This window comes from Prunus avium, chromosome 7 (assembly GCF_965620075.1).
Source record: "Prunus avium chromosome 7, drPruAviu1.hap1.1, whole genome shotgun sequence".
Taxonomy (NCBI): domain Eukaryota; kingdom Viridiplantae; phylum Streptophyta; class Magnoliopsida; order Rosales; family Rosaceae; genus Prunus; species Prunus avium.
The window spans coordinates 21,086,118-21,355,434 of NC_142290.1; the positions used below are offsets into that span (position 1 = coordinate 21,086,118).

General features: G+C 37.6%; 18 protein-coding genes, 4 long non-coding RNA genes, 3 other non-coding genes and 4 pseudogenes across 36 annotated transcripts; 14 read left to right on the forward strand and 15 right to left on the reverse strand.

Moving 5' to 3' along the window:
* Window positions 1–207: 207 nt before the first annotated feature.
* LOC110769716 (putative disease resistance protein At4g27220) lies at window positions 208–16,477 on the reverse strand (annotated as a pseudogene).
* An 18,402-nt stretch (window positions 16,478–34,879) lies between these two features.
* Window positions 34,880–39,365, reverse strand: LOC148293105 (uncharacterized). The gene has a single exon (XM_088244827.1). It carries the CDS (start codon window positions 38,826–38,828, stop codon window positions 37,848–37,850), a length of 981 nt encoding a protein of 326 aa, XP_088100953.1. The 5' UTR covers window positions 38,829–39,365; the 3' UTR covers window positions 34,880–37,847.
* A 4-nt stretch (window positions 39,366–39,369) lies between these two features.
* Window positions 39,370–44,424, reverse strand: LOC110769717 (uncharacterized). Its single transcript, XM_088244828.1, has 3 exons — window positions 44,290–44,424; window positions 42,808–43,077; window positions 39,370–42,661 (listed from the first exon to the last, which is right to left on the reverse strand). Exon 3 carries the CDS (start codon window positions 41,442–41,444, stop codon window positions 40,518–40,520), a length of 927 nt encoding a protein of 308 aa, XP_088100954.1. The 5' UTR covers window positions 41,445–42,661; window positions 42,808–43,077; window positions 44,290–44,424; the 3' UTR covers window positions 39,370–40,517.
* A 10,325-nt stretch (window positions 44,425–54,749) lies between these two features.
* On the reverse strand, window positions 54,750–55,745 carry LOC110769718 (uncharacterized). Its single transcript, XM_088244589.1, has 2 exons — window positions 55,731–55,745; window positions 54,750–55,214 (listed from the first exon to the last, which is right to left on the reverse strand). Exons 1-2 carry the CDS (start codon window positions 55,743–55,745, stop codon window positions 54,750–54,752), a joined length of 480 nt encoding a protein of 159 aa, XP_088100715.1.
* A 635-nt stretch (window positions 55,746–56,380) lies between these two features.
* On the forward strand, window positions 56,381–94,941 carry LOC148293106 (protein kinase and PP2C-like domain-containing protein). The gene is made up of 4 exons (XM_088244590.1): window positions 56,381–56,765; window positions 57,785–57,896; window positions 93,897–93,948; window positions 94,891–94,941. The coding sequence occupies exons 1-4, from the start codon at window positions 56,651–56,653 to the stop codon at window positions 94,939–94,941; spliced, it is 330 nt and encodes a 109-aa protein (XP_088100716.1). The 5' UTR covers window positions 56,381–56,650.
* LOC148293107 (uncharacterized) lies at window positions 81,434–84,697 on the reverse strand (annotated as a pseudogene).
* LOC110751831 (uncharacterized) lies at window positions 94,679–96,211 on the forward strand. The gene is made up of 4 exons (XM_088244080.1): window positions 94,679–94,802; window positions 94,891–95,297; window positions 95,442–95,615; window positions 95,960–96,211. Exons 2-4 carry the CDS (start codon window positions 95,202–95,204, stop codon window positions 96,041–96,043), a joined length of 354 nt encoding a protein of 117 aa, XP_088100206.1. The 5' UTR covers window positions 94,679–94,802; window positions 94,891–95,201; the 3' UTR covers window positions 96,044–96,211.
* Window positions 96,127–111,574, reverse strand: LOC110751415 (putative disease resistance protein At1g51480). The gene is made up of 8 exons (XM_088244073.1): window positions 111,437–111,574; window positions 106,228–106,308; window positions 105,075–105,169; window positions 100,112–102,911; window positions 98,220–98,966; window positions 97,454–98,094; window positions 97,321–97,342; window positions 96,127–96,529 (listed from the first exon to the last, which is right to left on the reverse strand). The coding sequence occupies exons 4-7, from the start codon at window positions 102,854–102,856 to the stop codon at window positions 97,321–97,323; spliced, it is 4,155 nt and encodes a 1,384-aa protein (XP_088100199.1). The 5' UTR covers window positions 102,857–102,911; window positions 105,075–105,169; window positions 106,228–106,308; window positions 111,437–111,574; the 3' UTR covers window positions 96,127–96,529.
* A 1,554-nt stretch (window positions 111,575–113,128) lies between these two features.
* On the forward strand, window positions 113,129–113,987 carry LOC148293108 (uncharacterized). The gene is made up of 2 exons (XR_015825642.1): window positions 113,129–113,527; window positions 113,603–113,987. It is a non-coding gene; the product is annotated as an uncharacterized LOC148293108 (long non-coding RNA).
* Window positions 113,988–114,605: 618 nt separating this feature from the next.
* Window positions 114,606–116,665, forward strand: LOC110751510 (uncharacterized). The gene is made up of 4 exons (XR_015825639.1): window positions 114,606–114,648; window positions 114,807–114,904; window positions 115,045–115,211; window positions 116,566–116,665. It is a non-coding gene; the product is annotated as an uncharacterized LOC110751510 (long non-coding RNA).
* Window positions 116,666–121,531: 4,866 nt separating this feature from the next.
* On the forward strand, window positions 121,532–123,289 carry LOC110751741 (uncharacterized). The gene is made up of 3 exons (XM_021952279.2): window positions 121,532–121,930; window positions 122,066–122,236; window positions 122,654–123,289. Exons 1-3 carry the CDS (start codon window positions 121,835–121,837, stop codon window positions 122,735–122,737), a joined length of 351 nt encoding a protein of 116 aa, XP_021807971.1. The 5' UTR covers window positions 121,532–121,834; the 3' UTR covers window positions 122,738–123,289.
* Window positions 123,290–124,937: 1,648 nt separating this feature from the next.
* LOC110751148 (disease resistance protein At4g27190-like) lies at window positions 124,938–141,539 on the reverse strand. Of its 5 annotated transcripts, XM_021951612.2 has the most exons (9): window positions 141,158–141,539; window positions 140,943–141,063; window positions 139,869–139,905; window positions 134,730–134,824; window positions 127,900–130,699; window positions 126,912–127,631; window positions 126,162–126,802; window positions 126,029–126,050; window positions 124,938–125,263 (listed from the first exon to the last, which is right to left on the reverse strand). In XM_021951612.2, the coding sequence occupies exons 5-9, from the start codon at window positions 130,636–130,638 to the stop codon at window positions 125,177–125,179; spliced, it is 4,209 nt and encodes a 1,402-aa protein (XP_021807304.1). In that variant the 5' UTR covers window positions 130,639–130,699; window positions 134,730–134,824; window positions 139,869–139,905; window positions 140,943–141,063; window positions 141,158–141,539; the 3' UTR covers window positions 124,938–125,176. The 5 variants fall into 5 exon arrangements, with proteins under 5 accessions (XP_021807304.1, XP_021807442.1, XP_021807367.1 ...); XM_021951750.2 differs by lacking the exon at window positions 134,730–134,824; XM_021951675.2 differs by lacking the exons at window positions 139,869–139,905; window positions 140,943–141,063; window positions 141,158–141,539 and adding an exon at window positions 137,388–137,551.
* On the forward strand, window positions 137,347–139,037 carry LOC110751642 (uncharacterized). Of its 2 annotated transcripts, XR_015825641.1 has the most exons (4): window positions 137,347–137,450; window positions 137,551–137,662; window positions 137,815–137,998; window positions 138,895–139,037. It is a non-coding gene; the product is annotated as an uncharacterized LOC110751642 (long non-coding RNA). The 2 variants fall into 2 exon arrangements; XR_015825640.1 differs by lacking the exon at window positions 138,895–139,037 and having other exon boundaries at window positions 137,815–138,135.
* Window positions 141,540–144,340: 2,801 nt separating the features above from the next.
* On the reverse strand, window positions 144,341–144,447 carry LOC148293109 (small nucleolar RNA R71). The gene has a single exon (XR_015825957.1). It is a non-coding gene; the product is annotated as a small nucleolar RNA R71 (small nucleolar RNA).
* A 919-nt stretch (window positions 144,448–145,366) lies between these two features.
* On the forward strand, window positions 145,367–149,085 carry LOC148293110 (uncharacterized). The gene is made up of 4 exons (XM_088244591.1): window positions 145,367–146,420; window positions 147,960–148,095; window positions 148,708–148,964; window positions 149,066–149,085. The coding sequence occupies exons 1-4, from the start codon at window positions 145,367–145,369 to the stop codon at window positions 149,083–149,085; spliced, it is 1,467 nt and encodes a 488-aa protein (XP_088100717.1).
* A 6,267-nt stretch (window positions 149,086–155,352) lies between these two features.
* Window positions 155,353–155,459, forward strand: LOC148293111 (small nucleolar RNA R71). The gene has a single exon (XR_015825958.1). It is a non-coding gene; the product is annotated as a small nucleolar RNA R71 (small nucleolar RNA).
* Window positions 155,460–156,740: 1,281 nt separating this feature from the next.
* Window positions 156,741–157,945, reverse strand: LOC110751941 (uncharacterized). Its single transcript, XR_002525931.2, has 2 exons — window positions 157,744–157,945; window positions 156,741–157,476 (listed from the first exon to the last, which is right to left on the reverse strand). It is a non-coding gene; the product is annotated as an uncharacterized LOC110751941 (long non-coding RNA).
* A 340-nt stretch (window positions 157,946–158,285) lies between these two features.
* Window positions 158,286–160,101, reverse strand: LOC148293112 (toll/interleukin-1 receptor-like protein). The gene is made up of 4 exons (XM_088244592.1): window positions 160,096–160,101; window positions 159,447–159,457; window positions 158,865–159,260; window positions 158,286–158,472 (listed from the first exon to the last, which is right to left on the reverse strand). The coding sequence occupies exons 1-4, from the start codon at window positions 160,099–160,101 to the stop codon at window positions 158,286–158,288; spliced, it is 600 nt and encodes a 199-aa protein (XP_088100718.1).
* Window positions 160,102–167,758: 7,657 nt separating this feature from the next.
* Window positions 167,759–180,111, forward strand: LOC110750723 (protein kinase and PP2C-like domain-containing protein). Of its 4 annotated transcripts, none has more exons than XM_088244077.1 (10): window positions 167,759–168,019; window positions 168,178–168,295; window positions 168,436–168,602; window positions 169,282–169,349; window positions 169,446–169,669; window positions 172,331–172,423; window positions 172,552–172,771; window positions 172,858–172,941; window positions 178,569–178,664; window positions 179,458–180,111. In XM_088244077.1, exons 1-10 carry the CDS (start codon window positions 167,905–167,907, stop codon window positions 179,650–179,652), a joined length of 1,380 nt encoding a protein of 459 aa, XP_088100203.1. In that variant the 5' UTR covers window positions 167,759–167,904; the 3' UTR covers window positions 179,653–180,111. The 4 variants fall into 4 exon arrangements, with proteins under 4 accessions (XP_088100203.1, XP_021806813.2, XP_088100204.1 ...); XM_021951121.2 differs by having other exon boundaries at window positions 172,858–172,962; window positions 179,458–180,110; XM_088244078.1 differs by lacking the exon at window positions 178,569–178,664 and having other exon boundaries at window positions 172,858–172,962; window positions 179,458–180,110.
* Window positions 180,112–184,671: 4,560 nt separating this feature from the next.
* On the forward strand, window positions 184,672–187,243 carry LOC110750879 (uncharacterized). Its single transcript, XM_088244074.1, has one exon. It carries the CDS (start codon window positions 184,730–184,732, stop codon window positions 187,193–187,195), a length of 2,466 nt encoding a protein of 821 aa, XP_088100200.1. The 5' UTR covers window positions 184,672–184,729; the 3' UTR covers window positions 187,196–187,243.
* A 233-nt stretch (window positions 187,244–187,476) lies between these two features.
* On the reverse strand, window positions 187,477–188,355 carry LOC110750283 (DNA repair protein XRCC3 homolog pseudogene; annotated as a pseudogene).
* Window positions 188,356–191,260: 2,905 nt separating this feature from the next.
* LOC148293113 (uncharacterized) lies at window positions 191,261–191,860 on the forward strand. Its single transcript, XM_088244079.1, has one exon. The coding sequence runs from the start codon at window positions 191,261–191,263 to the stop codon at window positions 191,858–191,860; it is 600 nt and encodes a 199-aa protein (XP_088100205.1).
* A 638-nt stretch (window positions 191,861–192,498) lies between these two features.
* LOC148293114 (uncharacterized) lies at window positions 192,499–194,151 on the reverse strand. The gene is made up of 5 exons (XM_088244593.1): window positions 193,879–194,151; window positions 193,390–193,569; window positions 193,165–193,314; window positions 192,881–193,078; window positions 192,499–192,768 (listed from the first exon to the last, which is right to left on the reverse strand). The coding sequence occupies exons 1-5, from the start codon at window positions 194,149–194,151 to the stop codon at window positions 192,499–192,501; spliced, it is 1,071 nt and encodes a 356-aa protein (XP_088100719.1).
* Window positions 194,152–196,644: 2,493 nt separating this feature from the next.
* LOC110752092 (uncharacterized) lies at window positions 196,645–198,300 on the forward strand. The gene is made up of 3 exons (XM_021952726.2): window positions 196,645–197,054; window positions 197,192–197,362; window positions 197,779–198,300. The coding sequence occupies exons 1-3, from the start codon at window positions 196,959–196,961 to the stop codon at window positions 197,860–197,862; spliced, it is 351 nt and encodes a 116-aa protein (XP_021808418.1). The 5' UTR covers window positions 196,645–196,958; the 3' UTR covers window positions 197,863–198,300.
* An 819-nt stretch (window positions 198,301–199,119) lies between these two features.
* Window positions 199,120–209,980, reverse strand: LOC110751999 (disease resistance protein At4g27190-like; annotated as a pseudogene). Its single transcript, XR_015825638.1, has 7 exons — window positions 209,757–209,980; window positions 207,850–207,944; window positions 202,708–205,478; window positions 201,006–201,755; window positions 200,256–200,896; window positions 200,123–200,144; window positions 199,120–199,471 (listed from the first exon to the last, which is right to left on the reverse strand). The product of XR_015825638.1 is annotated as a disease resistance protein At4g27190-like (transcript).
* Window positions 209,981–212,319: 2,339 nt separating this feature from the next.
* On the forward strand, window positions 212,320–221,121 carry LOC110750965 (protein kinase family protein / protein phosphatase 2C (PP2C) family protein). Of its 3 annotated transcripts, none has more exons than XM_088244075.1 (12): window positions 212,320–212,572; window positions 212,737–212,854; window positions 212,981–213,147; window positions 213,818–213,885; window positions 213,986–214,209; window positions 215,726–215,777; window positions 216,774–217,317; window positions 217,453–217,522; window positions 217,674–217,893; window positions 217,980–218,063; window positions 219,556–219,651; window positions 220,465–221,121. In XM_088244075.1, the coding sequence occupies exons 1-12, from the start codon at window positions 212,458–212,460 to the stop codon at window positions 220,657–220,659; spliced, it is 1,953 nt and encodes a 650-aa protein (XP_088100201.1). In that variant the 5' UTR covers window positions 212,320–212,457; the 3' UTR covers window positions 220,660–221,121. The 3 variants fall into 3 exon arrangements, with proteins under 3 accessions (XP_088100201.1, XP_088100202.1, XP_021807093.1); XM_021951401.2 differs by having other exon boundaries at window positions 212,321–212,572; window positions 217,980–218,084; XM_088244076.1 differs by lacking the exons at window positions 212,981–213,147; window positions 213,818–213,885; window positions 213,986–214,209 and having other exon boundaries at window positions 217,980–218,084.
* A 2,512-nt stretch (window positions 221,122–223,633) lies between these two features.
* On the reverse strand, window positions 223,634–226,588 carry LOC110751053 (putative Peroxidase 48). The gene is made up of 4 exons (XM_021951508.2): window positions 226,185–226,588; window positions 225,163–225,360; window positions 224,639–224,804; window positions 223,634–224,511 (listed from the first exon to the last, which is right to left on the reverse strand). Exons 1-4 carry the CDS (start codon window positions 226,524–226,526, stop codon window positions 223,955–223,957), a joined length of 1,263 nt encoding a protein of 420 aa, XP_021807200.1. The 5' UTR covers window positions 226,527–226,588; the 3' UTR covers window positions 223,634–223,954.
* Window positions 226,589–241,791: 15,203 nt separating this feature from the next.
* Window positions 241,792–243,412, reverse strand: LOC110752184 (large ribosomal subunit protein eL38z/eL38y). The gene is made up of 3 exons (XM_021952823.2): window positions 243,259–243,412; window positions 242,313–242,496; window positions 241,792–242,103 (listed from the first exon to the last, which is right to left on the reverse strand). Exons 1-3 carry the CDS (start codon window positions 243,259–243,261, stop codon window positions 242,081–242,083), a joined length of 210 nt encoding a protein of 69 aa, XP_021808515.1. The 5' UTR covers window positions 243,262–243,412; the 3' UTR covers window positions 241,792–242,080.
* A 16,006-nt stretch (window positions 243,413–259,418) lies between these two features.
* Window positions 259,419–259,525, forward strand: LOC148293115 (small nucleolar RNA R71). Its single transcript, XR_015825903.1, has one exon. It is a non-coding gene; the product is annotated as a small nucleolar RNA R71 (small nucleolar RNA).
* Window positions 259,526–269,317: the final 9,792 nt, after the last annotated feature.

Genomic DNA, 269,317 nt, shown 5'->3' on the forward strand with positions numbered 1-269,317 from the left:
CTTGCTAACTCAATTTAATTTTTTTCGTCAGATTTGCAGACACCAATGTGTTTCCTTAATATAGAAGTTGGAGATGGCAACATGTATATACTCACCTCTGCACTTCTCTGTGTTAACATCGTATCTCTACTATCTCAATAGAATTCGGTCACCTACCTCGTTTCCCTGTATTCAAAAGAAAAGAATGTGTATTATATTATTGTTATATTATTGACTAAACACTGATAAACATTCAGGAGCACACCTTTTTTCATGAATGTTCCCTATAGTGCTATTGAGGTCCCCCATCCACTCCGACTTTCCCAACTCTGTGTGTACTTGGATTCTAGAATGTGTGTTGACAACCTTAGAAGCAAATGTTCTTAAGTATGGACATCTTATAACCTTCAATTCCATCAAAGATGGCAACTTCAAAGTATAAGCTTCAGTAGAGAAACAAATGAGGTTTGGTAGATCTTCAAGCGTCATGGAATTCAGTTGAGGAAATGTAATCTCCTGATCAGCACATTCAGTGTCTGCTTTTGCAATAACTTGTTCAATCTTCTCACAATTCCCAACTTTTAAGTCCTTTAAACTGACAAGGAGCTTGGCTACAGTTGACAAGAACAAATATCGCAAACTGCCACAGAGGGATACACTTAAGAATGTCAAGTTTCCAAAGCCTGTGATATGTTGTGAACCGCCCGTTTCCCATACGTGCATTAAACTTGGCAAATAGCATAACGACAAGTTACACAACTTATTGAATGCTTGAACATTGTGGCTTTCCACAGCCTTTGGTCCCATGAGTTGGAAAACAACTTCCAGTGACTTACAATAATCTACAGAAAGACGTTCTAGATTATCGTAATCATTTGAGTCTTGATCAAGATTTGTCGGGGCAACCTAGAAAATCAAACATCAATTGAGGAATTGTATATAATTTATATAGTTTCAATATGGCAATGTCATTTTCATTCTCAATTGTAGCTCGAGGGTAGAGGTTCATAGAAATAAATTGAAATGCTTACCTCTTGATTGACTGGACGTGGCAATATTTGAACAATATTTGTTCTTGAAGAAGGTTTGGTCATTGGGCCACATGAATAAGGTGTACATCCACAAGATCCTGATGAAATAACTTCGTCTTCGTCTTCGTGATGAGCTGTTGAATCTTTCTCCAACTTTTTTATTTGTGGAATTACTGAAACCAATGTCTTCAGTTTGTCACATCTTTTCACAGACATAACTTTGGCGGCTGACCATAAAGAAGTAGAAGCATCAGGACAAAGACTCTCAAGACTCGTAAGCTCGTGTAGATCAAAACTATTTAGTTTGGGAAACAAAGTCATGCCCGTCTGATCATCTTTTTCATTTTCATCTGCGGATTTGACTATAGTTTCCATTTCCCTGCAGAACAATAAGTTGAGCTTTTCAAGATTCACAAGTAGCCTGGCAATTGAATGTGGGAACACATATTGGAGATTACCACCAAATATTTCTAAATATCTTAAGTTTTGGAAGCCCTGGAATCCACGCGGAATGTTCTTCCAAAGGTGTTGAATTGTCCCAGATGAAATCTCCAATTTTCGTAAATGAGAAAATGCTGGAACCATGTGGCCTTTCAGATCAAATAACACATCTACAATGCGATTATTAAATGTTAGTTCCACTTCTTCTAGATTTTGTAACCATAAAATGCACTTTGATGGAAATACTGCTCTTTCAAAGCTTCTAGAAGATTGATGCTCATCATATGAAGTTCCTACCACATTTTCATCCTGAAAAGATTCATTAATTAATAAATATTTAAAGAAACATATTATAGATCAACTTCAGACATTTTCCTCTCAAAATTGAAATTAATAACAAGGCTCGATCCCCGCCCATGGGAATGGAGCGCATTTCGTGGCCAGCCGTTTACCTCCATTGGGAGAGCTCCCGCGGCGAAAGGGATTTGTCATTGCTGTCGGCGGTGGATACCCTTGGGTCTCACCTAAAAAAATAACAAGGCTCAATTATTATTATTTAAATGACTTCATATTAAAATATTAATAAAACCAAATTTTAATCGGAGGACTAGTCAGTTTCTAGATTCTTTATGCTGATACTGTTTAGACAAAACCTCTCCTCTGCTTTGCAGAATAATAATCACATAAAAGCTAGACTTTGTGGTCTCAGGTCAAACTAAATGCTTCCACGTGGCAAGAATTTTCAGTAAACAATTTGGAGCGTGGAAATTAAGACCGTAATTTTGTTGGTGCAAAAAAATATATATAAGAAAATCTATGATGATTTTCTTAAATCTATTATGTAATGAGTAAACTAAATTCCTCATTTATCAGTATGAGAATATTTTCAGTTTTTAGGAAGAAAATGAGTAAATAATAGTCAAACTAAATTCAGACTAAAAATAAATAAAACTTTGAGGCACAAACAATTAACAAAACAATTATACTATTCAAGCATCGAAATAATAAGTTATATATGTAACATACCTCATGGTTGGAGTATAGCTTGTTGGCTTCGTAGAAACCAACGAATTCATATAGATCACGGAGTGTCAAATTTGTTAATTTAGGGAAAGCTATGATGTCCGATGCCGTCTCATGTTCCCACCACTCCCTTGAGACGATTTCTTTCATTTGCCAACAGCCGACAACATGTAAGCTTTGGAGTTGAACCAAGTTGCTTGCTACTGATAGAGAAAAGACATATTTTAAAACAGGGAAAGAACGTAATTCAAGAGATCTTAAGTTGATAAAAGAGCTCCGTGGAAGTTGGTCGTGGCATACTGCTTTTAGCTTGGGCATCTTCCCGAGTTGGATTGATTGGATGAGAGGGAAGGCTGTTTGTTGAGTCCAACTTGCTCCATTTACAAGGTATTCTATCTCAGGGCATTTCCAAATTGCTAAAACTTTTAAGTGTTCCAATCCCTCTTGGTCTAATTCATTGACGACATACTTTAAATTCTTAATCTCATATAAGATTAAATCTTCACATTTCTTAAATAAGAGTCGAACAATTTGAATCTCCATGAATTCCGTTGCATCATTTTGAAAAATATCCAACCTATTTTCGAATGCATAACAACAACCATTACTTGTTGATGGACTTCCAACTAACAATCTGTTGGATATGTGGAATCTTATTGTTGTCTGGATTTACAAGTAAAAGTCTTTTGGAAAGAAGTTGAAATCGGGTATATCTATGACTAAAACCTTCAAATGATTAGACAATAAAGACATCACCTCAACAAGGCTTGCCATCCTCTTATCTTCGCTTTCTGCTGCTGATTGTTCCCAATTGCAAAAACTCTTTTCCATATACAACTCTTCCAGACTAGATAAGCTCGATAAGAGACCATGTGGAAATCGCACAAGACTATTACAATCCGTGATAACTAACAACTTTAAATGTTTAAGAAGTCCAATTTCCCTCGGCAACTCTAAGATTCTAGAGCAATTACGAAAGCTGAGGATCTCTAAATTTTCCAATCTTCCAATAACATCAGATATATATATCTGAAATCACAATCATTTAGGGACAAGGTTCGAAGGCTCTTCAGTACTCCTAGTGAACTTGGCAAGGCTGATATCCCAAAAATGCCTAAAACCTTTAGCTCTTTCATCCCTTTACACATGATGTCCATGCTATTTTCTGAATAACGTTGGCCTTCTAAGTGTAGAAGCTCAAGTTTTGGACATTCCAGACCAACTGGGATCTCATCAATATTAATTGGTATCAGTGAGATTGTTGTGTAATGGTCATATACCTTTGGCCACCCTTTCTTTTCAGCATCACATCTTATTAGAAATCTATGTGGATCTCTTGAGGCAATTTGAATGGCAACATCACGAACTATGTCATGCATCTTGGTATGGTCTTTCCGTTCGCTATCTAGCAACAAAAACCTTCTTTGAAGTTTGTCAACCAAAGAATGCACTCTATTTCTTGCTTCGTCCACCGAATCAATGTTACTAAAATACCCTCGACCCCAGCCATATATAACCAAATACTCAATTGGAATATCATAATCTTCAGGAAATAAACAACAAAGCAAAAGGCATGACTTCGCTTCATCACTCTCCAATCTATCATAACTCCATTGTATGCTTGAATAAACTTTGTCATTCATCGAAGAGATGCTTCCAGGAGCTGAACTTTGTAGCTGTTTGAGGGCATCATCCCATTCATACTTCCTTGCATGTTCTAGTGCTTTCGCAACAGTTAAAATAGCAATAGGTAAACCTGCACACTCATTCATGACTCGTTTTGCCAAGTCCAAGGGTTTACCTATGATTTCACGAAAGAGTTCCCATGATTCCTCTGGTGTTAAAACTGGGATTGTAAAATTTTCTTGACTTCCCATTGCATTGCACACATCCCGGTTTCGTGAGGTCAACAGAACTTTGCACCCTTTATGAGTAAGTCCAGAAGGAAGTCCAATAGCCTCAAAATCGAGCTCTGTCCACACATCATCTAATACAATTAGGATCTTCTTTATTTGCTTGAGTCTTCCGTAGAGCCTTAGTGCTCTTCCAGTTTCGCTATCCTCCCCGTCATATGTAAATCCCAGCTCGTCTGCAATTTCTGATTGAATCTTCCGAATGCTTGGGCTTTGGGACACAACTGCCATCACAACATTATCGAATACTTTCAATCGTGCCAATCTTTTGATGATTTCTTTCACCATTGTGGTTTTACCCACACCCCCCATACCACAAATCCCAATCATTCTAACTTCTTCATTCTTCAAAACCTCTATCACCCTATTCACACATGTCATTCTGGATTTAAAATCCTTAAAACCTTCTTTGAATGTTGACCATATCATCGGTGGAGGTGCAGGATGGGCAACATTATTATTGAATGTTCTTTCTTTTGGGAGATGACGAACATCTTGTGTAATCTTAGTGGCTTTCCTACTTATGTTCCACCGGTACAAGCATCGCCTTTTCATGTTGACTTCTTCTTCAAAATGCGACGCTTTCTGAATTAACTCATTAACGCTTGTTAGCCAACTTTGAACATCAGAGTTGATAACTTCACCCACTACTACATTTTACAGGTTGCGCGACGAATCCAAAATCGTCGCGCAAAGAACAAACGTGTCGCGCAACTCACATAGCGACGGAACTTTCGTCGCGCAAAATCAGTCGCGCAATAACCGTCTAGGAAGACTTTGCGCGACAGAAAAAATGTTTATCGTCGCACATAACCCTACGTTGCGCCAACAGTTTTGGGACGACAAATTATCCGTCGCACAATATGTTGCGCGACGAGGAAACAGGCGTTGCAATGACTATGCGCGACGACAACTGTCCGTCGCATATAGGTTGCGCGACGAGGTAACAGGCGTTGCAATGACTATGCGCGACGACAACTGTCCGTCGCATATAGGTTGCGCGACAGATAACCAGACGTTGCGAGAACACTGTGCGACGACTCGCTGTCGTCACGCAAACGTTTTGCGCGACGAATAAGCCGTCGTTGCAAAAACGTTGCGCGACGATTCATATATTTATTTATCGTGGCTCAAACACGTGCGCGACAAATGTTGCATTGTCGCATTTTGTTAAGGGGCCAAATGTTCCGTCGCGCAAACTGGAAATATTTTCGGTCGAAATTTATTCTAATCATGCTTATGCGCGACGGCTATTTTATTCGTCGCGCAAAATTAGTAATTAATTTTTTTTAAATTTATTTATTTAAAAAAAATAAATTTGGTTTATTTTATTTTTATAATGAAATCAAATGACAATTAAAACATGTAATGAAGAGAAATTGTTTTTTGAAACATAATAAACGTATAATACAAGAGAAATATTTAAAATGTAATTAAATTAAGAAAGTAAAAAACTAATTAAACAATGCAGCTATATCTACTTCCTCGTCTGGCAACGGCTCGGAGGTCTGGATATTGTGGACAGGGGCAGAGGTTTGGTGGCCATGCGCAGAGGTGGACGGGGGAACAAAAGACGGTACGGGAACGCCGGACTGGGCCATGGACTGTATAATCTGAGTCATCTGGGCCATCTGGGCTTCAAGCTGGGCCACCTTTGCTGTCAAAACACTGTTTGACTGCGTCGATGAACGGGGTGTAGGTTCCCGCCGCCGGACATTCCCCATCCCTCGACAGTATGTCCCTGGGCGCCTCCCGAGTGTCTGATCCAAGGTTTCCGTCAAGATCTGAAACCCCGCATCCTGTGGAGGAGCCACGGACTCGAGCGGCGTATCGGGAGGAAGCTGGGAGGCGGACTCCTGAAGAACCAACTGGCTCTTCTCCTTCATGGTCGTCTGTTTAATATAACATAAAATATGAATTAAAATTCATATAATAACCCTGAAACTTGAACGCGTAAGATAATAATTAAAATTAAAGACTACTTACATGAAGGGACTCCGCCAACTCATTCCCAGGTCGAACATAAACGTCGCCGAAGACGTCAATCTCTGGGAATTTGGACCCCTCCTAAATTGAACAAGAGAAGAAAAATGTTAGTACAAAAAAAAACAAATTAACATTAATGACATATTAAAAATTAAATAAAAACGACTTTATTATTACCCGACGCCGCGCATCCATCCTATAGGAGAAGGGCCTGGAACCTGAATGGTGGAGAAGAGTCTTCTTCTCCCTATTGCCCTTATTTGCTTTAGCCATCTTCTGTTATACAAAAATTAAAACGTATTATTTGAAATTGAAATGAAATATTAAAAAATTAAATAAATATTAGTAAGAAACGTGTAATAATTTTGAACTTAATATAAAAAAATACCACATAATCGGCCTCCTGAAAATGACCACAGAGCCACTCCCAACTATCCTCCCGCCCCTCAAGCTCCTTCGGGCAACCCTGCCGAAGAGCGGCCTGCGGATCATCAAATGCCTGAAAGTGGTGGTGCAGGTCGCTCTTCCACTGCTTGTACCTGTCAGCGAAGAGTCTGTTGATGTACCCCAACAACTCATCGTCGACGTTCTCTAAATTGTAGTTCATCTACAATAAATTAATTACATACATTAAATATTACAAATATATAAAATTGGAAGGGAAAACAATTAAAATGTAGGATACATACCGATAGGTGTCCATGCATCTCGTTATGCACCGCATCAGGCATAACCTTCCAAGACTTCCATTTCATCGGACAATAGGTCCGAACGACTGAACCAACATCGTGCGCCAATGAGCTATGTTGGTCTGCCGTTGGGGCAGCCCGATGACGATCGTCGTATCTGATGTTGATACGAGAGTTGGTCACCCGGGTGACCTTCGACGTAGCCAACTGGCGACACGGTCCCCGGGTGTTCTTCTTGGCTGCAAAGAAATATGAAATTAATGTTAGTTAACAAATTTGACTAAAATATTGATACGAAACATCTGTAGTTGAAGGAAATCTTTACCTGGTCCGCTCGAAGTGGTGTCGGTGGTGCTGGAAATGCGATGACGCCGCCTGGCGCTAATAGGTTGCACCACTGATGACTCTGATGGCGCCGGTGCATGGGGGCCGATGGGACCCACTGGCAAGTCGGGCAACTGTGGTGGGGCAGAGGGAGGTGACGTCATAGTCGGGGGAGGCAAACTACGTGAAGGTATCCCCGTCTTATGACTTCTGCTGATTAGGTTTGACATCGTGCAATAAAAACAAGCACCAAAGTTTAAAAAAAATAGTTACTGTAATACAACAATCTAATAACAAATATAACATTTATTTCATTTCATTTAAAATAGGGTCAACATCTAATAACAAATATAACAAATAAAACAAATAAAATATAACAAAAATATAAAACATTCTTCATTAATTATAAAACATAAAAATTATTCCAATTTAGGGTCATTATATAAACTAAGCTAACAAACATACAAATAAATCAAATTTACAAACATATAAACTAAGCATATTTTAACAATATTACAAATTTAATTAAAGTGTACGCTTTGCGATTTCGGAGTATCCGGGACTCCGATCCACAATCCGTTGAATCCTATACGATCCTAGACATACAAGGTACATCATACGTGAGTTTGAGTTTCATCCAATGGTCCGAACAAATCAAACCGTTAAATTGCACAATAGGCGAAATCCGTTCGAGGCTGAAACGGTATCCAAATTGGAATCCGAACACACCTACGCGCTCATGACAACTAGGGGATCGCATTGGGACACAATGTGATTTTGCTACATTTTCCTAGCGCCGCCACATGCGGCAGCAGCGCATGGATGTGAAAAAGCGATAACGATTGCTGGAAAAATCTCAAAATGAAGGGCCAATCTTCCTACCCTAGGTTCAGGACATCGAATAGAGGCAGTTTTGTTCTCGGACATAGGCCAAAAAATGGCCGGAAGTGGCCGGAATTCATCCCGAAATCCGGCCAAAATCTGAGTTACAAAATTAGACAAAGTACGCTACAAATTTAACAAATCCTACCCAACCATCAGCTAGATAATTAAAAATAGAGGGAAAAGCATACCTCACTCGTTTGATTTAGAGGCCGGAGGAGGGAGAACGAAGCCGGAGATATTCGTCCAAAACCGGATGAACTCCTGCCGGTTTCTCGAAGCCAATCGTCGCGGCGGCGGCTCGGAAAGGGCTGAGTTCGTTGGCGGCGGCCGCCCGGTCATTAACGTGGAGAGTTGAGGTGGTGGCCGGAGGAGAGAGAGAGAGAGAGAGAGAGAAGAGAGAGCGGCGGCGAGAATGAACCAGAAGGTCTGAAACTGTCGAATTATTATCAGACCTTTGCGCGACGAATCATAGACCGTTCGTCGCGCAAATTAGCAAAGGGCAAAACGAGCGTTTTGACTTAAAATTGGCGGTACATTGTGCGACGGAAATATGCGCTGTCGCGCAAATATGCACTTTGCGCTACGAACTATAATCCCGAGCGTCGCGCAAAGCCGTTGCAGTAGCGGCAATTGAACCGCCAAAATTTCACGACCGTGCGCGACGGGGTCGCGAAAATATTGCGTCGCGTAAACATCATACCCTAAACCCTAAACCCTAAACCCTAAACCCTGAACCCTGAACCCTGAACCCTGATCACGGAAACCCTGAACGCCATCATCACATTGCGCGACGAAACTTCATACTATTCGTCGCATTTCGTTTGCGCGACGATGGTTACTCGTCGCGCCAATTGTTGTATAAAATTTTAAACAAATTGTTTTTGATGGCATACACATTCTACGAAACTAGTTTCAACGATCCAACCGTCAAACTTATTTGCTTATACTTAGAGATCGTATACACCAAAAATGGGAAAAAAAAACTTGTAGAGATCAAGTAACGGGACAAAAATTTTCGACGGTTATAAAGGAAAAATCACGATTTAACGGTCAATTTTACTCTGATTTCGATAATTTTTTATGGATACAATCCTTCACCCAACATGAATCCAATGACATTATTTGATCTTCATTTCAAATTATTTACACTAGTGGATATCACAAAATCTTATGTTATACTTAAGGAGTTTATATATAAACTCTTAATAGTTAGTGACTATATTGTATGGACGACATATGCATTATAGAAAACTTTTTTCATCGATCCAACCGTCACACTTGTTTGTTTCTACTTAGAGATCGTATATGCCGAAAATTGAAAGAAAAAAAAGGTACATAGATCAGGTAACGGGACAAAAGTTTTCAACGGTTATAAAGGAAAAATCACGGTTTAACGGTCAATTTTACCCCGATTTCTAAGATTTTTTACGGATACACTCCTTCACCCTATATGAATCCAATGACAGAGTTTGATCTTCATTTAAAACCCTTTATACTAGTGAATACTCAGTTTAAATTCCTAACTGTCATGTATAGAAATATTTTAAAAAAATTAAATTGGTTTACGCGACGAAGGAAAGTTTTCGCCTGTAAATAGTTTGCACGACAAACATTCTTCGTCGCGCAAATGTTATTGTGTCGAGGTATAATTACCTCGTCGCGCAAAGAGCACTTTTAAACTATTTCCTGCGCCTGTATTTTTAGGAAAATTATTCCGGGACGCTGTTATTATTCCGTCGCGCAAGGGTTAACTTAACGACGTTGTTATTATTCCGTCGCGCAAGGGTTAACTTAACGACGCTGTTATTATTCCGTCGCGCAAGTGACACTTCGAAACTATTCCGGGACACTTGTAAATTTTTTTGGAAAATTTGTCTTGCGAGACGGAATTAACTTAATAATTTCATCGCGCAAAGGTTAACATAACGACCCTGTTGTTTTTCCGTCGCGCAAGTGACACTTCGAAACTATTTCGGGACACTTGTACATTTTTTTGGAAAATTTGTCTTGCGAGATGGAATTAACTTCATAGTTTCGTCGCGCAAGGGTTAACTTAACGATGCTGTTATTATTCCGTCGCGCAAGTGACGCTTCGAAACTATTCCGGGACACTTGTAAATTTTTTTGGAAAATTTCTCTTGCGAGACGGAGTTAATCGTCGCGCAAACGTGTCTATGGCGACGTCATATTTTTTATTCGTCGCGCAAAACGTTGTTTTTAAAAAAAAAATTATATTGACATTTAGTGTAAATATTTTTTTATACTATATTTATATTTATATTTTTTTTATACTATATTTATAATAGATAATTTGTAGCATTTTCTTTTCAAAAGTTCAAAACTAAACTATTGTTATTGTTTTCTTTTTTAAAATATTGTAATGCGCTTTAAAAGGCCTAAAAATTACCTAAATAATTTTCAAATTTGGGCCAAAAACAGCTTAAATATGCCTTCCCGGTTAGGCCCAAATCGATTCTAACCAACCGAGAATGTCGGTCTAGCCTTTGAGATTAAATTGCACATGCATGCATGCTCTAATTCAAACTTAAATATTTTTTAATTATGTATATATATATTCTCATATCATCATTTTTGTTTGTATGCATATGCAATATTACAATACGCGAACACCGACAACGTAGAAAGCAATAATATATATGTTTCTTTTTTTTTATAAAATGGTATTTTGCTTACACTATACAGTAAACTGACTCTACATTTAGGTCCCACCATATCGCTTGGATTTTGGGGTCTCATTAAATTTAAATTAAAAACTTATTTCATGAGACTAAAGCATATATTTATATGGTTTGGATATCATATATTTATATGATAAGTTATAGAATTGCCATTTTGTCATACTATATTTATATTTTGTCATACCTTTATTCAGTCGTCTTTTTACAAAACTCAATGCATATATGTGACGTTAATTAGGGAAAGTCACTGACACAAAGAGAAAACATGTACATTTCATTTCAGCATGTATTTATAAGGTTTTGATATAACAAGTACATTTCATTACATTACAAATAAATTACATTATTCATCAGATGAACTATAATAACCTGAGTTATCATCACTATCATCACTATTCGTCTCCCATTCTTCTTCCTCCTCCTCTTCCTCTTCCTCCTCCTCCTCCATAAGTACATCATCGTCGTTGTTCGGGCCCATGGTTGGATCGTATCGCGGAAGATCACCGAGGTCAATTGTAATTGACTGAATCGGTATTTCTCTTGAAGACACTTCGTCAATCTGAAATGGTTCTTGAACAACATTTGTATCGAGAAGTGTATGTGCATCATTTTCCATGGAAGAGTCTAAACGTTGGTCAACGACGTCGACGTCGTTGTTAGATGGGTCTAGTTCTGGTATAGCATACACGTTCCTCTAATCCATATGCTAAACAACTTTCCAATCGTTCCCCGCTTTAGGGTCATTTAGATACACAACTTGTTTTGCCATGTTTGCCAAAATGTAAGGGTCGTCATCATACCAAGTTCTGCTCATGTTCACAGATAGTAACCCATGATCGATTTTAATACTTCCCTGCCTATTTGGGTTCGTATCAAACCATCGACACTTGAACATGATCACTTGGTATCGGTCTTTGTAAAGCAATTGCACGACAGTTGTGAGTTTGCCATAGAAATCAATGTCCGTACTTTCACCTCCATCTGGAACATGGACACCGCTGTTTTGCGTACACAACTTGTCATCTCGTGCAGTCCCTAAAAACTTGACGCCGTTAACATGGCAACCTGAGAACAATTCTGCTCGGAGTGGGCCGAATGCCAAGTTATATAACTCTTCACTATAAGTGGGGGAATTCTCTGATTTCAACTTATTCACCTAATATTATAAAAAAAACATTCATATGTTAGTTTGGAAAAATATAATAGCACAATATATATATCAATTAGAAAACATTTATAACTTACATATTCCAAAAACCATTGTGGAAACAATTCACGGTGTTTCATGGAATACAAATGTGATGGATGTTCTCGCTTCATCATCTCTTCATGCTCATCTAAGTATGCCAATATCTCATCACAATTGTTCAATACGAACCAATGAGCTACCTCCATATCATTTCTGGAAAACGATTCTCCTCGTACAGGATCTCCAAAGGGTCGTGCGCTTTGGGCAAAAACAGAAAGTTGCTCATTTCTCAGACCTCCATCATTATTACGCTGAGGTCGATTGAAAGCCGTGTCCACATCCTTTAAATACATTCCACAGAAAGTAAGCGCCTCATATTGAACCCAAGCCTCTACAATTGATCCTTCGGGCTTCGCTTTGTTGCGTACGCTTTTTTTCAGCTCTCCGAGTAGCCTGCCAAAATAAAACGAAAAGATGCAAATTAGCAAGTAGGAAGCATGAGATAATGACATATACACAAATGATGATGATTATATACCTTTCTATTGGATACATCCAGCGATAGTTGACTGGACCAGCAAGCAATGCCTCTTCTGGCAAGTGAACCATCACGTGAATCATACTCGTGAAGAAAGCCGGAGGGAATATCATCTCAAACTTGCATAAGACTTGGACAATGTCATGACGCAACTGATCAATGTCTGTCTTTCGCAACGTTTTTGCCGTCAGTTGGGAAAAAAATCTGGACAACAATATGATTGGCTTGACTACATCTTCCGGCAATAGGTGTGGAATCCCCACAGGAAGTAGGCGTTGCATAAACACATGGCAGTCGTGACTCTTGAGTCCAGTAAATTTACCCCCATCAACCCTCACGCAACGTGCGATATTAGAAGCATACCCGTCAGGAAACTTTACAGACGATACGAACTGTAGAAACTCTTTGTTGTCATTCGGTTTCATGGAAAAAAATGCAAGATCCCGTATAGCTTTATCATTGCCCCTTTTCAGCCATAAACCCTTTCGTATGCCCATTCTTTCCAAATCAAGACGAGCTTTCGGAGTGTCCTTTGTCTTGCCCTTGATATCTAGAATCGTTCCCATCAATGTGTCAAACACATTTTTCTCAACATGCATAACGTCGAGATTGTGCCTCAATTTTAGTTTCGACCAATATGGGAGCTCAAAAAACATAGACTTGTGCGTCCAGTTCATATGTGTAGCAGGTCTGGTCCGACTAACTGTTTTCCCGAACGGAGCAAAATCCAAACGGTTAAGCTTTTCCAAGATCTGATCACCGGACCATTCTCTAGGTTTTGCACGACGCTCTTTGTTCCCGTCAAACTCTATATCCTTCTCCCGCCACTCGTGGTCCCATGACAACCATTTTCGATGCCCAAGGTAACACACTTTTCCAGCGTGCCAACCGGAAGTTACATCTTCCTTGCATACAGGGCATGCCATATAACCCTTTGTGCTCCACCCCGAAACCATTGCATATGCGGGAAAATCATTCACAGTCCACATAACTGCCGCCCGCAAAGTGAACATCTTCCCAGTAGATTTATCGTATGTGCGCACCCCGTTTGTCCATAAATCTTTGAGCTCATCAACCAACGGCCTTAAGTACACATCGATTGACCTGCCAGGATGCTCAGTTATCAAAACAGTCATCATCATGTACTCTTTTCTCATGCATTTCCAAGGTGGCAAATTATATGGAAATACGAAAATCGGCCAAGTGCTGTGGTGTTGGTTTAGAACCCCGTACGGATTGAATCCGTCAGTGGCAAGTCCTAACCTCACATTTCGGGGATCAGCAGCAAACTCTGGGAACGTTCGATCGAAATCTTTCCATGCCTCCCCATCTGCAGGATGTCGCATCACATCGTCGTCTACCCGTTTTTCCTTATGCCATCTCATGTCTGTGGCAGTATGCGTCGACATATACAATCGCTGCAACCTTGGTTTCAGGGGCAGATAACGCATGAATTTTTGTGGAATCTTACTCATTCTATTCTGAGATGTCTGTTTGAACCTCGATTCGTTGCATATAGGGCATGTATCCAACGTTTCATACTCTTTATAGAATAACATGCAATTATTTTTGCAAGCATGGATCTTTTCATAACCCAATCCAAGACCACTCAACATCTTCTGTGCCTGTCTGTGATCTTTCGGCAAACAATTGTCCGTTGGAAGCATTTTCTTGAAAACCCCCAAAAAGTAATCGAAACACAGGTTCGACATACGATACTTTATTTTCCCGTGCATTAGCTCCACAATCGCCGTCAGAACGGAAAAGCTCTCGCACCCCGGGTATAACTCTTGGTTGGCATTTCGTAACAGGTTTTCATACTGTTCGAACTCTGCACTGTCCATTGGTGTAGGCACATCATCTTCTTCTTCCTGAGTGCTGCTGGTCGATGCAAATGGAAAAGCATCATTTATAATATCCCTGACTTGTTCATTAGGATCCACAATAGGTTCAACATTGTCCACTCTTGTGGCCCCTGAAGACGAAGCGATGTCTACTTGTTCCCCGTGATGGTTCCAAGTGCTGTATGTCTCAATCATTCCATTCCTTACTAAATGAAATCGAACTTGTTCAATTGTCTCCCACAACATGTTGTTACACCTCCTGCAAGGACACCGGATTCTAGTTGCACCTGGGTTGTGTGTCCGTGTAAAGTCAATAAAATCCTCGATTCCATCCAAGTATTTGCCTGCGCACCTATTCGGGTTCTGTATCCACCTCCTGCTCACCTTTCCTGGAACCACAATCACAATACAACAATCATGTTGTATTCGTACAAAATCTTTCCTTATGCCTCCGGTAAGGGCCCTATCGACGTGGATGAATTTCGGCAGCATCTCGGTACAGTTCTTGAGGTGTACCGTAGATATAAAATACCTACGTAACACCCGAAGAACGTATCGAGACGACACCGAAATCTCCACAATCGAAACCTAATCCTGTAGCTGTAAACTACGTGACATGACTATGCATTTCCAAACTGTCCAAAATATGGGACAATTCAAGAATTAATTGGACCGTAGTCGTGGTTTACCCACCCATGCGCGGTCCAACTAACCTGGAACGGGAACTAAGCTTTACAAAAAAAAAAATGTACAAAGTTAATTTCAATTAACTTCGTACATTAACGTACATGCATAATTTAACAACATATTATAAACATAATTTCATAAATCAATATAAATATAATGTAATAAATTTTATATTATAAAACAACGAAAATACCTTCTAAATCGTTCTCCACTAATCGCTAATCACATATAATATTCCTATATACAAAGAAATTAATGATGTTAGTATGAATTTACAGTAAAATTTTTATACTAACGATAAAAAATGCATACCCAATGACCGTATCAGAGGCAGAAGTAGCTCAACTCATAAACGAAATGAAAATGACGAGTTTTGTGGGCCGATAATGCTCGAGATAGACCCAGAAACAGCAGAGGACAGCAGAGGTAAACTGCAAATTTTTTTGCAGTTTGCCTCTGCCATGGACGTGCTGTTCTTTGTATAGACGACGAGTTTGCGCGACGGATAGGTTTTATCGTCGCGCAAGATTCTGCCTTTGCGCGACGACAACAATTTTTCCGTCGTACAATATCTGTCGCGCATACCAGGTATTCGTCGCGCAAGGGTTATTTCCCAGTCGCGCAAGGGTCCGTCGACATCGGTTTTTTGCGCGACGCAAAAGTGTTTTCCGTCGCTTTGTCATTTGTCGCCTAAACATTGCGCGACGAAATTTCTGTCCCGCAATCTGCCATCGCGCAATTTTTTGGCTCGAAATGCTACCAACATTGTTCCCTTTTTCGCGCCTTTTTTTTGCGCGACGAATGGTTTTTGTTGTCACTTAAAGATGTTTTGCGCGACGATAGATACTGTCGCGCAAAGTTCACCGCCAAATAACTTTTTTCGCGCGTTTTCCGAACGTCTTTATGCGACGCTATTTTTTATTGTCGCGCAAACGTATTTTGCGCGACGAATTATTTTGTCGCACAGTTTTGCGCTACGATTTATGTTTCCCGTCGCACGAAAGTGTTTTGCGCGACGAATTATCCGTCGTTGCGCAAAAAGTCGTCGCGCAAAGACTAAAATGGTACCATTCCTTTCGGAAGCATTAACCAATTCTTGCACCCCATCTTTCATCACAAAAAGCTGTTTAAGTTCATCCTTTAGATCTTTCATGGTGGTATCATAGTAAACCAAATAGCCAAATTCTCTGCCTATTGGTGTCACCAAGGACTCTGCAATTTTGGACGCAATTGAAATAACAATGTCCATTTCCTTGTGAGATCAAAGACACGTAGATGAAATGCTTATCTTTGTATCTTGTCTTCCCAATCTGTACAAAGTCCAATGAAAAATAGATCAATATAAAAATAGGGTTGGCTGTTTTTGGCAAAATTTTATGTTGCATATATTTTATATTTATTTGAATACTTTGTACGATTTTACCATTGTCAACGAAATTTTTATTGCCTTAAATGTGACATCTTTTGTACTTAAAAAACAAAAAAAATGAAAGCCATCTTTTGTACTTAAATTTTTACCTTTCCGAAGATTATGTTTCTTTAAAGGGATTAAGGTTTTGATTATGTGAAAATTAAATACATAGGTTGATTATAGTACTTCTATTAAAATTTTATTTTATTTGACTACGCCTTTTTTTATTATTAGCCACTCAAATTTGAGTGGAAGCAACAACATCCACTCAAATTTCACATCTCCAACCCTCAAATTCCAAGCACTCACTCAGCCTCCCTCACAAACAAGAAAAAAGAAGAAAAAAGAATAAAAATCTTGGGAGAAAACATATATATATATATACTTCTTCCCTAGTTTTTCATATTGGTGACAATAATGGAGAGGGCCTAGCTATCTATTAAAGGCCTTCCTTCAATGAATCTGTAAAAGTTAGCAGAGTCTCAAACAAGCAAAGAGGAGGGTGCAAGTAAGTTGTTTTTTTCCAACTCCCCCAAGAACCCCCCTGCTGTGCCAGAGACAAACCCTACACTTGTACAAATCAAATACTCTACTCCTTGTACATACGTACAAATCAAATACTTCTTCCCTACGTAAAAATCCATCGTCTACGACCTTTTTTTTGTACATTTGGGTAATCAAATTGATAAGAAGAGATCACAAAATCTGTATTAGTTTAATTCGCACCAACAATCCTACCTTAATTGATTAATTATCACATGACATTAAGCTTGTTTTTTGTACTTCATGCAGGAAAGCTTCTTGATTTGTAAATTAATTGGCTTATGATATTCATTGATCTATAATTTTAATCAAGTTTCATTGGAACCAAAAGGAATAAGTTTTATAGGCTAAGTCTTAGCTATATTAAATTAACAAGTTAATTTGTTAATCGTTTTCCTATTCTTACTACGATTTAGCTATATTGAATTTCTAGTTTTATTGGTTTCTTAAGAAACCAAGGGATAAGATTGCTAGCCTGCTTTACTCTAGTATAAATAGGTTATTACTAGACTCATGTATTCAACTTTTTGTGCATGTAATTCCGGACTTTAGTCTCTATAGTTTCTTTTAGGATATTCTACCTAGAACTCAATTATCTTCATTCTAACTTCTATTCTATAGCATATCATTTTATTATATGTATTTTGGGACTGGTTGGTTCACTAGACAACAACTTATAGACCCTACCCTGCATCAAATTGGTACCAAAGGCTAGGAAAATCCTTCCTCCACACCAGGGCCGGCCCTTGGCCAGGGCAACCAGGGCCACCGCCCGGGGCCCACGATTGAGAAGGGCACAAAAAAAATTTATATTAGCTTATATATATGTATATCAGACAAAAAAAATTTATATGTATATGCAAAATAAAATTATAAGTGCTCATAAAAAAATAAAATAACTAAAAGTAATGGGTATGGCTAAATTATATTGCCCCTTTATTCAATTAGTGTACAGATTACCTTATTTCCATTTTCAACATTTAAGTAAATGTCTTTGTCCTTTTACTTTCATTTATTTTTATATTACTCCATTTACTTAAGTTTACAATGTAAATAAGGAAGTACCCCCCATTTGGATTCAAATAAAAATACTAGAAAATCAAATTCCCACCAAATAAAAATATGAAAAATCGGTTTTAGTGCAAAATACGATTTATGCTAAAAATGATGGCTCATTAAGTCAATATATACTTCATACTAAAATCCCATAAAATCAAGTTTTCTTATTTGATGTGTAAGGAATAAAAGCCGCCAAAAATTATCTTGAGAAAATGATTATTCCGAAAAACCATTTTTCATACTTAGTCAATATTGCACCTCCGCTAAAAAAATTCTGGGTCCACCAATGGTGGTAGGCATAAGAATTCTCTCTCTCTCTCTCTCTTTCTCTCTCTCTCTCTCTCACCCAAAGCACACATCTCCTCCCTGGGTTTCTCTAAACAATGATTTGCTTATTAGGCTTTTGGTTTTTGTCTCAAATGGTGAGGAAGGCTATTTCAATCGATTCTCATACTTGCAAATTGCAATACACTAGTTAATGAGTTTTGTCAAATTGGGTCGGTAATTATTTAGAATGAGTTATGGATAATTTGGTTTGATGGGGATTAGGTGTCTTGAGAGCTAGCTGGGCGGGTGGGTGTTGTTGGGCTTGTGGTAGATGGTGGTTGCTAGGTGGCTGGTGGTGTTTGGGTGGTGGCTTGTTTGGCGGCCTGGGAAGGAAGTGATGAAGTTTTTAATGTTTTTTTTAATATTCTTAAATAATTTTTTAAAATTGTTAACATCCACGCTGGATTTACACTTAAGATGAGTTACATAAGTCCTTATAAGTTATTTTACAAAAAGATAAATTGTCTTTAAAATTTTAAAGATATGGTGGGTGGGAAAATATGACAAGATGATGGAAATAGCAGCACTCAATTAATTATTTGATTAAAAAAATAATAATTTATGAATAAAGGGCACACTCTTAGAGTTTTGCCCTGGGCCTTCAATCACCCAGGGCCGGCCCTGCTCCACACCATGATTGGTCATGGTAGAGGTTGTGGACAAGGGAACTAAGCCCAACACAGATAGATGACTGAGATGCAACGTATAATGGAAGATATGTGGAGAGCGGTGCAAGCCCTCCAAAGACAGAAATTCACATATGCCTATATGGAGATTCTGGAATGCAACCATGGTGATGGTGATCGAGGTGGATTGGAAGAGCAGTTGGTTCGTGCATTGGGTTTGAATGGTGGAGGAATTAAAATTGAAGTTGCTGATTTTTATGGAAATATGCATGCAAATATTATTTAGATTCAGAGGCAAGTCTAGAGAATGGAAACCTATGGTAGAAGTGTAAGACATTTCATTGTAATAAACCATATTAGAATTGTCTTCTAATTACATAAGCAGTTGCAATTTAGTATTAATCAAGAAACAGAACTCGAGAATATCTACAGTTCTAGTTTAAAGTGCAGTTTAATTAGAAAACTAGAGCTTTGAGGATTCTTAATCCTACATGGATTAAAACATTCTATCCTAGTGCAATTAGGATTTGTTTAAGTGTTCTTCTATGGGCAAAATACTTAAGCAATGCATATATATAGAGGTCCCTTTCGTAGCAGTCAAGACACACTCATATTGATATCTCACCCCATCTAGAGAAAGTTAAAGGACTGCATAGGAGAAGAATATTTCTATACATTCACCGCAGCCATTTTTTGCCAAAGTTAGTGTTAAGTTGTTCTAGGGAGAAGCATTGAAAACGGAAAATTATATATTGAATAGAGTACCTACTAAACATGTAAATGCTATCCCTTATGAAGTTTGGGTTAAAAGAAAACCAAGTTTGAATTACCTCAGAGTGTGGGGCTGTAAAGTTGAAGCAAAATCATACAATCCTATGGAAAAGAAGTTGGATTCAAGAACAGTCAGTGGCTATTTTGTTGGCTATCCAAAAAAAAACTAAAGGCTACAGATTTTACTGTCCTAAAAATACAACCAGATTTGTAGAAACTCAAATAGCAGTGTTTATCTAAAAATGAGGCAACAAAAGAAGAAAATTTCGATTTTGATGAAGTTATAATAGAAAATGGAGACACAGATTTCTAATGCAGATAACAGAATTCTGGTGTTACCTAGCTTTGACTTGGGTAGCACGCAATCTGTACAGGAAGATGAAATAGTTGGAGATCCAAAGATACTTGAACAAGAAACTCAAAAACAGCAAGTTCTGCCACAAGAAAACACAAATGAAAATCAACCAGCAGAACAAAACCATGAACAAATGGACATAGAGTTGGGAATATCACAAAGACCAAGGAAAAGAGCACTACCTGATGACTACTACTTATTTACAAGAATCTGAGCATGATGTGAATGGAATTGAAGATCCCATGAACTATATGCAAGCAATGTCCAATGAGAAAAGTGACAATTGGTGGGGAGCTATGGAAACATAATTAACTCTATGGAGAAAGATGGTGTGTGGGAACTAGTGAACCTGCCACAAAATTGCAAACCTATAGGCTGCAAATGGGTTTTCAAAACCAAGAGAAACGCTAAGGGACAAATTGATGGATATAAGGCAAGTCTAGTTGCAAAGGATACACACGGCAAGAAGGGATAGATTACCATGAAACTATTCACCAGTTTCAACTAAAGACTCATTTAGAGTAATCATGGCATTGGTAGCACATTTCGATTTACACTTACATTGAATATATGTAAAGACTGCATTCTTGACTGGAAATCTAGAAGAGGGAATATATATGAAACAACCAGAAGGTTTCATTCAAGAGAAGGGAGAAAATCTAGTATGTAAACTGTGTAAATCGATTTGTGGTCTTAAGCAAGCTTCTAGATAGTGGTATATCAAATTTGATGAATTTGTTAATCAATACGGTTTTTACAGAAAATTCATTGGATGAATGCAATTACATGAAGAAGAGTGGGAGGAATTTCATCATATTGGTATTATATGTGGATGACATCTTATTGGCATGCACAGATTTATCAATGTTACATAACTGTAAAGAATTCTTGTCTAAACATTTTGAAATGACAGATCTTAGTGAAGCATCCTATATTTTGGGAATTGAAATTAGCAGGAATCGAGAGAAATGGGTTCTTGGATTATCGCATAAGAATTATATAGAAAAGGTACTGCAGAGATTCAATATGCAAGGATGTGGTGGAACTGATATGCCTATTTCAAAAGCAGGCAATTTGAGCAAGGAATAGGCACTAAGGACTGAATAAGAGAAAATTTGGATGAATGACAAACCTTATGCCTCCTTAGTAGGCAGTTTTATGTATGCACAAGTCTGCACTAGACTTGACATAGCCTTTCCTATTAGTGTGCTAGGTAGATTGCAATCTAATCTTGGACAAGATCATTAGATTGCAGGCATGAAAGTGTTGAGATATTTACAGAGAACCAAAGATTACAAATTGGTTTTAAGAAGAAGCAATAATTTGAAATTAGAAGGTTTTGCAAATGCTGATTTTGTAGGTTATAAGGATGATCTCATATCAACATCACAGTATGTGTTCATATTTGCACGTGCGGCTGTATCATGGAGAAGTATCAAGCAACCTCTCACAGTTGCATCTACAATGTTAGCAGAATTCTTCGCCTCTTATGAGGCTATTTCTCAAGCTATGTGGTTAAAGAATTTTATCACTAGATTGAGTGTAGCTGAGTCTATACATAGACCCATACAACTATGGAATGACAATAGTGCAGCAATTTTGTTTGCAAAGGGAAACAAAAGGACAAAGGCTTCAAGAATTATGGATGTTAAGTTTCTTAAAGTTAAAGAAAAGATAAGAGATGGGTACACTGGTTCGGAACACATCAATACAACATATATGATTGCAGATCCTCTTACTAAAGGGTTGGTAATTGCAGTTTTTCATATTCATGTTCAAAGTATGGGATTGACAGAAAATATGAGTGGCTGAATTAGTTGGAGTTTCAGTGGGAGTGTTTTTGTTTTAACTAGAGTTTTATCATTTATATTTTGATTAACTAGTAAAGGTTTCGATGGATATTCAGAAAGTTTGAGGATTCATAAAGTGGAATTTTGTTGAGTTATTTTACTGCTTAGTCTATTTTGTTTATGTTTGATACTTGAATATACATATAAGGCAGTAAAGCTAGCAATTGATGTAGCTGCGATGGTACAGTATATTCATGGCATTTGTTCAATTTGAACTAGACATTGGCAGTCATTTAGGGGACTATGAATGAGCATGACATATCTATTAGCACAGACAGTTTAGTCATGAACATTCAACAGTTTTAATCTTGATCAAAGCCTTATGTGGTTTTGAAGAATCTAAAATGCAATTAAGACGCACTCATATTGATATCTCACCCCATCTAGAGAGAGATAAATGACTGCATAGAGAAAGAAGATTACTATACCTTCACCACAGCCATGTCTGACCAAGGTTAGTGTTTAAGTTCAAAGACAATAAAGAATTTACAAGAAGATCATAAGTTGTTTTTTTTAAAGCTTAAATTGAAGAGCACCGCGCTTCAATGGTGGAAGAGAGGTGAAGAGCAACGTGCTTGAAAAGGGAAGTAGAAGATCAACACATGTGAAAGCAAAGTTACGAAAGAAGTTTTTAACGACTGATTACACTATGGAGTTATATGAAAGGTTTCATAGCTTAAAACAACGAGATACGTTCGTTGAAGAATATAAATCAGAGTTTGGTAATCTCTCAATTCGAGTTGGTTTGAAAGATAGTAATCAAAAGATGACACATGTCATTATCTTTCAGGTTTGAATAAGACCATTAGCGATGACATGGGGGCGGGTGTGGTTCGTTTGTTCAACCTAGAAGATGCTCAACAACATGCGTTAATGGAAGAAAAAAAGGTATCATGTTGTGGCAGTAGGCGATAATATGGGTTGGCAAAGAATACAGTTGCTCTTCATAGTGTCCAAAGTGATCACGAAACCAATCCAAGTACCAAAATAAGGTGTAGGAAGTTGGTAGGTACTAACAAGAGTGAAACATGGGAGAAAGTAGCACAATTTTATCCTCAAAACAACGCTGGTGTAAAAATTCCAAGGCTAAGAGTACTTCACAAGTTTGATATTTCAATTGTGGAGAGGTAGGGCATTTATCTAACACTTGCCCACAAAGAAGAGTAAACTTGGCAGAGGTTAAAGATGATAAGATCAATTTTTAAAACCCACTTATGATGTTTAAGGCAATGAAGAGGAAGTTAATGATCTTTTACCGGTTGGAGGAGAATCTTTGGTGGTAAGGCGGGTGATGACAACTCCAAAAATTGAGGGTCTTTAGCGTCCACATAATATATATTCTGAACTGCCTTTGTGGTAGAAATGTGTGCAGCGTGATTCTTGATGGAGGAAGTAGTGAAAATGTTATCTCGAAGGAGGCAATAAAAAAACTAAAGTTACCAATTGAGAAGCATCCTAATCCTTACAAGGTTGCATGGTTTCGAAAAGGAAACGAGATACCAGTCACTTCAATGTGTTTGGTAAGTTCACTATGGGTAATACTATTAGGGATGAAGATTGGTGTGATGTTGTCCCATGCTATGTTGCACGGACACGGACACGGGGACACAGAAACGCGACACGGCGACACGGCGACATGGAAAATCTCAAAAAACTAAGACACGGACACGGCAAGGACACGTCAATTAAAATAATAATAAATCCGAATATACTTACAAGTTATATATATTTTTAAAAATAATTGACCAATTACTCAATACTTTAATGTCACAAGTTACATACTATTTTTAAAAATAGTCCAACCAAAATGATGTGCTCTGCTATGAAGGAACAAAGAAAAAAAAAATCAAACAGCAGTTCATAATAAAACTGAGAAAAAAATTTAAAAAATAAATCAGAGCCTCACCTCCTTCACTAGCAGTTCGTAGAGAAGAAAATAAGAGATAGAGGGAGAGAAGGAGAAAATCACGAACAAGAGATAGAGGGAGAGAAATAGAGAATAAGAGATAGAGATAGAGGGAGAGAGAGGCCAGCACATGAAGAATAGATTAGAACTTTAGAAGATGCGGCTTCTCTTCTCCTGCTGGCTGTAGATAGACAGGTTTAGCCCACTTTTCAATTTATATTTTTAGCCCATTTAAAAAAATTGTTTCAAATATGTCCACAAATGTTTCAATAATTATGTTTGGACCTACATTTTTATTTTAAATTTTCAAATGGGTCCCTGCTGTGTCTTTGACTTCCATTGACCCGTGTCCAAAAGTGTCTTGACCGTGTCCAAAACATGTCTTGACCGTGTCTTGACCGTTGACCCTTGTCCAAGCCGTGTCCAAGCCGTGTCCAGGGTGTGTCCGCGTGTCCGCGTGTCCGACACTCCGATACTTCGGCCTGATGGAGTGTGCGTGCTACATAGGTCCCATGGATGCATGTCATATCCTATTAGGAAGACCATGGTTGTTTGACAAAGACATGATGCATTCTACTAAAGCTAACACTTATTCATTATACATGGATGGGAGAAAGTGGACTTTGCAGCCGTGTGAAGGAGGATTCTGCAATCCTCCCAAAGATGCCAAGGTTAATGGTCATTTGAGAGCCCATTAGTTGGAATTTGAGAGCAAGGAGGTGGGACCTATGTTTGACTATCTCCAAAATTTAGATAACCCTCTTGTGTTTGACTATTGTTTGGAAGAAGATTGTGAAGTTTGTTTGAGAGTTGGGAAAGCTTTTGACAGGGTATTTGGTGAGACTAAACAAGTTGAATTTAGTGTTATCTTTAAGGCAGGGGACCCAAGGGGAAGTTGGATTTGAACTTTTGAAGCAACACAATCAACACGCGTTTGAAGGAAAACTGATTCAAGAAATTCGTGAGGAATTGTTGGAGGTGAGATGAATTCCTTAGAAGGAGATACTTCTGAGTATGTTGATTTTCTTGGGGTTGATTCTTTTAATTTACAAACTGCTAAGAACTTCGTTGACCTTCTCAACCCTTTGGCTTTTTGGATTGAAACGTTTTTGGGCTGAGAGATTGGTTGCAAAAGATAACTTGTACTGTTCCAGAAAGGATCAAATATTCTAAATATCTATCTATTTGGAATGGGAAGGTTTAATGTCACGGCCAAAGTTCTATGGACAACTTATCTAAGCGGGGTTATCTTTAGGAATTTTTCACCAAAAGATTGGAATTCGAGGACAAATTCTTCCCAACCTAGTCGAGTTGATGAAAGAGCATCTTTTAGACTTTCCTAATCTAAGTGGACTCACCATCCAATAAGGCTAAGTTTTAGCTATATTAAATTAATAAGTTATTTTGTTAATCATTTTTCTATTCTTAGTAGGATTTGGTTTAATTTCCTTCGTCAATTAGATTTTCTTAATAAACCATGGATGGGAATGCTAGGCTGCTTTACTCGTGTAAATAGGCTATTTAGAAACTCTTGTATTTAATTTTTTTATGAATATAATTCCAAACTTTAGTCTATAGAGTTGCTTTTGGATTTTTGACCTCTAGAACTCAATTATCTTCGTTCCAACTTCTATTATATAGCTTTATCCTTCTATGCTTTGTATTTTGGGACTATTTGGGATGCTAGACAACAACTTGTTGCAGCTTCGCTGCATCAGAAGTGATGATTTGATATGATGTTGATTGGTGTATCTTTTCATGATATTTTTTTGAGTGTGTGTAAAACAACGTTGCTTGACTGGCACATTACATAATCTATTCTCTGAGCGGTGGTTTGATCATCCCGCACCCTTTTATTTTTTTTCCTAGATGAATTAGTGGTAGAGTCAATGACTAAACCAGTTAAGGTTGAATTATATGAGAATGATAAATCTTTATTTATTTCTGGTATATTTTTGTAAGATTTTGGAGTTATTTTATAAGAGAAATTTATTCTGATCCATAATTTAAGCCCTTTTAATTTATCTTTTATTTATCACACACTCGGCTCTAGATTTCTATTCTAGTCTACCCCAAATTCGGAGCGTGACACATTAATTAATGAATTTATGATATAAAAGATTCATTTATCTTTTAATTTTATTTAATTTTATTTTTTGAAGACAACGACATAACATTTTCAACTCAAAGAAGAACAATCCTAAAAATCGGGTTGTTGTTAATTAACTAGGGTTAATTATCAAACTTCATTAAATTATTTAATTATACACGGATTCAGTTATCTATATATATAAAGCAAAAGGCAGAGAATGGTGAAACATTCAAAATACCAGAAAATGCCCTTGGTTAATGCAAACATTAAGAATTGAAATTATTAATTACGTGAGGATAATATGGTAAATTTACACTTTTTCATATTAAAAAAATTTAAAATTAAAAAAAAATCAAATAATGAATCCTCTTTTTATAGAACACAACTACCCATTATCTTTTTTAATTCTAAAATAAATTTAATTTTTTCTTTTAAAAAGCCTCTCTTAGGCGCGGAAGCGCATGCAGAGAGGCTAGTTATTATCTATATATATAAAGCAAAAGGCCTCTATGGTGAAACATTCAAAATACCAGAAAATGCCCTTGGTTAATTCAAACATTAAGAATTGAAATTGTTGGCACTAAAACTGAACAGATAGAGATGAGTGCAACTTACAAGTGGTGAGGACAATCTAGCAGATCGATTGAGTGATGGATGTAGATTCTTCTTGTCCTTGGATGCTGATCCTGAATAGAAGAGAGTTGAGATTCGTGAGGTCTATGGAACCGGTGTGGAACCAGCCTAAGACCCTCCGATGGTAAAGTAAGTTTGTTTCTAAGAGCTCTTGCTGTTGACCATATAAAAGTATAATAGTCAAGCTGAAAAGTCTTACCCCTGTACTGTGGTGAAGGGGCCTATTTATAAGGGGCATTTTATGTGCTCTTAGTACTCATTTTCGATGTGGGACTCGTGGGAGGGCCCTATGAGGTCGACACGAGTCTTTAGATATTTTGGGCGGATACTTCGAGGTTGATTCTGTACAATCGGTAAGGGATGCCGATTGTAGACGAGTTGAGCCTGTGATGGCTGTTCGCAGCTCCGAGACAATGCCATCGGTGCCTGATGCCGATTGTCCGAGGCCCTGGGTACTTGGGCAAGTGAGCTAAGATCCACGTGTCGTTGTACGAGTGGAGGGTCAGATACGGTACAAACAGTAGTCCCCCAAGTTGCCGATTGAGAAGCTTCTCGGTTGGGGACTTGAATATGTATTCGGCATTCTGACCCGGACACAATGGTCTCATAGTTGCCGATGGTGGTATGTAGTCCCCCAAGTGCCCGAGCGAGTGAGCTTGGATGAGAGACGGCATGATGTACCGATTGTTGCAAGGGGTGAGTGAAAACTCATTAATGTGCACCTGCCGTTCGGCACGAGAGGTGAGCGAAAACTCATCAATGTACGCCTGCCGTTCGGCACGAGAGGTGAGTGAAAAACTCATCAATGTGCGCCTGCCGTTCGGCACGAGAGGTGAGTGAAAACTCATCTATGTGCGCCTACTGTTCGGCACGAGAGGGGAGTGAAAACTCATCAATGTGCGCCTGCCGTTCGGCACGAGAGGTGAGTGAAAACTCATCAATGTGCGCCTGCTGTTCGGCACGAGAGGTGAGCGAAAACTCATCTATGTGCGCCTACCGTTCGGCACGAGAGGGGAGTGAAAACTCATCTATGTGCGCTTACCGTTCGGCACGAGAGGGGAGTGAAAACTCATCAATGTGCGCTGTTGTGTAAATACAGCTGCACCAAAATGGATTCAGCTGCATCCTCAACTTGTGATACTCGCAAGTGCACGAACCTTTGGTAGTTTAGCGTATGTAAGTGCGAGGTCGATTCCACAGGGATTGGTGATTGAATGATCCAATTTAGTTTCCCTACACAAAACAGAAATGAAAACAAAGAACATGAAAGAAGGAAGAAAATAAGAAAGTAACTCAAGCAAATAAGTTCCCAAGTTCAATTTAGATTAATGGATTGATTCTAGCTAAAGTATGATTAAGCCATGGTGTGTGGTCATAACCTTGTGTTCCTAATTCCCTAATTTGATCATTTGTTGTCTAACCTAAAATTAAGCATTAGGAACCCATTAAGCATAGAAGAACATTTTAAACAACCAAGCATGTATCTAATCCCTGTTGTCGAATGTCCATACATACTCTTCCTATTCATAGTTCAATTCGAATTAAAGCATGGTGTATACTCTTAATTCAAACCAAGATAGCTAACATGCAAGCCTAAATGGTGATCAATCATTCAAACTAGCATATTAACTTATAAGCATAATGAATAAGAACAAAAACCATAATTGAAACTTGGAAACTAATCAAACTTGAAACTAAAGAAAAGAATTTACATAATGAAAAGTAAATTACAACTAAGAAAACATTAAAGAAAGCTAGAATTGAGAACTAGAAAGCAAAACTAAGAGAATTTGAGGGAGAGAAGGGAAGGGAGCTCTAGAGAAGTGTTTGAGAGCTCCCCCCCTTGGGGTGTGTTTACAAGCTTAGAGAACCTCCCTATTTATAGGCCTAAGGGAAGTGAAAATCTGAATTCAATATGGCTAATGCATACAACACTTGTTTTATAAAATCTGAAATGGTTGATGCACTTGTATTAGAAAATCTAAATTGGGTGATGCACTTGTATTAGAAACTCTTGAATTGGTTGATGCACTTCACCAATAGATCCCACCAGCAGCCCTAGCTCATCTTCATGTCACCATGACCAAGCTTCCAACCAGAAATGATAGCTCATACCTAGCTCACCATGACCAAGCATCCAACCAGCACATGCTGAGGTCAGCATGACCAGCAACTTCAAGGGCTTACAACTTGGGCTTCTCTTAATCAAATTAGGACTTTAAGCACTCGAAATTGAAGTTCAGAATGTCTTCTTTCCAGCCATATGTTATTTGGGCCAATCCAAGGTCGGAGGAGGAAGTTAAGGCCAAAACAAATTGCTAACTCATTTTCCGCGCTGATAAGATCCATCCTGAGCATGGTTCTGTGTTTGCTAGGTAACAGCCTCCATATTTATCCAATGGGGCTGAATTTTGGATATGTTATAGTACACACCCATTGAAACAACTTTCATGAAGAATGTGACCTCATTCGAGCTATTTAGGTTGTTGAAACAAAGCTTGCAATATGACCTACGGAACTGGACTGGCATTGGGCTGTAGCCAAAATGAGTTTGTCTTTAAGCTCTTCATCCATTCATCCAAATTAGGCCTTAACATGCTTGAATTGCATGAATTATGCTCTCTAAAGCCATCATTATTACCTAAAGCTCAATGAACTGAAAGATAAACACAAAAAGGATTAAAAGCACAAGTTTAACTCAAAAACATAACCAAATCATAAGCTAGAAGGGTACAAAATGATATACAATTATGAACCGATCAAATACCCCCAAACCTAGATTTTGCTAGTCCTCGAGCAAAACAACAAGAAAAACAAAACAAGAAGTTTAACTAGACCACTTTCGTAGGTAACTCGATTGCATTGAGCGTATGCAACAAGCCTTTAAACCTCTAGGCATCCCTAGTAGGAGGAGTTGTGTCTCCTGAGGGTTTAACAGATACGATACCCACAAACGTTTTTCTAACTCTACAAAACAAAATGGTTAGAAAACTTATTAGATTTGTTAGTCCTTAAGCAAAACAAAACAAAACAAAATACAAAAACGTTAACCTTCCAACCGGACAAAAATGTTAAACTTCATAGACATGGCTCAACAAGGAACAAAACAAGCACTAAGGAAGTTCTAAACATTATTCAAGTGCTACCACAATCTCACAAAAATCATGCTCAAGGTGTGTGTGTGAAGTAGCCATGAAGATACAACTCATGCTTCTCAAACAACGATATGAATTCCTGCAAGAATGAACACAAGTTTGCCAAGCTAAACCAAGATCAATAGGACTTTACTTATGGATGTAATGGGGTTATGATAATGGTTAGACAAAGAATGGTTATGGAAACACAAGGTCTAAAGAACAAAGTAGAGCATGACATGTAAACAAGATTATTGACATTTGAAATGTAAGGCACAAAAATTGAAAAGCTCACAACACCATATTTTGCAATTGAATCACTTCACAATTTGATTTTGACATTTACACACTTTGTATAATATTTGGCCCAATTTTGCTGCTCTTTACCCTAGATCACCTTTATTTCTCCTTATATCACCCTAGGGTCGTGACTACATTGGCCACACTTCTTTTCTCTTTTTCTTTTGATTTTTTTTTATAGCTCATTTATTGCCTTGAATACAATCTGAAATACAATCATACTCTACATGTTCCCTAGATGGTAGGATGTTTAATGGATGATAAGGTGATAGAAAGAAATGGCTAAGTGTTTGAGCACAAAGGGGTTTACAATGGAATATGTATTGTATGGGTTGATGGAGGAAAAAGAAAGAGGCTTAACAAAGATGGCCTAAATCATATCTTAGTTATAAACTTGACATTCCAGTGAATCACACAAGCAAAAATGCATACAATTGGGTAAGACATGCAAGAGTTGTATAATCATGGCTAAAGTGCATAAAAAGCTCAAGCATAATTATGTGAGACTTAGCTAGCAAAAGAATAAGATTCAGACCTAACACAATGCTTATCAAATTCCTAAGAGCCATATTAGAAGTTAGACTCAAGATTTATCATTGGTGTGGGAAGGAAAACTGAAAATGACTCAAAGAAAAGAAACATAAGCTAAAAAAAACTTTCCAGCACCCCCAAACTTAAATGAAGCATTGTCCTCAATGTTAAAGCAAAGTAAAGATGATTGAGAACATGTAAATGATAAGGGGAAAAGTTAAGAAGAAGGTTTAGAAAGAAAAAAAAAATGAATATATAAGCAACTCACGGATGACCAGTTAAGGGCCTCAGAAAACACAGCCAGGGGATCCGGGAAGGTTGGAGGGGTCACAATGGTCCCGCTTAAAACCCAAACTTCTTAGACACCGAAGGTGTCGCCTAAAGAACTCCTAGACACTGTATTGACGGAAGTGCTCACTGGAGTTACCATAAGTCAGCTCATATGAAAAATCTTTTTAAATTTTTAAATTTTTTATTTTTTTTAAATTTTTATAAAAAAAAAAGAAACAGAAATTTAAAATAATAACAAGTAAAGAGAAAGGATTGAAATGCTCCCCCTTGAAGCGATTAGGTCGAGCGTGATGCATTTGGAGGTCGCGACTTCTCCCACTACTCCACACTTCCTATCTTTGAAGTTGCCATCTCTCTCCATTTTTATTGAGCTATTTACATTGTAAAACAAACACACAGAAAAACTTGAAACGGAATTAAAGGATTATGAAATATAAAAAAAAAACTAAAAATGAAAAGGAAAAATCAATACAAGTCCAATTCCATGCTTCAAAGCAACAAGCACCAATGGGTTGTGTAAGCTGGGACTTAAACCCAGTTCTCTTGCTTGTTGGGCAATTGTCCTTTTCTGTTGGACTACAAACACAACTTGTCCATTAACGTCATTAACTTTAAAACTTGAAATTGTCCAGTTAAGAAAAAAAAAAAAAAAGTAGGAAAGCCAAATAGAATCAAACAATGTTACCGATCCCCGGCAACGGCGCCAAAAACTTGTTGTGTAAATACAGCTGCACCAAAATGGATTCAGCTGCATCCTCAACTTGTGATACTCGCAAGTGCACGAACCGTTGGTAGTTTAGCGTATGTAAGTGCGAGGTCGATTCCACAGGGATTGGTGATTGAATGATCCAATTTAGTTTCCCTACACAAAACAGAAATGAAAACAAAGAACATGAAAGAAGGAAGAAAATAAGAAAGTAACTCAAGCAAATAAGTTCCCAAGTTCAATTTAGATTAATGGATTGATTCTAGCTAAAGTATGATTAAGCCATGGTGTGTGGTCATAACCTTGTGTTCCTAATTCCCTAATTTGATCATTTGTTGTCTAACCTAAAATTAAGCATTAGGAACCCATTAAGCATAGAAGAACATTTTAAACAACCAAGCATGTATCTAATCCCTGTTGTCGAATGTCCATACATACTCTTCCTATTCATAGTTCAATTCGAATTAAAGCATGGTGTATACTCTTAATTCAAACCAAGATAGCTAACATGCAAGCCTAAATGGTGATCAATCATTCAAACTAGCATATTAACTTATAAGCATAATGAATAAGAACAAAAACCATAATTGAAACTTGGAAACTAATCAAACTTGAAACTAAAGAAAAGAATTTACATAATGAAAAGTAAATTACAACTAAGAAAACATTAAAGAAAGCTAGAATTGAGAACTAGAAAGCAAAACTAAGAGAATTTGAGGGAGAGAAGGGAAGGGAGCTCTAGAGAAGTGTTTGAGAGCTCCCCCCCTTGGGGTGTGTTTACAAGCTTAGAGAACCTCCCTATTTATAGGCCTAAGGGAAGTGAAAATCTGAATTCAATATGGCTAATGCATACAACACTTGTTTTATAAAATCTGAAATGGTTGATGCACTTGTATTAGAAAATCTAAATTGGGTGATGCACTTGTATTAGAAAATCTTGAATTGGTTGATGCACTTCACCAATAGATCCCACCAGCAGCCCTAGCTCATCTTCATGTCACCATGACCAAGCTTCCAACCAGAAATGATAGCTCATACCTAGCTCACCATGACCAAGCATCCAACCAGCACATGCTGAGGTCAGCATGACCAGCAACTTCAAGGGCTTACAACTTGGGCTTCTCTTAATCAAATTAGGACTTTAAGCACTCTAAATTGAAGTTCAGAATGTCTTCTTTCCAGCCATATGTTATTTGGGCCAATCCAAGGTAGGAGGAGGAAGTTAAGGCCAAAACAAATTGCTAACTCATTTTCCGCGCTGATAAGATCCATCCTGAGCATGGTTCTGTGTTTGCTAGGTAACAGCCTCCATATTTATCCAATGGGGCTGAATTTTGGATATGTTATAGTACACACCCATTGAAACAACTGTCATGAAGAATGTGGCCTCATTCGAGCTATGTAGGTTGTTGAAACAAAGCTTGCAATATGACCTACGGAACTGGACTGGCAGGGGGCTGTAGCCAAAATGAGTTTGTCTTTAAGCTCTTCATCCATTCATCCAAATTAGGCCTTAACATGCTTGAATTGCATGAATTATGCTCTCTAAAGCCATCATTATTACCTAAAGCTCAATGAACTGAAAGATAAACACAAAAAGGATTAAAAGCACAAGTTTAACTCAAAAACATAACCAAATCATAAGCTAGAAGGGTACAAAATGATATACAATTATGAACCGATCATGCGCCTGCCACGTTCGGGAAGTTGAAGCGTCTCTGAGGATTGGAAGCGTTTCGACTGACAACATTTGGTCTCCCCCATGCATGCGTGACACGTGTCGGCATGGCTTGTGAAGAGTCGCGTCGTTTCGTATCCCGATGCGTCGCTTCGCTTCCCGATGCTAGATTGGCTTTATAAATGTGAGGAGGGGACGAGAGTTCAAATACTTGGAATTTTTGAGAGCGAAGAGAGCTTGTGAGAGGCGATTTCCGGCAACCGTGCGAAGGCTGAGCAGGCGATTTTCGGCGAGCGTGAACAAGGTGTAGGCGATTTCCGGCGAGCTTGAACCACCGTGCAAACAAGGTATGTTGCCGTGTTTTGGCATTTGTATGAATCAAAGTGTTGAATTCATTGATTGGTTGTTTGAACAATGTATGAACGAGCATGAACAAGCAAGAACAAGCATGAACATAAGTGTTTAGGAGGTAGAATAAGATTTTGATTTTAGCATAGCACTTAGTTTCCCTTCGTTTGTGTTTGTAGATGTCAGATACCGAATCTGAGGGTAGGCGTAGTCCGAGGGCCTATGAGGACGAATCGTCCTGGGGGAGTTCGTCCGAGGGGAGTGAGAGTACCGATTCTGGGAGCTCTTCAAGCTGTGAGATAGTGGAGGGGGCAAGAGTGCGTGCCGAGGCTGGGGGTACGTCAACGAGGGTGCCTGAAGATGGTGAGCCTTCGACTTCGGGTCGTGAGGCCGATGGGGGTGGCGTGTCCGTTGCCGCCCCAGGGGAAGGGGTGTTGAGGGTTGTCAGGGGGAGGCAACGGATTCCGATGGCGAAGCCCACGGAACCTTTGTTCGGAGTAGATGATTTAGAGCCGAACACGCTGACTGAGGCTGAGTTGGCGAAGATTCGGGCAGAGTTCAATATTCCGGAATCGGTAGGGATGCGAATTCCGGGGCCCTTAGAGTCGCTCAGTGATAATGACAATGGCGTAGTCTTCTTCACCGACGTGTTTAAGCATGGGCTTCGGCTACCGTTGAGACATTCGGTGCAGAAGATCTTGGCTGCGATCGGGTACGCACCAGGGCAGTACAATCCAAACTTTTGGATTACGTTGCTCGGGATGATCACAGCGTTCAGCTTGGCTGGCGAGGGGGAGCCGAGCTACGAACAGTTTGCCCAATTGTATAGTGTGACGAGGGCAAAGAGTGCTGATAATGGGGGTTGGGTGCAGTCCAACTGTCTATCGGCAGGGCAGCGTGGACATTTTGTGGTTGGGGTGCCGAGCTCCCAGAAGACGTGGCGTAAACGTCGAGTCATTGTGTCCGGTGATTGGGAATCGGCACCGGGAGTGATTGTAGAGAGGCGAATCCCTACATCCTTCCAGACAGTCGGTAGGGTAGAACCTGCCGTTCGGCAGTGGTTTTTTTTTTTTTTTTTTTTTTTTTTTTTACCGTTGGGAGTTTGTGTTTCAGTGTCCCTGAAACGGCCTGCTGCACCGATCAGAGAGATTGAAGCAATCGAGAGGGTGAGGGCGAAGATTTCCAAAGAAGATCGGTTCTTCAAGGAGCTGCTCTACTTCAAGAATTTGTTCAAGGCTGGGCTGATCGGTAGGGCCGAATACGACCAAAGAGTGAGAGAGGAGGAAGAAGAAAGAGGGCAGAGTAAGAGATGCCGTTCGGCAGTCAGTTATCCTTCATTTTCTCTAAATGCCGTTGGTTCCCTAACTTGTGTTTTGATACAGTGGCAGGTGGGAGGCCTATGAATGAGGCAACGAAGCGGCGCCTGGAGGGGCATGGGGCGCCGAAGGCGAAGGCGAAGAAGGGGGAGTCCCCCAGGCTGAAGAAAAAGAAGACGGCAAAGGCGTCTGGAGGGGCGTTGGCTGATGAGACAACGATTGCCGAAGAAACCAAGAGGGCTGAACGAGGGGACCTCCGTGCTTATCCCGGATGATGAGGTGGAGGCGGAGGGGCCAGTGAACGTTGCATGTCCTCGGAAGGCCGTGGCGTTTATCAACAGCATGATCGATGGCGCCCAAATGGAGTTATCTGAGATTGAGCAACTGTCGGTGAAGACGTTGCGTGAGCAGACCGGACGCGCCTTTCGGCTTCAGGCTGCAGTAAGTTTGTAGAGTTGATTTGTTGTCAAGTATCCGTTGATTCGGTATGTTCTAATCTATCCGTCGTTGTTGCAGGCTGAAATGGAAATTTGGCTCTGCGTCAAGCGGGCTGTGAATGCTGCCGAATGGTACCAGAAGAAATTCGAGGAGAGCCGTTCGAAAATTGCTGATGCTGGGAAGATGCTCCAGGAGGCGGATCGGCGTGCCGAAGAAAATGCGGCCAAAATAGCGGAGCTTGCGTCGAAGCTGGCGGCTACCGAGCTGGAGGTGGTGGCTGCTCAGGAGGCGAAGGCGGCGGTGGAGGTGGCGATGGATGCGGCCGAACGGTCGCATGCGAGGGAGCTGGAAGAGGCGAAGGCAAAAGCCGTTGCTGAATACCGTTCCACAGAGGAGTTCACGGTGATGTTGGATAGAGAGGTCATGGAGCAGTGTGATGACCTGCTGTACCGATTCAAGCGGTACAACGCAGATAAGAAGCTGAACATGAACTTTCTCCGGGATCCGCCTCTACTGCCGAAAGGGGTGACCGAAGAGATGGTGGAGGCGTACAAGGGCAAGGATGCCGAACCCGAAGATGCCGATGACACCGAATCCAGTAGCGAGGAGGAAGAGAACCACCCTGCACCAAACGCCTCGAGCGTGCCGATCGCTGAAGCTTCGACCGTTGCCAAGCCTGAAGGTGCAGCCGCAAATACCGAACCCCAAGCCCCTTAGGTTTTGTAATAATATTGATTTGGAAATTTATAAGATTTTTTGAACATGCCGAATGGCGGTGTGTAAAGACAAATGGCCCTTCTGTGGCCTGTTTATCTATGTTAAGTTTGTTTGGGTTTTATCTGCTATGTTCCTTAATTCCGTATGTGTGCATGCTGTATGTAGAATATTCTGGATATAATATTGCTATATGGTAATGCCGTACGTATAGAATAGGGAATTAAAATATATCGATTACAAAGGGAATGACCGAAGGTGACGACCGAAGGTGTGACCACTTTGTACAAAGGTGATGACCGAAGGTTCGTCCACTTTGTACGAAGGTGGTGACCGAAGGTGATAACCGAAGGTGTGTTCACTTGTAGTAATATTTGAGATGTTCTATATGCCAAGGATGGCCGAGGGTCTGACCATCGGTATCGCACAAACAATAAGTTCCCGGTCGGCAGACATTGACGACCTCGTAAGGACCTTCCCAAGATGGACCAAGGGTGCCCTCGCTGGAGTCCTTGGTGGCAAGAGAGATTTTACGTAGAACCCAGTCCCCCACTTTAAACGATCGGCGCTTGACGCGCGAGTCGTAGTAGCGAGAAGTCCGTTGTTTGTAGGCAGCATTCCGAAGCTGAGCCTGGGAACGGTGTTCATCAATGAGGTCCAGGTTGAGTGTGAGCTGGGCTTCGTTTTGCTCTGGCTTGTAAGATGCCTTTGGCACGAGGGTGCGTTGATCTCGACGGGGACAACGGCTTCGATACCGAAAGCAAGGGAAAATGGTGTTTCGCCTGTCGACCGTCGGTAGGAGGTGTTGATGGCCCATAGTGCTTCCGGAAGGAGATCGGGCCATGCTCCTTTAGCCGTCCCAAGCTTTTTCTTCAGCGTCCTCTTGATGATCTTGTTGATGGCTTCGACCTGGCCGTTCGATTGTGGATGTGCTGGGGAGGCGAAGAACAGGTTGATGCCGAATCGGTGGCATAGGTGCCGGAACTAAAAGGAGTCAAATTGTTTTCCGTTGTCGGTGATGATTGCGGTCGGAAGGCCGAACCGGCAAATAATATTCTTCCATACGAAATGTTCAACTCTGGCTGCGGTGATAGTTGCCAAGGCTTCGGCTTCGGTCCATTTAGTAAAGTAGTCGACAGCGACGATGGAAAACTTGAGCTGTCCCTTCCCTTGGGGCATGGGGCCGATGAGGTCTAAACCCCACTGAGCGAAGGGCCACGGGCTAACAATCGGAGTGAGCGGTTCGGCAGGGAGTTTCGGAACTGAGCCGAAACGCTGGCATTGATCGCACTTTTGAACGAGTGCGACGGCATCGATATGGAGTGTCGGCCAATAGTACCCCTGCCGAATGGTTTTGAAGGCTAGAGATCGGGCCCCAGAATGGTCTCCGCAGGCTCCTTCGTGAATCTCCCGTAAGACGTAGTTTCCTTGCTGCGGGGTCAGGCACCGAAGCAACGGCAAGGAATGGCCACGCCGATAGAGAATCTGATTCAAGATTAAGTAGCGTGCCGATCGGCGGCGGAGGGTTTTGGCCTCTGTTTTGTCATCTGGTAAAGTTCCGCTTGAGAGGTAAGCATATATTGGATCCACCTAGCTTGGATCCTGCCGAACGGCATGTACTTCGCATTCCATGGTGCTGCGCCGAGCGAGGATTTCGATCGGGACGTGGCGACCGACGTTGTCGTCAATTGCCGATGCCAGACGTGATAGGGCATCGGCGTGGCTGTTCTCAGATCTTGGGATCTGTTGAACCTGGAACGCGTCAAAGTGATGTAGCAACCGGCGGGCATGCGTCAAGTAGGCAGCCATCGAAGGATCTTTGGCCTCGAATTCAGTCAAAACCTGATTTACGACAAGTTGTGAGTCGCTGCATATCTTCAGCTGTCGAGCGCCCATTTCCTTGGCGAGCCGAAGGCCTGCTAACAGGGCTTCATATTCGGCTTCGTTGTTGGAAGCTTGGAAATGGAATCGGATGGCGTACTCGATGGTAGTTTGATCAGGGGCCTTGAGAACTAAGCCGGCCCCGCTGCCTTGTCGGTTGGACGAACCGTCTACGTAGAGAGTCCACAAAGGGAGTGATGAAATGAATGTGCCCTCGGAAGGATGGGCGAATGATGCTGCTGATTCCGAAACGGTATTGTCTGGTTTGGATCCTTCAGAGGTAGTCATTTCGGAGATGAAATCAGCCACGGCTTGTCCCTTCTCGGCAGGCCGAGGGTGATAGTGGATGTCGAATTCGTTGAGCTCAATTGCCCACTTCACTAGTCGACCTGATGTTTCCGGTCTTTGTAGTATCTGGCGTAGAGGCTGATTGGTGAGAACGGAAATGCTGTGAGCCTGGAAGTACGGCCGAAGCTTGCGTGCTGAGAGAACAAGAGCATAGGCAAGCTTTTCCAGCTCAGGGTACCGAATCTCGGCATCCTGCAAGGCGTGGCTGGTATAGAAAATTGGAAGCTCTATGCCGTTCGGCTTGCGAATGAGCACAGAGCTTAATGCCGTTGCCGATACGGATAGGTAGAGAGTTAACTCTTCGCCAGGAAGAGGGGTGGATAGCAGGGGCGCCCTGCTCATATAGGCCTTGAGGTCTTGGAAAGCGCAGTCGCATTCGGCTGTCCAGACAATCTGCCGTTTGCTTCCTTTGAGGGCTTTAAAGAAAGGGGCACATCGATCGGTAGCCTTGGATATAAACCGAGCCAGAGCGGCGACACGCCCTGTGAGGCTCTGGATATCCTTCTAAGTCTTCAGAATCTGCATGTCGAGCAAGGCCTTGATTTTTTCAGGATTGGCCTCGATGCCTCGTTGGCTGATCATGAAGCCAAGGAATTTGCCCGAGGAGACGCCGAAGGCACACTTACTTGGGTTGAGCCGCATGTTGTACTCCTTTAGGACGCTGAACATGAGGGAGAGGTTGTGGAGGTGAGAATCAGCTGTTTTGCTTTTGACCAGCATGTCATCTACATAAACCTCCATCGAGGTGCCGATGAGTTCAGAGAAAATTTTGTTAACCAAGCGCTGGTAGGTTGCCCCAGCGTTCTTCAAGCCGAATGGCATGACCTTGTAGCAGTAAAGCCCTTTGTCGGTAATGAATGCCGTATGTTCGCGATCGGTAGGGTGAGTATGCGTTCATAAAGCTAAGAAGTTCATGGCCTGCTATTGCGTCTACCATCTGATCGATCCTTGGCAGAGGAAAGCTATCCTTGGGGCAAGCCTTGTTTAAATCAGTATAGTCCTGACACATTCGCTAGGCACCGCTCGACTTCTTGACCAGCACTGAATTGGCCAGCCAAATTGGGTAAGTGACTTCCTGAATGAAGCCGATTGTTCGCAGTTTCTCTACCTCGATTCTCATTGCTTCATACCGTTCGGCATCATAGGCCCGCCGTTTCTGCCTGATGGGTTTGAAAGTGGGGCAGATGCTGAGCTTGTGGTTGATGACGCTCGGGGCGATGCCAGGCATGTCATCGTACGACCAAGCAAAGACTTCTGTATTGGCGCGCAAGAAGGCAATGAAATCGGTACGCAGTGCCGGACTCAAGGTGGTACCGATTCGAACATGTCGATCGGGCTCTGTTTCGGAGAGGACGACTGATTCCAAATCTTCAACGGGTTGTACTTGTGGGGTGACAGCTTCATCCCTGGGATCATCCGGTTTGTCCGCCCCTCTGCCGTTCGGCACAGTAGCGTTAGCGGCTACCGAGTATGCTTCGCGAGGCGTGGCGCGCGCTGAATCTTTGGTTGCTGAAACGTAACATGTCCGTGCACTCAACTGATCCCCTCGCACTTGGCCTACGCCGGCGTGGGTGGGGAACTTGAGGAGGAGCATGTGTGGTGACAGTATGGCTTTCATTCTGGTGAGCGCCGTCCTGCCGATGATGGCATTATACGCTGTTGGGCAATCGACTACCAAAAAGTGAGTATAAATGATCGTTCATCTGGGAATGGTGCCAACCGCAAACGGAAGCAGGACACTGCCGATAGGTTCGATCACATCACCAGAGAAGCTTAGGAGAGGGGTGATGTCCTTGTTCAGATGTTGCGGATCTATGCCGAGGCATTGGAAGCGTCGGCGAATAAGACATTGACCGAACTGCCGGTGTCGATGAGGATTCGGCCTACGTCGAAATCGGAAATGTCGACTCGGATGATCATGGGATCAGAGTGGGGGAAGATGATGCCTCGCTCTTCTTCTTCGGAAAAGGTAATAGGCTCCCAGCCGATTCGCTGGACTTTGTTGTTGCGGCCTTTATCTACGCTGAGGATCTAGGGGTACCGAACGGCATGCACATAATCTTTGATAGATCGGTTGCTAGTTTCGGCGATGGGTGTCCCTCCACTGATCATATTGATCTGCCGATTCGGTGGTTTATCCGAGGTTGGTTTAGTGCTCAAATACTGATCCAGCCTTCCTTCGTTGATGAGGCGCTCCACAATTTTCCGAATGGCAATACACGATTCTGTGTCGTGGCCATTGTATTGATGGTATCGGCAGAACACACCGGTGTCCTTCTCGCTCTGCCGAGGAAGCTTCCGGTTGTTCGGCTTCGGTATTATGTCCCCTTCGGTCAGGAGAACATGCTCATAAGTAGTGTTGAGCAAAGTGAAGATTTCCTCAGGTCGGTTCCTCTTCGGATCTCCGAAGGCGTTTCGCTTATCGGAGTCCTTGCCCTTTTTGTTACTGTCCTGCCGATCTCGGAAGTGGTCCTTCCGTTTGTTTCGCGGCTCGGAAAAAGCAGGGGCAGGGGGTGCCGTTCGGTAGGGGGCCGGATTTGTCGTCCGATCCGCCGGGAATGGGTCATAAGGTTGGGTCGAAGGCTGATCGGTCGGTACCGTTTTGGTTGGTAGAGCCGAAGCCGGCCCTTTGGAGTTGAAATGTTCGGCCTTGGCATGGATAGCTGCCTGCTTCATCAGTTTGGAGTAAGTGGTCCAGTTGCTGCTGTGAACCAGATAACGAAACTGAGACGACCGAAGGTCGCTTTTGAAGGCACCGAAGGCTGCCCTATCGTCAGTTTCTGGACATCGAGAGTACTCATGGCTGAACCTAGCCGCATATTCTCGCAGGGGCTCATCGTCCTGCTGCCGAACGGTATAGAGGTCGTCGGCGGAGTACAGGCGATCGATCTGAATCATAAAATGGTTGAGGAAGGTTTGCTTCAACTGATCAAAAGTGTCAACCGTATCTGGCTCCATTCGGTAGAACCAATTCAGAGCGGCTCCGGTCAGGGTGGAGGGGAATAGCAAACATTGGCCTTCATCCGTCAGTCCTTTGCAACCCAACGCGGAGTGCTTGGACCTCTTTCTCGTGTCTGAATGTCCGGATTCGATTGGTGAATGGCCCTGGCTGTACCGTTCCCCACGTTGGTGTCCGAGCCTGGTTTTGTTCCTTCTCAATGCGATTCATCTTCTGTAGGAGGAGACGAATAGTCGGATCGGTAGAGGGAAGATCGTCACCAAAGGGCTCGATCGCTTGGTTCCCCGTGCGTCGGTCAGCATTGTGACCTCGTTTGTCTTGGGCTGCCGTTCGGCTGGGGCTTCTCTTGTAGTTTCCTTTTCGCCGATCGTTGTCCAGGTTCGATCGGTGGCTGTAGTGTTTTGCAGAGGGCCCCGCTGATGAGATGGTGGTTCCTGGAGATGTTGGAACGTAATCTGATTCGTCCGTCTCTTCCAGGCCGATCGTGTCATACCGCCGGCGTATGGGGGATTTTGATCCGAGAGCCTCCAATCGTCGATCGTCGAGCTTCGCCCGGACCTCGATGGGCGAGGGCTGCCATTCCTTTCGTCGATCGTTGATCCTATCGCGGCAATCGGAATAAACTCGATATTCTGGATGGCGCTCCTTTGGAGTGGGCACGAATAGTCTTCGGGAGACAGACGGCTCGTTTGCGGCTTGCTGCTTCCCTCTATGCTGGACAGTGGGCTTCCGTACGCTTTTAAGCGATTTCTCCTGCCGAAGCTGTGTGGTTGGTTCCCGACTGTTCTGCAACTGGGCGGAGAGTGTTTGTTGATGATGCAGCTGCCTCTGGGTGTCATCCAGTTTAGAGGCGAGAATATTGTTGTGCTCCTGCATCCTTGCCATATCCTACTGTAGGTTCTCCATACGAGCCTCCAGAGTGGTCGGTCGAGCAGGCGGTTTTGTTCGTGGCGTCTGTAGTGAAGGAGCTAAACTTGGCTCACCACCGAGGCCGAGAATAGGGCCATCGGAAGGGAGGATCGAAGATGGATTCATTTTTTGGTCTCAGAGCTTTTTAGATATGGGTTTAATCGATAAGCGATTCCCACAGACGGCGCCAATCTGTTGGCACTAAAACTGAACAGATAGAGATGAGTGCAACTTACAAGTGGTGAGGACGATCTAGCAGATCGATTGAGTGATGGATGTAGATTCTTCTTGTCCTTGGATGCTGATCCTGAATAGAAGAGAGTTGAGATTCGTGAGGTCTATGGAACCGGTGTGGAACCAGCCTAAGACCCTCCGATGGTAAAGTAAGTTTGTTTCTAAGAGCTCTTGCTGTTGACCATATAAAAGTATAATAGTCAAGCTGAAAAGTCTTACCCCTGTACTGTGGTGAAGGGGCCTATTTATAAGGGGCATTTTGTGTACTTTTAGTACTCATTTTCGATGTGGGACTCGTGGGAGGGCCCTCTGAGGTCGACACGAGTCTTTAGATATTTTGGGCGGATACTTCGAGGTTGATTCTGTACAATCGGTAAGGGATGCCGATTGTAGACAAGTTGAGCCTGTGATGGCTGTTCGCAGCTCCGAGACAATGCCATCGGTGCCTGATGCCGATTGTCCGAGGCCCTGGGTACTTGGGCGAGTGAGCTAAGATCCACGTGTCGTTGTACGAGTGGAGGGTCAGATACGGTACAAACAGAAATTATTAATTAAATGAGGATAATATGTGAAATCATATTTTTTTTCATATTAAAAAAATAAAAATAAAAATGAAATCAGATAATAGATCTTACTTTGACGGAACATAACTACCCATGTTACCTTTTCTTAATTCTAAAAATAAAATTAAAAAAGAAAAAAGAAAACCAATTGGCACATGCGTGAGGGCTAGTTATTAAATTATGTATCTTTACACGTTGCATTTTAGTCATTTTATTGTTAAATTATTTATTTTTGCCTAGTATATGGTTTATCTTTTAGGGGTACTATAGACTTTTCGCCGGGCAATAGTGAAAGCCGTGGTCAAAGTGGAAGCTGAGGATCACACCTTAAGCAATCCGTGGAAACTCACACAGAGAACTAAATTTCCTATTTGTAATATTTATAAAATATTGTCATGAAAAATAATCGATGGAAATTATTTTGACTAGGCGTTGATGGTTGTGAAGGGTATAATTTGTTAGAGTTTTTAAATAGCTCCAAAAATAATAATAATATTTTTGTTGTATTTAACTCTAGCTGAAACCATTTCTTGCCATTCGGCAGGCTCAGTGGTTCAGTGCCGACCCATGGCCAGACTTGGAACTAGTCTCCAAACAAGACTCTTTTGACTAGTTGCTGGCTATATGAATTGCACATATACAAGTGGTTGGGGCAGCTCTTTTAACTTGTTACTTGTTGCTTGCTTATATGAATTGCACATATACAAGAGTAAGGCAATTCAATGTTCATGATACATATGATGCAAAGCAAATGAATCTTTTATCAATGTTTGTTTTTTAGTCATCGGAGTTTTGCTGCTAAGGTTTCTTTGGATTGAATCTATTTTTTTTCTAAAGTATTGTAGGAGAAAACATTTGTTTAAAGTATTAATAATTTTTACTAAAAAATTCAAGGGTATTGTTGGAAAATTGAACACTTTGTCATTCCTAATACTACACCTTATTTCAGTTTTTTCACATGAAATTCTTAGGTACGAAGACAAAGAAAAATATACATTTCACGAGATTGATATACTATTTGCATCTATATACATATATGAAATTATCTAATTTGTGTGTATGTGTGTGTTTTTTTCAATGGATCAGAGTAAAAACAATCATATAGTGCAAAGGCAGAAAGTTTCCAAGATGGCCGTACCTCTAATATCCTTGTAGGTGTAAGTTTCTCCACCAACTGCTATGAGAAATGTAACGTTGAATGAAAAATCACGAAGATGAGGCAATCAAGGAGAAGGCAATACAAACAACTGAATTATGAGAAATATGAAAGCAATGCATAAGCAGAGAACTCAAATGGAAAAGCCACTATGAGTTTTCGTACGCTATAAATAGACAAGGGAAAAGATAACGAACCAGCATTGCTTCAAGAGAAGGTAATTCCAAGCAAACCCGAATTTCCTAGAAGCATCTGATCCAAAGCTTAATTACATACGAAGTTTGCTTGTTATATATATAGAAGCATCTCATCCCCAAAAGCAAAAAAAAAAAAAAAAAAAAACAAGCCTCTATGCCAAGGCAACGAAAAGTGAAGGAGAGCTTGACGCAATGGACAAAGTGAAAAAGAATTGGATGCATTGCTTACAAATATGGACAAGAGGGGAAGACTAAGAAAGCGATGCAATTATGGAATTTGGGGTTATGGAGGAATCCACACATCATCGAGGATGAGAAGAACCTCTTATCACTGGATCCTTCATGTACATCATTCACCCCTACACCTAACAATAAATCGATTGATTTTACACTGGAGTCTAATCCAACTGAGTTCTTCACAGAAGTAAACGACGAAGGATGTAATCTTTTCCATATCACATTGATAATATCTTTGATGAGCATGGTTGGGAACCTACAACATGATTTAATGGGATCAAAGTTTAGATATGTTTTTATAATATAGGATCTGACTGAAACTAATTAAACGATTGTCCTCGGATTTAATCTTGGCCAGAGAGGATTTAGATGTACTTGCATTGAAGCACAAAGACAGCAAAGATTTCTTCAAGACAGGGTATTGACCCATTGTTCCACATCGACCAGTTGAAAGAAGGAGGAGAACGGAGCTGTGTCAAGAGCTGGTTTTGTGATTGTTTCCATAGAAGTGATTAGCAAAATCACTTGGTGACTCAGTCTACCAACATATATGAAAGTGCTTTTGGGCATAAGTTCTTTAGATGTTATTTATAGGGTTTCACTACCGAAGATGAAAGGGTGATGCACTTTCACAGTTGAAGAAAAATTTTAGAGTCCCATGTCAAAACACACTCGAAAAATGATTATAATGGCTTACTACTTTGTTATCATCACACAATGCTTATAAGAGAATTTTTTTTCTTCTCTTGTTTAAATCTGAATTTCTCTGTTTTGATGTTGATTATTTTTATTTGCTTATTGGTGACAATATGTGGTACATAAAAATTCCGTATATATGAATTATTTTTTTTGGACGAAAAGGAACTTCATTAAGAGGCAAAAGCCACGAGCAGAAAATAAAAACTATGTCAGCACACACTCAACCAAAGCAAGCAAGTGGAGAGGCTAACTGATCGGTTCATAATTGTATATCATTTTGTACCATTCTAGCTTATGATTTGGTTATGTTTTTGAGTTAAACTTGTGCTTTTAATCCTTTTTGTGTTTATCTTTCAGTTCATTGAGCTTTAGGTAATAATGAGGGCTTTGGATAGTAAATGATGCAATCCATGCATGTTAGGGCCTAATTTGGATGAATGGATGAAGAGCTTAAAGACAAACTCAATTTTGGCTACAGTCCCCTGCCAGCCCAGTTTCGTAGGTCATATTGCAAGCTTTGTTTCAGCAACCTACATAGCTCGGATGAGGCCACATTCTTCATGAAAGTTGTTCCAATGGGTGTATACTATAACATATCCGAAATTCAGCCCCATTGGATAATTGTGGAGTCTGTTACCTAGCAAACACAGAGCCATGCTCAGGATGGATTTTATCAGCGCGCAAAATGAGTTAGCAATTTGTTTTGGCCTTAACTTCCTCCTCCGACCTTGGATTGGCCCAAATGATATATGGCTGGAAAGAAGACATTCTGAACTTCAAGTTTGAGTGCTTAAAGTCTTAATTTGCTTAAGGGAAGCCCAATTCGTAAGCCCTTGAAGTTGCTGGTCATGCTGACCTCAGGATGAGCTATTATTTCTGGTTGGAAGCTTGGTCATGGTGACATGAAGATGAGCTAGGGCTGCTGGTGGGATTTATTAGTGAAGTGCATCAACCATTTCAGATTTTATAATGGAAGTGTTGTATGCATTAGTGAAGTGCATCAACCATTTCAGATTTTATAAAACAAAGTGTTGTATGCATTAGCCATACTTAATTCAGATTTTCAGCTTCCTTAGGCCTATATATAGTGAGGTTTCCCAAGCTTGTAAACACACCCCAAGGGGGGGAGCTCTCAAACACTTCTCTAGAGCTCCCTTCCCTTCTCTCCCTCAAATCCTCTTAGTTTCTCTTTCTAGTTTTCAATTGTTATAATGAGATCTTTGTGCTGAAATTCTCCTTAAGTTTTTCCAAGTTCTACTTAATTTTCATTGTTATGTAAATTCTTTTCTTTAGTTTCAAGTTTGATTCGTTTCCAAGTTTCAATTATGATTTTTGTTCTTATTCATTATGCTTATAAGTTAATATGCTAGTTTGAATGATTGATCACCATTTAGGCTTGCATGTTAGCTATCTTGGTTTGAATTAAGAGTAGACACCATGCTTTAATTCGAATTGAACTATGAATAGGAAGAGTATGTATGGACATTCGACAACAGGGATTAGATACATGCTTGGTTGTTTAAATTGTTCTTCTATGCTTAATGGGTTCCTAATGCTTAATTTTAGGTTAGACAACAAATGATCAAATTAGGGAATTAGGAACACAAGGTTATGACCACACACCATGGCTTAATCATACTTTAGCTAGAATCAATCCATTAATCTAAATTGAACTTGGGAACTTATCTGCTTGAGTTAGTTATTTTCTTTCTTTCTTGTTGTATTTATTTCCTTTTGTTTTCATTTATGTTTTGTGTAGGGAAATGAATTGGATCATTCAATCACCAATCCTCGTGGGATCGACCTCGCACTTACATATGCTAAACTACCAACGGCTCGTGCACTTGCGAGTATCACAAGTTGAGGATGCAACTGAATCCATTTTGGTGCAGCTGTATCTACACAACAAGTTTTTGGCGCCGTTGCCGGGGATTGGCAACATAGTTTGGTTCTATTTCTTTTCCCTACTTGTTTTATTTTTATTTTTCATTTTCATGTTTTTCTAGACAATTTCAAGTTTTAAAGTTAATGACGTTAATGGACAAGTTGTGTTTGTAGTCCAACAGAAAAGGACAATTGCCCAACAAGCAAGAGAACTGGGTTTAAGTCCCAGCTTACACAACCCATTGGTGCTTGTTGCTTTGAAGCATGGAATTGGATGTGTGTTGATTTTCCTTTTCATTTTAGTTTTTATTTCCTAATCCTTTTAATTCCATTTCAAGTTTGTGTGTTTGTTTTAGCAATTTATGATAGCTTAATAAAAATGGAGAGAGATGGCAACCTCAATCATAAGAATGGGAAGTGTGGAGCAATGGGAGAAGTCGCGACCTCCAAGTGCATCACATTCGACCTAATCGCTTCAAGGGGGAGCATTTCAATCCTTTCTCTTCTTTGAATTATGTTTCTTTCCGTCATTGTTTTTACCTTTTGGTCCGCGTTGAGTTCTTTGTTTTTCTGTGCTGAATCCAACCATATAAAGAACGTAAAATTTGGACTTACGGTTGGAAAGTTATAGCCTAAAAACTGAACAGAGGTCGAAGCTGAAAAACATAGAAACGAATCTGTCCAAATGGTGATAAACGGGTGATAGAAAGTGCTGTTTGTGTTTTTCTTTGGTTTATTGGTTTGTTTCTTTTAGTACAACAATTTATGTTGTTTGTTTGAATTTGTTTAGAGTACTTAGTTCATTTTCGTTTATGGTTTGTTGTTCCATTTTATCTTAATTTGTTTTTGTTTCTTATCTTAAAAATTTTAAAAAATTTTTCATATGAGCTGACTTATGGTAACTCCAGTGAGCACTTCCGTCAATACAGTGTCTAGGAGTTCTATAGGCGACACCTTCGGTGTCTAAGGAGTTTGGGTTTTAAGCGGGACCATTGTGACCCCTCCAACCTTCCCGGATCCCCTGGCTGTGTTTTCTGAGGCCCTTAACTGGTCATCCATGAGTTGCTTGTATATTCGTGTGTTTTTAAATTAAGTTTTTTTTATTTTTTTTTTATTTTCTTTGTTTTCTTTTCTGTTAAGTCTTTGTTTTTGTTTTGTTAAGTTAGTTTATGTATTTATTTACGTGGTATGGTTAGTTAGTTTTTTTTTTTCTCTGAGTGTTAAAAACAAACTTTATTTCAATTCAAACATTGCATAAAAACAAAAAAAACAAAAAAAACAAAAACAAAAAAAACAACATCATCATCATCTTCATCATCATCTTCTTCATCTTCTTCATCTCCATCATCATCATGGCTTGCCTCTATTTTCTCGCACTTGTAGAATCTGCAGCAGCTCCACATGGTCCTCATTTTTTCTCTGCAGTGCTTCCACGTGCTGATTGGCACAGTAGAGCCGCTTCTGCAAGTCCGCCACCATAGCCTTCAAGGAACCTATTTCCTCGCTCATCGCGGCACACTCCCGTGTTCTCGCCAGCAATCGCATGCCCAAATTGGTAGCCGAGACAGCGTGAAGTACAGTTAAATTGTGGGACTCCTCCACCGCTGCCTTGTCAGACCTCTGTGCCACATGCAGATGATCTGTCGGTGTGAGCTTGTTACCAATCATGCCTCCCAACAGCGCTGCTCTGTTCGGCATTGCCTCAGAAAAGTTCGGTATTATCTCAGCAAAGTTTGAGGCTGTACCGTGATGATATGTGGAGTTTGGGAAGACATGGTTTGGAGGAACCCTTATCTGCGCATTCGGTGGCGCAAGGGACAATTCAAGGTTAAGATCATCAAGGTGAGTGCATGAGGATGCCATTTGTTTTGCTTCTGAATTTTTTGATGTTTTTCCTTGAGTTTGCAGGAAGAAATGCTGGGTATCATCCGCTTGCAGAGGTGTGGTTTAAATAGACATATGCTGATGAGAGAGAGCCAACACCATTTCAGATTTCCCGGGCATGCTCGACCTAATCGCTTCAAGGGGGAGCACCTTTACTTTACTTTTCTTTTTTTTTCCTCCGTGTTTTCTGGTGTTTAATGTTTTTGCCGGTTACTTTCATTTTCTAGAGCTTTGTGTTTTTGCTTTTCCCTTTCGGCTATCATCTTTAGTTTATTTTAGTTAGGGAAATGTGTTTTCTTTTCCGTTTGTCGTCTTTATTTTATTTTAGTTGGGAAGTGTGTTTTCTTTTTCTTTTTCTTTCTGCAACCTTACTCTTTTATTTCCGAAACAAAATAACGAAAATACAAAAACAACAAAATAAAATAAAAACAACAATAATGCAGTAGGAAATCATTTCTTCTCGGTGCTTGGTGTCTCGACCATTGGAGCTTTGAGTTTGGCCCTCTGGCTGTCCTCTTCCGGGGCTTCACGCACAGCTTCTTGGGGCTCATCACTTGAGCTCCCAAAGATCGCAATCTTAGCTTGAGCGTAACTACTCTCGCGATCTGCTTGTTTGCGTTTACCCGGTCGGTCTAGGTCCTCCAGCTGTTTTCGCATGTCGCGAGAGTACAACTCTACCATTTTTGATAGGTTTTTATTCTCGTCCCGCAATACTTCTAGCTGGTGTCGATTCACCTCCACTATCCTTGACCTCTCCCTTTTCAAGCTTTTTATAGCAGTCTGACACTCCTCAACCATACTTCGCTCCGCCGCCAACTGACCTTTCAGCACCTCTACCTCATGGGACTTCGCAAGTAGGCGATGACCCAAACTTGCGACTGTTGCCGTACTCTGCACGCTCAGTGCCAGGGCATCGCTCACGACCCGGTTGTCATCCCTTGTCCCCAGAACACGTATATCTTTAGGAGTCACTAAATTTCTAGCCACTCCAATGGCAACATCGTTGTCCAGGAGTATTGAGTCAGTTACTGTCACAGGCCCCCGTGCGGAAGCAAAGTAGGGCATCCATACTGGTGCCGCTGCTTGGCCTCGTGTCTGAGTCGGTGGAGCTAGGTTGAGATCCAACGAAAATGGGTAGTTAGAGGCCATTTGATTTCTCACTCTCTTTTCTTCTTTCTTTCTTTTCTCTTTTGTGTGTTTCTGAGTTTGTGTTTTTTTACCCTTTCTTTTTACCTTTTATAGACTTAGTCTGCTAAACCCTAGCCGCTGCGGTTCTGAGTTCTGTGCGGCCCTTACCGCTTATCTCTATATGTCGCCGCACCCGTTTCCCAACCCCCTTAATTGCATTTTCACCTTTCACCACCTTCTAGTGAAAAAGTCGTCCCGCTTCACCCAAGAAGCCAATAATTCTGGCTTGGGGGATGTGACTGCTGCCTCTGCACGCCGACACGTCCCTCACCCCTTTCACCCGTGACTCCCCAGGAACCAAGGCATCAGGGACCACGCTCTTCCTTTTCAGAAATCACACTCTTTGCGCTCCCAATGCACATTTTTTTTTTAAATTAAAAAAAATAAAAATAAAAAATAAAAAATAAACGTCTGGGCTTCGGATTTTATTGTGGGTCGGGTTTTCACCGTTGTTTAGGTTTCAAGGTGGGTTAACTTTCTTTTGGGTTGGGCTTTTAATTGTTTGGGTTTTGGTTTGCGTAAGACTGTTTGTTTAGGGCTTTTTGTTTCGACTGTTTTACTGTTTCATTTCTTTTTATTTGTTTGTTTGTTTTGTAATTTTTATTTTGTAATTATTTTATTTTATTTTATTTTTGTTTTTTGTTTTATTTATTTATTTATTTGCTTTAATACCTTCAATTGTTATGTTTGACATTGCTTGTGCCTAAATTTTAAACATTGAGGACAATGTTCATTTCTAGGTTTGGGGGTATTGGAGTTTAGCATGTAAATTTGGTTTTTCCTTAATTTATTTTTTTATTTTTTTATTTGCTTGTTTTTATTTTTATTTTATTTTGTTAAGTCTTGCTTTTATTTTGATTTTGATTTTGATTTTGATTTTATTCACTTTCCGAATACATTTGATGAGATTGTGATAAATGTTTGCATGACTTAAATGAAAATTGAATTTTATTTATTATTTATTTTGTTTTCCTTGTAAATTTTTATTGTAAAAAAAAAATTAATTAATTAATTAATTTGGCATCGTTCTAGCATGACATGTTCGAAACCTTCTTTGCACTTGCCATTTGTTTCATAATTTTCCAATTAAAGGATTTGCATGACCCAAATAATTGTATCAAGCATAAATTAGACTTATATAACCATATAATGTGAGCTTTTGAGCCTTGTGCTTCATTTCATGAGTGTTATACACATACTCTTATTTTCTTGTCATCAAAGTTGTTGTTTGATCTCATTATTCATTGATTTGGTTGATCACTTAAAAGTCATTCATTCTTATGCAATTTGACTTCATGACATTTTAAGAAGTGATATTAAGGCCTTCTTTGGATCGTTTGTGCCTTTCAAGCTAACCTTATGCATGCTTAAGCATGATTTTCCATTGTTTACCATTTTGAGCCTACATGTAAACCTTTTCTTTCATTTTACCAATTATATTTCCTCACCTTAGCCCGAAAAACAAATATTTACCTTTCTAAGGAATTCATGAGCTCTAATTCGGATGTGTTTTTCAAGCTAAGTTTGGGAAGGGATATTACATCAAAAACCCAGAAAAAAAAAAAATCACACAATTGGTGAAAGAAAAGAGAAAGTTGTGATTAAGTGGCGGTTGTTTGAAAATTCATTTTTGGGCCTTCAAAATAATTTGGTGTTTGGAAAGGAGTTTGAATCAATGTAAATGAAGGTATAAGGAGTTTTGATCATGTAAAAGAAAAAAAAAATCTAATCGTGATGATTCGAAGTCTTGTAAACAATTGTTTTATGCTCTTACATTGCGAGTTCCTTGGGCTTTGTATTATCCATACCTTTCATTTCTTACTCACCTTACCCCCTTGGCCCCATTACAACCTATACTAAAGACCTAAATTGATCTTAAATGTCATGTGGTTGAATTGCATCCATTTTTCTACTTTTAAGTGTTTGGCATCCTTCTTGAGATCATATTAATGCAAGTTCTTCATTTTCCTATTTTGAGTTAAGTCCCTTATGATTTAACTCTAATCTCATGTTTATAATTGAGTGTTGCATTGTAGCCCTCTTCTGAGTGATTCATTTGTGAGAGGACAACTTCGGTGAGATTTGAAGTAGCATTTGTGCTTGGTATGATTTTTGAAATTGTGTGAAAACTAAGATTGGGGAATTTGTTGCATTTGGCTATCACACTAATACACTTTGAACATGTTATGTTTTGAACTTTGCCGCCTTGTAAATAATGTCTAAAATTGAACTTTTAAACTTTTGAGTCATGTGCATGAGTCATTTATCTTCATAAAATGTTCGGAAAGATTGTTTTGAGTTTTTATTTATTTATTTTTATTTTTATTTTTGTTTTGTTTTTGTAATTATTTTTGTTTTTGTTTTTTATTTTGCTTACGGACTAACAATCTTTTAAGTTTTCTAATTACCTTGTTTTACAGAGTCAGTAAAACGTTTGTGGGTATCGTATCTGTTAAACCCTCAGGAGACACAACTCCTCCTACTAGGGATGCCTAGAGGTTTAAAGGCTTGTTGCATATGCTCAATGCAATCGAGTTACCTACGAAAGTGGTCTAGTTAACTTCTTGTTTGTTTTTATCTTTGTTTTCCTTTTGTTTTGCTCGAGGACTAGCAAAATCTAGGTTTGGGGGTATTTGATCGGTTCATAATTGTATATCATTTTGTACCATTCTAGCTTATGATTTGGTTATGTTTTTGAGTTAAACTTGTGCTTTTAATCCTTTTTGTGTTTATCTTTCAGTTCATTGAGCTTTAGGTAATAATGAGGGCTTTGGATAGTAAATGATGCAATCCATGCATGTTAGGGCCTAATTTGGATGAATGGATGAAGAGCTTAAAGACAAACTCAATTTTGGCTACAGTCCCCTGCCAGCCCAGTTTCGTAGGTCATATTGCAAGCTTTGTTTCAGCAACCTACATAGCTCGGATGAGGCCACATTCTTCATGAAAGTTGTTCCAATGGGTGTATACTATAACATATCCGAAATTCAGCCCCATTGGATAATTGTGGAGTCTGTTACCTAGCAAACACAGAGCCATGCTCAGGATGGATTTTATCAGCGCGCAAAATGAGTTAGCAATTTGTTTTGGCCTTAACTTCCTCCTCCGACCTTGGATTGGCCCAAATGATATATGGCTGGAAAGAAGACATTCTGAACTTCAAGTTTGAGTGCTTAAAGTCTTAATTTGCTTAAGGGAAGCCCAATTCGTAAGCCCTTGAAGTTGCTGGTCATGCTGACCTCAGGATGAGCTATTATTTCTGGTTGGAAGCTTGGTCATGGTGACATGAAGATGAGCTAGGGCTGCTGGTGGGATTTATTAGTGAAGTGCATCAACCATTTCAGATTTTATAATGGAAGTGTTGTATGCATTAGTGAAGTGCATCAACCATTTCAGATTTTATAAAACAAAGTGTTGTATGCATTAGCCATACTTAATTCAGATTTTCAGCTTCCTTAGGCCTATATATAGTGAGGTTTCCCAAGCTTGTAAACACACCCCAAGGGGGGGAGCTCTCAAACACTTCTCTAGAGCTCCCTTCCCTTCTCTCCCTCAAATCCTCTTAGTTTCTCTTTCTAGTTTTCAATTGTTATAATGAGATCTTTGTGCTGAAATTCTCCTTAAGTTTTTCCAAGTTCTACTTAATTTTCATTGTTATGTAAATTCTTTTCTTTAGTTTCAAGTTTGATTCGTTTCCAAGTTTCAATTATGATTTTTGTTCTTATTCATTATGCTTATAAGTTAATATGCTAGTTTGAATGATTGATCACCATTTAGGCTTGCATGTTAGCTATCTTGGTTTGAATTAAGAGTAGACACCATGCTTTAATTCGAATTGAACTATGAATAGGAAGAGTATGTATGGACATTCGACAACAGGGATTAGATACATGCTTGGTTGTTTAAATTGTTCTTCTATGCTTAATGGGTTCCTAATGCTTAATTTTAGGTTAGACAACAAATGATCAAATTAGGGAATTAGGAACACAAGGTTATGACCACACACCATGGCTTAATCATACTTTAGCTAGAATCAATCCATTAATCTAAATTGAACTTGGGAACTTATCTGCTTGAGTTAGTTATTTTCTTTCTTTCTTGTTGTATTTATTTCCTTTTGTTTTCATTTATGTTTTGTGTAGGGAAATGAATTGGATCATTCAATCACCAATCCTCGTGGGATCGACCTCGCACTTACATATGCTAAACTACCAACGGCTCGTGCACTTGCGAGTATCACAAGTTGAGGATGCAACTGAATCCATTTTGGTGCAGCTGTATCTACACAACACTAACTTAGTACAAAATATAGATAAGAACATTAGTTTGGTGGTCCTGGAAGACCATCCGCTTCTAACACTCCCTGAAGAGACGGTGGTGGCCTTCCAGCCCAGCAAATTTGCGCCACCGCTCTGATGCCAATACTAGCCGCTGTGTGAGCCGCTTGTTGATACTTCGAGGAATCCAACTCCATTCAACACTCTGGAAACTGTTGGCAAGCCTTCTAATTTCCAGAATTGTGGGAAGGATGGACCAAGCACCATTGTTAGTCATTCCTTCAACACTCTGCTTTAAAATAGTTGAATCTGTCTCAAGCATTACTTTTGAGAAATCCTTCCTCTTAGCTAAAGATAAGCCGCGAACGGCAGCCTCAGCTTCAGCATGAAGAGCTGAACAACAATACAAGTTATCCGCCAAACCACCACAGACAATCCCTGCTGAATCTCGAATTACCACCCCCACTCCAGAGCGATTCCTTTCCTTAATCCAGGCTGCATCCGTGATGACCTTCACAAAACCATCACTTGGGGGATATTCCTACTAAAATGAGGGACTTGAGAATAAATACCTCTTAATTATACGGGTACAACTAAACTAACCTTATTATAACTTTGAGGAATACTTTATTTTTTTGAATACAAAAGTTTGGGTGTGCTGAAAATTATTACCTCTTTTTTCACATTGTACAAAATTATCTCAAATTCGACTCTTGTTTTTCACCTGTAAACGTAAGAAAAGAGAATAAAATACTTATTTTGACAGGAGTTTATTAAGATAAAAAAGACATAAATGATTTTTTTTGTTAATAAGAAATCTTGATAATTTGTTTTTGGCAAATCTGGATAATTATTGATTCATTATATGGTAAGATTTTTTAGTTTGACAGTAATTTAGATAAGATTTTATTATGTTGGAATGGAATCGGCAGAAGCGTAGCAATACCCAATTGCAGAGAGTCCTCCAATTCTAGCAAATTCTGCAAGCCCGATAGTTGACAGGGAGAGCTCACAATTTCACAAACACAAGAAAACACAACGAAGCTAAACACCTTACTCTCACATCGCTCATCGACTTCACCAATTAATTTCCAAACGCCTCTGAGTTCCTAGTTCCGAGTTCCGAGTTATGACTCTCTCCTCATTTAATTGTGCACGTGTTTTGCTTTTGGAAGGAAGCAATCCTCTTTGTGATGCCCGTTTCCATTGCACATACACATATAGAGTTAAGTTCGCAAAACTTAAATCCACTAACACCAAAACGATATAATGAAAATTTTGAAACATAAATGATTGCAATTCATCAACTAATTAATTATATAGACAATTTAATGATTAATAAAGCAACTGTTCAGAAGAAACACTCAATTTCATATTGGAGAGCTAGAATTTGCTAGAGAGAATTCACTATTGGGGTTGTCATAATGATGATTATTGTAAAGTCCCACATTGGAAAAACACTCACTAATACAAATGCTTATAAGGGGTTATATAACAGTTTGATATTGCCGAGCCTAGTAGCGCGGGCTTGTAACTAAGCAAGGCATTAAAGTGATTGGTGTTTGAGATAAGCTTTGTTAGGTGAGGTATGATGGTCTTGGGCTATTCAGCTTGTGTGAAGACTAACAATTGTATTAAAGTGATACAAAAAAAAACTTTATGTATAGAACTCCGATGAAAAAAACTTGCATAAAGTAAACTTGAAAATAGTAAAGTAAAAATCACCAAAAAAACAAAACAAAATGTCGCGGGTTGAATTTGTACCATTGAATTTCATACGGTAGCAGAACGAAAATTCCTAACAGCAGACCTCCTTAAATAAAAACACACCCGTACACTCACTTTTCGTAATTTAATTGCTGCTGCTTTCTTTCTTCTTCTTTTTTTTTTGGGACAAAACTTTCTTTCTTCTTCGCCACACCGACTTACAACGCCAGAGAGAGAGAGAGAGAGAGAGAGTGTGTGTGTTTTGGAGAGATGCGGCTTGAAATTGTGGAACCAAACGCGTGCATTAGAGGTTGCTGCAGCAGCAATTCCATTCCTCTCCATCTTCCACCTTCCTCTTACACTCTCCTCAAACCAATTGCCCGAGGTAACTCACACTCCTTTTCCTCTTTCCAGTTCAGGCTAAGGCTCTGTTTTCCTCACACTAACAATTGTATTAAAGTGATACGAAAAAAAACTTTATGTATAGAACTCCGATGAAAAAAAACTTAGGGGGCGTTTGGTATCCTATTCAAATAGGGAACTCAAAAACTTTGATTTTTCTTAAAAACAAGGAGTTGTTAAATCTATTTTTAAGATTCAAAAACGTGTTTGGTATGCAACTTGAAAACTGTTTTCAAATCTTAAAAATTTGAGAACTTGTGGGTTGTTAGAAAAAACTGAAAAAACATATATTTTTTGTTTTTAATAATTGGGGTGTTTTTTAGTTGTTCTTGAGTTTGAGTTTTTAAAAATAGGGCTACCAAACGGGTTTTCTTTATTTTGGACTCAAATTCTGTTTTTGAGTTTAAAAAGTTGGATTCAAGTTGAATATCAAACAGGCCCTTATGCATCAAGTAAACTTGAAAATAGTAAAGTAAAAATCACCGAAAAAACAAAACAAAATGTTGCGGGTTGAATTTGTACCATTGAATTTCATACGGTAGCAGAACAAAAATTCCTAACAGCAGACCTCCTTAAAAAAAACACACCCGTACACTCACTTTTCGTAATTTAATTGCTGCTGCTTTCTTTCTTCTTCTTTTTTTTTGGGACAAAACTTTCTTTCTTCTTCGCCACACCGACTTACAACGCCAGAGAGAGAGAGAGAGTGTGTGTGTGTGTGTTTTGGAGAGATGCGGCTTGAAATTGTGGAACCAAACGCGTGCATTAGAGGCAGCAATTCCATTCCTCTCCATCTTCCACCTTCCTCTTACACTCTCCTCAAACCAATTGCCTGAGGTAACTCACACTCCTTTTCCTCTTTCCAGTTCAGGCTAAGGCTCTGTTTGGCTAATGCCTAATGCCTATCGCCACTTGCCTTTTCTTTTCGATATTTCTAATTAATTTATTAATTGGTTATTTTTTCGGTATGCTTTTTGGTGCTGATTGTGTGTGTTGGGGCAGAAATTGTTGTATATGAAGCAATTTTGGATGGAAAGAAAGTTGCTGTGAAGAAACCCATCTTGTCTACTTCTGAGGATCTTGATAAGTTCCACAAGGAGCTGCAATTGCTATGGTATGTTTATGGTTCATGTATAATTCACATTACATGTTTCAATGCTGAGAGGATATAGTTCTGTATATGTATGTATGCATATGAATCTATTTATGTGTATGATTCGAGTATATGAATTCGAGTATATATGAACATTGAAGTAAGCTTGATCATCCGGGAATAGCAAAACTAGTTGGCCGCACATGCAAAGCCACCCAATTACATGTATTTCTTCGAATTCTTTGAGCCTCCGAAGTTATCTGAGAAATTACACATGGAAGAATGGAGTCCGAATATCAATCAGGTGCTTGTGGTTGCTGTCCAATTAGGTATGACTTATTAGTTGCTTCTGTGATTTTCTCTGAGTGTTTTTATGAGTTCAGATCATCTTAGTATTCAGCCCTATACCATTAACAGAGGAAATGTGTGAACTAATTTTGTAGGAAGGGTATCAAGTATCACAATAAATACACACACACGTGTGTATATGTATACATACATATTTATATATATACTGTTTATATAATATATACACACACACACATACAGATTTGTACATATAAACATACATACACATACATATGTCAGCCTCTGAGAGGTCTATGGATTCTAGCCTCACCACAAAGGGTGTCTGCAAATATTTCTTAAAATAACTCTGGGTGTGCATGCATGTGTATGTGTGTGTCTGCAGGGTTTGAGCTAGGATTTTTAGTTCGGGGGCCATAGAAATTAAGAATGGGGGATAACTGCAAGATGGTCTATAGGATAAATTGATGATGGTTCGGCAAGACGTTGTACTGTAACATCAAGAATTGATCGAACTTGTGTTGATGAGTTTGCAATTGCAGCTTAATGCCGGAAACAGGCATTTTATGTTTACTACTATTTTCATTTCGAGGTTTCTAAAATTATTCAGTTGTATGATTTTACTGTTAGAATTTGGCCTGTAGCTTTCTGGTTTCACTGATTGATTTTCAGAAAGAAAATAAAAGCTTTTACAAAACGTATGCAGAGGAGAAAAGAAACTCAGAGAGAATAATAAAGTTTCAGTATATTTTCTTGTATTGCATCAGAGCCTAAAACACAGACTATATGCATGACACAATCTGTCAAAAACAGATCCTAAGAAATCTAGGACACAAGGATTCATCTCCAGCCATTCAAGGTCATTGGAGGCTATGATTCTTACACCTAGGCTAGAAATCATTACAGCAGATAGGACTAAGACAGCTAAGAATGACAGCTGTAGAGTTTCCCAAAATAGTAAGAAAACTAGCCGTTGGACATAACCTATAACGGCTATTACTATAAAAGGAAAGTTCTTCAGCTCCTTCGATTTCTTCATCCTCTTCACTATCAATCTGCAGGATTAACATCTGCAGCTTGATTCGAGGCTAGTATGCAGTTAACTCTCAACAGCCTCTCCTAAGCTGCTTACTGGTTTAACTCCAAGCTTCAACCTCAAGTAATTGAATCGATCTTTGGGCAAAGCTTTTGTAAAAATATCTGCCAACTGTTCTTCACTTATGCAGAACTTTATGTCAATCACCCCTTCTTGTAAAGCTTCCCTTATGAAATTATACCTTCGGTTTCTGTGTCGTGTTCTCGGATGGAAAACTGGATTTTTGACCATTGATATTGCTGACATGTTGTCACAAAACAATGACGTTGCATCAGATTGCATTTCACCAAAATCATCCAACACAAACCTTAGCCAGATAGCTTGAGCTGTTGCCTCAGCTGCTGAGACGTATTCAGCTTCTGCAGTTGACAATGCAACTGTGTTTTGCTTGATTGAAGCCCATGAAAAAGCTCCACTACCAAAACTGAATGCATATCCAGATGTGCTTCTACTATCATCTTCATTGCCAGCCCAATCAGAGTCACAAAAACCAATCAGAACAGCATTCTTGTCCCTTGTAAATTCAATGCCATAGCATAGAGTGCCTTGAATGTATCTGAGAACCCTTTTTGCAATTCCCATGTGCTTCTTTGTGGGGCTATGCATGAATCTTGATAACAAACTGGCAGCAAACATTATATCAGGCCTAGTTGCAGTTAGATACAACAAACTGCCACTACTACAAAAAAGGCAAAAGACGACGGGAATTCACCATCGTGAATTTGGTTTTCAAACCGTCGTAAAATCGAGTGACGTCTTTTGCAAAGTAAAACCACGACGCGAAATCACCGTCGTTGTTATGACAAACAACGTCATTAACAAAAAACAACCGACGTCTGTATACTGAAAAATGAACCAAAAAATTGTCCTGGAGAAGAATAGACGACCTATTTTATACAACATCCGTCGTGTAAAAGAATACAATACGTCTTTAAATAAATAAAATATGACGTTATTAAATCATACGACGTCCAATATATTTATATAATCGTCGTGTAATAGTATTGCCACTTCGTTTTTTCCATTAATATTGACGTGGAAATAGCGGTTAGGGTAAATCACCGTCGTTGTTGTAACAAACAATGTCATTTACAAAAAAAACCGACGTCTGTACACTGAAAAATGAACCAAAAAATTGTCCTGGAGAAGAATAGACGACCTATTTTATACAATATCTGTCGTGTAAAAGAATACAATACGTCTTTAAATAAATAAAATATGACGTTATTAAATCATACGAGGTCCAATATATTTATATAACCGTCGTGCAATAGTATTGCCCCTTCGTTTTTTCCATTAATATTGACGTGGAAATAGCGGTTAGGGTAAATCACCGTCGTTGTTGTAACAAACAACGTCATTTACAAAAAAAACCGACGTCTGTACACTGAAAAATGAACCAAAAAATTGTCATGGAGAAGAATAGATGACCTATTTTATACAACATCCGTCGTGTAAAAGAAAACAATACGTCTTTAAATAAATAAAATATGACGTTATTAAATCATACGACATTCAATATATTTATATAACCGTCGTGAAATACTATTGTCACTTCGTTTTTTCCATTAATATTGACGTGGAAATAGCGGTTAGGGTAAATCACCGTCATTGTTGTAACAAACAACATCATTTACAAAAAAAAAACCGACGTCTGTATACTGAAAAATGAACCAAAAAATTGTCATGGAGAAGAATAGACGACCTATTTTATACAAACACAGTCGTTTGTATATATATACTACGTCTTTAAATAAATAAAATACGACGTTATTAATATATACTACGTCTTATATATTTACATAACCGATGTGGAAAATATGTTAGGCTCATGACTTACGACATATTTATTTCTATAAACGACATAGTATGTGATATACAACGTCGTGATCATGTAAAAGACAGCCGTCTTTCTCTATTTATACGTCGTCTTTAGTAAAATAATAGTCGTCTAATCCATCCAAGACGTCGTCTTTTGTAACGTTCAGGTTCGATATCTGTCCTTTTAGACGTCGGTATTATTGTACTGAAGTCGTGTTATTTGTAATTACATGTCAGCTCTTTATCCTTCTCCGACGTGATATCGTTAATAACTGTTTCACAATAACGTCGTCTTTTTTCACTTTTAGTTCGCTTTTAGACGTCGGTAAATTCAATGCCATCGTTGAATGCTCCAAAACGTCGTTTTTTTATTGACAATTTTATGGCAACAGACGTATGTTTTTCACAGTTTTATAAGAACTGTCGTTTTATAATACTGAACCAGTATTTTATGTACTGATTGTTTTGTGTCCAAAACCTGCATAATGAAAGTGAAGAAAACACATTACAATTTATTACAAAATTAATGTCATACAGTAGTGCTGTTTAGGGCATAAATAATTTCATAAATTACAAGAGCATCATTCAATCCATATATCTTCACACCCATCTCGAATATTTTGACTCCCAAACTCACCCACTAGTTCATCAAATGTGTCAACATTTGGCATCCCTCTAGTAAATGGCTCACACTCAATTCTCACATCACCTAAGACATCATCACCAATAACATCATCATTATATTCTCTATTAGGCGCTGATAACACTACCGACCAACCATGATGCATCGGGTCGTCAACAAAAAATACTTGTTTGACTTGAGAATCCAAAACAAATTGGTCATTCCTATATCCAATTTTACTCAAATCTACAAGGGTAAATCCAAGTTCGTCGACTACAAGGCCAGAAGTACTATCTATCCAATCACACCTAAAGACTGGGATTGTAAACTTTTGGTAGTCAAGGTCCCAAATTTCTTGAATGACACCATAAAAACCCATATTTGAGAGAATTGGGTTTTTATCCTTGGCACTAGCAACTTGCATGGTATGTGCAAGTAAATAAACTCCACTATTTTGAACTGTCCGCACATCATCTTGTGCCTTGATGTTAAATTTAACACCTTTAATAAGATAGCTCCTATATAATGGCACTACCATGTTTGGACCAGCTGCTAGCCACCTTAAATTTTCTGATACCCCATGATTGCCTCCCTCATCAAGTTCACTTTGAACCTGCAAATTAATCATATCTTAATTCAATCTAACATAGAAAGAAGAAAATTAAAAGTCCAATATGTTATTGAATAACATATACCTTGAAGTGTAGCCATTGAATGAAAGTGCTATTGTGCTTATCTTGCAGCCACTTTGTTCTCTTTCTAAATTTTGGATAAGCGGCCTTGATGTGGATCATATGTTCCCTACATGACACGAAAAATTCAAGCATTATGGTCCCAAACATATAAGATAAACATAAGGAATAATTTAAAATGGAAACTTAAGGAATAAAACTCATACTCGATATAAGGTAGAACTTCCTCCGTATTCTCCAAGACATATAGATGTGCTTGGTTCAACAGGTCCCGATCAACTAAGCTCACTATGCAACCTGATAATGGCTTTGAAACTCCTATCTTCTGACTTGATGGCACTCCAATTGTACTAATATCAGATAAATGTTCAGTGCAAAATTCTACAGCTTCTTCAGCTATATAACGCTCCGCAATGCAACCTTCGGGATGAGTACGGTTCTGAACATACCCCTTTAGAACTTTCATATATCTTTCGAACGGATACATCCATCTAAAATATACTGGCCCACATAGACAAACTTCTCTGACAAGATGTATTGCTAAATGAACCATGATATCGAAGAATGAAGGTGGAAAGTATTTTTCAAGCAAACACAAAGTAACTACTACATCTTCTTCCAACTTATCTAGCTTGGAAACATCAACCGTCTTTGCACATATAGCATTGAAGAAGAAGCACAAACGAGTTATTCCATACCTTGCAGGCTTCTCCAAAACAGAACGAATTACCACAGGAAGCAATTGTTGCATTAAGGTATGACAATCATGTGATTTAAGGCCAAGAAGTCTTGAATCTTGTATAGATACAAGATTTTTTATATTTGAAGAATAACCTTCAGGGACCTTCATACCATAGAAAGAATTGCAAACTGCTCTCTTCTCTGCTCTTGACAAATTCCAAGGCCCTGGAGGCAAACGAGTACTTCTTTCTCCATACTCGGGTTGCAAATCAGTTTTGACCCCCATGTTCAATAAATCTAACCGAGCAGCAATCCCATCTTTATTTTTTCCAGGGATCTCCAGCAATGTACCAATGATACTATCACAAACATTCTTCTCAATGTGCATAACATCGAGGACATGCCTCACTGGAAGGTATTTCCAATACTCAAGATCAAAGAATTTTGACTTCTTCTTCCAACAAACTCTGTCACCATCATTTTCACCTCCACCTCCCCTTTTTTTTTATCCCCATATGTAATTAATATCTTCAACCATATGCAGCACTTCTTCTCCCGTTAATGGCTCCAGAGGCGTGCCATATTCAGGTTTCCCATTAAAAGCTGCACGTTGCCTCCTATATGGATGATTGATTGGTAACCATTTTCTATGCCCAATGTAACAAATTTTGTGGCCATTTTTCAACCTGTGACTAGGTGTATCATCGCCGCATATTGGACAAGCTTTATATCCTTTAACAACACAACCAAATAAGTTTCCATAGGCGGGAAAATCATTAATGGTCCACAGTAATGCAGCTCTGAGTGTAAAATATTCTCCTATATGTGCATCATACACTCCTCTAATCCCATCCCACAAAATATTTTAAATCATCAATCAAAGGCTCCAAGTAGACGTCTATATCATTTCCGGGTTGTTTAGGACCGGAAATCAATAAAGTCAACATCATGAACTTTCGTTTCATGCACAGCCATGGTGGGAGATTATATGTAACTAAGATAACTGGCCAGCAACTATATCTGCTACTTAGAGAACTGTGGGGATTGAATCCATCAGATGAAAGAGCCAATCTCAAGTTTCTCGGCTCATTACCAAACTCGGGCCATTTATCATCAACAAGTTTCCAAGACTGGGAATCCGCCGGATGAGACATCTCACCGTCAATTGATTTTCTAGCAGCATGCCAAGTCAAATTCTTAGCTGTCTCATGTGATTGAAACATCCTTTTAAACCTTGGAATTGGAGGAAAATACCACAACACCTTCGCTGCCACACCTTCTTTCAAGAATCCATCTTTGGTTTCCTTCCACCTTGAGATACCACAAGTAGGACAATTAGTTGAATCTTCATACTCCTTCCTATACAAGATGCAATCATTGGGGCATGCGTGGATTTTCTCATAACTCGGCCCCAATGCGCACAAAGTCTTTTTTGCCTCATACATAGAGGCCGGTATTGTATTTCCTTTTGGAAGCAACTCGCCCTGAAGTATCAATAATTCTGTAAAACATACATCACTCATCCCATGTTTTGCCTTCAAATTATACAACTTCACTAATGCCGATAACTTGGTGTACTTTCTACAACCAGGGTACAATGGTTGATCTCCATCCCCAATCACATTAGCAAACTTATAAGGATCGGATCCAAAATCACCAAAATCATTATCATCCATCTCTATTTCTTCAGACACAAAACTGTACCTACTATGGTCATCATCTTCTTCAACATTTCTACTAGCATTACTAGTTGCAATTGGTTCCCAAGGTTCTCCATGAAATGTCCAATTCTTATAGCTTTGGTCAACTCCATTAAAGTATAAGTGATCCCTTATAATTCCAACCCCAAACAATTTCAAATTCGCACATTTAACACATGGACAACGGATATGCGTTGTAGTTAGAAGATTTTCTACAGAAAATTGCAAAAATGCTTCCACCCCTAACTCATATGCCTTCGATCTTCTATCCGAGTGCATCCATGACTTATCCATCTTGGACACTATATCCTATTATCTATAATAAGGTGAAAAGACAAGCAATGACTATCACTATAGCAGATTATATAAGGTTTTAATAGCAAATAATATAGTATACAGACGACGGTTTTTAAACAACAACAGACGTATTACACATATATAGACGACGGGTTTTAAAAAAACGTCGTCTAATGCTAGCAAGAAACAGACGCCAGCGAATTTGAACCACGACGGTAGTTAAAACAAGCGTCGTGGTATATTTTTATAGACGACGGTTTGTTAAAAAAACGGTCGTCGTATGCATAAAAAAGATTTCGAAATCCCAGTTTATTTTCAAGAACCCAGAATATATTCAGAACACAACATATACATTAATTTTTATGTAGGGTATTAAGAACACAACATATACATTAATACTAAGCACGAAACCAACATATACTAAGCATGAAAACATTAAATCCATTCCCGATTCATAATAACAGAGAGTATTAAAAGATCCGACAACATTAAACCCTAAACCTGATTCATGAAAACATTAAACATTAAATCCATTAACCCATACCGTCGACAATATTAAAAAATCACAAAACCCTTTACCACAGAACTGAATATCATTCAATGAATTTACAAGCATGAGATTAGGGTTTGCACTTACAGGTAGGCAGAGCTCACAGCTTATGGCCAACTTGGATTCGACGGAGTTGTAAACTTGGCCAACTTGGATTCGACGGAGAGACCAACTTTGAATTAGAGTTGAAGTGAGAGAGCGAAGCGAAATGTTTTAGGACACAGACTATGGTCAACTTGTATAAGAGTTAGAGCGAAATCTGAAAATTTTAGGTCGAGGTGAAATTTTTAGAAAGCGCGCTTTTTAAAAAACATCGACGGAAACAAAAACACAATCGTCGTTAAAAGTTCAACCTAAACATGACGCTTATTTTAAAAATGACGTCGTTGTAAATATACTTACGACGCAAAACCAAACTACCGTCGTTAAAATGTCTAAAGAAATATGCCCTAAACCCTAATAAATAAAACCTAAATTATATATATTGTTTTTAAAAATAATTTTTCAAAAGGGATTAGGGTTTTATGGCCTAAAATATCTCGTCCATAAAACCCTAAACCCTAATCCCTTTTCTAAATTTATATAAACCCTAAACCCTAAACCCTAAACCATTAAAGTATAAGTGAGTTGTGACTCATGAAAACATTTTACTTTTTTGTGGTAATTTTAAATTTGTATAACTCAAACTTAATTTTTTAAAGCTTAAGGGGGAAGAAAATATTGCAATGACTTCATAGGAGTTGACGTTGCATTTTTTGGATTTATTTTAAATTTATTATGAATATTTCGAATTAAATAGAATAAAATATTATTAATAAAACCCACAAACCACATCGGCGTTAATAAATTAACGACGTTTTAACTAATAATAAACGACTGAATTTTAACAACAAACGTCATTTACAGTTCAAACCATGGCCATTTTTACAAAGAAAACGACGTACAAACCATTTTCCACGACCTAAACTCTTAACCTCTCGCCGTCTAATGTCAAGAAAACAACGTCGTCTATATAACCAATAGCGTCGTTTTAACAATAATTTACGTCACTTTTTAAAAAAATATGACGTTGTTATGTGTGTACAACGTCATTTTAAAGAAACCACCGTTTAGAAATGCGCTCTTCGTAAATCATCGACGGAAAACAATAAAACCGTCGTTAAATATGACATCTAAACCCTAAACCCTAAACCATAAAATATAAACCCTAAATTATATATATATATATATATATATATATATATATATATATTAAATAATTATAGAAAATGATTTATGGTTTTAGGGCCTAATATATATTAACCATAAACCCTAAACCCCAAAAATAAACCTTTATCCCCCTAAACCCTAAACCCTAAACCATTAAAGTATAAGTGATGTTGTGACTCATGAAAACATTTTTCTTTTAGGTAGTAATTTTAAATTTGTATAACTCAAACTTAATTTTTTAAAGCTTAAGGGGGAAGAAAATATCGCAATGACTTCATAGGAGTTGAAGTTGCATTTTTTGGATTTATTTTAAATTTATTATGAATATTTGAATTAAATGGAATAAAATATTATTAATAAAACCCACAAACCACGTCGGCGTTAATAAATTAACGACGTTTTAAATTATTATAAACGACTTAATTTTAAAACAAAACGTCGTTTAAATTTTAAACCATGGCCATTTTTACACATAAAATGACGTACAAACCATTTTCCACGACCAAAACTCTTAACTTCTCGCCGTCTAATATTAAGAAAACAACGTCGTCTATAGAACCAAGAGCGTCATTTGAACAACCTTTTACGTCGCTTTTTAAAAACTGTGACGTTGTTATGTGTCTACAACGTCTTTTTGAAGAAACTACGGTTTTTCACAACATGAAAACCTCAACAAATTTACAGGGACGTTGACGTCAACAAAAACTTGCTAATTCTAACCAATTTTGTACAAAAACTTGTCTAATTCTAACAAAATTTGTACATTTTATAAAAATGTTTAAGTATGCTAAAATTCCTCTACTCCATATGAACACACACAAACTCTGCCCATTCTTTCCTAACTTCTTCAATGGCAGCTTGGGGGTATGGCGCTTGATCCTTTCCTTTGGCAAACTGCAGTCCATAAACAAAGATTAATCTCACAGACGACACTATTATTCATTTACCGACGTAGTATATATATTCAACGACGGTATTTTTAATTTACCGTCGTTGATAATATAAAAACCCACATAAAAATAAATCTGAAAATTTTCTTCTTACCATCTTCTCAAATTCCAGGGAAGGATCCAAGATGATGTCTCTCATAAAGCGCATGACATAATACCCGCATTCTACACTGCTTGGTTGCTTTGGAGTGCCGGGCAGAGTTTTCCAAAGAGGTGTTTTACGGCCTACTCTGCCTATGTGTGTATTATACATTTTTAGAGCAGAGTTCACTATGTTTTTCCCGTCCTCATCCACAACACGATTTCCAGGCAGTGGATCCAAAAAATATACGGTCTCCTTCTTTGCTCTCACAATGATCAAGACCCAATGACGGCTGCACAAAATAAATATAAAGGTTAATTAGTTTTATATGCAGAGCATCATACAAACAAAATCCTGTTTTTTGTTTGGAGACTAACCTTGGATTGTAAGGCATCAGGAAAATCTGTTCACCATCTGTTTTTTGAAGTCAACTGGCTACGATACGTGATCTTTCAGTTAATGAACCAGCGTCGGCACTAACTCCAGCAGGGTCTATAAAGCCAACCATATTCACCATATTTGCAGCTTTCAGATGATCAAACAGGCACCTAAATATATGAATTGAAACCATGAGTGTTTTTTTAAAAAAACATAAAGGAGAGTGTCAAATGAATATTTGATAAGGACAAACCTCATATATACTGCAACGACAGTAGCCCCAATTTCTTCCATGCCAACAAATTGGGTAATATCTTCATGCAAGACGAAGGTGTTACGATCTATGCCAAACACCTCCTTCTCAACAGTAAAGCTCATAGCCTTCTCCTGAGGCTTTAGTGTCGATTCAACATAACTACAAAGGGATTGTAAAGAAGATGGCAACTCCAGCTTTGAATAATCTGGTACTTCAGTACTCTGTTTGAACAAATAAAGCAACATAAAGTGACGTGGTAAATAAATAACAACGACGGTTTAAAAAATAAAACGTCGTCTTAAAATGAGTTACACGACGGTAAAAAAATACCGTCGTAATGAATACTTTATTACGTCGTTTAAATAAAACCGACGTCTAATTCAAATGCAAAATTCATAATTAATGAATTTACCTTTTCAATTTTCTTTTCTCCAACACTGGATTGCTGTTTTAATAAATAAAGAGATATATATATAAGAAAGATTGTACAACAATTTAAACATTCAACTAAATAAAAAATGGCGTGGAAATTTAAAACAAACGACGGTTGAAAGAAAATATAGACGTCTGAAAATTGAAAAACAAATGAAAAAGGCAAAGTTAAGAGAATTTACCTTTTCATCTTTCTTTTCTTCAATCTTTTCACCATCCCCAGATTTCTGTTATAAGAAATAAAGAAATATATATAAGACATAGTACAAAAAGGGCAAAAAAAAAAGTAAAAAAATTAAATTAAACCGTCGTGGTAATAATAACAAACGACAGTATTTAAGAATTACAGACGTGTATATTTAATCAAACGACGGTAAATAATAAACGTCGTGGTATTTCATATACTACGACGGTATGTAAGCTTGTACAACAATTTAAACATTCAATTAAATAATTGCAGACGTGTAACATTCATTAAACGACGTTAAATAATAAACGTCGTGGTAATTCCTTTATTGAAAAAAAAATGAAAAAAGCAAAGTTATGAGAATTTACCTGTTCAACTATCTCAAGTATCTTTCCTTCTACTCTCTTTTCTACTTCCCCGGATTTCTGTTTTAAGAAATAAAGAAATATATAAATGACATTGTAGAAAAATTAAAACAAATAAATAAACCGTCGTGGTAAACATTAACAAAAGACGGTATGAAATAATTACAGACGTCTGAATAACATCAAACGACGGTTTAATAAAAAGCGTTGTGGTATAACATTAACACGGCGGTAAATATAAACAAAGAAACAGAGAATTCAAAGTTCAAAGACGTTACCATTTCCTCCTGCTTTTCCCCATTCTTGGCAGTATCCTCCTCAAATTGTAGGGCTCTAACATCAAGTGCCCCAGAGCAGCTTGCTTTGTCCGACATTGGATTTTTGGGACTTTGCCCTTGGATTTGGGACAATGTATTCAGTTTCAGCACGCTTGGATCAAAATTGGGGATGAGTTTTGAAAGCTGACTCAGCAAATTTTCCCTCTCAGCTTTTACCAATTGCTTGGTCCTAGCCTCCATCTTTAAACTCTCTTCCCTTGATCTAGCCTCCATTTTCAAAGTCTCTTCTTGAAGGACAAGTCTTACACTTTCCTTCAATTGATCAGCAAACCTTACCTTCTGTTGTCTAGGTAAATTGAAGTATTGCTTAGGGGAAACCCCAGCCCCTACCCCTCTAACTCTTCCTGGATGCTCGGGACCCAAAGCCATTGTCAAAATATCATTGGTTCCTGACAGAGAAAGAGTGCCTTCAGAGACTTGCTTTTGCAAATCATCCTAACAAAAAGACATAATAAAATGTTAGAATAAGGAAACAAACGACGGTTATTTATAAAAAATCAACGTAATATAATATTTCACACGACTCAATAACATAACAATCGACGTAATATAATATTTCAGACGACGCTAACTAAATACCGACGTTATTAATTTATTAACACGACGTCAATAATAAACCACCGACGTCTTATGATATAATTACAAAACAGAGCATTGATTCCAGATTCAGACCTTTAACGACGCGTTTTAAAATATTTCGACGTAGTAAAACTTTTCACACGACGCAAAAATATAACAGCAGACGTAATAAAATTTTTAAAACAGAGTGAGTAGGCTTACAATTAATTTTGCTTTCTCTGCAGTCTTTGGATCCGGGATGTTACCATGTTTGTCTTCTCTTGCTTTTTTCCATAAGGTAGCCGATCAATATCTACCCCAGGCATGATTTCCTTCAAGTCCTCCTTAAAACCAACATATCCTTTTCAAGACAATCGATGATTGTACTCGAGTTTCTCCCTCCTCCGTGATTGTTCTTCATGCACAGCCCCAAATTTTTCAGATAACCTTGAAGCTACAAAGGCATCCCATTGAGCTTTCTCTATGAATTTGTATGTTTCAGGGGGCTGCCTTAATCTATCCTGCTCCTTGATGAATGGAAGGATATGAAACCTCATTAGTGTAGACTTGAAATCCTTCCATTTCTTGGCAGCAGAAGATAACAACAGTTTCTTGCCCCCTTGACCAACCACAAAAGCCATGTCAACGGGTTCCCAAATCTGCTCTTTTATACCCTTGGATATTTGAACCCATTTCTTGTCCACAAGTGGGACTCTGGAGCGTGCCAACACACCAATGTAGGACTGCATCTCATTATGTGCACGGCCATATGGTTTCCCTTCTTCATTGTACTCAACAACAGGCTTGATTTTCTGAATTTTTCTCTGCACAACACGGGGCATTGTGCTCATACCCCGACCTGACTTTGGCTCCTCAGAAATAGTTGCCGTGCTGCCTGGTTCTGTCTCAGAAGATGAAACAAACTTCATCTTCTTCGAGAACTTAGTTTGAGGATTTACAACTCTAAGCTCTTTCTTCGAGGATTCATTTTTTTTTCAAGCCAGACTCCTTACTTTGGGATTGAGAAACCATGGTTACAGACAAATTAAACCTGCAAGTGAAAATATATCAGTGAAATTAAGAAAAACCACGACGATTATTTATAAACTACGACGTATTATAATATTTCAAACGACGTAAGAATAAAACAACCGACGTAATAATAAATTTACACGACGGTAATTAATCACCGACGTGATAAAATATTACAACGAAGTCAATAATAAACAACCGACGTCGTATGATATAATAAGAAACAGAGTATTAAATATTACAACGACGTTAATAATAAAAATTCGCCGTGGTATTGAAAATAAAACGACGTAAATATTAATATACCGTCGTCTATACCACAAAAACAAATTAGGAACAATGTAAAATATTTTCAGCAGAAAAATAATTAAAAAGATTTTCGAAACAAAAACCATTGTTCAGAGAAATCAAACATGCGATGAATATATCTTTAAAAATAAAAAACAAAAAAAGGATATCATTTTAAAAAACAACGAAGAACACTTTCACACGACGCTAGGGTGACTGACGAACCGTCGTGGTCTATAAATCTAACCACGTAAATAACAAGCCACCGTCGTCTTATTTAGTTGAAGTAAAAGAACCAGAGTAGTGTTCAAACTTGGAAACTTTTCGTCTTTGTCTGCAAATTTTATCAAACTTGGAAAGAAAAAATGTAAAAAGATTTTAAAAAAATGAAAATGATATGCGCATGCAAAACAGGAACAAAAATCCTTCCAGAAATGCTTACCCTTTGCTTGCGATGAAAGCTTTCTTCTGGAGTTTGGTGTTTCAGTTCAGAGATGAAGACGAAGAGGAGATAAGCTTGAAAGTTTGAAACAGTTCTTAGAGAATGAAAAATGAGAGAAGCTTGAAAGTTTTTCTCGGGTTTGGAAACAGTGCAAGTATGGGTCAGGAAGGCGAAAAGTTTAAAATAATAAAAAACCGTTTCATAAAAACGACGCTATTAATAGTATGTGCCCTAGTATGATACATTATACGGCGCTATTGTTAACACTGCCCTATAATATTACTTTACACGATGGTATGTTTTAATGAAACGACGTTTTTAAATCGAATTACACGACGCGTGTTTCTTCAAAAAAGATGAATCGTCATTTTCCAATTTACCCAATGACCTTATATTCAATAATAACGACATGAAAAATTAATACCACGTCGTTTTAATTACTCATACCGACGTGTAAGTTTTTTAATTACACAATAAATTAATTTTCCAAAAAATTACAACGTCGTTTTTATATAGCGTCGTTGTTAAATAATTTATACGACCTTATTTTAAATTTAAACGACGTGTATGTTATATATAAACGTCGATAATGTAAAAAACCGACGTGTTATATAAGATTTGTTTATAAATAATGGGTTTTCTGTCTTTCTGTCGTCTTCATTTTTCAATTAGGGTTTCAACTTTTTCTCAATTCTCTGGAGGCACATCACCTCTCTGTCTCATCTCGCTTTCATTTTTCAGTTTGGATGTTGATGTGTGTGCGTGTTTGTGTATCTGAAAGACACAAACACGCACACATCATCTAAAAAATTGTCTTTCTGCACAGAAGGAGAACAAGGTCTGCATCAGCCCTCTTTCTCAGCTCCTCCATGATGGGGTTCTCTGGGTTGATCTCCATGGTCTTCTTGCTCGACATGTACCCAGCCGCTCTGTTATCCCTCAAGGCCTGAGCCTTCATGATTCTTTCCATGTTGGCAGTCCAGCACGGTCAGACGGTCAGACGCCACAACCTTCTCCACTCTGTCACCCAAAACATCCTTCACAACCTTGCAGAGTCCCTCAAACTTCTCCTTCAACTCTTCCTTCTTCTTTGCCTCGTCTTCACTCTCATCAAGCTTGAGACCTTCCTTGGCGGCTAAGACAAGCTTCTTGCCCTCAAACTCCTTGTGAGAGTAATTGGCACATCATCCACTTCTAAAACATTTCCTTTGTTCATTCTGGTTCGATTATGATGAGGAACAGAGTTCATTCTGGTAATGATAGATGAATAATGGCATAAAATTTGTACGTAGTTAATTTAACAAACCGTCGTGGTTAGTACAATTATGCGACAGTAGAGTTATGGATACCGTCGTAGTATAGTATAATTAAAAAGTTGATAAATTTATATTTACAGTCGTGGTAACTTAATTTAAATCGCCGATTTTTTTTGTAATTAACCGTCGTAGATTCCTTTGAATTTATGCGTCGCTGACTAAGAAAATTGGGTCGTGTTTATTAATTAATTAACACGGCGTCTTATTTTTATATCGTCGTCTTTACTTTCTACGGCGGTGATTTCATAGATGCAGTCGTTGTTTTTAGGTTCAGATTTTAACTCTGAAAATACCTTTGTAATAAGACGACGCTTTTTTAATTTGGTGCGTCGTGGTTTCAAAATATCTATACGTGTGCCGTCTTTTAGGTGTTTAAAGTATGTTTCTACGACGGGTTTCTATTACCGTCGTCTTTTAAAAAACAACGACGGTTTTTTGATCTACCGTAGTTGTTTACTGGTCGTCTTTTGCCCTTTTTGTAGTAGTGTGCCAACAATTTTTCTAAACAGACCTTCATCGGCTAACTCACTTCCATCAACTTTCTTTAGTCTCTCACCAGTGGGTAGAGGAATTGTCACTGACTTACAATCCTCAAGGCCAAACTTTACAAGTAAGGACTTTGCATACTTACTTTGATGGATAAATACCCCTTTATCAGTTTGTAGAACTCCTATTCCCAAGAAGTGGTGCAAGAGTCCTAAATCAGTCATTTCATACTTTTGCATCATGTCCCTTTTGAACTCACTGAGCAATGCATTGCTGCTTCCAGTATAAACTATATCATCAACATATATAGAGACAATGATCAGTTTCCCTTCTTCATCAGTTCTGGTATATAAAGTGGCCTCACTAGTGCTTCTTTGAAACTTGCAGCTAGTGAGATAAGTATCAATCTCACTGTACCAGGCTCTGGGAGCCTGCTTCAAACCATAGAGAGCCTTCCTTAGCTTATAAACCTTATGACTAGCTTTTTTCACTTCAAACCCCTCTGGTTGCTCAGTATAAACCTCCTCCTCAAGTACTCCATTCAAGAAGGCTGACTTAACGTCTAATTGGAACAACTTCCAACCTTTTTGTGCTGCAAGTGCAATCAAGGTTCTAATTGTATCTAACCTTGCCACAGGGGCAAAGGTTTCATTATAGTCAATACCAGGTTTCTGAGCATACCCTTTAGCTACAAGCCTAGCCTTGTGTTTTTGAACTGTTCCATCCAGATTCAGCTTGGTTTTGAACACCCATTTGACTCCTATGACTGGTTTATCTGTAGGCCTTTCCACCAGCTCCCAAGTTCCATTCTTTTCAATAGTTTCAATCTCAGCATCCATTGCTTCCTTCCATGCTTTGTCTTCAATAGCTTCATAATAAGTTTAAGGTTCAATAATGGTCATGTGATATCTTGCATAGATGTCCTCCAAACTTCTCAGCCTTACTGGTGTATTACTTGGAGTTGAACCTTGACTGGTACCACTGGAATTGCTTCCAGAGACATGTTCATCATTTGAGATTAGTTGAGTGGGATTTGGAGAGTCAATGCCGTGAGTTTCATGAGGAAGTTCATCTATTTCAGGTATCTCGGAATTTTCGTTTCCAAAAATGAGAGGCATGGAGACAGTTTCAACTTGCTTGCTTTCCCAATTCCAGGATTTGTTCTCATAAAAAACAACACTTCTTGAGAGCATTATCTTCTCAGTTTGAAGATTATAAATCCTGTAACCCTTCTCACAGCTGCCATAACCCATAAAGATTCCTTTGCTTGCTTTGTCATCAAACTTCTGTCTAAGATTTGATGGTATGTGACTGTAACAGATGCTTCCAAACACTCTTAAGTGTTTTACACCAGGTTTTCTTCCTGTGAAAGCTTCAAATGGTGTTTTGTCTGTAACTGTAGTGGTATAGCACCTATTTTGCAGATACACAGCAGTACCAACTACTTCAGCCCAGAACTTTACAGGAATTTTCTTCTCAGTCATCATTGATCTTGCCATTTCACAGATGGTTCTGTTTCTTCTCTCAGCAACCCCATTTTGCTAAGGTGAGTAGGCAATAGTCAGTTGCCTCTCCATGCCAAGATCACTGCAATACTCAAGGAATTCATGTGAAGTGTATTCTCCACCTCTGTCACTTCTTAGTTTCTTTAGATTGAATCCACTTTGTAGCTCAACAAATGCTTTGAACTTTTTGAACACACTTATCACACTTGACTTGTTTCTGAGAAAATATACCCAACACATTCTTGAATAGTCATCAATGAATGTGATGAAGTATTTATTTCCTCCGATGGACTCATTTTGCATTGGACCACATACATCTGTGTGTATCAACTCAAGTGGATTTGTTGGCTCTCCAAGGCTTCTCATTCTCAAATGGTTCTCTGTGGCTTTTACCATACACACAGCCTTCACATAATCCTTCCTTTTATGAGAAATCAAGCAAGCCTAACACCATTTGTGTTTGCTGCATTTTTTCATGCTTGCAAAGTTCAAGTGCCCCAATCTTCTATGCCAAACCCATGGATCTTCTTGTACTGCTGCTTTCATTGCCTTTGAGCAGATAGATTCCATAGACAATGGAAAACATCTATTTCCAGCCATTTCAACTTTGGCAACAACATTATCAAGGCTGCTGTCATCACATATTAATGCATAGTTTCCTCCAAATAGAACGTAGTACCCATGCTCCAGCATTTGTCCTATACTCAACAAATTCTCATTCAGACCAGGGACCAGCAGCACTTCATTTATGTATCTTCTCCCTTTTCTTGTCTCAACTACAAGTGTCCCTTTTCCTGTGGCTTGAACAAGATCACCAGTGCCCATTTTCACTTTGCAGGTCACTGACATATCAAGATTGATCAATAAAGACTCTTGAGAGGTCATGTGGTTGCTGCATGCACTGTCAACAAACCACACAGACTTGCTTGATGCAATTGAACTTGCATGACAAGCATAGAACATTGTTCCTGTGGTTACCTCTTCTTCCTTTGCATAGTTTGCAACTTTTTTACCATTTTCACAGTCCTTAGTTAAATGGGCAAATCGACTGCACTTCCCTCACTTGGGTTTTCCTTTATATCTGCATATACCAAAATGGTATTTCTGGCACACTTGGCACTGTGGTTTCACACCATCTTGACTGCTACTTCCTTCTGATTTGTTTTGTGAATTGAAACTGTTGTTCCAATTCCCTCCAGAGCCATTATTCCAATTTGAGTTTCCACCTTGAGACCAATTCGAGCCCTTTTTGTTTTGTCCTTGCCATTTTTGATTTGGCTTTCCCTGAGAACTTTTGTTAGCTCCAGAAGCTTGATTATTTCCAACTCTGAAGCTGCTAAAAGCTTTCTCAGTTCCTGCCAACTTATCCCTTTCATCATGCAAATCCTCTCTCTTATCATAGACTTTGACAGATGCAAGAATTTCTTCAACTCTAATAGTTTCAAGATCTCTGGTTTCTTCAATAATTGACACTATGGACTTGTACCTCCTAATTATACTCATCAACAATTTTTGGACAATCCTTTTCTCTGTTACATCTTCTCCTAGAGATTTCAAGTTGTTTACAATTTCAAAAAATCGAGCCAAGTAATCATCCAGAGATTCAGCATCATTCCTTCTCAAATATTCAAAATCAGCTCTAATAGCTTGTAATTTCACAGTTCTTACCTTTTTATCTCCTTTGAACTCTCTTCTCAGAATTTCCCAAGCACCTTTTGCGGTCTTCTCATTTCTGATGCGAGGAAAGGGTTCATCTGTTAGTGCTCCTTGAATAAGACTCAAAGCCTTGGCATTTTTTATCTTATCTTCTTTGGAGATAGTAGGTGCTTCCACTGGGATTTGCACAGTCTCACCTTCTTCTCCTTCAGAGCCTTCTTCCTCCTCAATAATCGGCTGTGGTTGTACTCCAATCTCCACTGCATCCCATAGATCATATGCTATGAGAATAGTCTCCATTTTTACTGACCAAAAATCATAGTTTGCACCATTAAACTGTGGAGTTCGTAAATCTCCACCTGTAGAACCTGATCCCACCATTTTTATGTGAGTCTCAGTGAACCACACAATAAAAGAGCAACCTTTATCCTTTTTAGAGATTTCAGGAAACCCCCCTTTCTCACAGCTCACGCCCCTTCTATGAAATTAGACCTAGAGCTCTGATACCATGTTAGAATTTGGCCTGTAGCTTTCTGGTTTTACTGATTGATTTTCAGAAAGAAAATAAAAGCTTTTACAAAACGTATGCAGAGGAGAAAAGAAACTCAGAGAGAATAATAAAGTTTCAGTATATTTTCTTGTATTGCATCAGATCTGCCTAAAACACAGACTATATGCATGACACAATCTGTCAAAAACAGATCCTAAGAAATCTAGGACACAAGGATTCATCTCCAGCCATTCAAGGTCATTGGAGGCTACGATTCTTACACCTAGGCTAGAAATCGTTACAGCAGATAGGACTAAGACAGCTAAGAATGACAGCTGTAGAGTTTCCCAAAATAGTAAGAAAACTAGCCGTTGGACATAACCTATAACGGCTATTACTATAAAAGGAAAGTTCTTCAGCTCCTTCGATTTCTTCATCCTCTTCACTGTCAATCTGCAGGATTAACATCTGCAGCTTGATTCGAGGCTAGTATGCAGCTTAACTCTCAACATTTACATTGTTTTCCTTCTCCAGCGAAGGCTTTGCAATATCTGCATCACCTCGGGATTGTACATAGGGATGTGAAACCGGCAAATATTCTTGTAAATGCCTTCCTTTAAGTATCTTCTTCTGTAGCAAACAGAAATCTTCTTTTGACTAGTTTTGGACGAATTTAACTAATATTATACCTTTACGATGCAGCTGGACAAAGATCTTTATCCACACTTAGCAGACTTTGGTTTGGCTGAGTACAAGAAAGATCTTAAAGGAGTTTCTATTGGGAATTGGAGGTCATCTGGAAAACCTGCTGGTGGTTTCCACAAAAAAAAGCCATGGTTGGCACACTCATTTACATGGCACCTGAAATACTAAAGAAGGAAATACATACAGAAAAATCAGATGTCTAGAACTTTGGTATATCAATTAAGTAAGGATTTAAGATTTGATTATGCTAAAAACTAGCAAATTTTATTCTACTTAGATCTATGCCTACAAGACAAATGTAACTGAAGTTGTGTTCTTTCAAGTGACGCTGTTTGCTGTTTGTTATGGATTTTGAATTGAGCCTTAGAACCTTTAGGACCTTTCAGGGAACCTAAATATTCTTAATGGACAAAGTTTCTATATGGTATTTGTACCTACCCTTAGGACCTTTAACTTGTGTGGAGATGCTAATCAGACTTTTGACTTTGCTGATAAAGTATGTTGATGCCGAAGTTTGGATCAACATCAAAATAAGATCATGCAATCCTAGAACCAGGGTAGCTGTGGTATTAATTATTTAAATCACTTTCAATACATATCCCAATTAAACCCAAGTCACTCTCTTACTTACTGTGTTTAAAATGAGTGTAATTGAGACATCTCAATAGAGGTAAAATTGATGTCATAATGTTGAATGGTCTTTGCCGGATTCTTGAGTTGAAGAGCTGTCTTTATATTGGAGAGGGAGAGTCCTTTTCACAGAAGTAGGATTCCTTCAGAGAGTAATTTGGGAATGAATTTCTGTCCATTTTTGTCCAATATTGGAGGGATTTACCCTTTAGATATGGATTCTAAAGTCAACTATTCAATGAAAACTAATCTCCCCAACACTTCCTCTCAAATTGGTGCAAAGATATCACTAGTTCCAACTTGTTCAGTGTAGAATAGAAAAACATTATTATACACCGCCTTAGTTACGATATCTGTTAGACTGTGAGTTGATCTGCGGTTTTCATAAATGGGTGCAAATAATCTCTTATGTCAAATTTTCCTTTATAAAGTGTCTCCACCTCAACATGCTTAGTGTTTACACCATAATCAACCGAACATATCTAGCACCAAAGCGACTAGCACCAAGGCAGACAAGCCTTCTCCCCTACGGAAGGAAGACACTCTTCCGAGGTGCCAGACACCTGCCGAAGCTCCCGACTGCTGAAAGTCCTAATTGTTGAACCTAATCTCAAGGACACGTGTCACCACCACAGCGACTTGCACAAAGTCCCACATTGGAAATCTACACAAACCTCCCACTTTCACTTCCCTATAAATAGGGAACAATACCCTAGTAAAAAGGGTATCTAATTTCTCACCTTTATAGTTACTCTGCCAAAATTATCACTTATAGCTGACTTAAGCATCGGAGAGCCTTCGGCCGGCACCACACCGGTGTCCGAAGCTTAACGACTGCTTCTCCTACTTTGTCTTCTGCCGGGTACCCAGCTACCGAAGGTCCTAGCCCCTTTTTCTAGCCATCTTTCCTGCTGAAGACAATCCCCTTCTCTCTAAGTTGACCCTCTCTCAAAAAGAGCATCAACACTTAGTATTTTCATTTTTAACCGGATTGTGTTCAATGTTAATTTGTTGTTGCAGAAGAGTTCCATTGGTTTCTCAAGAAAGATTCGCTCATCAAGCCCCTCTACTGTCACAGATTCTTGAGCCATGGCTCTAAATTCTGTCTCTGCACTGACCAATTCTTGCTACGCTATGTTTCCTCCTACAAAATTACAATTTCCAGAACTCGACCATCGATCTATAATAGAACCTGTTTGCATATGTGTCTTGTTCAACATCTTGGTGCCAATAGTTCGTAGAAAGTAATAACCGTTTACGTGTGCGTGCGAAACAAATACATAGACTTCAATTGAATAATTATGGTAAATATATATAAATCCACAGTCAAGGACCATTCTTGCAAGATACTATAATATAGTACTTGCAAAATTTGAATTATAGATGTAGTTGAATCATAGTGAATAGTAACATTGTGATAATTACTATTTATACTGGTAATTCATTATTAATGCTACTATTGTATAGAAAAATACACTACTACATTTTTGTGTTTGCGCGATGAAGACATTTTCGTCACGCAAAGTATATTTGTGTCGCACAAATATTAGTGCGACAGAATATTCATCGCGCAAAATGTGTCGCGCAAAGATCATCAAGAATGACTTTGCGCGACGAACATAAAAAATTAGTCGCGCAAATGGAGCGACGGTATACTTTCGTTGCACAAAAAGTCGCGGGACGGTGAGATTTGTCGTTGGACAAACTTTTGCGTGACGAAAATATGTTCGTTGCACTAATCCAGCGGGGTGAGAGACTGTTCGTGGCGAAATAATTTGCGCGACGAAATGACAGTCATTGCAAGAACATGGCACGAGGATGGGTCTTCGTCGCACACGTATAGCGGGACAAGAGGTTTCGTGACTCAAATATTTGCGCGACGAAAAGTATTTGTTGCATTTACTTGGAGAGCCAAACATGTTCGTCGCGCAAAATAGAATAAATTCTTTAAAATTTATTTTTACGGTTTTGTATTTTTCAAATAAGGAAATTAGCGCGACGAAAGATATCGTCGCGCAAAAATAAATATATTAATTTTTATTTTTATTTTATTTTATTTTTAATTGTTTTGGTAACAAAAATAAATTTGGTTTTTTTTTTTTTTGTAAGGAAATGAAATTGCAATAAAAAAAAAGTAATGAAGAGAAATATGTAAAATGTTATAACAGAATATATTTAGTACAATAGAAATATTTAAAATGTAATTAAAAGTTAAAATCTAATCAAACAACCCTCCAAGATCTACATTGTCGTCTAGCAAATGCGGCTCGGAGGTCTGGACATTGTGGACAGGGGGAGAGGTGTGGTGGCTATGCTCGGGTTGGCAGGGCTCGGAGGTCGATGGGGGAGGAAAAGGCGGGATTGAAATGCCGGAGTGAGCGAGGGACTGTAGAAGATGTGACAAATGACCCTTGAGCTCGGCCACCTCTGTCTTCAAAGCAGTCACCTCTTCATTTGACTCCGATGATTCACGGGGTCAAGGTGGCCGCTACCTGACATTTCCCATCCCTCGACAATATGTCCCTGGGCGCCTCCCAAGAGTCTGATCCAAGGTTTCAGTCAGGATTTGAAACCCTGCACCCTGTGGAGGAGCCACGGACTCGAGCGTCGTATCCGGAGGAAGCTAGGAGGCGGACTCCTGAAGAACCAACTGGCTCTTATCAATCATCGTCGTCTGTTGAACATAACATAAAATATTAAGTAAAACATTTATATAATAACCATAAAACTTGAACGCGTAAGATAATAATTTAAATTAAAGGCTACTTACATGAAGGGACTCCGCCAACTCATTCCCAGGTCGAACATAAACATCGCCAAAGACGTCAATCTCTGGGAATTTGGACCCCCCCTTAAATTGAACAAGATAAGAAAAATGTTAGTACGAAAAAAAACAATTTCATATTAATGACATATTAAAAAATAAAAATAAAAGACTTTATTATTACCCGGCGCCACGCCTCCATCCTATAGGTGAAGGGTCTAGAACCTGAATGGTGGAGAAGAGCCTTCCTCTGCCTATTGCCCTTATTTGCTTTGGCCTTCTTCTGTTATACAAAAAATAAAACGTATGATCGGTTCATAATTGTATATTATTTCTTACCCTTCTAGCTTATGATTTGGTTATGTTTTTGAGTTAAACTTGTGCTTTTAATCCTTTTTGTGTTTATCTTTCAGTTAATTGAGCTTTAGGTAACAATGATGGCTTTGGAGAACATAATTCATGCAATTCAAGCATGTTAAGGCCTAATTTGGATGAATTGATGAAGAGCTTAAAGACAAATTCATTATGGCTACAGCCCCCTGCCAGTCCAGTTCCGTAGGTCATATTGCAAGCTTTGTTTCAGCAACCTACATAGCTCGGATGAGGCCACATTCTTCATGAAAGTTGCTCCAATTGGTGTGTACTATAACATATCCAAAATTCAGCCCCATTGGATAAATCTGGAGTCCGTTACCTAGCAAACACAGAACCATGCTCAGGATGGATCTTATCAGCGCGGAAAATGAGTTAGCAATTTGTTTCGGCCTTAACTTCTTCCTCCGACCTTGGATTGGCCCAAATAACATATGGCTGGAAAGAAGACATTCTGAACTTCAATTTAGAGTGCTTAAAGTCCTAATTTGATTAAGGGAAGCCCAAGTTGTAAGCCCTTGAAGTTGCTGGTCATGCTGACCTCAGCATGTGCTGGTTGGATGCTTGGTCATGGTGAGCTAGGTATGAGCTATCATTTCTGGTTGGAAGCTTGGTCATGGTGACATGAAGATGAGCTAGGGCTGCTGGTGGGATTTAGTGGTGAAGTGCATCAACCAATTCAAGATTTTCTAATACAAGTGCATCAACCATTTCAGATTTTATAATTCAAGTGTTGTATGCATTAGTCTTATTGAATTCTGATTTTCACTTCCCCTAGGCCTATAAATAGGGAAGTTCTCTAAGCTTGTAATAACACCCCAAGGGGGGGGAGCTCTCAAGCACTTCTCTAGAGCTCCCTTTCCTTATCTCCCTCAAATTCTCTTAATTTCCCTTTGTAGTTCTCAATTGTTGTAATATGATCCTTTTACTAAATCTTCAAACACTTCCCAAACACAATTCCCATTCTCTTCCAAATTCCCCATGTTCTCAAACACTTCTCCCATTCCTTCATCAAATTCTCTAAACTTCTCAAACACCCTTCTCTCCCTTCCCTAAGTTCTCAAATTCTCCAAGTTCATAAACATTCTCCAAACTTCTCAAACACTTTCTCCTCCCGTCTCTACGTTCTCAAATTTTCCAAGTTTCCAAAATCCACAAAGTTCCCAAACACCACTTTCCTTTCTTCTCCAAAAAGCCTACATATTCTCAAACACTCTCCAAACACTTCTCCCATTCCTTCATCAAATTCTCAATGTTCCCAAACACTCCTCCCTTCTCTTTCTCAAACACATCTCTCCTCTCTTCCAAAAGTCTCCAAATCTCTCAAACACATGTCTCAACCTTTCCAAAATCCTCAAAGCTCTCAAACACATGTTCTTCCAAAATCCTCAAAGTTCTCAATACTTTCTTCTCCCTCTCAAAGTTCTCAACACTTTCTTCTCTTCCTCAAAGTTCTCTTAATTTCCTTAATGTTTTCGTAGTTGTAATTTATTTTTCTTGTAATGTACATTCTTTCTTCTTGTTTTGTTTCTTTTGTTTTTATTTATGTTTTGTGTAGGAAAACTGAATTGGATCATTCAATCACCAATCCCTGTGGAATCGACCTCGCACTTACATACGCTATACTACCGAACGGCTCGTGCACTTGCGAGTATCACAAGTTGAGGATGCAGCTGAATCCATTTTGGTGCAGCTGTATCTACGCAACAACGTATTAGTTGAAAGTGAAATGAAATATAAAAAATTAAATATACATTAGTAAGAAACGTGTAACAAGTTTCAACTTAATATAAAAAAATACCACATAATCGGCCTCTTGAAAATGCCTGCAGAGCCACTGCCAAATATCCTGCGGATCATCATATGCCTCTTGAAGAGCGACCTGCGGATCATCATATGCCTGAAAATGGTGGTGCAGGTCGCTCTCCCATTGCTTGTACAGTTCAGCAAAGAGTCTGTTGACGTACGCCAACAACTCCTCACTGACGTTCTCTAAATTGTAGTTTGTCTACAATAAATTTATTACATACATGAAGTATTCGAAATAAAATTTGAAGGGAAAACAATTAAAAGGTATAGAATACATACCGACAGCTGTCCGAACACCTCCTTCCGCACCTCGTCAGGCATGACCTTCCAAGACTTCCATTTCATCGGGCAATAAGTCCGAACGACGGATCCAATGTCGTGGGCCAAGGAGCTATGCTGGTCCGCTGTTGGTGCAGCTCAATGCCGCGCATCGTATCCGATGTTGATACGACTGTTGGTCACCCGGGTGACTTTGGCCGTCCTCAATTGGCGACAGGGTCCTCGGGTGTTCTTCTTGGCTGCAAAGAAATATAAATTTAACATTAAATAACAAATCGTAATAAAATTATTGGTCCGAAAAAACTGGACTTGAAGGAAATCTTTACCTGGTTGTGACCCCGACGCACCAGCAGCAGATGTCGAAGTGGTGTCGGTCGTGCTGGGAGGGCGGTGACGCCGCCTGGCACTAACTGGTTGCGTCACTGATGACTCTGATGACACAGGCGCCTGCGTGACGGTGGGAAAAACTGGCATGTCATGCAATTGTGCTGCAGCAGTGGGGGCTGAACTCTGTGGAGTCATGACCATCTTACCACGTCTGATAAGGTCTGACATTTGCACAAGTGATAAGGTCTTAAAATGAAAAACATCCTTTAAAAAACTGAAACAACAAATTCAATATTTAAAAAAACTGAAACATGTATTCTTATATTTAAAAAAAAAAAAAAAACAGAAACAGAAACAGAAGCACATTCACAAACAAAATTAAAACAACTCTCTTCCTAACCAACCATCAGACTAAGCAAATTTAAACACTTACAAAGTAATCAAAATACAAAAAACAGAATATTCTGCAATCAAATCTGAAATGTAATAGCAATACACCTACAAATTCACAAATCCAACACGACAATGCAATTTCAACACCTCCAATCAAATCTGAAATCAAAAATACAAATCCAATACAAAAACAAAATTAAAACAACTCTCTTCCCAACCAACCATCAGATAAACATTTACAAAGTAATCAAAATACAAAAAACAGAAGATTGTGCAATCAAATCTGAAATGTAACAGCAATACACCTACAAATTCACAAATCCAACACGACAATGCAATTTCAACGCCTCCAATCAAATCTGAAATCAAAAATAAAAATCCAATACAAAAACAAAATTGTAACATAGCTTCCTAACCAACCATCAGACTAAGCAATTTAAACCCTTACAAAATAAATATAAAAATTGAAACAGCAAAACAAATATACAAATATACAATTCCAAACTTAATCCAAAAATTTCAGCAATAAAAATTCAAAATTGAAATTATTAATCGGGGCTAGAGTTGGGAATTTTACCGAGTGGGTTTCGAGGGAGACCGGAGAGCACGCAAGTCCGGCAGTGGCAAGCGAGAGAGAGAGAGGGGGACCGCCGTCTAACAGGGATGAGCGGAGACGAAGGAGCGCAGGGACTGAGAGGGATTGAGAGGGGACGGAGGAGAGAGGGACTCAGGGGGGACGGAGGAGAGAGGGACTGAGAGGGATGAGTGGGGACGGAGGAGAAACGGATGGGAGGGGATAAAGGAGAAAGAGCGGCACGGAGGAGCGAGGGACTGAGAGGGATGAGAGGGGACGGAGGAGAGAGGGACTGAGAGGGATAAGTGGGGACGGAGGAGAGAGCGGAAGAGAGGGATGAGAGGGGATGAAGGAGAGAGAGTGGGTGTGAGTTATCTGGGTCTGGTTCGAAGGAGGGGCTGAGAGGTTTAGGGTTCGACAGTGAGAGAGGTTGAAGATAGAACAAAAGTGCGCGTTTTTTTCACAAAATGGTTGCGGCCTTGCGCGACGAACAAAAAATACGTCGCGCAAAGTTAGAAATTTTAACTTTGCGTGACGGAAGGAATAAACGGCGTCGCTCAAAGACCTTTTAATGGGCGGGATACGACCCGCCAAATATTTGCGAACTTGCGCGACAAAAATCCTAAATCGTCGCTCAATCCTAAACCCTAAACCCTAAACCCTAAACCCTGATCCCTGAAGAACTACATTGCGCAACGGAGGCATGATATGTTCGTCGCGCAAGGCGTGTGTACAGTTATAAAAGTTAACAATATAAAAGCTTGGAAATGTTAGTGAATATAAAGTTTTAATGGGGCTACGCATTGTACGATACTAGTTTCACCGACCGAACCATCAAACTTTTTTATTTGTACTTAGAGATCGTACACGCCAAAAGTTGAAAAAAAATATACATTCATAGATGATGTTACGAGACCCAAATTTTCGACGGTTACAAACTACAAATCACGATTTAACGGTTTTTTTAACCCCGATTTTGATGAATTTTTACGGGGGCACTCCTTTACTGTATATGCATACAATGACGAGATTTGATCGTCAGTTAAAAAATTTTACGCTAGTGGATACCACAAAATCGTATGTTATGTTTAACAAACGTATACAAAAATTCTTCATTTTTTTGAATATAATGTTTTGATGACACATGCATTCTACAAAAGTAGTTTCAATGATCCAATTGGCAAACTTGTTCGTTTATACTTAGAGACCTTACACGCCAAAAATTGGAAATTATATACATTCATAGATGATGTAACGGGACCAAAATTTTCAACGGTCATAAACGAAAATTCACAATTTAACGGTTAATTTAACTCCAAATTTCATGATTTTTTACGTCTACACACCTTGACCCCATATGAATACAATGACTGAATTCGATGTTCATTTTAAAATATTTACAGTAATGGATATCCTCGTTCAATTTCTTAAAGACTTTGCGCGACCAATACTGCAAATGGTTTATGACTTCGTCGCGCAAAGTGAAACTTAAAATATGAAAAACTATTTATTTAATTTAATTATTTTGACGACTTTGAGCGACGAATATACTTATATCGTCGCGCAACAATGATATATGCGACGATACTATGACTTCGTCGCACAAAGTGAAACTTAAAATATGAAAAACTATTTATTTTATTTAATTATTTTGACGACTTTGAGCGACGAATATTCTTATATCGTCGCGAAAAAATGATATATGCGACGATACTATGACTTCGTCACGCAAAGTGAAACTTAAAATATGAAAAACTATCTATTTTATTTAATTATTTTGACGACTTTGAGCGACGAATATTCTTATATTGTATTCGTCGCGCAAGGTTTATATTTTCCCACATTATCTTCAAACGGTTTATAATTGTAACAAAATGCATTTTCAAATGTAATTGACTTAAATCTATATTCTTGCAAGCGCTGTGATGTGTTTCACAAGTTTAAGTTGTGTTTTAAAGTTGGAAATGAAGTAAACTACAGATTTCCCTCAACTTTGAAACACATCACAATGCTTTTGATCTTCAAGTCTTCAACCATAACTTCTCTTCGTAGGGAAGTTGATAACCCTACAAAAAGATTATCCTCTACCACTCCCATAATTAAAAGGGTATGAATGATGAGCTTCACTAAAATCAATGAAAAACATATGATTTAGATGGCAAAATTAAAATAAAGGCACAGGAATAATTGTTTTGCATATTCTACTTTGCGCGACGAACAATTTTCGTCCCGCAAACTGTGCATTTTCGACGGCATAAAGTTCTCGTCGCGCAAGGGTCACTCAGAATCTTCATAATTATGTGCGTATTTTCTACTTTGCGCGATGAAAATATACGTCCCGCAAACTCTCCTTGTGCGACGAAACAATATTATTCGTCGCGCAAATATCGGCAACCGGTCGGAGAGAAGTTACGACCGGTCGTTTTTGCACAGATTGTTCTGCGACCGGTCAGGTTAATGGCGACGACCGGTCGTTTTTTTAATTTTTGTTAGTGCGCGACGAAGTTTTCCTTCGTCCCTCAAAGTTTCCTTGCGCGACGCTATACTATTATTCGTCGCGCAAATAGGTCCCAGTTGTTTTTTTTTTTTAACAAATTCTTCTGATCATGCCATTTTTTTATCTTTGCTATGATCTCGTAATGCAGAACCTGAGGCCATATAAATAAAAAGGCAAATGGATGTGGTAGCTAAAGTGGCTCTTTCCTTCTAAGTAGTCTTTTTTCGTGACGTGAAACACAATCGAAATAACTCATTAAAAGTATAACAAAATATATATAAATATGTGTCAAACTATAATTTGTTTCAATGGAGGAATCACTCTCACTCTTACAAAGAAAAACTTAGGCATTTTTAGGATAGATAACTAAAAATTAGATAAATGGACGTTGAAATTTGAACATAGGTACAATTGAGTATAAAAAAAAATGTACGTTTGTGGATTTGAGTTACGAAGCACCACAAAATATGCCATTATAATCAAGCTTATTTTAAAAACTACCAAATTGTCAACATCAATTCCAAGGATATAACAAGTACTTATTTTCAACATCAAGCTTATTTTGATGCCTAATTTTCAACATCAACACCAAATTGGGTTCGTACTACCAAATTTTCAACATCAAGCTTATTTTGATGCCTAATCCATGGATATAACAAGTATATATATTCAAACAAGCATACTTGCCAAAATCTTTACACTAACATTATTAAATTACAAATAATATCACATCACTATGTTTTACATGGCAACTCGCAAATAAATTACATTATTCATCATCTGAACTATAATAATCTTCGTTATCGTCGCTATGATCACTTTGGGTCTCCCAATCCTCCTCCTCCTCCTCCTCCTCCTCCATAAGTACATCATCATCGTTGTCCGGGCCCACGATTGGATCGTATCGCGGAAGAAAACCGAGGTCAATTGTAATTGACTGAATCGGTATTTCTCTTGAAGACACTCCTTCAAGCTGAAATGGTTCTTGTACGACAGTTGTATCTAGAAGTGTTTCTGCATCATGTTCCATGGAAGATTCGAAACATTGGTCAGCGACGTCGACGTCGTTGTCAGATGGGTCTAGTTCTGGTAAAGCATACACATTCCTCTGATCCATCTGCTGAACAACTTTCCTCCCGCTCCCTGCTTTAGGGTCATCTAGATAGACAATCTATTTTGCCATGTTTGCCAAAATGTAAGGGTCGTCATCATACCAAGTTCTGCTCTTGTTCACAGATAGTAACCCATGATCGATTTTAATACTTCCTTGCCTATTTGGGTTCGTATCAAACCATCGACACTTAAACATGATCACTTGGTATCGGTCTTTGTAAAGCAATTGCACGACAGTTGTGAGTTTGCCATAGAAATCAATGTCCGTACTTTCGCCTCCACCTGGAACATGGACCCCGCTGTTTTGCGTACATAACTTGTCATCTCGTGCAGTCCCTAAAAACTTGACGCCGTTAACATGGCAACTCGAGAATAATTCGGCCCGAATTGGGCCGAATGCCAAGTTATATAACTCTTCACTGTAAGTGAGGGAATTATCTGATTTCAATTTATTCACCTAATATTATAAAAAAAAAATTCACATATTAGTTTGAGAAAATTAAATACTACAATATATATGTCAATTACACAACACTTATAACTTACATATTCCAAAAACCATTTTGGAAATAATTCACGGTGTTTCTTGGAATACAAATGTGATGGATGTTCTCACTTCATCATCTCTTCATGCTCATCTAAGTATGCCATTATCTCATCACAATTGTTCAATACGAACCAATGCGCTACCTCCATGTCATTTCTGGAAAACGACTCTCCTCGTACAGGATCTCCAAAGGGTCGTGCACTTTGGGCAAAAACAGAAAGTTGCTCATTTCTCACACCTTCGTCATTATTGCGCTGAGGTCGATTGAAAGCCGTGTACACATCCTTTAAATACATCCCACAGAAAGTAAGTGCCTCATATTGAACCCAAGCCTCTACAATTGATCCTTCGGGCTTCGCTCTGTTGCGTACGCTTCTTTTCAGCTCTCCAAGAAGCCTGCCAAATTAAAACAAAAAAATGCAAATTAGCAAGTACCAAGCATGAGAGAAAGATGCATACAGAAATGATGAGGATTATATACCTTTCTATTGGATACATCCAACGATAATTGACTGGACCAGCAAGCAATGCCTCTTCTGGCAAGTGAACCATAACGTGAATCATACTCTGAAGAAAGCCGGAGGGAATATCATCTCAAACTTGCATAAGACTTGGACAATGTCATGGCGCAACTGATCAATGTCTGTCTTTCGCAACGTTTTTGCCGTCAGTTGGGAAAAAAATCTGGACAACAGTATGATTGGCTTGACAACATCTGCCGGCAATAGGTGTCGAATCCCCACAGGAAGTAGGCGTTGCATAAACACATGGCAGTCATGGCTTTTGAGTCCAGTAAATTTACCCCCGTCAACATTCACGCAACGTGCGATATTAGAAGCATACCCGTCAGGAAACTTTACAGACGATACAAACTGTAGAAACTCTTTTTTGTCATTCGGTTTCATGGAAAAAAATGCAAGATCCCTTATAGCTTTATCACTGCCCCTTTTCAGTCATAAACCCCTTCGTATGCCCATTCTTTCCAAATCAAGACGAGCTTTTATCGTGTCCTTTGTTTTCTCCTTGATATCTAGAATCGTTCCCATCAATGTGTCAAACACATTTTTCTCAACATGCATAACGTCGAGATTGTGCCTCAATTTTAGTTTCGACCAATATGGGAGCTCAAAAAACATAGACTTGTGCGTCCAGTTCATATGTGTAGCAGGTCTGGTCCTACTAACTGTTTTACCGAACGGACCAAAATCCAAACGGTTAAGCTGTTCCAAGATCTGATCACCGGACGATTCTCTAGGTCTTGTGCGACGCTCTTTGTTCCCATCGAACTCTTTATCCTTTTCCCTCAACTCGTGGTCCCATGGCAACCATCTTCGATGCCCAAGGTAACACACTTTTCCAGTGTGCCAACCAGAAGTCACATCTTCCTTGCATACAGGGCATGCCATATAACCCTTTGTGCTCCACCCCGACACCATTGCATATGCAGAAAAATCATTCACAGTCCACATAACTGCCGCCCGCAAAGTGAATATCTTCCCAGTGGATTTATCGTACGTGCGCACACCATTTGTCCATAAATCCTTGAGCTCATCAACCAACGGCCTTAAGTACACATCGATTAACCTGCCAAGATCCTCAGTTATCAAAACAGTCATCATCATGTACTCTTTTTTCATGCATTTCCAAGGCGGAAAATTATATGGGAATACGAAAATCGGCCAAGTGCTGTGGTGTTGGTTTAGAACCCCGTACGGATTGAATCCGTCAGTGGTAAGTCCCAACCTAACATTTCGGGGATCAGCAGCAAACTCCGGGAACGTTCGATCGAACTCTTTCCATGCTTCCCCATCTGCAGGATGCCGCATCACATCGTCGTCTACCCGTTTTTCCTTATGCCATCTCATGTCTGTGGCAGTATGCGTCGACATATACAATTGCTGCAATCTTGGTTTCAGGGGGCAGATAACGCATGACTTTTTGTGGAACCTTAATCATTCTATTCTGAGACGTCTGTTTGAATCTCGACTCATTGCATATATGGCATATATCCAATGTTTCATACTCTTTGTAGAATAACATGCAATTATTTTTGCAAGCGTGGATTTTTTCATAACCCAATCCAAGACCACTCAACATCTTCTGCGCCTGTCTGTGGTCTTTCGGCAAACAATTGTCTGTCGGAAGCATCTTCTTGAAAACCCCCAAAAAGTAATTGAAACACAGGTTCGACATACGGTACTTTATTTTTCCGTGCATTAGCTCCATAATCGCCGTCAGAACGGAGAATCTCTCGCACCCCGGATATAACTCTTGGTTGGCATTTCTTAACAGTTTTTCATACTGTTCGAACTCTGCACTATCCGTTGGTGTAGGCACATCATCTTCCCCTTGCTGATTGCTGCTCATCGATGCAAATGGAAAAGCATCATTTATAATATCCATGACTTGTTCATTAGGATCCACAATAGGTTCAACATTGTCCACTCTTGTGGCCCTTGAAGACGAAGCAATGTCTAATTGTTCCCCGTGATGGTTCCAAGTGATGTATGTCTCAATCATTTCATGCCTTACTAAATGAAATCGAACAGTTTCAATTGTCTCCCACAACATGTTGTTACACCTCCTACAAGGACACCGAATTCTAGTTGCACTCGGGTTGTGTGACCGTGCAAAGTGAATAAAGTCCTCGATTCCATCCAAGTATTCGTCTGCGCACCTGTTAGGGTTCTGTATCCACCTTCTGCTCATAAGTCCTGGAACCACAATCACAATACAACAATCATGTTGTATTCTTACAAAATCATAACGTCACCTTATGCCTCCGGTAAGAGCCCTATCCCATTCGGAAATGCATAGTCATGTCACGTAATTTACAGCTACATGAGATTAGATTTTGACGTGGATGAATTTCGGCAGCATCTCGGTACAGTTCTTGAGGTGTACCGTAGATATAAAATACCTACGTACCACCCGAAGAACGTACCGAGATGACACCGAAATCTCCACAATCGAAACCTAATCCTGTAGCTGTAAACTACGTGACACGACTATGCATTTCCAAACTGTCCAAAATATGGGACAATTCAAGAATTAATTGGACCTAGTCGTGGTTTACCCACCCATGCGCGGTCCAACTAACCTCGAACGGGAACTAAGCATTTAAAAAAAAATTGTACCGTGCATAATTTAACAACAGAATAAAAATATAATTTCACAAAAACAATATATAAAGAATTAAAATTGATATTTTAAATAAATATAAAACAAATAAAATACCTTCTTCAATATGTCCAGTTCCAAGCGTTATTCACATATAATATCCTGTACACGACGAAATTAACGATATTAATACGAATTTACAATAATACTTTTACACTAACGACCAAAAAAACTTACCCAAAACACGTAGCAGAGGCTGAAAATGAAATCCAATATCTTTGGCTGAAATTTGCAGGCTGAGAAGACGGAGAGAAAGAGGGGCAGAAGTAGAGGCAAAACTGTTTTTTCAGTTTGCCTCTGCAATGGCTGAAATGAATCTGTTAAAGACAACGACTTTGCGCTACGAATATGTCATTTCATCGCACAAATGACTTAGTCGCGCAAAAGATCAATTCCGTCGAGCAAAATAAAATTGACAGACGCGCAAAGACGAGCCGACATCACATCTTTGCGCGATGAAAATATAATTTCGTCGAACTTATAACTTCGTCGCGCAAAATACCAATACCATCGCGCAAAATCCAATTCAGCGACGCGCAAAGATGTGATGTCGGCATGTCTTTGCGCAACGAATAGCTAATATATGTACCGCAAAGATTCATCGCGCAAATCCCTAGCTTGACACGCACGCAGCGCCGATAGCCACCTTACGCGACTAATACACTATTTCGTTGGGCAAAAATGTGGCGCGAAACAGCTGGACCACTGTTTGCTTTCCCGCGATTTTGTTTGCGCGATGACTATTAGTGTTTGTTGCGCTAAATGCTTTTGGGCGATGAATATTTTGTCGCGCAAGTTTTGCCTCCAAATCGACATTCCCGGGTTTTTTTTTCCTTATCTTTGTGCTACCGTTAAATATTTCGTCGCGCAAAGGATACTTTGCGCGACAAATAATTTAGTCGCGCCCGTTAAACATTATACAATTATTATCCATGGAAGTTTATGCGACGTATTCACTTTTTCGTCGCGCTTAACATCATAGTGTGACGAAAATTTAGTCGTCGCGCAAACTAAAAAATTTAGTAGTGATATGCAGTTTACAGTTTTTGTGCTCTTTTTCCCTTGAATTTGTGATTTGATTATGATCCTCTTGCAGTGAGCTTCTTACTGGTGTTGTTCCATATACTGATCTTCGTGCGGAAGCCCAGGTTAGCCTTTCTCAATTGTATTTTGCTTACTTGTGTTATGATTTACAATGCTGATTTATTGTTTGATTGATGTGTCATATGATATATTCCTGTTGCTAATACACATGTTTATTTTTTGGCTTTCATTATGGTTAAATGCAGAAATAATAATATTGTAGAAATCAAATATCGGTAAGGCGCATTATATGTTCCAGTTGCAAATGTGGCACATTACTTGTGGATGAAAAGTTTCAATCTAGAATTTAGTAGAATTTATAGGAATTTGGTGGAGGTAGAAAGTCTAGGTGTATTGAGTTAAGATTTTTACAAACGACATTTGAGCATAATAACTGTTAATCATTCGTACTAGTATTTGGAATTTAAGTTACTGTATAGTTGAAATTCCATTTAACCATAGTGAGAAGCATTTAAGGACTTCTATTTTCTATTATTTTATTAATCAACTAGTTCAAGTATCTGATATAGAAAACATGCAGTACTTCTATAGAAAAAAATGTTAATAACAGACCTTTGTCTAATTAGCTATTTAGTTATTTAAATACCTTTAAGCCATTTGGCCCTGGTGCCTTTATGTTCTATATATTGACTTCAACACGGAAGAGTATTGCTAACTGCCCAACAATCCATTGCTATGCCTGAAAATTTCTTCCTATCCATTGGTCAAGCCTTTGCTTCTATCCTTCAACATATTTTTGTGTGACAGTCATCCTTTATATTTAGTAAAATTCCTTATCATCTATTGATGGATTCATGTATATGTTCTGACAATACTATTTTCTTGGGTTTCAGAGTGGCATCTTTTGATGGAATTGTGCTTGTTATACAACAGAAATTTTGTAGCTTAATATGAATAGGTTTCTTATTTTAGATTTCACTATTCAAATTTATCACTGTTTAAGATCATGGTAGCTGACTGATGCATAATATTTATGTTGCTGGCAGGCTCACACTGTACTGGAGATGAACTACAGAAGAGGCAACGGTGTCGTTTAGTTAAAGAAGTTAGGTCAGATCTAATCTTCTTCTTCGTGAAAAACTTAGCGCCTAAAGACGCCTTAGTGACCGCCTTGCTTCTCTTTTCGCCGCCTCACTGTCCACCGTCCACTTTTGTCGTCCACAAGGCGACTTGTGAGCAACAAACAAAGGACATGCCGTTTCACGATTAGGCAAAACGACATCGTCCGCTCCCCCCAGTCAAAATATTCTCGACCCAATTTCCTTCACCCTGCAAAATTGAAGAGTTTGGTGGCTTAATGGAGGGTAACAACAAGAAGGGCTACGCGTGGGCAATCTCAGCAGGCCTGAACGCCGCTCTGGCTGCCGTTTCGGCGAAGCTCATCACTCCTCAGGTGCCTTTCCCTTGCACACTTGATGAATTTAAGACCGTTGGATTTACATCGCAAAATCCTGCTCGATTTGTAATTTTTTTGTTTTTTGTTTTTGGGTCAACGAAAGCTTGATTTGTAATTGTTATTGTTTGAACAGATTGTTAGGTATGCATACCATATGGTTTGGTGATATTGTTGAATGCGACAATTTGGGGATGTTATGTGAACAGCCTTAAAGCTCTGTCTTCTCTGCAAGCTACTGTCACAAATTTTGCTGCAAACTTCCTGTCTTCTGGTCTAGCTGGATACCTTTTGTTCCAAGAACCCTTATCTTTTCAGGTAAATCAAAACATTCTGATGATATTGGACCAATTCACACTGATGTATTCATTTTCATATGCTTCTTTCTGAGTTATGACTGTTTGACATTCCTTTGATTATACGAGGCATTGCTTTTGATTTTGAATGTGAAGCATAGAATTTAATAAACGAATGACATTGTTAAATGGTGGAGTGTTTGCACCAAAGATTTTCGTTCCGGTTTCGGAGCACTACAAATGTGATTGCATTTCTGTTGCTGCATGTATATAAATTATAATGATTGTTCATTATAAGAACCTTGAGAAAATGTTTCTTGACTTGTTTCTTTTTCGTATCTGATGATGAGAAGGCTTGTTTGACAGTGGTTTGCAGGTGCCCTGCTCATTGTAGTTGGTTCACTGGTACTTAGTAAGTCAAGTATTGAGAAGAAAGTCCATACCCATTAACATTTCTGCATTTCACTTCACCCTTGTGGTTGAGATATCAGAGAACTCTAGATTTCAATTTCTTTCCTCTTCTGATAAAAGTAAGGAGAAAGAAGAGATTTCTTCAAGAACTGTTTTTACTCCAGAGGCAAACAAAGTCGAAAAAATTGTAGCAGAGGGATCTTCAAGAACTATTTATTTGAAGAGAGAATTTAACATCAATCCTTGATAACTCTAAAAAATACATGAACTTATGCTTTAACCATCAGATCTGCTCAAACATTTGAATGATATACAAATGAAATCCAGTACATGAATTATAATACACTTCAACACTTGGAATTGAAATGGGATTGTTTCTCAAGAATTGATGAGGTTAGAGAGGTGGAATTGCAACTTGTTATTCCAAACTTCAAGAACTCACTCTGTAGAGTCTGTATTCACCTCCTCATCAACTTGTTCCTCATTATATTCTTCAGAAGAGAACTCATCCTCCTCATCAACGTGCTGAAAAGAAGGAAACAATATTAAACTAGAAAAATAATACTCATCAGCTTATACTAAAATCGAAAGTGACAAATGGTGGCATATATACAAAGCTAAAGAGAAGGATGCTACTGATAGAGAAAAGGCATTGAAAGTGTTCATCCAATGCACTAAATGGGACTTAAAACGAGCGTCGAAGTGTTTACAAAATTCAAATTTTAGAAGGCTCTAAATACTCTGCCTAGGCATTTTTTTTTTAACTGAAGAAACTGTAGAACTTCATATTTTGAGATACTTAGATCAGAAACCAGCTAGGAAAAATTGAATTATGCTATCATCAATATTAGTCCCACAAATCCATAAAGAATGCGACCATGCTGACCATTTCTATCGGTATAATTTAACAGTCAATTCCTATATATCATCATATGGAGACGCAAAATATTTTGTTCAACAAGAGAGGGGGTGAAGAGAACGATGTACCACATCAAAATTAGGGTAACCAGGGGTCTCCTTATTTTAATAATCAAAATTAGCACATCAAAATTTGGAGTTGGGTTCCTGACATTCACTCTACATTCTGACATTCACTCTACTTTGCTATGTCGCAATGACAGAACAATTGAATTAAAAAAACCTCAAACGCACATGAAATACATTGTAATTTATTGTCAAATCGAAGCTTAAACAATCTCACACGTAATTTTTTTTTGTTTATATCATTAGAACCGTAATTTGATATTGCTAACTCAGTTTAATTCTTTAATATGGAGTATTTTTTTAGTAAGATTTGCAAACATATATATACTCACCTATGCACTTCTCTGTGTTTCCCTGTATTCAAAAGAAAAGAATGTGTATTATTGAGATGCAATCAGGTTTGAAAAAGAAACACTTTTATTGTTATATTATTGACTAAACACCAGTAAACATTTAGGAGCATACCTCTTTTCGTGAATGTTCCCTATAGTGCTATTGAGGTCCCCCATCCACTCAGACTTTCCCAACTCTGTGTGTACTTGGATTACAGAATGTGTGTTGACAACCTTAGAAGCAAATGTTCTTAAATCTGGACATCTTATAACCGTCAATTCCATCAAAGATGGCAACTTCAAAGTATAAGCTTCAGTAGAGAAACAAATGAGGTTTGGTAGACCTTCAAGCGTCATGGAATTCAGTCGAGGAAATGCAATTTCCTCATCACCACATTCAGTGTCTGCTTTTGCAATAACTTGTTCAATCTTCTCACAAGATCGAACTTTTAAGTCCTTTAAACTAACAAGGAGATTGGCTACAGTTGACAAGAACAAATATCGCAAACTGTCACAGAGGGATACACTTAAGAATGTCAAGTTTCCGAAGCCTGTGATATGTTGTGAACCGCCCGTTTCCCATACGTGCATTAAACTTGGCAATAGGGATAACGACAAGTAACACAACTTATTGAATGCTTGAACATTGTGGGTTTCCACAGTCTCTGGTCCCTTGAGTTGGAAAACAACTTCCAGTGACTCACAAAATAGTACAGAAAGACGTTCTAGATTATCGTAATAATTTGAGTCTTGATCAAGATTTGTTGGTGCAACCTAGAAAATCAAACATCAATTGAGCAACCGTATATAATTTATATAATTTCAATATGGCAATGTCATTGTCATTCTCAATTGTAACTCGAGGGTAGAGGTTCATAGAAATAAATTAATATGCTTACCTCTTGGTTGACCGGACGTGGCAGTATTTGAACAATATTTGTTCCTGAAGTAGGTTTGGTCATTGGGCCACATGAATAAGGTGTACATCCACAAGATCTTGATGAAATACCTTCGTCTTCGTCTTCGTGATGAGCTATTGAATCATTCTCCAACTTTTTTATTTGTGGAATTACTGAAATCAATGTCTTCAGTTTGTCGCATAGATTCACATACATAACTTTGGCGGCTGACCATAAAGAAGTAGAAGCATCAGGACAAAGACTCTCAAGACTCGGAAGCCCATTTAGATAAAAACTATTTAGTTTGGGAAACAAAGTCATTCCCATCTGATCCTCTTTTTCATTTTCATCTGCAGATCTGACTATAGTTTCCATTTTCCAGCATTTCGCTATGTTGAGCTCTTCAAGATTCACAAGTAGCCTGGCAATTGAATGTGGGAACACATATTGGAGATCACAACCCCGTATTATTAAATATTTTAAGTTTTGGAAGCCCTGGAATCCACGCGGAATGTTCTTCCAAAGTTGTTGACACTGAATGTGCAATGAAATCTTCAATTTTCGTAAATGAGAAAATGCTGGAACCATGTGGCCTTTCAGATCAAATAAGACATTGCCATTGTTAAATTGTAGTTCCACTTCTTCAAGATTTTGTAACCATAAAATGCACTTTGATGGAAATACTGCTCTTTCAAAGCTTCTAGAAGATTGATGCTCATCATATGAAGTTCCTACCACATTTTGATCCTGAAGAGATTCATTAATTAATAAATATTTAAAGAAACATATTATAGATCAACTTCAGACATTTTCCTCTCAAAAATGAAATTAATAACAAGCTCAATTATTATTATTTAAATGACTTCATATTAAAATATTAATAAAACCAAATTTTAATTGGAGGACTAGTCAGTTTCTAGATTCTTTATGCTGATACTGTTTAGACAAAACCTCTCCTCTGCTTTGCAGAATAATAATCACATAAAAGCTAGACTTTGTGGTCTCAGGTCAAACTAAATGCTTCCACGTGGCAAGAATTTTCCAGTAAACAATTTGGAGCTTGGCAATTAAGACCGTAATTTTGTTGGTGCTTGAACCGGTAGTTTATAGCATTGATTTCTCGAATACAATCAATTTAGGTAAGGCAGCCCACGTGTTATGTTATTTATTTTTTTGTAAAGGCAAGTAAACTAAATTCCTCATTTATCAGTATGAGAATATTTTTAGTTTTTAGGAAGAAAATGAGTAAATTGTCAAATTTTCCAGGTTAACGGGCCGAGGGCCCACTCCAACAACACCGATACTGTCCCCACTTTACCACATGCACAATCCTCATTTTGTGGGTCACACGTGGAGATCCACACATCGGCAACCACGTGGAGCCATGTAGGGACTCACCCATCGCGCGGGGCCAAACGGGGACCCACCCATCACGTGGCACCTTTGGCCTACGTGGAGCCAAATGGGGACTCACCCATCGCACGGGGCCAAACGGGGACCCACCCATCACGTGGCAAGTACGGGCCCGCAACCTGGCTCTGATACCATGTCAAATTTTCCAGGTTAACGGGCCGAGGGCCCACTCCAACAACACCGATACTGTCCCCACTTTACCACCTGCACAATCCTCAGGTGTGGGATTTTATCACAAAAGGCCTCGGTATTAATTGGAGTGGGGTAATTCTATTTAAAGTACTCTTTCTCCTTCCCTCTCTCCGATGTGGGACACAATTGGTTTCAACATAAATAATAGTCAAACTAAATTCAGACCACAACTAAATTCAGACCACATGGCAAGTAAACCAAAAAAAATAAAATATTGAGGCGCAAACAATTAACAAAACAATTATACTATTCAAGCATCGAAATAATAAGTTATATATGTAACATACCTCATGGTTGGAGTATAACTTGTTGGCTTCGTAGAAACCAACGAATTCATTAGATACCCGGAGTGTCAAATTTGTTAATTTAGGGAAAGCTATGATGTCCGATGCCGTCTCATGTTCCCTCCACTCCTTTGAGACGATTTCTTTCAATTGGGGACACTTGTCAACAAGTAAGCTTTGAAGTTGAACCAAGTTGCTTGCTACTGATAGAGAAAAGGCATATTTTAAAACAGCGCAATCATATAATTCAAGAGATCTTAAGTTGATAAAAGAGCTTTGTGGAAGTTGGTCGTGGCATATTGCTTTTAGCTTGGGCATCCCCTTGAGTTGGATTGATTGGATGCGAGGGAAGGCTGTTTGTTGAGTCCAACTTGCTCCATTTACAAGGTATTCTATCTCAGGGCACCACCGAATTTTTAAAACTTTTAAGTGTCGCAGTCCCTCTTGGTCTAATTCATTGAGGACATACTTTAAATTCTTAATGTCATCCAAGAATAAATCTTCACATTTCTTAAATAAGAGTCGAACAATTTGAATCTCCATGAATTCCGTTGCATCATTTTGAAAAATATCCAACCTATTTTCGAATGCATAACAACAACCATTACTTGTTGATGGACTTCCAACTAACAATCCTCCGTTGGATATGTGGAATCTTATTGTTGTCTGGATTGTCAAGTAAAAGTCTTTTGGAAAGAAGTTGAAATTAGGTATATCTATGACTAAAACCTTCAAATGATTAGACAAAGACATCACCTCAACAAGGCTTGCCATCCTCTTATCTTCGCTTTCTGATCGTTCCCACTGGCGAAAACTATTTTCCATGTACAACTCTTCAAGACTAGATAAGCTCGATAAGAGACCATGTGGAATCTTCACAAGTTGACGACAATTCGTGATATCTAACAACCTTAAATGTTTAAGAAGTCCAATTTCCCTCGGCAACTCTGAGATGTTAATGCATTGACGAAAGCTGAGGATCTCTAAATTTTCCAATCTTCCAATAACATCAGATATATCTGTTAAATAACGACAACCATTTAGGGACAAGGTTCGAAGGCTCTTCAGTACTCCTAGTGAACTTGGCAAGGCTGATATCCCACCCATGTCTGCCAATGCTAAAACCTTCAGCTCTTTCATCCCTTTACACATGATGTCCATGCTATTTTCCGAATAACAGTCGCCTTCTAAGTGTAGAAGCTCAAGTTTTGGACACTCCAGACCAACTGGGATCTCATCAATATTAATTGGTATCAGTGAGATTGTTGTGTAATGGTCGTATACCTTTGGCCACCCTTTCTTTTCAGCATCACATCTTATTAGAAATCTATGTGGATCTCTTGAGGCAATTTGTACGGCAACATCACGAACTATGTCATGCATCTTGGTATGGTCTTTCAATTTGCTATCTAGCAACAAAAACCTTCTTTGAAGTTTGTCAACCAAAGAATGCACTCTATTTCTTGCTTCTTCCACCGAATCAGTGTTACTAAAATACCCTCGACCCCACCCATATCTAACCAAATACTCAATTGGAATATCATAATCTTCAGGAAATAAACAACAAAGCAAAAGGCATGACTTCGCTTCATCACTCTCCAATCTATCAAAACTCCATCGTATGTTTGAATAAACTCTGTCATTCATCGAAGGGATGCTTCCAGGAGCTGAACTTTGTAGCTGCTTGAGGGCATCAACCCATTCATGCTTCCTCTTATTTTCTAGTGCTTTCGCAACAGTTAAAATAGCAATAGGTAAACCTGCACACTCATTCGTGACTCGTTTTGCTAAATCAGGATAGTCCAAGGGTTCACCTACCATTTCACGGAAGAGTTCCCATGATTCTTCTGCTGTTAAAACTGGGAGTCTAAAAATTTCTTGACTTCCCATTGCTTTGCACACGTCCTCGTTTCGTGAGGTCAACAAAACTTTGCACCCTTTATGAGTAAGTCCAGAAGGAAGTCCTATAGCCTCAAAATCGAGCTCTGTCCACACATCATCTAATACAATTAGGATCCTATTTTTTTCCTTGAGTTTTATGTAGAGCCTTCGCGCTCTTCCAATTTCGGTATTCTCCTCATATTTAAACCCCAGCTCCTCTGCAATTTCTGATTGAATCTTCTGAGTGTTTGGGCTTTGGGACACAACTGCCATCACAATATTATCGAATACTTTCAATCCTTCCAATCTTTTGATGATTTCTTTCACCATTGTGGTTTTACCCACACCCCCCATACCACAAATCCCAATCATTCTAACTTCTTCATTCTTCAAAACCTCTATCACCCTATTCACACATGTCATTCTGGATTTAAAATCCTTAAAACCTTCTTTGAATGCTGACGATATCATCGGTAGAGGTGCAGGATGGGCAACATTATTATTGAATGTTCTTTCTTTTTGGAGATGAAGAACATCTTGTGTAATCTTAGTGGCTTTCCTACTCATGTTCCACCGATACAAGCATCGCCTTTTCATGTTGACTTCTTCCTCAAAATGCGACACTTTCTGAATCAACTCGTTAACACTTGTTAGCCAACTTTGAACATCAGAGTTGATAACTTCACCATTCCTTTTGGCAGCATTAACCAATTCTTGCACCCCATCTTTCTTCTCAAAAAGCTTTTCAAGTTGATTCTTTAGATCTTTCATGTTGGTATCATAGTAAATCAAATAGCCAAATTCTTTCCCTATTGGTGTCACCAAGGACTCTGCAATTTTGGACGCAATTGAAATAACAATATCCATTTCCTTGTGAGATCAAAGACACATAGATGAAATGCTCTATATCTTGTCTCCCAATCTGTACAAAGTCCAATGAAAAATAGATCAATATAAAAATAGGGTTGGCTGTTTTTGGCAAAATTTTATATTGCATATATTTTATATTTATTTGAACACTTTGTACGATTTTACCACTATCAATGAAATTTTTGTTGCCTTAAGTGTGACATCTTTTGTACTTAAAAAAAATGAAAAGCCATCTGACAGTTGCTTACTTTCACGCCTTTCCGAAGATTATGTTTTCTTTAAAGGGATTAAGGTTTTGATTATGTAAAAATTAAAAGGATATTCACTATTATACCCAATATAGGAGCACAAATTATTTATAAAAAAACCCTATATGAAATGGATTTTAGAAACACACCCAAAGTCCATTTACAACATAACAAAAAAGCTTTTAACTTCTTTTAAATTACAAAATTGCCATTGATTTTTTAAAACAAACTCAACCCCAAAACCTCATAAAAAAAAGCCCAAAACACTCAATAGGGCATCAAAGTAATTTAATAATCAAAATTATATTCAATAGGGTCAGCTGTCATTTTTTGGGTTTGTTTATAGAAATTAAATGGTGTAGGGTTTATCTATATTATTAATGCTAAGAATGGGTATATGACTAAATATCTCAAAATTAAATACATAGGTTGATTATAGTACGCCTTTTTTTTACTACGCCTTTTTTTGTTATTAGCTGGCCAAAAGGAATAAGTCTTACTAAGATTTAGTTGAATTTCTAGTTTTATTGGTTTTTAATTTCCTTTGCCAATTAGGTTTTCTTAAGAAACCAAGGGATAAGATTGCTGGGCTGCTTTACTCTAGTATAAATAGACTATTAAGAGACTCATGTACTCAATCTTTTATGCATATAATTCCAGACTTTAGTCGCTACAGTTTCTTTTAGGATATTTGACCTAGAACTCAATTATCTTCATTCTAACTTCTATTCAATAGCTTTATCATTTTATTATAAGTATTTTGGGACTGTTTGGTTCACTAGACAACAACTTATAGACGTTACTCTGCATCAAATTGGTACCAGAGGCTAGGAAAATCCTTCCTCCACACCATGATTGGTCATGGTAGAGGTTGTGGACAAGGGAACTAAGCCCAACACAGATAGATGACTGAGATGCAAAGTATAATGGAAGATAGGTCGAGAGCGTGCAAGCCCTCCAAAGACAGAAATTCACAGATGCCTATATGGAGATTCTGGAATGCAACCATGGTGATGGTGATCGAGGTGGATTGGAAGAGCAGTTGGTTCGTGCATTGGGTTTGAATGGTGGAGGAATTAAAATTGAAGTTGCTGATTTTTATGGAAATATGCATGCATAAGATTATTTAGATTCAGAGGCAAGTCTAGAGAATGGAAACCTTTGGTAGAAGTGTAAGACATTACATTGTAATAAACCATATTAGAATGGTCTTCTAATCACATAAGCAGTTGCAGTTTAGTATTAATCAAGAAACAGAACTCGAGAATATCTGCAGTTCTAGTTTAAAGTACAGTTTAATTAGAAAACTAGAGCTTTGAGGATTCCTAATCCTACATGGATTAAAACATTCTAGCCTAGTGCAATCAAGATTTGTTTAAGTGTTCTTCTATGGGCAAAATACTTAAGCAATGCATAAATATAGAGGTCCCTTCCGTAGTAGTTAAGGCACACTCATATTGATATTTCACCCCATCTAGAGAAAGTTAAAGGATTTCATAGGAGAAGAATATTTCTCTACCTTCACCATAGCCATGTTTGACCAAAGTTAGTGTTAGGTTATTCTGGGGAGAAGCATTGAAAATGGAAAATTATATATTGAATAGAGTACCTACTAAACGTGTAAACGCTATCACTTATGAAGTTTGGGTTAAAAGAAAACCAAGTTTGAATTACCTCAGAGTGTGGGGCTATAAAGTTGAAGAAAAATCATACAATCCTATGGAAAAGAAGTTGGATTCAAGAACAGTAAGTGGCTATTTTGTTGGCTATCCAGAAAGAACTAAAGGCTATAGATTTTACTGCCCTCAAAATACGACTAGATTTGTAGAAACTCAAAGAGCAGTGTTTATAGAATCTAAAAATGAGGCAACAGAAGAAGAAAATTTCAATTTTGATGAAGTTATAATAGAAAATGGAGATACAGTGAATTCTAATGCAGATAACAGAATTTTGAATTCTGGCATTACCTAGATTTGACTTGAGTAGCACGCAATCTGTATAGGAAGATGAAATCGTTGGAGATCCATTGATACTTGAACGAGAAACTCAAGAACAGCAAGTTCTGCCACCAGAAAACACAAATGAAAATCAACCAGCAGAACAAAACCATGAACAAATGGACATAGAGTTGACAAGATCTCAAAGACGAAGGAAAAGAGCACTACCTGATGACTACTATGTATATTTACAAGAATCTGAGCATGATGTGAATGCAATTGAAGATCCCATGAACTATATGCAAGCAATGTCCAATGAGAAAAGTGAAAATTGGTAGGGAGCTATGAAATCATAATTAACTCTATGGAGAAAGATGGTGTGTGGGAACTAGTGAACCTGCCACAAAATTGCAAACCTATAGGCTGCAAATGGGTTTTCAAAACTAAGACAAACCCTAAGGGGCAAATTGATGGATATAAGGAAAGAATAGTTGGCAAAGGATACATACGGCAAGAAGGGATAGATTACAATGAAATCTATTCACCAGTTTCAACTAAAGACTCATTTAGAGTAATCATGGCATTGGTAGCAAATTCCGATTTACACTTACATCGAATAGATGTAAAGACTGCATTCTTGACTGGAAATCTAGAAGAGGGAATATATATGAAACAACTAGAAGGTTTCATTCAAGAGAAGGGAGAAAATCTAGTATGTAAACTGTGTAAATCGATTTATGGTCTTAAGCAAGCTTCTAGATAGTGGTATATCAAATTTGATGAATTTGTTAAGCAATATGGTTTTTTACAGAAAATTCATTGGATGAACGCAATTACATGAAGAAGAATGGGAGGAATTTCATCATATTGGTATTATATGTGGATGACATCTTATTGGCATGCACAAATTTATCAATGTTACATAACTGTAAAGAATTCCTGTCTAAACATTTTACAATGAAAGATCTTGGTGAAGCACCCTATGTTTTGGGAATTGAAATTAGCAGGAATCGAAAGAAATGGGTTCTTGGATTATCACAGAAGAATTATATAGAAAAGGTACTGCAGAGATTCAATATGCAAGGATGTGATGGAACTAATATGCCCATTTTAAAAGCAAACAATTTGAGCAAGGAACAGGCACTAAGGACTGAATAAGAGAAAATTTAGATGAATGACAAACCTTATGCCTCCTTAGTAGGCAGTCTTATGTATGCACAAGTCTGGTTCGGCTCGGATTCCAAAGTGGAATTTGGTTCGGGTCCTGTCAAGTGTGCTAGGTAGATTTCAATCTAATCTTGGACAAGATCATTGGATTGCAGGCAAGAAAGTGTTGAGATATTTACAGAGAACCAAAGATTACAAATTGGTTTTAAGAAGAAGCAATAATTTGAAATTAGAAGGTTTTGCAGATGCTGATTTTGTAGGTTATAAGGATGATCTCATATCAACATCACGGTATGTGTTCATATTTGCATGTGCTGCTGTATCATGGAGAAGTATCAAGCAACCTCTCACAATTGCATCTACAATGTTAGCATAATTCTTCGCCTCTTATGAGGCTATTTCTCAAGCTATGTGGTTAAAGAATTTTATCACTAGATTTAGTGTAGTTAAGTCTATACATAGACCCATACAACTATGGAATGACAACAGTGCAACAATTTTGTTTGCAAAGGGAAACAAAAGGACAAAGGCTTCAAGAATTCTGGATGTTAAGTTTATTAAAGTTAAAGAAAAGATAAGAGATGGGTACACTGGTTCGGAACACATCAATACAACATATATGATTGCAGATCCTCTTACTAAAGGGCTGCCAATTGCAATTTTTCATATTCATGTTCAAAGTATGGGATTGACAGAAAATATGAGTGGCTAAATTAGTGAGAGTTTCAGTGGGAGTGTTTCTATTTTAACTAGAGTTTTATCATTTATATTTTGATTAACTAGTAAAGGTTTCGATGGATATTCAAAAAGTTTGAGGATTCATAAAGTGGAATTTTGTTGAGTTATTTTACTGCTTAGTCTATTTTGTTTATGTTTGATACTTGAATATACATATAAGGCAGTAAAGCTAGCAATTGAGGTAGCTGCGATGGTACAGTATATTCATGGCATTTGTTCAATTTTAACTAGACATTGGCAGTCATTTAGGGGACTATGAATGAGCATGACATATCTATTAGCACAGATAGTTTAGTCATGAACATTCAAAAGTTTTAATCTTGATCAAAGCCTTATGTGGTTTTGAAGAATCTCAAATGTAATTATAGGAACCTTGAAATAACATATGTTCAAGTAGTTTCAATAGTTCTTTGTTGTTCTTCATTGACAGTGGCTTAGTAGGGATTGCTCAGTTATGTTTCACAAGGCCTTAAAGTGTGTAATGCAATTAACTGTTGTGATTATTTGACCAAGTGGGAGACTGTGAGACATTACATTGTCTTAAACCATATTGGAATGGTCTTCTAATCACATAAGGAGTTGCAGTTTAGTATTAATCAAGAAACAAAACTCGAGCATATCTGCAGTTCTAGTTTAAAGTGCAGTTTAATTAGAAAACTAGATATTTGAGGATTCCTAGTCCTACATGGATTAAAACATTCTATCCTAGTGCAATAAGGATTTGTTTAAGTGTTCTTCGATGGGCAAAATACTTAAGCAATGCATATATATAGAGGTCCATTCTCTAGCAATCAAGACACACTCATATTGATATCTCACCCCATCTAGAGAAAGTTAAAGGACTGCATAGGAAAAGAAGATTACTATACCTTCACCACAACCATGTCTGACAAAGGTTAGTGTTTAAGTTCAAAGACAATAAATAATTTACAAGAAGATCATAAGGTGTTTTTTTTAAAGCTTAAATTGAAGAGCACCGCTCTTCAATTGTGGAAGAGAGGTGAAGAGCAACGTGCTTGAAAAGGGAAGTAGAAGATCAACACATGTGAAAGCAAAGTTACGAAAGAAGTTTTTAACGGCTAATTACACTATGGAGTTATATGAAAGGTTTCATAGCTTAAAACAACGAGATAAGTTCGTTGAAGAATATAAATCCGAGTTTGGTAATCTCTCAATTCGAGTTGGTTTGAAAGATAGTAATCAAAAGATGACACATGTCGTTATCTTTCAGGTTTGAATAAGACTATTAGCAATGACATGGGGGCGGGTGTGGTCCATTTGTTCAACCTAGAAGATGCTCGACAACATGCGTTAATGGAAGAAAAAAAGGTATCATGTTGTGGCGGTAGGCAATAATATGGGTTGGCAAAGAATACAGTTGCTCTTTATAGTGTCCAAAGTGATCACGAAACCAATCCAAGTACCAAAATAAGGTGTAGGAAGTTGGTGGGTACTGATAAGAGTGAAAAATGGGAGAAAATAGCACAATTTTATCCTCAAAACAATGCTGGTGTCAAAAATTCCAAGGCTGGGAGTACTTCACAAGTTTGATATTTCAATTGTGGAGAGGCAGGGCTTTTATCTTACACTTGCCCACAAAGAAGAGTAAACTTGGCAGAGGTTAAAGGTGATAAGATCAATTTTTAAAACCCACTTATGATGTTTAAGGCAATGAAGAGGAAGTTAGTGATCTTTTAACGGTTGGAGGAGAATCTTTGGTGGTAAGGCAGGTGATGACAACTCCAAAAATTGAGGGTCTTTAGCATCCACCTAATGTATATTCTGAACCGCCTTTGTCGTAGAAATGTGTGCAATGTGATTCTTGATGAAGGAAGTAGTGAAAATGTTATCTTGAAGGAGGCAATAAAAAAACTAAAGTTACCAATTGAGAAGCATCCTAATCCTTACAAGGTTGCATGATTTCGAAAAGGAAACGAGATACCAGTCACTTCAATATGTTTGGTAAGTTCACTATGGGTAATACTATTAGGGATGAAGATTGGTGTGATGTTGTCACATGGATGCATGTCATATCCTATTAGGAATACCATGGTTGTTGGACAAAGATATGAAGCATTCTACTAAAGCTAACACTTATTCATTATATAAGGATGGGAGAAAGTGGACTTTGCAGCCGTGTGAAGAAGGATTCTGCAATGCTCCCAAAGATGCCAAGGTTAATGGTCATTTGAGAGCCCATTAGTTGGAATTTGAGAGCAAGGAGGTGGGACCTATGTATTCAATTGTTGCTAAGAAGGATGTTGAGGGAACTTCGAATAAATTGGAAGATGACAATCTCCTAAATTTAGATAACCCTCCTGTGTTTGACTATTGTTTGGAAGAAGATTGTGAAGTTTGTTTGAGAGTTGGGAAAGCTTTTGACAGGGTATTTGGTGAGACTAAATAAGTTGAATTTAGTGTTATCTTTAAGGTAGGGGACCAAAGGGGAAGTTGGATTTGAACTTTTGAAGCAACACAATCAACACGCGTTTGAAGGAAAGCTGATTCAAGAAATTCGTGAGGAATTGTTGGCGGTGAGATGAATTCCTTAGAAGGAGATACTTCTGAGTATGTTGATTTTCTTGGGGTTGATTCTTTTAATTTACAGACTGCTAAGAACTTCGTTGACCTTCTCAACCCTTTGGCTTTTTGGATTGAAACGTTTTTGGGCTGAGAGATTGGTTGCAGAAGATAACTGGTACTGTTCCAGAAAGGATCAAATATTCTAAATATCTATCTATTTGGAATGGGAAGGTTCAATGTCACGGCCAGAGTTCTATGGACAACTTATCTAAGCGGAGGTTATCTTTGGGAATTTTTCACCAAAAGATTGGAATTCGAGGAAAAATTCTTCCCAACCTAGTCGAGTTGATGAAGGAGCGTCTTTTAGACTTTCCTAATCTAAGTGGGCTCACCATCCAACAAGGCTAAGTTTTAGCTATATTAAATTAATAAGTTATTTTGTTAATCATTTTCCTGTTCTTAGTAGGATTTGGTTTAATTTTCTTTGTCAATTAGATTTTCTTAATAAACCATGGATAGGAATGCTAGGCTGCTTTACTCGTGTAAATAGGCTATTTAGAGACTCTTGTATTTAATTTTTTTTATGAATATAATTCCAAACTTTAGCCTATAGAGTCGCTTTTGGGATTTTTGACCTCTAGAACTCAATTATCTTCGTTCCAACTTCTATTAGCTTTATCTTTCTATGCTATGTATTTTGGGACTGTTTGGGATGCTGGACAACAACTTGTTGCCGCTTCGCTGTATCAGAAGTGATGATTTGATATGATGTTGATTGGTGTATCTTTTCATGATATTTTCTTGAGTGTGTGTAAAACAACATTGCTTGACTGACACATTACGTAATCTATTCTCTGAGCGGTGGTTTGATCATCCCTCACCCTTTTAATTTTTTTTCCTAGATGAATTAGTGATAGAGTCAATGACTAAACCAGTTAAGGTTGAATTATATGAGAATGATAAATCTTTATTTATTTCTGGTACTTTTGTAAGATTTTGGAGTTATTTTATAAGAGAAATTTATTCTGATCCATAATTTAAGCCCTTTTAATTTATCTTCTATTTATGAGACACTCGGCTCTAGATTTCTATGTAAGGGGGAAGTTCATACCCTTGGCTGAACTTGGGATATTTTTTTCACCCCACTTGGGAAAGCATTTAATGCAAAATTTTGGGACTAATCTACCCCTGCTATAATTTGCAAATACCACTCTTTACCCTTAAAAAAAATATTTATATTTCTTCTTTTACTTGTTTATTTTGTTTTAACCTAGGTACGTTTTTTTATTTCTTTTCTTAAATCATGATGATCTTTTGAATTTAGATCATGAATATTGATATGGAATTTTAGATAACGGATGATGCTACAATTGGCTTAAACAGGAAGTTGCAACGTTTTTATATATGATTGTAATCTTTTTCTTTTGTGCTTTTGTTTTCATGGGTGTGCTTTCTTTGTGGGCTCTTTTGACTTGTTGCTGGCTGTATATGAATTGCACATACACAAGAGGTTGGGGATGCTCTTTTGACTTGTTGCTTGCTTTATATGAATTGCACATATACAAGAGTAAGGCAATTCAATGTTCTATCAATGTTTGTTTTTTGGTCATTGGAGTTTTGCTGCTAAGGTTTCCTTGGATTGAATCTTTATTTTTTTCTTCCAGGTATTGTAAGAGAAAAAATTTGTTTAAAGTTTTAATAATTTTTACTAAAAAATTCAAGGGTATTGTTGGAAAACTGAACATTTTGTCATTCCTAATACTACACCTTATTTCAGTTTTTCACATGAAATTCTTAGGTACGAAGACAATGAAAAATATATATTTCACGAGATCGATATACCATTTGCATCTATATACATATATCAAATTATCTCAGTTGTGTGTGTGTGTTTTTTTCAATGGATCAGAGTAAAACCAACAGCCATATAGTGCAAAGACAGAAAGTTTCCAAGATGTACGTACCTCTAATATTCTTTGTATAAGTGTAAGTTTCTCCACCAACTGTTATGAGACGTAACTTTGAATGAAAAATCACAAGGATGAGGCAATCAAGGAGAAGACGATACAAACAATTGAATTATGAGAAATATGAAAGCAATGCATAAGCAGAGAACTGAAATGGAAAAGCCACTGTGAGTTTTCGCACGCTATAAAAAGACAAGGGAAAGATAACGAACCAGGCATTGCTTCAAGAGAAGGTAATTCCAAGCAAACGGAATTTCCTAGAAGCATCTGATCCAAAGCTTAATTACATACGAAGTTCGCTTGTTATATAAATAGAAGCATCTCATCCCCAAAAGCCAAAAAAAAAAAAAAAAAAAACAAGCCTCTATGCCAAGGCAACGAAAAGTGAAGGAGAGCTTGACCCAATGGACAAAGTGAAAAAGAATTGGATGCATTGCTTACAAATATGGACAAGAGGGGGAGACTAAGAAAGCGATGAAATTATGGAATTAAACGATGAAGGACGATGAAGGACGTAATCTTTTCCATATCACATTGATAATATCTTTGATGAGCATGGTTTTGGAACCTACAACATGATTTAATGGGTTCAAAGTTTAGATATGTTTTTATAATATAGGATCTCACTTAAACTAATTAAACGATTGTCCTCGGATTTAATCTTGGCCGGAGAGGATTTAGATGTACTTGCATTGAAGCACAAAGACAGCAAAGATTTCTTCAAGACAGGGTATTGACCCATTGTTCCACATCGACCACTTGAAGGAAGGAGGAGAACGGAGCTGTGTCAAGAGCTGGTTTTGTGATTGCTTCCATAGAAGTGATTTTAGCAAAATCACTTGGTGACTCAGTCTACCAACATATATGAAAGTGCTTTTGCTCATAAGTTCTTTAGATGTTATTTATACGGTTTCGCTACCGAAGATGAAAGGGTGATGCACTTTCACAGTTGAAGAAAATTTTTAGAGTCCCATGTCAAAACACACTCGATCCATGCTTATAATGACTTACTTGTTTTAATCTGAATTTCTCTGTTTTGATGTTGATTATTTTCATTTGCTTATTGGTGACGACATATGGTACATAAAAATTCCGTATATATGAATTATATTCCTACCAAAATGAGGGACTTGAGAATAAATACCTCTTAATTATATAGGTACGGCTAAACTAACCCTATTATAACTTTGAGGAATACTTTATTTTTTTTTAATACAAAAGTTTGGGTGTGCTGAAAATTATTACAGCTCTTCCAATCCCAAAACCACAAACTCCTGAGGCCCATTTGCTCCTTCTATTTGTATTAGGGGTGGGCATTCAAACCGGTAAACCGGAAATCCGAGCCGAACCGCACCGAGAAAACCGGGAAAAAAACCGAGTTGACTAAAAAGTCAACAACCGGTCAAAAAATCAAACCGGACCGGTTTGGACCGATTCCAATTCCGGTTTCATACCTCCAAAAACCGGACCGGGCCGAACCGGACCGGATTTAATATAATTAATTTTTAATTTTTAATTTTTATATATACATTGGGCCTTATTTTACCTCAACATTCACTCACACCTTGAAGCCCAAATAATTGGGCCTAAACCTATCATCAATATCTCAAGCCCAACACTTTATATTTTAATTTTCTTAATAGCCTACCTTTTTTAATTAATATCACCTCAGCCAAAATTCAAACCCTAGCCACATGTCTATTTCCTCTCACTATCTCATTCTTCCAAATCCAAACCCTAGCCGCATGCTCTTTTTTTTTCCTTCCATTTTCTCTCTCGTTGCCTTTCCCTTTTTCTCTCTCTCTCTCTCTCTCTCTTTTTCTTTTTTTCTTTTTTCTTCTCTCTTTCTCTCCTGAAGAAAACCTAGCGTCAACTTCTTCTTATCTTCTTCTCCTCTTCCTCTCCTCTCATCTCTGTCTGATTTCTCTTTTTGTTTCTTACTGGGCATCGATTGGATCTATTTTGCTGGATAGTTTTTTTTGGGTATCTTTTAAGGTTCAGATCTGGTTTTTCTTGTACAGATTCGTCGATTCGCTCTCAGCTCAGCAGCAACGACGGTGACGTTCCTCCTGCCATATGCTTACTCAGGTCAGTATCTCAGAGCATATCCATATCCAATCTTAGCAAAAATTTTGTTTTTGTTTTTATTACTGAAATATGAAGTTTGGGTTTTTTTTCCTTCAACCATGCGCCGACAAATGACTAATGAGGTGGTCTTGATGGATACTAAGGTGATGACTTGCCCCTGAAACTCGTCACTTAAGGTGGTCTTGATGGAGACGAAGCACCCAATGGCCAAACTACTCGTCACTTAATATTGTAAAAATAAAAATTTAAAAACTGTTGCCGGTCCAAACCGGAAAAATCGGAACCGAACCGGATTTTAACAGGTCCGGATTGGATCGGTTGAGTAATTAATTTTTTATGAGATCCGGACCGGACCGAACTGGATGAACAGTACGGTTCAGGTTCTAAATTTAACTAAAAACCGGTCCAAACCGGACCGTGTCCAGCCCTAATTTGTATATATTGTTCAATTCCGTTCAAATTCTGTTATATCTTTCGATTTTTATAAAATTTCAAATTCAATCTAAAATGGATTTTTTTAATAAAATTTTAACAAAAAATTAGATTTTGTAAATATTTAAAAAATTATTTAATTAATTAAATATATTTTCTTTATTTAGTCCACGTACCAAAATATGGGTGAGTTCACGTAATAACATCACATTATTATTTAACGGAAAACATGACGGTGAGACTAATGAATGTATTAAAGTGATACGAAAATAATCTTTATGCATAGGACTCAGATAAAAAAAACTTAGGCATCCAGTAAACTTGACGATAATAAAGTAAAAATTACAGAAAAAACAAAACAAAATATCGCAGGTTGAATTTGTACTATTGAGTTTCATACGGTAGCAGAACGAAAATTCCTAACAGCAGACCTCCTTGAAAAAAAACAAACCCGTACACGCCCTTTTCGTAATTTAATTGCTGCTGCTTTCTTTCTTCTTCGCCACACCGACTTACAACGCCAGAGAGAGAGAGAGAGAGAGAGAGTGTGTGTGTGTGTGTGTGTTTTGGAGAGATGGGGCTTGAAATTATGGAACCCAACGCGTGCATTAGAGGTTGCTGCAGCAGCAATTCCATTCCTCTCCATCTTCCACCTTCCTCTTACACTCTCCTCAAACCAATTGCCCGAGGTAACTCACACTCCTTTTCCTCTTTCCAGTTCAGGCTAAGGCTCTGTTTGGCTAATGCCTAATGCCTATCGCCACTTGCCTTTTCTTTTCGATATTTCTAATTAATTTATTAATTGGTTATTTTCCGGTATGCTTTTTGGTGCTGATTGTGTGTGTAGGGGCTGAGAGCGTTGTATATGAAGCAATTTTGGATGGAAAGAAAGTTGCTGTGAAGAAACCCATCTTCTCTACTCCACAAGGAGCTGCAATTGCTATGGTATGTTTATAATTCATGTATAATTCACATTACATGTTTCAATGCTGTGAGGATATAGTTCTGTATATGTATGTATGCATATGAATCTATTTATGTGTATGATTCGAGTATATGAATTCGAGTATATATGAACATTGAAGTAAGCTTGATCATCCGGGAATAGCAAAACTGGTTGCCGCACATGCAAAGCCACCCAATTACATGTATTTCTTCGAATTCTTTGAGCCTCCGAACTTATCTGAGAAATTACACATGGAAGAATGGAGTCCGAATATCAATCAGGTGCTCGTGGTTGCTGTCCAATTAGGTATGACTTAGTTGCTTCTGTGATTTTCTCTGAGTGATTTTATGAGTTCAGATCATCTTAGTATCAGCCCTACCATTAACAGAGGGAATGTGTGAACTAATTGTGATTGTGATTTTATGATTTAATGGGCTCTGTCATTTTACCCTCTGTATTGAACCACCTGGGTATCAAGTATCACAATAAATACACACACACACACACACGTGTGTATGTCTACATACATATTTATATATATACACACACACACACACACATACAGATTTATACATGTTAATGCTCGCACACAAACCTTTTTTCTGAGTTAATTGGTAGAACTTTTAGAATCAGTTCAGAAAAAAATAGACAATTTACAAAATCTGGCGGAGAGGAAAAGCAAATATAATAATCTTCCATTGTAATGTCAAAGTAAGATTTTCTTTGAAGGCACATACGGGCCACTTAGATAGAGCTCATATATTATTTTATACATGAACAGCTACCAAAGAAATTAATCCGTTCTGTACAATTCTAATTTTGAAATAAAATAATTGCAACTTTGTTGAGACTTGTACAGTTTTGCAGTACAACTTGTTATCATGTTGGTTTTGCACATATTTCTTCTAAGAAAATGGAAAATAAAATTTGAAACCAACGTTTTTGGTTGATCTATGACAGAGGAGTTCTTGCTGACTTTTACAAAGAAAGTTCATTTTTCAGAAGAGGAAAGGTTTTGTAGCAGAGTTAATAAAAAATTAGACTGACAGGTCTTCTTTGTTTATGAAAAATCGTTCATTGAACTCCGATTTATAATTTGGTATGAGATTATGAATGATTTGTTTCTACAAATATATGTGCTAAACTGCTAGCTTTTTTGACCAATGATGTAAGTTGCCTACAGCATGGGGTCCGTTGACTATTGATGTGGGTTTTATAAGAATATAAAAGTAATGCTTGATATGAGTTTTCTTGATCTTGAGCTGTATGACGACACTGACATCTCTTTTTTACATGACGATTTGTATAAGGGTAGATCTTTAGGTTGGTTGTGCCAGTACTGTTAATTCTGCTGTTATTTAGGAAGATGGCTTCTTATAAGTTTTAATCAGCCCACATTTATGGGTTTTCCTTTTTGAAGGAACTTGTGAAGAAAATTCTGGTGTACTGCATCAAATCAGTTTTTTTTTTTTTTTTCCCTCTCTTGGAAAGATATGCTTCAGAAACTTATGACCTGTATTACATTTAAATTTTTAGCCTAACAGTAACATGTATTTGGATTATTCCCTTTGCCACCTGAAGATGGCATCATGGCAGTGAACGGGCGATACCTTATTAAAATGCTGTATATGTGCATGTTTTAAATTATTTTTTTCAACAGGTCACTCGTTCAATAGGGGATGATGATCTAAAGCCTGCTGTAACCGCAGAACCTGAGATAACTGAAACTATTCTTTCGGTAGAGGATGAGTATTTGGTAAGAAATAAGATTTTGATAAATAGATATTAAGTTTGGTGACAGATATATGAATTGATTTTTTAAAACTAATAGTTAGGTTTTGGAAAGAATATAACATGAATGAGGAAAGAACAACTTCTGAATATGCTTCTTGCATGTAGAGCTTCAAGTAGATTTTACTTTGTGATCAACATTTGAAGCTTTCTTTCTCTATGATTTAATTATCGGCATACATGCATCTTGAATATAACCTTCTACAATTACCACCGTAATCATCTTTCATCCTGTTTACTGCTCAGACACCACAAAATATTGCACGTCTTCCTGTCCATAACTATTATTCTATGTTTGTCATAAGGGCTTTTCTGGTATCTTGTCAGTGATAATCATTTTTTCACCTTAAATACAGGGTAAGAATAAGACTGTTGTTCATTTATAAGTTTGAATGTGATACCATGATGGAATCTTGGAGGCCATACACATGTAAGCAGTTGTCCATAGATTACAAAAATATTGACTGGGAAGTTCTATGTCATAAACTTAGCATATTCTGATAGTGCTGGTCTTCGATGTTGCTGGATGCTGTTTAAAAAATCTCAGAGAGCTCTGTTACGAGTCAAAATGTTCCATGAAGTTCAAAATACTGGAAAATTATTTATTTTTGACAATGACATTTCATGCTGGTAGGCAACATAACGTAACCTACATTGAGTTTTCTGTCTAAAAACAAATAATCTGGTTGCTTAAGATATTCAATCTAAATTACAATTACTCTTTTTTGTTACTCTTACGTTTTTGAGAAAAAACATTTTTGTTTGTCAGGTAATGGCAAGTGATGGATTGTGGGATGTTGTGAGCAATGCAGAGGTTGTAAGCATAATCAAGGACACTGTGAAAGAGCCTGGAATGTGCTCCAAGAGATTGGCGACAGAAGCAGCAGAGCGTGAAAGCAAAGACAACATCACAGTCATTGTTGTCTTCCTTCGTCCCGTCTCCACAGCTGAGAGAATTTACTAGGTTGGTTCATAGTTTCCTGCTTCTGAATGCGAAAAGTCTGGTTAAAGAATCAAATGTCGGAAGATATGATGAACCTGGATAATAAAAATGGTAGTTGTACGATACTGACAATGTATATGAAATTTGCATCCAAATTAGTGATGCTTCTTGCATGTAATAGTTTCATAACATTCCTTTATACCATGTATTTATTTCCGCCAATTCAGGCATTCTGAATGCGGTCCTTCTCCTTTTGCCCGTGAGGCTGAAAAGAATTAAGTGAAGGGAAGTCTGGAAACCATTGTAGATGATATACTAGAGTGGAAATAGAGATGGAGAATGAGTTGTATTAAGGAATAAGTTGTTGAATATCATCATTTCAATGTTAAATATGTTGAACTGCAATTTGGAATGAAGTTTAGCAAATGTGGAAAAAATTTCCTCATCAATTGGTGGACAGCCAACGGAGGAAGAGCGATAGCGACCGGTAGGAGGAGGTATAGAAACGATAATTTAATTACAGTTGGCGAGTGGCAGTTAAGCCATCGCTATATTTGCTTGATTATGTTTATGGAAATATGATTATCTCATCTTTGTTTTGGGCTTCCATTGGCAGTTGCCTTTGTTTCGGTTGAATGTACGTTGTGAGTTAAACAAGAAGTTGGATGCAAGAAAACAGCTTAAAATGAAAGCTCGTCACCTAAAAAGCAATGTCTGATAAAAAATGGGAAACTTAAACAATGTCTACTCAAATATTCAATGAAAAGAGAAATTGGAAAAGAGAATATTAAAAAATAGAAAATATTAAAATAATGAAAATAATATAAAATATTTTTGGTTGGATAACTTTTAAAATGAAAACTGTTTTTGTATATTTTGGTTTGGATAATTTAAATGAGAAGATTGTTGTTGATCTAATTTAAATGTTGTATTTATCCGACTTTAAAAATAATAAATAAATAAATAAATAAAGAACAAAAGTGGAAGGTTGACACATAATTTGCATTTTCAAAAATGGCTAGTACACCATTTTTGTTTGCAAGTCCCATTTTCATTTAGATGAAAACTGGTTTTTTTTTATTTATAAATATTTTGGGTGTGTTGGTGAGATAAAAACCATAAGAATTAATCCTTGCGGAAGAAGAAATGATGTATGAACCCTAATCGTGTATGACAAAAAGAAAACAATCATAGTAGTTCTTGAGTTATTCAGTTTGATTTTGCTAAACCTATGGAACCACGAGACCAAACTTAATCATTTTGACAGACTCAAAGAAATCAAAACCAATTTGAGAAAACTCATAAATATCATGTCAAAAGCATCATATACCTAAATGAGCAGCAGGGTAGCATCTCAAAATTCCCAGATGGAGTTTTCAGATTCCAAAGCATTAAAAACCGTGAAAGAACAACTTGAACCAGAAAAAAAAACAAAACAAAACAAAACAGTTACATAAGAATGAAAAACCCAGAGTTTCAAGATTCATAGAAACCAATAGCAACATCAAATTGAGAATCATGCAATAAGAAACACTCAGTAGTGCACATTTACCTTAGCTATGCTTCTTGTCGCGGAGAGTTGAAATGAAGTTGAAATTCACCGAAAGTAACTTAACTCGAAATTCGGTGCAACTCCTTCTCCTAACTTTGATCTCAAAAAAAAAAGAAAGTGTTGCAACGAACATCGACTTATGTTACTAGGGTGAGAAGTCTCAAATGTAACTGCTCCAACATTTTTTTCTGTCCATTTTTATGAAAAGGTTTGAAGGTTCTACCTAGTTATATTGACTTAGGAAACCGACTTCTTTGCTTCCTAGATTTTAGGCCCAAAAAATAATTTCTAATATTCAATAACTAAAAATTTGGAAAAAAAAAAAAAGAGTATTCAATATTAAAGAATGAAAACACAAATACGTAATCAAGTCGATTTTGTTGAATTATCCGGTGATGATATACATACCATATCCTACCTGTTTAGATATACCTTTTGCACATTTGGATATATTGCAAGTTTGGTTTGATAACTTTTATAATAAAAACTGGTTTTCTTTTTCTTTTTTGGTTGGATAATTTCCATCATAATCCATTTAGATATATCCATGCATGTTTGGTTTGATAACTTTTAAAATGAAAATTGGTTTTTATATTTTGGGTGTAATTTGGTGAGATCAGTATGAAATCATTTTTTTAGGGTTATTTACTCAAATGGTCAGTAAATTTATACATGAGTTACATTTTGGTCCCTCAACTAAATTATTCATTTAAATGGTTCATAAACTCTATATTATTTGGTCCATTATTGGTCCTACTGTTACATTTGACGGCAACATTGACAAAATGTAACAATAAGACCAATGGATCGAATAATTGAGTTGTGGACCATGTGAACGAATAATTTAGTTGAGAGACCAAAATGTAAATCGGGTATAAGTTTGAGGAGCATTTGAGTAAAATAACCCTCTTTTTTTAGAGAACTTCTTTTTAAAAAAAAAATTTAGAGAACTATAAAAGTAATTTTTTTTAGAACTATGAAGTAGTATTACAGCTGTGAAATTCTATTTCTATCTCTTTCCTCTCCTCGTAAAACTTGGACATGGAATTTTCTTATAAAAAGAAAGAAAACAAAAACTATCAGAACCTTGGGGAAGAAGAAATTATATATATATATATATATATATATATATATATATATATATATATATATATATATATATGAACTCTAATCTTGTATGGCAAGAAGAAAACAATCACACTGGTCCTTGAATTATTCAATTTGATTTTGCTAAACCTATAGAACCACATGACCAAACTTAATCATTTTGAGTTCCATAGTTGAGTTCCATCATTATGAAGTCTCGGACATGGACATGGATTTTTGAAAAAGAAAATCCCATCTTGTATATGGCAAAAAGAAAACAATCACCCTAGTCCTTGAGTTTTTCACAATCAGAAAAATTCAACTCTACATAGGCGGGAAGGGGATTAACATTCTTTGCTTGCTGCTATATATATGCAGGTACTAACAATTCACAAATGAACATGACTATTAAAGGAATGAATGTGGCTAAAAGTTTCTCAACTCTACTGTACAACCAGAGGGAACAAATATTTCAAACAGAAATTTTCTTCAATGTCCATCATGGCCCCCGGTCGGATTCTGTCAGGTAAGAACTAGCTAGCTAGCTAGCTATAACAGTAACTAATAATTTTCTTTAAATAAAAAAAAATATATAAAAACTTTAAAAAAACAAAAAGGAAATTTGCTTGCTGATATATAACAGATGAAAGAGTAATTACTTTCCCAATAAGGGATTTTGTTCATATTATATGGTCAAAACTCAACTTATCCTATAACAACTTATCATGTTATGCAGAACGATATTTTCAGCAACTAAACTAAGTTCGCATTAGAAAATGAAAAAAACAAAACCTTGAGGCATTTTCTAATGCAATGTTTTCTAAGTTCGCACCAAAACCTCATATAACACGGATCAAGGAAGCATTTTCTCAATGTTTTCAAATTCCATCATTTTGTCCCTTGAAATCAATGTTTTGAAAGACGAGGCGTAAAAGCAATGCGTTTTTTGTCCCATAAGGCGAGGCGTAAGCCTTGAGGCATTGAAGCGTAAGCTTTTTGAGTATATATTATTTTATAGAGTGAATATAAAAATACAGATTACTTGAGCCCAATATTAATCATTGTACAAATTTATTTAATATAACCTATGAATCAGTATTATTTTGAAAAAAAAAAGGTCTTAAACGTGTTATTAAGTGGACATTAATAACGCATACTCTTATTATTCAGGGCTTTTTTTGTTGGGCTTTATAATGGCACTACTTGCTTTTGAAAAAGCTAGACTTGAATAAAACAATGAGTTTCATTCAAAAGGGACAGGCGTATCAGAATTTTTTTTTAAAATAGAAACAGAAGAGGCAACGGTGTCGTTTAGTGAAAGAAGTTAAGTCAGATCTGATCTTCTTCGTGAAAAACTTAGCGCCTCCGCCTTGCTCCTCTTTTCGCCGCCTCACTGTCAAGTTGAGATTACATGTTTTCAAGTTTCACGTGACTTGTCCGCTCCCCCCAGTCACGCCGTTTCACGATTCGGAAAAACGACATCGTCCGCTCCCCCCAGTCAAAATCTTCTCGACCCAATTTCCTTCACCCTGCAAAATTGAAGAGTTTGGTGGCTTGATGGAGGGTAACAACAAGAAGGGCTACGCGTGGGCAATCTCAGCCGGCCTGAACGCCGCTCTGGCTGCCGTTTCGGCGAAGCTCATCACTCCTCAGGTGCCTTTCCCTTGCACACTTGATGAATTTAAGACCGTTGGATTTACATCGCAAAATTCTACTTGATTTGTAATTTTTTTTGTTTTGTTTTTGGGTCAACGAAAGCTTGATTTGTAATTGTTATTGTTTGAACAGATTGTTAGGTATGGTTTGGTGATATTGTTGAATGCGACAATGTGGGGATGTTATGTGAACAGCCTTAAAGCTCTGTCTTCTCTGCAAGCTACTGTCACAAATTTTGCTGCAAACTTCCTGTCTTCTGGTCTAGCTGGATACTTTTTGTTCCAAGAACCCTTATCTTTTCAGGTAAATCAATACATGCTGATGATATTGGACCAACTCACACTATCTATTCATTTTGATATGCTTGCTTAGGATATGCTTCTTTCTGAGTTATGAGTGTTTGACATTCCAAGGATCCATCCAATTTGATCAAATTGGCCAAAATTATTAACTCTGTCAAGTTACTTATAAGAGGCATCCAATTTTGATTTTGAATGTGAAGCATATAATTTAATAAACGAATGACATTGTTAAATGGTGGAGTGTTTGCACCAAAGATTTTCATTCCGGTTTCGGAGCACTACAGATGTGATTGCTGTTATGCATTTCTGTTGCTGCATATATATAAATTATAATGATTGTTCATTATAAGAACCTTGAGAAAATGTTTCTTGACTTGTTTCTTTTGCGTATCTGATGATGAGAAGGCTTGTTTGACAGTGGTTTGCAGGTGCCCTGCTCATTGTAGTTGGTTCACTCGTACTTAGTAAGTCAAGTATTGAGAAGAAAGCCCATACCCATTAACATTTCTGCATTTCACTTAACCCTTGTGGTTGAGAGCCCATTGGATAAAAGTAAGGAGAAAGAAGAGATTTCTTCGGCAATGCAACAATTCTTCGGCATTTCTTGCAGCAGAATGCTGGTGTACCAGTGTTTCCTCCATTTGGACCTGTTTTTACTCCAGAGGCAGCTTCACTAGGCAACCCAGGATCTGCCCCAAATTTAGAATTGTCTATTTTATCCCCACAATGATAAGATTCATCTGAAAGGATGGTTAAAATATTTGTATTATAGCAGCGAAAACAGAAATTCACATTTGCCACTCAATTTGAAACCTCCAGTGAAAATGAGTAGGCATAACTTATAATGCCTCCTATTCTGGGACAAACAACTTTTCACATAGTACTAAACATCAAGAACATTTTCCATGCAGTTGCTACACCCTTCACAGTTGTCACTGCTGTTCTGGTAAGCATTTCTTTTTCTTTTTCTTTTTCTCATCTGCTAAAATGTTAGGTAAGGTAGAGGAGAATGGCAAACAATTTATAAAACAGATTGGGAGGTACAGTTCATGGATACCGTAGCAGCATTGTAGCAATTTTGTGTTAGTTTCCCTAAGCTAATTTGACAAGTGAGATTATTTTTATTCTGAGGGCTACAATTTTGTTTCTGGAATTCTAAACCTTTGGCATTTTTGAGTTCCTTTCAGAACCTTGGAAGCTTCACTTAGGGATTTCTCATGATCCAGTAGTGTCTCCATGCTCAATCCAAACCCTCTCGCTTCTCGAAATAACACTCTTTGAGCAATAACCCCACCAAAAGCTGGACCAACCATCTCACATCCTACTTCAATGATATACAACCAATTTGGTAAGCAATGGCTCCTTAATACCTTCCTATCAATGAATTTTACATATAATCCTAGGCACACCAACTCATATACAAACTGAGGTAGGTGAAGAAAGTGATTGAGTTACCCTCTCATTCGCTTCTCATGTACGAAATTTTAGAATTCAAGCTAATTCTAAAATAATTTGAGACAAATGTCTTAAAACTAAAACTATTTATTATTTCTTGAATATGACTCGTACGATATTCAAAATATGCTTTTACGAACTTATTTCTATGCTTAAACAAATAAATTAATATATTGTCATCCTCATATTCATGTTCTCACAAGAATTTCCCTTATGATCCTCCTTTGATTTTTGGTTCATATCCTTGTTATATAGGTTTCCTCTTCCTATTTATAAAAAAACTGTTAAATAACAATATCCACTCATAAATATAGTATTTACATATAATATGTGTAACTTCAACCAAAATACTCAAAATTTGATATATGTATTGTAACATAATAAAGTACTAAATGAGGTAAGGAGAAGAAAGTTACCAATCCCCTAGCTTCCCATGTAAATTCCCATTTTATAAGGACATAGATCAACATTACAAGGAATTAGTAAGTATGGACCTTAGGATCCCAATAGTTTGGATATGATGGTACCATAACATTACAAGAGAATCCCAAAACTTTTAAGTTACAAGATTTGGGTAGCGATTTACAAGTTTTTGAACCAGGATTACAACATTAGGGTTCACCGAATCCATAATGTTGTAAATCCTCATTTTACAAGAATATGGATCCACATTACAAGAAATTGGTAATTGCGACCTTGAAGATGTAAATTAGGTCCTTATTTTAGTAAAAATGAGGGTTTACAAGATTAAGGGATAATTTTACAAATTTGGGATATGAGGGTATCATAACGTTGTAAAGAGAATCTATAAACATGTACATTACAAGATTTGGGTCACGAGTTACACTTTATGGATAGGGATTACAAAGTTAAGGTTCATCCAATTCATAATGTTATAAATCCTCATTTTACAAAGATATGGTTCCACAATATAATGAATTAGTAAGGATATGGATCCTCATTTTATGCTTATTGTCATTCTTCTTCCCTCCCCCCGAAAAGTTGCAATCCTTTCAAAATAATTGGTTTTATGCAGTCCTATAAACATGAGTTTTATGCTACTTTTTCGCTTTTGCCACTCAAATGATTTCCCACCCTCGCCTGGAATGTGATCCACAACATTGTCCTGCAATGCAACAATTCTTCGGCATTTCTTGCAGCGGAATGCTGGTGTACCAGTTTTTCCTCCATTTTGACCTGTTTTTACTCCAGAGGCAAACAAAGTCGAAAAAATTGTAGCAGAGGGATCTTCAAGAACGATTTATTTGAAGAGAGAATTTAACATCAATCCTTGATAACTCTAAAAAATACATGAACTTATGCTTTAACCATCAGATCTGCTCAAACATTTGAATGATATACAAATGAAATCCAGTACATGAATTATAATACACTTCAATACTTGGAATTGAAATAGGATTGTTTCTCAAGAATTGATGAGGTTAGAGATGTCGAATTGCAACTTGTTATTCCATACTTCAAGAACTCACTCTGTAGAGTCTGTATTCACCTCCTCATCAACTTGTTCCTCATTATATTCTTCAGAAGAGAACTCATCCTCCTCATCAACGTGCTGAAAAGAAGGAAACAATATTAAACTAGAAAAATAATACTCATCAGCTTATACTAAAATCGAATGTGACAAATGGTGGCATATATACAAAGCTAAAGAGAAGGATGCATGCACTTCTAAAAACAGTCAATTCCTATATATCATCATATGGAGATGCAAAATGCATGCACTTCTAAAAACAGTAAATCCTAGCCATCTAGAAACCCCGTCTTAATGATTTCCTTTGTGTGATTTGGCTTGCAAGAAGAAGTATTTTGTTCAACAAGAGAGAGGGGGTGAAGAGAACGATGTACAAATATAAGGGTACATTTCTCTCTCATATTTTAGAGCAACCAGGGGTCTCCTTATTTTAATAATCAAGACATGAGCATATTTGGAGTTGGGTTCCTGACATTCTCTAAATTTTAACTTAGAATCTCATTTAGGTAGGAGCCCATTGGAGATGTTCTAAGGAGATACCACATCAAAATTAGGTTGTTTGTTTTGTTTTCGTCTACTATATCGCAATGATAGAACACTTGAATTAAAAAAAACCTCAAACACACATGAAATACATTGTAATTTATTGTCAAATCGAAGCTTAAATAATCTCACACCTAATTATTTTGTTTGTTTATATCATTAGAACCGTAATTTGATCTTGCTAACTCAATTTAATTCTTTCCTTAATATGGCATAATATGGCGTATTTTTTTTTAGTAAGATTTGCAAACATCAGTGTTTCCTTAATATAGAAGTTGGAGATGGCAACATATATATACTCACCTCTGCACTTCTCTGTGTTTCCCTGTATTCAAAAGAAAAGAATGTGTATTATTGAGATGCAATCAGGTTTGAAAAAGAAACACTTTTATTGTTATATTATTGACTAAACACCAGTAAACATTCAGGAGCATACCTTTTTTCGTGAATGTTCCCTATAGTGCTATTGAGGTCCCCCATCCACTCAGACTTTCCCAACCATGTGTGTACTTGGATTCTAGGATGTGTGTTGACAACCTTAGAAGCAAATGTTCTTAAATCTGGACATCTTTCAACCGTCAATTCCATCAAAGATGGCAACTTCAAAGTATAAGCTTCAGTAGAGAAACAAATGAGGTTTGGTAGATTTTCAAGCCTCATGGAATTCAGTTGAGGAAATGTAATTTCCTGATCAGCACATTCAGTGTCTGCTTTTGCAATAACTTGTTCAATCTTCTCACAATTCCCAACTTTTAAGTCCTTTAAACTCACAAGGAGCTTGGCTACAGTTGACAAGAACAAATATCGCAAACTGCCACAGTCGGATACACCTAAGAATGTCAAGTTTCCGAAGCCTGTGATATGTTGTGAACCGCCCGTTTCCCATACGTGCATTAAACTTGGCAAATAGTTTAACGACAAGTAACACAACTTATTGAATGCTTGCACATTGTGGCTTTCCACAGCCTTTGGTCCCTTGAGTTGGAAAACAACTTCCAATGACTCACAAGATAGTACAGAAAGACGTTCTAGATTATCGTAATCATTTGAGTCTTGATCAAGATTTGTTGGTGCAACCTAGAAAATCAAACATCAATTGAGCAACCGTATATAATTTATATAATTTCAATATGGCAATGTCATTGTCATTCTCAATTGTAAAATAATAGTAAATTGAAATGCTTACCTCTTGATTGACTGGACGTGGCAATATTTGAACAACATTTCTTCTTGAAGTAGGTTCGGTCATTGGGCCACATGAATAAGGTGTACATCCACAAGATCCTGATGAAATACCTTCGTCTTCGTCTTCGTGATGAGCTGTTGAATCTTTCTCCAACTTTTTTATTTGTGGAATTACTGAAACCAATGTCTTCAGTTTGTCGCATCTTTGCACAGACATAACTTTGGCGGCTGACCATAAAGAAGTAGAAGCATCAGGACAAAGACTCTCAAGACTCCGAAGCCCGTTTAGATCAAAACTATTTAGTTTGGGAAACAAAGTCATGCCCGTCTGATCCTCTTTTTCATTTTCATCTGCGGATCTGACTATAGTTTCCATTTTCCTGCATTCCGCTATGTTGAGCTCTTCAAGATCACGACAATCTTCTATTTTTAAATATCTTAAGTTTTGGAAGCCCTGGAATCCACACGGAATGTTCTTCCAAAGGTGTTGACATGGAGATTCCAATAAAATCTCCAATTTTCGTAAATGAGAAAATGCTGGAACCATGTGGCCTTTCAGATCAAATAACACATCTACATTGGCATTATATAGTTCCACTTCTTCTAGATTTTGTAACCATAAAATGCACTTTGATGGAAATACTGCTCTTTCAAAGCTTCTAGAAGATTGATGCACATCATATGAAGTTCCTACCACATTTTGATCCTTAGGCGTTGTTACCTGAAAAGATTCATTAATTAATAAATATTTAAAGAAACATTTTATAGATCAACTTCAGACATCCTCTCAAAAATGAAATTAATACCAAGCTCTATTATTATTATTTAAATTACTTCAATATGACTTCATATTAAAATATTAATAAAACCAAATTTTAATCGGAGGACAAAACCTCTCTGATGTCTCAAAATAAAATTGAGGCACAAACAATTAACATAACAATTATACTATTCAAGCATCGAAATAATAAGTTATATATGTAACATACCTCATGGTTGGAGTATAGCTTGTTGGCTTCGTAGAAACCAACGAATTCATTAGATATACCCCAGAGTGTCAAATTTGTTAATTTAGGGAAACCAACGAATGCCGTCTCATCTTCCCTCCACTCCTTTGAGACGATTTCTTTCATTTGGTGACATAAGCTAACAAGTAAGCTTTGGAGTTGAACCAAGTTGCTTGCTACTGATAGAGAAAAGGCATATTTTAAAACAGGGCATTCACTTAATACAAGAGATCTTAAGTTGATAAAAGAGCTCTGTGGAAGTTGGTCGTGGCATATTGCTTTTAGCTTGGGCATCCCAATGAGTTCGATTGATTGGATGAGAGGGAAGGCTGTTTGTTGAATCCAACTTGCTCCATTTACAAGGTATTCTATCTCAGGGCAGTTCCGAATTGTTAAAACTTTTAAGTGTCGCAATCCCTCTTGGTCTAATTCATTGAGGACATGCTTTAAATTCTTAATCTCACCCAAGAGTAAATCTTCACATTTCTTAAATAAGAGTCGAACAATTTGAATCTCCATGAATTCCGTTGCATCACTTTTAACAATATCCAACTTATTTTCGAATGCATAACAACCATGAATTGTTGATGGAGTTGTTGAAAATCCCAACTGATTGGATATGTGGAATCTTATTGTTGTCTGGATTGTCAAGTAAAAGTATTTTGGAAAGAAGTTGAAATTGGGTATATCTATGACTAAAACCTTCAAATGATTAGACAAAGACATCACCTCAACAAGGCTTGCCATCCTCTTATCTTCGCTTTCTGCTGCTGATCGTTCCCATTTGCGAAAACTATTTTCCATATACAACTCTTCAAGACTAGATAAGCTCGATAAGAGACCATGTGGAATTTTCTCAAGATTATAACAATCCGTGATATCTAACAACCTTAAATGTTTAAGAAGTCCAATTTCCCTCGGCAACTCTAAGATTCTAGAGCAATTACGAAAGCTGAGGATCTCTAAATTTTCCAATCTTCCAATAACATCAGATATATCTGTTAAATAACGACAACCATTTAGGGACAAGGTTCGAAGGCTCTTCAGTACTCCTAGTGAACTTGGCAAGGCTGATATCCCACCCATGCCTAATACCTTCAGCTTTTTCATCCCTTCACACATGTCATTTTCCATGCTATTTAACGAATAATGTTCGTCTTCTAAGTGTAGAAGCTCAAGTTTTGGACACTCCAGACCAACTGGGATCTCATAAATATTAATTGGTATCAATGAGATTGTTGTGCAATGGTCGTATTTCTCTGGCCACCCTTTCTTTTTCGCATCATTTCTTATTAGAAATCTATGTGGATCTCTTGAGGCAATTGATATGGCAACATCACGAACTATGTCATGCATCTTGGTATGGTCTTTCCGTTCACTATCTAGCAACAAAAACCTTCTTTGAAGTTTGTCAACCAAAGAATGCACTCTATTTCTTGCTTCGTCCACCGAATCAATGTTACTAAAATACCCTCGACCCCAGCCATATCTAACCAAATATTCAATTGGAATATCATAATCTTCAGGAAATAAACTACAAAGCAAAAGGCATGACTTCGCTTCATCACTCTCCAATCTATCATAACTCCATCGTATGTTTGAATAAACTCTGTCATTCATCGAAGGGATGCTTTCAGGAGCTGAACTTTGTAGCTGCTTGAGGGCATCAACCCATTCATGCTTCCTCTTATTTTCTAGTGCTTTCGCAACAGTTATAATAGCAATAGGTAAACCTCCACACTCATTCGTGACTTGTTTTGCCAAATCAGGATAGTCCAAGGGTTCACCTACCATTTCACGGAAGAGTTCCCATGATTCCTCTGGTGTTAAAACTGGGATTGTAAAAATTTCTTGACTTCCCATTGCATTGCACACTTCCAAGTTTCGTGAGGTCAATAGAACTTTGCACCCTTTATGAGGTCCATAAGGAAGTCCAATAGCCTCAAAATCGAGCTCTGTCCACACATCATCTAATACAATCAGGATCTTATTTATTTGCTTGAGTCTTCCGTAGAGCCTTCGTGCTCTTCCAGTTTCGCTATCCTCCCTGTCATATGTAAATCCCAGCTCGTCTGCAATTTCTGATTGAATCTTTCGAATGCTTGGGCTTTGGGACACAACTGCCATCACAACATTATCGAATACTTTCAATCCTGCCAATCTTTTGATGATTTCCTTCACCATTGTGGTTTTACCCACACCACCCATACCACAAATCCCAATCATTCTAACTTCTTCATTCTTCAAAACCTCAATCACGCTATTCACACATGTCATTCTGGATTTAAAATCCTTAAAACCTTCTTTGAATGTTGACCATATCATCGGTGGAGGTGCAGGATGGGCAACATTATTATTGAATGTTCTTTCTTTTTGGAGATGACGAACATCTTGTGTAATCTTAGTGGCTTTCCTACTTATGTTCCACCGGTACAAGCATCGCCTTTTCATGCTGACTTCTTCCTCAAAATGCGACACTTTCTGAATTAACTTGTTAACACTTGTTAGCCAACTTTGAACATCAGAGTTGATAACTTCACCATTCCTTTTGGCAGCATTAACCAATTCTTGCACCCCATCTTTCATCTCAAAAAGCTGTTTAAGTTCATCCTTTAGATCTTTCATGTTGGTATCATAGTAAATCAAATAGCCAAATTCTCTGCCTATTGGTGTCACCAAGGACTCTGCAATTTTGGACGCAATTGAAATAACAATATCCATTTCCTTGTGAGATCAAAGACACGTAGATGAAATGCTTATCTCTGTATCTTGTCTTCCCAATCTATACAAAGTCCAATGAAAAATAGATCAATATAAAAATAGGGTTGGCTGTTTTTGGCAAAATTTTATGTTGCATATATTTTATATTTATTTGAACAATTTGTACGATTTTACCATTATCAACCAAATTTTTATTGCCTTAAATGTGACATCTTTTGTACATAAAAAACAAAAAAAATGAAAGCCATCTTTTGTACTTAAATTTTTATGTTTAAATTTTTACCTTTCCGAAGATTATGTTTCTTTAAAGGGATTAAGGTTTTGATTATGTGAAAATTAAATACATAGGTTGATTATATACATCTATTAAAATTTTATTTTATTTGACTACGCCTTTTTTTATTATTAGCCTCCATTGGAACCAAAAGGATAAGTTTTAATGTTTTATATAAAGTCTTAGCTATATTAAATTAACAAGTTAATTTGTTAAGAGATTTTCTATTTAAACCCTACACTTCTCTTAGTTCACCTCAGTACTTAAATCATTAAGCTGTAAATTTTATTATTGTGTAAAAAGATAAAAAAGGTATTCCAACTTAATAATTAACTCTAGTACATCTATACACACACCCCACACACCCCACCACTTTTCATATTAAGTTTTAGAAAAATACAAACTCCTCTACATCCTATTGCCAGATGATTATACCCTACCTTCCCCAACCACAAGCTCCTTCCAACTTCCTGTTTACAAACTCTCTCTCTCTCTCTGTCTCTCAAGTTCTCAACTCAACAATACCGAAGTGTTGGAATTCCAATTACAGTTCTTGGAGAGAGGTAAAGTCGTTCTCTTTCTCTAGAAAGTATTAAATTTCAGGTTTGGGGTTCCATTTGTTTGTGTTTTTTTCCGCTGGGAACAAAGAAAATTGTGGGGTTTAAATAGAAAATCTATTTTATTTCTTATTTTTTCAGTTTGGGGTGTATTTAAGGGTAGTTTGGGAAGATAGTGGGGTTTTCTTAGAAATTGTGAAAATTTAAATTAAAAGATGGGGTGAACTAAGAGAAGTATGAGGTTTAAATAGAAAATCTCATTTGTTAATCGTCTTCTCCTATTCTTACTACGATTTAGCTATATTGAATTTCTAGTTTTATTGGTTTTTAATTTCCTTTGCCAATTAGGTTTTCTTAAGAAACCAAGGGATAAGATTGCTAGCTTGCTTTACTCTAGTATAAATAGACTATTAAGAGACTCATGTATTCAATTTTGTATGCATATAATTCCAAACTTTAGTCGCTACAGTTTCTTTATATTTGACCTAGAACTCAATTATCTTCATTCTAACTTCTATAGATCTATAGCTTTATCATTTTATTATATGTATTTTGGGACTGGTTGGTTCACTAGACAACAACTTATAGACCCTACCCTGCATCAAATTGGTACCAGAGGCTAGGAAAATCCTTCCTCCACACCATGATTGGTCATGGTAGAGGTTGTGGACAAGGGAACTAAGCCCAACACAGATAGATGACTGAGATGCAACGTATAATGGAAGATATGTCGAGAGCGGTGCAAGCCCTCCAAAGACAGAAATTCACATATTCCTATATGGAGATTCTGAAATGCAACCGTGGTGATGGTGATCGAGGTGGATTGGAAGAGCAGTTGGTTCGTGCATTGGGTTTGAATGGTGGAGGAATTAAAATTGAAGTTGCTGATTTTTGTGGAAATATGCATGCAGAGATTATTTAGATTCATAGGCAAGTCTAGAGAATGGAAACCTATGGTAAAACTGTAAGACATTACATTGTAATAAACCATATTAGAATGGTCTTCTAATCACATAAGTAGTTGCAGTTTAGTATTAATCAAGAAACAGAACTCGAGAATATCTGCAGTTCTAGTTTAAAGTGCAGTTTAATTAGAAAACTAGAGCTTTGAAGATTCCTAATCCTACATGGATTAAAACATTCTATCCTAGTGTAATCAGGATTTGTTTAAGTGTTCTTCTATGGGCAAATACTTAAGCAATGCATATTGATCGGTTCATAATTGTATATCGTTTTGTACCCTTCTAGCTTATGATTTGGTTATGTTTTTGAGTTAAACTTGTGCTTTTAATCCTTTTTGTGTTTATCTTTCAGTTCATTGAGCTTTAGGTAATAATGATGGCTTTGGATAGTAAATGATGCAATCCATGCATGTTAGGGCCTAATTTAGATGAATGGATGAAGAGCTTAAAGACAAACTCAATTTTGGCTACAGTCCCCTGCCAGCCCAGTTTCGTAGGTCATATTGCAAGCTTTGTTTCAGCAACCTACATAGCTCGGATGAGGCCACATTCTTCATGAAAGTTGTTCCAATGGGTGTATACTATAACATATCCGAAATGCAGCCCCATTGGATAATTGTGGAGTCTGTTACCTAGCAAACACAGAGCCATGCTCAGGATGGATTTTATTAGCGCGCAAAATGAGTTAGCAATTTGTTTTGGCCTTAACTTCCTCCTCCGACCTTGGATTGGCCCAAATGATATATGGCTGGAAAGAAGACATTCTGAACTTCAAGTTTGAGTGCTTAAAGTCTTAATTTGCTTAAGGGAAGCCCAATTCGTAAGCCCTTGAAGTTTCTGGTCATGCTGACCTCAGGATTAGCTATTATTTCTGGTTGGAAGCTTGGTCATGGTGACATGAAGATGAGCTAGGGCTGCTGGTGGGATTTATTAGTGAAGTGCATCAACCAATTCAGATTTTATAATGCAAGTGTTGTATGCATTAGTGAAGTGCATCAACCATTTCAGATTTTATAAAACAAGTGTTGTATGCATTAGCCATACTTAATTCAGATTTTCAGCTTCCTTAGGCCTATATATAGTGAGGTTTCTCAAGCTTGTAAACACACCCCAAGGGGGGGAGCTCTCAAACACTTCTCTAGAGCTCCCCTCCCTTCTCTCCCTCAAATTCTCTTAGTTTCATTTTCTAGTTTTCAATTGTTGTAATGAAATATTTGTGCTGAAATTCTCCTTAAGTTTTTCTTAGTTCCACTTTACTTTTCATTATGTAAATTCTTTTCTTAAGTTTTCAAGTTGAATTAGTTTCCAAGTTTCAATTATGGTTCATGTTCTTATTCATTATGCTTATAAGTTAATATGCTAGTTTGAATGATTGATCACCATTTAGGCTTGCATGTTAGCTATCTTGGTTTGAATTAAGAGTAGACACCATGCTTTAATTCGAATTGAACTATGAATAGGAAGAGTATGTATGAACATTCGACAACAGGGATTAGATACATACTTGGTTGTTTAAAATGTTCTTCTATGCTTAATGGGTTCCTAATGCTTAATTTTAGGTTAGACAACAAATGATCAAATTAGGGAATTAGGAACACAAGGTTATGACCACACACCATGGCTTAATCATACTTTAGCTAGAATCAATCCATTAATCTAATTGAACTTGGGAACTTATCTGCTTGAGTTAGTTATTTCTTTCTTCCTTGTTTTATTTATTTCCTTTCTTTTTCATTTCTGTTTTGTGTAGGAAAAATGAATTGGATCATTCAATCACCAATCCTCGTGGGATCAACCTCGCACTTACATATGCTATACTACCAAACGGCTCGTGCACTTGCGAGTATCACAAGTTGAGGATGCAACTGAATCCATTTTGGTGCAGCTGTATCTACGCAACACATATATATAGAGGTCCCTTTCGTAGCAGTCAAGACACACTCATATTAATAACTCACCCCATCTAGAGAAAGTTAAAGGACTGCATAGGAGAAGAATATTTCTATACCTTCACCGCAACCATTTTTTACCAAAGTTAGTGTTAGGTTATTCTGGGGAGAAGCATCGAAAACAGAAAATTATATATTGAATAGAGTACCTACTAAACATGTAAAGTTGAAGCAAAATCATACAATCCTATGGAAAAGAAGTTGGATTCAAGAACAGTCAGTGGCTATTTTGTTGGCTATCCAAAAAGAACTAAAGGCTACAGATTTTACTACCCTCAAAATATAACCAGATTTGTAGAAAATGGTGACACAGTGAATTCTAATGCAGATAACAGAATTCTTGTGTTACCTAGCTTTGACTTGAGTAGCACGCAATCTGTACAGGAAGATGAAATAGTTGGAGATCCAATGATACTTGAACAAGAAACTCAAGAACAACAAGTTCTGCCACCAGAAAACACAAATGAAAATCAACCAGCAGAACAAAACCATGAACACATGGACATAGAGTTAGGAATATCACAAAGACCAAGGAAAAGAGCACTACCTGATGACTACTATGTATATTTACAAGAATCTAAGTATGATGTGAATGCAATTGAAGATCCCATTAACTATATGCAAGCAATGTCCAATGAGAAAAGTGAAAACTGGTGGGGAACTATGAAATCATAATTAACACTATGGAGAAAGATGGTGTGTGGGAACTAGTGAACTTGCCACAAAATTGCAAACCTATAGGCTGCAAATGGGTTTTCAAAACCAAGAGAAACCCTAAGGGACAAATTGATGGATATAAGGCAAGACTAGTTGCCAAAGGATACACATGGCAAGAAGGGATAGATTACAATGAAATCTATTCACCAGTTTCAACTAAAGACTCATTTAGAGTAATCATGGCATTGGTAGAACATTTCGATTTACACTTACATCGAATAGATGTAGAGACTGCATTCTTGATTGGAAATCTAGAAGAGGGAATATATATGAAACAACCAGAAGGTTTCATTCAAGAGAAGGGAGAAAATCTAGTATACTGTGTAAATTGATTTATGGTCTTAAGCAAGCTTCTAGATAGTGGTATATCAAATTTGATAAATTTGTTAATCAATATGGTTTTGACAGAAAATTCATTGGATGAATGCAATTACATGAAGAAGAGTGGCAGGAATTTCATCATATTGGTATTATATGTGGATGACATCTTATTGGCATGCACAGATTTATCAATGTTACATAACTGTAAGGAATTACTGTCTAAACATTTTGAAATGACTGGTGAAGCATCCTATGTTTTGGGAATTGAAATTAGCAGGAATCGAGAGAAATGGGTTCTTGGATTATCACAGAAGAATTATATAAAAAAGGTACTACAGAGATTCAATATGCAAGGATGTGGTGGAACTGATATGCCTATTTCAAAAGAAGAAAATTTGAGCAAGGAACAGGCACTAAGGACTGAATAAGAGAAAATTTAGATGAATGACAAACCTTATGCCTCCTTAATAGGCAATCTTATGTATGCACAAGTCTGCACTAGACTTGACATAGCCTTTCCTATTAGTGTGCTAGGTTGATTTCAATCTAATCCTGGACAAGATCATTGGATTGCAGGCAAGAAAGTGTTGAGATATTTACAGAGAACCAAATATTACAAATTGGTTTTAAGAAAAAGTAATAATTTGAAATTAGAAGGTTTTGCAAATGCTGATTTTGCAGGTTATAAGGATGATCTCAGATCAACATCACAGTATGTGTTCATATTTGCACGTGTTGTTGTATCATGGAGAAGTATCAAGCAACCTCTCACAGTTGCATCTACAATGTTAGCTGAATTCTTCGCCTCTTATGAGGCTATTTCTCAAGCTATGTGGTTAAAGAATTTTATCACTAGATTGAGTGTAGCTGAGTCTATACATAGACCCATACAACTATGGAATGACAACAGTGCAGCAATTTTGTTTGCAAAGGGAAACAAAAGGACAAAGGCTTCAAGAATTCTGGATGTTAAGTTTCTGATCCATAATTTAAGTCCTTTTAGTCTATAGAGTTGCTTTTGGGATTTTTGACCTCTAAAACTCAATTATCTTCATTCCAACTTCTATTATATAGCTTTATCCTTCTAGGCTCTGTATTTTGGGACTGTTTGGGATGCTGGACAACAACTTGTTGCCGCTTCGCTGCATCAGAAGTGATGATTTGATATGATGTTAATTGGTGTATTTTTTCATGATATTTTTTTGAGTGTGTAAAACAACGTTGCTTGACTGGCACATTACATAATCTATTCTCTGAGCGGTGGTTTGATCATCCCTCACCCTTTTAATTTTTTTTCCTAGATGAATTAGTGGTAGAGTCAATGACTAAACCAGTTAAGGTTGAATTATATGATAATGATAAATCTTTATTTAATTCTAGTATTTTTGTAAGATTTTGGAGTTATTTTATAAGAGAAATTTATTCTGATCCATAGTTTAAGCTCTTTTAATTTATCTTTTATTTATCACACACTCGGCTCTAGATTTCTACTCTAGTCTACCCCAGATTCGGAGCGCGACACATTAATTAATGAATTTATGATATAAAAGATTCGTTTATCTTTTTATTTTATTTTTTAAAGACAACGACATAACATTTTCAACTCAAAGAAGAACAATCCTAAAATCTGGTTGTTGTTAATTAACTAGGGTTAATTATCGAACTTCATTAAATTATTTAATTATACACGGATTCAGTTATTGTTAAATTATTAAATTATGTATCCTTAAATTCCTTCACACGTCGCATTTCAAAATACCAGAAAATGCCCTTGATTAATTCAAACATTAAGAATTGAAATTATAATTAAATGAGGATAATATGGTAAATTCACAATTAAAAAAATTAAAATTAAAAACAAAATCAGATAATGAATCCTACTTTTATGGAAAATATCTACCCATTTTTTCTTTTCTTAATTCTAAAAACTAAAAAAGAAAACCAATTGGCAAGGGGCTTAGTAATTTACTCATGCGATTTCAACCTCTCGAGCTTCATCGTCGCCATTATCCAGATCTGAGGTAAATCGGAGGTACCAATCTCGCTCAAATTTCCCAGTATCACTTACTAAGCATCCTTCTATTGTGTTTGTGTTAGATGGTTTTGTTGAATACTGAAGCTTTTTAGTACAGGAAATGGCTCCTGCTGCGCCCAAGAGCGGGATCTTCGTTGGTCTGAACTCTGAACAAAGGCCACATCGTCACCAAGCGTGAATTGGCTCCTCGCCCATCTGACCGCAAAGGGGTATGTTTTTGTTTGGTCACTGATTGTTCATACAAGTTTATTTGATTTCTGGGATTGTCTTTATATTCTTTTGTTGTTTGGGTCTTGATTTTGTGATGAAGTAGTGTGAATAATACTAAAATTTCTATGCTTTGTTGGTTTTGATATTGAAGAAAAGAAGCAAGAGGGTGCATTTCGTGAGGAACCTGATTACGGAAGTTGCTGGTTTTGCTCCATATGAGAAGAGGATCACTGAGCTTTTGAAGGTTGGTAAGGACAAGCGTGCTCTTAAGGTGGCCAAGAGGAAGTGGGGTACCCACAAGAGAGCTAAGAAGAAGAGATGTCCAAGCCCTCGCTGTGTGTTTGATATGTTTTCATATGGCTTTTGCATTTTTGTGTTATAGTCAATTTATTTGGTTGTGTTTTTCTTTGCCCTTTATTTCATAAGTGGTGGAGGACTGGATTGAAGTATTTTTTGAATATGTTAAGACAAATGTGTGAAAAAGGAGTTAAACCAGCTTGAGTTAAAGAACCTCATGTTATTTGGATGGCGTAAATGCGCATAAATATTATCAAACTCAATGTTACGAATTAGTTTTGGTACCATTGCAATCAATATCAAAATTTGTTTGTAATAGAGTGGTTTTTGGTGTCAACTCTGTTTTTGTGTGCCATGTTTGTAGCATTTGAGTTAGTTTGCTCGTCCGGCGAATGGAAATCTGTTTCTGATTCTTTTTTCAGCTATTTAATTGGACTAACATATTGTATGATGAGAGTAGCTTGTTTTTGGGGAGCCCAACTTTTCATTTTCACATTGTCTTTGGTGGTTTGATTACGTTACAGGATTTATATGCTGTTTGTGTTGGTTGTGTAATTGTTCATGTGCAGGTCTGGTGGTGTTACTGAGAAGAAGTGAGAACTTGAAGTGTTGTGTTAATGATTTCCACCATCTATTTTTGCTCTAGTTGTTCTAGTTGTTGATCGTCTTGCGTACATTTAAATACATGGCAACAATGCATAAGAATATGCTATAATCAGATATATGTTTACATTTTGTTGGATTTGGGCATTATCAACAAAGATCTGTTTTGATTTCTCCCTTTCTCCTTTTACTTGAGGTTTTTTTAATTCAATTTTGCTTAGGCTGCATGCAGTAAGTGTCATTGTTCCTCTTCTCCTCTTGATTCGTGTAAGTGTCATTGTTCTTATTTCACATATTTTAAACTATAAATTGGGGCCTTTGTTGTTTGCAGGTAATAATAATACAGTCAGAATACTGGGGGTGGGAGATGTTTCGGCTCTGCTTGTTGATGGTTACAGTACAAGGTTTACTGGGCTTCATCATGTTGTTGGTATCTACTATCTAGTGTTTCATATTTTTTTAACTGTAAAAGGGAGGCTATTTTTGTCTTTTCTGTCTATAATGAAATACAAATGCATTGCAATTTCTCCACTTTGTTTTTTGAGAACATTATAGTGAATCCGTATTTTTTGTAAATGATTGAATTCCAATTGTATTACTCTATTTTTTTTATTGTGCAATGGGCAATAAAGTAAAGTGTAATTTCTAAAATCAACATCAGCACTCTATGAGAACCGAAGCCTATAATAACAAGGGTCAATAATATTTGTAGAAAGTAAAACCATTTGTAGGCTTTCCACTTCACCATAAACATAAAAAATGAAGGCGTAAACCATACGTTGCCACAACAGTAGTATTTTTTCTGATGTGGTAAGTCATAACACACATCAGTATAATCAAAACTCTTGATGCTATAATAAGTATTTAGCATCAGTGCTGATATATTCCCTGATGCTATTAAAGCTCTAAACATCAGAGGTCAACGCTCTTTTTGGCTGTTAAAGCTAGATCATATGCATCAGTTTCGATTCTTGGGTACCTTTAGCAACGGAGATTCTCCGAAGCTAAAGGTCAATTTTCACATAGTGAGTAATAATAATTTTTATTAAAAAATTCAAGGGTATTGTTGGAAAACTGAACACTTTGTCATTCCTAATACTACACCTTATTTCAGTTTTTTCACATGAAATTCTTAGGTACGAAGACAATGAAAATATATATATTTCACGAGATCGATATACTATTTGCATCTATATACATATATCAAATTATCTAATTTCTGTGTGTGTGTGTTTTTTTCAATGGATCAGAGTAAAACCAACAACCATATAGTGCAAAGATAAAAAGTTTCCAAGATGTACGTACCTCTAATATCCTTGTATATGTGTAGTTTCTCCACCAACTGTTATGAGAAACGTAACGTTGAATGAAAAATCACAAGGATGAGGCAATCAAGGAGAAGGCAATACAAACAACTGAATTATGAGAAATATGAAAGCATGCATAAGCAGAGAACTCAAATGGAAAAGCCACTATACACTATAAATAGACAAGGACAAGAAAACGAACCAGCATTGCTTCAAGAGAATAAGGTAATTCCAAGCAAGTCATGTATATATATATATATATATATATTTTTAAACCGAATGATAAATAAATAGTTCCAAGCAAACCCGAATTTCCTAGAATCATCTGATCCAAGGCTTAATTACATACGATGTTTGCTTGTTATATATATAGAAGCATCTCATACCCAAAAGCAAAAAAAAACAAGCCTCTATGCCAAGGCAAAGAAAAGTGAAGAAGAGCTTGACTTAATGGACAAAGTGAAAAAGAATTGGATGCATTGCTTACAAATATGGACAAGAGGGGAAGACTAAGAAAGGATGAAATTATGAAATTTGGGGTTATGGAGGAATCCTTGACCTCTTTTAAGTGAGATTTATGGAGGAACCCTTTACAATAAATCGATTGAAATTTTACATTGGAGTCTAATCCAACTGAGTTCTCCACATAACTAAATGATGAAGGACGTAATTTTTTCCATATCACATTAATAATATTTTAGAATATAGGATCTGACTTAAACTAATTAATCTAATGCTGATCTTTGACTAAAGTTAATTAATCTCAGCCATTTGTCTAATTAAATTTTGTGTGCTTGTGCATTTGAAGGACATTAAACGATTGCCGCGAATTTAATTAATCCTAAACTTTTCTTTTGGTACAGAATTAATTGTAACCATTTTTTAATTTCATAATCTTATATGCATAGATGAATCATAGGGATTTTTAGTTACCCTCTAAATTATATTTTTATTAAGGGTTCATAAGTGATTAACTACTCATGCATATATAACATCATACACATTCTATATATAAACGAACCCTAAAAAATTATGAACTTTTCAGTGGAAAATAATAGAAGTTAATGTATACCAGTCCTTAGAATTCCATCCAAAGAAATCTACCACTTTCGCCAACGCAGATCTCCACTCTTGCACCTTCGTTTTATCATCCAAACTTGAACTCCCCGTTTGTTTTCGTACATGAGATGGATCTGTTGTGCGGAAGCGTCAACCAACTATGAGTGAAAAATAAAAAACAACTGGCAAGAGATAAAAGGAACAAAACAACAACAACAATAAGAATACCAAGATTTATACTGGTTCAGCAATGCCTATATCCAGTTTAGAGACGACAGAGTATTCCACTATAATCAATGAGAACATTCAATAGTATTTATCACTCAATTTCCCAAATACCCAAGTAACCCAAGCTCAGACATTTACAATAGGAAGAGAAAACCGATATTACAAAGCAAAAACAATTTGAGAGAATTTAGCCGAATGGCTTCTTGCTGTTCTCTCCCACTTATTCTTATCCACTTCACATCTGTTATCTCGTATATAGCTCAGCAATATTGCTCTCTATAGTCCAAGAGGCAATATTGCTCTCTAAACCCTCTCTATAGTCCAAGAGGCAAAAGCCAGATACTGATGATGAGAGTGTTGAAACTTTGCTTTCCACCTTATCTGCCAATCAACTTTGCTTTCCACCTTATACTTTGCTTTCCACCTTATCTGCCACTCAACTTTGCCTTGTTGGAAATCAAGATGCGTGGCTGTTATTTTTCCCTCTCAAGAGTCAAGACACACAGGATATACATGCATGGTCAATAATTGATGGCTAAAAAGGAGGAGAAAAATGGGGGAGCTGGGACATTTGAGAAAACAAAAGGTTCCACATGCTTTATAAGCATGAAACCTTAATACTAATTAAATAAAATTGGTGGGCTGATGGGCTTGGTAGTGAAGGCTATCATGGTTGGCTTGCTTGATTAATAATAATATTTAAATAATCAAGACTTGGGTCCTTGGGCCTTGGGGCTCCTAGGCATAATACGATCATTTTTTTTGAAAAATCTCATACTGCTTTAAAATTACATACTGTATTGGAGAGAGAAGCACACCAACGTTCGCCAGAATTCAAGGATCCGGTGTTGGACCCTTGAGTTATAGACAGTTGAATCCTTAGAGATAGACGCCTATCGAACTTCAAGCACTGAAAAAAGGAAAAATTCTGTTTTTAGGACATTGCGAATACGCAAGACTCTATCTTCAATAAAAGTCAGTATTATGTACTTAATTTATATTTGCACATTTATACAATTGGTACCTTCATCTTCCACATATTTTTCCAAATACTACACCTTATTTCAGTTTTTTCACATGAAATTCTTAGGTACGAAGACAATGAAAAATATATATTTCACGAGATCGATATACTATTTGTCTATATACATCAAATACCCCCAAACCTATAATTTGCTAGTCCTCGAGCAAACTAAAATTTAAAAACTAAGCATAAATGAAAACTAACTAAGCCACTTTCGTAGGGATCTCGATTGCATTTAGCATATGCAATAAGCCTTTAAACCTCTAGGTTGCCCTAGTGGACGAGTTGTAGTCTCGTGAGGGTTTTCAGGGATGATACCCACAAACATCTGAAAACCTAAATATATTTGTTAGTAATTGATTTTCTTACAATTTTAGTTAATTAGGTTTGTTTTTCACTTTTGCACTTGCTTACATACCCATTACATAATTGATGATGATTTCATAATTTTATCTTAAGGTTGAAGAAGATTATTGGATGCTAGTAGGCAAATGGTGGCAAGATTTATTAAAAAGATTGCAAGATGCACCACCTTGCCAAAGAGAAGAGAAATGCATGTAAGTGCATGATCAAGTGATGCAAGTGGAATACATATTGAATTCATGAATGGAGGGATTTAATGAATTTAGAATTGTTCCCATTTTCCTATAAATAGGAGGAGCTATGGCATTGTAAAATCACACCAAGCTCCACAACTCTTGAGCTTTCTCTCTTCCCTCCATCTTTCTAAGTTTTAATTTCTGTTTTTAGTTTTATTTTATTATGGGGAACTAACTCCCTAGCTAAGGCTAGGGAGAAAGCTTTTAATATAAGTGTGTAATTTTTATTAGTTTGATCCAAACTTAAGCTTTAATGTGAATTTGTAGTTTTTGTTCAAATGGAATTTGTAGTTTTCTTTTTAATTAATTGATGAATGTTTGATAATCTATTTCATGGGTTCAATCATGTTTTTCCCATTGTGTAGTAAAAACTTTCATGCTTTTAAAAGAGAAGAGAATTACTAAAGATTAATAGAATTTTGATGAAGATTATTTTTTGATAGTTTGTTGCCAATGGTACAAGTTATGCTTAGAATACTTCTAAAGGAAATTAAAAAGGGCTTTAATTATTTTGAACAACTACAAAGGAAAATATTTTGTGGATCAAATTATTAAGAGTTGCATGCTTATGTTAAAAGTGGAACCCCAATGCCTTAGTGTTTTAATCAATTAAATTTTCTCTAAATCAAATCTTGCATAAATCTACTTTTCAATCATAATTGTTCTTTTTCAGCTCTGCTATCTTTACACCGCTCTCTGTGGATACGACACTCGGACTTCCGAGCTACACTACTATACGACACCTCCCTTGGGTTTTGCAAAGTGGTGCGAACAAATTGGCGCCGTTGCCGGGGAGCGGCTGGTCAAAGAGTACAGAGATCCCCTTGGTCAGAGGTTTGCTGGTTATGTGAAATTCTTCACATATGGTACACTCTTTCCAACTTTCATCTTATTGTTAATAAATTTTTTTTTTTTTTTAATTTTTTGTTTTATTTTATTTTTGTTTTTGTTTTTTTATATTTATTTATTTACTTTATGCGACCTAGAGATCATCTAGGAAGGTTTGTCAAAAAGTCTGAAACTGTTAATTTAGAACATTCTGCTTCAACTTCTTCAACTGAAATATCCAACAAATCTGAAAGCATGGCAGCAATTGTGAATGATGAACAAGAAATTGCGAATAATGAACAAGAAATTGCGAATAATGAACAAATGGTTAATGCTCAGATTGTGAATGATGAAATAAGAGAAGTAGTTGCACCTAGAACTTTAGAGACATTTTTGCATCCTATTCGTGCACCAAATCCTTCATGCATCATGTTTCCACCTAACATGCCAAATTATGATTTCAAACCTGGAATGATTCAACTGCTTCCCATTTTTCATGGCATGGAAAGTGAAAATCCTTATGTGCATGTTAGGGAATTTGAAGAGGCTATTGGCACTTTTTACAATGTTCAACTTGATAGGATTAATTTCATAAGGTTGAAATTTTTTCCTTTTTCCTTAAAAGAAAAGGCTAAAAGTTGGTTGTATTCATTAAGGGCTAGATCCATAGGTTCTTGGGGGGAAATGACTCAAGCATTTTTTAACAAATATTTTCCAAATCACAAGACAATTGCTCTTAAGAAAAGAATCTCAAATTTCTCTCAAAAAGAAAATGAAACTTTGTACCAAACTTGGGAAAAATTTAAAGAGCTTTTGAATTTGTGCCCACACCATGGCTTTGAAAACTGGCGTCTTGCTAGTTATATCTATGAGGGACTTCTCCCTCGTGATCGCCAATTTGTTGAGTCTATGTGTAATGGAAATTTTATGCAAAAAGACCCTGATGATGCCCTAGAATTTTTGGATGAAATTGCTGAAAAAGCTCATCAATGGACTGTCCCCAGTCTAGTTGAAACCACTGATCGTTCAAGAATTGTCACATCTTCTACTAATAAAGGAATTTACCAATTAAAAGAAGAAGATGATTGGAAATTAAAATTTGAGGTTTTGACTAAAGAGATAGCTGCTTTGAAAACGGAAAAATCAAATTTGCCTCAACCTGTTTTTCAAGCTGATGTTAATCAAGTATGTGATTCTTGTTATGAGATTGGTCATACTGTTAAAAACTGCCCAATTTTTCAGGAAATGAAAGGAGCTTATGAGGAGCGTTGTGCTACTGTTGGAAACTTCAAACAACAGTATTCTCCTTTTTCCAACACTTACAATCCAGCAACAAGGAATCATCCAAACTTTCGTTGGAGCAATGATTCACAACCTCAGGTAAGTGATAGAAATTCTTTCAATCATCAGTTTCCTGCAACTAATACATTTAATGCTAGACCTTCTTTGAGCGATACTCTTCAAGCATTTATGCAGGAACAACAGAAGCAAAATCAAAGGTATGATACCTTGTTTGGTCAAATGGTTGAAGAAAATAAAGAAATTAAAAGCCAAATTTCTAAATTGACAAATTCTTTTGCAATAAATGAAAAAGGAAAATTTCCTTCTCAAACTCAACCAAATCCAAAGAATGTTAATTCGTGTGAAACCTCAATTGAACATGCTAAGTCTGTCATTGCTCTTAGAAGTGGTAAAATAATTGATAACACACCTTCACCGAAGGAAGTTGAAAAATCTAAGAATAATGATAAACTTAACATGTCCAACTTGAATGAATCAAATGAATATCATTTTCCTGCTCCTTTTCCTCAAGCTTTAAATCCTCCAAAGAAATTGAATCAAAATTCTGAAATTTTGGATGTCTTTAAAGAAGTCAAAGTTAATATTCCTTTGTTAGATGCTATTAAACAGATCCCTTCATATGCTAAATTTTTAAAAGATCTGTGCACATTTAAAAGAAAGCATCAGGTGAAGAAAACTGCATTTTTGACTGAACATGTGAGTGCATTATTGCAACATAAGGTCCCTCCTAAATACAAAGATCCAGGAAGTCCTACTCTTTCATGTGTAATTGGAAAAAATTACATCAATTGTGCTTTGCTTGATTTGGGGGCTAGTGTAAATTTATTGCCATATTCAGTATATTTGCAGTTAGGTCTTGGTGAATTGAAGCCCACAACAATGAAGTTGCAACTTGCTGATCGTTCTGTACGAGTGCCGAGAGGGGTAATTGAGGATGTGTTGGTCCAAGTGGACAAATTTTACTACCCTGTTGACTTTGTTGTTTTAGATACACAACCTGTTTTGCATTCTGAAAATGAAATTCCTGTCATTTTAGGGCGTCCCTTCCTTGCTACATGTGACGCACACATTAGTTGCAGAAGTGGGGTAATGAAACTCAGTTTTGGTAACATGACATTGGAAATTAACATTTTTAATGTTTTCAGGCGACCTTATGAAGATGATGATTGTGCAGTGGTGAACTTGATTGAAGCTCTTGTGCAAGATCAATTTGAGAAGACCAGTATTTCTGAACCTTTAGAGGATCTTTTATTGAATTCTAAAGAATCTGAATTACTTGAGGATCCGGAAATTGCTTATCTTAATTCATTATTTAATTCCTTGCAGGTTGATAAATGGACGCCAAGGTTTGAGAAGCTTCCACCTCGGAAGGAAAAGACATTGCCATCAAATGTGGAAGTTCCTAATCTAGAATTGAAGCCTTTACCCATGGGACTTAAACATGCATTCTTGGGGGCCAACAACACTTTTCCAGTGGTAATATCTTCTGAACTTGACTCTTTGCAAGAAGGTAAGTTACTTAATGTGTTGAATTCTCATAGATCTGCCATTGGTTGGACTCTTGCTGACATTAAGGGAATTAGTCCTCTTGTTTGTACTCATAAAATATTTTTAGAGGATGAAGCCAAGTCTTCCAGGGAGGCACAGCGTAGGTTAAACCCAATCATGAAAGATGTTGTTAAAACTGAGGTGTTGAAATTAATAGATGCAGGTATTATTTATTCCATCTCTGATAGTAAATGGGTAAGTCCTACTCAAGTTGTACCTAAGAAATCTGGCATAACTGTGGTTAAAAATGATAAGAATGAATTGATACCTACTAGAGTTGTTTCAAGTTGGCGCATGTGCATTGATTATAGAAAGCTAAATTCTGCAACTAGAAAAGACCATTTCCCTTTACCTTTTATTGATCAAATCTTAGAAAGGGTAGCCGGTCATGAATTTTATTGTTTCCTAGATGGATACTCAGGCTATTATCAAATTGAAATTGCCATTGAAGATCAAGAAAAAACTACTTTTACATGTCCTTTTGGTACTTTTGCTTTTCGTAGAATGCCTTTCGGATTATGTAATGCTCCTGCTACTTTTCAAAGATGCATGATCAGTATTTTCAGTGATATGGTTGAGCAATTTCTTGAAGTTTTCATGGATGATATATCTGTTTTCGGTGATTCTTTTGATAATTGCTTGAGTAATTTGGAAAAAGTATTGGTTCGATGCCAGGAGAAAAACTTTGTTTTAAATTGGGAGAAATGTCATTTTATGGTTTCTTCTGGAATTGTTCTTGGTCATATTGTTTCTAATAAAGGAATTGAAGTGGATAAAGCTAAAATTGAATTAATTTCAAAATTGCCAGTTCCAAAAACTGTTAAAGATGTCAGATCATTTTTAGGTCATGCTGGTTTTTACAGGAGATTTATTCAGAATTTTAGTGCAATATCTAGACCCTTGTGTAATCTCCTATTAAAAGACAGTAAATTTGAGTGGTCTGATTCATGTCAAAAGGCTTTTGATAAATTAATTGAAATGCTCACATCTGCTCCAATTATGCAACCACCTAACTGGACTTTACCTTTTGAAATTATGTGTGATGCCAGTGATTTTGCGGTTGGAGCTGTTTTAGGGCAAAGAAAGGATAAGAAGCCACATGTCATCCATTATGCAAGCAGAACCTTGAACAGTGCTCAGATGAATTATTCTACAACTGAAAAAGAACTCCTTGCTGTGGTATTTGCTTTGGATAAGTTTCGTTCTTATATAGTTGGATCACCTATTGTTATTTTCACTGACCATGCAGCTTTAAAATACCTTTTTGAAAAGAAAGATGCTAAAGCTCGACTGATTAGGTGGATCCTACTACTTCAAGAATTTGACATCACAATCAAAGACAAAAAGGGAGTAGAAAATGTAGTGGCTGATCATTTGTCTAGATTGAGTTTTGAGGATTCCATTGAAACATTGCCAATTAATGATTCTTTTCCAGATGAGCAATTATTTACTATTTCGGAATTACCTTGGTTTGCTAACATTGTTAATTTTCTTGCTACAGGTAAAATTCCATCTGATTGGACTGCTCAAGACAAGAGGAAATTTCTTACAGAGGTTAAAAATTTCTTTTGGGATGACCCCTATCTGTTTAAATACTGCCCTGATCAAATCATTAGGAGGTGTGTACCTGATAATGAAATCCATGCAGTAATTTCTTTTTGTCATAATGAAGCATGTGGTGGTCATTTTTCTGTAAAGAAAACCGCTGCAAAGATTTTGCAGTGTGGATTTTATTGGCCTACGCTTTTTAAAGACACTAATTCTTTTTGTCGAACTTGTGACCGTTGTCAAAAGTTAGGGGCAATTACCCGTAGAAATATGATGCCTTTGAACCCAATTTTGGTAATTGAAATATTTGATTGTTGGGGCATTGATTTTATGGGTCCATTTCCTATTTCTTTTGGATATCTTTATATCTTGGTTGGTATTGATTATGTTTCCAAATGGGTTGAGGCTGTTCCTTGTCGACATAATGATCATAAAACTGTTTTGCGGTTTTTAAAAGAAAACATTTTCTCAAGATTTGGAACACCTCGAGCTATAATAAGTGATGGGGGGAAACACTTTTGCAATAAACCTTTTGAGGCTTTAATGAAAAAGTATGGTGTCACTCATAAAGTCGCTACCCCATATCACCCACAAACAAGCGGTCAAGTTGAACTTGCTAATCGGGAGATAAAACAAATTTTGGAAAAAACTGTGAGTCCTAACCGTAAAGATTGGTCTTTGAGATTAACTGATGCTTTATGGGCGTACCGTACAGCATACAAATCCCCCATAGGGATGTCACCGTACAGACTTGTCTACGGTAAGGCTTGTCATTTACCAGTTGAACTTGAACATAAGGCATATTGGGCAATTAAAATGTTTAATTTTGGTTTAAATGATGCAAGTTCGAATAGGAAGCTTCAGTTGAATGAGTTGGCAGAATTAAGGAATGATGCTTATGAAAACTCTCGAATTTACAAAGAGAAAATGAAGCAAGTTCGAATAGGAAGCTTCAGTTGTATTTTAATTCTTTTTTTATTTACTTTAATACCCTTCATTTGTTGTTATAACATTGCTTATTTCTAAGTTTTACACATTGAGGACAATGTTTCATTCAAGATGGGGGGGAGTGGAATTAGTTATCACAATTTGTTTCTAAAATTTTCTCCTTAAAAAAAAAAAAAATTAAAAAAAATTTAAAAAAAAAAATTTCAAAAAAAAAACAAAAAAACCTCTATGCTTGTTGTCATCGAAATATATTTGCATTAAATTGAGATTTGATATTCATGCATGAGTTTAAAATTGAGAACACTTGAGCGATACGATAACTAATCTAGTCTTTAGTCTTTTTCATTTATTTCTACTTAATGAATGATTTATGAGCTAAGCTTTGAAAAATTCACACTCACACTAATGCGCTTGAGAAGATAGAGTTTGAGATTTATTGTATTTATCCTTGTTGTCTTAAAAAAAAAAAAAAAGAATAAAAAGAATAAAAAGAATAAAAAGAGAACTTTCACTTAGTAACCGGGCCTCTTGCCTAATCAGTAGTGAGTGTTCGCGTCAAACCGTGAAGTTCTTAAAAATAAAAATAAAAATAAAAATAAAAAATGCTTAAAAAGGCTACAAAGCTAAACAAGTCACACATGCATTTTTTTATTTTTATTTTTATTTTTATTTTTAAGAACTTCACGGTTTGACGCGAACACTCACTACTGATTAGGCAAGAGGCCCGGTTACTAAGTGAAAGTTCTCTTTTTATTCTTTTTATTCTTTTTATTCTTTTTTTTTTTTTTTTAAGACAACAAGGATAAATACAATAAATCTCAAACTCTATCTTCTCAAGCGCATTAGTGTGAGTGTGAATTTTTCAAAGCTTAGCTCATAAATCATTCATTAAGTAGAAATAAATGAAAAAGACTAAAGACTAGATTAGTTATCGTATCGCTCAAGTGTTCTCAATTTTAAACTCATGCATGAATATCAAATCTCAATTTAATGCAAATATATTTCGATGACAACAAGCATAGAGGTTTTTTTTTTTTTTTTTTTGAAATTTTTTTTTTTTAATTTTTTTTAATTTTTAATTTTTTAAGGAGAAAATTTTAGAAACAAATTGTGATAACTAATTCCACTCCCCCCCATCTTGAATGAAACATTGTCCTCAATGTGTAAAACTTAGAAATAAGCAATGTTATAACAACAAATGAAGGGTATTAAAGTAAATAAAAAAAGAATTAAAATACAAAATAAATAGAAAATACAATTACAAAACAAATAACAAACAAACAAAAGAAACAGGAACCCTTAATCACACAAGTATACAAGCAACTCATGGATGACCAGTTAAGGGCCTCAGAAAAGACAGCCAGGGGTTCCGGGAAGGTTGGAGGGGTCACAATGGTCCCGCTTAAAACCCAAACTTCTTAGACACCGAAAGTGTCGCCTAAAGAACTCCTAGACACTGTATTGACAGAGACGCTCACTGGAGTTACCAAAAGTCAACTCATATTATTTTAATTATTAAAAAAAAACAACTTAAAATAATAACAAAATAAGTAAAGAGAAAGGATTGGAATGCTCCCCCTTGAAGCGATTAGGTCGAGCATGATACCAAGTAAAGATAGTCTGAAAATTCAATCCTGATAAACAGGATTCTCCAAGTGAATCGTGTCATCCTGCAAAACAAAATTCTCCAAAAATGGTTTAAGACGTTGACCATTAACTTTAAAAACATTACCATTCTTTGGATCCTCAATCTCTACTGCTCCAAAAGGAAAAACTTTTGTGACCACAAATGGACCTGTCCATCTGGAACGCAGTTTACCAGGAAAAATATGCAATCTTGAATTATATAAGAGAACTTTCTGTGATGGTTCAAAGTTTTTCCTCAAAATATTTCTATCATGAAAAACCTTCATTTTCTCTTTGTAAATTCGAGAGTTTTCATAAGCATCATTCCTTAATTCTGCCAACTCATTCAACTGAAGCTTCCTATTCGAACTTGCATCATTTAAACCAAAATTAAACATTTTAATTGCCCAATATGCCTTATGTTCAAGTTCAACTGGTAAATGACAAGCCTTACCGTAGACAAGTCTGTACGGTGACATCCCTATGGGGGATTTGTATGCTGTACGGTACGCCCATAAAGCATCAGTTAATCTCAAAGACCAATCTTTACGGTTAGGACTCACAGTTTTTTCCAAAATTTGTTTTATCTCCCGATTAGCAAGTTCAACTTGACCGCTTGTTTGTGGGTGATATGGGGTAGCGACTTTATGAGTGACACCATACTTTTTCATTAAAGCCTCAAAAGGTTTATTGCAAAAGTGTTTCCCCCCATCACTTATTATAGCTCGAGGTGTTCCAAATCTTGAGAAAATGTTTTCTTTTAAAAACCGCAAAACAGTTTTATGATCATTATGTCGACAAGGAACAGCCTCAACCCATTTGGAAACATAATCAATACCAACCAAGATATAAAGATATCCAAAAGAAATAGGAAATGGACCCATAAAATCAATGCCCCAACAATCAAATATTTCAATTACCAAAATTGGGTTCAAAGGCATCATATTTCTACGGGTAATTGCCCCTAACTTTTGACAACGGTCACAAGTTCGACAAAAAGAATTAGTGTCTTTAAAAAGCGTAGGCCAATAAAATCCACACTGCAAAATCTTTGCAGCGGTTTTCTTTACAGAAAAATGACCACCACATGCTTCATTATGACAAAAAGAAATTACTGCATGGATTTCATTATCAGGTACACACCTCCTAATGATTTGATCAGGGCAGTATTTAAACAGATAGGGGTCATCCCAAAAGAAATTTTTAACCTCTGTAAGAAATTTCCTCTTGTCTTGAGCAGTCCAATCAGATGGAATTTTACCTGTAGCAAGAAAATTAACAATGTTAGCAAACCAAGGTAATTCCGAAATAGTAAATAATTGCTCATCTGGAAAAGAATCATTAATTGGCAATGTTTCAATGGAATCCTCAAAACTCAATCTAGACAAATGATCAGCCACTACATTTTCTACTCCCTTTTTGTCTTTGATTGTGATGTCAAATTCTTGAAGTAGTAGGATCCACCTAATCAGTCGAGCTTTAGCATCTTTCTTTTCAAAAAGGTATTTTAAAGCTGCATGGTCAGTGAAAATAACAATAGGTGATCCAACTATATAAGAACGAAACTTATCCAAAGCAAATACCACAGCAAGGAGTTCTTTTTCAGTTGTAGAATAATTCATCTGAGCACTGTTCAAGGTTCTGCTTGCATAATGGATGACATGTGGCTTCTTATCCTTTCTTTGCCCTAAAACAGCTCCAACCGCAAAATCACTGGCATCACACATAATTTCAAAAGGTAAAGTCCAGTTAGGTGGTTGCATAATTGGAGCAGATGTGAGCATTTCAATTAATTTATCAAAAGCCTTTTGACATGAATCAGACCACTCAAATTTACTGTCTTTTAATAGGAGATTACACAAGGGTCTAGATATTGCACTAAAATTCTGAATAAATCTCCTGTAAAAACCAGCATGACCTAAAAATGATCTGACATCTTTAACAGTTTTTGGAACTGGCAATTTTGAAATTAATTCAATTTTAGCTTTATCCACTTCAATTCCTTTATTAGAAACAATATGACCAAGAACAATTCCAGAAGAAACCATAAAATGACATTTCTCCCAATTTAAAACAAAGTTTTTCTCCTGGCATCGAACCAATACTTTTTCCAAATTACTCAAGCAATTATCAAAAGAATCACCGAAAACAGATATATCATCCATGAAAACTTCAAGAAATTGCTCAACCATATCACTGAAAATACTGATCATGCATCTTTGAAAAGTAGCAGGAGCATTACATAATCCGAAAGGCATTCTACGAAAAGCAAAAGTACCAAAAGGACATGTAAAAGTAGTTTTTTCTTGATCTTCAATGGCAATTTCAATTTGATAATAGCCTGAGTATCCATCTAGGAAACAATAAAATTCATGACCGGCTACCCTTTCTAAGATTTGATCAATAAAAGGTAAAGGGAAATGGTCTTTTCTAGTTGCAGAATTTAGCTTTCTATAATCAATGCACATGCGCCAACTTGAAACAACTCTAGTAGGTATCAATTCATTCTTATCATTTTTAACCACAGTTATGCCAGATTTCTTAGGTACAACTTGAGTAGGACTTACCCATTTACTATCAGAGATGGAATAAATAATACCTGCATCTATTAATTTCAACACCTCAGTTTTAACAACATCTTTCATGATTGGGTTTAACCTACGCTGTGCCTCCCTGGAAGACTTGGCTTCATCCTCTAAAAATATTTTATGAGTACAAACAAGAGGACTAATTCCCTTAATGTCAGCAAGAGTCCAACCAATGGCAGATCTATGAGAATTCAACACATTAAGTAACTTACCTTCTTGCAAAGAGTCAAGTTCAGAAGATATTACCACTGGAAAAGTGTTGTTGGCCCCCAAGAATGCATGTTTAAGTCCCATGGGTAAAGGCTTCAATTCTAGATTAGGAACTTCCACATTTGATGGCAATGTCTTTTCCTTCCGAGGTGGAAGCTTCTCAAACCTTGGCGTCCATTTATCAACCTGCAAGGAATTAAATAATGAATTAAGATAAGCAATTTCCGGATCCTCAAGTAATTCAGATTCTTTAGAATTCAATAAAAGATCCTCTAAAGGTTCAGAAATACTGGTCTTCTCAAATTGATCTTGCACAAGAGCTTCAATCAAGTTCACCACTGCACAATCATCATCTTCATAAGGTCGCCTGAAAACATTAAAAATGTTAATTTCCAATGTCATGTTACCAAAACTGAGTTTCATTACCCCACTTCTGCAACTAATGTGTGCGTCACATGTAGCAAGGAAGGGACGCCCTAAAATGACAGGAATTTCATTTTCAGAATGCAAAACAGGTTGTGTATCTAAAACAACAAAGTCAACAGGGTAGTAAAATTTGTCCACTTGGACCAACACATCCTCAATTACCCCTCTCGGCACTCGTACAGAACGATCAGCAAGTTGCAACTTCATTGTTGTGGGCTTCAATTCACCAAGACCTAACTGCAAATATACTGAATATGGCAATAAATTTACACTAGCCCCCAAATCAAGCAAAGCACAATTGATGTAATTTTTTCCAATTACACATGAAAGAGTAGGACTTCCTGGATCTTTGTATTTAGGAGGGACCTTATGTTGCAATAATGCACTCACATGTTCAGTCAAAAATGCAGTTTTCTTCACCTGATGCTTTCTTTTAAATGTGCACAGATCTTTTAAAAATTTAGCATATGAAGGGATCTGTTTAATAGCATCTAACAAAGGAATATTAACTTTGACTTCTTTAAAGACATCCAAAATTTCAGAATTTTGATTCAATTTCTTTGGAGGATTTAAAGCTTGAGGAAAAGGAGCAGGAAAATGATATTCATTTGATTCATTCAAGTTGGACATGTTAAGTTTATCATTATTCTTAGATTTTCAACTTCCTTCGGTGAAGGTGTGTTATCAATTATTTTACCACTTCTAAGAGCAATGACAGACTTAGCATGTTCAATTGAGGTTTCACACGAATTAACATTCTTTGGATTTGGTTGAGTTTGAGAAGGAAATTTTCCTTTTTCATTTATTGCAAAAGAATTTGTCAATTTAGAAATTTGGCTTTTAATTTCTTTATTTTCTTCAACCATTTGACCAAACAAGGTATCATACCTTTGATTTTGCTTCTGTTGTTCCTGCATAAATGCTTGAAGAGTATCGCTCAAAGAAGGTCTAGCATTAAATGTATTAGTTGCAGGAAACTGATGATTGAAAGAATTTCTATCACTTACCTGAGGTTGTGAATCATTGCTCCAACGAAAGTTTGGATGATTCCTTGTTGCTGGATTGTAAGTGTTGGAAAAAGGAGAATACTGTTGTTTGAAGTTTCCAACAGTAGCACAACGCTCCTCATAAGCTCCTTTCATTTCCTGAAAAATTGGGCAGTTTTTAACAGTATGACCAATCTCATAACAAGAATCACATACTTGATTAACATCAGCTTGAAAAACAGGTTGAGGCAAATTTGATTTTTCCGTTTTCAAAGCAGCTATCTCTTTAGTCAAAACCTCAAATTTTAATTTCCAATCATCTTCTTCTTTTAATTGGTAAATTCCTTTATTAGTAGAAGATGTGACAATTCTTGAACGATCAGTGGTTTCAACTAGACTGGGGACAGTCCATTGATGAGCTTTTTCAGCAATTTCATCCAAAAATTCTAGGGCATCATCAGGGTCTTTTTGCATAAAATTTCCATTACACATAGACTCAACAAATTGGCGATCACGAGGGAGAAGTCCCTCATAGATATAACTAGCAAGACGCCAGTTTTCAAAGCCATGGTGTGGGCACAAATTCAAAAGCTCTTTAAATTTTTCCCAAGTTTGGTACAAAGTTTCATTTTCTTTTTGAGAGAAATTTGAGATTCTTTTCTTAAGAGCAATTGTCTTGTGATTTGGAAAATATTTGTTAAAAAATGCTTGAGTCATTTCCCCCCAAGAACCTATGGATCTAGCCCTTAATGAATACAACCAACTTTTAGCCTTTTCTTTTAAGGAAAAAGGAAAAAATTTCAACCTTATGAAATTAATCCTATCAAGTTGAACATTGTAAAAAGTGCCAATAGCCTCTTCAAATTCCCTAACATGCACATAAGGATTTTCACTTTCCATGCCATGAAAAATGGGAAGCAGTTGAATCATTCCAGGTTTGAAATCATAATTTGGCATGTTAGGTGGAAACATGATGCATGAAGGATTTGGTGCACGAATAGGATGCAAAAATGTCTCTAAAGTTCTAGGTGCAACTACTTCTCTTATTTCATCATTCACAATCTGAGCATTAACCATTTGTTCATTATTCGCAATTTCTTGTTCATTATTCGCAATTTCTTGTTCATCATTCACAATTGCTGCCATGCTTTCAGATTTGTTGGATATTTCAGTTGAAGAAGTTGAAGCAGAATGTTCTAAATTAACAGTTTCAGACTTTTTGACAAACCTTCCTAGATGATCTCTAGGTCGCATAAAGTAAATAAATAAATATAAAAAAACAAAAACAAAAATAAAATAAAACAAAAAATTAAAAATAAAAAAAAAATTATTAACAATAAGATGAAAGTTGGAAAGAGTGTACCATATGTGAAGAATTTCACATAACCAGCAAACCTCTGACCAAGGGGATCTCTGTACTCTTTGACCAGCCGCTCCCCGGCAACGGCGCCAATTTGTTCGCACCACTTTGCAAAACCCAAGGGAGGTGTCGTATAGTAGTGTAGCTCGGAAGTCCGAGTGTCGTATCCACAGAGAGCGGTGTAAAGATAGCAGAGCTGAAAAAGAACAATTATGATTGAAAAGTAGATTTATGCAAGATTTGATTTAGAGAAAATTTAATTGATTAAAACACTAAGGCATTGGGGTTCCACTTTTAACATAAGCATGCAACTCTTAATAATTTGATCCACAAAATATTTTCCTTTGTAGTTGTTCAAAATAATTAAAGCCCTTTTTAATTTCCTTTAGAAGTATTCTAAGCATAACTTGTACCATTGGCAACAAACTATCAAAAAATAATCTTCATCAAAATTCTATTAATCTTTAGTAATTCTCTTCTCTTTTAAAAGCATGAAAGTTTTTACTACACAATGGGAAAAACATGATTGAACCCATGAAATAGATTATCAAACATTCATCAATTAATTAAAAAGAAAACTACAAATTCCATTTGAACAAAAACTACAAATTCACATTAAAGCTTAAGTTTGGATCAAACTAATAAAAATTACACACTTATATTAAAAGCTTTCTCCCTAGCCTTAGCTAGGGAGTTAGTTCCCCATAATAAAATAAAACTAAAAACAGAAATTAAAACTTAGAAAGATGGAGGGAAGAGAGAAAGCTCAAGAGTTGTGGAGCTTGGTGTGATTTTACAATGCCATAGCTCCTCCTATTTATAGGAAAATGGGAGCAATTCTAAATTCATTAAATCCCTCCATTCATGAATTCAATATGTATTCCACTTGCATCAAACCAATTGCCAATTTGCTTCCATTACTTATTCCATAGTGTTGATGACTCCATTCTCCAAATTCTTCATCTTTCAATGCACAACCGTAACCCATCTCTTCATTGTTTCTTCTTTTCTTCAATTGTTGCTCCACTTCTACTTGCTTTTGTTATTCAATCTTTTCTTTTGGTTAAGTGTTGCACCTCTTCTCATCATCCTTCATTTCATTTGCTTAACTCACAATTTTAATAGTTCATGATTCCACATCTTCAAGCCACCATCATGTTTGTTGCTTCATCCACTCCATGCATGAATTGAATATGTCTTCCACTTGAACACTTGATCATGCACTTACATGCATTTCTCTTCTCTTTGGCAAGGTGGTGCATCTTGCAATCTTTTTAATAAATCTTGCCACCATTTGCCTACTAGCATCCAATAATCTTCTTCAACCTTAAGATAAAATTATGAAATCATCATCAATTATGTAATGGGTATGTAAGCAAGTGCAAAAGTGAAAAACAAACCTAATTAACTAAAATTGTAAGAAAATCAATTACTAACAAATATATTTAGGGATAATAAATGTGATTGTTTATGTGCTCATCAATATACATATATCAAATTATCTAATTTGTGTGTGTGTGTTTTTTTCAATGGATCAGAGTAAAACCAACAACCATATAGTGCAAAGACAGAAAGTTTACAAGATGGCCGTACCTCTACTATCCCTGTAAGTTTCTCCACCAACTGTTATGAGAAATGTAACGTTGAATGAAAAATCAAGAGGATGAGGCAATCAAGGAGAAGGCAATACAAACAATTGAATTATGAGAAATATGAAAGCAATGCATAAGCAGAGAATCAAATGGAAGAGCCACTATGAGTTTTCGTACGCTATAAATAGACAAGGGAAAAGATAACAAACCAGCATTGCTTCAAGAGACGGTAATTCCAAGCAAACCCGAATTTCCTAGAAGCATCTTATCCAAAGCTTAATTACATACGAAGTTTGCTTGTTATATATATAGAAGTATCTCATCCCCAAAAGCCAAAACAAAAAACAAAAAACAAAAAACAAGCCCCTATGCCAAGGCAACGAAAAGTGAAGGAGAGCTTGACGCAATGGACAAAGTGAAAAAGAATTGGATGCATTGCGTACAAATATGGACAAGAGGGGAAGACTAAGAAAGCGATGAAATTATGGAATTTGGGGTTATGGAGGAATCCACACATCATCGAGAATGAGAAGAACCTTTTTGTCACAAATTAAGGAACCTTCTTATCACTGTGGATCCTTCATGTACATCATCCACCCCTGCACCTAACAATAAATCGATTGATTTTACACTGGAGTCTAATCCAACTGAGTTCTCCACAGAAGTAAACGATGAAGGGCGTAATCTTTTCCACACATTGATAATATCTTTGGTGAGCATGGTTTGGAACCTACAACATATTAGAAATTGTATCAGTCATTTTAATTGTGTGGACATAAAGAATCAAAGTTTAGATATGTTTTTATAATATAGGATCTGACACTTAAACTAATTAAACGATTGTCCTCGGATTTAATCTTGGCCATACAGTTTAATTAATCCTAAACTTTTCTTTTGGTACAGAATTAATCGTAACCATTTTTTAATTTCGTAGTCCTATATGCATAGATGAATCATAGGGATTTTTAGTTACCCTATAAATTATATTTTTATTAAGGGTTCATAAGAGATACACGCTTATTAACTACTCATGCATATATAACATCATGCACATTCTATATATAAACAAACCCTAAAAAATTACGAACTTTCCAAGGGAAAATAATAGAAGTTAATGTATACCAGTTCTTAGCATTCCACCTAGAGAAATCTGCCATTTTCGCCAACGCAGATCTCCACTCTTGCACCTTCGTTTTATCATTTGAACTAGAACTCCCCGTTTGTTTTCGGACATGAGATGGATCAACATCATAGAAAATTGGTAGCACTGCTTCTCTTGCTGCCATGAATTTAAGAAGGTGTAGAAGTTCATTCAAGCACCATGTTGTAGAGGATGCATAATTTTGTGAGAGGACAATGTGCACAAACCTTGATCCTTCAATCGCAGTCAACAATTCTCGAGAAATAGCTTTTCCCTTCTCAAGTTTAGGGCCATCTCTGAAAGTTACGATTCCTTGAGCTGCCAATGTTTCATATAAGTGGTCTGTAAAGCCCTTCCGAGTGTCATCACCTCTAAAACTGAGAACATATTTCCAAGAGGTGTTGCGGAAGATGTAGATGTTCTTCGTGTGCACATTGCCATTGGAATTTGGAGCGAACTTAATTACTTTTGTGGCAATTTACTGGAGATTATGTTCAAATCCGATACGAGTAATCCCAAATGCTTTGATCATGCTGTTACGCTTTCTTCATTGGAACAAGTACCTTTTTCCGGACTGCAAAGAAATAAGAAAATATGAAAGATTTCCATTGAGAACCAGCTATAGATACTCATTCTAGAAAGAGTTGATAAATTGTACAATAAACTGACAAATGGCTCTGCATTATCTAGTTTGGGAAATTTAATAACTTTTCGTCATTACCATTCTTCTAAACTAGAAAGAAAAGAAAAATATGCATTTTCATTGGAGTGTCTGTTGTCTCTTTCATGATCATGGATTTCTCTTGTAACATCCCGACCCAATTTTAATCAATTAATTAATCTTCATAAATTCATTTAATTTAATGAATTGGAAATTTACAATTTTTCCCTCGAAGATAGGGTTATTTTGGTCACTTTTTAATCCAGAAGGATTTTGGGGAAATGGATGGCACCATGACGTAGATCGCGTCGATCTGAGTTCGTAGGCACGTAGTGGGCTCAAATCGGAGTTGTAACGAAGAATTTATGAGCTACGGAAGCCTAATGGCATAACCATAAATATTTTGAAATGGGGTTTTAAAAATCTGATTTTTGCTTCTCTCTCTCTCTCTCTCTCGCTCCCCATCACGCGACAGCTCCCCCCCCCCCGAGCTCCCCATCACGCGACAGCTCCCCCCCAATTTTTGCAGCCACCGAATTTTGGCCTCCAACCGCCATGTCCGACCACCAAATCCTGACGGGACCGGTACCAAAATGTCAAGCTCGACTTCCTCTTCCAGCCCCACCCCTTCTCAGCTGCGATCCGCCACACATGTTGCCGGAAAAAGTAAAAAACCGACGGGTTTTTACGTAAAAATTCTGATGTTCATTCCGGTGATTTTGGCCACCAATTTCTTCGATCTAGGCATGCTTTTTCATTCTTTCAATGTGTAAGCTTATGGTTGGGTTGATTAGGATCAATTTCTGCGTTTTCGAACTCAAATTATTGCTTAAAGTTTGGCTGGTTTCGGCTCGTGTTTTCGGCAAGTTTCGGTCACTTTTTGGCTGTGGTCCAAGAACAAAAGTTGCTCAACTCATTATCCTGATCATGTAGGTAGAGGTCTTGACTGGCGTTTTGGAGATTTTCCGGTCACCGGAATTTTTCTAGACACCCACGCGCTGCCAGGGCTTATGGCGGCGTGTGGGCACTTTTTGGGTGATCCACTTAGTCCTAAAATGATCCCCTTGTCGTCCCAAGCACGACGGTATGCTCGGATTTTATTTTGGTTATCATTTGACCGTCGATCGGATTACGCATATTAGGCGTTATCTGGGTTCGATATGTTCAGACCGTTGGATCGACTCCATTTTCATATATGTTGATCTAGGAACCTCTAGGATCGTGTAGGAATTCGCGAATCGTGAATCGAAGCCTCGAATGATTCGGTTCAATAATTCAAAGATTAGGTTAAACGATAACCGTCCGATCATGTGATCGCGAGTGATCCGACTGTTCAATTCAAAACAAACTTGCAGGACAGGTATGTTAAACCCTGTTGAACTCGTAGGAATTTTTGGATCGGAAATCGGAGGTCGTGGGCCCCGCAGGCCCAATTGACCAAGTTTGGGCAGTTTGACCCCTCGGTTGACCGTGAGTCTTCTGAGGTAGTTTCACCCTTCGAGGAGTATTAGAACGACCTTATTAATGAGTCTTAACTGTTATTTGAGTTATGCTGATTATGTTGGGATTACAAGATTGTTTTATAGTATCTTATGGGATTCTTATATATTAATTTGATAATTGAAGTTATAGAATAGATGAGCATGAGATACTTGATCGATGGGTTGTGAAAGTGAGTCTTGGGTCTCGGCTATGATTATTAGTAAATGAGTGGACGTTTATTTTTAAGTGTACTTCGTTCTTTTAATATGGAATTTCTTGCATAATGAGTTTTGATTGAAAATTTATTTAATATGGGTTAATGAGGATATGGGATCTCTAAGGGTTATTATTTATCATTATTTAGTAGTATTATTATTATTATTATTATTATTATTATTATTAAAGTATATGGATTGGGTGAGATCAGGTTATTTACGAAAGTCTTTTATTCTAAATGTGGAATATAGTATTTTATGGAAATTAAGTGTAAACAAGTTTTGATTGCTATTTGAATTGTTTTTGAGTCTGTTTGGAATATATGCTTGAGAGTTTGTTTTATATACTATGAATAAATATTTGGGAAAATACATGCTATTGTTGGCTCTCTTGCTGTTTATATTTTAACCTCCAAGTGGATGTATTAATATGTTCCACTATAATAGTTATGATTTCATATTAATTTTGAAGCTAATAAAAATGGCTTTGACGAAATTAGATTGTTTGGAGTCATATATTGTGCACAATTGAGTTCAAATTTTCTCTACATTAATTTCAGCCAAAAAGAGCAGCTAATTATATTTAGTAATGTATATGTGCACGATATGAGATGCCATTGGTTGAGGATATGTCATTTATTTTGTTTTTTTTCTTGATATATATATTTTTTTCTCTGAGTCCATCTTGATAGATGTCCACACATGTACACAAAACTTAAACATCATAGTCAAGCTTTAATGTCTTCGTAAAATTAATGCTTCTCTTTTGCTTGCCTAAATACACAACAATTAAGTTATGAAGCAACTTGAAGAGTTTATGATTACTACTTGGTTATCTATTGTGGTAGGTATAGGTATAGGTATTATCGGGTGTTTCGAGAATTTTCCGGTTGCCGGAATTTTCTCAATGAAGAGATACTCGAGCTAGACTAGAAAGATAATTTTCTAATCAGGATTTTGATATCACTATTGGGGTAAAGTCCCACACTGGAATAACACACAATAATTTGAATGCTTATAATGACTTAAGTAATAATTTGTTATTGCCGAGCCTAGTAGTGTGGGTTTGTAAGTAATCAGGACATTAAAAAGATTGTTTGTTTGAACAAAGTCTTGTCAGATGAGGTGTGGTGCTCTTGGACGATTCACTACGGTGAAGTCGCACAAAATACGCCCTCTACCCTCGGGTAAGTAGGGCCACCCAACCGAAACGGGTGGGTGCGTAGCAAACGCAAAACTCTATAAAAATTTGATTGGGGTTGTTTGGTACCAGGAGAAAGAAAAAAAGAAAAAGAAAAAACTGGACCACAACCACATAGATCAAGAGCCATTACACCTCAGTGTGCTGCCTGGCTTGGCCTCTCATCACACAATCACTTTCTCTTCCTTTCTCTCCAAACTTCCAAAACAACTATATATATTTTATGTTCTTTCATTTGTTGCAACTTAATAAATCAACAAATTGGTTCAGTTTCTAATTTTATTTATTTTATAATTGTTGGATGAATTATACCTATATGATGATCAGAAGGCTGCGGAGAGGATTTAGAGATGTACTTGCATTGAAGCACAAAGACAGCAAAGATTTCTTCAAGACAGGGTATTGACCCATTGTTCCACATCGACCAGTTGAAGGAAGGAGGAGAACAGAGTTGTGTCAAGAGCTGGTTTTGTGATTGTTTCCATATAGAGGTGTCAAACGGGCCGTGCCGAACCGGCCCATCCCATTTAAACTCGTGCTTTTAACATTTTCGTGCCGTGTCGGGTCGGCCCATTTAATAAAATCATTAATCCCGGCCCGGCCCAAAGCCTATGTCCATATTGAAACGGGCCGGGCCGGGCTCGTGCCGTGCCCTTGCTCGTGCTCGTGCCATACTCGGGCCCAAGAACCAACCCATTTCATTTGAATTTTTTTCACTTGATTTTTTTTTCCACTAGATAATTCAAATTATAAACATTAAAAATATAATTAGAGGCAAGAAATGATGAACTATTTGAAAACATTAATCAATTATCAAAGATCCAAACAATATGAAGGGGCGGAGGGCAAAAAGTGTCCAACTCCACAAAGTCCACTTGAACTTTTCATCTTTAAACAACTTATTATTTTATATGTGAAGAAATGTCTTGCTTTGATTATAAGAGAAGCGTATATGTCATATGTATTGATTAGATATCAAGTCCAATGTTGTTTAATTAATTTGTAGTTGATATGTTTAATTAATTAAGGACCCAAGTAATTTCCCTAAAATGAAAGACATCAAATATATGTTTATGATTATAAAAAAACAAAAAAAAACATATAAACAATGACATTAGATGTCAAATTATTGCATTTTGCTTTTTTGAGAAGAAAAAAAAATGCTAAATGGGCCGTGCTTGGGCTCATACTGTGCTTGAAGCGGGCTCGGGCCAAGCCCGGCCCGGTCCATTGGACCTATTTTTTGATCCCGGCCTGGCCCAAGTTTTCGTGCCGTGCACGGCCCATTAATATTCGTGCTCGTGCCGTGCCGTGCCTCATTTAAACGGGCTGGGCTCGTGTCGTGCTGGGCCGACCCGTCCCGTTTGACACCTCTATTTCCATAGAAGTGATTTTAGCAAAAGTTCTTTAGATGTTATTTTATAGGCTTTGGCTACCTAAGATTGAAGGGTAATGCACTTTTACAGTTAAAGAAATTTTTTAGAATCCCATGTCAAAAAACACTCAATCAATGCTTATAATGACTTACTACTTTGTTATCATCATACAATGCTTATAAGAGAATTTTTTTTCTTCTCTTGTTTAAATCTGAATTTCTCTGTTTTGATGTTGATTATTTTTATTTGCTTATTGGTGACGACATGTGGTACATAAAAATTCCGTATATATGAATTATATTCCTACCAAAATGAGTGACTTGGGAATAAATACCTCTTAATTATACGGGTGCTGCTAAACTAACCCTATTATAATTTTGAAGAATACTTTATTTTTTTGAATACAAAAGTTTGGGTGTGCTGAAAATTATTACAGCTCTTCCAATCCCAAAACCACAAACTCCTGAGGCCTTAACTCTCTCCTCAATTAATTGTGCACGTGTTTTGCTTTTGGAAGGAAGTAATCCTCTTTGTGATGCCCGTTTCCATTGCACACACATAGAGTTCAGTTCGCAAAACTTAAATCCACTGACACCAAAACGATATAATGAAAATTTTGAAACATAAATGATTGCAATTCATCGACTAATTAATTATATGGACAATTTAATGATTAATAAAGCAACTGTTAAGAAGAAACACTCAATTTCATATTGGGGTGGCATAATGATGATTATCGTAAAGTCCCACATTGGAAAAACACTCAATAATACAAATGCTTATAAGAGGTTACATAACATTTTGATATTGCCGAGCCTAGTAGCGTGGGCTTGTAACTAAGCGGGGCATTAAGAGCAAGTCCACCGCAGCCCTTTTTGCCAGGGCAACAGGCCCCCCCAGCACCAATTGGACCTCCAGCGCAGGAAAAGCAGCCCGGGCAAGCCCTGGGTCCCACCAGCCCGGGCAAGCCCAAGGGCAGATCTTGACTGGGCTTCAGCCCGAAGGCGCTGACGTCAGCGAAGCAAATCAATTTTTTTTTTGGGTTAAAAAAAATCAAAAAAAAATCAAAAAAATACCAAAAAATTCTGGATTTTTTCTCTATAAATACCTATCAATTTCATTCACTTTCCACACCAATTTTCATATAAACTCTTCTCCTTCCGTATGTATGAAGAATTGTTGTATTGTTTCCCTTTTATTCAATAAAGAAAGCATTAAATAATATGAATATTTATTATAAATATTTGCAAATGAAAACAAAGTTTAATTAAAAACAAACGTTATTTTATTGCAAACAACACACAAAACAAAGCATAATTCCAAACACACCACACACAAAATAAAACATAATTAAAAACAAAACATAATTTCAAACACACCACACACAAAATAAAGCAAACTTGAAAAGAAAGCATTAATCTTTACTTCATCCATTGTGATTGCCTTTCATCTCCCACAAGTGCTCGATCAAGTCAACTTGACGCATCTCGTGAACATACGAAGATTGCATTTCTTCGTAACGATCAATCATGGGGTTGTTGAATCGACCATCCCGAAGTAACGGTTCGTGCTCCAATGGATGTCCATTTGGTCCCACCGGCCTTTCATAAATTCTTGTCAAGGCCGTGTTCATGGGATCCGGTTCGAACACATCTGCAGCATCATAATCATACTCATCCTCCACAATCATGTTGTGGAGGATGATGCAAGTCATCATAATGCTGCGCAGCACCTCCTCATCAAACATCCGAGCAGCACCCCTAATAATACCCCAACGAGCTTGCAAGATACCGAAACACCTTTCCACGTCTTTCCTGTAACTTTCTTGAAAGGTAGCAAAGCTTTTTTCCTTCTCGGTTTGGGGATTCGGAATTGTTTTCACGAATGTCGTCCACCTAGGATAAATTCCGTCGGCAAGGTAGTACGCACCAGAGTATATGGTATTGTTGATTTGGTACGTGATCTGAGGGGAATGACCTCGTAATACATCGTTGAATACCGGGGATTGACCAAGCACATTGAGGTCATTCTGAGATCCGACAACTCCGAAGAATGCATGCCAAACCCAAGTGTCGAATGAAGCTACGGCCTCCAGAATTATACTTTTTTGGCCCTTCCGATTCCCATAGTCTCCTTGCCAGGCTGCTGGGCAATTCTTCCACTGCCAGTGCATGCAATCGATGCTTCCAATCATTCCTGGGAAACCTCGAGTCTCAGCTTTTCGTAAAAGCCTTTGGAGGTCCCTAGGCGTAGGTTTGCGAAGGTACTCCCTCGTGTAGAGATTTTCTACTGCATCACAAAATCTCACCAAGCACTCTAGAATAGTTGATTTTCCCATCCTTGCAATCTCATCCACCTGCTCTGCAGATGCCCCATAAGCAAGCATCCGCAAAGCAGCTGTAAGTTTTTGCTCCGGAAGAAGACCCAAAACTCCAAGAGCATCATACTTTTGAATGAAGTATGTGTCGTAATTACAAATATCATGCATGATTTTTTGGAACAAATGTGGCTGCATTCTATATCTCTCTCGAAACTTAGAAACAGGATATAACGAATTTGGGATAAAGTAATCTTCCAAGAGATTCTTACCCCGAGACTGCCTACGTCTGTCCACATTCTGGGCACGACGACGGTGGTGGTGGCTTGATTCATTAAGCATACACGCCGCTACAACCATTTCTTCCTCCTCTTCATCGACCTCACGATCTTCTTCAGCACGTCTGCGCCTGATTTATTCCTCTTCTCGCTCTTGCCTCTCCAACACCCTCCTCAGGTTAGACATTGAGAGTAGAAAGTGTTTTGTAAAATCTGAGAAATGAGGCAATAGAGAAGATATGGTGTGAGAGTTATGAGTTGAGGGTGTAGTTTTATAGAGGGATTTAGAAGATAGAGATGCCACATGGCGCAATTTTAGAGGGTGAAAATCTTATCTGAAATATGATATTATGGATTTTTTTTTTAAAGATGAAAATCTTATCTGACATGGGACACGTGGCGCAATTTTAGAGGGTGAAAATTTTATCTGAAATCTGAGATTATAATTTTTTTAAATAAATATCCGAAAATTTTATCTGAAATAAGACACGTGGCAACCGAGAATCTCATCCGAAAATCTTATCTGAAAAATTATGGACACGTGGCAACCAAAATTAATGGTTTAAAGTAAAAAAAAAAAGGAAATAAAGTACAATGAATAGTATTTGCCCTTGCCCTAGCCTTTTGGGGTGCAACCAAAAAAGGCAAGGCTGCCACTATTCACGTGAATAGTGCAGCCCTTGCCTTGCCTTAGCCCTTGCCTTAGCCCTTTGGGGTGGACTTGCTCTTAAAGTGATTGGTTGTTTGAGCTAAGCCTTGTTAGGTGAGGTATGATGGTCTTGGGCTGTTCACCTTGTGTGAAGTCGCACTAAGCACACCCTACCCTCGGGTTAGTAGGGCCCCCCAACCTCAATGGTTGTGTTGCAAACCAAAACTATGGATATGATTGGGGTGTTGGGTTCCAAACCTAGACCCCACAGATCAAGAGCCACTATACCTTAGTGTGCTGGCTGGCTTGCACTCTCATCACACAATCACTTTTTGTCTCTTCCTTTCACATCGAAAAACCAAATTTCATAATTTAGTTTCATCCTATTTGAGTTTTTGTTTAATTATTATCATTGAAAATTAAATCATTTTGTAAATATTTCAAATTTTAATTAATTAATTAAATATATTTTCTTTATTTAATCCACGTACCAAAATATGGGTGAGTTCACATAATAACATCACATTATTATTTAACGGAAAGCATGACAGTGAGACTAACAAATGTATTAAAGTGATATGAAAATAAACTTTATGCATCCAGTAAACTTGAGTATAGTAAAGTAAAAATTACCGAGAAGACAAAACAAAATATCGCAGGTTGAATTTGTACTATTGAATTTCATACGGTAGCAGAACGAAAATTCCTAACAGCAGACCTCCTTAAAAAAAACACACCCGTACACTCCTTTTTCGTAATTTAATTGCTGCTGCTTTCTTTCTTCTTCGCCACACCGACTCACAACGCCGGAGAGAGAGAGAGTGTGTGTGTGTTTTGGAGAGATGGGGCTTGAAATTGTGGAACCAAACGCGTGCATTAGAGGTTGCTGCAGCAGCAATTCCATTCCTCTCCATCTTCCACCTTCCTCTTACACTCTCCTCAAACCAATTGCCCGAGGTAACTCACACTCCTTTTCCTCTTTCCAGTTCAGGCTAAGGCTCTGTTTAGCTAATGCCTAATGCCTATCGCCACTTGCCTTTTCTTTTCGATATTTCTAATTAATTTATTAATCGGTTATTTTCCGGCATGCTTTTTGGTGCTGATTGTGTATGTAGGGGCTGAGAGTGTTGTATATGAAGCAATTTTGGATGGAAAGAAAGTTGCTGTGAAGAAACCCATCTTGTCTACTTCTGAAGATCTTGATAAGTTCCACAAGGAGCTGCAATTGCTATGGTATGTTTATGGTTCATGTATAATTCACATTACATGTTTCAATGCTGTGAGGATATAGTTCTGTATATGTATGTATGCATATGAATCTATTTATGTGTATGATTCGAGTATATGAATTCGAGTATATATGAACACTGAAGTAAGTTTGATCATCCGGGAATAGCAAAACTGGTTGCCGCACATGCAAAGCCACCCAATTACATGTATTTCTTCGAATTCTTTGAGCCTCCGAACTTATCTGAGAAATTACACATGGAAGAATGGAGTCCGAATATCAATCAGGTGCTTGTGGTTGCTGTCCAATTAGGTATGACTTAGTTGCTTCTGTGATTTTCTCTGAGTGTTTTTATGAGTTCAGATCATCTTAGTATTCAGCATTACCATTAACAGAGGAAATTTGTGAACTAATTTTGTAGGAAGGGCATGTTATAAGTGTGATTTTGATTTTATGATTTAATGGGCTCTGTCATTTTACCCTCTCTATTGAACCACCTGGGTATCAAGTATCACAATAAATACACATACACACACACACACACACGTGTGTATATGTCTACATATATATTTATATATATACACACACACATACAGATTTATACATATAAACATACATATGTTAAGCCTCTGAGAGGTCTATGGTTTCTAGCCTCACCACAAAGGGTGTCTGCAAATATTTCTTAAAAAAACTCTGGGTGTGCATGCATGTGTATGTGTGTGTCTGCAGGGGTTGAGCTACGATTTTTAGTTTGGGGGCCATAGAAATTAAGAATGGGGGATAACCGCAAGATGGTCTATAGGATAAATTGATGATGGTTCAGCAAGACGTTGTACTGTAACATCATGAATTGATCGAACTTGTGTTATGTTGATGAGTTTGCTATTACACCTTATTTCCGGAAACAGGCATTTTATTTTTACTACTATTTTCATTTCGAGGTTTCTAAATTTATTTAGTTGCATGATTTTACGTTGTTTTCCTTTTCCAGCAAAGGCTTTGCAATATCTGCATCACCTCGGGATTGTACATAGGGATGTGAAACCGGCAAATATTCTTGTAAATGCCTTCCTTTATCTTATTCTGTAGCAAACAGAAATCCTCTTTTGACTAGTTTTGGACGAAATTAACTAATATTATACCCTTACGATGCAGCTGGACAAATATCTTTATCCACACTTAGCAGACTTTGGTTTGGCTGAGTACAAGAAAGATCTTAAAGGAGTTTCTATTGGGAATTGGAGGTCATCTGGAAAACCTACTGGTGGTTTCCACAAAAAAAACATGGTTGGCACTCTCATTTACATGGCACCTGAAATACTAAACAAGGAAATACATACAGAAAAATCAGATGTCTACAGCTTTGGTATATCAATTAAGTAAGGATTTAAGATTTGATTATGCTAAAAACTAGCATATTTTATTCTACTTAGATCTATGCCTACAAGACAAATGTAACTGAAGTTGTGTTCTTTCAAGTGACGCTGTTTGCTGTTTGTTATGGATTTTTGAATTGAGCCTTGGAACCTTTAGGACCTTTCAGGGACCTAAATATTCTTAATGGACAAAGTTTCTATATGGTATTTGTACCTAGCCTTAGCACCTTTAACTTGTGGGGAGATGCTAATCAGACTTTTGACTTTGCTGATAAAGTATGTTGATGCCAAAGATTGGATCAACATCGAAATAAGAAAAATAAGATCATGCAATCCTAGAACCAGGGTAGCTGTGGTATTAATTAGTTTAAATCACTTTCAATACCCAAGTCATTCTCTTACTGCGAATAAAATGAACATAATTGAGACATCTCAAAAGTGGTAAAATTGATGTCATAATTGTTGAAACCAATTGTGTCCCACATCGGAGAGAGGGAAGGAGAAAGAGTACTTTAAATAGAATTACCCCATTCCAACTAATACCGAGGCCTTTTGTGATAAAACCCCACACCTGAGGATTGTGCAGGTGGTAAAGTGGGGACAGTATCGGTGTTGTTGGAGTGGGCCCTCGGCCCGTTAACCTGGAAAATTTGACATGGTATCAGAGCCAGGTTGCGGGCCCGTACTTGCCACGTGATGGGTGGGTCCCCATTTGGCCCCGCGCGATGGGTGAGTCCCCATTTGGCTCCACGTAGGCCAAAGGTGCCACGTGATGGGTGGGTCCCCGTTTGGCCCCGCGCGATGGGTGAGTCCCTACATGGCTCCACGTGGTTGCCGATGTGTGGATCTCCACGTGTGACCCACAAAATGGGGTCTCACGTGCGGGGGAGTGTTGAAACCAATTGTGTCCCACATCGGAGAGAGGGAAGGAGAAAGAGTACTTTAAATAGAATTACCCTATTCCAACTAATACCGAGGCCTTTTGTGATAAAACCCCACACCTGAGGATTGTGCAGGTGGTAAAGTGGGGACAGTATCGGTGTTGTTGGAGTGGGCCCTCAGCCCGTTAACCTGGAAAATTTGACAATAATGTTGAATGGTCTTTGCTAGATTTTCTTCTCGAGTTGAAGAGCTGTCTGTATATTGGAGAGGGAGAGTCCTTTTCACAGAAGTAGGATTCCTTCAGAGAGTAATTTGGGGATGAATTTTTGTCTTTTTTTGTCCAATATTGGAGGGATTTACACTTTAGATATGGATTCTAAAGTCAACTATTCAATGAAAACTAATCGCCCCGACACTTCCTCGCAAATTGGTGCAAAGATATCTCTATTTCCAACTGGTTCAGTGTAGAATAGAAAAACATTATTAGACACCGCCTTAGTTAAGATATCTGTTAGACTGTGAGTTAATCCTCGGTTTTCACGAATGAGTGCAAATAATCTCTTATGTCAAATTTTCCTTTATAAAGTATCTCCACCTCAACATGCTTAGTATTTTCATTTTTAACCGGACTGTGTTCAATGTTAATTTGTTGTCGCAGAATAGTTTCATTGGTTTCTCAAGAAAGATTCGCTCATCAAGCCTCTCTGCTGTCACAGATTCTTGAGTCATGGCTCTAAATTCTGTCTCTGCACTGACCAATTCTTGCTACGCTATGTAACCATGTTTCCTCCTACAAAATTACAATGTCCAGAACTCGACCTGTTATCTATAATAGAACCTGTTTGCATGTGTATCTCGTTCAACATCTAGGTGCCAATAGTTAGCAGAAAGTAATAACCGTTTACCTGGAGCATACTTAGGATCCGATATACAACTCCCCTTATGAGTCTCACTAGGTGCATGCATGTCTGGACGTGTGCGAAACAAATACATAGACTTCTTTTGAATAATTGTGGTAAATATATATAAATTCACAGTCAAGGATCATTCTTGCAAGATACTATAATATAGTACTGCAAAATTAGAATTATAGATGTTGAATCATAGTGAATAGTAACATTGTGACTTGATTCAGAGGAGAAGACCATACTCGTGTCTTTCTCCCCATTGGTGCATTCTTTGCCAGAAGCACGAGGAAAACGCAGATCATTTGTTCTTACACTGCCCCTTCTCTCTAAATCTGTGGTGGTCCCTTTTAAAGGAGGTTAAGACTGTATGGGTCATTCCTAAAGATTGCTTCTCCCTAATCAGTTCCCAGCTGGATGCCCTTGGCAAAGGTAAGAAGGCCTTAATCTTATGGGGCTGTTTAGTGCATTCTCTGTTCTGGAATATTTGGCTTGAAAGGAACAGACGAATTTTCGACGATTGTAGCGAAGGAAGTGTGTTAGAGGTGTGGGAGAGAGTCAAATTCGGGGCAGCTCTGTGGGCGTCAGTTACGAGAGAGTTCAGGAACTAATCTTACTCCTATATAGCTAGAGATCTAGTTGACGCTGTGTTGTAATTTCTCTACGTGTTTTTTTCTGTTTTCGTTTCGTTCTATTCGTAAGCTTCTGTGTTCTGCCTTTTCCCGGGGGGGGGGTTAAAGCCTTTGATGGTCATAGAGGTGATTTTCAGTGATATCTCTAATTCTAATTGTGTATTTAAGATTTCTACTGGTGTCACGGTTGATTCAGTCCTTCTGCTAATTCTTAATGCATCCAAATTCCAATGCTATGCTACAAGGATGTACCAAATGCAGGTGCAGCAGCTGCCGAATTTTCAGCTCGAGCGTTCCAGGATTCCAGGATTCTTGCAAGCTTTAAGTTCAACTAGCAGGTTTCTTCCGTTTCCATTTTGTTTTCAACACTATACATATGTCTATATATATATATATATATATATATATATTGTGTGTGTGTGTGTGTGTGTTATTTGACCATAATTGATTTTATCCTTTAATGCAGTCCAAGTGGTGCATTATTTGAAGCATTCATTAAGACAGATATTGCATTTAGAGCTGAGCTGGATTTTTCTCGTAAATCCAAAAGAGTTATCCCGAAGGACTGGCATCCCGGTTGCACTGCAGCAGCTGCTCTTATTGTTGGAAACAAGCGTTTTGTGGCTAATGCTGGTGATTGCAGGACCATATTGTGTCGGGCTGGCCATCCCTTTGTTCTAAGCAAGGTGACTGGAACTTCTTACATTCCTGTTAGATTGTTCTGGTTTAGTACAAGGTGTTCTTTTTCTCAGTATAATGGATGAAATATTAGGATCATGTTGCAAGCTGTCTTGAGGAGAGGGAGCGGGTTATTAGTGCTGGGGAACAAGTTAGATGGCAAGTAGATAATTGGCGGGTGGGTCTTGCTGCTCTTCAGGTTTGTCCCTTTAGATATCATGATAGTTTTGTAATGTTGTCTTCCAAAAATGTTTTCTTTTTGTTTGCTGATTTAATGGACTGTATGCTGCAATTTACTTGAGCAGGTTAGTATTATTTTCCAAATGGAAGGCTCGCACACAAACCTTTTTTCTGAGTTAATTGGTAGAACTTTTAGAATCAGTTCAGAAAAAAAATAGACAATTCATAAAATCTGGCTGAGAGGAAAAGCAAATATAATCATCTTCCATTGTAATGTCAAAGTAAGATTTTCTTTGAAGGCACATATGTGCCACTTAGATAGAGCTCATATATTATTTTATACATGAACAGCTACCAAAGAGAAATTAATCAGTTCTGTACAATCCTAATTTGGAAATAATTGCAACTTTGTTGAGGCTTGTACAGTTTTGCGACGCAACTTGTTATCATGTTGGTTTTGCACACGAACCTATTTTTCGAGTTAATTGGTAGAACTTTAGTAGAAATAAGTGCAGAAATTTTTCTCTCTTTTATTTATCTCTAATGGGAGGTATTTATAGCTATACAAGGGTAGAGATGCAGCTGTACTAACACTAACACAGCTGTAAAGATAGCAGCTGTACTAGCACTAACATAGCTGTACAAACAGCTATACTAACACTCATTAACACAGCTGTACAAACATAGCTGTACTAACACTACACATTCTAACACTCCCCCTCAAGTTGGTGCATGGATATCGCACATGCCCAACTTGTCTAGTGAAGAGTAGAGTTCTCTGCTAGAAACAGCATGAGTCATCATATCTGCAAGTTGGTCTTCACTCTTTATATACGGCACTCGAATGACTTCTTTTGCCAAGTAGTCGCTGATAAATTGTCTGTCAATATCAATATTCTTTGTTCTCTCATGATGTACTGGATTATTTGCTATCTCAATGGCAGCTGTATTGTCACAATACAGAACCATAGGCTTCTTAGGTTCAAACCCGAGTTCCCTCATTAGAATCTTTAACCAAAGAAGCTCAGTTATGCCATGACTGAGTGCTCTATACTCTGCTTCAGCGCTAGATCTTGACACAACCCCCTGTTTCTTACTCCTCCAAGTTACAAGATTACCACCGACAAAAGATACATAACCTGAAGTTGATTTTCTATCAAGTTTCGAGCCTGCAAAGTCAGAGTCAGTGAAACTTTCCACATCTAAATGCCCATGTTTTGAAAACAATATACCTTTGCCTGGAGTATACTTTAAGTACCTGAGAATTCGATCCACTGCACCTTGGTGTGCTTCACTTGGATTATGCATGAACTGGCTGACAACACTAACGGCATAAGACAAGTCAGGTCTTGTATGAGCCAGATAAATCAGCTTTCCAACCAACCTCTGATACCTCTCTTTGTTAGTAGGTATCTGATCTGGATAAATTGACAATCCATGGTTAACCTCCATTGGAGTATTAATAGGTTCACACGCCAATTTTCCAGTCTCTGCTAGTAAATCAAGAACATATTTTCGCTGAGATAAGAAGATGCCTTTCTTAGAACGTGCAACTTCAATTCCTAGAAAATACTTGAGAGATCCCAGATTTTTCATTTCAAACTCTTTGGCCAAGTAACTTTGAAGATTCTCAATCTCCTGTTCATCATTACCTGTAACCACCATGTCATCCACATAAACAATTAGCAAAGTAATCTTGCTGCCAACATGCTTAAGAAATAGTGTGTGATCAGCTTGAGACTGTTTAAAGCCATAGTTTCTCATGGAATGACTGAACCGGCCAAACCAGGCCCTAGGTGATTGTTTAAGGCCATATAAAGCCTTCCTTAACCTGCAAACCTTTCCCCCTTTAGGTGTAAACCCTGGAGGAGGGTCCATGTAAACCTCTTCTTGTAGATCTCCATGTAGAAAGGCATTCTTGACGTCAAACTGTTTTAGCGGCCAATCTAAGTTGGCAGCCAATGAGAGAAGAACTCTGATCGTACTCATCTTGGCAACAGGAGCGAATGTCTCCTGATAATCGATCCCATACGTCTGGGTATAGCCCTTTGCCACAAGTCGGGCTTTATACCTCTCTATCGAACCATCTGAATTTTGCTTCACTGTGAACACCCACTTGCACCCCACAATTTTCTTGTCTCTTGGTAACTCAACCATCTCCCATGTAGAGTTTTTCTGAAGAGCCTTAATTTCTTCTACCATAGCAGATTTCCATTTAGGATCATCAAGGGCTTCCTGAAACTTATTAGGAATAGACACAGAAGACAATTGTTGTGTAAAAGTCAAATGAGACTTGGAAAGACGGTGGTATGAAATATAGTTGGAAATGGGATACTTAACATTATTGGATGAAGGGAAACCAAATTTTTCAGGAGGGTGACGATCACGTATAGGATATCTTCTCCCCCGGTCCTCATCATGTGGAACCAAGGGAGTTTCTAGTGGAGCTACATGATCAGATTCAGGTAATGAGTCAATATCAGAAGAAAGAGATAAGATAGGGGCAGAGGCATGTACCTGAAGATCATTCTCAGAAGAATCATTCGATTGGATGGTAGTATCATGGAGAGAAGGATCTGGAGGAGGTGGCAATGGAACATCCACATGTTTCTTTTTTCTTCTTTCAAATGTTTTCAAGGTAACAAGTTTCTCCCCCTCATCTTGAGTAGGGAGAATTGAACTTGATCCAATTTCATGTTCAACTGACGTCTCCCCCTCACCCTGAGTAGGGAGAACATAACATGGTCCAATTTCAGCTTCAAACCACAACTTCTCTTCTTCTGTACTTCTAATCTCCCCATGAAGAGGAGAAGTAGAGACTCCTCCTGAGAAATAAGATTCTTGTTCACAGAATTCAACATCCATAGACACATACGTCTTACCAGAAGGAGGATGAAAACACTTATATCCTTTTTGTGATGGAGGGTATCCGAGAAAGACACACTTAAGAGCACGTGGATCTAATTTGTCCCTGTGAATAGAGTGAACATGGACATAGCAAAGACAACCAAAGATTTTAGGGGGCAAATTAAGCAAGGAAGGGATTGAGTGGAATTGAGACAATACTTTTATGGGTGTTTGATAATCAAGCACACGAGTAGGCATTCTATTAATGAGGAAGACAGCAGTCATGACAGCATCAGCCCAGAACTGTTTGGGAACTTGCATAGTAAAGCATAAGGACCTGGCCACGTCGAGGAGATGGCGGTTCTTACGCTCTGCTATACCGTTCTGTTGGGGTGTGTAAGCCGTAGTTGTCTGGTGGATAATGCCATGCTGCTGGAAGAATTCAGTAAGAGAATGATTTACAAACTCACGTCCATTATCGGAATGAAAAACCTGAATTTGGACATGAAACTGAGTATTGATTAGTTGATGGAACTTAGGAATAACAGTACTAACTTCACTTTTGGATTTCATCAGATAAACCCAACACACTCTAGTGCAATCATCAATAAAAGATATAAAATATCGAGCACCCGAAGAAGTAGGAATAGAAAATGGACCCCACACATCAGTATGAATACGAGAAAAAGGACTGACACTTTTATGAAGGCTAGGTGGAAACGAGACACGATGATTTTTTGCATAAATGCAATGTTCACAGCGTAAACTAGAAGCTGAAATGTTAGTAAATAACTTAGGAAATAAGCGTTCCAGATAGATAAACGAAGGATGTCCTAAACGACGATGCCATAAAAGAATTTTTTCTCGATCTAAAACATTGTCTTTTGCTGCTTGAAACCCACGGCTAGATTGAATTTGAGACTGCCCTAGCGTTTCCAAGTAGTAGAGACCTCCTCTCTCCTTACCAATACCAATCGTCGTCTTCGTGAGAAGATCCTGAAAAATACAGTGAGTAGAGAAAAAGATTACAGAACAGTTTAACATGTTGGTAATTTGACTGATGGAAAGAAGATTATTAGAGAGGTTAGGAACGTGTAACACAGAAGATAACGGTAAAGTTGAGGAAAGAGAGAGAGAACCAGCCCCTTCAACTGGAGTGATAGACCCGTCCGCAATCTGAACAGAATGACGTGACGGACGTGTAACACATGTAAACTGAGATGACTCACTGGTCATATGATCAGTTGCCCCTGAATCAATTATCCATGGTAATTTAGACATGATAGCAGCGGAAATTTGAATTTATTGTAAGAAGAAAAAAATACTGAATTGTTGCTGGGGTAGAAAGTCCGCTACAGTAATCTCTGTCTGCTACAGTGCTTTGATCTGCTACAGTAGTCTTGAACCGAACTGAATGTGCAGCAGGCTTTTATGGTTTAGAAATATCAACACCAAGGTCAGTATACCCTTGGTGAAGATGATAGAGATAGAAGGAAAAAAAAAAAAAAACCTTTGGTAGAATTGGCTCTGATACCAAGTAGAAATAAGTGCAGAAATTTTTCTCTCTTTTATTTATCTCTAATGGGAGGTATTTATAGCTATACAAGGGTAGAGATGCAGCTGTACTAACACTAACACAGCTGTAAAGATAGCAGCTGTACTAGCACTAACATAGCTGTACAAACAGCTATACTAACACTCATTAACACAGCTGTACAAACACAGCTGTACTAACACTACACATTCTAACAACTTTTATAATGAGTTATAAAAAAATTAGACAATTCATAAAATCTGGCTGAGAGGAAAAGCAAAAATAATCATCTTCCATTGCAATGTCGAAGTAAGATTTTCTTTGAAGGCACATATGTGCCACTTAGATAGACCTTGTATATTGATATTTTATACATAAACAGCTACCAAAGAAATTAATCCGTTCTGTACAATTCTAAATTTGAAATAAAATAATTGCAACTTTGTTGAGACTTGTACAATTTTGCAATACAACTTGTTATCATGTTGGTTTTGCACATATTTCTTCTAAGAAAATGGAAAATAAAATTTGAAACCAACGTTTTTGGTTGATCTTCTATGACAGAGGAGTTCCTGCTGACTTTTACAAAAGAAAGTTCATTTTTCAGAAGAGGAAAGGTTTTACAGCAGACTTAATAAAAAATTAGACTGACATGTCTTCTATGTTTATGAAAAATCGTTCATTGAACTCTGATTTATAATTTGGTATGAGATTATGAATGATTTGTTTCTACAAATATATATGCTAAACTGCTAGCTTTTTTGACCAATGATGTAAGTTGCCTACAACATGGGGTCCATTGACTATTGATGTGGGTCTTATAAGAATATAAAAGTAATGCTTGATATGAGTTTTCTTGATCTTGAGCTGTTTGACGACACTGACATCTCTTTTTTACATGACGATTTGTATAAGGGTAGATCTTTAGGTTGGTTGTGCCAGTACTGTTAATTCTGCTGTTATTTAGGAAGATGGCTTCTTATAAGTTTTAATCAGCCCACATTTATGGGTTTTCCTTTTTGAACGAACTTGTGAAGAAAATTCTGGTGTACCGCATCAAATCAGCTTTTTTTTTTTTTTTTTTTTTCTCCTCTCTTAGAAAGATATGCTTCAGAAACTTATGACCTGTATTACATGTAAATTTTTAGCCTAAAACATCAGTAACATGTATTTGGATTATTCCCTTTGCCACCTGAAGGTGGCGTCATGGCAGTGAATGGGCGATACATTATTTCTTTCAACAGGTCACTCGTTCCATAGGGGATGATGATCTAAAGCCTGCTGTAACAGCAGAACCTGAGATAACTGAAACTATTCTTTCGGCAGAGGATGAGTATTTGGTAAGAAATAAGATTTTGATAAATAGATATTAAATTTGGTGACAGATATATGAATTGATTTTTGAAAACTAATAGTTAGGTTTTGGAAAGAATATAACAAGAATGAGGAAAGAACCTCTTCTGAATATGCTTCTTGCATGTAGAGCTTCCAAGTAGATTTTACTTTGTGATCAACATTTGAAGCTTTCTTTCTCTATGATTTAATTATAGGCATACATGCTTCTTGAATATTCCCTTCTACAATTATCACTGTAATAATCTTTCATCCTGTTTACTGCTCAGACACCACAAAATATTGCACGTCATAAGGGCTTTTCTGGCATCTTGTCAGTGATAATCATTTTTTACCTTAAATACAGGGTAAGAATAAGACTGTTGTTCATTTATAAGTTTAAGTGTGATACCATGACGGAATCTTGGAGGCCATACACATGTAAGCAGTTGTCCATAGATTACTAAATTGCTAATATTGACTGGGAAGTTCTATGTCATAAACTTATCATATTCTGATAGTGCTGGTCTTCAATGTTGCTGGATGCTGTTTAAAAAATCTCAGAGAGCTCTGTTACGAGTCAAAATGTTCCATGAAGTTAAAAATACTGGAAAATTATTTATTTGTATATTATTTATTTTTGACAATGACATTTCATGCTGGTAGGCAACATAACCCATGTTGAGTTTTCTGTCTAAAAACAAATAATCTGGTTGCTTAAGATATTCAATCTAGATTACAACTCTTTTTTTATTTTGTTATTCTTACGTTTTTGAGAAAAAAAACATTTTTGTTTGTCAGGTAATGGCAAGTGATGGATTGTGGGATGTTGTGAGCAGTGCAGAGGTTGTGAGCATAATCAAGGACACTGTGAAAGAGCCTGGAATGTGCTCCAAGAGATTGGCGACAGAAGCAGCAGAGCGTGGCAGCAAAGACAACATCACAGTCATTGTTGTCTTCCTTCGTCCCGTCTCCACAGCTGAGAGAATTTACTAGGTTGGTTGATAGTTTCCTGCTTCTAAATGCAAAAAGTCTGGTTAAAGAATCAAATGTCGGAAGATATGATGAACCTGGATAATAAAAATGGTAGTTGTAAGATACTGACAATGTATATGAAATTTGCATCCAAATTAGTGATGCTTCTTGCATGTAATAGTTTCATAACATTCCTTTGTACCATGTATTTATTTCCGCCAATTCAGACATTCTGAATGCGGTCCTTCTCCTTTTGCCCTTGGGGCTGAAAAGAATAAGTGAGGGGAAGTCTGGAAACCATTGTAGATGATATCTGGTTAAAGGCCCTTGTCTTGCCTTAAGTATAACTCCAGTTAAGGAATAAGTTGTTGAATATCATCATTTCAATGTTAAATATGTTGAACTGCAATTTGGAATGAAGTCTAGCAAATGTGGAAAAAATTTCCTCATCAATTGGTGGACAGCCAACGGAGGAGGAGGTATAGAAACGATAATTTAATTACAGTTGGCGAGTGGCAGTTAAGCCATCGCTATATTTGCTTGATTATGTTTATGGAAATATGATTATCTCATCTTTGTTTTGGGCTTCCATTGGCAGTTGCCTTCGTTTGGTGTTCCATTGTTTTGTTCCGGTTGAATGTACGTTGTGAGTTATCTAAACAAGAAGTTGGATGCAAGAAAACAGCTTTAATGAAAGCTCATCACCCAAAAAGCAATGTCTGATAAAAACTTAATCATTTAGTTTGATTTTGCTAAACCAATGGAACCACGAGACCAAACTTAATCATTTTGACAGACTCAAAGAAATCAAAACCAATTTGAGAAAACTCATAAATATCATGTCAAAAGCAGCAGGGTAGCTTCTTAAAATTCCCAGATAGAGATTTCAGATTCCGAATCATTAAAAATCATGAAAGAACAACTTGAACTAGAAAAAAATAAATAAATAAATAACTGTTACATCAGAATGAAAAACCCCGAGTTCCAAGATTCATAGAAACCAATAGCAACATCAAATAGAGAATCATGCAATAAGAAACACTCAGTATTGTTGTGCATATTTACCTTAGATATGCTTCTTGTCGGGGGAAGTTGAAATGAAGTTGAAATTCACCGAAAGCAGCTTAACTCGAAATTCGGTGCAACCCCTTCTCCTAACTTTGATCTCAAAGTAAAAGAAAGTGTTGAAACGAACATCGACTTATGTTACTAGGATGAGAAGTCTCAAATGTAACTGCTGGAACTTTTTTTTCTTTCCATTTTTATGAAAAGCTTTGAAGGTTCTACCTAGTTATATAGACTTAGGAAACCGACTTTTTGTTTCCTAGATTTTAGGCCCAAAAAATAATTTCTAATATTCAATAACTAAAAATTTGGAACCGAAAAAAAAAGTATTCAATATTAAAGAATGAAAACACAAATACGTAATGAAGTTGATTTTGTTGAATCATCCGGTGAATCGGTGATGATGATACACATACCATATCCTACCTGTTTAGATATACATTTTGCACATTCGGATATATTGCAAGTTTGGTTTGATAACTTTTATAATAAAAACTGGTTTTCTTTTTCTTTTTTGGTTGGATAATTTCCATCATAATCCATTTTATATAATTTAGATATATCCATGCATGTTTGGTTTGATAACTTTTAAAATGAAAACTGGTTTTCATATTTTGGGTGTAATTTGATGAGATCAGTATGAAGTCATTTTTTTAGGGTTATTTACTCAAATGGTCCTTAAATTTATACCCGAGTTATATTTTGGATCATTAACTAAATTATTCGTTTAAATGGTTCATAAACTCTATATTATTTGGTCCATTGGTCATACTGTTACATTTGACGGCAACATTGACAAAATGTAACAATAGGACCAATGGATCGAATAATTGAGTTGTGGACCATGTGAACGAATAATTTAGTTGAGAGACCAAAATGTAAATTGGGTATAAGTTTGAGGACCATTTGAGTAAATAACCCTTTTTTAGAGAACTTTAAAAAAAAAAACAATTTAGAGAATTATGAAAGTCATTTTTTTTAGAGAACTATGAAGTAGTATTACAGCTGTGAAATTCTATTCCTATCTCTTTCCTCTCCTCGTAAAACTTGGACATGGAATTTTCTTATAAAAAGAAATATATAAAAAAACTATCAGAACCTTGGGGAAGAAGAAATTATATATATATGAAATCTAATCTTGTATGGCAAGAAGAAAACAATCACACTGGTCCTTGAATTATTCAATTTGATTTTGAGGTATTAAAATGATTCGTTTTTTGTTTTTTAAGTTATTTTGTTCTGATTGTAATGCCTCCATAGTTGAGTTCCATCATTATGAAGTCTCGGACATGGACATGAATTTTTAAAAAAGAAAAAGAAAAAAGAAAATCCCATCATGTATATGGCAAAAAGAAAACAATCACCCTAGTCCTTGAGTTTTTCACAATCGGAAAAATTCAACTCTACATAGGCGGGAAGGGGATTAACATTCTGTAGTTAAACTTTCTTCGCTTGCTGCTATATATCTGCAGGTACTAACAATTCACAAATGAACATGACTAACAAAGATGGCTAAAGGAATGAATGTGGTCTAACATGGCTAAAAGTTTCTCTACTCTACTGTACAACCAGAGGGAACAAATATTTCAAACAGAAATTTTCTTCAATCTCCATTATAGCTAGCTAGCTATAACAGTAACTAATAATTTTCTTTAAATAAAAAATATATATATAAAAACTTAAAAAGAACAAAAAGGAAATTGGTACTTGTGGCTGATGGTCATAGAACTTGTCAATGATCAAATGCAATTCATATATAATAGATGAAAGAGTAATTACTTTCCCAGTCAGGGCTTTTGTTCATATTATATGGTCAAAACTCAACTTATCCTATAACAACTTATCATCTTATGCAGAACGATATTTTCAGCACCTAAACTAAGTTCGCATTAGAAAATGAGAAAAACAAAACCCGAATCCCCAAAACCTCATGTAACACAGATCAATGAAGCATTTTCTCAATGTTTTCAAATTCCATCATTTTGTCACTTGAGATCAATGTTTTGAAAGGCGAGGCGTAGAGCAAGGCGTTTTTTGTCCCACAAGACGAGGCATAAGCCTTGAGGCATTGAAGCGTAAGCTTTTCGATTATATATTATTTTATAGAGTGAATATAAAAATACAAATTACTTGAGCCCAATATTAATCATTGTAAAAATTTATTTAATATAACCTATGAATCAGTATTATTTTGAAAAAAAAAAAGTCTTAAACATGTTATTAAGTGGACATTAATAACGCATACTCTTATTATTAAGGGCTTTTTTGGTTGGGCTTTATAATGGCACTACTTGCTTTTGAAAAAGCTAAACTTTAATAAAACCAAGGTCTAAAATATCGGTGATATTGGAAATATCGGTAGTCCAAAAACGCGGAAATTTCGATGGAAATATCGGGATATTATCGATATCGATAAAAATTGAATAAAAACCACAGAAATTGTAAGAAAAACTTGGAAATTTTTATTGAAACTTTGCAGGATGTTTATTTAGTCTATTATCTATTAGTTTATCACAAAAAATTGGAAGGAAATGCATTGCATGATGGATTTAACTGATTTAAGGTGATTATATAGCGAGTTGGCAAACACTGTGAATGTAGAAAATATGTAGTAATTAATGAAAGAAGATTAAACACACCATAATCATTTATATATAATGAATTACTACAATATTTTACACTTTGTACATTGCATGGTAAGATACATGAATGTTGAAATTATCACCTCTGATATTATCGCCAATGTTTTGAAAGGCGAGGCATTGATACAAGGCGTTTTAGTCACATTATGCGAGGCGTAAGCCTTGAAGCAGTGAGGCGTATGCATTTTAAACATTAATTTATTTTTAAAAAAAAATTATAAATAATACAATATAATTAAATTGTACAACTAATTCTTATTTAACTATAACAATTTATATATATAGATCCATGTGTTAATATATTAACAAAAAAGTTAATTCTTATTGAAAACACAGCGGCCTGCTCCAACTAAAGGCAAGAAATTGAAGTAGAATCTCCAATTGATATATAGAATATATAGCGTGTATTAACTTAATATATTAATTAATTAGAAAAAACGCAATAAAAAAAAAAAACCGAACGTGCGTTTCAACTTTCATTTAAGTAACCTCAGTTTTAAAAGGGGCTGAAAGTGAAACGACGTCATTTCAAACAACCCTAAAAAATATTGGGAAATAGCCCTATATGCCACCAATTTTATAATCTTAACTAAAAATACCACCCCTCCCCAATTTTTGTACAACTATCATCTATAAATATAAAATTATTGTCCACTTATTGCTGAATTTTCACAACTTCAGAAATTTTGTTATCTCTTAGGTCACTCAGCTCTCTCTCTCTCTCTGGCACAGCTCTCTTTCTCTTTGGTTTCTGTCTAACGCAGCTCTCTGTGTCTCTCTTGGCTCTCTCTGTCTCTAGCGCAACTCTGTGTCTCTCTCTTTGCTCTCTTTCTCATAGCGCAGCTCTTTCTCTCTCTCTCTTTCTCCCTGTATTCGGTCTCTTGCTCTCTGTTTGGAATCGGAACCCCTCCCTTTAGGTATGTCTTCTGAATAGCTGCTTGCAACCTTGAAGCTTTAGTGGATTGTCGACCTCGAAAAGGTAGTGTTGATGGTTATTTTCTTAAAATTAGTGGGATTATGTGAAATGAGTTATATTTTGATTGTTTGGGTTTGTGTTAAATTCGTTTTGGCTTTAATTGCTTTGGGTTAGGTTTTGTTGAATATTCATGCTCAGTCATCTGGGTTTGTACCAATTGCACTTAGATTGGTCTGGATATGTGAATCTTGAAACTTGGGATTTTCCATTTGATGTAGTATATCTGTATAGTGTGATTGCTGATGTGTTACTCGTGTACTGCTGTTGCGTTCCTCTTATTTCACTGTCGTATTGCTGTTATGTTGATGTTCTATTGCTATTATATTGTTTTTATATTGTGGTTATATTGCTATTGTATTGTATGGTTATTGTGGTTATATTGTGTTAATGAAATGTTGTTTTGTCATGGTCAGAAATGGAGACAATTGTTATTCTCGTGTGCTACAATGGAAAATGGGTCACCTCGAAGAAGATGTGCAAATACGAAGGGGGTGAGTCAAAAGGCTTAATAGTTCCACGGACCATCAAATTTGCTGAACTGTTGGACCGTGTGCATCAGATTGGTAATACAAACAGCAGGGAAGACAAGGTTAGCTTAAAATTCTCAGTTTTGGTGGCCTCGAATGAGTGGAAGCACATAAAGATTGAGGACGATGATGATGTCAAATTTTTTATGAAGTACAATTCTGAGGTAACACCTTCAAAACTAGCTCCCTTACTCGTGAGTATAGAAGATAAAGGACTGAGAAATGATGTAGTTGATAGTATGCATATCACGACAGATAGTAGTCGGATGGGTCCTTCTTCAGTTGCCATTGTTGAAAGCAATGAAGTAACTTGGAATAATACAAATGGCACTGATGTGGGAGGTGAAGTAGGGACAGATTTTATGGATATGATTGATTTTAGCGAGGTGGATCAGATGCATGGTGGTGATAATGGTACTGAAAGAAATGAAGTGTCAGTGTACTCTGCCCCTCCTATTTTGGGCTGCTTGAACACATCTGCCCAACTGCTAATAATGCGTTTAGGAGGAGAATCTGAACCCATTCGTGAACATTATTCGAATGAAATAGGTGAACAGAACCGGTACAATGAAGCCGGTGTAAATAATGGAGAAGCATATTTGGATAGGGGGTTTTCGCGAAGTGATTGGAATCCGAAAATTACAGTTGGGCAAATTTTCTCTACTAAGAAAGCATTGTTGACGGAGTTACAGTTGATGGCATTAAGAGGCCATTTTGAATTTAAGGTGCAATTGTCTTGCACTAAGAGGTTGGTTGTGGTTTGTTGTCAACGTCCATGCCCATGGCGAGTCCGAGCATCAAGATTTGGAGATAACAGCTTCATGATTGTGAGGTGTACAACTGTCCATGAATATGATTTGAGGGTTGTAAGTGACAACCATCGTCAAGCAACTGCAGCACTTGTAGCCACTTCATTTAAAAGGAAGTTGAAGGATTCTCGGACAATATACACACCAAGTGACATTATGAGAGATGTGAAACACAACTTTGGTTTCAGCATCCATTATTCGAAAGCTTGGAAAGCAAGGGAGTTAGCTCTATTGTCCATTAGAGGATCAGCGGAGGAGGCATATTATATCCTTCCAGCTTATTGCTATGAATTGGAGCGTATGAATCCCGGCACAAAAACACACATCCAAACTGATGAGAACAATCACTTTGTGTATTTATTTATGGCGGTTGGCGCATGTATTAGAGGGTTTCGTTCTTCCATGCGCCCAGTGATAGCCGTGGATGCCACTCATTTAAAATCCAAGTACAAGGGTGTTATGTTTGTAGCAAATGCATTTGATGGTAATCGAAATATATATCCTCTTGCTTTTGGGATCGGGGATTTGGAGATGGATGCATCATGTCATTGGTTTTTCACTAAACTTCATGAAGCCATTAGTGAGTGTCCCAATCTTGTTATTATTTCTTATCGCAATGTTAGCATAGAGAATGTGTGGAACAAAGTTTTTCCAACTGCGCAACATGGCATATGCTTTTATCATATGAAGGGGAACATGAAACGCACTTGCAAGTTGAAAAAGCATGATCACATACTTATGCACTTTGAGAAGGCTGCGAAATCTTATTCCATTGCTGAATTTGATTGTCATTTTCGCAAGATCAAGCGAAAGGAACATGTTGCTCAATATCTTGAAGAGGCAGGGTTACATAAGTGGTCTAGAGCTCACATGGATGGACGCCGCTACAATGTAATGACAACAAATATTGCGGAGTCAATCAACTCAGTCCTTAGGTTTGCAAGGATGATGCCAGTGGTTCATTTGATAGGGGAAATTATTAATCTCCTTGTGAAATGGTTCACCGAACGTCGTGACTTGGCTTTGAATTGCACAACAACATTGTGCCCCAATTTTGGAGAGAAGAAGTTGAGGAACAAGTTGGAGGATGCTGCAAGGATGAATGTGGTTAAAGTAAGTAATGCACAGTATAATGTTTTGGACGGTTATATGGACGGCCTCGTAGATTTGACGAACAACAGTTGTAGTTGTAGAAAGTTCCAGCTTGAGCAGCTACCTTGCAAGCATGTAGTTGCAGTTTGCCGCTTCTTGAAAGTAAATGTATACTCAAAGGCTTCTCGGTATTACACTCGGAAAACTTGGATGGATGCTTATTCGGATAGCATCTACCCGGTACAGCCTCACGGAATGTGGGATATTCCTGAAGATGTTCGAAGTCAAGTTGTGCTGCCTCCCATGGCAAGGGTCATGCCAGGCAGACGAAAGAAGTTAAGAATTCCCTCGCACGGAGAGGGCACCATTAGAAGAAAGTGCTCAAGGTGTGGTTTCGGAGGCCACAATAAAAGCACCTGTAAAAACAATATTCCATTGCGCAATGTATCTTAGACAATATGATTTGTGTTGCTTTGGTAGGTCATGTAAACTTTACTTTTATTTGTGGTGGGTTTCGTGTTATGTTGAATGAGAATTGTTTTAAATTTGTATAATTTGGGTTGCATTGCTACAGCATGTTGTATTGCTTCCAGATTGCTATTTTATTGTACTTTTATTGCACTGGTATTGCTTCCAGATTGCTATTATAATTTGAGTGCGAAATTAAAGGGCTTGGAATGTAATTCCAAAAGGATCCAAAACATTAAAGTTCTTAGAATTCCTTTATTACACAGTTACCCTGATACTCCGACTAAACCTTCTTTTCTAATTACAAATTCGGCGGATGCATAGGCCAGATGTGGGGCAAATACAAGGTGAAATGTCCTATGTGTTTGACATATAGTTGTTGAAGGAGCATTACGAATGTTAACCCCAATAGATTGCTCATGTCTTGCCAAGAACACTCTTGAATTTATGCAATGTGCCCAAGCCAGTCCCAAAGCTGGACTCACCTGTCTGCCTGATGTGTCCAGGGACTCCTAGTTTCCCAACCTCACCCCATTCACTCCATCATGTGGCCCAATAAAATCCACCACTTGGTTGGTGACAACCACCGCCAACCCAAACTTATTTGCTAAACCCTTCAATGTCCCAGATATGTTGAAGAACATTTTAGACCGTCGTTTCAAATCTGCCAGTGTTGTCTGATACTGTGATCGGAACAATGCAGCAATGGAATCAATGACAATGAGTTTGACAGGTAGGCGGGTGTGATCAATGGCAATAAATGCTTCTATGTCTCCAAGGACATGGATGAGTTCTTGAGCATCATGAACACCACGAACATATATGTCTTCCAATGGCTCCAACCTTATTAAGTTGGGGTATGATGCATGATAAAGGTTGCCTAGTTGTTGCAATCGACGAAATGAGAAGCTAAATTATGTGAATATGTAGACGGAGGACCCCCCTAGTCCGCCATGTGAGGGTGGGAGCTGAGCTCGTACCGTAAGTTGGAGACAAAGTTGCGTCTTCCCGGAACCACTCTCCCCTACCAATTCTGTTATGGAGTTGCAGGGTATCCCACCCCCCAAGCAGTGATCTAGTATTGGGCATCCAATGGATAATTTAGGGGTTGAAAGAGGAAGGAGCATGAGGTTTTGGGGTGTCATGTTTCTGTAATTTAGGGGGGGGTGTGATGGTGCTACAAGGCATGCATTATATATATAGAGTTCATTTTGAAGGTTTGTAATGTAGGCCATATGTCTTTTAAGGGATGTATACTTCATCCTTTTTCCAGGTTGTAATTACTTAATATTTTTTTTCTTGACTTTTTGAGGACCAAATAATTTGAAAAACATTCTGATGCAGTACGTACTGTAATACGATCATATTGTAACTCTATCACCTATGTATTGTACTCTTATTGACATAATATTGCCATTATACGCATGTTTATTATATAGTTATTGCTGCTATATCGCTACTGAACTGGACACCCATAAACTGTATACGCACAAATACAAAAAGAGGCCACCTCATAGCATAAAATCCTATTTCCAAACTTACATAATACAACAACAGGCCACCCCATGGTTACATAATACAAAAAGAGGCCACCTCATAGTTCCATTTCCCTGCTGTTGACAAATTCGAAGTTTGCATACTCTTCAAGTGCGGCAATCACGACCCATGAAATTCATGACCCCGGCCACAGTGATGTTGGCCTAGTTTCCTGCAGGATCCACTATTTTTGCAAACTTACGAAATAGTTCAAATCCCCTTTCCACTTGTTGTTGCTTCAACTTGGCCATTTCTTCTGATTCCTTGAATACCATAATTGCAGTGGTATGGGCAATTTCAATTTTTCGTTTGATTGCCTTTATATGTACGAGATGCATGCGGGCATGATAACGAGAGCGAATTGTGCGCTTTTTTATGACATCCCATCTAGCTTGGCCCTCCACAATTTTTGATACTATGTCTGCATGGAGATTTTTCCAAAACATGGTATTACCTCGACATTGCTGCATGCCATGGACCAAGTCTGCAGTGAGTGAATTGGGTGACTTGGCTTCTGTTTCAGTCTCCCCTCCTTCAGTAATTGAAAGCGTTGGGTTTGGTGTGAGGTTATGGTCCATGGTCTTTGATATTTAATGTAGGCTGGTGTATGACTTCATTGGAAAAAAGGGGGACTAAATGCGATGTGAGTGAAATCAGCGGGGAAGATAATGGCTGCAAGCAGGAGTTAATGTGATGGAAGCTTTCATTTCAAACAGCTGGGTTGATTAATATAGGCAGGTTTTAATGACCTGGAGCAACAGAGAGAGTTAGTGGCGGGAGGGATTAGGGGGAGTCATTGGCGGGAGGGCTTGGCGGGAGTGTTAGGCAAGATAGTATTGGGCGGGAGTTATTACCCAGTTGACTGTATGCCTTTTTGTCATATATTTCTATTTTGGATGTTCCGAACTTGGTCATTTTCCCATTATGTAATTCAAAAAAGGGATTTGCCTATTTGCCTAATTGATCAACTCATTCAAATTGACCAATATGGTTATTGTCTTATTTCTCATTTCAGCAATCTCAATTCGTTTCCATTTTTCCATTTTTCATATTTTCCTATTTTCCATCTGTCATCCAATTATGCAATTATCCAACTATCCAATTTTTCATTTTTTGTGCCTATTTTATCCTATTTTGCAATTTCCCAAGTTTCCTTTTGTTCTATTTCCAGTTTTCCAATTTTTCAATGTTCCTATTTTTCCATTATGTAATTATAAAAAGTTGCATACTTTGCATAATTGAGAAAGTAATTTAAATTGTCCAATATGGTAATTGTCTTATTTCCCATTTCCACTGTGGGACTTCGTTTCCAATTTTCCTATTTTCCATGTGTCCCTGTTTCCTATTTCCATTTATCCAATTTTCAGTTTTTGTCCAATTATCCAATTGTTCTATTAACCAATTTTCTTTTTTCCAATTGCCCTATTTTCTAAGTTTCCTTTTTTTCCTTTTTCCAATTTTCCAATTTGCTAACTTTCCTTTTGTTCTATTTCCAATTTTGCTATTTTCCAAGTTGCCTTATTTGCTATTTTTCAATTATCCAGGTATCCAATAGTCCAATAGTCCAATAGTCCAATTTTCCAATTATCCAATTATCCAATTTTCAATTTTCCAATTTGCGAATTTGCCTATTTTCCAACTGTCCTTTTTTCCTGTCTCCTATTTCCAATTTTCCAATTTTCCAATTTTCATGTTTTCAGAGTATCTTTTTTTTCCTGTTTCCTATTTTCCAAGTTTCCTTTTGTTCAATTTCCAATTTTCGAAGTTGCTTTATTTTCCAATTTTCCAATTTTCCAATTTTCCAAGTGTCCTTTTTTCCTTTTTCCAATTTTCCAAGTGTCCTTTTCTCCTATTTCCTACTTTCCTACTTTCCTCTTTCCAATTTTCGTTTTTTCCTATTTCCAATTTTCCAATTTTCCAAGTTTCCATTTTTTCGTATTTCCAATTTTCCAATTTTCCAATTTTCCTTTTGTTCTATTTCCAATTTTCCAATTTTCCAAGTTTCCTTATTTCCCAATTTCCAAGTTTGCACTTTTGCTATTTTGCTATTTTGCTATTTTCCAATTTCCCATTAAGGTTTGCTTTTTTTCGTTTGTAAGCCAATTTTATTGTTGTTAATGTAATGCTCTACTGCTGTAAATTACAGCCAAGGAGTTAATGGTGTCGTTTGCAATCCCATCAATTTAATGCACCAACTAAAGACCCAATATATGAACCTTCCTATATATAACTGCAACATAGGCAGCTTAATTAACGGGAAAGGTAAACATTCATATCAGTCTGACTCAAAGGCAAAGGCAAACATTCATATCAGTACTTCATATCAGTCTTACTCAAAGGCAAACATTCTCCACATTCATATCAGTACTTCATATCTGTCCTACTCAAAGGCAAACATTGTCCACTAAAGCTAACCATATTGTCGTTTACAACTTGACACAGAATCTACGTTTATTTGTTTTGTTGTAGTCGGCAGCTGTGAATTCTAGTACTTCAATACTTCAATACTTCAACATGTCGGATGTACGGCCTCCAAACGACCAAGTCAGTTACCCAGGGGACCTGCCGTGGCATGTGCCATTCCCATCTCCACCGCTGACTCCCAATCACGATCCCACTTCATCTGGAAGTGAGGCCGAGAGCACTGATCCGCTTGACAAAATCTCTGCCGTCAAGCACGACCTCCAATATTTGTCTAAGGCAACAGATTGGTGGGAGAGCAAATGTGATATTCATGGCCAAGTTATGGGAAACTTGGCCAACAAGTTGAACAAAGCATTTGCTGGAGAAGTTAAGCAAACTCTAAAAGCAACAAGTCGGAGCAAAAAGTTAGAGTCGTTGAAGTTGAAATTGGAAGAGCGAAAGAAAGATGCCGTCGAAAATTTCACAAAATCTGAAGAATATAACCATGAAATGGTTGAATGTTTCAACAACGGCTTCGAAATGTTCCGAGATTATGCTTCGGTGATCTCACCAAACTACAATTGGAGTGAAATTGATGTAGCTGGTGTGTGGGAGGTGCTGAATATGGGTGATGAGGGAATGGCTCATCATAGTTTCGTGCATGCAGCGAGGACAAAGGACAAAGAGATGAATCTTTTGATGGACCTGTAGTAAGGGTGAGTGCTGCTTGAGTTCATCTGACCCGAGTACATGGATCTTTTGTTGCCTTGGTTTTCCCTTCGCGGTATACTATTGTTAAGGTTCGGGGGCGATTTGTTTTGCATCTGTGAAATGTATTCTGTAATGGATGTGTGTGTATTGTATGTAGATAAACTTACTATTGCTCTTTTATTGTATGTATATTGCTTAACATTGCCTTTGTATTGTATATATAGTGTATGAATATTGCCAAGTTTCAACACTCGCACTACCTTCTCCATCACCAGCCATACTAACTTTGGGTATACTTGGAGGATTGATCGGACCTCCCGATGCCATACTATCACTTATTTTCCAATATTCTAACAAAAACATCAGTCTTTTGCAGATTTCGTCACACCCGGCCACATCTTCCGGGGTAGGCAGCTTCTCGACTTGTGCATGCTCAGCTGCTTCATGCACTTCTAAGTGAGGAACGGAAGTGACCATTTCTGCCTCTTCGACTACCAAGGCTGCGGATGGTTCGGCTCCATCACCGGGGCTTTTTGTTTCCATTGCTGCCGGTTCTATATGCGGACTAACATAGTCATGTAATGGTCCTTCATTCATATGAGGACTACCGAGGTCCTCATGTCCTTCCCCACCCTCATTTAACCCACTATTTCTTTTTTTTTCAGCTGCTCTATCTCCCCCTTGAAATACTGTTCCATGGAAGCTAGGGTCTTGGCAAAATCCTCCACTGACTTTTTATATTTTGCTGCCTCTGTTTCACGTTTCAAGGACTCCGTCCGTACAATTTCTTCCAACTGATGCACTCTCTTACGAAGCCCTCGATTCGAAGCGGCTACTTTGGCCAATTCATCCTTTGTCCTTCCAAAGTCACGCTTCAAAGTGCGTAAATGAGTGGACGCGAGTTTACCCTGCATTAAGTTATAATGCAAATGTTACAATATTTCCAAAATATTTCCCATAAACAGCAGTTTTTTTCCTATGGTATTATGACGTATATATTGGAAAAAAGGTAATGCTTGCCTTCGAAGACGATGGAAGGCTAGCAGTTTCAGCAATATCCTCATCGTTTTCTTGCGCATAGGCAGAAGTGCTGGTTTTTGGTTCTTCGTCATCGCCAAACAACTCAACAACTTCTTCAGTGTCGTCAACACCGTCACCCCAACTCCAATACGGCTGCTGCTTCTCAATTACAGATGGGCGGAGAGGTTGCACATCAACCTGCAATTTACAGAGACAAAAAAACATATTATTAAACCTATAATTTGAATCAGAAGCATAACATTAGTATTATAAACAGAACTAACCTCTGCATTTTCAAAGACTTGGCTCATAACTTCGTGAAAACGAGGCAAACTATTGATCCTCCATTGTAGTATACGAGGGAGTTGGCCATTCTGTTCGCGCACAATGATATGCAATGCAGCGAATGCTGGAAACACCTCAAAAGCCCATATCTATTTTCAACAAAAAAATATCAATCACTGTAAACAAAGTAAATGGAACTTATACATAAACGGATATTTCCTCACCTGAAGTGCAAAGCCAAATCCTTTTATGTGGTACTCCCTTGGTCTACCACTCGCCATTGTCTTGGATTGCTTTGCTGATTTTTTGGTTTTTAAGGCTTTCTGGGGCACTTTCACTCGCTGGTATACTGCGCACAGTGCCCTCAACAATGAGGAATTTGTCTTGGCATACGACACAGCACCCTACGGATACTTCTGGAACTCTTCAACATCTTCGGCCAATTTCAAGTAGCGCATGTCAATGTTGACATGTTTTTCACTGCCCAACAGCACAAAAACAGCGAAATATAAAAGCCCAAACTTGAAGACGTCCTCCTCATCACCGCTGTCGATGAAGGCTTGTTCGAGTTCGGAAAGGCTGACCGTTTTATTGTTGCAAAAATACTTCTTCTTCAATGAGCAGTTGTCATTAGTTGCAGTCGGAATGAAGGGAAGGTTTCCAAACTGCAGCCCTGTGATGACGCAAAACTGCTGCGCTGTGAACTATATGACCTTGTTGCCAACGATGAATTTGATCCCGTTGACTTGAGAAACTGTCCTCGGGTCTGCCTTTCTCAACAACAAGCCATGGATAATTTGTGTTGTCCACTTCAGGTCCTCAATTACTAACAGATGGCCAAAACAACTGTCCTTGAACCTTTGTAACTGTTGCCCACTAAATTTGTCCTTAATTGTACAGATCGCTGTTTTTGTATGGGAAAGGGTCAATGCCTTTCCCGGGATTTTTTCATCCGCAGCAATCATCAACTTTGCTTTCGAGACCATATTTCCCTACACACCACCATTATACAAATAATTTAAAGCCTTTTAAATATACACAATTACAAGCAATAAACACACAATACAGATGCATCTCATGGCAATATGCACAAGATATATCAGTGATAAACCTACAATACAGCCCCAATAGAACTTTATATGCATTTCATGTATGTTCACCAATGGCCCATGACAGAAAAAATAAAAATTCATTGTACCTTCAACTCTTATCTTTTCTGTCCACAAGTCTTGCTCTTATATTTTCCCATTTCCTTCTCTTATATTTTCCAATTTCCTTATGTTATATTTTCTGTCCACAAGCCGTGCTCTTATATTTTCCCACGTCCTTCTCTTATATTTTATCTTCAAAAGGCTTCCTACATAAGTTTTTCCCATTTCATGCACCTACAAGTGCAAAAAATGGGAAAAACTTTTGACTACAAAGTAACTACGGAGTGAAGTCAAGTGAAGTGAACCTTATCGTCGAATTTGACACAAGGGGGTAATAATGACACATTGTGCAGAAAAACATCATTTTATTTGAAAGAAACAATGTAATTCGTAAGCAGTGAACAATGTGGATATCAAAGATAATTTAATCCCAATTGCCATTATTTAAACCTCAAACTAAATATGTTGTGTATTCCAGGTTGATTCAGACATTGTTACATGTCAATAAATCAAGAAGCTGCGTTACGTAACCACAAAAAGCATGCTGAGAAATGAGAGGCATCACAAAAAACAGAAATCTAACCTCAGGGAGTCTGACAACAAAATATTTTATGTAGTCCCGTCCGCTATTCTTTACAATATTGTCCAAAAGATAAAGTTATGGTGACTTCTGCTCACTAGAAACCTGCAAATTAGTTACTACAATTAGATACGAAACACTAGTTACATCCAATATTGTTTGAACAAATAAGTGACTGATAAACCAAAGGCCTAACACGAAAATGCTTCCCGAATGAGAAGGGAAATGGGAAGGAGAAGCTATTTCAGTATAGGCTCTTCAAATCCATTTAAAAGATAGCACAAGCAACACATCTGCAGGTACTGTAACTTCTAAACTAGCCCATTGTGCACCAAAAACTAATATACATCCCGCATATGGTTCTTTGCCCTTTGTTTACACATTCAATATTCATCCCCAAACTGAAATTCCAAATAATCACAACAGAATATGAAAACAAAGATAACTTATCCATATCCAATATGCAAGCCCTAAACTTATCAATGACGTGTTTGTTTCACTGCCGTACAATGTATAGCCCAAATTACTTTCAAAGACGTACATTTAAAACAAGTCATAAAGGTGTGTCAGTGAACTACATTTGTTGTTGTGGAACATGAATAAAACCAAAATAAACCATTACAACCATAAAAAACTAGCAATACAACAGCACTAAAATGAATATACAACGTCACTACATCAGCAATACTCCGGCAACAAAAGAGCAATACAACATGAATACCAACAGCAAAACAACAGCAATGCAAGCATCATTCCACAAACAACAAACCCATTCACTGTTTCAAACAATGAATCATCCGAATCAGAACATTTCAGACCTAAACCAATTTCAGTGAAACCCCTAAACCAATTTCTGAGAAACCCCTAAACCCTATACCCATTTCAGAGAACTCACTAAACCAATTTCAGAGAAAGCCCTAAACCCTAAACCCTAAACCAATTTCAAACAAACCCGTAAACGATTTTCATACAAACCCATAAACCCTAAGCCGTAAGAAAATGTCGATGAACAGTACCTGTTTCAGGTAATGGATGGCATTGATCTTCGATGAACGGATTCCGCTGGGAGAGGAAGAGAGAAGAGAGAGTGAGACCTGAGCGACCAGAGACTGAGAGCGTCAGAGGTCAGCCACGAGTGACGACAGAGTGAGAGCTCAGTGACCAGAGAGTGGAGACTGTGAGAGACGGAGCCAAAGAGAGAGCTGATTCGCGAGAGGTGATTTTCAGAAAAAGTGTTAGGTGAGCAATAAGTGTACAATAATTTTATATTTATAGGTATTAGTTGTAAAAAAATTGGGGAGCGGTGGTATTTTTACTTAAGATTATAAAATTGGTGGCATATAGGGCTATTTCCCAAAAATATTCACACGAACTCTTCTTCTTCCTCGCGGAATCTCTTTCTTCCTCGCGCCGCTTGGAGAATACACAGGTTTTAGGGTTGAAACGCCTTGTCTGCCTGGCCACGTCTTGCAGCGCCTTGTCACGCCTTCCCACGCCTCACCGCGCTAAACGTGAAACTTGTGAAACAGCCAACCGCATCAGGCGATTTCTTACCGCCTCGCTCCGACTCGTGCGAAGGTATGTCTTTGAAAACACTGATTATCGCGATAATATCGATAAAAATATCGATATATTAACGATAATAGTGTGGATTAGTGCGAAAATATCGCCCCCTCAAAAAAACGATATTATCGGCGAAAAGTCAATGAATAAAACAATGAGTTTCATTCAAAAGGAACCATAAGAGGCGTATCAGAATTTTTAAAAAAAATAAAAAACAGAAGAGGCAACGGTGTCGTTTAGTGAAAGAAGTTAGGTCAGATCTGATCTTCTTCTTCGTGAAAAACTTAGCGCCTCGGACGCCTTAGCGACCGCCTTGCTCCTCCTTTCGCCGCCTCACTGTCCACCGTCCACTTTTGTTGTCCACTAGGCGACTTGTGAGCAACAAACAAAGGACATGCCGTTTCACGATTAGGCAAAACGACATCGTCCGCTCTCCCCAGTCAAAATCTTCTCGACCCAATTTCCTTCACCCTGCAAAATTGAAGAGTTTGGTGGCTTAATGGAGGGTAACAACAAGAAGGGCTACGCGTGGGCAATCTCAGCCGGCCTGAACGCCGCTCTGGCTGCCGTTTCGGCGAAGCTCATCACTCCTCAGGTGCCTTTCCCTTGCACACTTGATGAATTTAAGACCGTTGGATTTACATCGCAAAATCCTGCTTGATTTGTAATTTTTTTTGTTTTTTGTTTTTGGGTCAACGAAAGCTTGATTTGTAATTGTTATTGTTTGAACAGATTGTTAGGTATGGTTTGGTGATATTGTTGAATGCGACAATGTGGGGATGTTATGTGAACAGCCTTAAAGCTCTGTCTTCTCTGCAAGCTACTGTCACAAATTTTGCTGCAAACTTCCTGTCTTCTGGTCTAGCTGGATACTTTTTGTTCCAAGAACCCTTATCTTTTCAGGTAAATCAATACATGCTGATGATTTTGGACCAACTCACACTGATCTATTCATTTTGATATGCTTCTTTCTGAGTTATGACTGTTTGACATTCCTTTGATTATAGCAGAGGATCCATCCAATTTGATCAAATTGGCCAAAATTATTAACTCTGTCAAGTTACTTATACGAGGCATCCAATTTTGATTTTGAATGTGAAGCATAGAATTTAATAAACGAATGACATTGTTAAATGGTGGAGTGTTTGCACCAAAGATTTTCATTCCGGTTTCGGAGCACTACAGATGTGATTGCTGTTATGCATTTCTGTTGCTGCATATATATAAATTATAATGATTGTTCATTATAAGAACCTTGAGAAAATGTTTCTTGACTTGTTTCTTTTGCGTATCTGATGATGAGAAGGCTTGTTTGACAGTGGTTTGCAGGTGCCCTGCTCATTGTAGTTGGTTCACTCGTACTTAGTAAGTCAAGTATTGAGAAGAAAGCCCATACCCATTAACATTTCTGCATTTCACTTCACCCTTGTGGTTGAGATATCAGAGAACTCTGGATTTCCATTTCTTTCCTCTTCCGATAAAAGTAAGGAGAAAGAAGAGATTTCTTTGGCAATGCAACAATTCTTCGGCATTTCTTGCAGCGGAATGCTGGTGTACCAGTGTTTCCTCCATTTTGACCTGTTTTTACTCCAGAGGCAGCTTCACTAGGCAACCCAGGATCTGCCCCAAATTTAGAATTGTCTATTTTATCCCCACGATGATAAGATTCATCTGAAAGGATGGATAAAATATTTCTATTATAGCAGCGAAAACAGAAATTCACATTTGCCACTCAATTTGAAACCTCCAGTGAAAATGAGTAGGCATAACTTATAATGCCTCCTATTCTGGGACAAACAACTTTTCACATAGTAATAAACATCAAGAACATTTTCCATGCAGTTGCTACACCCTTCACAGTTGTCACTGCTGTTCTGGTAAGCATTTCTTTTTCTTTTTCTTTTTCTCATCTGCTAAAATGTTAGGTAAGGTAGAGGAGAATGGCAAACAATTTATAAAACAGATTGGGAGGGACAGTTCATGGATACCGTAGCAGCATTGTAGCAATTTTGTGTTAGTTTCCCTAAGCTAATTTGACAAGTGAGATTATTTTTATTGTGAGGGCTACAATTTTGTTTCTGGAATTCTAAACCTTTGGCATTTTTGAGTTCCTTTCAGAACCTTGGAAGCTTCACTTAGGGATTTCTCATAATCCAGCAGTTTCTCCATGCTCAATCCAAACCCTCTCGCTTCTCGAAATAACATTCTTTGTGCAATAACCCCACCAAAAGCTGGACCAACCATCTCACATCCTACTTCATTTGTTTAAACCATCATTGGGGCAAACAAACTCACAGCTTTGCCTCAGGGATCCTAGTGCATCTGTAGGATTGCAAAAGAGGAAGATAAAGACTAAAGCAGTTAAGCATTTGTAACCCACTCTGCTTTTTCTTCAATTCAATTTCTCAGGAATTTATATATTTCAAAGGGTGATGATTTTGGCACTCCAACTATCACCTTCCCCACTCCTCTACTCTCTCACTCAAGAGGACCCTATGAGTTTGGCACTCATCTTGTGAGAGAGTAAAGTAGTGTGGGAGGAGAATTTTGGAGTGTCAAAATCATCTCCATTTTTATCTGAACTGAAGAAACAAAAGCAGCTATTTGGATTCCAGAAATATAACAACAACATGTAGTTAATATACAAAGACTTGGGATACTTAAAACAAGCAATGATTTGTTCACACCTTCAGGAACTATTTATTTGAAGAGAGAATTTAACATCAATCCTTGATAACTCTAAAAAATACATGAACTTATGCTTTAACCATCAGATCTGCTCAAACATTTGAATGATATACAAATGAAATCCAGTACATGAATTATAATACACTTCAACACTTGGAATTCAAATGGGATTGTTTCTCAAGAATTGATGAGGTTAGAGAGGTGGAATGGCAACTTGTTATTCCAAACTTCAAGAACTCACTCTGTAGAGTCTGTATTCACCTCCTCATCAACTTGTTCCTCATTATATTCTTCAGAAGAGAACTCATCCTCCTCATCAATGTGCTGAAAAGAGGGAAACAATATTATACTAAAATCGAATAAACACAATGAAAATACTCTGCCTAGGCATCAGAGTGTTTTTGATAATGATGCAAAAAGCTACAACATTCAGTAATCTCTAGACAAATCTACAAAATTCAAATTTTAGGAGGCTCTAAATACTCTGCCTAAGCTTTTTTTTTTTTAATTGATGAGGTTAGAGATGTCGAATTGCAAATTGCAACTTGCTGTAGAGTCTGTATGCACATCCTCGTAAAATTCTTCAGAACAGAACTCAAACCTCCTCATCAATGTGCTGAAAAGAGGGAAACAATATTAAACTAGAAAAATAATACTCATCAGCTTATACTAAAATCGAAAGTGACAAATGGTTGTTTGTTTTGTTTTCGTCTACTATATCGCAATGATAGAACACTTGAATTAAAAAAACCTCAAACACACATGAAATACATGTAATTTATTGTCAAATCGAAGCTTAAACATTCTCACACGTAATTTTTTTTGTTTATATCATTAGAACCGTAATTTGATCTTGCTAACCAATTTAATTCTTTCCTTAACATGGCATAATATGGCATATTTTTTTAGTAAGATTTGCAAACATCAGTGTTTCCTTAATATAGAAGTTGGAGATGGCAACATATATATACTCACCTCTGCACTTCTCTGTGTTTCCCTGTATTCAAAAGAAAAGAATGTGTATTATTGAGATGCAATCAGGTTTGAGAAAGAAACACTTTAATTGTTATATTATTGACTAAACACCAGTAAACATTCAGGAGCATACCTTTTTTTGTGAATGTTCCCTATAGTGCTATTGAGGTCCCCCATCCACTCAGACTTTCCCAACTCTGTGTGTACTTGGATTACAGAACGTGTGTTGACAACCTTGGAAGCAAATGTTCTTAAATCTGGACATCTTATAACCTTCAATTCCATCAAAGATGGCAACTTCAAAGTATAAGCTTCAGTAGAGAAACAAATGAGGTTTGGTAGATCTTCAAGCGTCATGGAATTCAGTCGAGGAAATGTAATTTCCTGATCAGCACATTCAGTGTTTGCTTTTGCAATAACTTGTTCAATCTTCCAACATCTCCCAACTCTTAAGTCCTTTAAACTGACAAGGAGATTGGCTACAGTTGACAAGAACAAATATCTCAAACTGCCACAGTCGAATACACTTAAGAATGTCAAGTTTCCGAAGCCTGGGATATGTTGTGAACCGCCCGTTTCCCATACATGCATTAAACTTGGCAATTGGTGTAACGACAAATAACACAACTTATTGAATGCTTCAACATTATGGCTTTCCACAGCCTTTGGTCCCTTGAGTTGGAAAACAACTTCCAGTGACTTACAACATTCTACATCAAGACGTTCTAGATTATCGTAATCATTTGAGTCTTGATCAAGATTTGTTGGTGCAACCTAGAAAATCAAACATCAATTGAGCAACCGTATATAATTTATATAATTTCAATATGGCAATGTCATTGTCATTCTCAATTGTAAAATAATAGTAAATTGAAATGCTTACCTCTTGATTGACTGGACGTGGCAATATTTGAACAATATTTGTTCTTGAAGTAGGTTTGGTCATTGGGCCACATGAATAAGGTGTACATCCACAAGATCCTGATGAAATACCTTCGTCTTCGTCATCGTGATGAGCTTTTGAATCTTTCTCCAACTTTTTTATTTGTGGAATTATTGAAGCCAATGTCTTCAGTTTGTCGCATCTTTCCATAGACATAACTTTGGCGGCTGACCATAAAGAAGTAGAAGCATCAGGGCAAAGGCTCTCAAGACTCGGAAGCTTGCGTAGATAAAAACTATTTAGTTTGGGAAACAAAGTCATGCCCGTCTGATCCTCTTCATCTGCGGATCTGACTATAGTTTCCATTTCCCAGCAGTACGCTATGTTGAGCTCTTCAAGATTCACAAGTAGCCTGGCAATTGAATGTGGGAACACATATTGGAGATCATGACCACGTCTTATTTTTAAATATCTTAAGTTTTGGAAGTCCTGGAATCCACGCGGAATGTTCTTCCAAAGGTGTTGACATCCATAAGCCAATGAAATCTCCAATTTTTGTAAATGAGAAAATGCTGGAAGCATGTGGCCTTTCAGATCAAAGAACACATCTACAATGGCATAATTGGGAAAATATAGTTCCACTTCTTCAAGATTTTGTAACCATAAAATGCACTTTGATGGAAATACTGCTCTTTCAAAGCTTCTAGAAGATTGATGCTCATCATATGAAGTTCCTACCACATTTTGATCCTGAAAAGATTCATTAATTAATAAATATTTAAAGAAACATTTTATAGATCAACTTCAGACATTTTCCTCTCAAAACTGAAATTAATAACTTCATATTAAAATATTAATAAAACCAAATTTTAATCGGAGGACTAGTCAATTTCTAGATTCTTTATGCTGATACTGTTCAAACAAAACCTCTCCTCTGCTTTGCAGAATAATAATCACATAAAAGCATTGGCAATTAAGACAGTAATTTTGTTGGTGCCCACGTGCAAAAAATATATATATATGAAAGAGTTTTGGTTTCTCGAATACAATCAATTCAGGTAAGGCAGCCCACGTGCATATATATATATATATATATATATATATATATATATGAAAGTTCATTCACTAAATTTATAATAGAGAAAGAGTTTTGGTTTGGCTCTTTCTTTATTTTATGACTTTTTATAATCGAATTTTTTGGATTTTCAGGGATACGAACTTAAATTCGTTGCTTCGAGACCAAAATTTTTACAAATAAATATATGGAATGGATAAAAATTTTTACAAACAAAATTTTTTACAAAAAATGAGTCTAGGGAGCCTGAACCCTTTTACATAGATTTGCCTAATAATGCTCTCTGTCTTTTTTTTTTTTTCCTTCTTTTTTAATCAACCTCTGAAACCTCCTCTATCACAAAGATTATAAAATAATTTACCATAATTACTTAATTAATTAAGACAATGATTTTCTTTGTGGTCTGCACATGCTCAATTTTTTATTTTTTATTTTTTATTGTAAAGGCAAGTAAACTAAATTCCTCATTTATCAGTATGAGAATATTTTCAGTTTTTAGGAAGAAAATGAGTAAATAATAGTCAAACTAAATTCAGACTAAAAAAAATAAAAAATTGAGGCACAAACAATTAACAAAACAATTATACTATTCAAGCATCGAAATAATAAGTTATATATGTAACATACCTCATGGTTGGAGTATAGCTTGTTGGCTTCGTAGAAACCAACGAATTCATCAGATAGACGTTTGAGTGTCAAATTTGTTAATTTAGGGAAACCAACGAATGCCGTCTCATCTTCCCTCCACTCCTTTGAGACGATTTCTTTCATTTGGGGACAGCTGACAACAAGTAAGCTTTGGAGTTGAACCAAGTTGCTTGCTACTGATAGAGAAAAGGCATATTTTAAAACAGGGCAATCATATAATTCAAGAGATCTTAAGTTGATAAAAGAGCTCTGTGGAAGTTGGCCGTGGCATATTGCTTTTAGCTTGGGCATCCACTTGAGTTCGATTGATTGGATGAGAGGGAAGGCTGTTTGTTGAGTCCAACTTGCTCCATTTACAAGGTATTCTATCTCAGGGCACTTCCAAATTCTTAAAACTTTTAAGTGTTGAAAACCCTCTTGGTCTAATTCATTGAGGACATGCTTTAAATTCTTAATCTCACCCAAGAATAAATCTTCACATTTCTTAAATAAGTGTTGAACAATTTGAATCTCCATGAATTCCGTTGCATCACTTTCAACAATATCCAACTTATTTTCGAATGCATAAGACCGTCGTTCAATAAACCATCCTTTTTCCTCTGGATTGTCAAGTAAATTTCTTTTGGAAAGAAGTTGAAATCGGGTATATCTATGACTAAAACCTTCAAATGATTAGACAATAAAGACATCACCTCAACAAGGCTTGCCATCCTCTTATCTTCGCTTTCTGCTGCTGATCGTTCCCATTTGCGAAAACTATTTTCCATATACAACTCTTCAAGACTAGATAAGCTCGATAAGAGACCATGTGGAATCTTCTCAAGTTGACGACAACCCGTGATATCTAACAACCTTAAATGTTTAAGAAGTCCAATTTCCCTCGGCAACTCTAAGATTTCAGAGCATTTACGAAAGCTGAGGATCTCTAAATTTTCCAATCTTCCAATAACATCAGATATATCTGTTAAATAACGACAACCATTTAGGGACAAGGTTCGAAGGCTCTTCAGTACTCCTAGTGAACTTGGCAATGCTGATATCCCACCGATGCCTAAAACCTTCAGCTCTTTCATCCCTTCACACATGCTGTCCATGTTATTTTCGGAATAACGTTTGTCTTCTAAGTGTAGAAGCTCAAGTTTTGGACACTCCAGACCAACTGGGATCTCATCAATATTAATTGGTATCAGTGAGATTGTTGTGTAATGGTTGTATGCTGCTACCTTTGGCCACCCTTTCTTTTCAGCATCACATCTTATTAGAAATCTATGTGGATCTCTTGAGGCAATTGATATGGCAACATCACAAACTATGTCATGCATCTTGGTATGGTCTTTCAATTTGCTATCTAGCAACAAAAACCTTCTTTGAAGTTTGTCAACCAAAGAATGCACTCTATTTCTTGCTTCTTCCACCGAATCAATGTTACTAAAATACCCTCGACCCCACCCATATCTAACCAAATACTCAATTGGAATATCATAATCTTCAGGAAATAAACAACAAAGCAAAAGGCATGACTTCGCTTCATCACTCTCCAATCTATCATAACTCCATCGTATGCTTGAATAAACTCTGTCATTCATCGAAGGGATGCTTTCAGGAGCTGAACTTTGTAGCTGTTTGAGGGCATCAACCCATTCATGCTTCCTCTTATTTTCTAGTGCTTTCGCAACAGTTATAATAGCAATAGGTAAACCTCCACACTCATTCGTGACTTGTTTTGCCAAATCAGGATACTCCAAGGGTTTACCTACCATTTCACGGAAGAGTTCCCATGATTCCTCTAGTGTTAAAACTGGGATTGTAAAAATTTCTTGACTTCCCATTTCATTGCACACGTCCTGGTTTCGTGAGGTCAACAAAACTTTGCACCCTTTATGAGTAAGTCCAGAAGGGAGTCCTATAGCCTCAAAATCGAGCTTTGTCCACACATCATCTAATACAATCAGGATCCTATTTATTTTCATGAGTCTTTCGTGGAGGCTTCGCGCTCTTCCGCTTTCGGTATTCTCGTCATATTTAAACCTCAGCTCGTCTGCAATTTCTAATTGAATCTTCTGAATGTCTGGGGTTTGGGACACAACTGCCATCACAATACTATCGAATACTTTCAATCCTTCCAATCTTTTGATGATTTCTTTCACCATTGTGGTTTTACCCACACCCCCCATACCACAAATCCCAATCATTCTAACTTCTTCATTCTTCAAAACCTCTATCACCCCATTCACACGTGTCATTCTGGATTTAAAATCCTTAAAACCTTCTTTGAATGCTGACGATATCATCGGTGGAGGTGCAGGATGGGCAACATTATTATTGAATGTTCTTTCTCTTTGGAGATCAAGAACATCTTGTGTAATCTTAGTGGCTTTCCTACTCATGTTCCACCGGTACAAGCATCGCCTTTTCTTGTTGACTTCTTCCTCAAAATGTAACACTTTCTGAATTAACTCGTCAACCTTTGTTACCCAAGTTTGAACATCAGAGTTGATAACTTCACCATTCCTATTGGCAGCAGCATTAACCAATTCTTGCACCGCAACTTTCATCTCAATAAGCTTTTGAAGTTGATCCGTTAGATCTTTCATCTTGGTATCATAGTAAATCAAATAACCAAATTCTCTGCCTATTGGTATCACCAAGGACTCTGCAATTTTGGACGCGATTGAAATAACAATATCCATTTCCTTGTGAGATCAAAGACACGTAGATGAAATGCTTATCTCTGTATCTTGTCTCCCAATCTGTACAAAGTCCAATGAAAAATAGATCAATACCAAAATAATCAGGGATGGCTGTTTTTGGCAAAATTGTATATTGCATTTTTATCACAAATGGTCCCTGAGGTTTACGAAATTATCACCTTTCGTCCCTAACGCTTTTTTGTGACACTAATGGTCCTAAAGGTTACCCTCCACACATCAAAATGGTCCATGTCGTTAGTTTCCGTCAAATTTTCTATTAAATTGTTGACGTGGCAATGTGTGGAGCCCACACATCCAATGGTATAGAGCCATGTGGTTTTAAATATTTTTAAAACTTAAAATTCATTAAAAAATAAATTAAAAGTAACTTTTTTAAATTAAAAAAAAATTAAATATCTTTCATGCTCTTTTCAAATAGAGAGAGAGAGAGAGAGTAGTGGGTCTTTGAGGGGGGGAAGGGAAAGAGAATACAGGGAGAGAGAGATATTAAAAAATATTTAAGTTGCTTTTAATTTTTATTTATAGATTTGAAGTTTTAAAAATATTTAAAATATATTATATTATATTTAAAGCAACGTGGCTCTATACCATTGGATGTGTGGGCTCCACACATGTGCCACGTCATCAATTTAATAGAAAATTTGATGGAAGGTAACGACAGGGACCATTTTGATGCATGGAGGGTAACCTTAAGGACCATTAGTGTCACAAAAAAACGTTAGGGACGAAATGTGATAATTTCGCAAACCTCAAGGACCATTTGTGATAAAAAGCCTATATTTTATATTTATTTAAACACTTTGTACGATTTTACCATTATCAATGAAATTTTTATTGCCATCTGGCAATATTTTACTTTCACGCCTTAAATGTACGAACCTTTCCGAAGATTATGTTCTCTTTAAAGGGATTAAAGTTTTGATTATGTGAAAATTAAATACATAGGTTGATTATAGTACTTCTATTAAAATTTTATTTTATTTGACTACGCCATTTTTTATTATTAGTTGGCCTCCATTGGAACCAAAAGGAATAAGTTTTATATTAAATTAACAAGTTAATTTGTTAATCGTTTTCCTATTCTTACTAAGATTTGGTTGAATTTTTTATGCATATAATTCCAGTCTTTAGTCTCTACGGTTTGTTTTAGGATATTTGACCTTGAACTCAATTATCTTCATTCTAACTTCTATTCTATAGCTTTATCATTTTATTATATGTATTTTGGGACTGTTTGGTTCACTAGACAACAACTTATAGACCCTACCCTGCATCAAATTGGTACCAGAGGCTAGGAAAATCCTTCCTCCACACCATGATTGGTCATGGTAGAGGTTGTGGACAAGGGAACTAAGCCCAACACAGATAGATGACTAAGATGCAACGTATAATGGAAGATATGTCGAGAGCGGTGCAAGCCCTCTAAAGACAGAAATTCACATATGCCTATATGGAGATTCTGAAATGCAACCGTGGTGATGGTGATCGAGGTGGATTGGAAGAGCAGTTGGTTCGTGCATTATGTTTGAATGGTGGAGGAATTAAAATTGAAGTTGCTGATTTTTGTGGAAATATGCATGCAGAGATTATTTAGATTCAGAGGCAAGTCTAGAGAATGGAAACCTATGGTAGAAGTGTAAAACATTACATTGTAATAAACCATATTAGAATGGTCTTCTAATCACATAAGCAGTTGCAGTTTAGCATTAATCAAGAAACATAACTCGAGAATATCTGCAGTTCTAGTTTAAAGTGCAGTTTAATTAGAAAACTAGAGCTTTGAGGATTCCTAATCCTACATGGATTAAAACATTCTATCCTAGTGAAATCAGGATTTGTTTAAGTGTTCTTCTATGGGCAAAATACTTAAGCAATGCATATATATAGAGGTCCCTTTTGTAGAAGTCAAGACACACTCATATTGATATCTCACCCCATCTAGAGAAAGTTAAAGGACTGCATACTATACCTTCACCACAACCATTTTTCACCAAAGTTAGTGTTAGGTTATTCTGGGGAGAAGCATTGAAAACGGAAAATTATATATTGAATAGAGTACCTACTAAACGTGTAAATGCTATCCCTTATGAAGTTTGGGTTAAAAGAAAACCAAGTTTGAATTACCTCAGAGTGTGGGGCTGTAAAGTTGAAGCAAAATCATACAATCCTATGGAAAAGAAGTTGGATTCAAGAACAGCTAGTGGCTATTTTGTTGGCTATCCAAAAAGAACTAAAGGCTACATATTTTACTACCCTCAAAATACAACCAGATTTGTAGAGACTCAAAGAGCAATGTTTATAGAATCTGAAAATGAGGCAACAGAAGAAGAAATTTTCGATTTTGATGAAGTTATAATAGAAAATGGAGACACAGTGAATTCTAATGCAGATAACAGAATTCTGGTGTTACCTAGCTTTGACTTGAGTAGCACGCAATCTGTATAGGAAGATGAAATAGTTGGAGATCCAATGATACCTGAACAAGAAACTCAAGAACAGCAAGTTCTGCCACCAGAAAACACAAATGAAAATCAACCAGCAGAACAACACCATGAACAAATGGACATAGAGTTGGGAATATCACAAAGACCAAGGAAAAGAGCACCACCTGATGACTACTATGTATATTTACAAGAATCCGAGCATGATGTGAATGCAATTGAAGATCCCATGAACTATATGCAAACAATGTCCAATGAGAAAAGTGACATTTGGTGGGGAGCTATGAAATCATAATTAACTCTATGGAGAAAGATGGTGTGTGGGAACTAGTGAGCCTGCCACAAAATTACAAACCTATAGGCTGCAAATGGGTTTTCAAAACCAAGAGAAACCCTAAGGGACAAATTGATGGATATAAGGCAAGACTAGTTGCCAAAGGATACACACGGCAAGAAGGGATAGATTACAATGAAATCTATTCACCAGTTTCAACTAAAGACTCATTTAGAGTAATCATGGCATTGGTAGCACATTTCGATTTACACTTACATCGAATAGATGTAAAGACTGCATTTTTGACTGGAAATCTAGAAGAGGAAATGTATATGAAATAGCCAGAAGGTTTCATTCAAGAGAAGGGAGAAAATCTAGTATGTAAACTGTGTAATCGATTTATGGTCTTAAGCAAGCTTCAAGATAGTGGTATATCAAATTTGATGAATTTGTTAATCAATATGGTTTTTACAGAAAATTCATTGGATGAATGCAATTACATGAAGCAGAGTGGGAGGAATTTCATCACATTGGTATTATATGTGGATGACATCTTATTGGCATGCACTGATTTATCAATGTTACATAACTGTAAAGAATTCATGTCTAAACATTTTGAAATGACAGATCTTGGTGAAGCATCCTATGTTTTGGGAATTGAAATTTGTAGGAATCGAGAGAAATGGGTTCTTGGATTATCACAGAAGAATTATATAGGAAAGGTACTGCAGAGATTCAATATGCAAGGATGTGGTGGAACTGATATGCCTATTTCAAAAGCAGACAATTTGAGCAAGGAACAGGCACTAAGGACTGAATAAGAGAAAATTTAGATGAGAACTAAATTTCCGTGGAAACTCACAAAGAGAACTCACAAAGAGAACTAAATTTCCTATTTGTAATATTTATAAAAAATTGTCATGAAAAATAATCGATGGAAATTATTTTGACTAGGCGTTGATGGTTGTGAAGGGTATACTTTGTTAGTGTTTTTAAATAGCTCCAAAAATAATAGTAATAATATTTTTGTTGTATTTAACTCTAGCTGAAACCATTTCTTGCCATTCGGCAGGCTCAGTGATTCAGTCTCCAAACAAGATTCTTTGTGGGCTCTTTTGACTTGTTGCTGGCTGTATGAATTGCACATATACAAGAGGTTGGGGCAGCTCTTTTAACTTGTTGCTTGCTTATATGAATTGCACATATACAAAGATATGATGCAAGGCAAATGAATCTTTTATCAATGTTTGTTTTTTGGTCATCGGAGTTTTGCTGCTAAGGTTTCTTTGGATTGAATCTTTTTTCTCTCTAAAGTATTGTAGGAGAAAACATTTGTTTAAAGTATTATTAATTTTTATTAAAAAAATCAAGGGTATTGTTGGAAAATTGAACACTTAGTCATTCCTAATACTACACCTTATTTCAATTTTTCACATGGAATTCTTAGGTACGAAGACAATGAAAAATATATATTTCACGAGATCGATATACTATACATATATCAAGTTATCTAATTTGTGTGTGTGTGTTTTTTTTCAATGGATCAGAGTAAAACCAACAACCATATAGTGCAAAGACAGAAAGTTTCCAAGATGGCCTTACCTCTAATATCCTTGTAAGTTTCTCCACCAACTATTATGAGAAATGTAACGTTGAATGAAAAATCACGAGGATGAGGCAATCAAGGAGAAGGCAATACAAACAACTGAATTATGAGAAATATGAAAGCAATGCATAAGCAGAGAATTCAAATGGAAAAGCCACTATGAGTTTTCGTACGCTATAAATAGAAGATAACGAACCAGCATTGCTTCAAGAGAAGGTAATTCCAAGCAAACCCGAATTTCCTAGAAGCATCTAATCCAAAGCTTAATTACATACGAAGTTTGCTTGTTATATATATAGAAGCATCGCATCCCCAAAAGCCAAAAAAAAAAAAAAAAAAAACAAGCCTCTCTGCCAAGGCAACGAAAAGTGAAGGAGAGCTTGACGCAATGGACAAAGTGAAAAAGAATTGGATGCATTGCTTACAAATATGGACTAGAGGGGGAGACTAAGAAAGCGATGAAATTATGGAATTAAACGATGAAGGACGATGAAGGACGTAATCTTTTCCATATCACATTGATAATATCTTTGATGAGCATGGTTTAGAACCTACAACATGATTTAATGGGTTCAAAGTTTAGATATGTTTTTATAATATAGGATCTCACTTAAACTAATTAAACGATTGTCCTCGGATTTAATCTTGGCTGGAGAGGATTTAGATGTACTTGCATTGAAGCACAAAGACAGCAAAGATTTCTTCAAGACAGGGTATTGACCCATTGTTCCACATCGACCAGTTGAAGGAAGGAGGAGAACGGAGCTGTGTCAAGAGCTGGTTTTGTGATTGCTTCCATAGAAGTGATTTTAGCAAAATCACTTGGTGACTCAGTCTACCAACATATATGAAAGTGCTTTTGCACATAAGTTCTTTAGATGTTATTTATAGGGTTTCGCTACTGAAGATGAAAGGGTGATGCACTTTCACAGTTGAAGAAAATTTTTAGAGTCCCATGTCAAAACACACTCGATCCATGCTTATAATGACTTACTACTTTGTTATCATCACACAATGCTTATAAGAGAATTTTTTTTTCTTCTCTTGTTTTAATCTGAATTTCTCTGTTTTGATGTTGATTATTTTTATTTGCTTATTGGTGACGACATGTGGTACATAAAAATTCTGTATATATGAATTATATTCCTACCAAAATGAGGAACTTGAGAATAAATACCTCTTAATTATACGGGTACGGCTAAACTAACCCTATTCTAACTTTGAGGAATACTTTATTTTTTTGAATACAAAAGTTTGGGTGTGCTGAAAATTATTACAGCTCTTCCAATCCCAAAACCACAAACTCCTGAGGCCTGAACTCTCTCCTCTTTTAATTGTGCACATGTTTTGCTTTTGGAAGGAAGCAATCCTCTTTGTGATGCCTGTTTCCATTGCACACACATAGAGTTCAGTTCGCAAAATTTAAATCCACTGACACCAAAACGATATAATGAAAATTTTGAAACATAAATGATTGCAATTCATCGACTAATTAATTATTTGGACAATTTAATGATTAATAAAGCAACTCTTAAGAAGAAACACTCGATTTCATATTGGAGATCTAGAATTTGCTAGTGAGTATTTTGAATTCACTATTGGGGTGTCATAATGATGATTATTATAAAGTCCCACATTGAAAAAACACTCAATAATACAAATGCTTATAATGGATTACATAACACTTTGATATTACCGAGCCTAGTAGCGTGGGCTTGTAACTAAGTAGGGCATTAAAGTGATTGATTGTTTGAGTTAAGCCTTGTTACGTGAGGTATGATGGTCTTGAGATGTTCACCTTGTGTGAAGTCGCACTAAGCACACCCCCTACCCTCAGGTTAGTAGGGTCCCTCAACCTCAATGGTTGTGTTGCAAACCAAAATATGGATATCATTGGGGTGTTGGGTTCCAAACCTAGACCCCACAGATCAAGAGCCACTATACCTTAGTGTGCTGCCTGGCTTGCGCTCTCATCACACAGTCACTTTTTGTCTCTTCCTTTCACAACGAAAAACCAAATTTAGTTTCATCCTATTTGAGTTTTTGTTTGATTATTATCATTGAAAATTAAATCATTTTTAAAAAATGAGGCCCATTTGCTCCTTCTATTTGTATATATTGGTCAATTCTGTTAAATCTTTCTTTCTTTTTTATAAAATTTTCAAATTCAATCTAAAATGGATTTTTTTAATAAAAAATTTCACCTCCTCTAGTTTCCCGCTGAGACCTCAACCACATAGATGGGAGGTGCATGGAGAAAGTGAAATTTTTTAACAAAAAATTAGATTTTGTAAATATTTAAAATTTTAAATTAAATATATTTTCTTTATTTAATTCACGTACAAAAATATGGGTGAGTTCACATGATAACATTACATTATTATTTAATGGAAAATACGATGGTGAGACCAACGAATGTATTAAAGTGATACGAAAATAAACTTTATGCATAGGACTCAGATGAAAAAAAACTTATGCATCCAGTAAACTTGAGATAGTAAAGTAAAAATTACCGAAAGAACAAAACAAAATGTCGCGGGTTGAATTTGTAGCAGAACGAAAATTCCTAACAGCAGACCTCCTACAAAAAAACACACCCGTACACTCCCTTTCGTAATTTAATTGCTGCTGTTTTCTTTCTTCTTCGCCACACCGACTTACAACGCCAGAGAGAGAGAGTGTGTGTGTTTTGGAGAGATGGGGCTTGAAATTATGGAACCCAACGCGTGCATTAGAGGTTGCTGCAGCAGCAATTCCATTCCTCTCCATCTTCCACCTTCCTCTTACACTCTCCTCAAACCAATTGCCAGAGGTAACTCACACTCCTTTTCCTCTTTCCAGTTCAGGCTCTAGCTAAGGCTCTGTTTGGCTAATGCCTAATGCCTATCGCCACTTGCCTTTTCTTTTTTATATTTCTAATTAATTTATTAATTGGTTATTTTCCGGTATGCTTTTTGGTGCTGATTGTGTGTGTAGGGGCTGAGAGTGTTGTATATGAAGCAATTTTGGATGGAAAGAAAGTTGCTGTGAAGAAACCCATCTTGGCTACTTCTGAGGATCTTGATAAGTTCCACAAGGAGCTGCAATTGCTATGGTATGTTTATGGTTCATGTATAATTCACATTACATGTTTCAATGCTGAGAGGATATAGTTCTGTATATGTATGTATGCATATGAATCTATTTATGTGTATGATTCGAGTATATATGAACATTGAAGTAAGCTTGATCATCCGGGAATAGCAAAACTGGTTGCCGCACATGCAAAGCCACCCAATTACTTGTATTTCTTCGAATTATTTGAGCCTCCAAACTTATCTGAGAAATTACACATGGAAGAATGGAGTCCGAACATCAATCAGGTGCTTGTGGTTGCTGTCCAATTAGGTATTGCTTCTGTGATTTTCTCCGAGTGTTTTTATGAGTTCAGATCATCTTAGTATTCAGCCCTACCATTTAACGGAGGAAATATGTGAACTAATTTTGTAGGAAGGGCATGTTATAAGTGTGATTTCAATTTTATGATTTAATGGGTTCTGTCATTTTACCCTCTTTATTGAACCATTTGGGTATCAAGTATCACAATAAATACACACACACACGCGCGTGTGTATATATATACATACATATTTATATATACACACACACACATACAGATTTATACATATAAACATACATACACATACATATGTTAAGCCTCTGAGAGGTCTATGGATTCTAGCCTCACCACAAAGGCTGTCTGCAAATATTTCTTAAAATAACTCTGGGTGTGCAATGCATGTCTATGTGTGTGTCTGCAGGGGTTGAGCTAGGATTTTTAGTTCAGGGGCCATAGAAATTAAGAATGGGGGATAACCGCAAGATGGTCTATAGGATAAATTGATGATGGTTCGGCAAGATGTTGTACTGTAACATCATGAATTGATCGAACTTGTGTTGATGAGTTTGCAATTACAGCTTATTGCCGGAAACAGGCATTTTATGTTTACTACTATTTTCATTTCGAGGTTTCTAAAATTATTCAGTTGTATGATTTTACGTTGTTTTCCTTCTCCAGCAAAGGCTTTGCAATATCTGCATCACCTTGGGATTGTACATAGGGATGTGAAACCGGCAAATATTCTTGTAAATGCCTTCCTTTAAGTATCTTATTCTGTAGCAAACAGAAATCCTCTTTTGACTAGTTTTGGACGAATTTAACTAATTTTATACCTTTACGATGCAGCTGGACAAAGATCTTTATCCACACTTATCAGACTTTGGTTTGGCTGAGTACAAGAAAGACCTTAAAGGAGTTTCTATTGGGAATTGGAGGTCATCTGGAAAACCTACTGGTGGTTTCCACAAAAAAAACATGGTTGGCACACTCATTTACATGGCACCTGAAATACTAAAGAAGGAAATACATACAGAAAAATCAGATGTCTACAGCTTTGGTATATCAATTAAGTAAGGATTTAAGATTTGATTATGCTAAAAACTAGCAAATTTTATTCTACTTAGATCTATGCCTACAAGACAAATGTAACTGAAGTTGTGTTCTTTCAAGTGACGCTGTTTGCTGTTTGTTATGGATTTTTGAATTGAGCCTTAGAACCTTTAGGACCTTTCAGGGAACCTAAATATTCTTAATGGACAATGTTTCTATATGGTATTTGTACCTACCCTTAGCACCTTTAACTTGTGGGGAGATGCTAATCAGACTTTTGACTTTGCTGATAAAGTATGTTGATGCCAAAGTTTGGATCAACATCAAAATAAGAAAAATAAGATCATGCAATCCTAGAACCAGGGTAGCTGTGGTATTAATTAGTTTAAATCACTTTCAATACATATCCCAAATAAACCCAAGTCACTCTCTTACTTACTGTGAATAAAATGAGTATAATTGAGACATCTCAATAGAGGTAAAATTGATGTCATAATGTTGAATGGTCTTTGCTGGATTCTCGAGTTGAAGAGTTGTCTATATATTGGAGAGGGAGAGTCCTTTTCGCAGAAGTAGGATTCCTTCAGAGAGTAATTTGGGGATGAATTTCTGTCCTTTTATGTCCAATATTGGAGGGATTTACCCTTTAGATATGGATTCTAAAGTCAACTATTCAATGAAAACTAATCGCCCCAACATTTCCCCTCAAATTGGTGCAAAGATATCTCTAGTTCCAACTTGTTCAGTGTAGAATAGAAAAACATTATTAGACACTGCCTTAGTTAAGATATCTGTTAGACTGTGGGTTGATCCTCGGTTTTCACAAATGAGTGCAAATAATCTCTTATGTCAATTTTTCCTTTATAAAGTGTCTCCACCTCAACATTCTTAGTATTTTCATTTTTAACCGGATTGTGTTCAATGTTAATTTTTTGTCACAGAAGAGTTCCATTGGTTTCTCAAGAAAGATTCGCTCATCAAGCCCCTCTACTGTCACAGATTCTTGAGCCATGGCTCTAAATTCTGTCTCTGCACTGACCAATTCTTGCTACGCTATTCAACTATGTTTCCTCCTACAGAATTACAATTTCCAGAACTCGACCTTCGATCTATAGTAGAACCTGTTTGCACATGTATCTCGTTCAACATCTAGGTGCCAATAGTTTGTAGAAAGTAATAACTGTTTACCTGGAGCATACTTAGGATCCGATATACAACTCCCCCTTTGAGTCTCACTAGGTGCATGCATGTCTGGACGTGTGCGTGCGAAACAAATACATAGACTTCGTTTGAATAATTATGGTAAATATATATAAATCCACAGTCAAGGATCATTCTTGCAAGATACTATAATATAGTACTGCAAAATTAGAATTATATATGTAGTTGAATCATAGTGAATAGTAACATTGTGATCATTACTATTTATGCTGGTAATTCATTATTAATGCTACTATTGTATAGAAAAATATGCAGTTTACAGTTTTTGTGCTCTTTTTCCCATGAATTTGTGATTTGACTATGATCCTCTTGCAGTGAGCTTCTTACTGGTGTTGTTCCATATACTGATCTTCGTGCGGAAGCTCAGGTTAGCCTTTCTCAATTGTATTTGGCTTACTTGTGTTATGATTTACGATGCTGATTTATTGTTTGATTGATGTGTCATATGATTCTTGTTGCTAATACACATGTTTGCATTTTTAGGTATAAAAAGAGGGACTTGTATTGAAAATTCCAGTTTATTTTTTGGCTTTCATTATGGTTAAATGCAGAAATAATATTGTAGAAATCGAATATCGGATAGAAATAGCGGCCATCCAGATTCAGAAAGGTTGAAAGATTTTTCTTGTCGACTAGGCGCCGCAAGGCGCATTTTATGTTCCAGTTGCAAATGTGGCACATTACTCATTAGAATTTACAGGAATTTGGTGGAGGTAGAAAGTCTAGCTGTATTGAGTTAAGATTTTTACAAACAACATTTGAGCATAATAACTGTTAATCATTCGTACTAGTATTTGGAATTTAAGTTACTGGATAGTTGAAATTCCATTTAACCATAGTGAGAAGCATTTAAGGACTTCTATTTTCTATTATTTTATTAATCAACTAGTTCAAGTATCTGATATAGAAAACATGCAGTACTTCTATAGAAAAAAATGTTAATAACAGACCTATGTCTAATTAGCTATTTAGTTATTTAAATACCTTTAAGCCATTTGGCCCTGGTGCCTTTATGTTCTATATATTGACTTCAACACGGAAGAGTATTGCTAACTGCCCAACAATCCATTGCTATGCCTGAAAATTTCTTCCTATCCATTGGTCAAGCCTTTGCTTCTATCCTTTAACATATTTTTGTCTGACAGTCATCCTTTATATTTAGTAAAATTCCTTATCATCTATTGATGGATTCATGTATATGTTCTGACAATACTATTTTCTTTGATGGAATTGTGTTTGTTATACAACATAAATTTTGTAGCTTAATATGAATAGGTTTTTTATTTTAGATTTGACTATTCAAATTTATCACTGTTTAAGATCATGGTAGCTGACTGATGCATAATATTTATGTTGCTGGCAGGCACACACTGTACTGGAGATGAACTACACTGAACAGCAACTAACAGCAGCTGTGGTGTCCGATGGATTGCGACCTGTTCTTGCTGGTCCTGAATCTGGTGCACCATCTACTTTGTTGTCACTGATAGAGAGGTGTTGGGATGCAAATTCACAAAACAGACCTTCTTTCGATGACATAGTTGCAGAACTTGGTACAATTTTGGAACAGAGAGAAAATATAAAAGAATCGGATATTGTCTTTCCCAAATCTTCTAATTCTCTTGGTGATCAGCCAGTAGATGTTGCTAGCAGCCTTCAAGCATACCAAGAGGGTATTAACTGGTTTACTCAGGGAGAAAATTTCATCACGAGAGCTTGTCTACCTAAACCTGGTACAGCAATCTGGCTTGCATCAAATGATCCTTTGGCATATAATCCAGTACTTTCTTGGGGATCCTTTGCTACATGCGGGAGACGGGAGACCATGGAGGACACTCATTTCCTTTTGCCTCAAATGTTTCATCAAGGGGACATACATGCTTTTGGTATCTTTGATGGTCATAGAGGTGATTTTCAGTGATATATCTAATTCTAATTGTGCATTTAGGATTTCTACTGGTGTCACGGTTGATTCAGTCCTTCTACTAATTCTTAATGCATCCAAATTCCAATGCTATGCTACAAGAATTTACCAAATGCAGGTGCAGCAGCTGCCGAATTTTCAGCTCGAGCATTTCCAGGATTCTTGCAAGCTTTAAGTTCAACTAGCAGGTTTCTTCCGTTTCCATTTCGTTTTCAACATTATACATGCATATATATATATATATATGTGTGTGTGTGTGTGTGTGTGTGTGTGTGTGTGTGTGTGTGTCTGTGTGTGTGTGTGTTATTTGACCTTAATTGATTTTATCCTTTAATGCAGTCCAAGTGGTGCATTATTCGAAGCATTCATTAAGACAGATATTGCATTTAGAGCTGAGCTGGATTTTTCTCGTAAATCCAAAAGAGTTATCCAGAAGGACTGGCATCCCGGTTGCACTGCAGCAGCTGCTCTTATTGTTGGAAGCAAGCTTTTTGTGGCTAATGCTGGTGATTGCAGGACCATAATGTGTCGGGCTGGCCATCCCTTTGTTCTAAGCAAGGTGACCGGAACTTCTTACATTCCTGTTTGGTTGTTCTGGTTTAGTTCAAGGTGTTATTTTTCTCAGTATAATGGATGAAATATTAGGATCATGTTGCAAGCTGTCTTGAGGAGAGGGAGCGGGTTATTAGTGCTGGGGAACAAGTTAGATGGCAAGTAGATAATTGGCGGGTGGGTCTTGCTGCTCTTCAGGTTTGTCCCTTTAGATACCATGATAGTTTTGTAATGTTGTCTTCCAAAAATGTATTCTTTTTGTTTGCTGAGGAAATAGACTGTATGCTGCAATTTACTTGAGCAGGTTAGTATTATTTTCCAAATGGAAGGCTCGCACAAAAACCTTTTTTCTGAGTTAATTGGTAGAACTTTTAGAATCAGTTTAGAGAAAAATAGACAATTCATAAAATCTGGCTGAGAGGAAAAGCAACTATATGTGCCACTTAGATAGAGCTCATATATTATTTTATACATGAACATCTACCAAAGAGAAATTAATCAGTTCTGTACAAGCCTAATTTGGAAATAATTGCAACTTTGTTGAGACTTGTACAGTTTTGCGACGCAACTTGTTATCATGTTGGTTTTGCACACGAACCTATTTTTCGAGTTAATTGGTAGAACTTTTATAATGAGTTATAAAAAAATTAGACAGTTCATAAAATCTAGCTGAGAGGAAAAGCAAAAATAATCATCTTCCATTGTAATGTCGAAGTAAGATTTTCTTTGAAGGCACATATGTGCCACTTAGATAGACCTTGTAAATTGTTATTTTATACATAGACATCTACCAAAGAAATTAATCCGTTCTGTACAATTCTAATTTTGAAATAAATTGCAACTTTGTTGAGACTTGTACAGTTTTGCAATACAACTTGTTATCATGTTGGTTTTGCACATATTTCTTCTAAGAAAATGGAAAATAAAATTTGAAACCAACGTTTTTGGTTGATCTTCTATGACAGGGGAGTTCTTGCTGACTATTTACAAAAGAAAGTTCATTTTTCAGAAGAGGAAAGGTTTTGTGCCAGAGTTAATAAAAAATTTAGACTGACAAGTCTTCTATGTTTATGAAAAATCGTTTATTGAACTCCGATTTATAATTTGGTATGAGATTATGAATGATTTGTTTCTACAAATATATGTGCTAAACTGCTAGCAATTTTTACCAATGATGTAAGTTGCCTACAACATGGGGTCCGTTGACTATTCGTGTGGGTTTTATAAGAATATAAAAGTAGTGCTTGATATGAGTTTTCTTGATCTTGAGCTGTTTGACAACACTGACATCTCTTTTTTACATGACGATTTGTATAAGGGTAGATCATTAGGTTGGTTGTGCCAGTACTGTTAATTCTGCTGTTATTTAGGAAGATGGCTTCTTATAAGTTTTAATCAGCCCACATTATTAGGTTTTCCTTTTTGAAGGAACTTGTGAAGAAAATTCTGGTGTACTGCATCAAATCAGCTTTTTTTTTTCTCCTCTCTTGGAAAGATATGCTTCAGAAACTTATGACCTGTATTACTTGTAAATTCTTAGCCTAAAACATCAGTAACATGTATTTGGATTATTCCCTTTGGCACCTGAAGATGGCATCATGGCAGTGAACGGGTGATACCTTATTAAAATGCTGTATATGTGCATGTTTTACATTATTTCTTTCAACAGGTCACTCGTTCCATAGGGGATGATGATCTAAAGCCTGCTGTAACCGCAGAACCTGAGATAACTGAAACTATTCTTTCGGCAGAGGATGAGTATTTGGTAAGAAATAAGATTTTGATAAATGGATATTAAGTTTGGTGACAGATATATGAATTGATTTTTTAAAACTAATAGTTAGGTTTTGGAAAGAATATAACATGAATGAGGAAAGAACCTCTTCTGAATATGCTTCTTGCATGTTGAGCTTCAAGTACATTTTACTTTGTGATCAACATTTGAAGCTTTCTTTCTCTATGATTTAATTATAGGCATACATGCTTCTTGAATATTCCCTTCTACAATTATCACTGTAATCATCTTTCATCCTGTTTACTGCTTAGACACCACAATATATTGCACGTCTTCCTGTCCAGTTATCTATTATTCTATGTTTGTCATAAGGGCTTTTCTGGCATCTTGTCAGTGATAATCATTTTTTCACCTTAAATACAGAAGGGAAGTTCTATGTTTGTCTATGTTTGTCATGATGGAATCTTGGAGGCCATACACATGCAAGCAGTTGTCCATAGATTACTAAATTGCTAATATTGACTGGGAAGTTCTTTGTCATAAACTTAGCATATTCTGATAGTGCTGGTCTTCAATGTTGCTGGATGCTGTTTAAAAATCTCAGAGAGCTCTGTTACGAGTCAAAATGTTCCATGAAGTTAAAAATACTGGAAAATGATTTATTTGTATATTATTTATTTTTGGCAATGACATTTCATGCTGGTAGGCAACATAACCCATGTTGAGTTTTCTGTCTAAAAACAAATAATCTGGTTGCTTAAGATATTCAATCTAAATTACAATACTCTTTTTTTATTTTTTTATTCTTACATTTTTGAGAAAAAAAACATTTTTGTTTGTCAGGTAATGGCAAGTGATGGATTGTGGGATGTTGTGAGCAATGCAGAGGTTGTAAGCATAATCAAGGACACTGTGAAAGAGCCTGGAATGTGCTCCAAGAGATTGGCGACAGAAGCAGCAGAGCGTGGCAGCAAAGACAACATCACAGTCATTGTTGTCTTCCTTCGTCCCGTCTCCACAGCTGAGAGAATTTACTAGGTTGGTTGATAGTTTCCTGCTTCTGAATGCAAAAAGTCTGGTTAAAGAATCAAATGTCGGAAGATATGATGAACCTGGATAATAAAAATGGTAGTTGTAAGATACTGACAATGTATATGAAATTTGCATCCAAATTAGTGATGCTTCTTGCATGTAATAGTTTCATAACATTCCTGTATACCATGTATTTATTTCCGCCAATTCAGGCATTCTGAATGCGGTCCTTCTCCTTTTGCCCGTGGGGCTGAAAAGAATTAAGTGAGGGGAAGTCTGGAAACCATTGTAGATGATATACTAGAGTAGAAAATAGAGATGGAGAATGAGTTGTATTGAGGTAAGAGCTATACAATGATCTGGTTAAAGGCCCTTTTGTCTTGCCTTAAGTATAAGTCCGGTTAAGGAATAAGTTGTTGAATATCATCATTTCAATGTTAAATATGTTGAACTGCAATTTGGAATGAAGTCTAGCAAATGTGGAAAAAATTTCCTCATCAATTGGTGGACAGCCAACGGAGGAAGAGCGATAGTGAACGGTCGGAGGAGGTATAGAAACGATAATTTAATTACAGTTGGCGAGTGGCAGTTAAGCCATCGCTATATTTGCTTGATTATGTTTATGGAAATATGATTATCTCATCTTTGTTTTGGGCTTCCATTGGCAGTTGCCTTCGTTTGGTGTTCCATTGTTTTGTTTCGGTTGAATGTACGCTGTGAGTTATCTAAACAAGAAGTGTGGATGCAAGAAAACAGCTTAAAATGAAAGCTTATAACCCCGCCTTGTTCATGTTATACCTAAAAAGCAATGTCTGATAAAAAAATCGGAAACTTTAACAATGTCTACTCAAATATTCAATAAAAAGAGAAATTGGAAAAGGGAATATTAAAAAATAGAAAATATTAAAATAATGAAAATAATAGAAAATAGAATATTTTTGGTTGGATAACTTTTAAAATGAAAACTGGTTTTTGTATTTTTTGGTTTGGATAATTTAAATGAGAAGATTGTTGATCTAATTTAAATGTTGTATTTATCCGACTTTAAAACATTAAAAATAAAATAAAAAAATAAAAAAAGAACAAAAGTGGAAGGTTGACACATAATTTGCATTTTCAAAACTGGCTAGTACGCCATTTTTGTTTTCAAGTCCCATTTTCATTTAGATGAAAATTGGGATTTTTTTTTGTAATCATTTTTTTTATTTTATATTTTGGGTGTGTTGGTGAGATAAAAACCATAAGAATTAATCCTTGCGGAAGAAGAAATGATGTATGAACCCTAATTGTGTATGACAAAAAGAAAACAATCACAGTAGTTCTTGAGTTATTCAGTTTGATTTTGCTAAACCTATGGAACCACGAGACCAAACCTAATCATTTTGACAGACTCAAAGAAATCAAAACCAATTTGAGAAAACTCATAAATATCATGTCAAAAGCATCTTATAACTAAATGAGCAGCAGGGTAGCTTCTCAAAATTCCCAGATGGAGTTTTCAGATTCCAAAGCGTTAAAAACCATGAAAGAAACTTGAACCAGAAAAAAAAAAAAAAAAAAAACGAAACTGTTACATCAGAATGAAAAACCCAGAGTTTCAAGATTCATAGAAACCAATAGCAACATCAAATTGAGAATCATGCAATAAGAAACACTCAGTATTGTTGTGCACATTTACCTTAGCTATGCTTCTTGTCGCGGAAAGTTGAAATGAAGTTGAAATTCACCGAAAGTAACTTAACTCGAAATTCGGTGCAACTCCTTCTCCTAACTTTGATCTCAAAGAAAGTGTTGCAACGAACATCGACTTATGTTACTAGGGTGAGAAGTCTCAAATGTAACTGCTCCAACATTTTTTTCTTTCCCTTTTTATGAAAAGCTTTGAAGGTTCTACCTAGTTATATAGACTTAGGAAACCGACTTCTTTGTTTCCTAGATTTTAGGCCCAAAAAATAATTTCTAATATTCAATAACTAAAAATTGGAACAGAAAAAAAAAAGTATTCAATATTAAAGAATGAATACACAAATACGTAATGAAGTTGATTTTGTTGAATTATCCGGTGATGATATACATACCATATCCTACCTGTTTAGATATACATTTTGCACATTTGGATATATTGCAAGTTTGGTTTGATAACTTTTATGATAAAAACTGGTTTTGTTTTTCTTTTTTGGTTGGATAATTTCCATCATTATCCATTTTATATAATTTAGATATATCCATGCATGTTTGGTTTGATAACTTTTAAAATGAAAACTGGTTTTTATATTTTGGGTGTAATTTGGTGAGATCAGTATGAAGTCATTTTTTTAGGGTTATTTACTCAAATGGTCCTTAAATTTATACCCGAGTTACATTTTGGATCATCAACTAAATTATTCGTTTAAATGGTTCATAAACTCTATATTATTTGGTCCATTGGTCCTACTGTTACATTTGACGGCAACATTGACAAAATGTAACAATAGGACCAATTGATCGAATAATTGAGTTGTGGACCATGTGAACGAATAATTTAGTTGAGAGACCAAAATGTAAATCGGGTATAAGTTTGAGGACCATAATAACCCTTTTTTAGATAACTTTTTTTATAAAAAAAATTTAGAGAACTATGAAAGTCAATTTTTTTTAGAGAACTATGAAGTAGTATTACAGCTGTGAAATTCTATTTCTATCTCTTTCCACCCCTCGTAAAACTTGGACATGGAATTTTCTTAGAAAAAGAAAGAAAAAAAAAACTATCAGAACCTTGGGGAAGAAGAAATTATATATATATGAACTCTAATCTTGTATGGCAAGAAGAAAACAATCACACTGGTCCTTGAATTATTCAATTTGATTTTGAGTTATTAAAATGATTCGTTTTTAGTTTTTTTAAGTTATTTTGTTCTGACTGTAATGCCTCCATAGTTGAGTTCCATCATTATGAAGTCTCGGACATGGACATGGATTTTTGGAAAAGAAAAAGAAAAAAGAAAATCCCATCATGTATATGGCAAAAGGAAAACAATCACCCTAGTCCTTGAGTTTTTCACAATCGGAAAAATTCAACTCTACATAGGCGGGAAGGGGATTAACATTCTGTAGTTAAACTTTCTTCGCTTGCTGCTATATATCTGCAGGTACTAACAATTCACAAATGAACATGACTAACAAAGATGGCTAAAGGAATGAATGTGGTCTAACATGGCTAAAAGTTTCTCTACTGTAGTACCAGAGGGAACAAATATTTCAACAGAAATTTTCTTCAATCTCCATCATGGCCCCCGGTCGGATTCTGTCAGGTAAGAACTAGCTAGCTAGCTAGAGTGCATTCTAATCGGACCTGACCTTGAGATCCAGTGAGTGCATTAAGGTTAGACATCTTCATCATTGCCCGGGCAAAGTCCATCCGGAAGGTTGATCCATCGTCTGAAGCATAAGCTCTCACCAATCTGGCTGTCCTCTCATTAGCCATCAATTGCTGATCAGCAAAGAGAAGTCCTCTGCCTCTCAACAAGCTCTGGTAGTAATGAGTGTCAAAGCCTGCCCCAGACGATACAGATGATGACAGTTGCTGAAAGTAGGGCATCCCCCTCCGCGCAGGCTTCTCACTCATGCCCCTTGATGCCATTGGGGATGATGCCATGGGTGCTGCCATGGGGGCTGCCGTGGGGAATTCCATGGGAGACGCCATGGTGGCTGCCATGGGTGATCCTTGGCTACTCTTCTCGTTACCATTGTCTTCACAGAAAACTCTCATCTCATTGAGGAAACTAGGAGAAACAGTTGGGTCTGGTTTCCCTGTCCCCTTGAAGTTGTTAAGGCGAGACTGAATGAACTCACATCCAATCTTCCCAATGTTGTGCCCTCCTACAGATATGAAACAAAACAAAAAAAAAAATCAGAAGGGAAGAATATGTCAAGACTGGTTAATCCATTTCAGCTCCAAACATAATAAATGAAGAAGAAGAAGGAACAGAATTTGTGAGTTGAGTACCTAGAAGACTGACGGTTTCTCTGTCAGTAAAACCTCTGAGTGAGAACAGATGAAGTGTCTGAGTGATATTATCATCAGGTTTTGGAATCTCAGCCGTGGCTTCATCATAATAGGAGCGGGCACTATCTCTTCTACCAGTGAAAAGTGGATAAAAGGGACCACCAGCCTGTCATTTTAGATAGGACAAACACTCAGGGAACAAGACAGCTAAAAGTGCAGGGAAATACTGAAACAAGCAATCAGATAATCTCGTGAAGTGCTCTGTAGCTTTTCCACTTAAGTACTGAGGAGGAACTACTAAATGTTGACAAGGTTGAACAACTAAATATATGATAGTTTTGGTTTCTTACTTCTCTCTTTTAGTTCGGTTTTCTAATGGTAATTAAATGGAAAGAGAAAGAAACTGGAAATTTTTGCCTTAGAGGTTGTTTTAGATACATATATACATTGCCCAGTAATGATCGAACTCTGAAAATCAAAACAGAAAAGAATACGTCAAGACTCGGAGGAGCAGTAAAACATACCAGAACAACGCCATCTCTGGTGGAAAGAGCAAGTATGTCAGCACAAGATACCACCCCAGGGCAAACATTTTCGAGCACCTCCTTGATCTGATCAATTTTTTCAAATCCCTTCAAGGTCTTATTTGGCACAGCCTGCTTCTCTATGGAATGGTTTTTATTCCCATTGCTGTCATCCAAGAGGACTGAAGCATCGCAACCCTGATTCAAAAACCCCACAACATTAAGAAAGACAGATGGAATTAGACAGAAATCCAAGTAATACATGCTTGATTAAAAAGAAAGAAACCACCTTACAAGAAGAAAGGGAATATTATAGCCCAACTAAGGTTAGAGCCAAAAGACTCAAAGAAACGAAAACCCATTTCAGAAAAACTGATAAATATCATGCCGAAATCATTGTAACCTAAATGTCCAGCATTGTAGCTTTAACATTCCCAGATAAGAATTTTCAGATTCTCAAGTGTTAAAAATCATAAAAGAACAACTCGAACCAGAAAACCAAACTTTTACATCAGATTGAACAACCCAGTGTTTCAAGACTCATAGAAACCAATAACAACATCAAATTGAGAAACACTCAAAAGAATCATATACCTCACCAACACAAATTGAAAATCACAAAGTTTCAAGATTCACAGATTCCAATGCCCTGAGCAAGCAAAACCCATTTGAGAGAAACCCACAGAGGCGAAGAAAAGGACGACCAAGATTAAAAGCAGAAAACCCAAAGCAATCAAATCCTATTTGAGAAAAACCCCACACGAATGAAGGAAAGGACCACAAAGATTAAAAGCAGAAAACCCCAGAGCAATCCAAACAAAACCCATTCATAGATGAAGAAAAGAACCATCAAGACTAGAAGCAGGAAATCAAGAGCAATCAAAACAAAACCCATCTGAGCGAAACACACACAGATGCAGAAAACTACAATCAAGATTAAAAGCAGAGAACCCAAAGTAATCAGAAAGAAACCTACTTGATAAAAAGCCCCAAAGATGAATAAAAGAAGAATCTTGGTATACCTGAATGAAGCAATCATGGAAAAAGAGGCGAAGAAGCTGAGCAGAGACATTCTTGTGCTGGGAGTAAATCTGAGCCATCGTAGAACTTACAATGGTCTCAGCTTCAGGGCATGTATCGCGGTAGAAATCGTACTCGATGTTCGTTGCAACAGAATCTGTCATCTCCATGAAGAAATCTTGGCCTCCATCAGCAGAAGCCAGAGAAACCGCTTTGACCAGTGGTTCATGGGAGGAGAAAGAGATAAAGGCTCTCTCTGACTCGCCTCTTGGGATGCTCCATGACAGAAGCACAGAGAAGATCACCACCAGAGCAAAGGCCCACCCTTTCGTTGCAGTCATCATCTTCTTTCTATTTTTCTCGCCCGCTTTTCTTCTGAGTGTGTGAGATAGCGGGAAATGAATACATGAATGAGCTTTACCGTTTGGGCTGAGAACCCTTTTTAAAGGCGAGTTAGTTAATTCGGGTTCAGCATATTTTCAATTTAACCCTCAAGACTTGGGAAAATTACAGATATATTTCTTTTAAGGGCATACTTTCATTTTCTTTAGAGGGACAAATTTTTTTAAATAAAGATGAGCTCATTTTCATGGGACACCAATTACTCACATTTTCCTTTTCTTTTGTTTTAAATTAAATTACAAATTTGTTTTATATAAAAATCTATATATATAAAGCAAAAGGCAGAGAATGGTGAAACATTCAAAATACCAGTGTTTGGGCCTAAATTTGGTGCGCTCAATCCAGGGATAAAAACCAACATCGTTTTTGGGCCACTTGTTTGGACCTAAAATTGGCGCCCTCAGCCCATCAACACGCTCAGCCCATTAAACAAATAAACAGGCCAAAGCGATGTACTCGGCCCAAACATTGGGGGCCTAAAAACAATCGAAATCAGGAAGAAACTTGGGCCTCGAAGGAAGCCAAAATGGGACTCAAACCAAAATAGGCTTGGTAGATTTTTCCAGACCCACGTGATACCTGACTTAAGAAAAGTCAACAAATTCACCTGAAATTAGAGATTGAATAGAGGCAGGTATAAAGTAGGACGTCTATGGAAGAACTCTGCTGCCAAAGAGATCAAAACCCCGTTTTATTTATTCAGAGATATTTTCTCTGCTCCAAAGAAGGCGCCACCTTCAAGAGATAAGCAGGCTCTGCTTCTATGAAAAGGAGATAAGCGGGAAACAGGGAGTTGTTCAAAACTGAGAACTTACCATCACGAGCTTCAGACTCTTGCAAAAGCAGTTGAAATGGAAGAAGAGTATGGCACTCCATCAAAAATACAGAGAAACAGTCACTACATGAGTTGATTGATTGAGTGCTTGCTTGCCAGAAAATGGATAGAAAGACACTTCATTCAAATGGCTTAACCCTATGGAAGAAAGACACTTCATTCAAATGGCTCAAACCTCCCTCAAGATTTCTCTGAGGAAAAGATTTGATGGGATGCTGTTTGGAGACCTGGCAGAACTGGCAGACAAAGCATCCAAATATGAGGAGCTGCTCAGGGAAGAACAGCAGAAGAGGAATTCTTCCAAAGGCACATAGTACAAGACCCCTTCTTCAATCCACTTGATTGAAGTAGACTCAGAAGAGGATACAGAAGGATCGGAGGAAAGAGAAATTGCAGCGGCAGAAATGGCAAAGTTAAAACATCCCATTAGCTGCAAAGCTCTTACAAAGCCACCAAAAGACCAGAAGCCGCCACCATTCACAGGAGGATTTGTTCCAAACAAACCAACGCAGAACAAGGTCTATTCCTTCGATCTAACCAAAGTTGATGCTTTGTTCGATGAGATGCTGTCACAGAAAGCAATAGAGACACCTCATAAGCTGCCCAAACCAGAAGAACTTAAGGGCAGACAGTATTGCAGATGGCACAATTCTTGGAATCGTTCCACCAACAGTTGTGTCGTTTTCAGAGATGTCATACAGGAAGGAATAACAGCAGGGAGATTGAAACTGGCAAAGAAGCCTCCCACAGTTACGACAGATCCTTTTCCCCAGCCTCAAGTCAACATGGTCAACTTAAATTGGCCAGAACAAAGGGGAAACAAACCAGCAGCAGAGGCCAACTCCAGTAGGAGCAGAGGAGTCACGAAGGAGAATTTCCAAAGGCCAAAGGCAACCATCTCGGCTGGAATAGTACTATGCAGCAAGTGCAAGTGTGAAAGTGAGTTAGAAGTAACTCTAGATAGGCAGAGTCAGCCTATACCCAGCGTATTTGACCGCATTGGAACATCGCGTCAACAAGGCCCAGTTCCGGCCCTTTCTGAAGGCAGAACCAGACAAAGGGACTGTTTCAGGCCTGCCCAGCACAACAGAAGAAGGCCAGAACAACCCAAGAAGGAAATACCGATTAAAATGCCCGGGAATGATAAGCCTTTGGCAACTATCATAGAGGGAAGATGGTATTCCGTAGGAAAGAGCGGCAGACCAACTCTGCAGTTAACCAGAACTCAGGAAAGGAGAATTCAGAGACAATATTGCACTTTACTTAGAAACAAGAAAGACGCACAGGTACTGCCAGAGCTAAATTCTGCCAGAAGGAAAGAAAATCCAGAAGTAACTCCTCAGGCAGAACAAACAGGATATGAACCGCAAAAGCTAATAAAGACAGAATCTCCAGGCAAGCCCTCCGTCCATTCGACCTCATCCTCAGTCGATCAACCTGAACTCCTACGAGTGCAAGCTGGACCCGAACCTATTCCCAAAGAAGGACAGCAAGACTGGACTGAAGAAAACGAGGAGGAACAGCTAGACTATGAGCCATTTGCAGAGGACCAAACTGGTTTCCTCGAGACAGAGGAACAGGAAGACTGGACATAAGATATGGAATATGATGGAGGATTAGATGAAGAAACCGAGGCTTTTGGCGCCGAATTGGAGAACTTATTACAAGGCAATCTAGGCATTAACATGGTGTTCATCCTATCAGAAAAATTCAGGGCAGCGGAAGGACAAGGAAGCACTCTGGAGGGAGACGTATTCTCGCAAGAAAGCTTTGAGTGCAAGCTGGCAGAAGTAGAAGAAGCGCCAAAACAGCAAGCGCCTGCTGCCAGAACAGGTGGAACCGCCATGAAACCAGCTGCAGAATAGCTCTGTTTCTCCAAACCGACCAAGGAGATGGCTAATCACCTCAGACCTCTATTCATAACTGCAAACTTTGGACGTATTCCTATTTCCAAGGTAATGGTAGATGGAGGTGCAACCATCAATCTTTTACCACACAGACTGCTAAGCAAGATTGGCAGAACAGAGAAGGATCTAATTCCAACACATCTGACAGTCACCAACTTTGCTGGGGGCATCACTAAGACTCATGGAATCCTGGACGTGGATGTTATAGTTGGAACCAAAAAGCTGAAAATTGCATTCTTTGTGGTAGACACCACTTCTACTACCTACAATGCATTGCTTGGAAGGGACTCGATTCACCAAAGCCTCTGTGTTCCTTCTACTCTGCACCAACAGCTAGCCTTTTGGAATGAAGAGGGTTACATGGAGATAGTAGAGGCCGATCCACGGCCATTTCTGCCTTCTGCCATGTGTTTTGAAGCAAGGTACTATCATGACGACCTTGGTCCTTTCACATTCTTTGGAGTCAACTAGAATGGCCGCCCTCACGGTGTCACGGCCCAAAGGCTCATTGAAGACGGTCTGGCCAGTTCTCTAGAAGACTGGAATAGGCCTTTTATTCTGAACCTCCAGAATTCCGATGTTTAGTCTCAATCAACAGGAAAAGGATCGAGCTGCAACAATCCGATCCATTACAAAAAGATTGTTGATATACTGGGAAGAAAGGAAACTCATTGCGCAGAATCTAGCCATTAATATGGCAGAATTCACGCATGAGAGCATCGAAGAACATGAAGAGAGTTTGCAGGAGGAAATATTAGACTTCGCGCCAGCAGCACTAGATGACTCCTTACCAGAAGTAGAAGACCCATTACAGGAGATTAATCTAGGGACAGAAGAGGATCCAAGACCTACTTTCATTAGTGCACTACTAGAAGAGCCACTCAGAAGTGAAATCATCGCACTCTTGCATGATTTTAAAGATTGTTTTGATTGGCATTATCACGAAATGCCCGGATTGGACAGAAAATTGGTAGAACACAAGCTGCCTATCAAAGAAGGCTACCTTCCAGTCAAACAGGCCAGAAGAAATAGAAAGGTTGCACAAGGCAGGATTCATCAGGCCAGCCATTTACACTGATTGGTTAGCCAATATTGTCCCGGTTCTGAAAAGAAAGACAGGGGCAGTAAGGATCTGTGTGGATTACAGGAATCTAAATGAAGTATCCCCCAAGGATGAATATCCTATGTCAATGGCAGATATGCTAGTAGATGGAGCTGCTCATCACCAAATGCTGTCTTTCATGGATGGCAACGCAGGTTATAATCAGATCATGGTGGCAGAAGAAGACATCCACAAGACAGCCTTCATGTGTCCAGGACATCTAGGTGCTTTTGAATACACTGTAATGCCTTTTGGTTTAAGAAACGCAGGAGCCACGTATCAAAGAGCAATGAATTCTGTTTTCCATGATATGATAGGGCATTCTCTGGAAGTATATATAGATGATGTGGTGATTAAATCTCCGGAAGCAGAAAATCATGTATCAAACCTAAGAAAGGCATTCCTAAGAATGAGACAACATAAATTGAAAATGAATCCCAAAAAATGTGTTTTTGGAGTACAGGCAGGGAATTTCTTGGGATTTCTGGTACACCAGAGAGGCGTAGAAATTGGCAAAAATAAAGCAAAGTCCATCATAGAAGCTCAACCACCTCGGAACAAGAAAGAGCTGCAGAGTCTTCTAGGAAAAATTAACTTTCTAAGAAGATTCATATCCAATTCTGCGGGAAAAATTCAGCTTTTTTCTTCATTGTTAAGACTAAAACAGGAACAGACTTTCAAATGGGAGGAGCAACACCAGCGGGCTTTTGAAGAAATCAAGCACTACCTCTCGAATCCACTAGTTCTGTCCCCACCAAAGAAAGGCAGACCACTCAAGCTCTATGTATCCGCATCAGAAATGTCTGTTGGAAGCTTGATAGCTCAAGATAACAAGGAAGGGAAGGAACATGCAGTCTACTATCTGAGCAGAACTCTGACAGAAGTAGAAAGAAATTACTCCGCGATCGAAAGGCTTTGTCTGGCTTTGTACTTCACCGCTGTAAAACTCAGACACTACATGCTGTCATTTACCACTTATATCATTGCCAAGACAGACCTAATCAAATACATGCTAACAAGGCCAATGTTGAGAGGCAGAATTGGAAAATGGACTCTGGCTCTGACAGAATTTGCTTTCAGATATGTCCCTCAGAAAGCTGTCAAGGGGCAAGCTGTAGCAGATTTCCTAGCCGATCATCCAGGAGAAGAAATTGAAAATATGGATTCTTTGGATATAGCAAATGCAGATCTACTGACAAGAGCTCATGTTTGCCTTAACAATCCCATTTATTCGATTCATCTCACACCTTGGAAGCTGTACTTTGATGGATCAAAAACTGACTTAGCCTCCGGAGCAAGGATTGTTCTAGAGGAACCTTTGGGAATCAGACACTGTTATTCTTTTTAGTTAGATTTCCAATGCACCAACAACAGAGCTGAATACGAAGCTCTAATCATTGGCCTCGAAATGTTGGTAGAGCTCGGAGTCCAATCTGTAGAAATCTTGGGAGATTCTATGCTTGTTTTGAAGCAGATTGCTGGAGAATACAAATGTTTGAACCCTTCTCTAGCTGTCTATTTAGTAGCAGCTAGGAATCTTTTGACAGAATTCAGAGAAGCCACTTAGGAACACATCCCAAGAGAAGAGAACTTTGCAGCCAATGAACTGGCTCAAATAGCAACAGGAATACAAATGTCGGAAGACTGTGTACAGAGGATTATTAAACTAGGAAAGAAAAGTTTACCATCTGTTCTGACCAGAGGAATGGAAATAGATGTCAATTCTGCCATAATCACTGAGGATGACTGGAGAATTCCCATCATGAACTACCTGCAATACCCAACCTTGCCTTCTGAAAAGAAAGTCAGAATTATGGCTTTAAACTATCTTATGTGGAATGAAGATTTGGTCCGAAAAAACAAGGATGAGATATTGTTAAGATGCTTGGGAAAGAAGGAATACATGAAAGTCATGGGAGAAACCCATGAAGGGATATGTGGAGCACATCAAGGTGGAAGAAAAATGTGTTGGCTAATTAGAAGGTATAACTATTTCTGGCCAACCATGATGAAAGATTGCATTAATTATTCCAAGGGATGTGAAGCTTGTCAAAGACATGGACCATTCCAGCAGGTTCCTTCGGTTCCCATGAATCCAGTGGTCAAGCCATGGCCATTCAGAGGATGGGCAATGGATCTCATTGGCAAAATTTATCCAGCCAGCAGGCAACAACATTGTTTCATCATTGTAGCTACGGATTATTTTACCAAATGGGTGGAAGCCAAGCCTGCTAAGTCTACCACGTCTCAAGAAATCATCACTTTCATAGAGGAACAGATCATACAGAGATTTGGCATTCTAGAATCAATCACTACAGACATGGGATCTTCTTTCATATCTGGAGACATGCTAGACATGGCAGAAGCATTCAAGTTTAAGCTACTCCAATCCACTCCTTATTATGCTCAAGCCAATAGACAGGCAGAATCAAGTAACAAGGTAATCATCAATATTATCAGGAAAATGCTTGAGAAAAATCCAAAGCAATGGCATGAGAAGTTATTAGAAACTTTGTGGGCATACAGGACTTCAAAAAGAGAGGCAACTGGCATGACCCCATATGGTTTGACTTATGGTCATGATGCAATTCTGCCCATGGAAATAACAGTCCAGTCCCTCAGAATTGCCCATCAACATGAACTGGTTGGAGAAGACTACAATCAAGCCATGTTGCTAGAACTGGAAGGGTTGGATGCAGGTAGAATTGATACCCTCAATAAACTCTTAGCAGAAAAACAGGCTGTGTCAAGAGCCTACAACAAGAGAGTTAAAAACAAGAGTTTTGAAGAAGGAGAAATAGTCTGGAAAGCAGTTCTTCCCCTTGGAACACACATAGCTGGTTATGGAAAGTGGTCACCAACTTGGGAAGGCCCTTTCGTAATTAACCAAGTCCTGGGATTAGGGGCATACAGATTACAGGATTGAGATGGAGAAGTCCATGCTGCACCAATTAATGGCAAGTGGTTAAAGAAATTTTATCCAACTATGTGGGATTCACAAGCTGTGCAGACAGATCCTGGGATAGAGAGGCAACAATTTGAAACTGTCACTTAAGTTTATTTTTGTTGTTCAGTTTTTTGTTGATGTAATCTTCTACATTTTCTTTTAGTTTATCAAAAAACCAAAATTCCAAAAAATAAATAAACTTTTATTTCAAAAAAGGGGGTCACATTTGTGACCAAGCAGTTCATTACATATCAAAATTTGAAATCTAGAATCCTAGTTTTGTGAGGGTCTCCTGCAGGCTAGTCTTCTTGATGAAGAGTTCTTTCTGCAGCAGCACCCCTTGATGAATGGAAGCTTCTGCAACTTCCAAGGTTGGCCTGGAAGCTGAAATCATGCTCTGCACAAGGAAGCTGGCCTTGGTTTTAGAACTTAGTCCAGCACCCAGCCTGCGCTGCACCTCCCTACGTTCTGCCAGCTGCTTTTGGAGCTCCTCGATTTGTTTCTCCAGCTTATCTGCAATAGCCTTGGCCTCTTTGTACCCTGCAACCATCTGGTCTAGTTCTGCCTTTTGTTTAGCATAGTCGGCCAAGTTGGCATCTTGTGTAGCCTTGCAGAGCTCAGAAGTCTTGAAGGTGGGCTTGAGATCCTCATAGCGATCATGAAGCTTGAGCACGTCTCTAGCCAGGCTCAAGCTTATCTCGAGTATGGGCTTAGGAGCCATGTTCTGCCTATGCAGGAGGTCCAGATCCTTCATCAGTTGATCAATGGCCCCCCTGTTTTCGTCCAGCCACAGCTCAGTAGACAGCCAGATTTTCACCCTCTCCATTGCCTCATATACAGCTTTGAATTTGGCCTTACTGGGGGTAGAACTGAGTTTCTCCAGCCTGTCTAGTTGGGCATCCAAGTCCATAGCCTCGAACTCAGCCAATTTTGGATCAGAAAAGGAGGCTGTGGTAGTTGAACCAGGAAGGGATTGGATAGGCACCTGCAAAATCAAGTCGTGAATTAGCAAAAGGGCTGAAGTAAAAGGAAAATCATTACACAGTAATACTTACAGCTGCAAGGAGAGGCTTCAAAGGACTGATCACCACTGCCAATGATCCAGCAGTCCTGAGCACTTCCACCTGGAAGGAACAAAAGTTAAATGGAAACAAGGACATGACAGAAGTACAAAAAATGGACAGAAATAAAATACGACAAGGGATTACCATGGGTCCAGAAACAGTAGCAACCAACTCTATTTCAGATTCTGGGGTCGCAATAGGAAGTTCCACCTGCTCCACAGGCCCCGATGCAGATTGCTCTGTCAAGTTTGCAGCAGGAAGTTCCATCTGTTCCACAGGTTCCAATACAGCCGAAGCCTCTATCTGCTCCCCATACCCCAATATTGTTTGTTTTGCTTGAGCTACAACAGGGGGTTCTGCCTGTTCTACAGGCCCAAATACAGGTGGACTGGTTGGAGCTGCCACATGAGCTTCTGCCTGATCCACCGGCTCTGATGCAGAACGCTCTGGCTGCTCCTCAGATGCTGGAGCTGCAGTAGAATGTTCAGCCTCTGTGTCTTCAAATAAAGCCAGTTCCGAGCTAGTCAGTTTTGTCCCAGAGATGGCGCGCTGTTTCTGGGCCAAGGCAATGCTCTCTGCTATCACCTCAGTCGGAATCTCCTCCTAAACAGACAAACAAAAGTCAGAAGTTTTTAAAAAAGGAAAAACAAAAAAAGCATATTTATGCGGCCAGAATCCAGGCTCACCTCTTCTTCAAATTCTTTCCCCTTCTCTTTTGAAGGGGCTTCTGTTGCTATTTCTTGCTGTTTCTCCTGCTCAACAACCTCAAAGGCTTCTCGCAGCTCATCATCAGTTCCGGAGGCTTCAGTTGGATTGATAGCAAACTCCTCTGTCTCATCATATTCAATCTCACTCCTCTTCCTAAGTCTTTTAGACCTAGTGAGAGGAGGAGGGGGACTTTCAGCTGCACAGAACGAGTAAAAGTTAAAAGAACGGACAGAGCAGAACAGATCAAAAGAAAGAAAATCTGACTACCAAAACCCTACCAGAGGTCTCAGGCTGGGCAGCACTGCCCTGAGCAGGGGTGCTTTCTTTTCTTTTCTTTTCAACCGTGGGGGTAGCCACAACAGCAGGTTGTTCTGCCAAGTCTTCATCCTCCTCGCCAGAGGGAGGCTCTAAATCCCCAGCAGCAATAACAGAAGAAACTGCACAAGAAATAAACAGAATCAGAAAAGATCCGACAAGGAAAAATAGAAAGAACATAATATTGGAAAGGCTTACCAAATACTTCTCCGGCCTGCATTATTCCTCCACCTATTTTCTTCACCAGGGAAGGGCCTGATACGGACAGAACAGGTTTATTTTGGCTTCACAAACAAAGACAGAAAAATAGACAGAATCTAGAATCTACCTTCTATAACTTGAGCATTGAAATCTTTGATGGTCCGCACCACGAAATTCTTAGCATCTGCCTCTGCATAAACAGTCCCGGAAGTCCAGCTTTCAAAAAGAATTTTAAAGGCATCAATCGAGGCAGGCAGGTTATGGCATCTAGCCTTCCACCAGGCATCAAAATCGGCGGAACTGCAGGTATTCAGCTTCCAGGAAGGAAAAAGGGCGTCTGAAGTATTATTAATCTTATTCACTGCGCACCTAGCAGCCTTATGCACTTCCAAATCATCTAAATCCCTCCAGGAAGTGGCTCGATTGCAGCTTCTGTAAAATTTGAACGGAATGACCTGAGGACAGCCGAGCTGTCTGGCGCAGAAGTTAGGATGATAAACTTCTGTCCCCAAATGATAATTCGGAGGTTTTCCTCCTCCATGGGGAAGGTCCCTCACAAGGGCCACACTTAGGAATTTCTTCCTGAAATCTATTATGGCAGCCGCCTCTTCCGGTTCCTTCTCAAAAAGTCGATGTACAGGCTGGAACCAGGGATACGTTCTCCTAATCACCAACTGCAACTGAGCTTCAGATCTTTTAGTACAGTGCCTGAACCACATTAGGTACTCTTCGATGGAGCGCTTGGGCTCTTCTGCCGACATCAGGGGAAGAGCCAGAACTTGGTCTTCAGGCAGAACTATGTCAGGAAACCGGAGTTCCGGAAAGTATACCTGCAGCCAGATCTGGATCATCCAGAACGAGCCAGGAGCAGTTAAGTTCATAGGATTCTCCAGGGTGGCAGAATGCAGATTCTTGAAGAGATGGGCCAGAATTGAAGGTCCAAGTCCAACGTCAGTATGATTATGAAGAGCTTCTGCCAAATGCCTATATTCCAGCAGAACTGCGGAGGAACGATTCGGAAACACGAATCTGTTTAGCCAATACAGTAGGAACAGCATGTGCTGTTGATCCTTGTCTTGTTCTGTACTAAACTTTCTCAAGTAATTAGAGAAAGAGCAGTTCTGGTTGATGATAGCATGAGAGATGGTGAAGGGCTTGGCCAGCTTCTCTTGATTCTTCCTTCGATGGTAATCACCAACGGCATCAACAGATCTTCCATGGGGTCTGAACCCAAAAATCTGAGCCATATCCAGCAGGGTTGGCGTCATTGGGCCCACACGGAAGTCAAAAGTGTTGCTGGCAGAATTCCAGAAGCACAGAGCAGCAGCAAGCAGATTCTCATCCCGGTTGATGGACTGTTTGGACAGCAAGATTGCATCATAAATCCCTGCCCTCCTCCAATAAGCTCCATACTTAGGGAGAAGCTTGTCAATCCAGTCCGCCCACTTCACAGAACTATTCCTCACCTCACTGGATGGGAATGAGCGGCTCAGGTTCTTGCTAACCCAAGAATAAGAAGCAAGGGCAGAATTGCTTTCAAAACACAAGGGAGCTACGGCATCCCTTTTCATTAGCTCTGCCAACTCAGATGGAACAGTACCAAACCAGCGAGGCCCCAGGACCAGAGTTTCCCCAAAAAGATGAAGAACGTTCTCATCCAGTTTTTTGCCAATCAAAGGATGAGACATGCTTCGAACCTCCATGGCATGAGCATCGATTCCAGACCCAGTGATGTAATCTGGAGGAACTGAGGAGGAAGCACTTTGGGCACGAGTTTTTGGGGAAGACATTTTTCTGGGTTTTTCGGACTAGAAACAAAGGAAGGATTAAAAGAAAAGGGGGAAGGATTCTGGCGAAAATTTAGAAAACCAAAGTCTGAGGAAGCTAGGTTTTGAGATGAACAGGAGCTGGAGGTTTCAAATTTCTTTTAAAAGCTCGAAATCGTGGGAAGAGGAAGACAAGACGCCACCTGATAGCTGATAATGACAAGCTAGTAACTAGCTAGTAACTGACCAATTTCCCACGAAGTCTAGTTCGTGGTAGGTGGACATGGCAGATAGGGGATGTTTTAAACTGGCGCGCACAAATTAAATAGCCGAAAAAAACATTAACTCTGGAAACCGTTTAAAAACGGTTCAGACTTAATGGGGGCATTGTTTGGGCCTAAATTTGGTGCGCTCAGTCCAGAGATAAAAACCAACATCATTTTTGGGCCGCTTGTTTGGACCTAAAATTGGCGCCCTCAGCCCATCAACGCGCCCAGCCCATTAAACAAATAAACAGGCCAAAGCGATGTACTCGGTCCAAACATTGGGGGCCTAGAAATAGTCGAAATCAGGAAGAAACTTGGGCCTCGAAGGAAGCCAAAATGGGACTCAAACCAAAATAGGCTTGGCAGATTTTTCCAGACCCACGTGATACCTGACTTAAGAAAAGTCAACAAATTCGGCTGAAATTAGAGATTGAACAGAGGCAGGTATAAAGTAGGACGTCTATGGAAGAACTCTGCTGCCAAAGAGATCAAAACCCCGTTTTATTTATTCATAGATATTTTCTCTGCTCCAAAGAAGGCGCCACCTTCAAGAGATAAGCAGGCTCTGCTTCTATGAAAAGGAGATAAGCGGGAAACAGGGAGTTGTTCAAAACTGAGAACTTACCATCACGAGCTTCAGACTCTTGCAAAAGTAGTTGAAATGGAAGAAGAGTGTGGCACTCCATAAAAAATACAGAGAAACAGTCACTACATGAGCTGATTGATTGAGTGCTTGCTTGCTAGAAAATGGATAGAACTCCTTTTCTTTTCCTTTTAAAACTAAAAGATCTTTTGAGATTATTTGCCGACCAATATTAAAAGAATCAAAACTCCCGCTCTCAAGAACATTTCTTATATATACAAGAGATGGTGAACATAGCAAAACACAATCAACCAACACAACCAAAAACTCAGTCAAAAGACAAACACTCAAAATGATCATTTGATCCCAGAAAATCTTCAAACAAATTCAAATAGACTCAGAGTCTGAAACACTTCAATTTCAAAAGCTTTACAGCAAGCTTGCAGAATCATCCTGTTTTTTCCCAGCAAAGATAGCTAAAAAACTGTTTCTGATTCGAATCCCAGTTCACAAACCAACAAAAACGAGATTTCTCTCGTTACAAATTTGGTTCAGCAAAGCCAAGGCAAGTAGAGTTTGAGTTTTCTCAAATACGAAAACCTCAACAAATTTATGGAGAGCCCCGACTAAGCAGCACAGGTACCACAGTACAGTCCCAGCTTAAGTCCAGCCACTTCTGTCCCTCTCAGACTGGAGAAGTCCCAATTCTGCCCATCCAAAAGCCTTCCAGGGTTTGAAATAGATTAAAGCTCTGCCAAACTCAAGCTTTGGTATCGATTTGCAGCTGAAGCCTAGCAGTTGAAGTTGTTAAAAGTCCAGTCCAGCACAGGCCTATCCAGTCCAGCCCAGAATAGAGGCGTCCAACCAGGCAGAAATGAAAGCACAGCCTTCTTTTTGTCTTTATATAGCCAGTTTTCCCTTTTTGAGCTTTGTAAAGGGGAGTTCTACTTGAAAGCGGTCTACTCTGTTATCATTTATTCTGGCCAGAACCACCAGTTTTATACTGAGAAAAATTGTGAAGTCCTTACCAGTCTAAGGCATAGAAAAGAACGTAATTGAGAGATATTCCTCACCCAAATTCACAATCATTTGTTCAAAGTCAATAGCTTGGGGCGCAAGTTATTTTTTACTCACAAGTCTGTTAGAATTGAAAAATTGTTAACGGTGGCACGCTCAACACATAAAGAAAGTTAATTTATTGACCAACCATGGTCTTTGGATTAATGGGGAACTTTACCCTACCATCACAGGAAACAAATCAAAACGGGTGAACAACCAGAAAATGCCCTTGGTTAATCCAAACATTAAGAATTAAAATTATTAATTAAATGAGGATAATATGGTAAATTCATACCTTTTCATATTTAAAAAAATTAAAATTAAAAGAAAATTCAGATAATGAATCCTATTTTTATAGAACACAACTACTCATTATCTTTTTTAATTCTAAAATAAATTTAAATTTAAAATATAATAAAAAAAGCCTCTCGCAAGCGAGGAAGCGCATGTAGAGAGGCTAGTAATATATAAAGCAAAAGGCAGAGATTAGTGAAACATTTAAAATACCAGAAAATGCTTGGTTAATGCAAACATTAAAAATTGAAATTATTAATTAAATGAGGATAATATGGTAAATTCACACTTTTTATATTTTGAAAACATTTAAAGAAAAAGAAAAATCAGATAATGGATCCTATTTTTATGGAACACAATTACCCATCATCTTTTTAATTCTAAATTATTATTTTTTTTTTTAAAAAAAGCCTCTCGCAGGTAAGGAAGTGCGTGCGAAGAGACTAGTAATAATAAATAAAATAACTCAAATGGCACACGCTTCATTTAAATTAAAATTGTTTATCGTTGCATTTTTTTCATAGTTAATTTTGAGCAAGGTTATACTAATGTGTGTGCGAGCGCGAAAGAATAAAGGTGGGAAATGAATAACTGAATGAGTTTTTCCATTTGGGATGAGACCCCTTTTCAAAGATAACGAGTTCGTCTATTCAAGTTTAACATATTTTCAAATTAACCCTCATACCTCCAAAAATTACAAGATGATATCTTCATTTTGTTAAGGGACAACTTTTTAAGGCTTATTTACATAAATGCCCTCCGAAACTATATGGTCAAATCTCACATTGCCCCCAGAAGTAAAAGTGACCCACCTTGCTGATGTTTTCCATCTCACTTTATCCCCTCAACGTCAAATGTGTAAAACAAAATAAAAAGGCAAACGTGGCACTAATGGAGCCCACTGTTTTACTAAAATATAGCTGTCAATGGTGATGCGGGAAGGTTGCCTCTATTTATTTATACAATGTTTCTTATCATTATTTATTTATTTATTTATACAAAAGTAAACTGTTTTCTAGAATAGTGAAGTTAGCCTTCAAAGAGAAAGGATAATGAAGACACAAAAAAGTGATTGTGTGATGAGAGCCCAAGCCAGGCAACACGCTGAGGAGTGATGATTCTTGATCCGTGGGGTTTAGTATTCGTACCTAACACCCCAATCATCATACCACAAATTGAGGTTTGCTATCCACCCATTTAGGTTGGAGGACCCTACTAACCCGAGGGTAGGGGGCGTGCTTTGTTCGACTTCACCAAGGTGAACAGTCCAAGACCACCATACCTCACCTGACAAGGTTTAGCTCAAGCAACCAACCAGTTTAATGCCCTGCTTAGTTACAAGCTCACGCTACTAGGCTCGGCAATATCAAAGTGTCATTTAAGCCCTTATAAGCTTTTGTATTCTTGAGTGTTTTTCCGATGTGGGATTTTTCCCCAATAGTGATTTCAAAATCCTAACTAGTAAATTATCCTTCTACCTCGAGTATTTCTTCGTAAATTTGGCTTTGTTTAGTAAATTTAACCTTCTAAAAGCGGAATCTGTGCACAATCAATCATTTGTACTATGGTTGTACATGACCAGGCAGGAGTTTGTGGGTTTGGGATTGGAAGGGTTGTCATTGTTTTCAGCTACCCCAAACAATTGTGCAGAGGCCTCCGCATAGAGAAGCCAGTATGTATTCATGCTCTTTGCGATGAGTAAGAAGAGAAATATAAATTCAGATTTAAAGTAGTGAAATTCAGATAGACTTAATTGGTACCACCCATGACAATGGCATTAACACAGAAATTCAGATTTAAAGAAGAGAAGAAAAACATTCTCTTAACCGTGTCAGTTTTTTTTCTAAAGTACAACAACAGCTTTCAAACGAAAATAATTTCTTAGTCTTCTTGAGGTTTATTCCACTGAAGAAATTGAGCATCTACTACTCTCATAACCGTATGTTTTGACTAAATGTCTAGTGCACATTTCATCTTGTTTCAATTACAGGTTTCTGATGTCGTGTGCCGGAACATTCAAGGAACATCAGCTTCAGCAGTCGCAATAAAATTTGATTGTAGCGCAAAAATCCATGCAGTGTAATAAGACTCGAAAACGTGAGTTCGAACTGCTGGAATCAAGTGGTTCAGTAACATGTGCCAATGCCAATGGAAAGACTGTTCAACCAAATAGTTGTTTGTAATATTCAACAAGAGATTAGGCATGAAGTACTTGTACATATGATCAAGTAATGCTGCGAAAATAGGAAGTTGTAACACTACGGCTAAAGATCATCTCGAGGAGGAACACAAAACCACTAAAATATAACTCAAGTCCACACATAAACGACGGCAAACATCAGGGCATAACATCTAACACCAACAACGTTAACATCAATCCATAAATTCTTCAAAACTTTAAGACAAAACAAATCCCATTTGAGTTCGTGAAGTGATCCGGATCCCGTCTTCACAGGTCCTGCACGCTCAAACCTACACATACAAAATCATAACAAACAAGTTTGTTATAAAATTGAGCTTTACAAAAGGAAAAAAATTACAAAGGAAGTCCCCTCAGTGATAGAAAACATAGATGAACATGCTTTCATGCACCTAAATTGAAAGATGACGGTAGCCAAAACCACCATACAAGAGTTGCAAATGATAATAAATGACACAAATGAAAACGCAAAAAGCTATACCTGGAGGAAGGGATTGCTTCAACTTGTCGGCCTTCTCGGTATCGAACACACAAAGTGTGTAAAGGTACTTGGAGCATCGAACCTTAAACTTGACTGCATCTTTGCTCCTCTTGATTTTGACAGAGCGTGCATCCTTCCTTCTTGCAGTTAGAAGGAAATCCTTAATCTCATGGATTTGCTTCGGCTGTTGGTACAGAGACAGAGTACAGCATTATGACTTTAAACATTCTCAAATTTAAAACCAACAAGGCTTGTATGTTCACATTTCATCCAAACTTCAGTTAAAATATAATTAAAAACATAAAAATAATATAATTAAAAAACGGGAATAACCCCTTCTCACCCCCAGCCACCACCCACCCTTCCCACCATAGCCAGACCCTCATCTCACTGACCCAGAACAACTCCTCCCAATCCCCGAACTCTGCCACTCCACTCACTCTCTCTAAACCAAGAAAACAAAGCTCGTATTTCTACCCAAATGCTTCTGCTACTTCAGCAGCAACCAAGAAAACAGAGCATCACCAACAGCCACAACCCCATCTCTTTTTGGATCAATCTCTACCCAAACAAATTCCCATTCAATAAATCACCAAAATAAAAAGAAAATAAAAAAAGAAAGAAGAAATAGAGAAATTGATATAGAGAGAGAGGAAAGGAGGGGAGGAGGAAGGTTGCTACGCAGCTCTTTGGAGCTTTTCATCGAGCAATTGGTTGGCAACTCCAAGGGGTCGTCGGATTCAAAAATTTTTCTCAAATTTACTGAGAAACAAGAATCAGAACCATGGAGAGACAGAGAAGAAAGAGGAACCCGAAAATAAAACAGAGACAGAAGGAACGGATTGTTCTGGGTTATTCGAAACTTAGCCCTAAACCGAGACTAGTGAAATGGCTGTACGAAGAAACTAGTGAAAAGGAAAATGCAACAAAATAAAAGAAAACGTACCATTTTGCTTCTTCTTCTTGTTTGATCTTGAGGCTGGCGACGCTCTACCTGAAGCTGCAGGTGGAGGAATTGGATATCATCGAGAGAGAGGAGGCTATATCTATTCTATCTATATTCCCTGAAAGTTGAAACCCTAATTTTAAAACTTTTTTTTATTACCGATTTGTCCTTAGGGCTTTGACGGGTATAGGGTTCCGAAGCCCATTTTACATTTTGTACTACTTGTGGGCTCAAACAAGAGGGACAAAAAGTGATTGTGTGATGAGAGGCCAAGCGCCAAGCAGCACGCTGAGGTGTGATAACTCTTGATCTGTAGGGGTTCCAGGTTTGGCACCTAAACACCCCCAATCAGGTCCTTAAATATTATGGGTTGCTACCCAAACATTGAGGTTGGGTGGCCCTACTAACCCGTGGGCAGGGAGCATGCTTTGTGCGACTTCACCGAAGTGAACAGCCCAAGAGCATCACACCTCACTCGACAAGGCCTAACTCAAACAACCAATCACTTTAATGCCCTGCTTAGTTATAAGCCCACGCTACTAGGCTCGGCAATATAAATTGTTATGTTAGTCCTTATAAGCATTTGTATGATTTTGTGTTTCTCCGATATGGGACTTTGGCAAACATCATTTGTTTAGACCTCAGACTTTTCTGTGGTAAACGTATAGAATACAAGTGCTTTTATTTGAAAAGAAAAGGAAGATTTGGTTCCTTGATCGTTTGTTGTTTATATTGGAATAGTGATAAGAACGGGAGTAATCATTTTTGTATTTGATAATTCCTCACAAGTACTTTTTTTTGGAGAAAAAGCCACACCCCTTTACTACAAATTCTAGACTATAGGAAGTTCCCGAAGACATTATTAAACCCGGTCACCACGGCTCCGAGCCGAGCCGTTCATGTCACATCAGGTCGTTTTATTAGGCGATGGATGGTTGGGGTTGCTCCACGTCCTCTTCTCATGATAGCCTTCACGTGTTTTGCTAGGGGGTGGGTTAGGTGGTTTATACGTGGTATTGGAGAGGATAGGGGCGATATTCCAAGAGGTGGTGAATCTTCTGTTTGTCAGAGGTCTTGTCATCGACGTGGCTGGCTAGTAGCCTTTCGTGTTTCTTTAGAGCTCCTCCAGCCATGCACCAAAACCGGGCAAAAGGCCCCTCGGGCTAGCCCATTGCAGCTCCAGCGGAAGAAATGAAGCCTGGGCAAGTGGTGGGTCCTACGTACCTGGGCAAGCCCACGGGCAGATCTTGCCTGGGCTGAAGCCCGAAGGCGCTGACGTCATGCGTGACGTCACGCTGACGTCAGCCCTCACCAATTCAAATTTTTTTTACCGTTGGCGCGTGAATTTCACGCGCCAACAGTAAAAAAATTTCACTTCCGCTCGCTGACGTCAGCGTGACGTCAGCGCCTGCAGGTCCCAACGGGCAGAAGCCACGTGGCGATTCCCCAGCTCTCCGATCATTTTTTTTGCAGAAATCCGACGATCCTCATTTTTTCCGCCAAAAAAATTGCAAAAAAAATCGAAAATAATTCAAATTTTTTTAAAAAAAATACCAAAAAATTATGTATTTTTTCCCTATAAATACCTATCAATTTAACTTACCTTCCACACCAAATCTTCATACCAACTCTTCTCCTTGCAATATTTTTTCCATTCCACTCACATTTTTCTACAAGTTTCCATTTGTATCAAAAAAACAAATGGCCTCTTCTGTCGAAGCCCGAGGCTCTTGGAGTACTGTTGAAGATGTTGTGTTGTGTGAGTGTTGGGTGAAAGTTAGTCATTGCCCTATATCCGGCAATGAGATGAAGTTTTCTCAAATGTGGAAAAAAATTCATGAAGAATTTGTTGAAAGATTTGGTTCGGGGCGCACGGAAATGGCCTTAGCCTCCAGGTGGAAAATTTTGAATAAAGAGTTAGGCAAATGGAGGGATGCCTTGGCAAAAGCTAGGGAGAACCATAGAAGCGGTCAAAATCTTACCGATGAGGTAAAATATTTATAATTCTCGTTTTATTTAATTTAATGTATCAATTTTTTTTCTTGCATATTATAATTTTTTTTTCTTGCATTTCTAATTTATTTATATTTTGTTGCATAATAATTTTTTTGCTTGCATTTGTAAATGCTTTATATTTTCTTACATATTTATTGTTTTGTTGTATAATCATTTTATTTATTGCATTTATAAAATGTTTATAATTTGTTGCATAATCAATTATTTTCTTGCATTTCCAAATTATTTATATTTTCTTCTATATTCATTTTTTTTTGTTGCATTTGCAACTATTTATTTTTAATAGATCGTACAAGCACAAATGTGGTTCGGAGCGACGGGGCAAGGCAAAAAAACTTTCCATAGTCACGAATGTTGGGATAGAGAGATGAAAATCATGTCCATGGATACCACCCATATGTCTCCTGACACAAAGTCATACTGGAAAATAAAACGAAGGGATGTGATGAGAAGAAAACTTTTCCAAGACGACGGACCTAGCAATACGGATTGGTTAAATGATGAAAACCATTAGGTTGTATTGAAACACCTTTGCCATATGTTGTATTGTTGTATTGTTGTATTGTTGGATTATCCTTTAATTTGTTGTATTGTTGTATTATCCTTTAATTTGTTGTATTGTTGTATTATCCTTTAATTTGTTGTATTGTTTCCTTTTTATTCAATAAACAAAGCATTAAATAATATTACTATTTATTAAAAACCTTTGAGCATCAACACAAAGATTAATTAAAAACACACCTTAATTTATTGGAAACAACACACAAAACAAACCATACATAAAAGCATAATAATTAAAACAAGCATAATTCCAAAACACACCACACACAAAATAAAGCATAATTAAAAACAAAGCATAATTCCAAACAAAGCACTAATCTTGTCTTCATCCATTGTGATTGCCTTTCATCTCCCACAAGTGCTCGATCAAGTCAATATGACGCCTCTCATGAACATACGAAGATTGCATTGCTTGGTAACGATCAATCATGGGGTTGTTGAATCGACCATCTCGAACTAACGGTTCGTGCTCCAATGGATGTCCATTTGGTCCCATCGGCCTTTCATAAATTCTTGTCAAGGCCGTGTTCATGGGATCCGGTTCGTGCTCCTCTGGAGCTTCATAATCATACTCATCCTCCACAATCATGTTATGGAGGATGATGCAAGTCATCATAATGCTTCGCAGCACCTCTTCATCATACATCCGAGCAGCGCCCCTAATAATAGCCCAACGAGCTTGCAAGATACCGAAACACCTTTCCACGTCTTTCCTGTAACCTTCTTGAAAAGCAGCAAAGCTTTTTTCCTTCTGGGATTGAGGATTCGGAATTGTTTTCACGAATGTCGTCCACCTAGGATAAATTCCGTCGGCAAGGTAGTACGCACCAGAGTATACAATGTTGTTGATTTGGTACGTGATCTGGGGAGAATGACCTCGCAATACATCATTAAACACTGGAGATTGACCAAGCACATTGAGGTCATTTTGAGATCCGGCCACTCCGAAGAAGGCATGCCAAACCCAAGTGTCGAATGAAGCTACGGCCTCCAGAATTATACTTTTTTGGCCCTTTCGATTCCCATAATCTCCTTGCCAAGCTGTTGGGCAATTCTTCCACTGCCAATGCATGCAATCGATGCTTCCAATCATTCCTGGGAAACCTCGAGTCTCAGCTTTTTGTAGAAGCCTTTGGAGGTCCCTTGGAGAAGGTCTGCGAAGGTACTCCCTTGTGTAGAGATTTTCTACTGCATCACAAAATCTCACCAAGCACTCTAGGATAGTTGATTTTCCCATCCTTGCAATCTCATCCACCTGCTCTGCAGATGCCCCATAAGCAAGCATCCGCAAAGCAGCTGTAAGTTTTTGCTCCGGGAGAAGACCCAAAACTCCACAAGCATCATTCTTTTGAATGAAGTATGTGTCGTAATTACAAATATCATGCATGATTTTTTGGAACAAATGTGGCTACATTCTATATCTCTCTCGAAACTTAGAAACAGGATATAAGGAATTTGGGATAAAGTAATCTTCCATGAGATTCTTACCCCGAGATTGCCTGCGTCTATCCACATTATGGGCACGACGACGGTGGTGTTGCCTTGATTCATTAAGCATAGCGAAGGCTACAAGCATTTCGTCCTCTTCTTCATCGGCCTCCTGATCTTCCTCAGCACGTCTCCGCCGGATTTCTTCCTCTTCTCTCTCTTGCCTCTCCAACAACCTCCTCAAGTTTGACATTGAGAGTAAAATATGTATTGTAAAATCTAAGAATTGAAGGAAAAGAGAAGATGTGGTGTGAGATGTATGAGTTGATGATGTAGTTATATAGAAGGATTGAGAAGATAGAGATGACACGTGGCGCAATTTTATAGGATGGAAATCTTATCTGAAATATGACATTATGATTTTTTTTTTAAAAATTGAAAACCTTATCTGACATGGGACACGTGGCGCAATTTTAGAGGGTGAAAATCTATCTAAAATATGAGATTATAATTTTTTAAATAAATCTGAAAATCTTATCTGACATGGGACACATGGCATAATTTTATAGGGTCAAAATCTCATCTGAAATATGAGATTATAATCTTTAAAAAAAAAACTTAAAATCTTATCTGACATGGACACGTGGCAACCAAATATATTATCCGAAAATTTTATCTAAAAATGTTATCTGAAATTTGAGGTGATAATTTTATAATAAATAGTGACACGTGGCAACCGAAAATATTATCTGACAAAATTAATTAATGGTTTAAAGTATTAAAAAATTGAAAATAAAGTACAATGAATAGTATTTGCCCTTGCCCTAGCCTTCAATTGGTGGAACCAACTAAGGCAAGGCTGACACTATTCACATGAATAGTGGCAGCCCTTGCCTTGCCTTAGCCTTGCCTTTGCCTTCATGGGTGGACTTGCTCTTAAGATGGTATCGAGCCCGAGGTAGTGAGGTAGGAACCGAGCCGACGTGCGTGATCGGCAGTTTAAAGAGCTGGATGGTCACTTTTGCCACGTGGCTAGCAAGGTCCACGTGTTCTGTTCTTATTGGGCAGACAGGTTCGGCGTATACTTAGCGTCAACATCATTCTTTAGAAAGTAGCTGTATTTCTTCGTCCTGTCCTTACCGTCACTCAACCTTGAAGAATTATCACCTCCCCTTCCATTCCTCCCCGTCATCCTATAAAACAGTAAAACATACTGTAGATTACATTTGATTTCAAACTCTCTTGCATACTGTCTCCCCCAATCTCTTTAAACTTCCGAAGTTTCTTCTGATTCTGAAGTTATTGAGTGTTTTTTTTTGTATGCCGCGCTATTTAAATTAATCTCATAGTCAAGTTGTACCGTAAAAATGTTTAAATTAAAACAACTTTTGGCTCACAAACTTACAACATATGCCGCTGTTTTGATCTTCTTAAGCCCGCTGTGTTGAGCAGCCATGCATGAATGAATTTGCCGGCCATGTGGAATGGAAGCAATTCATTAACAAGTAAACAGCCAATTAATTTAAAAAGATTAAAGCTATCAGCATTTGCCATTAATTTATTCCTGATGCAAGATATTTTAAGTAATAGCCATTTATTATTAGAGAGTAAGTCAAACACAAAAGCGTGGCGCAGATTTCTTAATATGATTTCTATGAATATGCATCCATATATATATATATTACATTCTCATACCATCTCATGTGGCAGATGGGATGGACAACCACATCAATTAAAATTATTTAATTTTTTTTTTTTTATATTTTATTAACACTTTTAAAAAAACTGTTAATTTAATTTTCTTTATTAAAAATACACCTCATTGATTTAATTGATGTGATATATGATATGGACATACCACATCATGTGGTATATAAATGTGAGATAAAAATATGGTAAGTGTAGCATTACTCATATATATTTTAAGTAATATCCATTTATTAGAGAGTAAATATATATATATATATATATACATACATAATTAAATTCTTAACTTCTGTTGGTATAACAAAGAGGCTTGCTTAATTTGCATTTATTCCAAAAGCAGAATCTGTGCACAATCATTTGTGCAATGGTTGCGACTTGCAAATGAGGAGGGAGTTAAGGCCTCATGGAAATTGTGGTTTTGGGATTGGAAGATATGTCGTAGTTTTCAGCATGCGTAGAGTTTATGTCTCTAAGTGAATCTGATTTTCAACCTCTTTCCAATGATAATGTAAATATATATTCTCCTTTTATCAAGAGATCTCTCAAACAAAAACAACGATCTCATTGAGTGGTCAAATGATTTTCGGATTCAAGTGATTTTTTGTAGAGCATATCTATGAATAAATACCTAAAAAATAGATGGTTCGGATAATTGAAATACAATACAGAGTGGGCCCTACAAGAATGTCCCTCAAATAAGCTTATTTGAGAGATCCTTCAACTGAAGTTTTTCGTATGTATAGCACCACAAATGAATATGTTGAAGAATACACAAGTCTCAAATTGGAAACTTAACAAAATAGAAAGTCCCATATAATAAATGATTCCACTCCTAATAACATCGAGGCCTTTTTTATAAAACCCCACACTTGCTAAACAGGTGGTTAAGTTGAGGACAATATCGATGTTGCTAGTGGTGGGCCAAAGGTCCGTCCCTCTGAAATCTTAACATGGTATTAGAGCGGATTGGTTGACTGGGCCCGATTAAACCCAAATCAAACAAACTCAAATCAAACAAAAAACCCCAAATTGAATCAAAATCAAACAAACCCCAAATTTAAAAATTAAAAAAAAAGAAAAAAAAAAGAAAAAAAATGACCGATGTGGAATTGATTGCACGTGTGGCCCACTAAAAAGTGATCCCACGTAAGGAGGAGTGTTGAAGAATACACAAGTCTCACATAAAAAACTTAACAAAATAGAACGTCCCATATAATAAATAAAGCTCAAACAACCAAGAATTACTCAATTTTTTTTACTAGTATTTTGATGAAGGAACTTCCATTATGAGTCGTCTTTTTTTCTTCCTCACCGTATTTTTTATTTTATTTATATCATCACTTTCTTTCTCACCGTTTCAGATATGTAGTTTTCTACTACTTCTTTCATTTACAGCAATACAAGGCAGAAGGATTATATGTTGTTTAGGAAGTTGAGAGAAAAAGGAAAAGGCAAAAAGTGTTTGTCTCATGAGAGGCCATGCTAGGCAGCATGTTGAGGTGTAATGGTTCTTACACTGTGTTTGCAGATCCATCATCGTGTTTGGTACCTGTTGTTAATATTATGTTAACTCGCAATTGTACGGGGCAATTAGTAGTATAGCAAGACAAGTACGAGGTCGTACCCACGAAGACTGAGAAGTTAAAACTAGTTATGTACTTAGATTACCAAATTCAAGAAAGTAGGAGGTTATGTCTAAAACAGAATTTAAAACAAGAGTGGTTGTGATTGTTGAACAAAAGAAGCAAAATGAAATTGCAAACAAAAACAAGTAAACAAATGTAAGAAAGAGTGGTTTTAAGAGTTGGAAAACAGATTTTGAGACTAGGGCATTCGAATCACCATAACAATTCAATTCTGGGTTATAAAGATTCAAGTAACAAGTCTAATTCAGATTCAAAGATTGATTCTAGCTAAAGTATGATTAGGCCATGGTGTTTGGTCCTAACCTTGTGTTCCTAATTCCCTAATTTGATCATTTGTTGTCTAACCTAAAATTAAGCATTAGGAACCCATTAAGCATAGAAGAACATTTTAAACAACCAAGTATGTATCTAATCCCTGTTGTCGAATGTCCATACATACTCTTCCTATTCATAGTTCAATTCGAATTAAAGCATGGTGTATACTCTTAATTCAAACCAAGATAGTTAACAAACAAGTTCTAATGGTGATCAATCATTCAAACAAGCATGTTAACTTATAAGCATAATGAATAAGAACATGAATCATGAATCAAACTTGAAACTCCAAACTTATAAACCCAGAATATTCATGTTAGGTTACATCGAAGCCCTAGTTATGGATTTAGCTACTCATAATGGAAAAGAGACTTGAACAGAAATGAGAAAACATAATGAATGCAATAAGAGTAGAAAAACCCTTTTTCTGAAGTTCTTGTGGTGTCCAAGGCTTCTCCAAGTGCTTCTCCACTTCTAATGCTTCTCCAAGAGCTTCCCCACTTCTAGAAAGATGTATGAAGGATATGGAGGTGATTTGGGATGAGTTTGAGTGAGTGGTGATGGCTAAGGAAGATGAAATTCGTAGGGAAATGGAAGAGAGGTTTGCTGGAGTTGTTTTGGTGATTGTTGGAGTGTTTGGGATTTTGAGAGTGTTTGAGGATGGTTGGAGTGAATTGTGGGGGTTGTGAATCTCAGGATTTGTTGTGTCTTGAATGTGGAATGGATGTGGTATTTATAGGGAGAGGGGAGTGACAAATCTGAATTCAATATGGCTAATGCATACAACACTTGCATTATAAAAGATGAATTGGTTGATGCACTTCACTAATGCATACAACACTTGCATTATAAAATCTGAATTGGTTGATGCACTTCACCAATAGATCCCACCAGCAGCCCTAGCTCATCTTCATGTCACCATGACCAAGCTTCCAACCAGAAATGATAGCTCATACCTAGCTCACCATGACCAAGCATCCAACCAGCACATGCTGAGGTCAGCATAACCAGCAACTTCAAGGGCTTACAACTTGGGCTTCTCTTAATCAAATTAGGACTTTAAGCACTCGAAATTGAAGTTCAGAATGTCTTCTTTCCAGCCATATGTCATTTGGGCCAATCCAAGGTCGGAGGAGGAAGTTAAGGCCAAAACAAATTGCTAACTCATTTTGCGCGCTGATAAAATCCATCCTGAGCATGGCTCTGTGTTTGCTAGGTAACAGACTCCATATTTATCCAATGGGGATGAATTTTGGATATGTTATAGTACACACCCATTGGAACAACGTTCATGAAGAATGCTGCCTCATCCGAGCTGTGTAGGTTGCTGAAACAAAGCTTGTAATATGACCTACGGAACTGGACTGGCAGGGGGCTGTAGCCAAAATGAGTTTGTCTTTTAAGCTCTTCTTCCATTCATCCAAATTAGGCCTTAACATGCTTGAATTGCATGAATTATGCTCTCTTGCTCTATTGGCCTACAAAACACACAAAGGGAGGGAAATAACTTAGAATTATAGGAACTAAGCAAAAGAAGTAAGTAAATTGGGCATGTATATGTATGAAATTATGAGCTTAACACACCCCCAAACTTAGATTTTGCTAGTCCTCGAGCAAAACAAAAGAGAAACAAAGATAAAAACAAAACAAGAAGTTAACTAGACCACTTTCGTAGGTAACTCGATTGCATTGAGCGTATGCAACAAGCCTTTAAACCTCTAGGCATCCCTAGTAGGAGGAGTTGTGTCTCCTGAGGGTTTAACAGATACGATACCCACAAACGTTTTTCTAACTCTACAAAACAAAATGGTTAGAAAAACAACTTTGAAATCAACTAATGAAAATGAAAGAAAGTTTTAGTCATACCTCCAACACCATAGAGTTGCCAAGATAGGTCATCAATCAGTGTGTACAAGTGGAAGCTATAGCTCAAAGGCACACAGTTTCAAAGCAAGCACACTCAAACCTTGAATAGAGAACATGCTTCGACTCTAATTCTCACAGATAACACTCAATCACTCAGAACCTATGTTTTAATTCTCTCAAGAAAGCATAAGTGAGTGTATGAAATAGAAGCACAAATTTGGTTAGATCTCATGAAAGGAATTAAATACTAAGAATAGAGATACACACATACTTACCAGCACCCATGAATACATCCTCAAAGATCAGCTAGGTCTTTCACAATGTTGTAATGAAAGGCTAAGGTTTAGGGGAAATGGAAGAATTGGAAGGAAAAAAAAATAACTTAAGAACATACCAAGGTTGCATGCTTCATTAATCTGCAAGGCATCATTGATTTAGATTGGCATGGCAGCAAACTTCATGGTATCTCCTGGCATAGACTTTATTTTTCACACTTAGATCAAATCGAAACACTTTCATCTTCGTTGATTTGATCTGCATCTTCATTAACTTCATTGCACAGATTCACATCATCTTTATTTAGGTACATGGCTGCAACTTCCTTGCTTCAAACTTTATCTTGGCACACCTTGGTATATTTCTAAGCTATAGGGTATGGCTACAATAGGTCAAGTATCTCAGATTGAGATACAAAGGTAGGGAAATGATGAGGGTGATAGAAGAAAAGGCTTTAAGTGTTTGGCTTCAAGAGGGTTGATGGAACACACATATAGGTAGGGTGAAAAGAAAGCACATAGAATGGTTATGCACACATAGCCTAGCATCACTTCAATGAGTTCATTCATGAATGAGAGCAAGCACATGATATCTGCAAAAGAGAATCATCCTTAGTATTCAATCAAAATGGAATAATGAGATCAATTAGAGTGAATTGAAGAAAATAAGTATGGATGAGAAATAGAACACTTTAAACCCTCTCAAGAAAGCAATTAGGCTCGATATAGCTCACTAGGGTAGTCTCCACTATTTTCCTTCAAGAATTTGAGCGTGGTACTTTAGCCACCAGAATTCTAAGAGCAAAAGCTTTGTGAAGTGCAAAATTCTGATATGAAAACCTCAAATAGCAGCTCCATAGCATTGATTGTATGACATTCTTTAAAAAAAATAAATAAAATAAATAAATAAAATAAAATAAAAAAAAAAAAAAATTGTGACAAGAGAACGAAAATTGAAAACACAAATGGATAAGAAAATTGAAATTGAAAACCTTCCCCCCAGACCTGAATTGAACATTGTCCTCAATGTGAAAGCATACAAAAGATGATTGAGAACAAACAAATGATAAAGGGAAAAGTTTAGAAGAAGGTTTAGGAAAAATAAAAAATAAAAAAAATGAATATATAAGCAACTCATGGATGACCAGTTAAGGGCCTCAGAAAACACAGCCAGGGGATCCGGGAAGGTTGGAGGGGTCACAATGGTCCCGCTTAAAACCCAAACTTCTTAGACACCGAAGGTGTCGCCTAAAGAACTCCTAGACACTGTATTGACGGAAGTGCTCACTGGAGTTACCATAAGTTAGCTCATATGAAAAATCTTTTTAAATTTTTAAATTTTTTTATTTTTTTATTTTTTAAATTTTTATTAAAAAAAAAAAAAAAAAAAAAAAAAAAAACAGAAATTTAAAATAATAACAAGTAAAGAGAAAGGATTGAAATGCTCCCCCTTGATGCGATTAGGTCGATTGCTACCAAGCACATTCTTCTTGAACACATGGGTTGCCTCCCAAGAAGCGCCTTAGTTACTGTCTTGGCAAGACATTGTGCAATCAGCTAAGTTGATGGTACGAAGGGAAGTTGATCTACCACATGGCCAGTTTGGATGCCAGCTGAAACTCCCTCATAGAATGGCTTTAAACGTTGTCCATTTACTTTGAAAGTCGAGCCATCTTTAGGGTTTTGAATCTCCACAGCTCCATAGGGAGAAACATTGACCACGGTGAATGGGCCTTGCCATCTAGACTTCAATTTTCCTGGAAAGAGACGCAAACGTGAGTTAAACAAAAGAACTGACATACCTTTGGAGAACTCTTTCCGTTGAATGTTTCTGTCATGGTAACTCTTGGTTCGTTCTTTGTAAAGCTTTGCATTCTCATAAGACTCATGTCTAATTTCTTCCAATTCATTCAGCTGAAACTTTCTTGCATGGCCTGCCTTGTCTAGATCAAAATTTAACTTCTTGATGGCCCAAAAAGCATTGTGTTCAAGCTCCATTGGCAGGTGACAAGCTTTCCCAAACACAAGACGATAAGGGCTCATTCCAATGGGAGTCTTATATGCTGTCCTATAAGCCCATAATGCATCATTGAGCTTGGCTGCCCAATCTTTCCTTGTATTGTTCACCACCTTCTCCAGGATGTGCTTAATTTCTCTATTGCTTATTTCCACTTGACCAGAAGTTTGCGGATGATATGGTGTAGAGACTCGATGGGTGATGTTGTACTTCTTCATGAGTGCTTCGAATGGCTTGTTACAGAAGTGGCTGCCTCCATCACTAATGACAGCCCTTGGAGTACCAAATCTTGTGAAAATATTATCCTTCAAGAACTTCAGCACCACCTTATAATCATTGGTTTTGGTGGCTATGGCTTCCACCCATTTAGACACATAATCAACAGCAACAAGTATGTAAGTATAACCAAAGGAAGATGGGAATGGTCCCATGAAATCAATACCCCACACATCGAAGAGCTCCACAACAAGTATGTTATTCAATGGCATTTCATTCCTGCGACTTATGTTCCCCATCCTTTGGCACCTATCACACTTAACACAAAAATTAAATGCATCTTTAAATAGAGTGGGCCAAAAGAAACCAGATTGCAGAATTTTAAGTGCTGTTTTCTTAGCTCCAAAGTGACCTCCACAGGCCAATTCGTGGCTATGCCTAAGTATGCTTTCTTGCTCTTCTTCTGGAACACATCTTCTGATGAGTTGATCCGGGCAATGCTTGAATAAGAAAGGTTCATCCCATACATAATGTTTCACCATGGAAAAGAACTTCTTCTTATCCTGAGAAGTTAGATCATTTCTAAGAACACCACAAGCAAGATAATTAACAAAATCAGCATACCATGGCTCTTTGACTTGGGCAGCATATAGTTGTTCATCAGGGAAAGTCTCATTCAAGGGTAGCACAGCTCCTCCTTTTTCTTCAACCACAATTCTGCTCAAATGATCAGCTACCACATTCTCACATCCCTTCTTATCTCGAATCTCCAAATCGAATTCTTGCAGCAAGAGAATCCATCTAATCAAGCGTGGTTTGGCATCCTTCTTAGTGAGCAAGTATCTAAGGGCTGCATGGTCAGAATAAACAATTACTTTAGAACCAACAAGGTAAGAACGAAATTTTTCTAAAGCAAAAACCACAGCAAGCAACTCCTTCTCTGTTGTGGAGTAGTTGATTTGAGCATCATTCAAGGTCCGGCTAGCATAATGAATCACATGGGGCAGCTTGTTCTTCTTTTGACCTAAAACTGCACCAATAGCAAAGTCAGAGGCATCACACATTATTTCAAATGGTAAAGACCAATCCGGAGCTATGATAATAGGGGCTGAAGTTAGCTCCCTCTTCAAGGTAGAAAAAGCTTCCATGCAAGCTTCATTAAACTCAAAAACAGCATCCTTAGCAAGGAGATTACACAATGGCCTTGTAATGCTTGAGAAATTTTTGATGAACCTTCTATAGAATCCAGCATGACCTAGAAAGCTTCTAATTCCTTTAACAGAGGTAGGGGGTGGAAGATTTGAGATGAGGTCGATCTTGGCTTTATCCACTTCGATTCCCTTGCTTGAAATCACATGGCCTAGTACAATGCCTTGTCTCACCATGAAGTGACACTTCTCCCAATTCAAAATCAGATTTGTTTCCTGGCATCTTTTAAGCACTAGAGACAAGTGGTGAAGACAATTATCAAAAGAGGAACCAAAAACTGAAAAATCATCCATAAATACCTCAATGAATCGTTCCACCATATCTGAAAAGATTGACATCATGCATCTTTGGAAAGTTGCTGGGGCATTGCATAAACCGAATGGCATCCTTCTATAAGCAAACGTACCAAATGGGCATGTGAATGTGGTTTTCTCTTGGTCTTCCGGAGCAATGGGAATTTGATTATAACCTGAAAAACCATCAAGAAAACAATAGTAAGCATGGCCAGATAAACGTTCAAGCATTTGATCAATAAAAGGTAAGGGGAAATGATCTTTTCTAGTGGATGTGTTCAACTTCCTGTAATCAATGCAAACTCTCCAACCAGTGACAGTTCGTGTAGGAACTAGCTCATTCTTCTCATTCTTCACAACGGTGATTCCGGACTTCTTTGGAACAACTTGCACAGGGCTCACCCACTTAGAATCTGAAATTGGGTAGATGATTCCTACATCGAGTAGCTTTAAAACTTCAGCTCTAACCACCTCTTTCATGTTGGGATTTAGCCTCCTTTGGGCATCACGAGATGGTTTGCTGTCTTCTTCCATTAAAATCCGGTGCATGCACATGCTTGGACTAATTCCTTTGATGTCTGCTATGGTCCACCCAATGGCTGTTTTATGCTCTTTTAGAACTTTAATTAAGCTCTCTTCTTCATGTGAGGAGAGACCTGCAGCAATTATAACAGGGAGAGTTTCGTTAGCACCCAAATATGTATATTTAAGATTATTGGGAAGAGGTTTAAGTTCTAGCTTTGGTGGGATGACAATGGATGGCTCCAATTTCGTGGATGATGGTCCAAGAGGCTCGATTGGTGGCCTAAAGGATGGTGGGTATGGCGGAAACACTTCTAAGGCAGCCACCACTTCTTGGAACTCCGGTTCACAAAGATCTTCCTCTTCTTGTGTTAAGACAGCTTCTAGAGCATCATTAGACTTTCTCTGCAAAATTTTGGAAGAAACCTCATGATCCACAACATCAATTGAAAAGCAAGAATCAAGAGAGATAGAAGGTTGAGATAGAGCATTAAGCATTTTAAATTCAACAGTTTCACCCAAAACAGTCATGGAGAGAGTGCTATCTTTCACTTTGATGATTGTGTCTGCAGTGGCCATGAATGGCCTGCCTAGGAGAATGGGATCAACACGATCTCCATTTGGATTGTCTTCCATGTCCATCACTACAAAATCAGCAGGGAGAATTAGTGTATTAACTTGAACTAGAATATCTTCTACAATACCTTTTGGATATTTTATAGAATGATCAGCTAGTTCAAGTCGCATTGAAGTCTTCTTCATCCCTTCTAAGCCAAGCTCTTGATAAACTGAATATGGCAAAACATTGATGCTTGCTCCCAAGTCCAACATGGCTCTTCCAACCTTCTTGCCTCCAATGTTAATGGGAATGTCAAAGCTGCCAGGATCATCTAGTTTTGGTGGAAGCTTCCTTTGCAATACAGCACTTACATTCTGGTCGAGCTTTACTCCTTCATTTGGAGCGAAATTGAGCTTGTGAGTTTTCAAGTCCTTGATGAATTTTCCATATGCAGGAATCTGTTCAATAAGATCAAGCAAAGGCAAATTGATATTAACTTTACTCAAAATATCATAAATCTCTTTAAAAGCCTTATCTTGCTTTGCTTTCTTAAGACGGCCTGGAAATGGAATCTGTGGAACATATGGAGCGGGTGGCACGTATCTATCTTCTTGAAGATGTGGTGGCACAAATTTGTCATCCCTTTTATGCAATTGGAATTGATCGGATTTCTGAGAATCTGATTTGGCCTTAGGAGCAGATTGAGAAGTTTTGAGTTGTTCTCCTTCCGTGGCCATGGTCTCCTCCTCTTCATTTTCTACAATCACAACATCATTTGAAAGATTAGAATCATCTTTATTATCAATGATCTTACCTGATCTGAGCACATGAATGGCCTTGGCTTCTGGGTTCTTTGGATTGATCTCAGTTTGGCTTGGCCATTTCCCAGGCACTCTTTGAGTTATTTCAGCAGCTATTTGGCCTAATTGGACTTCCAATTTGGAGATGGCAGCTTGTGTAGTTTGCTGAAAATTGGATTGGTTGATTGCCATCTGCTTCACTATATCTTCCAATGATGATGATGATTGTTGTGGCCTTTGGAATGAAGGGGGATTTGCTTGATTCTGGGTATTTCTCCATGAAAAGTTTGGATGATTCCTCCAACCTGGATTATAACTTTGAGAGTATGGATCATTTCTTGGACCTTGGTTGTAGGAATTTACCAACTTAGCTTGCTCTTGCACAAATTCTGGATATCCAGCCCCAAGTGGACAAGCTGTGGTATCATGGTCATGAGATTCACAAATGCTACACACTTCCTTCGGAGGGCTTCTTGAGTTTAATGCAAGAAGAGCATCTAGCTTTTGTTCCAGTTTTGAAATCTGCACACTAGAAGCATCATTAGAACCACTAATAACACGTTTACCTCTTGTATCCGTATGTTGGGTCTCCATTGCTATCTCCTCAAAGAGTTCGTACGTTTCTTCTGGAGTTTTGGTTTTAAAAGAACCACCTGCAAAATTGGTGACTATATTATGACTAGAAGGGGTTAGTCCTTTATAAAACATACGCATTTGAAGCTTCAATGGAATCCCATGATGAGGACATTGGTTGAGCAACCCATTGAATTTCTCCCATGCTTCACAAAACGATTCATCATCTTGCTGTGCAAATAACAAGATCTTGTCCCTAAGCATGTCGGTCTTTTGCGTGGAGAAGTATTTTTCCAGGAACTTCTTTTGAATGGCAGACCATGTAGTGAGTGAACCAGGCTTCAAAGAATTCAACCAATACTTCGCCTTATCCTTTAAAGTGTATGGAAACACTCTCATTCGAAGTTGATCTTCTGTCACACCTGTCAAGGGAAAAGAACTCACAACATTAAAAATATCCTTTATATGAGTCAATGGATCTTCATTAGGTAAACCATAAAAGGAAGGCAGCATATTAAGATGAGAAGATTTAAGCTCATAATTTCGAGCTACAGTGGGCAGCAAAATGCTTGAAGGAGATGCTGGAATTGTTGGGATATCAAGTTCTCCCATGAACTCAATGGCAGCCATCATTTCTTCTTCTTCTTGGTCTGAACTTGCTTCCGAATTTGAAAGTGAAGAACCGGGAAGTTCAGTGTGGAGAGCAAGACTTGTAAATGTAGCAAGAGCTTGCTCTTTTGCAGTTGACAACTCCCTTTCTAGACGATTCTGAATTTCAGAGGTCACTCGTCTGGGTTGCAATGATGGTCCTGCGTTCAAAGATCTAGAACGTTGGAACGAAGACCTCACTTGTTCAAGTAATGGATTTTTAGACATAAACTACCTGAAACAGAAAATTAGATTAATTAGAAACACTAAAAAGAATAGGGTAACCTTGGGCACATAACCAGGGAAGAACTTTCGTTCAGTCCCCGGCAACGGCGCCAAAATTTGTTGTTAATATTATGTTAACTCGCAATTGTACGGGGCAATTAGTAGTATAGCAAGACAAGTACGAGGTCGTACCCACGAAGACTGAGAAGTTAAAACTAGTTATGTACTTAGATTACCAAATTCAAGAAAGTAGGAGGTTATGTCTAAAACAGAATTTAAAACAAGAGTGGTTGTGATTGTTGAACAAAAGAAGCAAAATGAAATTGCAAACAAAAACAAGTAAACAAATGTAAGAAAGAGTGGTTTTAAGAGTTGGAAAACAGATTTTGAGACTAGGGCATTCGAATCACCATAACAATTCAATTCTGGGTTATAAAGATTCAAGTAACAAGTCTAATTCAGATTCAAAGATTGATTCTAGCTAAAGTATGATTAGGCCATGGTGTTTGGTCCTAACCTTGTGTTCCTAATTCCCTAATTTGATCATTTGTTGTCTAACCTAAAATTAAGCATTAGGAACCCATTAAGCATAGAAGAACATTTTAAACAACCAAGTATGTATCTAATCCCTGTTGTCGAATGTCCATACATACTCTTCCTATTCATAGTTCAATTCGAATTAAAGCATGGTGTATACTCTTAATTCAAACCAAGATAGTTAACAAACAAGTTCTAATGGTGATCAATCATTCAAACAAGCATGTTAACTTATAAGCATAATGAATAAGAACATGAATCATGAATCAAACTTGAAACTCCAAACTTATAAACCCAGAATATTCATGTTAGGTTACATCGAAGCCCTAGTTATGGATTTAGCTACTCATAATGGAAAAGAGACTTGAACAGAAATGAGAAAACATAATGAATGCAATAAGAGTAGAAAAACCCTTTTTCTGAAGTTCTTGTGGTGTCCAAGGCTTCTCCAAGTGCTTCTCCACTTCTAATGCTTCTCCAAGAGCTTCCCCACTTCTAGAAAGATGTATGAAGGATATGGAGGTGATTTGGGATGAGTTTGAGTGAGTGGTGATGGCTAAGGAAGATGAAATTCGTAGGGAAATGGAAGAGAGGTTTGCTGGAGTTGTTTTGGTGATTGTTGGAGTGTTTGGGATTTTGAGAGTGTTTGAGGATGGTTGGAGTGAATTGTGGGGGTTGTGAATCTCAGGATTTGTTGTGTCTTGAATGTGGAATGGATGTGGTATTTATAGGGAGAGGGGAGTGACAAATCTGAATTCAATATGGCTAATGCATACAACACTTGCATTATAAAAGATGAATTGGTTGATGCACTTCACTAATGCATACAACACTTGCATTATAAAATCTGAATTGGTTGATGCACTTCACCAATAGATCCCACCAGCAGCCCTAGCTCATCTTCATGTCACCATGACCAAGCTTCCAACCAGAAATGATAGCTCATACCTAGCTCACCATGACCAAGCATCCAACCAGCACATGCTGAGGTCAGCATAACCAGCAACTTCAAGGGCTTACAACTTGGGCTTCTCTTAATCAAATTAGGACTTTAAGCACTCGAAATTGAAGTTCAGAATGTCTTCTTTCCAGCCATATGTCATTTGGGCCAATCCAAGGTCGGAGGAGGAAGTTAAGGCCAAAACAAATTGCTAACTCATTTTGCGCGCTGATAAAATCCATCCTGAGCATGGCTCTGTGTTTGCTAGGTAACAGACTCCATATTTATCCAATGGGGATGAATTTTGGATATGTTATAGTACACACCCATTGGAACAACGTTCATGAAGAATGCTGCCTCATCCGAGCTGTGTAGGTTGCTGAAACAAAGCTTGTAATATGACCTACGGAACTGGACTGGCAGGGGGCTGTAGCCAAAATGAGTTTGTCTTTTAAGCTCTTCTTCCATTCATCCAAATTAGGCCTTAACATGCTTGAATTGCATGAATTATGCTCTCTTGCTCTATTGGCCTACAAAACACACAAAGGGAGGGAAATAACTTAGAATTATAGGAACTAAGCAAAAGAAGTAAGTAAATTGGGCATGTATATGTATGAAATTATGAGCTTAACAGTACCTAACAACCCCAATCAAATTTCCAATTGAGGTTTGCGTTTGCTACCCACACGTTTGGGGGCTCAAACAAATAATCACTCTAATGTCCTGCTTAGTTACAAGCTCACGCTATTACGCTTAACAATATCAAAATGTTATATAAGTCCTTATAAGCATTCGTTCCAATGTGGACTTTACCCAATAGTGATTTTAAAATCCTGACTACATATCAAATTATCTTTTTCTTCCTCGAGTATTTGTTCATAACTGTGGCTTTGTTTACCCATCATCTTTCTAGCTCTCCAATACTGAAATTTCAACTCCTAGGCAATTTTTATATGGTCAGTCGATAACTTGCAATCATTTATCTTTTAATTTTCTATTATATCGTTATGGAGTTTCGAATTTACAGAAAACCTATGCATTCAAAATGGCACGGCTGAGCATCACAAAGAGCATAATTCAATTTGCATTTATAGCACAAATTTAACAAGTGGTAAGTCCTTATAAGCATTAACTGTTTGTCGATGTGGGACTTTAGAAATTTGTTTAGTAAAAGTGCATTCCCTTTGATGTTTAGATAGCCAAACGCTATAAATAACATAAAAAACACTTGTGTACAAAAGCACTTCTATGGTGGTAGTCATACAATAGACTGATTTTATGTAAAAGCGGTACTAGCATAAAGTCATTATACTTTGACAGTCGTTGGTTTGTACCTGTTGTAAATCCTAATACAAATTGTTTTTATTGTATCTCCAGAGGATACCCTTCATTTGGATGAGGGAAAATAACTCACAATTTAGCTAAAAGTATGGAATTTAAGTGGAGAAATATACAATTCCCTTGGCAACTTAAAAGCGGAATTTATTAAATGACGAGACGAAAAAAGCGTGGAAATTTGGGAAATCAAATTCCCGAGTTTAATTTCCACCAAAATAGGCGTCATTTTACAATTTCCATAATGCCATTTACAAAATTCTGTCATTTACAAAATTCAACATACATAAATTCAAACACTAAAATCTTCAATTGCCAGAAATTGAAATGATGGAAATCTAAATTCCATCGTTTTAGAATTCTATGTCATTTTTAATTCCTTTATCCAAATGGAGGGTAATGCCATTACAAAATTCAACATGCATAATTCCAAACACTGAAATCTTCAATTGCCAGAAATTCAAATGATGGAAATCTAAATTCCATCGTTTAGAATTCTACGTAATTTTAAATTCTTTTATCCAAACAAAGGGTCAGAAATCATCAATTCTATTGCTAGCGAAAGCCCTTATATGTACATATATACATATTTATACAAAAGTTTCAGAAATCATCAATTGAATATATTCAAAATCACTAGATTTCTTTTCACTGTTAATTTGATGGAAGAACAATTCCATTCCAATCCGAGAATGACTCTGAAAATATCTCTCTTTTTCTTTGTATTTCTCTCTTCTTCCCGTCTTTCTTTCTTCATCACCGTAGTTATGCAGTTTTCTACTACATCTTTCATTCGTTCATTTGTAGCGAAAAAGTTATTGCTCGAGTAACCATTATTAAACCAATCATTATTAAACCTCACTTACAAAAAGTGATTGTGTGATGAGAGGCCAAGCTAGGCAGCACGCTGGGGTGTGATGGCTCTTGACCCGTGAGGTGTAGTATTCATACCTAACACCCCAATCTAATATCAAGTTGAGGTTTGCTACCCACCCGTTGAGGATGGGCGGCCCTACTAACCCGAGGGTAGGGGGCGTGCTTTGTGCGACTTCACCAAGGTGAACAGTCCAAGACCACTACACCTCACTTAACAAGGCTTGCTCAAATAACCAACCACTTTAATGCCCTGCTTAGTTACAAGCCCACGCTACTAGGCTCGGCAATTATAAGATGTCATGTAAGTCCTTATAAGCATTCGTATTATTGCGTCTTTTTCCAATGTGGGACTTAAAAATAAGCCAATGCCATCATTAGGACACCCCAGTACCAGTAGTGATTTCAAAATTTTCGTTAGCAAACATCTATCTACTACCTCTACAATACTGAAATCACAAATTATCCTGCGCGTTACTCCACTTGAGAGGAATGAGTAGCCATGAAGGGATTTAAGTACAGGAAGTGTGACGGCGCAGCTTTCTTAATACATATATGCTTTCCATATGTATATGCTGTTGTGCGGAAGCGTCAACCAACTGTGAGTGAAAAATAAGACAAAAACTGGCAGGAGATAAAAATAATGAACACAAAACAACACCAACAAGAACACCAAGATTTATACTGGTTCGGCAATGCCTACATCCAGTTTAAATTTTGGTGTTCTTGTTGGTGTTGTTTTTTTTGTTCTTTTTTATCTCTTGCCAAGTTGTTTATTTTTCACTCACAGTTGGTTGACGCTTCCGCACAACAAGTGGTATCAGAGCTCCAGTTTTCGACTGGGGTTTCGTAGGAGTGAAAAATTTGCTGGAGCTACAGTGGCGTGAATAGTGCTGGTGCTACAGTTCCATGAACAGTGAACTGCTACAGTATCTGTGAACAGTGCCGTATTTGTGAATAGTGCCGAGTAGATGGCTGGAGATAAAGATGAATCTGTGAAGGAGAAGGAGTCGACATCGTCTTCATCGGCACTTACATCCAATAGACATCCAATTGCTACTACAAGGTTAGAGGTTGATAAATTCAATGGATCTAATAATTTTGATATGTGGCAATGTGAAGTTATGGATATGTTGTATCAACAAGAGTTGGATATGGTTCTGGAGGATAAACCAGAAGATATTGATGACAAGCAGTGGACGCGAATTAATTTTCATGCTTGTGCTGCTATTCGATCGTTCCTTGATAAGGAGTTGAAATACCCATATATGAAGGAAACTTCTGCTAAGGAGTTTTGGACGAAATTGGAGGAGAAGTATATGACCAAGAGCGCAGGAAATCGGCTCTTCGTGAAGAAGCAACTCTTCCGATTTCAATATCGTTCAGGTATTTCTATGTACGAACACCTCAATGATTATAATAAAATTCTTGCTGATTTAGCAAACCTTGATGTGAAAATTCCTGACGAGGATAAGGCACTATGTTTGTTAAATTCATTGCCTGATGATTATGATCATTTGACAACTACTTTGTTGTATGGAAAATCCGACGTGAAACTTGAGGAGGTGTCTGCGGCGTTGGTGAATCATGAGTGTCGTAAGAAGGAATTGAAGACTCAAAATTCACAAACCGAGGCACTTGTTGCAAGGGGTCGAACAGAGGAAAGAAAATATGGGAAGCGGGGAAAATCTCGTTCAAAGTCACGAGGGAAGTTTCCTGCTAAAGATGAATGTGCCTTTTGTCGCCAAAAGGGTCATTGGAAGAAAGATTGCCCCAAATTGAAGAACAAAGAGAAGGAGAAAGGGGGTTCTGAAGCAAATGTTGCAAAATCTGGAAATGATGATTTCGAGTTTGCTTTGGCTAGTTCATCTACTGATGGTCACTCCGAGGAGTGGATTTTGGATTTAGGTTGCACCTATCATATGTGTCCCATTCATTGTTTTCTAGCTTCGAGGAGCTAGATGGTGGAGTTGTTTTGATGGGCAATAATAATGCCCGCAAAACACAAGGGATAGGCAAAATTTGTTTGAAGATGCATGATGGAACAGTCAGAGAATTGAGTGATGTTCGGTATGTACCGGATATGAAGAAGAATCTCATCTCATTGGGCGCTTTGGAATCCAAGGGTCTCAAGATCACCATGAAGGGTGGAGTTCTTAAAGCTGTGTACGGGGCACTGGTGGTGATGAAAGGTACAAGACGAAATAACTTGTATTTCTTGCAGGGGAGTACAGTTATTGGTGGAGCAGCTGTCACTGAAGCTGCTGATGCAGATAGCATAGACACCACGAGGTTATGGCATATGCGTCTTGAGCATGCTGGTGAAAAAGCGTTGCAAGGATTGGTGAAGCAAGGCTTATTGAAATGTGCGAAGGCATGCAAATTGGAATTCTGTGAACACTGTGTGCTGGGTAAGCAAACTAGAGTGAAATTTGGCACCGCTATTCACCACACTAAAGGCATTCTAGATTATGTTCACACTGATGTTTGGGGACCTTCCAAGAATGCATCTTGGGGAGGTAGCCATTATTTTGTCTCCTTTGTTGATGACTTCTCTAGAAGAATATGGGGGTACACCATGAAGCGTAAAGATGAAGTCTTGAAGATATTCTTGAAGTGGAAAAAGATGATTGAAACGCAAAGCGGTCGAAAGATCAAGACTCTCATATCAGACAATGGGGTTGAATACAAGTCTGATCCTTTCTTGAAAGTTTGTCAAGATGAGGGTATTGTGAGGCACTTCACGATTAGGGAGACACCGCAACAGAATGGGGTGGCGGAGCGCATGAACCGTACTTTGCTTGAGAAAGTCCGGTGTATGTTGTCTAATGCTGGTTTAGGCAAGGCGTTTTGGGCTGAGGCGATTACTTATGCAAGCCATCTCATTAATCGGTTGCCAGCTACTGCGAACGAGGGCAAAACACCCATGGAGGTATGGTCTGGTAAACCTTGTACTGATTACAAGTATTTACACATATTTGGTTGTCCTGCTTACTATCATGTCAGGGAAAGCAAGTTGGATCCAAGAGCAAAGAAAGCTCTATTTATGGGCTTTAGCACTGGCGTGAAGGGATACCGACTCTGGTGTCCAGATGAGAAGAAATTTGTTGTAAGCAGATATGTGACTTTTGATGAGGTTGCTATGGTTAATCAGAACAAGCATGAAGGTGAAACTGAAGCAACCAAGACCATGAGTAGTTCAAAGCAGGTGGAGTTACTGAAGACTCCAGTTGTTCCAGTAAGGTCTGATGTTACAGACACTAGTCCTACAGTTGATTCTGATGATGAGGACAAGGATGATGAAGAGGAGGCACCTACCCAAGAGCCTCCACAGCAACAAGATTACATTGCAAACAGAAGATCAAGAAGGGAAATTCGAAAGCCTGCTCGGTTTACTGATATTGTGGCATATACACTTCCCGTTATTGAAAATGATATTCCATCCGCCTACAAAGAAGCTGTCAGAAGTTCAGAAAGCGTGGAGTGGAAGAAATCTATGGATGAGGAGATGAAATCTCTTCATAAAAATGAGACTTGGAAGCTGGTTTAGTTACCAAAGGGGAAGAAAGCAATTGGTTGTAAATGGGTGTAAGCCAAGAATATGGAATCTTTGGGAAAAGACAATGTAAGATTCAAAGCCAGATTGGTAGCTAAAGGCTACGCTCAGAAGGAAGGCATTGACTACAATGAGGTATTTTCTCCTGTAGTAAAACATTCTTCTATTCGTATTCTGTTGGCTTTGGTTGCACAATTTGACCTTGAGTTGGCTCAACTTGATGTTAAGACTGCATTCTTACATGGTGATTTGGAGGAAGAGATTTATATGTCTTAGCCAGAAGGTTTTAAGGTTGCTGGAAAGGAAAATTGGGTTTGCAAATTGCAAAAATTGCAAAAATCATTGTATGGCTTGAAGCAGTCTCCAAGACAATGGTATAAGCGATTTGATAGGTTTATGATCGGGCAAAAGTACACAAGAAGTCACTATGACCATTGTGTATACTTTCGCAAGCTACAAGATGTAACCTTTATTTATCTGCTTTTATATGTTGATGATATGCTTATAGCATGTAAGAGCAAAGTGGAGATTGAAAGGTTGAAGACTCAACTGAGTAATGAATTTGAGATGAAGGACTTGGGAGAAGCTCGGAAGATACTAGGTATGGAAATTGAAAGAGATAGATTGAAGGGCAAGATTAGTCTGTGTCAAAAGCAGTATTTGAAGAAGGTACTACAGCGTTTCGGGATGAATGAAAATTCAAAACCGGTTAGTACACCTCTTGCCCCTCATTTCAAACTTAGTGCTTCTATGTCTCCTAGCACTGATGAGGAGAGTCATTACATGGCTCAAATTCCATATGCAAGTGCTGTCGGTAGTTTGATGTATGCTATGGTGTGTACAAGGCCTGATATTTCACAAGCTCTTAGTATTGTCAGTAGATATATGCATAATCCAGGAAAAGGGCATTGGCAAGCTGTGAAATGGATTCTATGGTATATTCTGGGTACTGTGGATGTTGGTTTATTGTTTCAGCTGGATAAAGTTACTGGTCAATGTGTTGTTGGATATGTGGATTCTGATTACGCAGGTGATTTGGACAAGCGTAGGTCCACTACAGGTTTTGTATTCACTATTGCTGGAGGTCCAGTGAGTTAGAGGTCAATTCTGCAATCTACAGTTGCCTTGTCGACTACTGAGGCGGAATACATGGCAGTAACAAAAGCTATTAAGGAAGCCATCTGGCTTCAAGGGTTGCTTGATGACTTGGGGGTCCAACAGGACCATGTGGATGTTCATTGTGACAGTCAGAGTGCTATTTATTTAGCAAAGAATCAAGTTCATCATGCACGTACGAAACACATTGACGTGAGGTTCCATTTTGTTCATGAGATTATTGAAGAGGGAGATATTCTTCTTGAGAAGATTGGAACCACCAACAATCCTGCAGATATGTTGACAAAGCCAATTTCGTTACTCAAGTTTAAGCACTGCTTAGACTTGATTGGCATTTGTAAAATTTGTTGATTGCCCCTTGGGGGATTGGGAGACGACTATTGGGAGTTCTACTTCGAGGGTTTGAGCCAAGGTGGAAATTGTTGATTATTGGCTCAAACCAATAGTCAAAAAGGTGAAACTCACTTTCGGCTATTTATGTTGGTAGTTGGCTTTGTCAGACAACAACACGTGGGAGACAAGCCATGCAAATGTTGGCTGCACATCTTTTCTGTTTGGGTGCTTTGACATTAATGGTGCCGTCCTAGGAAGACCATTTGCACCAGCCATTTATTGTGGCTTCCTTAGGCATGCGGCTGCTTCTTTTGTAAGCTACTGCATGGGTTTATAAAATGAGGAGGAAGCAAGTGCTGCAGAAGAGTAAGAGGAAGAGCCACACCAAAGTCTGAGAGAGAAAAGTGAGAGAGGAAAAATAAGAGTTGGGCAGCAAAACATTTGTTGCTGCCATTGGTTATTTTTCCCTTTTCAATTTGTACTAAATTTGTAT

What these genes read in the sequence shown, in the direction of transcription:
- LOC148293105 (XM_088244827.1), bottom strand. Translation starts at nt 38,828, where the DNA reads ATGAGCAGGGCGCCCCTGCTATCCACCCCTCTTCCTGGCGAAGAGTTA.
- LOC110769717 (XM_088244828.1), bottom strand. Translation starts at nt 41,444, where the DNA reads ATGGAGCCAGATACGGTTGACACTTTTGATCAGTTGAAGCAAACCTTC.
- LOC148293106 (XM_088244590.1), top strand. Translation starts at nt 56,651, where the DNA reads ATGCGGCTTGAAATTGTGGAACCAAACGCGTGCATTAGAGGTTGCTGC. An exon ending in CCTCAAACCAATTGCCCGAG is followed by an intron (nt 56,766 to 57,784) that starts GTAACTCACACT and finishes GTGTTGGGGCAG; the next exon opens with AAATTGTTGTATATGAAGCA. An exon ending in ATCTTCGTGCGGAAGCCCAG is followed by an intron (nt 93,949 to 94,890) that starts GTTAGCCTTTCT and finishes TGTTGCTGGCAG; the next exon opens with GCTCACACTGTACTGGAGAT.
- LOC110751831 (XM_088244080.1), top strand. Translation starts at nt 95,202, where the DNA reads ATGGAGGGTAACAACAAGAAGGGCTACGCGTGGGCAATCTCAGCAGGC. An exon ending in CGAAGCTCATCACTCCTCAG is followed by an intron (nt 95,298 to 95,441) that starts GTGCCTTTCCCT and finishes ACAGATTGTTAG; the next exon opens with GTATGCATACCATATGGTTT. An exon ending in AAGAACCCTTATCTTTTCAG is followed by an intron (nt 95,616 to 95,959) that starts GTAAATCAAAAC and finishes CTTGTTTGACAG; the next exon opens with TGGTTTGCAGGTGCCCTGCT.
- LOC110751415 (XM_088244073.1), bottom strand. Translation starts at nt 102,856, where the DNA reads ATGGATATTGTTATTTCAATTGCGTCCAAAATTGCAGAGTCCTTGGTG. An exon ending in CACGTCCGGTCAACCAAGAG is followed by an intron (nt 98,095 to 98,219) that starts GTAAGCATATTA and finishes TTGATTTTCTAG; the next exon opens with GTTGCACCAACAAATCTTGA. An exon ending in GGGAACATTCACGAAAAGAG is followed by an intron (nt 97,343 to 97,453) that starts GTATGCTCCTAA and finishes TTTTGAATACAG; the next exon opens with GGAAACACAGAGAAGTGCAT.
- LOC110751741 (XM_021952279.2), top strand. Translation starts at nt 121,835, where the DNA reads ATGGAGGGTAACAACAAGAAGGGCTACGCGTGGGCAATCTCAGCCGGC. An exon ending in CGAAGCTCATCACTCCTCAG is followed by an intron (nt 121,931 to 122,065) that starts GTGCCTTTCCCT and finishes TTGTTTGAACAG; the next exon opens with ATTGTTAGGTATGGTTTGGT. An exon ending in AAGAACCCTTATCTTTTCAG is followed by an intron (nt 122,237 to 122,653) that starts GTAAATCAATAC and finishes CTTGTTTGACAG; the next exon opens with TGGTTTGCAGGTGCCCTGCT.
- LOC110751148 (XM_021951750.2), bottom strand. Translation starts at nt 130,638, where the DNA reads ATGGATATTGTTATTTCAATTGCGTCCAAAATTGCAGAGTCCTTGGTG. An exon ending in CACGTCCAGTCAATCAAGAG is followed by an intron (nt 126,803 to 126,911) that starts GTAAGCATTTCA and finishes TTGATTTTCTAG; the next exon opens with GTTGCACCAACAAATCTTGA. An exon ending in AAACACAGAGAAGTGCAGAG is followed by an intron (nt 125,264 to 126,028) that starts GTGAGTATATAT and finishes CCTTCTTTTCAG; the next exon opens with CACGTTGATGAGGAGGATGA.
- LOC148293110 (XM_088244591.1), top strand. Translation starts at nt 145,367, where the DNA reads ATGTCCAACTTGAATGAATCAAATGAATATCATTTTCCTGCTCCTTTT. An exon ending in AGGTGTGTACCTGATAATGA is followed by an intron (nt 148,096 to 148,707) that starts AATCCATGCAGT and finishes TGATGCTTTATG; the next exon opens with GGCGTACCGTACAGCATACA. An exon ending in TCGAATAGGAAGCTTCAGTT is followed by an intron (nt 148,965 to 149,065) that starts GTATTTTAATTC and finishes GTTTCATTCAAG; the next exon opens with ATGGGGGGGAGTGGAATTAG.
- LOC148293112 (XM_088244592.1), bottom strand. An exon ending in AGGTGGAATGCTAAGAACTG is followed by an intron (nt 158,473 to 158,864) that starts GTATACATTAAC and finishes AATATGTTGTAG; the next exon opens with GTTCCAAACCATGCTCACCA.
- LOC110750723 (XM_021951121.2), top strand. Translation starts at nt 167,905, where the DNA reads ATGGGGCTTGAAATTGTGGAACCAAACGCGTGCATTAGAGGTTGCTGC. An exon ending in TGAAACCGGCAAATATTCTT is followed by an intron (nt 169,350 to 169,445) that starts GTAAATGCCTTC and finishes CTTACGATGCAG; the next exon opens with CTGGACAAATATCTTTATCC. An exon ending in ATCCCTTTGTTCTAAGCAAG is followed by an intron (nt 172,772 to 172,857) that starts GTGACTGGAACT and finishes ATGAAATATTAG; the next exon opens with GATCATGTTGCAAGCTGTCT.
- LOC110750879 (XM_088244074.1), top strand. Translation starts at nt 184,730, where the DNA reads ATGGAGACAATTGTTATTCTCGTGTGCTACAATGGAAAATGGGTCACC.
- LOC148293113 (XM_088244079.1), top strand. Translation starts at nt 191,261, where the DNA reads ATGTCGGATGTACGGCCTCCAAACGACCAAGTCAGTTACCCAGGGGAC.
- LOC148293114 (XM_088244593.1), bottom strand. Translation starts at nt 194,151, where the DNA reads ATGGTCTCGAAAGCAAAGTTGATGATTGCTGCGGATGAAAAAATCCCG. An exon ending in GATTTGGCTTTGCACTTCAG is followed by an intron (nt 193,315 to 193,389) that starts GTGAGGAAATAT and finishes TGTTGAAAATAG; the next exon opens with ATATGGGCTTTTGAGGTGTT. An exon ending in AAGTCTTTGAAAATGCAGAG is followed by an intron (nt 193,079 to 193,164) that starts GTTAGTTCTGTT and finishes TGTAAATTGCAG; the next exon opens with GTTGATGTGCAACCTCTCCG.
- LOC110752092 (XM_021952726.2), top strand. Translation starts at nt 196,959, where the DNA reads ATGGAGGGTAACAACAAGAAGGGCTACGCGTGGGCAATCTCAGCCGGC. An exon ending in CGAAGCTCATCACTCCTCAG is followed by an intron (nt 197,055 to 197,191) that starts GTGCCTTTCCCT and finishes TTGTTTGAACAG; the next exon opens with ATTGTTAGGTATGGTTTGGT. An exon ending in AAGAACCCTTATCTTTTCAG is followed by an intron (nt 197,363 to 197,778) that starts GTAAATCAATAC and finishes CTTGTTTGACAG; the next exon opens with TGGTTTGCAGGTGCCCTGCT.
- LOC110750965 (XM_021951401.2), top strand. Translation starts at nt 212,458, where the DNA reads ATGGGGCTTGAAATTATGGAACCCAACGCGTGCATTAGAGGTTGCTGC. An exon ending in CCTCAAACCAATTGCCAGAG is followed by an intron (nt 212,573 to 212,736) that starts GTAACTCACACT and finishes TTGTGTGTGTAG; the next exon opens with GGGCTGAGAGTGTTGTATAT. An exon ending in AGCTTTGGTATATCAATTAA is followed by an intron (nt 214,210 to 215,725) that starts GTAAGGATTTAA and finishes ATCCTCTTGCAG; the next exon opens with TGAGCTTCTTACTGGTGTTG.
- LOC110751053 (XM_021951508.2), bottom strand. Translation starts at nt 226,526, where the DNA reads ATGATGACTGCAACGAAAGGGTGGGCCTTTGCTCTGGTGGTGATCTTC. An exon ending in TCCATGATTGCTTCATTCAG is followed by an intron (nt 225,361 to 226,184) that starts GTATACCAAGAT and finishes TTTTTGAATCAG; the next exon opens with GGTTGCGATGCTTCAGTCCT. An exon ending in CCAGAGATGGCGTTGTTCTG is followed by an intron (nt 224,805 to 225,162) that starts GTATGTTTTACT and finishes CTAAAATGACAG; the next exon opens with GCTGGTGGTCCCTTTTATCC.
- LOC110752184 (XM_021952823.2), bottom strand. An exon ending in GAAGCAATCCCTTCCTCCAG is followed by an intron (nt 242,104 to 242,312) that starts GTATAGCTTTTT and finishes TTGTATGTGTAG; the next exon opens with GTTTGAGCGTGCAGGACCTG.